At 37.3% G+C, this 219,148-nt stretch overlaps 2 protein-coding genes across 20 annotated transcripts in view; one reads left to right on the forward strand and one right to left on the reverse strand.

Moving 5' to 3' along the window:
* Positions 1–11,935, reverse strand: part of LOC134542727 (ras-related protein Rab-9A) — a 24,636-nt gene extending 12,701 nt beyond the window's left edge. The window contains exons 1-3 of one of the 2 annotated variants that reach the window (XM_063387208.1): positions 11,856–11,935; positions 10,105–10,379; positions 1–3,805 (exon numbers count right to left, since the gene is read on the reverse strand). The exon at positions 1–3,805 is cut by the window's left edge and continues 12,701 nt beyond it. In XM_063387208.1, coding sequence (XP_063243278.1) covers positions 3,344–3,805; positions 10,105–10,317 — 675 coding nt within the window. In that variant the 5' untranslated portion in view covers positions 10,318–10,379; positions 11,856–11,935 and the 3' untranslated portion in view covers positions 1–3,343. Of the gene's footprint in view, positions 3,806–10,104; positions 10,380–11,714 lie in introns of both variants that reach the window. The other variant, XM_063387220.1, reaches the window with a different exon arrangement.
* A 57,668-nt stretch (positions 11,936–69,603) lies between these two features.
* On the forward strand, positions 69,604–170,871 carry LOC134542484 (PDZ domain-containing protein 8). 18 transcript variants are annotated; one of them, XM_063386892.1, is made up of 16 exons: positions 69,614–69,690; positions 70,355–70,621; positions 76,331–76,528; positions 77,308–77,500; positions 79,951–80,108; positions 100,899–101,106; positions 112,492–112,844; positions 116,437–116,602; positions 116,955–117,130; positions 117,612–117,874; positions 126,716–126,968; positions 131,358–131,588; positions 141,598–141,780; positions 143,699–143,884; positions 150,856–151,065; positions 155,044–156,370. In XM_063386892.1, exons 2-16 carry the CDS (start codon positions 70,460–70,462, stop codon positions 155,050–155,052), a joined length of 2,949 nt encoding a protein of 982 aa, XP_063242962.1. In that variant the 5' UTR covers positions 69,614–69,690; positions 70,355–70,459; the 3' UTR covers positions 155,053–156,370. The 18 variants fall into 18 exon arrangements, with proteins under 18 accessions (XP_063242995.1, XP_063242900.1, XP_063242962.1 ...); XM_063386895.1 differs by having other exon boundaries at positions 69,666–69,759; positions 70,391–70,621; XM_063386891.1 differs by having other exon boundaries at positions 69,669–69,867.
* The last annotated feature ends 48,277 nt before the right edge of the window (positions 170,872–219,148 follow it).

The raw sequence follows: 219,148 nt of genomic DNA on the forward strand, positions 1-219,148 counted from the left end.
AACAGGAAACATCTGTTCATTAAGAAACACAATGGCCCTCTAAATATTATAAAAGTTAACAATATAAAAATAAAAATGTAGGTTGGATGTTAGATCAACCAAAGACAGCAGCATTACTATAAACAAGTATGTATCTGCGAATTTCAGCAAGGAATAAAGAACAAGCTACAGAAGATTCTTTTCCTGCCTGTATATTACCTTTAATGCTCATGATGTTACAAAATAACTGTGTTACAAACTAACAATGTCATGTTTCTAGCCTATCTGGTCTTCCCCAATATTTTGTAAATTAATTATTATAGAAACTATGAGGCCAAAATAATCATAAACAAATATTTAATGAGGAATGTTACTCACACACAATCCACACCAACATTGTGAGAATAGTCTTAGTGAGAACAAGCTTAAATTATTCTGGTTCCACTAAATTTTGTAAACCAATAAAAAACAAAACTTAACTAAATATATGACTAAATATAAATAAATTGAGCGAGTAATATACTGCTTCTTTCAGTAAAGTTTATTTTAAAGGTTGGTTGAATATAAATAAAAATTCTGTTATTAATATAAATATAAAACTCAATGAATGCATGCCTAACTTTGCACAACAAAATCAGCTATAATTATATTATTTAATTTTAATTAAAACAATGTTGACTATATATGCACTAAAACATGCAATGTTTATAACAAAAGCAATAATAAAATTGTACAGTAACAATAACATTTTTCAAATTAATATTTAGTTTACACAAAATATTCAATAATGCCTCATAAAAGATTACATGTAACATCTTGCAGTTCGCATATTGAATACTTGAGACAACTTGACATCTGAAGCCAAGCTTTGAAATAAATAACATAATTTAAGACTACCAACAACTTACTCCTTTGTAGCCAAATATTACGTACTACTCACATAAATAGTGTGTGCTACAAAAGCTGATCCAACCAAGCCGTGCTGACTACTTGAGAAGAAAGCTGCTATGAGAAAGGGGACAATACTTGCTAAACAATAGTTTGAAAGTCACCTATCGCTTGTAAAAAAAAATTGTGTTCTCTCGATTGGCCAGCTAGTTTCACTATACATTTAACATACAGTGAAATGATATACCGTATATACTCGTGTATAGCGCGCCCTTTTCTCCCTCAAGTAAAGGAAAAAAATCAAGGATGTGCGCTATACACGGAAAAAAAAAGTTGAGGGTATAAAGGTTGAACTTGTCAACTTTATTTAACAAGATGGAGGAACTAAATTAATGTATCATATTTTATAATTTCACTTCTGAGCACATTTCTTTATTTCTCTATGAACCATAAGTCAGTAATTTTGTATTTATATCTTTTAATGTAAAACTTCTTTGCTAAAGGAATGAGATATTTTGTTTAACCAATAAGGAGGGTATTTTCAAAAGTTCATGTTTAATATTATATGACTAAGAGTTTGTAAAACAATCTGGTATTGGTCGAAAAGGTATAACAAAAACTATTGCTGGAAAATAAAAGTTTGTTTCGAATTTTAAGTGAGAAAACAAAAAGGAGAATTGATATAGGAACCTTCGGATAAGCTAGACGTGACATTATATTACTGCAGAAATTGGAATTATGACTGTTGGAATACTTTGAAGAATGGCAAAAAATAATAGTAGACATTGATAATATTGATAATTTGGAAATATTTATTGAATTGAAGAAGAATTATTATTTGTACGAAGATTGGAAGTAACATCGAGGCGTTCCCAGGACGAAGAATAAAATATTCTGAATAATTGACTGTACGAGACCATCCGGAAACAGCGAGAGGCGTTCCCAGGACGAAGACAAATAACAAGAGGCGTTCCCAGGACGAAGACGAAGAATTGCTACGAGGCGTTCCCAGGACGAAGACATGAAACAGCGGAGTGGCGTTTCAAGGATGAAGACGTGGAATATTCGTTGCTGAGTTCCCGTACAACGAAGACAGACATCGTAATGCATAGTTCGTTACTACTGAACTATACTAACAGGTTGGTCAGATATTTGTAAAGGAATTTTACAAAACTTACTAGCTTTGCAAAAACTAACATACCGGAATAGTCAACATCACGTGAAATCAGTTTTAAATACTCTTTACACCAATACCATACTGTTTAAGTCTAGTGACAACTTGAGTTAAAGTTAAAAAGTTTGTATGTCAACTAATCTAATGAACTTACGAATTTTTCCACAAAATACCCAGCTCTACCTACTGAATAGTCAGGACAATAAATAAATTTGAATAAATTTTGTATAGTAAACTTTCGCTGAGTGAAGACTTGCAATAAAATAGGTTCAATGAGTTTGATACTATTTTACTGGTATTAAAGAAATATGAATATCTGTTGATAATTATGGAATGTCACTGAAAACTGATAACGGTTATTTCCCGATCACGTTGCGAATATTGTGTCATTCATAATCAAGTCGACATATCTAAATACTTTTAAAAGTTGTTGGCGCCCACAAATTAATATAAAATGATTAGTTCTTTTGCCTTTATTCTATAAACACATTAGAACGAGTCTAATTACTTTCGAGTCATTCAAAGTAAAATCGATTTATAATAATAAATAAACGTTTTGATAGAGAAGGCCCATTTAAGGGGGGTAGGCGGGGAGGAGGAGTGGTAGTCGTTAACTGCCGCGTGATGGGTGACCCCCCCCCCCCCCCCCACACACACACACACACGTGTGCGCGCGAGGTGAGTCATCTAGTCCTCCGCGCCAGCTTAGCAACAGTGACGGGAGTGGTGGTGTTTAGTCCTGTCAACTGTCAAGGTTACTTGATGGTCATAGTCCCGTTCCTGCCTGCCTCCCTCCCTCCCGTCCTTGTACCAGTTGTGACGATACAGCGCTTCATTATCTTCCGTCTACACAGCAGAGTTTAGCTTGCGCTGTCGTTTCAGATGGTACAGTATGCCACAAAAGTTTCACTTTCAGGTAGAAGAGTACTGAATTTAACTATTTTCCTGACACATCACCACACATCAATGTAAATAATCATTTGTTTCATAAGTAATTACTTAACAGGTACCACAAAATGTTAGTAAAATTTATTTATGAAAAAAAAATTATAATTTTTTTTTTTGAATTTGTTGAAAAATCGTGGTGCGCACTATACACGAGGGCGCGCTATACACGAGTAAATACGGTATTATGCTGTAAAGTGCTTATGTGTTTATTTTTGTAATAATTAATATATTATTGTACATTTTGCTGACGAATGGTGTATGGTTTGAGTGACGATAAACTCATCTAGAACAGCGCAGGTATTGCCCCCAGCTATGAGCTACTTCCCTGCACACAACTCCGCGGGGCAGGCCGGATCACTCGGCCGCGCTCCCCGCGGCCAAGCAGCAGGACGACCGCTGCTCCGGCGGCTGCCTGCGCAGGTCCACGGTCTCGCCCACGTACGGCCGGTCCAGCCGCGCCTCTAGCCGCGCCCACCCCTCCACGGCCAGCGAGAAGGCCTCCTCCACGTTGGTGGCGTCCTTGGCGCTGGTCTCCACGTACAGCAGGCCCCCGTGCTCCGCGCACCAGGCGCGCGCCTCGTCCCCCGCCACCTCCCGCCGGCCCGCACCCACGTCCACCTTGTTGCCCACCACGATGAACGGGAACGCCGCGCCCTCCCGCACGTCCGCGTAGAACAGGAACTCGCTGCGCCACATCTGCAGGTTGCGGAAGCTCGCGCGGTCGTCCACGGCGTACGTGAGCAGGCAGATGTCGGAGCCGCGGTAAAAGGGTGTGCGCAGACTCTTGAACCGCTCCTGTCCTGCCGTGTCCCAGATCTACGCAGCAACGTCGACACCGTCATCAACATCGTGTCCATCGGAGACAATGAAAGGTGATGAGATGCTAAGGGAACGTTGGCAGAAATGAAATTGGAGGGGGGGGGGGGGGGAATTGGGAAAACCAGCTTAAACCCACAGACCATGGCAAAATATTTCCCATTTGCCAAAAAACCCAGGGTTAGACCATCTGGGTACTGAACCAGGATCACACTGATGGTAAGATTTTTTTTTTTTACCTGAAGTAAATGTGTGAATTCCTAAACCATTCAGTTTTGTTAATAAGGAATATTTGAGCCTACAAGAGTAAATAGCATACAGAAGTGTGAATTTACACACTATCATAAACTGAAATAACTACATTATGAATTTAAGAACATAAGCAAATATTAATATGTGAACACATTAAACTTTTTCTAAATGCCTTACATTGTTTGTCAAAAACATTAATGCTTAAGCAATAAAAACAGTATTAATATTTTCCAAGAAAACATGCATGTTAGCAAAAATTTTACATCCCAAATATGGTACTTCTTAACTGGACAATCTAGTAAAGTGTACTAAAAAAATAAGTATTCAATACAGGGGATAAAAATCCCTTGCCAAAGCCTTCATCCAGATGTGTAATTAGTCTGCGGTCTTTTAGACAATTTTTCCTTAGACATACATGCATTCTGTTACACTTCACTCTCTCTTGATGACTTTGTGTAACTGGTGGATCTTTTAGTTTCAAAATGCAAAATAATGACTCAGATCAGATGATTTAGTCTAGATATAAGTACCTCTATGTTTATTATTATTACTTTCACATAGAATTATAACACTTGATAATTTGATTGACAAATATATTAAAATTATTAATTTATATTAACATGGATTTAAAATTACACTATCCAAACAATGGGCCGGCCCTAATTAGAAAATTACCATTTAGTTTCATTGGACATAATTAAAATATAATCAGAAACAATAAACAGATTAAACTGACCAATCCCAAAGTTGGCACTTAGAGCGGTTAAAGTCCCGAAAGAAAAATTTCTGGTGTTCCAATCTTTTCAAATCGTGATTGAATGTTTATACATAAGACATAAAAAGAGTTGGAGGAGTGGAGGTTTGACGTTTGCTGGCCGAAGTTGAGCTGCTAACGAGGCGTCAGGGCGCCGTAGTCATCCTGATTACTGGAGGAAGGACTCAAGGGTGGTGTTGTTAGGACCGCATCCAGCCCTTGGACCCTGTCTGCAAACAGGTCCGAAACAAACATGTTCAGAACTGGTTCTCAGACAGTTAGCAAAATAGGCAGAAAATGCCCACTAAAAACGGTGATGGTCAGGGAATAACGTTTGTCAAAAACTCACCATACAGGGATATGGTTTCTAGCGTCAGCCAGGGTGCAGAGCTAGCGAACACGCAGTTTTCGCGGACGTTTCCATGAATTAAAAAGATAGAAAATATTATGAAGTATTATTAACGAAGCTTGACTACTTCTGCGAGGTACGCAGACTGACTAATTACTAATTACTAAAAGTTGTAGGGACCACATCCCTTGCCTAGCTGATTATATTTTTGAACAACGACCGGAGTGAAATCTTGATGTGCGGCTCGCCGACGATGCGGTGTGGTTCGTCTGCTCTCACGGCGTGAAGTAATTTTGGGGCGACAGCAACTCGTAATTAAAAGACGAAGTCAATCAAAAGAAAGGGGGGAAACTTCTGCTTCCAGACCAAAAGATTCCAAAGATTTCCGAGGGGATGGTCGAGAAATACTAACTTCAATGTCTCGAAGTTGGTGGTACTGTACGATGTCAGCGCGACCTACTGAGGGGTGTCCAAAACAAGGAGAGATCGACTCACGAGTCGACTGCTAAAGCATTGGGCTTATGGAAGGGACTAGTACAGCGCTCTGTTGGCTTGGAAATGAACTACCAGGCACTGTTTGTTGCATGATGCGCCAGGGGGCAGGCGTTAAGCGGGCGTTCAAACACCCAGGGGAAATAACTCGCAACTCTGCCACGTGAGGGCAGATGCGATACATTAGGAGACAGATATGTGTCCTTGAGATTGGGCCGGGGTTGACGGCCAGCCATTGAACTGGGTATGGTTCCCTGGAAAGGTTGTGAGGGGGGGGAATGGGAAATGTGCTGCTGCCAGTGGGAAACACACTCGGCTGGGGCCCGAAGCGTGCCAAAACGTAAGTTAAGGCGACCCGCAGGTGTGCCTGAAATCGCTTGCGTAAGGCTGGCTCTCAGAACCTAGCTGCTCTAATAGCTTGCAGGACATAGCACTTCTTCTCACGGCTCCGAGGAGAATTACAGGCGACGGACGAGCACCAAGGCGGGGATAAGACGATAGCACTTGCTGGGTCATTAGATGGTTGGCAAAATTATATTTAATGCTGGGAAAGATTAAACGGGAGTGTACAGGAGGCGGAAAAAGTTTAAGTTCTAGTAGCAAAAAATTACTGGCGACATTATTTTTCAAAAATTCAAATTTAGAATTGTGCCAAAAATACTAATTGGTGGCACAATACATACATACATACATACATACATACATACATACATACATGCATGCATGCATGCATACATACAAAGAGACAAGATTTTATGGTATTATTTTTAGGCCAATTTCATTTTTGAAACAAGATTATTTTGGTGTATTGTTTTTATTTTTTATTAACTGTGTTTATTAATAAAGAGAGCAGAATTTTAAACAAATATGACACTCGCTTGTTCAATGATACTTACTTTACCAAAACAGTATCATTTGACTGATACATGATGCACTTTTACAATTTATTAATTTATAATAAGAATGTGTAACTATTGGGAATAATAAAAATACATCAGGAAGTATTTGTGTCTTTGAAAAATGTACAAATGTTATAATGAAAAAATTAGTTATGTACTAATAACAGTTGCAATATAAAAAAAAAGCAAAAATATTTTTCTATTTAGTACATAAAGTTTGGAACTAAATCCATGCTAAATAATTTACATTCATTGAATTAAATACAGTAAAATATTATGGTTTAGTAATCTAAACAGTTCTTTGATTAAATATGCTGATTTATTTTATAATGTTTTTGGTGATTTATGGTGTGTTAGTGCATTTTAGTGCTATACAGTGTAGTATTGACATGCTTTTCAATGTTATTTCGGCTTTATCGCAATTCACCTTATGATCTTGTTCCCACTCAGACATACATACACACACATACAAATACGGAACAACACACACACAAAAGTGGAAAAACACGGACATGTTCAGAAAGATACATGTGTAAGTACTGTCACAGTTTAAACTTCTTGGAATTTATTTTTAATCCTCACTGATCTCAGATGTCTGCTTGTAGGGCCACTGAGAACATGGGTGTGCCCATGCTATTGTACCTAGTCCGTATCCAGCAAAGTTTTAACTTCGGGATTTTATCACCAGTGATCAAGTTATCCCAATTCATTTCTTCTGTTTTTGAAAGTCTGACAGCAAAATTTTGTTTCAAGCGACAAACTATATTTGTAATATTTCTCTGAAGACTGTCTGGAATAGAGTCTTAGTAATATACAGTATTGTCCAAAAAGAATAAAAATTTAAAAAGTTCTGAGACCTCTATCATTGATTTGACAAATCAGCAAGAATTCAGGTACAAAACCTTTCAAAAGTTCATAATTATCTCTCCTACTGAAATCTTCACATTTAAGGGATTTATGAACTGCACCTGGGCCAGTGTCTTAGCCAGGCAGATGTATCCTGTTACACGCTTATATTTACGTTCCACACAGTTAATCTTTCCGACTTTTTGAGTGGCTGAACTTTAACTAGATGAAAAATATATTGCATACTTTTTGCATAATTAGCAGGCAAAGTTGCATTTTTAACATTTTTATCCAGTATGGAAAAGGAGAATGAAATGAAATATAAAACTTGAACTTTTTTAATTTAAAGTCAATTTTACTGGCTATTATGTGACACGGTTTAATTTATTTCACAAATAATAATTTAATTTTACCTAGCCTTTAAAATCCTCAGAATTTTTATGATTTTAAAAGGCTAAATAAAATTAAATAAATGTTTCTGAAAGAAATTTCAACCTTATATATATATATATATATATATATATATATATATATATATATATATATATATATATATATATATATATATATATATATATAAAAATTTCATGAAAATTGTTGGAACCGTTTCTGAGATTCAGATTATATATATACAAGAATTGCTCGTTTAAAGATATATATATATATATATCTTTAAACGAGCAATTCTTGTATATATATAATCTGAATCTCAGAAACGGTTCCAACAATTTTCATGAAATTTAGTATGCAGGGGGTTTCGGGGGCGATGAATCGATCTAGCTAGGATTCATTTTTAGAAAATGTTGTTTTATCCGTGTTTTCAATAATCAACTTTATCTGTAATCAACTTGAACATAAATGACTCTTCCTGACATCTATTGGCAAGTAATAATACCATTTTTTTTAATTGGGAGCAACTAACTGCTTTAATGACACAACAACACTAAAGCTACTCCAGTAGATGGCGTTGTTAAGCAACACTAAGCGATTGAGTGTTTGGTCTGAGGTTAGACCATTAGACCAAGAAAATCAATAGTTTACGTACTTATGTTATTTGTGTCTTTTTAACTCATGTGTTCACTTAAAAATGCCTAAACAATCTTTAAAAAAAAACACATTATATGTCAGTAAGATCAAAAAATATTACTCATATTTCATCAGTATGTAATTCATATTTAAATATAATTTCTAAAAAACACAATTTAGTATGTATATAGTGTATGTATATATATGTGTATGTGTATGTGTGTGTGTGTGTGTGTGTATGTGTATATATATATATATATATATATAAAATTTTGCTAAAGTTCAGGCACTCAAAAGCCTACAAGTTCAAACCCGTTAAAAAAAAAAAAAAAAAAACCTGTAGAGGACATACCCTTTAAGGCTCACAAGCCATGTTGGTTATTTCATTTTATTGTCATTACTACTGTTTGAGGGCTTTTTCTGTAAATTTATCCAAATAGCTTAATTTTTATGTTCGGTCTTAAATTCCCCCAAAAGAGGTTTTCTAAACTATTTTCTACTAGCAATAAAAAAAAGTCATGTGCATTCCTAATATGATCACTTAAATGACCTTTAACAGCTTGAAAATAACATTTAGTAAATATTTTGTTTGGAAAGAGAGCTATTGGAATAAATTAACTGGAAAACTGCCTTTATCAATAAAATGACAAGATAATAAACAAAAAACAACTTAACACGTCAAACTGAGCCTTAAGGGAAATCATACCTCTCCAGCTTGGGATGTTAAATTTCTTGCTATAGTTTCCATATGAAATTACTTATCCAAAATATTGGCATGATCACCAATAACTAAAATATTTCCTATTTTATTTACACTGTTATCATCTGGTATTAAATAACAAGGTCCAACATGCAATTGCCAGGAGGAATTCACTGAGTATTTTACTCAGGCGACTGCAGGTGAAGTTACCATCACATAAGGCCACTGATGTTGACTACAAGGGCCTGCAGCAACGAGCCATGTTGTGTCATGTCAAAAAATATTTTTAAAGAACCAAGATCGCTGGGAATGATCCCCCTTGAATGTAAAAATCAGTGATGGATTCTAGCAAAAGCTGTTCCACAGATCAGGCTGCTGTCAGGGCAACCAAATAGTGTGTGCAGAAAACAAAAATCAATCCACATTGAAATTGCATACATTTTGTCTTTAAATTTTTTTTTCTTGGTAGTCAAAAGAGCTAACTTTGTTTAAAGTATTTAAACTTTTTTGCATACAAAAAATTTGGTACAGAATGTTAACACTATAGTGTGTCTCATGCTTAGTTAGCTTGCTGTTTTAATTTAGTACAATTAAAGATCCAATACATAAAAAAAACCTTGTGACATAACAATGAATTATGGTTGTAAGTTGATAATGAAAGAAAATATTTCCTGTTATACACCTCACAAGGCTTGTTTGTATTGTGATATTTGAGTTTTTGTTTGGCCAGGATATTTCAAAGTACTAAATTAAAACATCAAGCGTCATGTACCTTAGGATCAACATGATCATGCTATCAGGATTAAGGGATGAATATTGGATACATGATATGGGTCAGTTACCAAAAAAATAATTATAAACAAGTTTAACACCTATCCTGCTTCAGAGTAGATCTGTTATTTAGTCCTCCCCCCACAGACTTACAACAAACAAAATTAGCATGAGTGCAGTAAAATATTATATTATTTTCAGATTGCATACCTGTAGTGTGTATATCTCCCCATTAATTTCTATGTCTTTGTTGAGGAATTCAACACCGATCGTATGGAAGGAGTGCTCATCAAAGTGATTGCTCACAAATCTGTTCATCAAACACGACTTCCCCACGCCACCGTCACCCAGTATGACCACTTTCAGGAGAGTGTTCTTGCTCGACTGACGGACGTGTCGTCCTTGGACATTGTTCACTGCCATGATCGTCACCAAGTAGCCGTTTCAAGCACGGCTCCTATGAATGTGGCTATAACTTGTACCATCTGCAACAGATATACACCTTCCTCACTCAACAATCATATTTAGTCACAAACCTAGGTAAAATTAAGAATGTAAAAAGAATAAGGGCTTAATGTTCCTTACTGTGACTTTGGAGTGGTCAGAGATGAACAAACCCTTATGAAGCACACCAGCTCATGGCAACATCAGCCACATTTCCCAAATGCAAAAAAAAAAAAAAAAAAAGTCACTTCAGAGTGAGGCAGAAGGGTTAGTTTGACTTTAAATCAGGTGAGGACAAATTGAAATCCAAGAAAAACTCAATGATAAATGATTGATTGAAACATTAAATTTATGTAGTACTAAGGCAAGCTTATTTGAATACTTTAAAAAACTGTGAATTTGATAGATTTGGGACAGAAAAATTTGTATTCAGTAAATTAAAAAGTTAAATACCAGCTATTTGTGCCTCTTTGTTTTCAATTTTACTGAAAAGAAATTAGAAACTAGTAATTGTTAGGAAGCATTTAAGTTTTTTTTTTTTTTTAAATGACTGAAATATAGATAAGCAGTTCTGTATTTAATTTAAAGTTACCAAAAGAAAGTGTCCCCTCCAGATCATCAATGAGAGGAGGTGGGAGTTAGGCCGGGTTTATAGAAAACGCAAGAACGCAGAAACGCAACTACGGTAAAAGTCCAACCTTAACTCTTCTACCAGCACGTTTATAAAAAACGCAAGACACGCAAGAACGCAACGCAGAAGTTGTTGAACTTTCTACTTCTTGCGTTATCTCCTTGCGTTTCAGCCTTCTATACTGGTTGCTTTAGTATGTGGAAACTGAAACTGTCATATAATGCATATAGAAGGCTCTGCGGTTGTAATTGTTACGCTTGTGTTTCTTTATTTATGTTTTGGTCTGGCATTCTTCTAGTGAATACAGCGCAATGGAGGAAGCTGATTAATTAATTATTCAGCTTATCCAAAATTTTCCCTGCCTGTACGATAAGTACAACAAAGATTTAAAAAATAATCATGACTTATTCCTGAAATTTTATTTTTTTGACGTTGGCGATGGTCGGCGTCCTTGCGTTTTTTTATAAACGACTGTGAATTTATTGCGGTTGTCGCGTCCTGCGTTCTTGCGTTTTCTATAAACCCGGCCTTAGTGACCACAATCCCTTTTCTCCTCTGCCCTCTTAATGTCGACGCCAATTGTAGGGGCCGCGTGATCTAACCACTAAAAGTGTCTCTAAATAGTTAGAAAATTCGATAAAATCCATTTGTACTATAAAAAAACATGTATAACTACAGAACTGTAAATAAAATTTAATAAAAACACATATAAATAAACACTGTAAAAACTAACAAAACTACAAACCTAAACCACAATCTTCTACTTAGAAATGATCGAAGCAGCGATTATTTTAAAGTCAAAAATATTAATGTATACAGTAATTGTAATTCAGACATTGGATTAATCGAAAATACAATCACTCTACGAAATTTATGAATATTTTACCTCTACGACTATTTCACAGCAGACGAAAAATATCACTGACCATTGATTATGTCATAGACAAAATCCTATACCAATAAAAGTAAATCCATTAATATACAGAATTAGCTGCCAATAGTGTAAATTTTTATAAATTACTTTCTCTATTATTGCTTGATATTATAATTATACTTAAATGACAATAAATTAAATTTTTAAAAATATTTCGGTACATATTTCATAATAAATGAAAACACCACTAGCTCTGCAGAGTTTTTTTTTTTATTGTTTGAATGGTTAACGGCTTTCGCCCACAACCAGAACTAAATCATTCCAATCTGTATCATTTCGTAGCAATCATATCTCTTACTGTAAATAAACATCCATGCCTTACCCGGGACTCGAACCCAGAACCCCTCGCACCGTAAGCCGGTGTGCATCCGACTACGCTACGGAGGTCGGCGCTCTGCAGAGTTTGTAAGCAAAACTTGACGCCGACCGCCAATGCTCCTCTGTCGCATAGACCGCTATGCCTCATCAACGTCTCGCAAAAGCGTGTGCACCGAACGCGCCCGTGCGCGCAGCAAAGTGCAGTTCGTGCGACGAGGCGAACGCCATACAACGAGTGCTACACTGACGCAAGGATCCGGCCGGGTGTGGCATATCCTTCTGCCGCACTACAACAAATTGTTATAATTATGTTTTTCCACAGGATTTTATTAAACATTATTTTTTATTAATTAATAATTAAGTCTTTGCAAAATCATGTTTCAATGTGCGATTTGTCCCGAACCTGGCCGGTTCAGTTTCCCGCGAAATTCACACGTTTCCGCGGGAGGGCTGGCGGGGGAGGGGGGTCGCGCGCGGCGACACCGCTAGTGTCCTTCGAGAGCTCAACGAGGCCGGCAGCCTGCGCGCAACGCGGAACCTTCAAACTTTGCATTCACCGACATGTAGTTTTCCATAGTGTAATTTCTTTTCAACCTTTTGTACAGTTCCGCGGTCGGCCTAAATTTACCATGAGGTACTTAACTTAATTCAATCAGTGCTCAAGATGAGTGTTCCACGTCATACGTAAGTACTGTGGGGAGATTATGTGGTTTCACGTCGGCGCTTCACGCCCAACCTAGCCTACCGGCTATTTAGTTTTGGCCCGCACGGGGAAGCCAGCAGGCGACACGTGCTATCAGACTTAATAACGATTCAGTCCCTGGGACACACCTAGACACCACGTAGAGTCGCCGGAGACACGGGCCTACGTGCTGCTAGCCCAGTTTATCAAGTGTAATGTATTAGTGGAATAGTTGTTCGCCTAAGTGTAATTCGTCATGTCAGGGCTTATGTATCATCGTCGTACGGCAGTGCGCCACCAAACTTAATCCAGAGCTAGGTATTAGTGTAGTGTATTGTGCTTCAAAATATCGTGTGCCATGTCAGAGTGTCTTTTGTAACTTTCGCATCACGTAAACGAGTCTGCCCCTCACGCGCATAAGAATCGTGAGCCGCCACTGAGGAAGTGAGCTGCGCGTGTGACTAGTCGCGTCGGGCAAACCGTTACGGCCAGAACGGGCAGCACCATGTAATGGGCTGTGCTGTATTAAATTCACGAACTATCTGAAGAAGTTTTGTGTTATTATTCAGGCGTCCCGAGTGGCCTCAACAGCTCGGGGGGCCCTACTGCGTTGACCCCTACCTCTAGCCACAAGGCCGAACCTTCCCTGAGATCACGAACTGAACAAAATCACGTCTAAATACTCAGAGGTAGCGGGGACGGCGTCAAACTGTGGCTGTTCAAAAATCTCAGAACGTTTATAAAATTTAGACATGAGAAAAGATGCACTAAAGGCCCTGTATCACTGTAAAATTTTCACTTTCACCACCTTACAATATGTAGTGTCAAATAAAGTTAAAGGGTTGTGACATTACCGAAAACTTCAATTGGTGCAGCCACGTTTGTTTGATAATTTGGATTATAATTCCATCAAATATTTTACAAATAGGACAGGTTCTAAAATATGTTCTATGTTGGATGCAATCGACCAATTTCAATCTTGTCTAGCGAAAACTAAAATGATTTCCATTTCCGTCAGGAATCTGTAAAATAGCGAAGAATTCATGGGTGATTAAAGAGGTTATAAAATTGAAATAATAAAAATTATGTTTTTATGAATGTCGTAAGCGAAAACAAGTTATGTTTAAAAATGAAATATTTTATTACTTTAAAATTTTAAAATCACTGAACATTTATTTCATAGTGTAACGAAAATTGCTGTCATTTAAATTCCCACAAGTTCAAAAATTTATAAATGCGCAAATAGGCTACCATAACAAATTCAAACATTCCATCTTGCATGCGGATGCGATATTTAAATTTAAAATGAGATTAAAATTTACAAGTGACGCCGTCCCCGCTACCTGATTCTTGAATTAATGAAATAATAATTTTAACTCGAGGGCGGGGTTTTTTGCCTCGTGGCTGCAGGCAGGGACGTGTCGACAGAGGACCCCCCGGGCTGTTTTGGCCACCCAGGATGCAGTGATGATTAAGAGAAAACACTTGAGTACAACTGAATTTATTAATACATCACATTGTACATGGCGCCATCACGCAACTGGCCGTATCATCGTTTACCTTTTAATCTCCGCACACGCAGCCTTCGAATGGCGACACGTGACACCGGTCCGGCTGCCTCCCCATCAAAGCTATCAAGTTTTTGCGGAATGGTTCTCGGGGTTTGGGTTCGGCCAAGTGGCGGGAGGCAGGGACGTGTCCGTAGGGGTGATCCTTGGGCTGTTTAGGCCACCCAAGAAGCCTTACACTACAAATGATACACTCCGCTACGTGAAGTGTGGTTTTTATTACACATCAATCTTTACATGGTGCTATCCATCCCCTGGCCGCGACTGTTCGGGGCTAGAGAGCTCTACGCGTGTACGGCTCTGTTTGGCGATGACCCCGCTTATAATGGAGAGAGAGGGAGTTTGAAGAGAACAGTACGTGGCGGACGTTGCTGCTATGATGGCACTAGTCTCGCGACGGCTGCTAAGACCTGCGCGGTGATGCACGGCCAGTGGTGTTGTAACTCATGCTCTAGATGAGGTTGTGGAATTGGCGCGAAGGTGGCCTCTCAACGTTGCACGAAGACGACCAGCCTCTCCGAGCTCCCGGTGGATACTGACTCGCTCGTGTAGCACAGCGCTACAGCAGGCTTGCTAATTGTGCGCAAGAAGCGCAGCGCGCGGGAAACAGACGCGGCCATGTTTAGGACATATTCGCACGTTAAACAATTGCATTAATAAGATAAAAAGGTTTGATGAATTATACATTATATAGTTTATGTCTGTGAGAGAAAACATGTGCCCTTGAATGCTATAGTCCGGCGGAAGCACATTGCCACACCCAGCGGAGTGCTTCCGCCGAGGTGGCCGGTAGTGGTGCTAGCTGCGGGTCGTTCGGTGCACTCACACTCGTTGCACCATGTTGCACGCGCGGGCGTGTTCGTGGCACACGGCTTTGAGAGGCGTCGGAGAGGCATCGCGGCCTGTGCGACTAAGAGACGCACTATCGGCTGGCGTCAACTGATTAGAGCCTTCCGGAAAGTAGCGAAATACCCAACAAGGGGTGCAGGCTGTCCTGAGACTAGTGATACGAAGGATGGCGGCACGTGATGTGTTGGGAGGCTAATGTTAAGAACTCGCCGGATGGCGGAGCAAATGAATAACAAGACCAAATAATTAAAAATGCCTAAAAGTTAACCTAAAGAATTATGAAGATGCAAAGTACACGTGGCGGATACTTCCACACTGAACACGCCCTTGGCACAGGCAGATAACATATGCGGCTGATGGCCGAAACTAACACTAGGATTACCACCGAATAACTAAAACCTGACATGGAAGCGCTCTGAGGAGCGAAGTGGGTCTGTTACAGAAGTACAGTTCCGGTTGGATTGGAAATAGTTACCAGAGTTCCGTCCTCGCTGTGGCGTAGCGGACACGAATGCTGGGCGCGGACGAAGCGGTACCGGAGGCACGGATTTCTCGCACGCGACCACTGCACATCCCAGAGTTTGAGTCGTTAATAAATGTCGCTGAACGCGTTTAGCTACTAAGCGGCCCCATCTGGGTAAAGTTCAGACTCCTAGCGGATTTACTAAGGCAGAATGCGCGGGCCCATCGGCATGGTACCCTTAACAAAGAGAAATTACGTAACACAAGAAAATTTTCATGTCTGAGCCACAGTCAATTATTTAAGAATCGCGCGAAATATCACATGGTCGGTTTGGGCCGGCCGTGGAACGGATGAAAACTGATTAAGAAAATTTACCTATTGAACATTACATGTTGGTTTTGGCGCGAAAATGAATGCTCCACGTGCGCAGGGCTGCCGGCCCTGATGAGTGCTTGACTGCGACTTCCGCTCCCTGGCGACCCGGCCAAGGAGGGCTCGATCTCCCACGGAAGGATACGGAGCGCAAGAAGATGGTGACGGCCAGCGTTATAACGAAAACGCGCCCGAATCAATATTATTTTAATAATTAAAGTTTTTAAGAATATAAGAAGTTTTAGTTTTTTGTTTGACATGAAATTACGTGGGCACTATGTTTGGACAGCGCAACGCCACACCCAGCCAGGCGCGTTACGCAACACTGCAAGCCGGGATTACTCCCAGGCATTTTGCGCACTGCCCCAACTCACTCCACATGACACGCGCGGGCGTGTTCGTTGCACTCGTCCTAATCAGTTGTTGAGGACACACAATGGCCTGTGCGATCAGAGGGAGCACCGACGGGTGGCGTCACAAGTATATAATCACATGTTTAGTCCATACGCTATAAATATAATTTGTTAGACATACAAAAATTTATAAGACTTGTTTTATGGAAAAGTCAATATATTTGTTAATCTTACAAACTAATTTAAAAAAACCTGAAAAAAGTTTTCTTTCTAAGTTATGTATATATTATTTTCTTGGAAATGTATATTTCAGTGTATCAAAAACCCAGAGATTAGATAAATTTCCTTTCCTAATCTCTGAATGTATCATTTTATATTGTAGCATGTTTTTAATATTTAAATTTTAAATATGTAAATGATGTGTTCCATAGCCTTACAGTATCCACCAAAAACAAGGCTCGACAGAATAAAAATAAAATTAAAAAAAACTCTTGACATAAATAAACTATGATAGTGTGACATGATTTAAAACATTTTTTAGGTTAGATGTATAAATTTATTTGATGGATAAAGTTGGAAGCTATTTTCCATTGAATACTACCGCTCAATTTCTATTGTCAAATATATTGGAAACAAATATTTTACAGAGTGACATTTTGGTTTAGTGAGTATCGTTACGTATTTCTGGCTGTATAATGGATGATATGAATACAAAAATAATGAGCTCGGTAAAGTTCTATATTGTATATACCAAACCAACACCGGAAACAAGATGGCGCAGGGTGATGGGCAGAGAAAAATACTACCGCAACCAAAAACATCATAGCAAAATGATAAAAAAAATAAAAAAAACAATGGCAAATCATTTAATAAGCACGTAGTATAATTACTAAAACCCACAACCATTTTTTTATTAAAATAATTAAGAAATAATGGTCAAACTAAAAAAAAAAATCTTGAAAATGAAATCATATAAATATATTAATTCATGGGAATAAAATTACCTAAGGATTGTCCGAACATAACACATGATTCCAATGTTAGCTAAAGGTATCCTTTACAATTTGTACCATCCACAATTTTAAGCTGGGCCGTGAGATCTTCTGTATATACTTTTACCAACAAAAAATTGCGCCGAATGACTGAAGTAGCCTGCGCGAAATGTGCTCGAATTAAATATTTTTTTCCTTCATTCGCTATCTAAAAAAAAAAAAAAAAATGTTTCAAATAAGCATACGAAAGTGAAGGTTCTACTCAGCAATAAATCAGAAAATATTTAAGCTTCTAAATAAGTACTTAAAAAAAACTCTAGCTAAACATCGACCATTCCCTTCCAAATATTTATGATAAATTTTAATTCATAGGGATCAAACTAAGGATTGTCCGAACATGACACATTATTCCAATGTAAGCTAAAGGTATCCTTTACAATTTGTAGCATCCACAATTTTAAGCTGGGCCGTGAGATCTTCTGTATATACTTTTACCAACAAAAAAGTGTGCCGAATGACTGATGTAGCCTGCGCGAAATGTGCTCGAATTGAATACTTTTTTTCTTCATTCTCAATCTAAAAAAAAAATTTTTCAAATAAGCATACGAAAGTGAAGGTTCTACTCAGCAATAAACAAGAAAATATTTAAGTTTGAAAAATAAGTACTTAAAAAAAACTCTAGCTAAACATCGACCATTCCCTTCCAAATTTTTATGATAAATTTTAATTCATAGGGATCAAACTAAGGATTGTCCGAACATGACACATTATTCCAATGTAAGCTAAAGGTATCCTTTACAATTTGTACCATCCACAATTTTAAGCTGGGCCGTGAGATCTTCTGTATATACTTTTACCAACAAAAAAGTGTGCCGAATAACTGTGGTAGCCTGCGCGAAATGTGTTTAAAAAATAATTTTTTTCTTCATTCTCAACCGAGAAAGAAATGTTTTACAATACGTATACAAATTTGAAAGTTCTGCTCAACAATAAACAAGATAATATTTTAGTTTTAAAAATAAGTACTTAAAAAAAAACCCTTATTGGACATGGACCACTGCAGCGAGATTTTTATTATACATTTTAATTCATAGGGATCAAACTACGGATTGTCCGAACATAACACATAATTGCAATGTTAGCTAAAGGTATCCTTTACAATTTGTACCATCCACAATTTTAAGCTGGGCCGTGAGATCTTCTGTATATACTTTTACCAACAAAAAAGTGCGCCGAATGACTGAAGTAGCCTGCGCGAAATGGGCTTGAATAAAATAATTTTTTTCTTCATTCTCAATCGAGAAAAAAATGTTTTACAATAAGTATACAAAATTGAAAGTTCTACTCAGCAATAAATCAGAAAATATTTATGTTTGAAAAATAAGTTCTTAAAAAAAAAACTAGTTAAACATGGACCACGACAGCCAAATATTTATGATTAATTTTAATTCATAGGTAACAAACTAAGGATTGTCCGAACATAACACATGATTCCAATGTTAGCTAAAGGTATACTTTACAATATGTACCATCCACAATTTTAAGCTGGGCCGTGAGATCTTCTGTATATACTTTTACCAACAAAAAAGTGCGCCGAATGACTGAAGTAGCCTGCGCGAAATGTGTTCCAATAAAATAATTTTTTTCTTCATTCTCAACCGAGAAAGAAATGTTTTACAATACGTTTACAAATATGAAAGTTCTACTCATCAATAAACAAGATAATATTTTAGTTTTAAAAATAAGTACTTAAAAAAACACTTATTGAACATGGACCACTGCAGTGAGATTTTTATTATAAATTTTAATTCATAGGGATCAAACTAAGGATTGTCCGAACATAACACATGATTCCAATGTTAGCCAAAGGCTTTCTTTACAATTTGTACCAGCCACAATTTGTAGCTAGGCCGTGAGATCTTCTGTATATACTTTTACCAACAAAAAAGTGTGCCGAATGACTGAAGTAGCCTGCGCGAAATGTGTTCGAATAAAATAATTTTTTTCTTCATTCTCAACCGAGAAAGAAATGTTTTACAATGCGTTTACAAATTTGAAAGTTCTACTCAACAATAAACTAGATAATATTTTTGTTTTAAAAATATGTACTTAAAAAAAACACTTATTGAACATGGACCACTGCAGCGAGATTTTTATTATACATTTTAATTCATAGGGATCAAACTAAGGATTGTCCGAACATCACACATGATTCCAATGTTAGCTAGAGGTATCCTTTACAATTTGTACCATCCACAATTTTAAGCTGGGCCGTGAGATCTTCTGTATATACTTTTACCAACAAAAAAGTGCGCCGAATGACTGATGTATCCTGCGCGAACAGTGCTCGAATTAAATATTTTTTTCCTTCATTCTCAATCTAAAAAAAAAATATTTCAAATAAGCATACGAAAGTGAAGGTTCTACTCAGCAATAAACCAGAAAATATTTATGTTTGAAAAATAAGTTCTTAAAAAAACACTAGCTAAACATGGACCACGACAGTCAAATATTTATGATAAATTTTAAATCATAGGGATCAAACTAAGGATTGTCCGAACATAACACATGATTCCAATGTTAGCTAAAGGTATCCTTTACAATTTGTACCATCCACAATTTTAAGCTGGGCCGTGAGATCTTCTGTATATACTTTTACCAACAAAAAAGTGCGCGGAATGACTGAAGTAGCCTGCGCGAAATGTGTTCGAATAAAATAATATTTTTCTTCATTCTCAACCGAGAAAGAAATGTTTTACAATGCGTTTACAAATTTGAAAGTTCTACTCAACAATAAACTAGATAATATTTTTGTTTTAAAAATATGTACTTAAAAAAAACACTTATTGAACATGGACCACTGCAGCGAGATTTTTATTATACATTTTAATTCATAGGGATCAAACTAAGGATTGTCCACACATTACTTATTATTCCAGCGTTATCCCAAGTCTTTCTTTACAATTTTTACCATCCACAATTTTAAGCTGGGCCGTGAGATCTTCTGTATATACTTTTACCAACAAAAAAGTGCGCCGAATGACTGAAGTAGCCTGCGCGAAATGTGTTCCAATAAAATAATATTTTTCTTCATTCTCAACCGAGAAAGAAATGTTTTACAATGCGTTTACAAATTTGAAAGTTCTACTCAACAATAAACTAGATAATATTTTAGTTTTAAAAATAAGTACTTAAAAATACACTTATTGAACATGGACCACTGCCGCGAGATATTTATTATAAATTTTAATTCATAGGGATCAAACTAAGGATTGTCCGAACATAACACATGATTCCAATATTAGCTAAAGGTATCCTTTACAATTTTTACCAGCCACAATTTGTAGCTAGGCCGTGAGATCTTCTGTATATACTTTTACCAACAAAAAAGTGTGCCGAATGACTGAAGTAGCCTGCGCGAAATGTGTTCGAATAAAATAATTTTTTTCTTCATTCTCAACCGAGAAAGAAATGTTTTACAATGCGTTTACAAATTTGAAAGTTCTACTCAACAATAAACTAGATAATATTTTTGTTTTAAAAATATGTACTTAAAAAAAACACTTATTGAACATGGACCACTGCAGCGAGATTTTTATTATACATTTTAATTCATAGGGATCAAACTAAGGATTGTCCGAACATAACACATGATTCCAATGTTAGCTAGAGGTATCCTTTACAATTTGTACCATCCACAATTTTAAGCTGGGCCGTGAGATCTTCTGTATATACTTTTACCAACAAAAAAGTGCGCCGAATGACTGATGTAGCCTGCGCGAACAGTGCTCGAATTAAATATTTTTTTCCTTCATTCTCAATCTAAAAAAAAAAAAAAAAAATATTTCAAATAAGCATACGAAAGTGAAGGTTTTACTCAGCAATAAACCAGAAAATATTTATGTTTGAAAAATAAGTTCTTAAAAAAACACTAGCTAAACATGGACCACGACAGTCAAATATTTATGATAAATTTTAAATCATAGGGATCAAACTAAGGATTGTCCGAACATAACACATGATTCCAATGTTAGCTAAAGGTATCCTTTACAATTTGTACCATCCACAATTTTAAGCTGGGCCGTGAGATTTTCTGTATATACTTTTACCAACAAAAAAGTGCGCGGAATGACTGAAGACAGCTGCGCAAATTTGAGCTTGAATTGAATATTTTTTTTCTTCAATGTCAGTCAAGAAAAAAATTGTTTTACAATAAGCATACAAAAGTGAAGGGTCTACTCAGCAATAACCAGAAAATATTTATGTTTGAAAAATAAGTACATGAAAAAAACACTCACTAATCATGAACCACTGCAGCCATATTTTTATTATAAATTTTAATTCATAGGGATCAAACTAAGGATTGTCCACACATTACTTATTATTCCAGCGTTATCCCAAGTCTTTCTTTACAATTTGTACCATCCACAATTTTAAGCTGGGCCGTGAGATCTTCTGTATATACTTTTACCAACAAAAAAGTGCGCCGAAAGACTGAAGTAGCCTGCGCGAAATGTGTTCCAATAAAATAATTTTTTTCTTCATTCTCAACCGAGAAAGAAATGTTTTACAATACGTTTACAAATATGTAAAAGTTCTACTCATCAATAAGCAAGATAATATTTTAGTTTTAAAAATAAGTACTTAAAAATACACTTATTGAACATGGACCACTGCCGCGAGATATTTATTATAAATTTTAATTCATAGGGATCAAACTAAGGATTGTCCGAACATAACACATGATTCCAATATTAGCTAAAGGTATCCTTTACAATTTTTACCAGCCACAATTTGTAGCTAGGCCGTGAGATCTTCTGTATATACTTTTACCAACAAAAAAGTGTGCCGAATGACTGAAGTAGCCTGCGCGAAATGTGTTCGAATAAAATAATTTTTTTCTTCATTCTCAACCGAGAAAGAAATGTTTTACAATGCGTTTACAAATTTGAAAGTTCTACTCAACAATAAACTAGATAATATTTTTGTTTTAAAAATATGTACTTAAAAAAAACACTTATTGAACATGGACCACTGCAGCGAGATTTTTATTATACATTTTAATTCATAGGGATCAAACTAAGGATTGTCCGAACATAACACATGATTCCAATGTTAGCTAGAGGTATCCTTTACAATTTGTACCATCCACAATTTTAAGCTGGGCCGTGAGATCTTCTGTATATACTTTTACCAACAAAAAAGTGCGCCGAATGACTGATGTAGCCTGCGCGAACAGTGCTCGAATTAAATATTTTTTTCCTTCATTCTCAATCTAAAAAAAAAAAAATATTTCAAATAAGCATACGAAAGTGAAGGTTTTACTCAGCAATAAACCAGAAAATATTTATGTTTGAAAAATAAGTTCTTAAAAAAACACTAGCTAAACATGGACCACGACAGTCAAATATTTATGATAAATTTTAAATCATAGGGATCAAACTAAGGATTGTCCGAACATAACACATGATTCCAATGTTAGCTAAAGGTATCTTTTACAATTTGTACCATCCACAATTTTAAGCTGGGCCGTGAGATCTTCTGTATATACTTTTACCAACAAAAAAGTGCGCGGAATGACTGAAGACAGCTGCGCAAATTTGAGCTTGAATTGAATATTTTTTTTCTTCAATGTCAGTCAAGAAAAAAATTGTTTTACAATAAGCATACAAAAGTGAAGGGTCTACTCAGCAATAACCAGAAAATATTTATGTTTGAAAAATAAGTACTTGAAAAAAACACTCACTAATCATGAACCACTGCAGCCATATTTTTATTATAAATTTTAATTCATAGGGATCAAACTAAGGATTGTCCACACATTACTTATTATTCCAGCGTTATCCCAAGTCTTTCTTTACAATTTGTACCATCCACAATTTTAAGCTGGGCCGTGAGATCTTCTGTATATACTTTTACCAACAAAAAAGTGCGCCGAATGACTGATGTAGCGTGCGCGAAAAGTGCTTGAATTGAATAATTTTTTTCTTCAATGTCAGTCAAGAAAAAAATTGTTTTACAATAAGCATACAAAAGTGTAGGGTCTACTCAGTAATAAACCAGAAAATATTTAAGTTAGAAAAATAAGTACTTAATAAAAACACTAACTAATCATGGACCACTGCAGCCATATATATTATAAATTTTAATTCATAGGGATCAAAATAAGGATTGTTTACACATTACTTATTATTCCAGCGTTATCCCAAGTCTTTCTTTACAATTTGTGCCATCCACAATTTTAAGCTGGGCCGTGAGATATTCTGTATATACTTTTACCAACAAAAAAGTGCGCGGAATGACTGTAGTGGTGTCATTTTATATTGATATACGTGGGGTCGCAGTCTTACGCTCCCAGACGACGATATTTTAATGCAGATTTAAGGCATTATAATATTCTTTTAATCACTAGCATCTTTCTTTTCAACAAGCATAAAGTTTTTAATTATTATTTTATCATATATATTAATGAGTGTAAAAGTTTTTATGAATGGCTGAAAATTGTAATTTGTTAATAGTTGTAGACACTTAGAAGATTCTTATAAATTCATGGGTTTACAATTGAGTGTACAATTTTACTATCTTCAAACATATATGTGCTAACGTTAAAAATTAAGTTTTGGAAATATAGAGATTTAATTACTTTGTAGCTGGCTAGTTGTGTAGAGGCTTAAAATTAATCCCTTCCGTATTATTCAAGTACTCCATATGGGCAAATTTAGTTTAGCGAGGACACATTTACATTACTGCCTACTTGAATTTGGATACGGCCTTAAATGGAATGGATGAAAATGAATCTACAAAAAATCTACAATAAAAGCAAATTTACATGTATCAAATAATAAATCATAGTTGTGCATACACCTACTGAAATGTAACAAAGGATATGAAATCACTCGTAGCCTAAATAAGCTAATAAGAGTTAGTTATCACTCGCACATTCATACACATATTCACGTTGTAAGGAGCCCACAAAATAATAATACATATTTTGTATACTTCATTTCCAGTTCGGACGGCACTTGTGATATGACTTCCGGGGGAAAATACATACAAGCATAAATTTAAGGCGAATAGCTAAGTTTTCCGAATGCATTGACGTCTGGTCCAGAGCCTGATTCTCGTGGCTGCATTATGCTGATAAACATTTGGAAGAATACACGGGGATTGCTAGCATAGAGTTACGCGTGGCTCGTGTGAAATTACTATGATAACTGTGTAGGTAATTTATATTGTCGACACACAATAAGGTTATCCGGGCTGCAGTTCCATAAAGGGAGAACTGTAATTATGCTAATTTGCAATATCTGCTCCTTCCAGGTGAAGACTGTTTTTATCAGAACTTAATGTTTTTCTCAATGCTGTAGATAAATTAATTTTAACTCATTCAAGCGATAGCCTTTATTTATCATATAAGCGGAACCAATTCATATAGCCTGGGGTTTCTCTGTTTACAGCATAAGTTTATTTTCATTTGTTCGTTTAGAAATGGAAGCAAGACTTTAACATTACTAATTGAGTAATCAATATGAATTGATTAAGTATTAAAATATACATGTACATCACCTTGATTGTAGTATTGGAATTAATATAAATCATTAATTAATAAAGAAAATAACAGTTTGACAAGATTCGAAACCTATTGGATACGAGCTATTATTGGTAGCCATCAATGTGGTTAAGTGTTGTTTAATGTGGTTAAGTGTAAGAAAAGGCATATCGCCGTAACTTCGCCACCAACAAAGTCGACAAACAAAATAAAATAAATCGCCATCAAAGACCTCATTTTGATAAGGACCTCTCTGATAGAATTTACACCAAATACTAACTAATGATGGCCCGTTATCGGTTATCGTAATGATCGGCAATTTTTCAGATATTGCCTATTGGTAAAATATACCTTATCGTTTAAACATTTCTTTACAAACTGGCTTGCTTTTGAGGCTGCTACAAGGACAAAAGCAGCAGAAAAGCTGTTCTTTCGTAAATGGGAGAAATATTTGGGAAGTAAGTTTATGGTGCTCAATATGGTTAACTGGCCGTTTTTAATTTACAGCGATTTTACGGCAAGAGCCTCTCTCATACACCCGGCTTGCTCCTAGAGCAATAAATCTAACCCGCCGTCAGTTCCAGTTGCCGTTACCCTAGGGAGATCCCAGCGGGTGCGGCACACATTTCTTTTTCACGCCTTGACAGCTGCCAGGAAGTAGCGGGTTTGCTTGTCCCTTCCCCGCCCCCTGCTGACAAACCTTCCGCCAACACTGTTGCGACCTTCCACGCATGTTTTATAACCCGAATGGTAGAGTGACAAAAACACAAGCGACCGAAATCGTTCCTCGCCCACCGGCCGCCTAGTCGCGCGTGATTGGCCGCGCAGTCTGTCGGCCAATGAAAACTGGTTCTCCGCCTAGCGCGTCCACGCGGAGCGCAAAAACACAGTCCTTGCAATTCTAAGCTGGCAGTTCGTACTATTAATTTTAATTAAGTATAATCATAGTTTTAAGTGACTCATGCAACGCCCAACACCGACGCAGCCCTCTAAAATTATTGTCGTGTTTTGGCCCAGCGGGGCTCTAATTATAGTCTGATTTTTTTTTCTTTCCTTTTTTGGTCTCCCGAGACCCTAATTGGTGAAGCGCCCAAGAATAATCCTCTGCACATTTACACATTCTTACTGATATTTCTAGTTTAAGTATGTGTGCTGGCTGGCAGCATGGCGGGAAACGGCGCAAGCCACCCCCTAAAAATCAGTGCCATCCAAAATAAATGTGGACCATATATATATATATATATATATATATATATATATATATATATATATATATATATATATACACATACATACACGCACACACTTGATCACGCAACATTTCCAAATTCGCCACTATTTCTCGCTCGTCCATCTGCTCGATGTGGTTGTTTTGGCAGCGTGTGTTTATTTGTTCCTCCTCGTCGCCAATGAAATAGATCTGCAAAACCTGTGGATGGCCATCAGGCATTGAGAACAAAAAAACAATTTTATGATACACTTAGTCCTTAATCTTAAATGTCGATTCAATATTACGACCATCCTCATTCTGAACGATTTATGTTGCTCTAAATGATGTCATTTGGAAGCAAGAATTGAATTAACGAATTTTCATTGAGATTTGGCTCCAGCCAATAGCGTTATCGATGGTTCTGGTGGCGAATGGTGGTGCGCAGCAACGACTGGCCGATTCACCTTTGTATTTAAATGCATGGCAGTGTTGGCATTATTTGTCTGTATTGTCGATGACAATTAGTGCATGTGACGATTAGCCTATTTCCAGCACATATTCGAACGCAAGGTGGTGAAGTGGCTCAGATCAGTTGCTTAATAAACACACAACATATAAATATAAGGTTCTTATATTTAAATTTTTTGGATGTTATAATTTGTTGGTCTAACTCACATGTTGTTTATTTTCGATGCGTTGTTTAACACTCAGTAAATTTTATAGAATCATCGACACTAATAATAACTGAAAATAAAAAGTTGCACGTTTGATTGATTGTCATTAAATGCACAAATTTATAAAATTTAAATTCTTGGAATATAATGTAATATATTCACTTAAAAACATACATTGTGAAAATGTGTAAGGTTCTGCGTTAAAGGTCACTTCATTTATGATTTAAAATGTAATTTTAATGTGTTTTGTCGATGAATAATACACTCCATATGCACCCAATGTTGATACATGGAACATGGAAACAAAGAGAACAGAAATCGAAATGTCTAAACAACGCCAAGCTACGACGCAAGTAACACAAACAAAACTATGTATAATACTTTACAGAAGGTTTTACGATCAATTATTCTTTATATTATCATAATTTTTAGTCAATAAATATTGTGTGGTGGTGGAGATGTGAAATTTTAGTTCTCATATGCAAAAAATAAAAAATTAATATAAAAAATCCGAAAATAAAGAGTTTTCTTCCTAGAACTCGATCACAGCGCTACATATCGGGTCCAATTGTGAATCCAAACCATCCAGAGACCCACTTAAACACACGCAAAAATTTCATCGAAATCTGTCCAGCCATTTAGGAGGAGTTTAGCCACATACACACGGCCGGAAATATATATATATATATATATATATATATAAAGATTAGTAAACTAAACTATGTCAACTGAATTTAATTAAATAAGCACAATAATTAAAAAAAACACTATACAAAAAAAGTAACGTTTACTGTTTTAAAAAATACTGGGTCAGAGTTGTTGTTTCAATACATTTTCTGATTGATACATAAGCTTTCTCTCACACTATCTGGAACACAAATACAAGCAGATTATTGGTCAAAAATACACTTGTAACAACGTGTGGCGTGCGGCAAAGGTTTCAGAGGTTTACGCAGTTCTAATTGCACTAGAACTCCGATTAGCAAACCCCGCATTTTACGTAACATCGATTTTACGAATGTATTCTCAGGAACAGTCGAAAAATTGGATATTTTCACACCAAAATATAAGTAATTAGAAACAAATTGAAAAAATCACAAAGAAGGGCTATAAAAACATATTTAATGCACAGCAAATATGTTCTGTGGGCTTTAATACTCGTAATTATATTCCTATAAGAAGACCAAAATAATCGGACATTCCGTTTCCGCAGTTCATATGGATGTGTTAATATCATGGTAACACATTAAACAAACAAGTCCTCGCTTACAGTCAGAAAATGCAAGGTCATAGGATTGCAGGGTTAATACTAAAGTGTTTTAGAAGCTGAAGGTATGCAGAAATATTTACGTCCTCAGTTACAGCGGCTATAGGCAAAGTGTGTGTTCAGAGAAGTGTGTAACCAAGTCCTCGAATTGTGTCTACTAGCTTATAAACGGACACTCGGTGTATTAATAATTTCGACTACAGTACTTCCTACCGGTAAAACGCTGAAATATGAATTTGTCGCTCTACAGTGTAACCGAGGACTCGGCCAGATTTCGTTGAAAACTTGCAAGAAGGCATAAAAGGACAGGATATAACTTACGAGAAAATAAGGTTTTTACAATCCGAGGACCTGGGTCAGGTCCTTGGATCCACATCTGGTCCTCGGAAGCCCGGTGAGAAATCACGCGCAAGTCCTCACATCATGCCTTATGCCAAATCAGACTTGCTTCAAACTTCTAACACTCCTATATTTGTTTCGGAGGTTAAAATCTTATTTACAAACCTTTTAAACAATCTATTTATTCTCTGCGCATTTAAGAATGATTTTACTAATTTTCTTCTAACCTAATATGTAATTAACTCGTATGTAGCTTGGTGTTACTCACAAAAATTGGAATAACAAATGCATTGATTTTTTTATGCATTTAAACACGCGGAATGCCAAATATTAAAATCATGTTCTAAGAAATGAAAAAAAAAATTGAAGAGTTACACTATCCACCTACCGGCTACATTATCAGACCTTCGTCTCCAATTTTTATGGAAGTCGTCAAACAAAACCAAATGAGCCCAAACTCGTGGGTTCAAATACTACACACTTAAGATACAATGAATATTTTCAGTTATTTTATAAATTATATCAAGCCTATCCTACATTTAACCAGTCTGTTAACGTGTCTTGCCCGGATGAGGTTACACCACACTGTAAAGTTAAACATAACAATATTTTTGAAATACCTTTATCACGCTAAGATTGACGTGTTACACAGGGCAAATACAGTTTTAACTAAATATATTTTTCTCGGTGTGCCAAGCGGAAGGGCGGCAGTTGCACATACACAATCTATACTAATATTATATAACTGAAGAGTTTGTTTGTTTGTTTGTTTGTTTGTTTGAACGCGCTAATCTCAGGAACCACTGGTCCGATTTGAAAAATTCTTTCAGTGTTGGATAGTACATTTATCGAGGAAGGCTATAGGCTATATTATATTATCAATAACACTAGAGATCCTTACTAAAAGTCCAATTTAGAATCAAATGCGTTCGAGGGGGTTAGATACAACATGCAGTACACGTACGAAGTGTGTGTTGACAATGCCGTAGGCGCTAGAAGTTTATTTCCTATTGCCTATTAACATTGTTGCCACGCACTAGATGCCCTATCATTCTTAATTTTCCCATACAAGTAAAAAACACCCGTGTGATATTAACAACGAAGCAATCAGTACCCTCATAAGAGTTCAATTAGTATTTAAATACTCTTTATCACTTTTAATCGCAAACCTAAACTATTGTTTTTTTCCTCTCTCTGTGTTTAATTTGTTTTTTACTGCCCTTTTTTTCAAGTATAATATACTTATATATTTTACAGACTTGAAACTTCACAGTAATGTTCCTTATGTTACGCAGGATGACATTTTCCGAAAATTAGATCCCATGGGTGCTTAAAACCAGGCAGCAGTGGGTACTTTGTCTGCATGAGAACAGGATTTTGCATTGTTCATGCCTTCTGCGTCTCCATGGCAACGGGCATCGCGCGGCAGTGGCGTACCCACAATGAGGGGCATGTATAATGAGCGGCGCAAGAGTGATCTGCCTGTAGACTGCCGTAGCGAAGTACGGGTACATCAGTTGTACGAGTCGGGAAACCATCGGTGCTATTCATTTTCTCTCCGGTGCATTATACAGCATTGTAATAAATTTTCACTGAATTTTTATTTATTTACTATTATTGTCAATGGGAGATGTGGCGTAATTTTTTTCCATTAGTATAGCCGTGCGAAGCCGGGTCGGGCAGCTAGTGTCTATATATAAGACAAACACCAATAAGATTTGTCTTCATGTTATTTTGAATTTTAATAACGTCTAATATTACACACGTCTCAGATTAATGCAAATTTAACTGAACATAAACGTGTAGGTATTTATTAATAGTTATAATACCACCAGTAATGTACTTGCGATGTCTGCATGGACTGTGTAGAGCCGGGTGAACTGCTTACTACATGGTTTGCAAGTCCCGTCCATGAAATACTGCTCGTGAGTCTGTTTTATACATAGCCTACACGCAGACACCAATTTATTGTATTGTCATTCGGATTACGGATACTTGCAAATTTTACGATACGACAATTAGAAGAAGGTTAAAATTGCCTTGCAAGATATGATTACATAGCTAGTTACTAATTTAATTACAAGCGAAGCTAATAAAAGCGTATTGATAAAGAAAGCACGGAAACTGTATTGCGCGATGGCGAGGCCTAGTTCCCGCATTCCTGAGCCCACGTGACGCGGGTGCGCTGCTCCTGTCGCCCCTTTGTCACTTGTCAGCCACCTCCCTCCACATCTAGAACGGCAACCTTTTTCAAAGTTCTCAAATAAGTTTACAGTCAGTGGTCAGTTCCCCCCCCCCCCCCCCCCCCCCATGTACACACACACACAAGGGCCCACATGAATTCCTTGCAGTACTTTGTTAAGAGGACAGATGTTTCTGCTTTATCTTTTAATTTTTTTTTGGGATCTTTTCGGACTGCGAGGATGAGTTGTAAACCACGGGAGGGCTACAAAGAAAGAAGGTTGGACAGGGTGTAGACAGTCTGACAATGGCTAAGGGTGAAGAAGGGTAAATTGTTATGGAGAAGGGGAAGAAGTGGACAGATTTTTTTCCCTGGAAAATGAAGTGAAGTTTTTTTTTTAATTTGTTATTAATTCAGTTTTGCTAAGCACGTATATGTCAGTGTGGTTCAAATTATAAATTTAATTGCACTAATAAATGAATAGAGATAATTGCTGTGTACACTATGTAGCAAAAAAGTTTTTAAATATTTTTTTAAAATATTTTATGACAATTTATATATTTTATTAACAACATACTATCTATACATAACGTTTTTGTTTTTAATTTTTTGCACGTTTGACCACATTTTAAAAGTCAGCAAAGTAAAGGGGAAACTATCATAACAATATTTGGCCGATAATTATACATAGAGTGGATTAGAGTGTACCAAACCAAAATAAATGATTTTACCTTCCCATAAAATAAATGTAACACAAATGAAATGGTACAATTTTCTCTGTTTGCAGTCACTTACTCAAAAATTTAAAAAATAGATAAATAATTATGGTATATTTAATTTCCTGGTGTTTTGTAATAGTTCTTCCCAGTAAATTCTACTGAGCCGGCCTGGAAATTATATAGTCACGTGCCTGCTCGTAACGTGTGCAATTCGCTGTCGCACCAAAAATGGAACATGATCCAATAAAAGTGCAAAATTTGGGATAATTCTTTTAATAGTTATGTGTTGTGTGATTTTTTTTTTGTTTTTTTTTTTTTTTCATTGTAAGCAATGCTATTGGTTGGGAAAACACAAAATCTCCAATTTTAAACTTTGATTCCACGGTAACAGCAGCTTATGTGTGCGTAGTGTTTGTAACCATATATTTAAGTTTTAATTTTTTCTTTAATTTTAATGATATTAACTTAAGTTTATGTTTATACTTTAGTTGTGCGAAATGTTTAGGAATATAAGTTTATGAATTTATATTTTTGTATGGTGTTGTAGTACTGTGGTTAAGTGTAAGAGAAGGCTAAGAAACTTAACTTCGCCACTCAGACAATAAATTAAATATATATATGTATATAAAATATGAACTGATATGAATCACACTGTCAATTGACATTTGCATTTGTAGTCTTTTTTTTCGCGTGTGCATGGTGACAAAAAACGTCAACGATATAAACAATTAGATTGAATATATTTGTACTGTTTGAATTACTACAGAAAAGCATACCTATTATATTTCTCTTGGTATTGGCTGCTAGATTACTAAATGTATTGCCATCATTTTTAAGGGTTTTTCATATATTTATGAACATTTGTGCTGAAAAAGGTTATCGATGGAATCAGCAATAACATACAAATTATGTCAATGTGAATAAAACAGTGAAACTTCCATTTTGTCGCAACACAGTTTCATAACAATGTATTTCTATTTCTGCAGTATTCAGGGGTGGATCCAGAACTCTCGCGAAGTAAGGACTATTATAGTTCAGAAATAATGTTTTTCTCCCTCTCTCCTTAGAAAACGTAATTTAGATCCTGTGTAATTTACCATTGCGAGGGAGGGGCTTTATCTTGCTCCTCCTCTGCTTTAATTTGTCACTGCTTACTGGTTGTATTACCAAACACAACACACGTCCTGTCATCAAAATAACAAAGCATCCTGAATACATGTTTATGAGTAATCTTTAACTTGAAGTCCCGTGATAAGATGCTTAGCTGGTTACGAATACACGATACACAGATTTTAAATCGCTAAACCCTTGTTTACAAAATCTTGACAAATTCTATCCCAGACTATTTGTACAACTGAAGGTAGAAAGTAAGTGCTATCCATATATTTAATACACGCTCTAAATCGGACTTACAACTATGCATTTCCAATCACAAAAATAATGTATGTATTCCAACTATCCTCTCACTGTGTATGCTGCGCACGGCTGAGACAGGCTCCTTGCTGTGTTGTGAGACTCGGAAACATTTTCAAAGTTTAACGTGAGGTTGCTAAATGCATCGTTTCATGTCGCAAATGATTCCAGAAAAACCTTTTGCACACGTTCGTGCGTATATGTATAGCCTAATGCGTCTAACTACATTTCTTTACATTGCATACTTATTACTACATTCAAGGTTTTTATTTTAACTACGTTTATTACTTACATTACTCAATTTTCTTTTATTCTTAATATTTTTGGAATTTTAGTAATTTATTACTTTAGATAAGTGAAGTCTAGAAAATTCGTAATAAGTCACGTTATTTTTTTTTGTAGTAGGCCAAATGTTAAGAGAAGGCTAGAAGCCATAACACCACTATAAAGTTAAAAAAAAAAAGATAATGAGATAAAAAAAATAATTTACTTAACTTTTCTCCAAATTTATTTAGTCGCGAAAAAAATGAAAATAGTAAACACTTGAGCAACTTCATGCTGCTATTAGGTAATCGTTCTAAATATATGCTTTAAGACTACTTGCAAAGTAATATTGATTGGTGTTTTTGTATTATTTTTAAGAATCGTATTTTTTTCAGATAAGATACTTATTTCGATCAACTTGAAAAGTAAAGTGTTAACTAAAGCTAAATTTTCACCCCAATCGTTTGAAAGGTTTCCGAGATACGAGATATATAGTGAGACTTAAGATGCCCACTGCTGAACACAGGACTCCCTCAAAAACAACAACCAAGGGCGACTCTGAGCAGTTAGTATAGAAATATTTATTTATGAGAGCAATGTGAAGTTTCATGGTTTTCTCAAAGGTTTCCTAGTCATTTGGGAGTGCCCAGGTTGACTACAAATACAGATTTGAAATAAACAGTATGAGTTCCTTGGTCTAACCCAATATATATATATACAGTACACTCCCTATTTAACGCGGTTGTCGGGGGACATAACTTTTACCCGCGTTGTTGCATAACCGCGATGTTTCGATGTGACCAAGGTCAAAAGGCATAAAACACCGCCTGTGTTCTAATAGGTCGGCAAGCACGCACAGTATAGACGGCCCGCCTTTGTGCGGACTTTGCATCCGCAGTTTTCACTAAACGCGGGTGAAAAAATAAAAATAATAAATTTTCAAGATAAATATTAAATGTTGATTTTTTTTCCCCCGCATGCCGCGCACAGTTTGTCGCACGGCCTACGAGCGCGCCACACGCCGCCATACACACGTGCGGCACACAAGCTGCTGCCAGTCTCGTGGTGTCAGCCACAGTATCTGCTTCGTCTGAGTGTCCGTAACAAAGTAAGTGCAGTGTGTGCGGTTACACACGATTCTGTGGTCAAAGTCTTCTAAATAGAAAGGCCATAGTAATACTTCAAACCGAATATGAATCGCAAAGTACCGAGTTTGATTGACAAAATAAAAATTCTAGATTTACGTACTTACAGATAGCGTGTCTTTTGCAGAAGTATGCAGCAGATACGTGAAAAACGATTCTAGCATTCGTACAATATAAAATAAAGAATAGTCTATCGTGTAAAGTGGTTAAACTTTGTTATCCATGCTTACAGTAAATTATAAATGGTCACATGTGGGATACAAAAATTTCGCCAAAATAATTTTAGCGCAATCAGTGGCGCCGTATTAAAAAGTCTGTTAAACTATGTCTTTACTTATTTCACCAAACGCTGTGTCGAGTTGCTGAGTGTGTGTGGCTCGGATCGACAAGTGTTATATTCCCCAGGCTTAAAGGTCGGGAGGCCGCTACACATAAACATTTCCGGGGCTTGTTTACTACCTCACGGCAAAAGTGGTACAGGATGGTTCACGTAAGTTTTGGACCACTCGGAATTCCTCGGCAAAGATTAAAAATACGCTAGCTGATTTACTTTACTATTTAATGTTAAAACATTATACCAAAGTAAAAAGATGAACGTGTATAATACAATGAATAATATTACGTCTGTAGGTTCAATTGTAACAAAACATTTATATGTCTCCGCTTGTCAACACACGTGAACACGAGAAGTGTGCAGACGGAAATGAGTGAACTACTCAAGGTCACCAGACTTCCCCCCTTTCGGCTTAATCGCCCCTCTCATCACTGGCGCTTATATTCCACTCCTCCCGTCTACCCGGGTGTCTTGGTCGCATATACTCGGCTCGCCTCTCCCCTCCCAGCGCTTGCCGTCAACCAAGACTATCCAACATCAATCCCCAGCCGAGTCACGCTGGATAATGTCGCTGGACGGTGGGCTTTATCGGGTCCCCTGTCCGATGCTTTATTTGTGGGTTAAAAAAATGTTAAGAACTAGTGTTTCAGAAAATAACACTGGGCTGGATTGGACCATAATTTGAAAACACTACAAGATAGAGGAATAATGTACGGATATATCTTGTTTAGAATTTCACTGCGGACATTTTCTACGCCTAGGCTTTTTTCTGCCCGATGCTTAGTTTGTGAGTTACAACGCAAAATTATCCTAATCGGCTGTCAACCATTTATTGCATTATTATTACAGTAGAACCTCGTTAATCCGTGACGCGCTAATTCGGGAATCGGATAATCCGGGACGATTTAAAAGTGCAGAAAAAAAAAAGAGAAGTAAAAATTGTCAGCGCTTAAAATTAACGTCACGCGGGCCGGCGGCCGGCAAACACTACAAGCCATCACGTGGGCCGCCAAACTCTGCAACGCTGTTTGTACCGACCCTTTGTGTCGCCCCCCTTTCAGCTGTCACATTTGTCACTCTTTAAACTTGAGGGGGATGTCCTGACTTCTGCTTCCCGTCTCCCTTTGTTTGTTTCCACCCGCCAACGCACGGCAGGCGCCTGGCGAGTGACGTGTCTGGCTGGCATTCGGCTGGACGAAGTGGGATGAGTTTTTTTTTTTTGGGGGGGGGGGGGGGGCTACCCAAAATTTATGTGTGCAAGTTCAGCACGATCTTATCTTTCTCTCTTCGGCTGTTGTAAATGACCGTGAACTAATGGCTAGGCAGTGCCGTATTTTTTTAAGCCGAGACTAATTCGAAGAATTACCGTGAATGGATTATCCGGGTTTATTACTTTTTTTTTACAGGATTTTAATCATCCGGGCATCGGCGGGTCCCAATTAACACGAATAATGGAGAGTTTACCATTTTTTATCCATCTGCTGCCAAGGCGCAGTAAGCCTCGGGAGATGTTACGTCACATGACCTTGGCCTTAACCCAGCTGCACGCCGGTGTCTGAGAAGCTTGACAAGACCTTCCGGGCTTTTAATCGCTAGTCCGTGAAATTCTGTAATCCGTGATTATCTCGGTCCCGACCATCACGAATTAACGAGGTTCTACTGTTATTGTTATTATTATTATTATTCATTTCTGATTGGGGGACATGGTTTGACCCGCGATATACCCGATTCCGCGATCTATCGGGGCGCGGTATACCGGGAGTTTACTGTATATATATATATATATATATATATATATATATATATATATATATATATATATATATATATATAACATTGCCAGAAGAATTAACCTGCAAATTTATACCAGGACATTCAGACTGCATGAATGTGCGAAGTTCGGAAATTTGAATTATTTTGTCTTAGTGGACGTACTCTAAGCATGTTCATTTAAACGATTTGTTTAAACATTCACACCTCGTTAAAGAAAAACAAAACTAATTGGTGATATTGTTATTGCCTTCAGTCCGTTCTTAAAAGAAAAACTTGGAAACAGTAAACAAATATGATGGCAAAGATCAACTTACATACATAAACAGTGGCGGCAGATAAAGGTATGCTCAGTTTGTATAGCTGTATTTAAGTTGCCACTCTATGGTTAAGGTGACACAAAAACCATCTAATTAAATCCGAACATCTCATACCTATTTGGAATTACATTTGTTTCTCTAAGATACACACATCTCTTTGAATTTTTGTTTACTGGTGTGTTTGTACAATTTAAATTTAAAATGTTACCTGAAAATGAATTTTCATGCATTTTGGGCCAATTCTCGCCTCTGAGCACATCAATTCTGTAAATTTAAACGAAATCGTTGGAGCAGTTTCCGAGATACACGAAATAAATTTACATATATATATATATATATACATATATATATACATATATATGTATATGAATTGCTGGTGTAAGTTACTACATTCAACTGATATTTCCTTTACTAATGGCAAAGGACTAGGTAGAAGCATAAAATACTCTATGAAAGAATCATTACTAAGAGAATGTAAAATGCATACATTTATATACTACTGTGCGGGAAAGGGTAGATTATCGAATAAACTCTCCGTCTCATGGCAACGTCCGCCACACTTATCACTTACCAAAAATCTGGACGAAACTCTACTGGCAATAAAATCAGGATCGCTTCAGGGGAAGTTATTTGTCCTTTGATTTTCGTCACCCCACCAAACTTAAATAAAATCCCAAATAAATTAATTTCGTAAAGTAATTTCATATTAGATATTATTTAAATTTCAGGGAAATGAACAGCTGTTTTGTACCAAAATATTTTATGGGACATTATAAAGTTTGTAGTAATAAACTGCAATATTTTAAAAATAGCACTTACTTAAAAGTGTTAATGGATAAATTAGTCTCCATCAAACGGATTAGACGACTGTATTAATATTAACAAACGAAAGAGCTATAGAAAACTAGAAAATTTAATTTTTATTTTAAAGTGCGGAGAGAGATCATTTCAAATATACATAAAAATCATTATTTTTATAATAGTACCTCAGACTTTCTGTATGTATACAGCACAGTAAATAGATAATTAAATATGTTCCAACCATAGTGATGTAGTCTTGGAATATTAAAAGTTAAATTGGAAACACAATGAATTTACTGTCGTAGTAGTTTTATGAGAGACAGTGATGCCAATTTATTTTGGACTTTTGACTTATTTTTACTTATCAAAATTGGTTCAAACCATATAGGCTACACCTAAATTTGAGATGTACGAGAAGTGAATCTGTCTTTCGACCTTGTAGAACCAATATTAATTGATTGTAATGGCACATTGATTGTTCCGGTTTGAGGTTGTTAGATTTTTCACGCATAGCCTACCAAAATAACCCCAAGAAAAATTAAAACAAATGAAAACTACTTATGCGAGAAGTAACTGCCCACTTAATTGTAACGAGCCTTAAACAAGTTTTTGAATTAATGGTAAGTATATAACGTAGATGAAACATGAGATATCGAAAATGTAGGCCAAACGAAATGACCTGCTATATATATGTGTATATATATACACATATGTATATATCTATATATATATATATATAACTAAGGGTACAAATTTGACATTCATGTCAAACCACATAGACTTAGTCAATTTTGGAACTATGTTTTCAATTGACGTTAACGTATATTCAAAGTGGATCTGTTAACATAGCAATTTTGAAAAGGTTCATTTGTAAAAATGTGCCTATTTTTCATAATTTTATTACTGATAAAATCTGATGTAAAGATGATGAAACCAATGACGATATAAATAAATGATTTCAACTTCAATAATGGATATTCTGAAATGGGGGTGCTAACTTTACACTATTTTTATAACTTTTTCAGTTTTATATTTGATCCAACTTATTTTACTGCCTATAATATCTAGTCCAACGATGACCTAACGAATGACGAACAAAAAGTTTTTGAAGGAAAAAAAAAGGGAAGGGGGAAGTGGTACTAACTTCGCACCGATAAAAAAAGGAGAGAACTTTTTTTTTCCAAGTGAAAGGGTCGAAAGAGTGGGCACGCAACAACAATTTCACCCATTAAAAAAAAAACCCAAGGGCCTTCGGCGCATCTCGGATCTCGGGTGGTCATCTTCGGAAACACTCGGCGCTTGGAGAATAGTTGGTCTTTACGAGTCACTGTGAGTGAGTACTTCGTGATGGTAAGTGGTCCTGTTTGCATGGTTTGTGCACTTGTAGCTGCATGATATAGTTTTTTTCTTACTGTGTCGATTAAAGTGCGTGATTTTTCAGCCAAGTTAATTAAGTTCATACAAGCGTAAAAATTTTTAATTTTTTTTTAAATTTTGCATTTTGCCAAACTTAGTTGATTTTGTGTAAAACCTTTTTTTCCGGTCTCGCCAAAATGAAACCTAAAAGTACTGGAGGGAAAAATAATTTTGTTAATTTACCAATTCGCGAATTATCTTCCGAAAAGAACCGCAGTATTTTGCTTGATGATCAGCTGTTGTCAGATCATATAAATGATTTCTCTGAAGTTTTTAACAAGACTGCTGGCAAGCCAATGTTACCTGTCGAGAGGATCTTCGCCTTGGGCTCGGCCATAGCGCTTCCACAGACTGAAAAACACATTCAAATCCTATTTAATTCCGACAGTATTAGTTCCGGTCATTATATTACTGTCTGTTTCCAGGCTAATGTTCTTCATGTTTATGACAGCGTAAATGAAAAGAAATTAAGTAAAGCAGCAACGGAATGTATTTCTCTTTTGTACCCTAGCTACACGACATTAGAATTCCATACCGTTCAGGAGCAACAGAATACAATTGACTGCGGTGTCTATGCTGCCGCTTTCGCCACTTCTTTGGCATTCGGTATCAATCCTGAAAAGGAGAGGTACATTATTTCAAATAAAGTCATGAGACATCATCTGCTCAAAATCTTGGAAACAAAGCAGCTTTTCCCATTTCCTTCGGTGTTGATTTCCCAATCACCATGTGGAGATTTATTTTCTAACGTAGTAAAGACCCCGCCGCGCAATGCAGAGATCATTTCTGATAATGCTTTCAGATATGAATCGCGTGGTCACAAAAAACAACAAATCGTCCCTGCTAGTAATTCTGATCATACATATTACCGCAAAAAGCAGGCCCATAGCAAGGTGTCAGTTCCCACAGGCGCCAAAACTCGCCACCAAATGCCGAAAAAGGAAGACATTCGTAAACGTGTCAGCTATTCTACGAGCGGAAGTGAAGATATGGTTGTAATACCGGAACACGAGTCACTGTATAATGTAAAGGTAGAAAATAAATTTAACCCACTTTCAACTACTGACGATGTAACTCGCAATGTATCAAAAGACAGTACAGAATTTGTTGAATTCAAAACAGCAGGCAAGAAATCCCGTTTATCCGTGCGTAGTGAAGATGTTAGAATTTGGCTTGTAAATCATGAGGAAAGTTTTGAATCATTTTCAAACAATAAACGTGATATCGTTGGAAATATTTTACGGGACATGAAAATTAAAGCGACAGCTAACAACTACAGGTACGTTGTGAACATATGTTCAAAGCTTTTCGAACTTAACGGGTCCTTTGATGTTAAAACGTTTACCTCGCCGTGTCAGCTACGTGCCGACATTGGTTATTCCTCTACTAGCACAGATAACCTACCTCCATTATCGCATGGAAAAGTAGCGACGAGTGTCATCAACGATAGCAATAACCGAACAAATGGTTTAGTACGTAAGCCTAAACTATCATCGAAAAACGATGTGTCCTTAGACGTGAAAGGCAGAGAGCCCTGTATTTGCAGTAATGTTTCCACAGACCTAGATGATACGTGTGTAGTGGTAACTTCATCTTCACTGCATGAATTTTCTCTTCATTTAGAATCCGCTATAACTATTTCTCAAAAGGTTTTGCGCGCGAAAATCCGTGCATATTTCAAAGACACTTTGCATATACAGTGCTCCATTGATCTAGCAGTAGTCCGCCGGCTAAACAATAATGAATTTAATATTTACGGATACTGTGTGCGTTCCCGACATTCAGCAAATCGCAAGACTTTTAAGGTTTACGTAACCATCAATGACTGTATTGTTACATTGAAAAGTAGTATCGAAGGTAAATGCATCTGTTATGATAGTGCGTCTGTATGTTCGCAAAGAAAACACAATTTTACTACTTACGAGGGCCAGTTGGTGTTACTTAAAGACAAAGTAAAAGACGAAAAAAAAGAGGTGGGGTTAAACAAAGAATTGCTTCGAGACGAGATCAGAACTGAAATGTGTAATACACTTAATAAAAATTGTGTTCTCCAGTTTAAGAGCTTCCAAGACCGTAATAGCTCCCATTGCGTAGGGTATGCTGTGTGTAAGTATTCTACCGAACAGAGTATATGCAAGACATTCAGATTCGATGTACATACATCCGACCTAAATGTTAACGTAGAAATACATAGCTCGGGCAGTGACACAGAGCATCATGCCGAGAACTATGTCGCGTTTACCCAACTACGCGGAAGGAAAAGGAAACTAGTTAAGGAAACATTGCAGCATGCAACACCAAAACAATTAATGTCACAACAAGTACTTTCCGCAAGGAGCACCGGGCTTGAAGGTCGGAATATGCAGGATATCAAAACACTTAATGTTTTGAAACAAGCGCGGTGGGAAAAACTGAAGGAAGGCGATTGCGACCGTGACGACGAAGTGGACGTAATTTTACATTACCGCCTTCAAGCTAAAGACGATACGTATTATATTCAACATGTCGGGATTCCTTTTCGGGTTTACTTAATGAGCAATGCTCAGTTAAATATCTTAAAAAATGTATTTAGAAAATCAGTGCTAGTTAATTTACATTTCGATTCCACAGGTTCTGTTGTACGAGATACGCCTTCAGGTCAAAAAATATATTATTATGCAGGTGCCATAAACGTAAAAGGTTATATTCTACCGGTTTTTGAAATGCTCACATGTCAACATGATACCAACAATATTTCCAATTTTTTGCTATTCGTCAAGTTTGAATTGAACAAACATGCACGCAGATGGCCTGTTTTCGGACGAGTAGTTGTCGATTGGAGTTGGGCCTTGATAAAAAGTTTCTTGAGAGCGTGGAACAAAATGGAACTAATAAAATATTTAGAATTTACTTACGCTTACTTGCATGATAATATCAGTAAGGATGAAATAAAAGACATTACGTTTGTTTATTTGTGTTGCAGTCATTTTATGAAAATGATTTCTCGAGCATACCATCGCATATCAAAAAAAAAAAGGAGCTTAAGTTATTCGTAATGAAAGGTATGGCTACTTTAGTTACGAGTCCAGATATCAACTGCATGCTCGCTCGCTACCATGACTTTGTTTTGGTTTTGAAATCCGAATTCGTGACCGTGAATGTGCATGTTGCTACACAAAAAATTTCAGGCAATGTTTCTTATAGCACTGACGAGAGCGAAACAACAGACACGGAGCTCTACGAAGATACAGACACCGAAGCGAATACAGGAACTGTTTATTTGGACAGTCCGTATTACAAATATTTCAAAAGCGAATCAGAAAAAATTGAAGCAGCGCTGAATTGTAACAGTAATTTTTCATGCGTACCAAATAAACTATTTTGTCCAGATTTTGCAGATTACATTTTAAAAAGGTACATGCCTTTTGCTCCTCTGTGGTCAGGTGTTATTGCGAGCACCCAAGATACGAGTACCCTTCGGTTTAGCAATGCGATCGTAGAAAACTGGATGGGCGAAGTTAAAGGAGACATACTCGATCACAAGATGCAGAACAAGCCAGCCCGATTTATTAACAAAGTGAAAAGGCGCATAATGGCAAAATGTAAGGCTCTGAAATACGAAATACCAAAGAATTCTGTAAAACGTAAACGAGATGTAAAGTGTGTTTTAGAGTTAGAGGAAGACGCAGATGACCCTAATGTTGAAGAACAATGGTCACGAAGAGTTCAACGCACCAAAACGTATTTTGATAGAACATTCACGAACATACAGATATGCCCCAATTTATTAAATGAAAAGAACGACACTTACATGGTTCAATTTGAACACTCGAAAATTACGGCACCTGTAGTACACGAGGAACTAGTTGATAGTATTTCGCACATCCATGCTGAAATGCCAGGTCATGTAGGTAACCATACCGAAACATGCGTCGATAAACGAGCGGATATTGTCTGTCCCTTACAGATTTCGTCACCCAAAGTAACCCAGGAATTAGTTTATAGTGTACCAAGCATTCACTTAGACAAACAATCTTGCGAAAATATCCGGACCAACAACAGCGTGGCCAAGCAGGTAATATTACAAACACCAGCAAATATCTTCGAAAATCTCGATATTCAATATTCTTGTGAAGTTGCAACCGAACCAATGCTAACTTCGAACGTAAGTGAACTTAACATTGTAGAAGAAAAAACCCAAATTGTAATCGGAACTGCGTTATCACCAACTGAAACTACAACAGATATTAAACAAGGTTCACCAATGCGTAACGAAACATTAAACGCTACTCCAGAGACATCAGAAAGTAAAATTATTTTACAATCGCAAGTGGCCCCTCCGCCACGCGATATTCCGCTGGAATTTTCCATTATATTACCCAATGGCCTACTTCTTGATCCTGAACATTATGTTAAAAACATAGGTAGAGAATACCTGGTTGCCCATTTAAAAACACGCTGCACAGGTTACAGTGTTCATCATAAATTATGGAGTAATGCATACAAGACGCTTTTTGGCGAATTGTGGTTATCAAATTACGTTATAGAAATAATACTGTATGCAATGTTGCATCTATCAAACAGAATGGATGTGCTAATATTGGATTGTGACGTAACAAGTGATATATTTGGTAGAAAACCCAGGGATCCGAAACATAAATCAATTCAGACAACTATTGTCAGTGCACTGGATTTAATTATTATGCCTTTTAACCTAGAAGGAAATCACTGGATACTTATAGTTGCAAACGTAGGAAAAAAAATATTGCAGATTTTTGATTCGCTTCAGTCGCGCGTTGATACAAGGGCTATGCTAAATTCGTTTTTGTCTTTTATGCGACATATAGATAAAAAAAACATGACATTTGACACCACTAAATGGAGGGTGATCTTAGAGACGGAACACCCTAAACAACAAGATGGCTACAACTGTGGCGTGTTTATTATCTATTACGCCGAGTGTTTAATAACCGAACAACCTTTTACAGATAATCTGAACGTACAAAAGTATAGAGAATACTTACAACAATACATCCTCAAAGAATCACAAAGTGTTGTTGATCTTTGCATGTTTTGTGGCCGTGAATCTGGTTTGGATTGGGTAATGTGCGACAAATGTTTGAGATGGATTCACATGCCGGAATGCTTGAACGGTGCAATGGTTAATAAAAATTGTGATTTCATATGTCAGTTATGTGAAACTAATTAAATAAAAATGTTGCGTGTGGAAGTGCATTTCTTCACGGTATATATTTAACGCAGAATTATAACAGAACTTATTGTCGTCCTTAGAATGATACTTGCAGTAGGGAAGATAGATCTAAAAGATTTTCATGGAGTACGCCATTCCTGGTTTTAAATGCATGTCATAGAAATTCCACTGAATTAACAAGAAAGATGACTTCAAAGGCACACAAAAACCACCTGAAATCAACCGATGTCAAATGTTAAACACACATACAACACAGAGAATTCAGTGGAAGGAAATAGTAGGCAAAAATATCACAGCAAAAGCAAATAATGGTCTGACAACAATAAGGCATAACCCGAACGGAATAGAGAAACAACGACCTTTAATAAACAGCAACAAACTGACCACATCTGTTTCCCTCATCAGATTATCTGTTTTTATCATCGTTTTGTTCGTTTGTATGTCGCTCAGTTATCCAACATAAAAAACTTCAATCTAAAACTCAGCCAGTCGTGTTCTGGCCCAGCAGGGCTCTAATACTGTAGCATAATTAACAAAATGAATTTACAACATTGAAATTGGTCATCAAAGTCTTTCATAGGTAACATTGAAAACTTCAATCGAAAACATAGCCAGTCGTGTTTTGGCCCAGCGGGGCTCTAATACTGTAGCATAATTAACAAAATGAATTTACAACATTGAAATTGGTCATCAAAGTCTTTCATAGGTAACATTGAAAACTTCAATCGAAAACATAGCCAGTCGTGTTTTGGCCCAGCGGGGCTCTAATACTGTAGCATAATTCACAAAATGAATTTATAACATTGAAATTGGTCATCAAAGTCTTTAATAGGTAACATTGAAAACTTCAATCGAAAACATAGCCAGTCGTGTTTTGGCCCAGCGGGGCTCTAATACTGTAGCATTATTATCAAAATGAATTTATAACATTGAAATTGGTCATCAAAGTCTTTCATAGGTAACATTGAAAACTTCAATCGAAAACGTATCCAGCGGGGCTCTAATACTGTAGCATAATAACAATATGAATTTACAACATTGAAATTGGTCATCAAAGTCTTTCATAGGTAACATTGAAAACTTCAATCGAAAACATAGCCAGTCGTGTTTTGGCCCAGCGGGGCTCTAATACTGTAGCATAATTAACAATATGAATTTACAACATTGAAATTGGTCATCAAAGTCTTTCATAGGTAACATTGAAAACTTCAGTCGAAAACATAGCCAGTCGTGTTTTGGCCCAGCGGGGCTCTAATACTGTAGCATTATTATCAAAATGAATTTATAACATTGAAATTGGTCATCAAAGTCTTTCATAGGTAACATTGAAAACTTCAATCGAAAACGTATCCAGCGGGGCTCTAATACTGTAGCATAATAACAATATGAATTTACAACATTGAAATTGGTCATCAAAGTCTTTCATAGGTAACATTGAAAACTTCAATCGAAAACATAGCCAGTCGTGTTTTGGCCCAGCGGGGCTCTAATACTGTAGCATAATAAACAATATGAATTTACAACATTGAAATTGGTCATCAAAGTCTTTCATAGGTAACATTGAAAACTTCAGTCGAAAACATAGCCAGTCGTGTTTTGGCCCAGCGGGGCTCTAATACTGTAGCATTATTATCAAAATGAATTTATAACATTGAAATTGGTCATCAAAGTCTTTCATAGGTAACATTGAAAACTTCAATCGAAAACGTATCCAGCGGGGCTCTAATACTGTAGCATAATAACAATATGAATTTACAACATTGAAATTGGTCATCAAAGTCTTTCATAGGTAACATTGAAAACTTCAATCGAAAACATAGCCAGTCGTGTTTTGGCCCAGCGGGGTTCTAATACTGTAGCATAATTAACAAATTCAAATTATAATTTGAAATTGGTCGTCAAAGTATTTCATAGGTAACATTGAAAACTTCAATCGAAAACATAGCCAGTCGTGTTCTGGCCCAGCGGGGCTCTAATACTGTAGCATAATTAACAAATTCAAATTATAATATTGAAAATGGTCATCAAAGTCTTTCATAGGTAACATTGAAAACTTCAATCTAAAACACAGCCAGTCGTGTTCTGGCCCACCGGAACTCTCAATAAAGTATGATTTTCAATAAATTCATATGACTCTGATATAGAAATTCGTAGCCCAGTATTTTTCTTCCTTAAGGTAACTTTTAAAATTATAAGAAATAAGAAACATTGCTTGTTGCCTTGGAGCCCAGCAAATGCAAATGATTGCTGATTTGTGATAATTATAAGGGATATTTTTTTGTGTTAGTGATTAGTGTGTAATATTTGATGATCTGTGTGAATGTTGGCGTTTCAGCAAATAAAATGTAGTGTTAATAACTCTCATTTTAGATATTATTTATAGGTATATATTTTATGTAATTTATTTGCATGTTGAATCTGTAAATGAAATTGTTAATATTGTAATATTTTAAATATATTTACTAATAATAATAAGCAGAATAACTTCTCTTACCGAAAACAACGGGTGCGGATGTGGTTTTGAGTAACCAAAATTTCGGATAGTAATTAATACATTATTTTTTAAACATTCAGTTTATAAATGAACGTGTTTCCGGTTTTAAAAATTGTAGTATCATTTTATGCACTTTATTATATAAAATACCTGTTTAACCTATGTATTCGAATTAATTTTAAATACAATAGTGTGATTTGTTTTACTGTTCAAACTGGCTGCCTACGAATTATTTATTCCGACACAATCAGTAACGGTATAAATACCAACACAAATATACTGCTTCTTTTTCAACTTCTTCATCGCATAATGTTAAAATAATATGTATACAACCAAGGAAATATCTAGGACATTTTATGTATACTGAATGTTTCAAGCTTCAGCAAACAACTTTTAAATGTATAACTTTGTGCATAGATGAAACACGTTTACATTGAAAGCGAATTATTTTTTGTCTCCATATGGGAACGCGTGCGGCCCCAGAGTTTTGCGCGTGGTTTAAGGGGGTGCCTCCCATTTCAGGTCATGATTTTATATTTATATTAATCACTGATAAACTTTAAGACTTTTTCAGTTGTTTAGCTTTCATGAAATTAAAAATATATACAGCGCGTACTTTTTGCATAATTAGCTGCCAAAGTTACAGTTTTAACATTTTTGGGTTGTACAAATAAGGAGAATTTAATTTATTGCACAACTGAAACTTTTTAGGTTTAACTGCAATGCCACTGGCTACTTCATGATATGGTTTACATTTCTATCACAATAACTCATTTCATGTTTTTTGTCTGTCAAAATCGTAACAAATTTGAGAATTTAGTAATGCCAGGTAAAATTAATTTATATTATTTGAAAGAAATTCAAACCATTTCTTGAAGTAGCCAGTGGCATTGCAGTTAAACCTAAAAAGTTTCAGTTGTGCAATAAATTAAATTCTCCTTATTTGTACAACCCAAAAATGTTAAAAATGTAACTTTGGCATCTAATTATGCAAAAAGTATGCGCTGTATATATTTTTCATTTCGTGAAAGTTAAACAATTAAAAAAGTCTACAAGTTTATCTATAATTTCTATAAATATAAAATCTTGACCTCAAATGGGAGGCACCCCCTTAACCGGCACAATTATCTCTGGATAGACTGCTTGCATATTGTATACAGCCCATAGCTTGGCATATATGCATGCAATAAGCAGAAAACTTTATAATACACACAAAGTTTTCCATGACACACAGTTTTCACGTTTACGTTTATCAACTCCGTTTCACAGTCACGATTTTGCAAGTGCAAGTGGACTTCCTCAGTCAGGGGCTTCTTAATTCCCCCTATCACCCCCCCCCCCCGGGTTCTACATACAATGCATATAGACCTGCTGTTTTTTTTTCTCACAGGAAATCCTAAGAAAGCCAACGTAAACTATTCAATGTAAGCTCGTTTCATAGCATGCTACTTTGGTTGCTGGTTCTCAACACTGGGGCTATATAAGACGGTATTATTTAAGTAACTACATCTAAACTAAGTTATGCTGAGCATATTATATTGTAAAAATTTTTTTAATATATTGCTTAAATTAGGATAATTATTACTAAAATTAAGGTCTATTTAAGTATAATATAAAAATGTCATTGGGGAAAAAGTGACTCGAGTCATTTGCGGCTTAAGGCCCTTTTCGTGATTTCATTCACGTAGATTCTGCCAGTTCTTTGATTAAATGTTGATGTGCTATACAGTTTTGTCAGTGAAAATGGCATTATTGATTATTTAAAAGTTTTCGGATACGCAATTTTCTACTTCAATATGAATGCAGAAGATCGTAACTTACTTTTTTTTTCTTAAGACATGTAAGCGGTGGTTTGAATGCTAGCAATACTAGCAGCCGGTATGACGTACTTCATTGGTGTGGTTTCTCCGGCACGTTACACGATTTGCCCAGCTATTGTAACGTGTCCCTCTTTTTCACACCAATTTGGTTTTTCATTCATTATTTTATTAATCTTTATCAAAATTAAAGAGGACTCCGTCTATGGTTGAGACTTTGGCGACAGTGATGGAGCTTTTAAACAAACGTCAACCGCTAGGCTTATGCTATTCGTATATTGTTGAATTCATGAATTGTTGTGTGATCTGAGCTGTGATAAGTATAAAATGAATATCGATTTCAGCATTATCATGTACATTGTGTCAAACTTTGCGCCAGTTGGATTTTTTGGCTAATATTTTTAATTTTGTAAATACAGTTGTTAAAGTCTGGGACGTAAGAAAAATTCAATTTGGGGCAAGGTCGAGTGCGGCGTCTCACTCCAACTCATTCTTCACCAAGACCCTCCTGCATTAATTACTTTTTAAAATCTCATTGGTTGTAAATGAATAGGCCTACATGTTGTTTGGTATACTAAGAGTTTAATGGATTTAATTTAATGAAACATTTTTTTTTTTCCACGGAAGGGAACCAGATTTTATACTAAAGCTAATCTGAATGTAATTGTTTGAAATATCAATTCGTAAAATATCATTGTGTGTCATTGCGAATTACATTACCTACAGTGTTAGATCGAAAAAAAACCACGTCAAAAAAAAAAACGAAGGCCTCAAGGTATCTCCCCTAGATAAAAGTTGAAAACTATTTTGCTGTAAATGTGACAAATAAAGCACATTTTCCACATAATAAGTAAGGTTATTTCGGCTTGAAATTGTTTCAAAGTTAATCCCTTACACAGCAACAGTCGCATTCCGAGCAAGATAAGTGCATCCATCTGTGCGATTCTCATTGTTACTGTTCGTTTTATATTAAGATACATACACAACTATGAAAGGTTTTTGTAAAATCCAGTATATTTTTTTCTTCAGAACGAGACACCTTCATCTGTCTGCCTCGTCCTGACTTCTAGCATTGAAGCCTTATGTTCGCGTTACACTTTGACATGCATGTTTTAAGAATTTACCGTGCTGTTAATGAAACACTTTGTAGCACACTTTGTATGCACTATGTTTAGCTTCATGCATTGTGTCTTACAGTAAGATACTCCAAAATTTAATGCAGGTAGTTAATAAATGCACTCAATCATTGACTAAGCTGATGTTTCTGTTCTCCTTGACTAACTTCTCGCTCGCATGGTGATACAAAACCCAAAGCCAGGGACAATTTGGATGACAGTGTTTCAACTAGTGATGGGTTGGTATCAAAAGACGAAAACCAGAGTACTTCATCTTCGTGCAATAAGTTACGAAAAACCATTTCAGCGTTTTATAGTTTTCGCCGTTTATACTACGTACATATTTTGTTGGGCAAATTTTTGAGTAGTTTTTATACCTACCTATTCAAACATTTTAATAAATCCTTGCAATCACTCGCGAATATCCTTCACTGAAGCACACTAAAAATAAAATGAAGTTTCTTTATAATGCTGGAGTATCGAATGCGGTAATGTATAATATTATATTTTAATGACATTTCAGTTTTCGCCACTTTGTAATCTGATTAAACTTTGATGAAATCAAAATACCATTAAATCCGTATGGGAAATAATTTTAAAAAAAGTGTTACATTCCCAAGTAGGTCGCAGGTCGATGGTACTTCACACATATTTCATTTATGGACTGACATATTTGTTATATTTATTGATCTCGTGTATGCTCTGAATGTAAATAACACGATATGTAGGTTAATAGTTATGCAGGCTAAAATATGTATAATCAAAGTTAGTTTGGCAACCAGGCCTGTTTGCATGACAGTGCCACTAAAGTGAATGTAATGCAATAGTAAATTTTTTTTTTTTTGCAAAACAAAGCTTGAAATGTTTTTTTTTTTTTTTTTTCAATTCATAAATTGTCTTAGAAGTTTATATATAATGCTGTACCATACATAATTGTGTATTTAAACGAAACAAGTAAACTAAGTGAAGAAGTATTATGTGTTATCATTTAATATTGCATTTGTATGATGAAATTTTCAGGAATCGAGAAGTTCCTTAAAATACAATTTTTTTGGAGGGTCAATGTTGGCACGCCTTGGCAAGCATATCGAGTCTCGCCAAGGCATAGTCGTCAAAAACGAAAGAAACAGTAAGTAACAGGCTTATAGTTATGGAGTTAGGAATTGTTAGGAGACGGCATGCAGTGGCAATTAAAGTAATTTTTTTTTACCTCGTCATTGTCATATTGTTCCGCCCAAAACATTGCGGAAATGTTGCTTGATAACATATTGTGATGATTACAAAGTATAAATTTTAATCTCCTTAGTTGGACAGTCACTTTTATAAAAAATATATATATGTCATTTGAAATAGTTTCCACAATGCAAGCACTTCACTTCAGCCGTTTTAGGCGTTTAAGCCTAACCAATAAGGCGCAACAATTAGCGGAAGAAAAAAAATGCCTTCACTCAGTTGCCATCAAATAGACTTGGCTACCCTCTGTTTAAACGAGGGACATTCCGAAAGTAAGTTTTGTCATTTTTTTTTGAATGAGCATATGCTACGCTAGGTGAAACAAGCAATCGCCATAAGAATCCACACCCGTTGCTGGTTCAACGACGTAAGTAGCGTCAACGGAGGAGGACTGTTGCATGCGCAGAGCGCCGAAGAAAAGAGTATAGCAGCAGCAGACCGGCGGGCCCTTACAAATCACGATGGAAGACAGACACTGACAACATAGTCGCCAATGGAAAAGCGTGCTCTTATACAATATGAATGGGCACGCGGGACTGGCGTGTCACTTCAAAAACAATGCTTAGGTGGAGCAGGCTATGCGACAATTCCTTGCATCGCAGGGCACCGTGTTTTACCAGAGTGGTTTCTTCAAACTGATTGCACGCTACGACAAATGTCTTAATGCCGGTGGCGACTATGTCGGAAAAAAGTGCAAGGTGTATTGTTCATGATGCCATGGTGCATTTTGTTTGGCAATAAAGTTTCTGTGTGAAAAAGTTACGAAACTTACTTTTGGAACGTCCCTCCTAGTATAATCATCACAATAACGCAAAATGTTTTACGTTACGGCTTTGTTTGCGTTCTCTGTACATACCGCAACTCCTGCACCCAAGGTATAGCATGTGTACAGCGAAAGAAGTAGCAAGTATGCAAGGCGTATCTATTCTCACCCGAGCGCACATGTGCCAGTGAAATAAATTGTTAAAAATAAATAAATAATTTTTAAGTCATCATTTATTTTAGGAAAATATTTTAATTTTATATGACAAAACATGTATAATTTTTATTTTAAAATTTATGAAGGTAAACAATTTTTTAGTAAAACATTTGCGTTATTTAACAATTTTTATATTTTAATTTATTAAAATTATACACCTTTATTTCTAAGCATAATTTAAAGTATATGAATATTTTTGAGGGGTTGAGCGTTATAAGAAATTAAAAGTTTCACTTTGTTTGCTTCTTACATGTAAGCCATCTCAAACCCACAAAATTGTGTGCTATGTGGGGTAACAGTCAATAAATTCAAACTTAAAATTGTACATTGTATTACTTTAAATTTCACGAGCTTACACCGAGCTGAATCATATGGGTGTATCTTATTTTCACTGTAAATTTCAGAAAAATTGCTATGTCTAAAAATGATATTTATTTGTTATTTCATTGTAGTATAATAGTACACGATTTATAGTAGCCTGCTCCACAACTACATTTGCCTAAACAAACGTTCATAAGACATTTCTATGTGCAATGACTGCTTGAAGCAATGGACAGCACTAACTCAAGTGTAATGTATCTATTGTATGTATTGTGAATCACCTACATCATGTTTATAACTGTTACAGGGAAAGGAAAACATATATACGGATTCTGCACCGGTGGAGCCACAGTGAAGGACTCTTTAAAGAGAATTAAAAAAAATCACTCAATGTTCCGAGCAGTGCCAGTGATGCTCATGCTCGGCACAAATGATATATTGGTAAATAAATTTATCAATACGTGGAATGTAATTTATTTACATATGGAAGTATGTCAAAATGCAAATTAATGTTGTAATACGTACTTTTTAATAGTTATCAAATTTATCATGAACTGCATTATGGGATGCAGAGTGGTCAAATCATCGGCCACACTGACCTGTAAAAGTCCTTACTCAGTTCCTCTTGTCAGTGCTGTGCTGATAGTGGATATAGTCATGTCACAGTGTGACTATGCACTTGATCAACAGAGGATGATTACAACATTTAATATTATTAAACAGCCCCTTGAAATGATGGCTGTACATACTTACACGTGTTAATATTACGAAAAAAAAAAAGTTTTACAGGCCACACTAACTTTAACCATACAGAAATTTATGCTTAATTTATTTCGTCATATTTCTGGACAATTCTTGAGAAATGTATTTGGATACATTTTCCACTGCTTCGTATAACATAACTTCTCAAAAGTAGAATTAAACATGCATACTTTTAAAAGGAAAATATAATTTCATGTTTTTTTTAATACTATTGAAATATTGATATTGGTAGTTTCAATTGTATAGCTAAATATTCGGAAAGAAATATTTTGAGAAACTTGTTAAAACTTTTGTCAGGTAATTTATAAAAAAAAATATGTAGATTCTTCTTACTGGTCTGGCAAATTATGGACGTTTAGGATGATAAGAACTGCATTCTTATTATTAGTTCAGTGAAGCGTAATAAAACAAATTGTGTAAAGTATTAAAATAGTTTGTCAAAGGTGTAACACGCGTTCATTTGTTTTATATTGTTAAAGGTATATCTTTAAATGCTACTTTAAACCAATGGTGGTACACTGAATACAGTAGATCCCTGTTATAATTTTTTTAAAGGGACAAGATAAGGTAAATTTTAAAAGTCGGCAAATATAGTAACTTGGCATTCAATTGCAGAACATAATCTTCAAAAATTTAATATGATTGAATAAATTTAATTCATCTTTGGTTTAAAGTTTTTTTTTGTTTTCATTAAAAATATATAATTTCCATATTTATTGGTGTGGAACATTTAAGATACATTTATTCACTTTCACAGAGCCATCACTGACATAAGTGAAACTATTTCATGGGTTGTCTGTAAGAACGTGATTTTCAACCATAACTTACTGAATTATTGTTAAATTAGCCTACTGAAACTACCGAGGTTCATGAAAATCATTTGGAAAAATTATTTGGTAAAAGTTACAAAATCCAAATTAAAAAATTGCAAATCTGCAATTGCAAACTACTTTATACAAACTGTTAACATATCTAAGACATTGAGTTTAAGTAATAGATGACTGTAAGAAATACGCCAAACATGGCATTGATGAAAACATTAAAATAAAATATACCAAACTTGCTTATGCGCATTAACTTGTATGAAATGCAGTTCAGCCATGTGTCCTGTGAATGTGTAAATATATACTGTATTATCATATTTTATATCAAAACGCATGAACGTAATTTGTGGTACGGTATGTTGCTCTAGAAGGGCACGAGACTGCAGTACATGAAGCGAGATATCAGTAATATCATAACAGAACTGAGGCGAAGGAAGTGTAGGGTGGTTTTGGTTTTGTTGCCCCCTATACCCCGCCTACACCCGGGAAGCTCGCAGGACCACGTTCGGAAATTGTTTAACAATTATCTTCGCTGCAAAGCAGGTAACCTTTATTAGATACCATAATTCTCATGTTGGGACAATTGAATTGTTGTATTTCATTTTTGAAAAACTTTCAGGATATGAGGGAAATATTGATTACTTGGTTTAGGGCCATGTAGAACGTAGGAGAGGTTGTGTTCAATTAAAAAATACTCAGTGAAGATAAAACTGCACAGACATGTGTAAAAAAAAATGTATTCAATCTAAAGTTTACATCCGTTTTTAATGGATATTTTCATTACAGTTAGTAAAGTATGAAACATTTAACATCAGAGAAAGTATAATTTCTTGTTACGTAAGTATTTCATTGTTCTTGCAAATGTGATGTAACACAATGCACGTAGATACATTGCAATGGTTTGGAGAAATTATATTGAGTTCGGGGGAAAAAATATAGATAGTTTTTGTAAAATTTTTCACAGTGCGTGCATTGTTGTGTTATATCACATTCCCAAGAACAATGAAATGCTAACGTCACAAGAAATTATACTTTCTCTGATGTGAAATATTTTATACTTTACTAACTATAATGGAAATAAACATTAAGAACGGTTGTAAACTTTAGACCAGGACAGCTTGTTGCCTTTCAACAGAACGTCCGGCAGACCAGAACACTGGACACCGGAGAGTATAGAGATGTGGAAAGTGGTTGAGTCTGTAAATCAGTCCCTCGTGACAGACTTTATTAACTGCCAAAGGTTAAGGTTATCTTAAGAAGTCGGCTTTTGAGGCTTCCAATACTGTTGGTGATTTTTTTTTGTCCCTGGGCTGTAACATGCTTCATCATATTGATTAATAATAATAAGTTCTCACTTAACTTTTTTTTGTTGTAGAAGGCAGAAACATCCAAGTCATTGATATGGAAGGAGTTTTCACCTGGGAAAATGGTGAAATAAAGCACCATTTGTATGAGAAGTAAGTAGTATTCAGATAAGAGGTATTATAAATTAATAATGAACAGTACGTTTTGTTTAACTGAGCACGATTCTGCAAGATGAGATGAAGTTTAGTTCTTCCTGTACTTGCTACTTTACACTGTTATCTCAGTCAATATTTTGATGTTACTCAATCAAACCTACAACACTCTAGCCTTTAAAAGTAACGTTGTTAAAATGCGAATGTAATGATTAATACCTTTCTAAACAAAATACTTTATTTATAATCGGAAAAATTACGTTCTTGCAATTTAAAAATATGAATACATGATTATCATATGCATGTATTTTCGACAATCTGTCTTGTAATATAGTTCGGCATTTGCTTATGTTTGTTATGTGTAGTTTCTTTTTCCAAAAATAACTAACATTCTTGACATACTTGTGTTGATGTAAATGACAAAACTTTGACATGAGTTTATCTCTTTTAATGCATACAAAGCTTTCTTCTCCACAGCACATTCCAGCTTTCGTTATGAAAATCGCATTATCATTGCCATGATATATTCTTGACAAGAGATAGATAATGAATATTCTTGCCAATTTAATTTATCGTTATGCATGAAGACATATTTGGCAAGCTTACATTCATTGAAAAGGTTTTACATATTAAACTAAAAAATATAGTCAATTTCAGATGAAATTTTAAGTGTTAGACAATATTTGTAACGCTGACAATATATCCTTCAAATAAATTAAAAATTGTAATTAATATTATTATTAAAATTTACCATGTGACAAATGATTTTGGACACAGTATGTCTTGTAATTTCAGGGTGATGGGGACACGACCAGATGGCATCCACTGGAATGCGCAGGGAATGGATGCCGCAATTAGAGAGCTATGGTTTAAACTTAATTAATGACGGCTACTTATTAAATTAATCAGCCCACACAAGTGTCCACAAACTATATTATTGCACTGTTTCACATCAATTTCTCACAACAATAAAAAATTACAATATAATAATCCAGGTATGATAATAACCATATCGGTTTACACTATACAAATTGTGCAGTGCTAAGGATGTTGATATCGACAGGAACAGTCAATTATACGAGAAAAACCCACAAAACATTTTCTAGCAGTCACCGTGTATCATAGCCTACATATGACCCATATTCAGCAGTATTCTCCCCATCTCTCGGTTGTATGTTCTAGTAACTCGATGAAATTGTAGAACGAATAAGTTGAAATTATACCTTTTTAAAAGCAAAATAATATTTGCTTATGTAATGTATCTCTATTTTAAAGGGAATTGTGGTTTGTTGTGCTTGTGCGAGTTTTTTGCGGCAACGTATATGTATTGTAATAATGGAAATGTTTCTTCCTTTTGATTTAATTTTATTTCTAACACAATAAAATAACATTCCGCAAATTAATGCTTCTGTAGCGGTATATTACCCGACACTTGTTATAATGGACAACAATTTTGTTATTTAATAAAATATTTGTTTTCATCATAATTCACCTGATTTTCGATATTATAAGGCATTACTAGCTGCCCGACCCGGCTTCGCACGGCTATAATAATGGTAAAAAATTAAGCCACATCTGCCATTTACAGTAATGGGAAATAAAAAAATTCAGTGAAAATTTATTACAATGCTGTATAATGTACCGGAGAGAATATGAATAGCACCAATGGTTTCCCGACTCGTGCACGCAACGTACAACTGATGTACCCGTACTTCGCTACGGCAGTCTACAGGCAGATCACTCTTGCGCCGCTCATTATACATACCCCTCCTTGTGGGTACGCCACTGCCGCGCGATGTCCGTTGCCATGGAGACGCAGAAGGCATGAAAAATGCAAAATCCGGTTCTCATGCAAAGTACCCACTGTTGCCTGGTTTTAACCACCCATGGAATCTAATTTTCGGAAAATGTCATCCTGCATAACATAAGGAACATTACTGTGAAGTTTCAAGTCTGTAAAATATATATACTTGAAAAAAAGGGCAATAAAAAAACAAATTAAACACAGAGAGAGGAAAAAAAACAATAGTTTAGGTTTGCGATTAAAAGTGATTTAAAGTATTTAAATACTGATTGAACTCTTATGAGGGTACTGATTGCTTCGTTGTTAATATCACCTGGGGTTTTTTTTCTTGTATGGGAAAATTAAGAATGATAAGGCATCTAGTGCGTGGTAACAATGTTAATAGGCAATAGTAAATAAACTTCTAGCGCCTACGGCATTGTCAACACACACTTCGTACGTGTACTGCATGTTGTATCTAACCCCCTCCAACGCATTTGATTCTAAATTGGACTTTTAGTAAGGATCTCTAGTGTTATTGATAATATAATATAGCATATAGCCTTCCTCGATAAATGTACTATCCAACACTGAAAGAATTTTTCAAATCGGACCAGTGGTTCCTTAGATTAGCGCGTTCAAACAAACAAACAAACAAACAAACAAACAAACTCTTCAGCTTTATAATATTAGTATAGATTAAGTGGAAGGATCCATGATGTAGTCTTTTCGTGGTTTTTTAATCAACTAATTCATACATTATACATATTGGCTGATACTAATTTTTTGCAGCATGTTATAAAAATTTTAATTGTTGATCAATAAACATTCCCAAGAATTTTGGTATAGAGAACTGTGAGAAATAATTTCCAGAATTTTCAATGTTAACATCAACATGTCCAAATACATCGGTTTTTCTTAGTTTAATATCTTAAGTTTTTGAGGCGTTGAAGAGAATTTGGTTTTTTGAAGAAAAAAAAAATTCCTTTCTGATCAAGTTGTATCCTGAATATATTCTGTGTTCTGTGACTTTTTCATTAAAAATAATTGGTGTGTCGCATGCAAACAGAATAGTTTACCTTGATCAATTTGTAGAGGAAAGTTTGTGATATTAAGACTCCAAGGACGGTGGTAGCCCTGAATTGCTCCCCTATGGTACTTTATTTCTGACAGCTGACCAGAGTAATAATTATCATAAGCAATGTTAAATTGTACCCTACGCTTAATTTCCTTAAAATGGGACTGAATTAAGGCATATACTGTACCACGTTTACCATAGTGGTAAAGTTTATATAAGAAGATTGTAATATTAACAGGATTGTATTATGTTAATGTATTTTATCAACCGCATTATGAACTGAACTTATGAAGTACGAAATAACAGTAATTTTTTTATTTATTTTTTTTAGAACTACATTGATGGCCGCTATATATTTATATATATTTTTTGAATATTATTTTAAAGTATTCAAAATAGTTTTGCCACCATATGTAATACAATTTAAGGTATTTTTTTGGGTTATCCGTTTAAAGAATTTTTTTTATATTTACCATTTTTAGACAAACTGACACCAATCCTTTCTATAAATGACAGTGTTTAACCCGGAAACGGAAAAGGGGGGGGGGGGGGGGCGGGCTGATATCGCCACAGTGCGATAAATAATACAAAAAGAACTTGGTAAATATATTTATTTAACTTAGTGATAAAACATTTAATATTAAAATTTTTCTTGTGTTCAAATTATCTTCGCCTTAGCGTACGTCTTAAAGAAATGTTTTTTAGTCATTAATAATAAATAAATAAAATTTATTTTTAATAACTATACCACGTTTGTCTTTGTTTCACCCCCGTATCTCCGTGATACAGTTTATAATTCTAACTGAACTAGCATGATTTGTGCACTTAAATTATTTGGACCCAATAACGCATTAAGCTACTCAGTGAAATATTCAGGATGCCCTTAAAGGGCTGAAGCAATGACACTACCACGCACTTTCATTGTATTACGAAACACTTTCTCAAGTGAAATCTGACACGGCTAGTTTGATTATTGCTAAGCTCGCGGCCGGATGGAACTTCCACAGTAAAACCACAGAGGGAACAACTGCAAGATGAACACGGGGCCACACTTTGGTTTGGGCTGTTGAGGGCGGCTACTGATGAGGTGCTTAGAACCACCAGGAGACACGTCAATCTCAGCTGATACGTATAGACATTTGGATAAACACATATTTTATGTAATTGAAGTTAATATAAAGTGAGATATGTATGTTATGCTTGCCAAATCTATGATTGTCATATGTAAATCATAATTTATGGAAGTTTAAGAATGTATCTGTAAGTAGCATCATTTTGCATACTCAAAATATCTCCATAATACTATCATCTTATTTTTGTCTGAATTATTTGAACCTAATTAATATACAATTGCATGCTCATTATGAAACCAAGCGAACCATATTTAAAATTGTTTTAATGTGAAGGAAAAAATATTATTTATATTAAAATTAACAACACTAATATAAATTAGCATCTTGCATAGGTACCATACAAAATTGTTCTAGCACAAGTTTGAAATATTGCCGTGCTTAATGTGTTCTACGGTCTTCTGTGATTCACTGTACCTAACATACACAGATATAAGCACTGAAATTTGTGTGAGCGGCTATTGTTTTCAAATGACCATACAATTATAATGAATTACATTACATTACATCACATAACGTACATTGCATGCTTCCACTGTTGCACTAGACATACAGTCGGTGAAAAAAATTAAAGATGTTCTAAACCTGTAATATTTACAATGACAATATTAAATTGGAAGCCTTTTTTTTTTTTACCCAAACATCATAAAGAGCAAGCATTTAAATATGATAGAGAATGAAGATGATGATATAAGATATTATGAGGTGATTAAACGGAATTGAATGCTAACAAAATTACGATTGTTGACCGTTGGCTGGGATGTTGTAAACAATGTGAATAATTAAAGAGTTTAAATTCAAAAGGAATTGAGTGAAAACCCCAGATCTTCACGATATTTATATCAAAATATCATATGCGCCATGACTAGTGCCTAGCCATATTTTAAAGAACTATTGCCAAACCATAATTGCTATTGTATTTCATTTCGAACATCAGGCATGGCACATATGTTATATTGATGGATTAATAATGAACAATTGAGCTTTAGCACTTAGTCCCTCTTAAATTTAAAAGAATACGAAAAATTTATGTTATGTTGTTTATATTAAACAAATTTAAAGTGTAGCAAAAACACTCAACCTGATTTAATACATCCTTAAATCCTATAGCGCCCCCTCCCCTTTTTTTACTTATATCAAACATTGAAGTTTTATATGTATATATATGTGCGTGTATTCATCTTTCTGCACTACTAAAAGTAATACATTTTGAAGCAATCAAGTTTCGCAAGTACTTTTCAGCTGCAGTGACATGGGTGAATAACATGATGAGTTTAACATACTTAATGAACATATACTGTGAAATAAGTTTTGAATGTATTTTTAAAATTCATCTAAATATTAATTTATAAACTTGTAAGCTTAATATTGCGAATGTTATGTGTTATGAATTAATTATTAAGTTTATATAAAACGTAATTATGCTGTAAACATTGGAATATTTTTGAGAAAAATGTGGTGTTTTGATTAAGGAACACGTTAAGTTAGTCGTTTTATCGTAGAAAAAGTGTTACTAGTTTTGCTCAATATTTCTTCTAAATGATTTCAAACAAACGTTACTTAAAAAGTTTTAAGTTGTATGAATAGTTTGGTTTGTGGTCTAAGCTAACTAATCTGTTCATTGTAATACTAAAGACAGCGTAATTGTAATAGTTCGCATTTAAATTCACATGTCTCAGATATTTGATCAAACGTATTCATCTTCCAAGTCTGCGAATGCTAAAACACTAATATGTTCCGAGGCATTGAATTCAATCTTGAAATACTTCACGACCAGTGTAGACTGTGTGTCACTGAAGGCATGGCTCTTTGGTTGTTTCATTTTCAAGAATTTAGTTATAATATTTCAAGGTAAAAATGAATCTTATTTTAAAAAGTATGGCTATTATTTGTATATTAATTATCTGTAATCATGCTGCTGAAATACATTAACTACCTAAAAGATATACAATATAAATATAATAGTATGTGTTATGTATGTAACTTGTTTACTTTATCTAACAGTTTGTTTCCGTGCAAATGTAAAACAAATAAGCAAAAAATATAATCATAATAATGTTCCAGTGTGTTTTCAAGTATTAAAATTAACGTTATAATAACAAATATTTAACTGTTTATTTTATTTATACCTTCCCGTTATCACTACAAGTTGAGAATTCTGCTATTATACGATGGAAGTGAACTAAAATACAAAATATGAAAAGAAATAACAAACAATGACACATACCTGACACAAAAAAAGGTTAGAATTATTTAATATAACAAACACCAATTCCAAGTTATACTTTCAACATATTTACAAAACATAGGGTCAAACAGGCCAACAAGGAACATCATATTTAATTAAAATAATTTCCAAACAAAAATTTTCTGGGATTTTAAAAGAAATAAAATAATTAATGAAGGTAGTTTGAACTTATACTTGCATACAAAAAATTTATTTTTCTTTCAGGTATTCAAACACCTCGCCTTTACTTATAATAAAGGTATAATCAGAAACTGTCTCAACAAACTGATTCATTCAAAACAAACCCAGTAATAGAACACAACACACTACATCACATTAAAAGCCAGAACTAAGAATGAAGAAGGTCGGTAAAATGAAATTAAAAATAAATCAACTAAAACATTTAGATAGTAAAGCAAATGTAGTAATAAACATAAATGACACAACATAATTAGCATGGACCTTAACAGAAATTAGATTATTATCGGTGTTGCTTAAAGAATATACAGAAATATTGACGAACCAGAAAGAAAATATGGAAAGCATCGTTCGATAAGGAAGCTTAAGATATTGCTGAGTTTAGGTGTGATGTTCGTTTGATACGTAGTTTCATCCCTATTTACCTTTATCTATGTTTCGTTGTGTATTGCATCAAGGTTATTGTTTCTTATTTATTAGGGGCTGAAAAAACAATTTTATAATAATTTATCCCTAACCGAACTCCGGAGTCGCAGGCACAGCTAGTATAAATATTGTTACGAGTTCGTGGGGAAACAGGGTTCGTGAAGGATAGCCCAAATAATTATTTTATGGTTTTCTCTATTTACAGAACTGATTAAATATCCACACTTGATATCTGTCCACAAGTCACTAATTGCTCTTCAAGTCCGCAGTTCGCCTCTTCACAGGAGCAAGGCTCAACAGCGATTCGCCCCTAACCTCGCACCTGTCCACTCGCAGACTCGTCCGCCACTCAGCCGCGCACTAGGGTCCCGTCACTGTCTTCGCACAGTCTTCGTTACTGGAACGCCTCTTCACAATATTTAACTTTAAAGCTTAATAAATATACAACAACAACTTTGGTATAAAGATAAATCTGAACATCATCTGTGTACATGTGATATTGGCAAGTTTTGAGGCATTTAAGTAAGTCATTAATAAAAATTGCAAATAAAAGTGGACCAAGAATCGAACCCTGAGGAACTCCCGCTTTTACAAGGAGCCAACAGGAAAATTCACTATCAAGGGCGACACATCGGCAACGACCGCTAAGATAGAATTCGAACCAAGCCAAACTCTATGAGAGAAGTTGTAGAGAACTGAAATTTTACTTAGTAAAAGGGCATGGTCTACCGAATCAAAAGCTTTACTGAGGTCAAGCAGCATTAAAATCGTTAGTACCCGCTTATCAATAAAACAACGTATATTATCCATAGCATTAATTAGGGCAGTAGTGGTACTGTGACCAGGTCTGAAACCTGACTGGAAAGTATCTAAAAGATTTCCTTTTCATAGGTATGTACAGTTTGCTGATGCACCAGGTGTTCAAGAGCTTTGGAAACAGCAGGTAGGATGCTTATAGGGTGGAAGTCTTTGGATTATTCTGGAGACTTAATTTTTGGAATTGGTTTAATAAACGAGTACTTCCATATAGTTAGATATTGACCTGTAGTAAGTGTTGCATTAAAAATGTACTCCAACACAGGTACAACAAAAGGTTTGTCATTACCAACCGCATTACTTTTAATGCGACACAGGGCCTTCGCAACATCTAAGCACGACATAACCGCACGTTTTATGTGTGTTGCACAAGGTTTGCAGGAGAAAACTTTTGATATGTTACTAAAAAAATGTTGATTCTACCACTGTTGAAAAATACAGCGTTTATATATTTTTTCTTACATTAAAAACCTTAGTTCCCTAAGACCAAAATTTGCCCCAACCCGAGCAACTTTAGGCTCCCGCAGTACAATACACACTACGCCGCTCGGAACCTTTCACCGGTCATATCAATTGAGTCAGAGCAATATACCATTTTAATGCTTAAGAATCATGCAACAATCTTTTCTAACGTCTTTTAAGTCGGTCCATTCAGGTTTATGTTATCTGTATTTTCATTAATTTTATAATTAAATTTATATATATATTTCATAATATGAAACATTTTTCAATTATATCAAGTTGAATAATATATTTAGAATAATTTTGTTTGGTTTACTACAGTAATAACGTTTACGGAATGCAATATTGTGGAGCACTCAAGAAGCTATTATTCAAAGTTCACTTTACTTTTTTGGTGTAAAGCACAAGGTTTGCGGAGGTTAATTTCACATGTAACTAGAAAAAGATGATATTACAACTGTACCAAATCTCAGTTAGGGGTGAATATTTAATAGGTTACAAAACCTGGATTGCATGGGAGCGAAAGTCACCCCAGCCTTTGCAGCTGTAGCACTGTCGCAATGCGTACACAACACTGCTACACTCGGATCGCTCTAGCGATTTAATAAATTACACAAGCCTCTTCAAATATATCACATTTCAGCTTACAAAATATGCAAAAACTTTTTTTCAGGCTAATTATTACATCGGACCATTAATTTTAATGTGATTAATATTTTTATGTCATTGGCTGAGATAAAAAAAAAACACTTTTTTATTACTTCATCAATTTCTATCACACCTTTTATACTAATATTTGGCACATGTTTTAATATAAATGTGTGAAATAGTGTTTCTAGATTATTTTGATGCATTTATGGAGAGGCTATGTTAAAAACTGCGTAAATGAGAAGCAATTTAATGGACTGTTGTGAGTCGCTGTCATCTGGGACCTAACTGCACGTTTTCGGTGATACGCACAATGGCTACAGCGGTAAACATTCGGTATATTATTTAGCATAGTTGACTCTACCACTGTGAAAAAATTCATCTTTGGGCAAAATTTTCACAAAATATTGTTTCCTGGGATATAGCTTTCCTGTAGCCTAGTCTGAACCCAGTTAACTAGCCCCGGGGGGGGGGGGGAGGTCAGTGGGGGGCCCTGAGTGAATAGGCGACCGTCGCACGAACAATGAGTGACGCGACTACAATGACGGACTGCCAGGCCCCTTCAGGGCTGAGCACGAGCGAACAGCCGGTTGCCACGGTCGGGAGATCTCTACGACCGACAGCCCCCCTCCCTCCCTAGTGACGAGGGGCACCAGTACCCACGGGGATTATATGCGCTCAAAGGAGCACACGTGCCAAAACCGCGGCCGTCACGGCTCCATCGCCGAGTGTCACCGCGCGGTCAAGGCGCCCAACACTCGGGCCCCCTTCAGAGGGACGAGATCCCGCGCAGATTCGTGCTACGCGGCGTGAATAGACACACCCCGACCGACTTCCTCCAGGACTGTCTGTCTATAACTTGTGGTTTCTGGAAAACCGCGGGACCAGGCAGAAGAGCGATGGTGCCTCAGGCCTGCGATCATGAGCGCATCCACGCCTTACGCGAGCTCGCAGGCGGCTCATAAGACTGAACGCTACAGGCGTCCGGCGCCCCACGCAGTGCAGCAGGTGGCAGCGCTTTGGCCACTCACAACAGAATGGACTCGAGCTAGTTATTATTTCAATAATGACAATACAAATAATTTAAACATAATATCCAACATGGCCTGCGTTCCCTTTCTCTCGTTTTGCTGGCGACTCGTTGGCCACTACTCTGGTAACAAAATAAACTCAGTTCAGGCACGAGTAGGCAAAAACCATACACTGCTCCCAGTCCACGACAAATCTCTCTCATACCTCGGCCATAAGATAAACACAACAGGTCTTAAGGAACAATCATCCTCGGTGAGCTATTAATTAAACCTAACGTGTAGCTGGTATTAAAAAACCACATGAAAATTACATTTATAACTAATATATTATTACGACAGGCTGCCCTCTGAACACTAACAGTCCTAATAATACAGGCAGCCTCAGTCCTTTTTAACTTCGCTAGTTCACGAAGAGACCAGTCAGTCGACGCCAATATAGGTACTCGGGCAGGCAATGGGTACTACTGCCTCTCGGTCCGCGGCTCAGCGATATGGCCGCATCTCCAGGTGATTGTTCATCTCGTCCAGGAATGCCTGAGCTCCTCATCTGGGTCCTGGGCGCAACCCCAGGATCAGCCACGACCAGCGGCCTGGACTGCGACTCGCTCGCGGCTCTGCTACTCGCTGGTGACCCGGTACCAATCCCAAACTTCTCCCTGGACTCCGGGTGTAGGGTATCCACTTCTGATCAGCAAACGACGCTTTAAGTTGTGGTACTCGCCTTGGTCCTCAGGCGAGTAGGAACTCACTAGGCAGGTGGGTAGTTGGCAGACCTGGTTCCAATCTCCAACACTCGCTCAGTCTTCTTGGTCGCTTTATCACGGCCGTTAGGTGTCACATGAAATCAAGCCTCACGTAGCCAGACCCACCGACGCTCGTGCAATGTAACTTAGCCTCACACTAGAAACTGAGTGAATCACTCCGACGGCAAGTAACTGTCCAGGGTAATGATGTGACCGTAGTTCACATATTACAAGACTGTAGGAAGATGTAAGTTATAAAAAAAATATTTAATAGCACAATAATTGGTTAAATTCACTGTTTATTTTACAGTTTATTTTCAGTGGTTGTGCACAATAGTTTTCTCTCAAAACCGCTCACTTGAAAAGAGAGTTATTATTAAAGTAATTATTTATTTAGAATCGTTAACTTGCATTAATGACTTCGGTTGTTTCCTAAAAATAGTTACATATTAGTCCAACACTATAATGATTTTCAATATTACACTTTGTGTCATACAACTGTCGTTGCTTATATTGTGACGAAATATACTAAATAACAGCTGTAGGTATTTATTCAGGTAGTGTTTTTGAAACAGAATAAAAATAAATAAATAATTGAAAATATATTATTTGACAAAAGCTTTAACTTAAGTTATTTTATAAAAGTTATAATGCTAAATTATCTTCAAAAACTGAAAAATAATTGAAATTAGAACAAAATTCGTGCTGCCTACTTCAGTCATCGTCGCTGTCAGTTGTATGTACAAACATATAAAGTAAATGTAAAGACGAAGTTAAAAAAGGAGGATTAAGAGTTTTGTTAGAAAAGCATATGGGTATAAATGTGTGTATGTGTTATGTTCGGAAAATCATTTATTTGATCGTTTTCAGTGAATACATGTACAGAAATTTATTTAGCAATGTTGAATTAATTTTTTTTACAAACAAAATACATTTATGACAAGTTCTATGATAAAGTCAATGTTAAAGTCAATTATTTTTATAATATATATTTTTTTTAATATATCAGTGATTTTAAAATATTAAGAGAATACATAATATTTTTCACGAATGCTACTGCAGCCATTCAACGTACTCAGTTTATAGTAAAATTACAATAAAAACTCTAAAATAAACCATTTAAATAATACAGATATGCAATTTATAATGTAAGCCTTTGTGTTATCTACAAACAATCCTTGGTTTGATCTCTATGAATTAATAAATGCATTATACTTACTGGTTAAAGAGATTTATATTAAGTTAGTTATTTTAGTAGTACGTTTCTTTAAAACAAAAATATTTTCCGGTTTAGTATGTATATATTTAAAAGTTTTTAATTCATTAGATAATGATTAAAAATTCAATTTAAGCATATTATGCGCAGATTACTTCAGTCATTTGCCACACTTTAGTGTTGGTAAAAGCATATACAGAAAAACTAACGACGCTGTTGAAAAATTTGGATAGTGAAATTTGTTAAGGAAGCATTCAGCTAAAATCTGATCTGTGTGTAATATTCAGACCATCCTATGAATTAATAAATGCATAATAATTTCCGAATGCAGAGGATTATAATTACTAAATATTTTTTTTAAGTACGTTTCTTAAACAAATATATTTTCTGGTTTATAGATGAATAAAAATTTCCCAATAAAATATAATTATAAGTTAAATATTCAAATTAAAAGAGAATGATTTAAAACAAATATATAATATTCAAGCAGAAATTTGCGCAGTCTACATGAGTCGTTCGGCGCATTTTTTTGTTGGTAAAAGTATAAAAAGAAGATCTCACGGCCTAGCATAAAATTGTGGATGGTACAAATTATAATAAAAGCCTTAAACTAACGCAAGAATAAAAAGTTATTTGTCGCTAATCCTAAAATTCATCCCTATGAATTAACATTAATAATAATTTCTGACTGCAGTGGTTCATGTTTGGTAATTGTTTATTTTTAAGTACTTATCTTTCAAACCCAAATATTTTCTCGTTTATTGCTGAGTAGAACTTTCACTTTTGTATGCTTATTGTAAAACAATTTTTAATTTTTTATTGAGAATGAAGAAAAAAATTATTCAATTCAAGCACATTTCGCGCAAGCTACTTGTCATTCCGCGCACTTTTGTGGTGGTAAAAGTATATACAGAATTTCTCACGGCCCAGCTTAAAATTGTGAATGGTACAAATTGTTAAGAAAGCCTTGGTCTAACGCTGGAATAAAAAGTTATGTGTGGACAATCCTTAGTTTGATCCCTATGAATTAAAATTTATAATAACAATCTGGCTTCAGTGTTCCATGTTTAAATAGTGTTTTTTTTAAGTACTTATTTTTCAAACTTAAATATTTTCTGGTTTATTGCTCAGTAGAACCTTCACTTTTGTATATTTATTATAAATTTTTTTTTTTTTCGATTGAGCATGAAAGAAAAATTTTATTCAATTCAAGCACATTTTTTGCAGGCTACTTCAGTCATTCCGCGCACTTTTTTGTTGGTAAAAGTATATACAGAATTTCTCACGGCCCAGCTTAAAATTGTGAATGGTACAAATTGTTAAGAAAGTCTTGGTCTAACGCTGGAATAAAAAGTTATGTGTGGACAATCCTTAGTTTGATCCCTATGAATTAAAATTTATAATAACAATCTGGCTTCAGTGTTCCATGTTTAAATAGTGTTTTTTTTAAGTACTTATTTTTCAAACTTAAATATTTTCTGGTTTATTGCTCAGTAGAACCTTCACTTTTGTATATTTATTATAATTTTTTTTTTTTTCGATTGAGCATGAAAGAAAAATTTTATTCAATTCAAGCACATTTTTTGCAGGCTACTTCAGTCATTCCGCGCACTTTTTTGTTGGTAAAAGTATATACAGAATTTCTCACGGCCCAGCTTAAAATTGTGGATGGTACAAATTGTAAAGAAAGCCTTGGTCTAACGCTGGAATAAAAAGTTATGTGTGGACAATCCTTAGTTTGATCCCTATGAATTAAAATTTATAATAACAATCTGGCTTCAGTGTTCCATGTTTAAATAGTGTTTTTTTTTTAAGTACTTATTTTTCAAACTTAAATATTTTCTGGTTTATTGCTCGTTAGAACCTTCACTTTTGTATATTTATTATAAAAAAATTTTTTTTCGATTGAGCATGAAGGAAAAAAATTATTCAATTCAAGCACATTTCGCGCAGGCAACTTGAGTCATTCGGCGCACTTTTTTGTTGGTAAAAGTATATACAGAATTTCTCACGGCCCAGATTTAAAATGTGAATGGTACAAATTGTAAAGAAAGCCTTGGTCTAACGCTGGAATAAAACGTTATGTGTGGACAATCCTTAGTTTGATCCCTATGAATTAAAATTTATAATAAAAATCTGGCAGCTGTGGTCCTAGTTTAGTTAGTGTTTTTTAAAATACTTACCTTTTAACCTTAAATATTTTCTGGTTTATTGCTGAGTAGAACCTTCACATTTGTATGTTTATTGTAAAACAATATTTTTTCTATTGAGCATGACGGAAAAAATTATTCAATTCAAGCACATTTCGCGCAGACTACTTCAGTCATTCCGCGCACTTTTTTGTTGGTAAAAGTATATACAGAATATCTCACGGCCCAGCTTAAAATTTTGGATGGTACAAATTGCTAAGAAAGCCTTGGGCTAACGCTGGAATTATGTTTTAATTTCGGACAATCCTTGGTTTGAGCCCTCTGAATTAATACATACTTATTGGTTGGTGAGGTTAATTTTTAGTTAGAAATTTTTTAAATTACGTTTATTTAAACAAAAAATATTTTCTGGTTAAATAATATTTTGGATATTGTTTTTTCCCCTCAAATTTAAGTTATTTTTATAGATTTCTGTCTTTTTAAATTTAAAAATGTGTCTCAATAATCTTGGGTTGATGTTTTTAAACAGAGGATTTTAGTGTAAAACCATCATGGATTCCTACAGTATGTATTTTGTTGGTGTTGGTCATATACATATGGAATATGACCAAGGTAAATAATGGAGTAAGCAAAAAGACTGGAAAAGAAAACATTTTGCAGACAGCTTGAATGACATATACCGATAGGTGCACGATATTACTTGATCTGTATAGTAGTGTCGAATTATTTGATGTTGGTTGTTTTAGTACTGAATTGTGAGATTTTATTTAAGTGTAATTTAAACTAAGCATTTTTTATTTCTCTTTATTTTATGGTTTGTGGTTCTATATATATTCGTGTTTTTCACTTACACGAATGCATGGGTAGGCCTTCCTTAATACATCATACGTATATTCGAAGATATTTTGCGATATACTTAATAGAGTGGCAAGATTGCGTACTCTTGCGAAATAATTACCTAAGGAATATTTGAAATGCTGGAAATATTGTACATTCTTACATGTCATAAATATGATCTTTTCTCTGTAGCTGAACAGTACCTACTCCTACAAGTGAACAAATTTTTTTATTATTTTAGTTTGATTGTTAACTTTGGTAGTTTGACAGTTTATAGTCTTTATAAATAAAAAAAAATTGTAAGTCCAGAAAATACTTTGTTTGGTTATCCAGTTAAAGTAATTTTTTTATTAATCCTCCACAATTTGTAGTTATATGAATAATGTGTATGAGATGTAATTCCTTGAAAATTCTCATTTTCATTCTGTCCATAATGTTCAGGGATTTTGAAGCTTTATATGGCACTTTCATCGAATGAAGACCAGGAAGTGAGTGGAGTTTATTTATTTGCAGCGGAGCGATGGAGCAGTGCTGACGAAGGCATGACAGTTGGCAGGTAAGACGAGGCCGATGCGGCTCACCAGGCAGCTGGGTAGAAGGTGATGAAGCAGCGAAGAAATGGATGTGTTGCTGGTACTGTTCCTCATGCTGTTGTCCCTGGTGGCCGGCATTCTGCTCACCGTCGCGGCCCAGTGGTTCCTCTTCAGCAGCTACGTAATGCGGCTGCCCTATGTCGGCCCGCCAGCCAAGCCCTTCGTCGGCCAAGTGCGCCTTCCTCAGGTGCACCCCTTTTTCTCCCCTCCCTTATAATAATTCTAAAGGAGAGCCACTTTTTGGTAAAAATTATGGTAATTATCAGACGTCACGGCTTTTTAGAACGAAAAAAAATTTTGAGAATCATGGTTTTCACACACTACACACTTCCCAAAATTTACCCTGGAGGGATGGTTTCTTAATTCCTAATATTTTGCGAAAAATAATAGTTTATAGCTTACATTACTATAGCAGCATCGGACGTTATGGTTTCGCGGAATGAAAATTAAATTAAAACGAAAAATATATTTTTCAAGTACTAGAGACATCCCTAAATTTACCCTGAATACATAGTTTCTTAATACCTACTGGTTCGTGATAAATAACATTTTAAAGCTCACACGGCCAACTCCAGTCGTTGTTTACCTGCGATCGTGTATCTCTTGGTTTAGTACAACTGTGGTACATAATGCTTGCTCTTTTAATTCAGTACATCAGACCTGTACATAAAAAAAAATGGGTCCGTGTAATTAGGTACGTGCGTGAGAAGTTATACTTCTTTGGCATCATTAAAAAATAATTTTTAATTGCATGCAAAAAATAGTGCGTGGAGTCCCTCCGCGCGGAAGAAGTGAAACTTCGTAATGTGGAAATGAAAATAGGAAGGGGTAGGAATTGATTTTTAGTGAAATCATATTGTATCAAATCAAACTAAAAAAATAAAGGAAATAAATTTGTAATGATTCATAGATTGATTTTCAGAGAGAGAGAGAGAGAGAAACCTATTGAATGTCAATAAAACTAACTTTTTTTATGAGAGCAGATTTTCATGAAATAATTCATGAAATCATTCAGCAATAAAAGCTGTTTATTTAATTAAGCGGACGGGTTCGCCCCAAGGAGAAAATTGACACGGTGAGACCTCGTTGACATAGAGAAATCACACACACTCATTATTTGTGTGTCTATGAAACATGATTTTTTTCTGCAATTTAAATTGTAATATACAAAAAGGGTATTGAAAATAGAAACCAATATGGCGACACTAAAAACTGTCAGGTTCTTTATTTTTTTCTTACTCTCTACTTAGTTCCTTACAATAGCATTCACTGTCGCTCTCTCTCTTTCTATTCCCCCTCCCCAGGAGCGTTAAACGTTTAACGCAACCTTGTTGGAAGTCGCATTAGAAGTATATCTTCTAAAAAATATTGTCATATAATAATTCATTATGATGGTAAGTCCATTAAAGATTTTTTTTAACCTACAATCATAATTCTTTATTTCACAATTTTTTTTATGTGTAGGATCTTTCGATGTACTGAAATAAAACAGCAAGCATCGTGTACCACAGGATCAAGCCAACAGGATCATGCCATCAGGATCTTTTGACGTATGTACTGAACTAAAGCAAGCATCATGTACCACAGGATCAAGCCTTCAGGATCCAGGGATAAACTTGGATACTTGAAACACCTGTCATGTTAAACACAGAACATATGACGGCTGTAATCAAAGAATTCCCTAGAAAGACTGTAAAATTCAATGTGTCAGCTACTTCAGTTCACAGCAAGTATTCCTCACAGAAAATGGACGTTAATAATTCAATTCAAATTTTCGGCTCCCAATAGACTCGTTTGTTCCAATGTGACTCAAAATAGTACGTACTTTAAATGCAATGTAACAAAACAAACATTTCGTAATACAATTACTTATTCTAATAAAACAACAAACATGAAATATAAGAATTCAAAATTCCTTAAAATTACAGTGTAGGCAAATTAATTTCATTACAACACCAACATTAATTAAAGTTCTTAAAAAATTTTTTAAAAATCCCATACCAGTAAACAATGTTGTCAGCAAGTGCATGAATACATTTTTAATGTAAGCTGTAAACTGTTAATTTTTTTACAAACCAGTAGGAGTTAAGAAACCTTCCTTTCAGGGTTAATTCTGGAATTTCTCTAGCATATGGAAAACATATAGTCCTATTTATCACAGGTAAACTATGATTGTTGGTGGCAGCATAAAAGCACAGGTATTGTAATGTAAGATGTATAATTTTAATTTTTTCACAAACTAGTAGCAATAAATTACGAAACAATTCCTTCGAGTAAATTTGGAGAAATTTGTAGTGTGTGAAAAACATGTTTTCCAAATTTTTTTCTTTGCGTTCTTAAAAGCCACGACGTCCGATAATTACCAAACTTATAATAACATTTCCAAAATGCTTTTTGTTTTTTCCTGACATGTTTTCCAATAATTATTCCAAGTTGATATTGTGGCACTTCATTAATTTACCAATAATGGGCCTTTTTAAAGAGTAATTATTTTAGGTTAGGTTAATTAAAAATACTAAAATTTTGTGAATGGTTGATTTAGGTAGGGTTACCTACATTATATATACTTTTAATTGTGAGAACATTTGTTTAGCTACATTATAATTATAAAATGGTAAAAAAAGTTGGTTAGTTTGTTATGTACATTTTATGTTGGTAATTCCTAACTAACTGTTCAAAAAATTTTACTATAATGTTAAAAAAAAAAAACTTGAATATCATAATACAAAACATAAGTAAGTCAGTTCTTATGAGAGATTTTTGTTATTTATTCAACTTAAGATTATAATTCATTGTATATCACAAGTTTTTGTTATGTCCAGGATCTTTTGATGTACTAAATAAAAAAAAAGCAAGCATCATCTACAGGATCAATGTGTACAAGATCATGGTATCAGGATCAAGGGGTAAATTTGGATACATGATATGGAACTTTAATCCTTTATTTTATTCATTTATTTAATACGGAGTTCAAACAAGTGACAATTGTTTTTAACCACTCGTTATTTTGAAATATGTAGGTTGAAATAAGACTGGTTATACTGTACAGTTATACTGAATATTGGGTGGAAAAGTTTAATTCTGTCAATTAATTAGTAGATATAAACATTTTATTTTATCTTGTCTTACAACCACTCTGTGGTTCCATTAATTTTTCTTTGAAATGCACAGAATTGTAGGCCCTTACCCCCCAATTTATAACACATTTATGTATAGATTTATATTTCTAAATGTACAAAATTTGGTTTGTTCTTTTAGGTGTGTTTAAAACAACCACTGATTATCTGGTTGAGGGTATTTATGTTTTACAAATGTATACTGGTACATGTTTTGCTTTAGGCCTACTTAATATTTTGAATTATTCCTGATAAAGTATTTATGTAATTGAGAAAAGCTACTGAATGTTAATTTTACCTTTTTTTGCTTGTTCGTTAAGTAATTATCTATCTCTGTGTATTTTTAAGTTATCATTTGTTATTATTTTTGGAAGTAGAATGATGTAAAGTTTCTCTATTTTATGTCAGTTTAGTAACAGCAGGGACCGGAAAGTTACTTTTAAAAAGTAACTCAGTTACAGTTACAAATACTCCATTGAAAATGTAACCCTGTTACAACTACAAGTTACGCTACTGAAAATGATCCAGTTACAGTTACAGTTCTGAGAAAAGTAACTGTAAGTTACTTTAACAGTTACTTTGTGAAAAACTAAAAATGTGATACGTAATATTGTTATAATTAAAAGCTAATAAAACATATTGTGTTTAGAAAATATTTTTGTTTATTTAAACTGAAAAAAATTAAATAGGTCTTAAATTACATTGAGTAATTAGTTCACACTACAAAATTGTTCGCAGAACCACACAACAAACACTTCACAATAAGGTTATTTTTATCACTCGACCGAACTTCGAAAAAATTAGAATATGAAGGCCACGGCAACGAAAATTCTGGACTGCTTTCTCGGCTTCTCGCTTCATTAGATTCTGTCATTGCTTTCGCGCATGTGCACAGGTAGGTTAATTAATTAAACAGCACAGCAGTAAACCCGCATGTTGCAAATATTAAATAAATGACAATCAAAACAAAATATGAGCGCCGGCAAGCCAACAGCAGTTTTACAAGTACAAGCAATACCATCGCAAATAATATGCTTGTCGGGATTTTCGTTCTGGGATTGAAAAAATCAACAAATCGTATTTCGTTCAAAGAGAAATACATTTAAAAAATGTAACGCAAGAAGTAACGACAATTATCGTTACTTTAAGGCAAAAAAATGTAATTCAGTTACAGTTACAGTTACTGAAAACTTAATAAATGGCGTTACCACGATCGTTACCATAAAAAGTAACTGTTACAAATAACGTCGTTACTAGTAGCGCGTTACTTCCAGTCCCTGAGTAACAGTAATAATAGTGTTGCGATTTAATGTTGGGGGAAACTACTGGGTTCGTAAGGGATAGCCCAATTAAGTTTTTATGTCACAGTTTTATTGATTACTGATATTTACATCACTAATAAATAATCTTTCTTAAAAATGCCTAGTCACCAATTACTCGCACTTAAAAATGTTTATTCTCAAGTCACTCAGCATCTGTCAAGTTCCACCGTCAGCACTCCTCACTAAGCCCCACTCTCGCGGAACTCTTTCGCCGAACTGACCACAGAACTTCGTCGCGTGACTCTGTCTCCAAAACTCTCGCTGCACCTGCGGCATTCACGGCACTCACTGTCGTGGGTCTCGTGGACGGGTGGGCTATTGCAGCACCCGTCGCTGAACTCTCGACGCACTCGTGGCACACACTGGTCCTCACCGTCACGAGAGACTGTCGCCCCCAAAAACTCTTGCAGCCGTCGGTGTCCCTGCTTAAGTAGTCTGTTGCATCCTTCTAGAACTGACAAGAGCAGCTGGGGCAAGTCGTGTCATCCCGCACCAACCAGACGCCCAAACGGTCGAGAATAGCGTCACTCGCTCACGCGGCATCCCGTGGAATTCCCAAGGCTGCTCAGCAATAGATAACGACGCCGAGGCAGGATAATGCGCGGGGAGGGGGGTAGCGATGACTCTTCTAATCCAGCCAGGTGCGCGTGGCATGCCTTGTATATCAGCAGGCCACACGTGACCGTGCAGGGGTACCAGCCAGCTCCCACCTGGCATTGTGGTCAGGTTTCTCGCGTTCGTATTTCATGGAAAAAGTGAAGAACTAAAATGAAAGTGTTACGTTGGATGGAAAAAAATTAAGAATTAGTATTTTAAGTGCTTTGTTATTTTTCGGATTCTGAATGGTCCTCTGTGATTGAAATGAGTTAAGTTCTTTCCATTAGAAAGGAAGTGAAGTCGTTAGTTGCTATTGTGCAGTTGTTCAGTAGTGTTTCATTCATCTGGCAATGACTCAATAAATTATAATTTAATGTAGTTTCAACAGAAAATTTTATGGTTATGGCTGGTCTAGTCTACACCTTTTGGGAATAATAATCCAGACATCGTGAGTGACCTCTGAAGGTTATTCCGTACATTGTAACAATTTTTTTTTCCTTACTGTGCCATAGGAACCTGATTGTATGCTCAAAGCAGCAAAAATTTATTTTGTGATTTTTTTGTTAATAATTTTGAAAAGTCTTTTGATTGGAAAATGACACAGAGAAATAAGGAGAAATAAAACACAATTATTATTTCTGAACTACATATTTTATTTCAGTCAAAAGTCATCGTTAACTAGCAGAGTAAAATTTTATGGAACTCAAACAATATTTCGCTACCCAACTAAAAATTTCAAGTGTTCTAAGTATGTAAAAGTTGTGAGTCGTTGCCTTAGCAAAGCATGTATCTTTGCTGTACTTCTACGTTGCAGTAGAAGTTAAAAACAACATTTCTGAAAGGTCTGTTTGTACTTTGCAGATGTTGATAGAGGCGCTTCAGAGCATTGATGTCCCCAAGAAAGAGAGTTGTGTGGCGATCAACTTGCTCTTCCAGTTCCTCTTCAAAGAACTTGCCACCACGCAGAAAGTGCGCCGCTGGTTCAGGCACAAACTGAGCTCGGAGTTTGAGGAGCTGCTTACGAGGACGACAACTGGGAAACTGTTTGACAAAGTTACAGTAAGCGCAGAATCTTTAGTTCTAACGTCAGTGCGGCAGGATCTAACTTTCTTTCGTGTTTCACTATCTAGTTCCTTACGTTAACAAGTGATAGCTTCCGAAAAGCCTGCCTATTTTAGTGGTTTTTTAATGTTGGTATTGCTTGAAATAAGTATTGTGAAAGAAACAGACTCATTCAGAACTTAAACAAAACTCTCACAGACCTGTAGAGATGCACATACACAGCTACTAAAGCTAGCTGAACCAGTGATAAATATAGACCACCTAGAATTTCAGATCTTACTGTAACCATTGAAGTTATAGTCACCACAGTTTTTTTTCTCACCTATGATATTTCATTTTGAATTTCAAAATTAGCTTAATTTTTTTTATTTAATAATAGTTAGTATCCTGAGCCATACTTCATATAAGTGGTGCAAAAACTCTGTCATCACTTGTATGCAAAACACAAATGCTGTTCTGTTCTATTCTAATTTTTTTTCTTCAAAATGCATCACTAGTATTTTTCTGGTGAACTACTTTTAAAATAAGTTATGTACATACTTGCAGTGTAAATTTGTTATGCCTTTCTAAACAAAAATCGTCCAAGAATTATTTTGTAGTACCTGTTTCCTTATCACAGCTAGTTTTCGTAGCAATGCCGGGTGCTGTGACTACAGGTTTGTTGTATGTATTTGATGAATTAGTTTTACATACCTGTTCTGTTGAATTGATCTGCAGCCTGCAGGACCAAGCAGATGAAATAAACTTTTAACTGATGTCTATGTTCGGGTGCGTAGATTCGTGACATCCACTTGGGTACTCATTTCCCGGCAGTGAAGAGCATCACAGTGAAGGACACAGTGATTCACGAAGGCACTCACCACTTGGACTTGCTGGAACTGTGTGTGGACTTGGAGTATTCGGGAGGATTCCAACTGTCCATTGATGCCAACATGCTGTTGGGGAAAGCAGCATTTTTGTCTGTGAAAGGTACAAAAATATAAAAATACAGTGTGCATACCTCACAAAATAAATATTTTTAAAATTTTAGTTTTTTATTATAATACTACTTGATTCAGAGTGATGGTTTGAGGACTTGTTATTGTCGTTATTATTATTAATTAAATAGCTGTGGTGGAAGAGAAATAATGAATTCAAACTATCAGCACATTGATAGAGCTTAGTAGTTGTCCCTTAAATAGGTACCACAGTTTTCAGACTTCTTCAGTGAAGATTGTAGAGATTTTTTATTTTGCTTTCATTTTTATTTACAATACTGAAGTTTTTTCTTGTTACATATATTTGACATATGAGAGAGAGTGGTAATGTGACATGCAACATTTTTGTAATCACCCAACAAATACAGTTAAAACAGTGAAAAATTATTATAAAATTGTAGAAATGGGATGACAGTTGAAGGAACCTTATGTCAATTTGGAAGGCATTCCAAAACAACCTGGAAGAAAAACATTTGAGTTTGTAGTGGCACAGCATTTGACACTGCCACATGTTTTTCTGGTATTTAATACACAGTGACTGGATTCACATGCACCCATCCTTCCTCTCTCTTTCTCTCTCTCTTTCTCTCTCTCTTTCTCTCTCTCTCTCTTTCTTTCCCTCTCTTTCCCTCTCTTTCCCTCTCTTTCCCTCTCTTTCTCTCTCTTTCTCTTTCTCTTTATCTTTCTCTCTCTTTCTCTCTCTTTCTTTCCCTCTTTATTCTCTTTCTCTCTTTCTTTCTCTTTCTCTCTTTCTCTCTCTCTTTCTCTGAGGTGTGACCAGTAACTGCAAATCTTTAAGCCTTTAAACAGACATGACCTACATATTCCTCTGTCTCCCACCCTGCAAGAGACATGTGGAGCTAACTTTGATTTCCTTCTCTGACCTATAGTCCATTTCAAAGGAGAGAGATGTCCATCATTGCTAAAAAAATGACCACTTGAAGTTGTTTTGGTTTTTCTGTCAGGAAACACATTCGTAATTGTATGTATACATATGTGTATGTAGTATGTTGAACTATGTTGTTTTGGGCTTCTACTGTAGTGTTTAGGAAATAATTGTTTTTTAATAAAAATTTAATTTATTTTATTTTATTTTGAATAGAGTGCATGTATAGTTTTGTAGGATTTTTATTTGTAGCTGCTCACGTAGAGTTTTACACAACTTTCTAGCCTTCTTGATTTTGCATAAGTGTTCTATTTGACAATATATTTTGAAATTCAATTGTTGGCTAAATTTTTTAAACAAACAAGTATATTTTTTGATGTAAGAATCAGAATGTAGGCTAGTATCTAAGAATTGGCTCGGTTGAGTGACACAATCTTTATCTAAGAAACTTTTTAAAACCTAAAACTTAATATGGATCATTAATAAGTTGATTATTAATTAATTTTAAATATACACTTGTAATATTTTAATGATAAAAATAAAGGTTCCTTGTTGACCGTGATTGCTAATGCATCAGGCTCATGCAGCGGAGTCATGGGTTCCATCCCAGCGCCCCGGCATGGCTCATATTTATGAGAACTGAGTCAGTACCCAAGTGCTGGAGTCCACTATAAATATGGAGGTCCTGTCACCTTAAAGCCTCACCTACCTATATAGGCAATGTGCAGAGCTCCTGAAAAAACGCTCAAAATATCACGAGGATGGATAAGTAGTTCTGTTTCCATATTTTGTTTTTAAACTTACACTACACCTTTATCTTCGTTTCTCTGCCATTTACTGTTATGGTTGTCACTCAGATCTCATAGTTGGCTTTTGCATAGAGAGAAGACTGCATGCCAATCCGCAGCCGTGCAGTTAGATGCGATACCATGCTAGAAGCACCAGCAAACGTCACATGTTTATTCTGCCTTCTAACACAAATACACCTTTGACTAGGTGGGCCCCTTCAGCCTCTGATCTTAACTGTGCAATGTAAAATCCTACTAAATAAAAAAAAATGCAAAATAAATATTATTTGATAAAATAAATGTTAGTTTTAACCTGTCATCATGCATACATCTTAGTAAGGATCGCAGGCTCTGACTGGCCAGATAGCCCATCCAACCAAAAGAGATTAGGTCACTGAAAAGCCAGCAGCTCCTGCCAATCACAGAAGGGCATCTCTGATTGGAAATGCCACTCAGCCAACCAGAAGGAAAGAATCCTCTGACATTCCCACAGTCGCAGCCAATCAGGAAATTCTCACCTCTCAGACGAGAGTTGTGAAAGTCAATAGAAATTCCAAGACCCTTGGTAGGAGACTGTTACCCTAAGGAGGGTGCCTGCAATTTCGACTGAAATATCTGTGAACTCTTCGTTTTTGATGTGGCTAGAACCCGCAAGCCAAGCAACCTTTGCTTATATCTGTAGCTTGAATCTGTAATGTGGACACACGTACATGCTCACCCACAACCAAAGTGTAGTTGATGCCCGCATGCCTTACTTGGTGTCGGCAGTGAACCATCTGTCGGGCCTGGCGAGGCTGCAGTTCTCGAGGCACCCCTACACCCACTGGTCCTTCAGCTTCTACAGCGACCCGGTGTTGGAGCTGCAGGTGGAGTCTCAGTTCCAGGGCCGCCCCTTGCCGCAGATCAACTCCATCATCGTCAGCCAGGTGACTTCCGAGCTTCGTAGGAGCTCATTCTGTGTTCTTTAATAATTCAACATTTAGCTCATTCTGTAATCTAACTGATCGAGCTAAAGCTATAACTAGAGACAAGATTTTATGGTTTTATTTTCAGGCCAATTTCATTTTAAAAACAGGAGATTTTGGTATTATTGTTTTTATTTTTTTATGAAATCTGTTTATTAAAAAAAAAGAAGTATTACTGAACATATATGATAGTTAAATGTTCCATGTTACTAAGTTCTTCAAAACAGTTTCAATCTGACTAATAAATGATGCACGTTTTCAATATATTGATGTGTAGTTACTAATTAGTATGTCTAACTTTCCAGAACAGATAAAACAAATCTGTTAGATATGTATTTGTGTGTTGGAAAAATGTTCTGAGATCGTATTGTAAAAGTGAGTAACTAATAGTAATTGCAAGATTTAAAAAAGGAAACTATTTCAATCTTTTGTTATTAGGTAATTTGTAGGGGTGTGCGGGATCCCGACACTTCGGGAAAAAAGTCAGGAAAATAGACTTCCCAAAATGCCGGGCAAGAATTTTCTTACTCGCGAATATTTCGGGAAATTGTTTAAAAATTTGCAAATGTCTACTAATCACGTAAAACATGTTTTATATCAATTCAAACTGTTTTTATAACAATATTTGTTATGGATTCATACATTTTCGAAGAGTTTCCGTTCTGTTTCAGCGCAAAACATTTTTTAAACGTATGCCGATCGTAGCGACAGCTGTGGTGTGCAGTGAATTATGATAATCGTTTACACATATCTAATTGGAATAACATAAACGTACATGGAGTACATTTACTTATTGTATGCATTCATAAATATATTTCTTCAAGGGTACACGTTTGTAAGATACGTGAATAGTTTTATATCGTTTTTGCCGTCATCATTGAACACTTAACCTAAAACTACTATGTGTACATAGACGAAAACAGAAAACAAAACACATGCACTATCTAACCTTTTCGCCAAAGATATAAGAAATACTAGACTTGCGTTTCGTAACAAAGCGTAACCTTTCTCATTTATTAATAGCAGTGGCGATGTACAGAACTGTATTGGCACTGTGAAAAATATGAAATCACGTAGTTTTACACCACTGCTCAAGAGTATTTAAACATCTATGATTTTGCTTTGGGAAAAATAAAATAGTTGTTCAGTTTGGCGGGCTTTGTCGGCTGACGTTACGTTTTTAAGTCTTGTGCAAAGTATCTGTTCCTCATTTTCGATACTGTTGTATATTAAAACAAATAAACTAGCAGCCTACAAATAATGGAGGTCGCAACCGATCAGCCTGTTACTTGTAAATCTAAAGGTGTTTGGAAGTATTTTGAACGTCTTACAGACAGTAAATCCCTGGCAAAGTGTGTCTCGTGTGGAAAATTTTTGAAATGCGAGCATGGTAGCACGTTTGGATTACTAAGACATCTCAATCAACATCACTCTATAAAAGAAGAATTTGAGTATGCTAAAAAAAATGAAGTCGCTGCTGGGAAAAGGGCAAGTGAAGCAGACACAAAAAATAGCAGCAAAAAACAGCTAACTTTGCAAGAAACGTTTAAATGGCCATCTTTTTTAAGATATAAGATATAACTTTTTTAAGATATAATAATAATTATAGCATTTAGATTGACAAAGAAGGATTTAAAGTATTTAAGTTTAATTTGAAATGATTCCTTTGATACTAGGGTTCAATATCAGAGTCAAAAATTTGCTCTTTTTTTAAATTATTATTTTGATAAAATTTTTCCAGATCCCGTCCCGTTTCCCTTATTTTTCCCGAAAATTTCCCGCAGTACAAAAACCTATTCCCGCACACCCCCACTAAATGTGGTACAAACATCATGCTAAATACATTACTTTAACATGTAACTCTGCTTAACCATTGTGATTTTGCTACACTTGAAATATTGTGGAAATGGTGCTTGGGCACACATTAATGACGGTTTATTACAGGGTGTCTACAGGTCCCGAAAGTCCCGAAAGTCACGAAAAAGTCACGAAATTGAGGGATTGGTCATGAAAGTCACGAAAAAGTCCGGAAATTAATGTAAAAAGTGTAAAAAGTCACGAAATTTTAATAAAATGGACTTTTTTTAAAAATTGTTTTTGTTTATGTCCCGTACGGACAGACAAATTTAATGTACAGGTCTACCAACTATACATTGTATTTGTAGTAGCATTTATGTGGGGTAATACCGTTGGGTAATACTCAGAAAGTGACTTTTTGCTGTTGGTTAACATGAACAATTTCAATTGGCTCTTCGACTTTCTTGGCTGTTCCACTTTGTGCGCTGGCCTTTGCTGTTACAAGATGGCATAGTACATGGCTGTTCATCCGTGTGGGAAATATTAAACACATAATTGATTGTCTCCGTGTACCTGAAAGCTGTATTTTAAACTGTGATACTAAAATACTTTTAATGAGCGAAGTTAGGTTTTTCGTTTGTAAAGTTAGCCAGAACTAAGCGTGTACAACTATTCGAAACAGCATATGCAGAAACAAAGCAGTTTTCCGTTCGTGTTAAGCCCGGGCTACATTCGCAATAGCACGCAAACAGCACAGACGCACAGAAGTTCAACATACACTATTAGATATGAGCTGCTACATTGGCAAATAGCACGCGCACAGAAAAATAGCACAGGATCGGCGCACAGAAAGTTCGTTAACTTTTAACTTTTAGGTTATTTTCTGTGCGCGACCCTGGTGGTAGCCAATCAGCAAACAGTTTAAGTACTACTCTAGTGGGCTTATAAAAGAACAATTGTCACGAAAGTATTGGTGCTGTTGACTTGAGTAGTTTGTTATTGTTTTCAAACGCACGATTACATAAAAATGGAAGGCTCATTTGATAGCTGTAATAGAAAGTAGAAATATTTTGTATGACAGGGGATACGCAGGATACAAAAAATGAAGACGCTAAATTAAATGCTTGGAAGTCCGTGTATGAATGTGTTATAGAAGCCGGATTTGAAATAAACAGTGATATGTATTTTTGAATGCTCATGGTTTTTTGTATGTAAACTTTGAAGTACTTAAAATATTTCTTGGTTTAACGAAAACCGTACCACAATAACAACACACGAATCTAAACAAACGTCACTTATTCCAACTTCAGTGATCAAAATTGTTAACGGAAGTTATACATTTAAAAAACTTTTTTGAATGCTTCCGGTATTCTTTTGTGTTGTGTTGTGCGCGAATGTAGCATCAAGCTCTGTGCTATCTCTGTGCGTGTGTGCTATCTGTGTGCTGTTTGCGTGCTATTGCGAATGTAGCCCGGCCTTTAATAAACTTCAGTGATGTGCCAGTGCGGTATTTGGCTTTAGGACTAAACTTGAGACATATTCCAAAAACAATCTGTGTATTTTAGTGCTGTAGGTGTTACAAATCAAATCACGACGAATAATTTATTATGAAAGGATGTACATACAACGTTATGATTAACACATTTGGCCTCTGCTTTATTATTATTGTTGGTGGCAGAAATTACAATCTGGCTAGGTAAGTTACGTTTGTTGACATTGTTAACGTTTATTTACTCTTTATTATGGTAATTATTTATGCGAAAGTGGAAGCAAGCGTTTAAACTCCGTGAGTTTTAAACTTGTAAACAAACATTTTTTTTTTTATTTCACGAAACGTGACGTGACCATACATCAACCAATGGCATAATTTTCCGAGTTATACCCCTTTTATTTCAGTTTTACACATTAAATTTACCTTGTATTTCACAAACGAATATGTAGTGATATTTCAGTATTTATAATTATATATAGGCCTATATGCATGTGTGTGTGCTACGAAAATATATTTTCCCTCTTTCATCATACACGTTTAGGATAATTAAATCTATTTTATTAAGACATTTTCTATAATATAAACACAAGTAAATTCCCGCCAAATTAGCATTAATCAAGCATTTGTATTGAAAATGTCTTGCATATTGTGTGTATTATGAAATGTCTCGTGGGTGTTTCTGTGTGTAGTGGTTAAATTGTGATTATAAAAATGCCAGGTAAATGTAGTTTTCGAGACAGCTGGTATGAACTGCCATATGCAGGCACCTGGAAGTTGTGGCTGAGACGCGATGAAACTGATACAAATAGAGCATTTTGCTGCATCTGCAGAACAAACTTTGATATTGGTCATGGAGGTGTCAACTCAGTTAAGACACATGAAAAGGGTAAACGTCATCTTCAGTTAGTGAATGACTTGAGTTCAGGCAAACAATCCCTAATAACTAGTAGGGATAAGCTTAAGTCAAATATTTGTAGTGATGTGACAGATACTAGGCCTAAACCTTCATGTTGTGGGCTTGATGCATCTGATTCAAGTAATTCAAAAGTGCACAAACACGAAATCCAGCCTAGTGATTCTGTTTCAGCAAATAGGCCTACACATGAAGCGAACCCAGTTGAAATTATAATTGCAGGCTCCTCTAGTAGTGATACAACAGGCCCCAAATTTGCTAGTAACATTCAAAGGTACATGCTAAGAGATGAAGTGACCACAGCAGAAATTATTTGGGCACTAAACAAAGTTGTGTGCCACAATTCTGCTAGAAGTGCTGGCACTGCAAGTGATTTATTTAGTGTGATGTTTCCCGACAGTGCAATTGCACAGAAATTTAAGATGCACAAAGACAAGTTGTCTTATGTTATCACATATGGTCTAGGTCCATTTTTTCAAGAAAGTTTAGCTGAGGATGTCAAATCTTGCCCATTTTTTGCTGTCTCCTTTGACGAGAGTCTGAACACTGTAGCACAGAAAGGCCAGATGGATATTGTTGTACGCTTCTGGGAGGCCAATAGTAGCGACATATCCACACGTTATTTAACATCAGTGTTTTTAGGCAAATCAACAGCAGAAGACCTTATTTCAGCTTTTGTTACGGGAATTACAAATTTGAAATTGTCCCTGCAGAACATAATTCAGATTTCTCTGGATGGACCAAATGTCAACTTAAAGTTTCTCAGAGATTTGCAGGAGAGGTTTTTTCAAAGTGAAGATGGTGGAAGTCAGATTTTTGATGTTGGAACCTGCTCCTTACACATTGTACAGGGAGTGTACAAGACAGCTCACAAAGAGGTGGGCTGGAAAATTCACGAGTTCCTCAGAGAGATCTACTACTTGTTCAAAAACTTTCCATCTCGACGGGCAGAGTACACTCGTATTACTACTTCTTCCGTCTTTCCGCTGAAATTTTGTCAAATTCGGTGGGTTGAAAATTCAGTTGTTTTAAAGAGGGCAATTGAAATATTACCATTCCTCAGGAAATATGTCTCTACTGTTGAGAAACATCCTCCAAACACACAAAATTTCACAAAAGTGAAATCTGCTTTGACTGATTCGTGTTTGTTGGCCAAAATGGAATTTTTGTTGTCTGTTGCTTTGCAGTTGGAACATTTTCTGACCACATTTCAGTCCAACAATCCACTGCTACCATTTTTATATGAAGACTTGTACTCATTGCTAAATGAAATAGCAAACCGATTTCTGAAGAAATCAGTTCTTTCTGACAACCGTAGTGGAACCAAACTGATTGCCATTGACCCAAGGGACCAGGCCAATGTAAAGCCTATAGAGCATATTGATGTAGGATTTGGTGCAAAATCTGCTTTAAAACAGTTGAAGGAAATTGAGTCAGTTAAGTTCAAAAATGAATGTAAGAAATTTTTGCAACATTTGTTTGGGAAATTATGTACGAAGTGTCCATTGAAGTTCAAAATTGTTAAAGGAGCATCTTGCTTATCTCCAACTGTACTGACTAGTGAGCATTTGAGAAGTGTAAGGATAAATGTTGCTTTGGAAGCATTTGTAGATAAACAACAAATTGTTCCTTCAGATGCAGATTGTGTCAAAAGAGACTACTTAGCATTTTGTGAGAATCCACAAGTTCAGGCTGCAGTAAGAAAATATGACAGGAAAACTGACCGACTGGATGCTTTTCTATTGAATCTGCTTTCTGAGTGCAAAATAGAAAACAAAAAGTTTGTAACATTCATCCAAAAAATTCTTGTGATGTATCATGGAAATGCTGCTGTAGAGAGAGGGTTCTCTGTGAACAAAGAATGCTTGGTTGAGAACTTAGAAGAGCACTCTCTCATTGCAATGCGGAGCATTTATGGAGCTGTTACTGCTGCTGGAAATGTTGCAAGCGTTCCAATTTCTAAGAAGATGATTTTGGCTGTGAGAAACTCTTCTGCAAAGCGACAAGAAGCACTTGAAGAAAAACGGAAGGAAAAAAACAGCGAAGAAGAAGAAAGGAAAAGAAAACGAAGTGAGGTGAAGGAGTTAGAAATGTGTAAGAAGAGATTACTGGAGCACACAACAGAAGAAGTAAAGAATCTTGAGAAAAAGATATTCCATCTGAAGAAAACAATGTAATCCATAATATCTGAAAAAGGAAACATCACAAATTTATGATGAGACTGTATACCTTATAGAAAAGCCACTTTGTATAATATTCAAACTCCTCATTCAAAAGTGTAAATAAATGTGCAAGACTAATGTAAACATGCAAGATTAATGTAAACATGCAAGATTAATGTAAAAAATGCTAGGTAATGAAGATTTGGGACTAGTGAACTAAGAAAATTGAAATCTTATGTTATGAGTAAGTAGGTAATGTTTTACTTTACTTTATTTCTGCTAGTAGTATTATGTAAGTTATTTTAAACCATTAGCCATTTTGTTTTCTTGTGTTGTGTAACAGATATTTGCCGACATCCTCATATGATTTAATTTAAACAAAAATTGCCGCGTACAGTTTTACGCAAAAAATTACGTTTAGTGGTCACTAAGGTCCTGAAAAAGTCCTGAAATTGGTTTGCCAGATATCTGTAGACACCCTGTATTAGTATGATATGAATCAATATTTCAGTTGTTAAACAGTCTTTTCCATAAAGTAAATTCTTTTGAAACTATTTCAGCAATTTTTTATTTTTAAAAGATTAGGTATTTTTCATTTAATTTAAGTTTTTATTGAACATTATAATTATTTTCATGATTTTAATTGCATTTCTGTGCCTTGTGGTGTATTAACTTGAATTTTGGTGTTACATGGTGTATTAACATGTTTTTCAGTGTAATTTCGGTTTTATCGTATTTCACCATATAATCTTGTCCCTAGCTATGACTCTGCAGATCTTGTAAATTGTGTTTAATCTTTGAAGAAGGGATCCGAATCACGTATGCAACATGATATGAGACTGTTTTGCACAGTAACAATCTTGTGTATTTCTATTGCGGTAGAACAGCTTATTGCAGTTTGTTATGAATAAATACCATTGTACTGTATACTGATTTTTCTTTGGCATTCCTGCTAAAAAATTTTTTGACTTTTGATAATCCAGCTGAATCGCTATTCTGGGACAGTCAACGTCATGTATGTGCCAGATTAAAGAACTTTACTGTATCATTTTCTCATCTTGTTACTTTTAGTATTTTTATTTACCTAAAGGAATACATGTTTAGTTTCATCATTATATTTTGCATTTTAAATGATCTACTGTAGATTGCTGTCCCATTCAAAAACATACCGTTTACATTTCTTAATTAATTGATTAGTATTTTATAGTGTACAAACAAAACAGAGCTTTATCAATCTTTTTTCCATTGGTGCTTAACTTGAATGCTTAAAGATATCTAAAAAGAATTAATAATATTTATTTTTTACTATCCTCACAGAAAGTAATTGCTGCTTCAGCATTATTTAAGTTTTAACTGTTTATTGCAATATATATTTTATTTAAGCAATATATATTTTATTTATTATATGTATGATATTTTTATGAATGCATATAACTTTTATTATTAGTTTATATTTAGCTCTTGTCAGATCTAAACTCAAATATGCCTCTGTTATTTGGACTAATTTCATAAAATCTGATAGTGATAAATTAGACAAATTACAATATAAAATGATCAAAATTATAGCTCAAAATACTAATTTATCAATAAAATTTATGATCATTCTATTCTAGGATCTCTATCTTTGAGAAGAGAGCTATTAGATGCCTTATTTATGTATAATTGTTACTTCAATAAGATTAAATGTATTTATCTTCTTGAGAATACTGGGATTAAAGTATGTATGTACCTTTAATTGTCGACAGACACCTTTACTTTGCACTTTAAGCAAAACAAATTACATTTTATATTGAATTGTCACAAATTTTTTACAAACATGGCAATTATTTTTTTATGTCTATTTACAAACTACATATGAAAAAATTATTTTATTTTAAATTTAATATAAATTTGTGTTAGTCTAATGATTGGGTACACGTCGTTTGTCCTAAAGCGTTTATCCTAATTTTGTTTGTCCTAAAAATTAGGACAAACGACTTTAGGACAAACGACGTTAGGACAAACGACTTTAGGACAAACGACTTTAGGACAAACGAATTTTAGGACAAACGACGGAACAGCTTCAAAATATTTTTACTCTGAGTTTTAGGACAAACGACATTAGGACAAACGACTTTAGGACAAACGACTTTAGGACAAACGACTTTTAGGACAAACGACGGTTCCAGTATCGATAAATCCTTACTCTGAGTTTTAGGACAAACGACTTTAGGACAAACGACATTAGGACAAACGACTTTAGGACAAACGACATTAGGACAAACGACTTTAGGACAAACAACATTAGGACAAACGACTTTAGGACAAACGACATTAGGACAAACGACTTTAGGACAAACGACTTTAGGACAAACGACTTTTAGGACAAATGATTTTAGGACAAACGACATTATGAAAAACCAAGTTAGGACAAATGACTTTAGGACAAAAATCTTTGAGTCAAACTATTTTATTTGAAAACCACTGAGCATGTGAGAACTTACAGTAAAAGAAAACGTTTGAAAAAATAATGTTATATACTGGGGAAATACTTTACATTCTATGTAAAAAAAATTCAGCGTTTACGATCGTTACAATTTTTAGACATCTAGGAATGGACGACTACGGTTTCAACGACCTAAATCTGTTTTTTATTTCGCCATCTTGGTTCCGCCATTTTTAAATCGAGCGCCCCACTCATTATGATGAAATTTTCGTCATGACCGCAATATCGAATTTTTCTGTTCCACTGGAGGCCACCATATTGGATGCCGTCGACTTTGTTTCTGCTGTTTGTTCCTAGAGAGCGCCAGCGTCGCTCTTTATCTTTTTTTGTACTTCTGGAGGCCACCATTTGAATACCATTGACTTTGTTTCTGATGTTTGTCCATAGAGATCGCCAGCGTCGCTCTGATATATCACATAAGGTCGATGTTCCTTTACCTACCATAGCTATTATGAACCTTATCGACATATAAAATTAATTTTTTTTTTAAAAATACATTGGAAGCACTGTGATTCGAACCATTGCAGCTCTGATCTCTAGGTTGGAAAACATGCGTCTTTAACCGCACGGCCATCGAGAAATTTACCAGACTGAGGATTAAATAAGGTATATATAAAAATAACATGCATAATCGAACTTGTAATTTTTTTATTTGAAGTAATAATAGCACCACCTGTTCGAGACAGAACCACCATCATGTATTAAGACATAACTGTTGCAATTATCGTTCTGGTCACCATCTTGAATATCCGTAATTTTTATGTTAGAAAATCGGGAAAACATTTAAAAATCATTAAAAAATTAATCAATCGAAATAATAATAAAAATATTAAAAAAGTTACACTTTACGTTACGGTCGCCATCTTGAAAATACATAATTTTAATGCTAGAGATTCGAGAAAAATTCCAAAATTCATTTTAAAAAAAATTCCTTATTAGAATACTGATTAATTAGTTCGATTCCTGTACTTGGTTCGAAACTGGTAAGAGCAAAAGAAACAACAGATCCTTCCTCCACAGAAGCCACCCACAGACTGATCTACCGCCACCAATAGCACATATATATCGTCAGCTGGAATGATGACATGTCCGCCATCTTGTCTTCATCCGCTGGAAACCACCATCTTGTTTTCGTCTGCTAGAGTGTGCTGATACCATGTTAGTATAATATTCTGTTCACCATAACTTTGTCCTCAACTGTTGGCATTGAACTTTTACATTGACCTTGAAATTTGACCTTGTCGTTGATTATTGACTTTTACCTTGATGACAATCATGGATCCGCCATTTTGCGTTCAGTATATGCTACCAGGAGCTACCACCTGCTAGAGGTCATTGCCACCATCTTGTTTTCGTCTGCTGGAGGACACCATCTTGTGTGTGTACTCGTCTTATAGAGTACATTACCATCATACTTTTCTAAGTTTTACCCGCTAGAGTGCAGTAATCATTTATTATTACTGAAGTGCCTGCCATCTTGAAATTTGGGCGCCATCTTGGAATCGTGTAATTATATAGCTAGAAATTCGGGAAAAAGTTTCAAAATTCATCAAAAAATTCACTCATTAAAGTAATGATTTATTATATCAATTGCTGTTCTTGGTTCGATCCTTGGATGATGCAAAATAATAATTATATGTAAAAATAATAAATATAATAAATTTTATTGTCAAAGTCCTAAAAGAGACTTAAAATCATATATTACTATCATCCTTTAAACCATTACGACCGCCATTTTAGATATTTGTATTTATTGACTTATTAGTACGGGAAATATTCCAAAATTCACCGAAAAAATTACACATTATTTAACATATTGAATCGAAACTTGCTTCGATATATTGACGAAGCTGAAAAAAAAAAATTAATTTAAATACCAGAAAAGTGTCAGGTTCGAGAAATAAAACACCGCAAGTTCTTTTACAAACATAATATGTATTACATAATTTCTATCCTACTACAGGACACTTGCGAAAGACAGCAATCTTATAAAAATTTAGCCCTGCATAGACGTGAAACGACTAATTCTTAGCTCCAACAGCTCTAACTGCTCAAAATGCTCAAAATGCTCCAAATGCTCCAACAACTCCAAATGCTACAAAGGCTCCAAATGCTCCAAATGCTCTAATAGCTCCAACAGCTCTAAATGCTCCAAATGCTCCAATAGCTCCAAATGCTCCAAACGCTCCAAATGGTCCAAAGCCTTCAACATCTCCACAGATCCAAATGCTCCAAAGGCTCCAAATGCTCCAACAGCTCCAAATGCTCCTAGGCTCCAAATGCTCCAAAAGCTCCATCTGTTCCAAATGCTCCAAAGGTTCTAAATGCTCCATATGCTACAAATACTCCATATGTTCTAAATGCTCCAACTGATTTCAATTACTTTTTTTTTATCGAACTTGACATGAATACATGCATGACTTTATTAGTATACATTTTGGATGTCAGTGGTGACTTTTGTACACCTTTAAGTTATAAATTTATTTAGAAATGAGCTTTCGAGAAATGATAAAATACATTTTGAAAAAAAAAAAAAAAATAATTTTCCTTCAAGTTTATACACATGCATTTAATTGAAACCATTATTTTATGTAGCCAGCTTCCCTCAGTTCTTTAAGTATGAAGGATATTTCTTTGATGCTCGAATAGTTTCCTGCACAAATCGAACCATGTAGAAGTTTTAGCATGTCAAACATAATGTTAGGATCTTCCCATGAGGTATAATCAATCTCTTCTGCTGCGTTCATCTTCCTTGTATGTTTATAATAAAAATTATTATCCCTGGTGTCTTCTGTTTCAACACCAACAACAAGGTCAGTTTCGTCTTCGAACCAGTATTTATCACAAACTTGATTAGGATAATTTATTTTATTACATCGTTTCCATCGTTTTGATCTCAAGCCACCATCACTGTCTTCGCTCTTGACCGCTTTAGGTGCTTCAGCACAGTACTCAATCATGTCAGCATCACAAGCTTGATCAGGATAATTCATTTTATTACGTCGTTTCCATCGTTTTGGTCTCAAGCCACCATCACAGTCTTCGCTCTTGCATGATTTAGGTGCTTCAGCACAGTAGTCATTCATGTCAGTATCACAAGCTTGATCAGGATGATTTATTTTATTACGACGTTTCCACCGTTTTGGTCTCAGGCCGCCATTTCAGTCTTCCATCTTGACCACTTTAGGTGCTTCAGCACAGTACTCAATCATGTCAGCCTTAGATTTGTCAGCATAGTCATCGTTCATGTCAGCCTCAGATGTGTCACCACAATCTTCAATCATGTCAGCTTCAGATGTTTCATCACAGTCTTCGGTCTTGTCAGCTTCAGGTGGTTCTCCATCTTTCACATTTTCATGGAGACGACTAAATATTGATGTAAATATATTTTCATTTCTAATGAGGTTGCTACTTTCTTTGTTTGTTTTTAATTTTAAATTATTGTCTTGATCTATATCAGTATTTTTGGCATTAGCTTTTTACATTCTTCATAATAATTACTGTCGTCTAATATTCTGCCTTCGTTCCTCTTCCACGATGTTGGAGCACAGTCTTCGTTATCTTTATTTATCTTAGTTGTACAGTTCTTGCAATGTCTATCCAAGTAATATCTTCTACCAAAGGATTTATGACACTGGCTGCAATTAAATGGTTTTTGACAAGGACCCATATTACTCTCTCTTCTCTCATGTCGTTTAGCATTCTTTCTCAAGGTAAACATCTTGCTGCAGTATCTACAGTGATGTTTTGATACAGCTACAGGCAACGAACCAGGGTACATGTTATATTCTGCGACTAATGGCAGATGCAAACTAAGAGTTTTAAATTAAAACCATTACTTAAATAGAATTTTTTAAATATTTCGTCAGCGAGAGTTAAATTACCTCATGCAAAAGTACTGGTTGTAAGTAGTTATGCTTTTCAACAACAGATGACGCCACGTGTTGCTTGCAGGTAAATAATATTTATTTATTTTATGCGGGATGCAGGATGCTCACTAACGATCGCAAAAGAAGGATGGTTTTGCTAGACTCCAAGGAGAAGGAAGTATGTTCATACAGTTAGTGTTTCTCAGATTTTTCAGGGCATATTAATATTTTACTGAATATTTTTTTTTAAATTCCACCTGATATAAATATTGCAAGTGGTGATTTAGTAGCAGAAATTCACTTATTAAATTTAACCTTGAATATAATGACATGTCTCATTAAAAGTAAAACTCCTTCATGGAGAGATTGGTTTCTCATAAATAACCAGAATACCTTTGAGAAACCATAGGAATGATCGCAAGCACACGGAAAAAACCATCACAATATTGACAAGAATAATTAGGAGCACACGGAGAACACCATCAAAATATTGACAACGATAATCGGCAGCACACAGAGAAAACCACCACACATTTTCTTTCATAAATTACAAAAAAAAATTAATAAAATTAAACAAAAATTACAAAATATACAAAAACTGATTCTGGCTTGGACTAGAACTCTATCTTTTCTCAATAATGAGAATTTCATAAGCTAGCAGAATCAGTTTTTTTTATATTTTGTAATTTTTGTTTAATTTTTTTTTGTAATTTATCAAAGAAAATGTGTGGTGGTTTTCTCCGTGTGCTCCCGATTATCCATGTCAATATTATGATGGTTTTCTCCATGTGCTCCTAATTATTCTTGTCAATATTTTGATGGTTTTTTTCCGTGTGCTTGCGATCATTCCTATGGTTTCTCCAAGTGCTTCTGGTTATTTCTGAGAAACCGATCTCTCCATGAAGGAGTTTTACTTTTAATGAGACAAGTCATTATATTCAAGGTTAAATTTAATTAGTGAATTTCTGCTACTAAATCACCACTTGAAAAATTATATCAGTAGGAATTTAAAAAAATCATTATTCAGTCAAATAATAATATGCCCTGAGAAATCTGAGAAACACTAACTGGATGAACAAACTTCCTTCTCCTTGGAGTCTAGCAAAGCCATCCTTCTTTTGCGATCGTTAGTGAACATCCGCAACCCGCATAAAAGAAATAAATATTATTTACCTGCAGCAACACGTGGCATCATCTGTTGTTGAAAAGCATAACTATTTACAACCAGTACTTTTGCATGAGATAATTTAACTCTCGATGACGAAATATTTAAAAAATTCTATTTAAGTAATGGTTTTAATTTAAAACTCTTAGTTTGCATCTGCCATTAGTCGCAGAATCTAACATGTACCCTGATTCGTTGCCTGTAGCTGTATCAAAACGACATCACTGTAGAAACTGCAGCAAGATGTTTACCTTGAGAAAGAATGCTAAACGACATGAGAGAAGGAGTTTAATTTGGGTCCTTGTCAAAAACCATATAATAGCAGTCAGTGTCATAAATCCTTTGGTTGAAGATATTACTTGGATAGACATTGCAAGAACTGTATAACTAAGATGAATAAAGATAACGAAGACTGTGCTCCAACATCGTGGAAGAGGAACGAAGGCAGAATATTAGACGACAATAATGATTATGAAGAATGTAAAAAAGCTAATGCTAAAAACACTGATATATATCAAGACAATAATTTAAAAAAAAAAAAAACGAAGAAAGTAGAAACCTCATTAGAAATGAAAATATATTTACATCAATATTTAGTCGTCTCCATGAAAATGTGAAATATGGAGAACCACAGCTGACAAGACCGTAGACTGTGATGAAACATCTGAAGCTGACATTATTGAAGATTGTGGTGACACATCTGAGGCTGACATGATCGATGACTGTGCTGACAAATCTAAGGCTGACATGAATGAGTACTGTGCTGAAGCACCTAAATCATGCAAGAGCGAAGACTATGATGGTGGCTTGAGACCAAAACGATGGAAACGACGTAATAAAATTAATTTCCTGATCAAGATTGTGATGCTGACATAATTGAGTACTGTGCTGAAGCACCTAAAGCGGTCAAGAGCGAAGACAGTGAGGGTGGCTTGAGATCAAAACGATGGAAATGACTTAATAAAATTGAAACGCCCCTCGTGCCCGAAAAATATATTATTTTAAATTAATTAAAAACACCTTGGAAACTGCTGGGCAAAATATTAAGAAAATTAAAGTTAATTACCAGAGGGGACACGAGGCGGTGAACAAGACCAAATTTACACTCCCTGCACTCTAGTTACTTGGGAGTTCGTGGATCGTTATGTAGAAGTAGGTATATGATAAATAAATACACTATATAAATAATTTGGTCTATAGGTTTTCCTGGTTTATCATTAAGAGGTTTTGTTTTAGAATTATTTCGACATGATAATAAAGATCTTGGTAATTAACAAAGTTAAGGGGGAGCCCCTACATTATTTAAAACAATACATATTACACCTTAACAAACAAATTATTACATTAACAAAATTTCAAGTATAGCACCAAAATTTGATTCTCCCAACGATTACATATATATTAGTTTTCTTGATTTTACATGTTCTTGAGGATTTAAAGCACTGCTCGCTGGTATCTTTTTAATGAATTTAGTTCCTTCCATGCAAGCGGAAAATATATACAGCTCATATCACCCGGGTCTTCCCAGGATGACGTCGGACCGAGAGGAAAACTCTTGTAAAAGGGGAAATCAGCTGGAAGTCCCGAAGATCATGCGGGGAGCAATTTCTCTCCCCAGAAACTTGGACCCTGTCTGAAACACAAGTCAAATTCAAAACGAATTAGACCTGCTTCCAGACAGTCATACACATTCGGTGCGAAAGGCCAACAAATGGGAATATGGGGAGGGGGAAAAAACGGATTACTCACCAAACAGGGTGTAGAAACAGGGCCTCCGTGGTGTCTCGCGCCGAAATCAGGATGACGCGCACCGAGAAATCGCGGATGTGCGTTAGGAAAACTAATTTTTAAAGAATAAAAAAAATAAAAATTTTAACTACACATGACTTTTTCTAAAAACTACATCTGCCTGGCTACTGTACAAATGGGATCACATCCCTTAAGCAACTGACTACATCTTTTATACAACCGAAAATCGCCGTTCCCGCGAAAAGCCTCTTAGCGCAGAGGACGCCGAGAAGACGTGGTCAGAAGCCGAGGTCAGAGTACTGAGTCCTGGCGATGACGGTCAAAGCTACTAATTAAATCGGGTGGTCGGCCCTAGGAAAAAAGAAGGGAAGGTTCGGCTCATGGCCGAAAACATCCGAAGGAGTCCGAGGCGGACGTGACAGGAACACAGACATGCGCACTCTATACTGGCAAGTACAGAAGGCAACAAACAATCGACTTCTATTGGCCGCGAGAAGAAACATAGTGCCTTATGGCGCTGCGGTGCCGCTTCCTAGCGGCGTAAAGTGGAACTAATTGAGGCGGTGTGCTGACTAGCCACCAGGTGTCAAGAGGGTGTGCTATACACGCTGGCTACCAGGCACGCGATTCCTTTTTCTGCCGCTAGATGTCGTGGACGTCTCTGTAAGACCAGGGAGAAATCCTTGAATTAACCCATCGTCTTGGCTAAGTTCACGTCAGGTCACTGCTCCCGACTTGATTTCTCAGAACAAATGTGAGGTGGAGTGAGAGGAAGGGAGGACAGAAATAGCCACTAAGGTGGGAACACAGGTCCACTGGAGACTCATTCGTGACGAGACTTGCTATTCTCAGCAGGCCTCTAAGAAGTAGCAGCTTGCAGCCCAGAAGCCACTCTATGCAATTTTTGTCATGAAGAGAAATAAAATTACAAACTCGGGACGTGACTGCAGGCGAGAGAAATTTCAACTGGGCTGCCCACGTCCACATTTGACAGCAAAATATCAGATAGGCCCCCTGGGAAAGGGGTCTTCGGTCCACTGGCACAAAGTTTAAACACGTGGCGTACACCGGCCTAACAAAGAGTAAATCACCCCCTTAACAACCAGATAAATTTAAAAAAAATAAGATTTCCAAAAAAAATATTAAAATTATAGAAAAAAAAGGTGACGAAATGCCTAATTTCCGGCACCAAATAAATTATCCTAATCAAGCTTGTGATAATCACTGGTCGATGACGAAAATGACCTTGTGGTTGGTGTTGAAACAGAAGACACCAGGGATAATCATTTTTATTATAAACATACAAGGAAGATGAACGTAGCAGAGGGATTGATTATACCTCATGGGAAGATCCTAACATATTGGTTGACAGGCTAAGACTTCTACATGGTTCGCTTTGTGCAGGAAACTATTCGAGCATCAAAGAAATATCCTTCATACTTAAAGAACTGAGGGAAGCTGGCTACATAAAATAATGGTTTCCATTAATTGCATGTGTACATGAAGAAAAATTAAGATTTTTTAAAAATGTACTTTATCATTTCTCGAAAGCTCATATCTAAATAAATTTATAACTAAAAGGTGTAAAAAAGTCACCACTGACATCCAAAATCTATATTAATAAAGTCATGCATGTAATCATGTCAAGTTCGATAAAAAAATGTACTTGAAATCAGTTGGAGCATTTGGAACTGTTGGAGCAGTTGGAGCATTTGTAGCATTTGGAGCATTTGGAGAATATGGAGCATTTGGAGCTGTTGGAGCATGTGGAGCATTTGGAGCTGTTGGAGCATTTGGAGCATTTGGTGCATTTGGAGCCTTTGTAGCATTTGAAGCTGTTGGAGCATTTGGAGCATTTGGAGCCTCTGGAGCTGTTGGAGCTGTTAGAGCATTTGGAGCAGTTGGAGCTGTTGGAGCTAAGAATTTGTCGTTTCACGTCTATGCTGGGCTTAATGTTTATAAGATTGCTGGTTTCGCAAGTGATCCTTTAGTAGGATAGAAATAATGTAATAAAAATTATGTTTGTAAAAGAACTTGCGGTGTTTTATTTCTCGAAGCTGGCATTTTTCTGGTATTTTAATCAAATTTATTTTCAGCTTCGTTCATAGATCGAAGAAAGTTTCGATTCAATATGTAAAATAATGTGTGATTTTTTCGGTGAATTTTGGAATTTTTCCCAAACTAATAAGTCAATAAATACAAATATCTAAAATGGCGGTCGTAATGGTTTAAAGGATGATGGTAATAGATAATTTTAAGTCTCTTTTAGTACTTTGATAATAATTTATTATAATTATAATTTTTCCATAAAATTATTTTTTTGCATCATCCAAGGATCGAACCAAGAACAGGAATTGATATAATCAATAATTACTTTAATGAGTGAATTTTTTGATGAATTTTGTTATTTTAACCAGAATTTCTAGCTAAATAATTACACGATTCCAAGATGGCGCCCAAATTTCAAGATGGCAGGCAATTCAGTAATAATAAATGATTACTGCACTCTAGCGGGTAAAACTTAGACAAGTATGGTGGTAATGTACTCTATAAGACGAGTACACGCACAAGATGGTGTCCTCCAGCAGACGAAAACAAGATGGTGGCAATGACCTCTAGCAGGTGGTAGCTCCTGGTAGCATGTACTGAACGAGAAATGGCGGATCCATGATGGTCGTCAAGGTAAAATCATATTTCAAGGTCAAAGTAAAATGTCACTGTCAAGGTCAAATTTCAAGGTCAAAGTCAAAGTTCAATGCCAACAGTTGAGGACAAAGTTATGGTGAACAGAATATTATACTAACATAGTATCAGCACACTCTAGCAGACGAAAACAAGATGGTGGTCTCCAGCGGATGAAGACAAGATGGCGGACATGTCGTCATACCAGATGACGATATATATACCTTGCTATTGGTGGCGGAGATCAGTCTGTAGGTGGCTTCGTGGAGGAAGGATCTGTTTTTTTTCTTGCTCTAATAGTTTCGAAGCAAGGACAGGAATCGAACTAAATAATCAGTATTCTAATAAGTAATTTTTTTTTTCGAATCTCTAGCATTAAAATTATGAATTTTCAAGATGGCGACCGTAACGAAAATTGCAATGGTGTTTTTTAAGATTTTTATTATTTAATTCGATTGATTAATTTTTTAATGATTTTTAAATTTTTTCCCGTCTTTCTAACAAAACAATTACGGATATTCAAGATTGTGACCGTAACGATAATTGTTACAGTTACGTCTTAATACAGGTGGTGTTATTATTACTTTAAATCAAAAAAATTACAAGTCCGAATATGCATGTTATTTTTATATATACTTTATTTTATTCTCAGTTTGGTAAATGTCTTGATGGCCGTGCGGTTAAAGGCGTATGTTTTTCAACCTAGAGATCAGAGCTGCAATGATTCGAATCACAGCGCTTCCAATGTATTTTGTTAAAAAATTTAAATTTAATATGTCGATAAGGACCATAATAGCTATGGTAAGTAATGGAACATCGACCTTATGTGATGAATCAGAGAGACGCTGGCGCTCTCTATGAACAAACAGCAGAAATAAAGTCCTTGGTATCCAAGATGGTGACCTCCAGAAGAACAAAAAAAAAAAATAAAAATAAAGAGCTAGGCTGGCGCTCTCTAGGAACAAACAGCAGAAACAAAGTCAACGGTATCCAAGATGGCGGCCTCCAGAAGAACAAAAAAAATCAAGAGCGTTGCTGGCGCTATCTAGGAACAAAGAACAGAAACAAAGTCGACGGCATCCAAGATGGCGGCCTCCAGTGGAACAGAAAAATTCAATATGGCGGTCATGAAGAAAATTTCATCATAATGAGTGGGGCGCTCTATTTAAATATGGCGGATCCAAGATGGCAAAAAAAAAAGATTTAGGTCGTTGAAACCGTAGTCTTTATTCCTAGATGTCTAAAAATTGTAACGATCGTAAACGCTGAATTTTTTTTTACATAGAATGTAAAGTATTTCCCCAGTATATAACATTATTTTTTCAAACGTTTTCTTTTAATGTAAGTTCTCACATGCTCTGTGGTTTTTAAATAAAATAGTTTGACTCAAAGTTTTTTGTCCTAAAGTCATTTGTCCTAACTTGGTTTTTCATAATGTCGTTTGTCCTAAAATCATTTGTCCTAAAAGTCGTTTGTCCTAAAATCGTTTGTCCTAAAGTCGTTTGTCCTAAAGTCGTTTGTCCTAAAGTCGTTTGTCCTAAAGTCGTTTGTCCTAATGTCGTTTGTCCTAAAGTCGTTTGTCCTAAAGTCGTTTGTCCTAATGTCGTTTGTCCTAAAGTCGTTTGTCCTAAAACTCAGAGTAAAAATATTTTGAAGCTGTTCCGTCGTTTGTCCTAAAATTCGTTTGTCCTAAAGTCGTTTGTCCTAAAGTCGTTTGTCCTAACGTCGTTTGTCCTAAAGTCGTTTGTCCTAATTTTTAGGACAAACGAAATTAGGATAAACGCTTTAGGACAAACGATTTTAGGACAAATGCCGCACCCCCTAATGATTATATATAATTATGATTTTTTTTTCAAAGTAATTATTCCTGTTTACTTCACTTTTTATGTATAACTCTTTCTAGTGATTATTTCCTTTTATTATTTTATATTTTTTACTTTTTATACTTTCATATTTTGCACTTTTGTATTTAGTTTTTGGGATGTTTTGTTTGTTTGTCTTAGTTTTGTCCTTATTGTTAATGTATTTGTCCAATATGTTTGTCTTGTCTTATAAATGTTATTTGGTGTTTGTAATTTTTTTGTATTATGCCTACCACCCAAAGCCTTATGCCGTAGGTTGGCATGGAACAAATTGTTATAAATAAATAAATCAATCAATCAATCTTGACTGTAATAGTTGAATAACAATTTGAGTAGTTAACAGTTAAGTTTTAAGTTGCAAATGTTCAGAATTTTTAACTATGTGACTGTGTCTTAGCTAGTTGTGTGACTTTATTTTTGGTTTCCACTATAACACCCATTCAAAAAGCACCATATTGCCAAATTTTCCAACAGGAAAAGGGAGGGAGAGTTTGACCCATATTGATTTTTACACAATTTTTGTACACAGTCTCGTACTAGGCAAGTACAACAGAAAGAGTATTTCCTGTCGGTAGATACGCAAGTCCTTGAAGAAGAAGCACACTCTCCCATACTACAAGCTACGCTACAAGCCATTCTTTGCGAAGTGTGAGCCCGGGGAAGGCGAAGACGAGTGGGCGAGCCACACAGTGTGCCCAGGAACCCTTCAGGTCACAGTGGCAGAGGTCACTAGGCTGATGGCATGCCTGGTTCAAGGGCCTATTTACTGCTCCCTTGCAGTGGGTGAGTACGCCTGGCTGGCTTAGTTGATTAGAAGCACAAACTTGGAGTACATAGTGTGTTTTGTTATTTTATCAGTAGAGTCAAGACTTTATGGTTTTATATTTAAGCCAATTTTGTTTTTAAAGTAGGAGATTTTGTGTTATTTTAAAATTTTAGGAATTATGTTTGTCAAAAAAAAAAATGTATTCAAGAAATATAGCACTTCAAATGTTTTTTGATCTTATTCTTACTTCACAAAGCAGTGTCATTTTGACTGATTTAATGTTGCACTTTTACAATGTGTATAATGATTTGTAATAAGCATGTCCCTCTACTCTGAACAATAAAAAAATCTTTGAGGTTTTCTTTGTTAGGAAAATAATGTAAAAGTAAGTTACGTACTAGTAACAATTGCAAGATTTAAAAAAAATAATTATTTCCATTTTATTTAGTATATAATCTTTGGTAACTTCATTCTAAACAAATCACATTCATTGAATTTAATATATTAAAATATTTTGAATGTGTTTTGAGTTACGTTTTTCTTTAAAAAATGATGGTAGTGATTAATTTCACGATTTTCATTAATATACACCTATTTCTTATTGAGGAAGAACATTTGTATGAATTTTTAAATTTTAATTTGCATTTCTTAACCATGTTTGTTTTGACTTGTCGTGGGGGGGGGGGGGGAGGGGGGGGATTTTACTCAGCGTAGAGTTCTTGGGCACCACCACGTGGATGGGCACGTGGACCCGGCTTTTGACTCAGTCCCTGGGCTGTGAAGTGGCCCATGGAGAGCTGGACTCGATTTCTCCCTGCACAGATACAGATACACTGAAACTTACCGGCCTCCTCTCAGCAGCGGGCATGCTATGTTATCGGCAAAGACGACTGCCAGTGGGGTCTTTAGGTGCCCCACACACCTCAGTCTCTGTACTGGGAAGCTCGTTGTCGAGAGATGAATGTGAACAAGTCAGCGTGACTATTCGGTTTTATTGGTACCGTAACGTACATTGACAAGACCCTTGAGTAATCACATAATGAGGAGTTGTTACGTATAAAATAGTTAATATTGCCAATGGCAAGTAGTCCAGCTTAAATGCTGATCAGGACACCACGTGGTCTGGCCCCAAAAGTACAAAGATCATCGTGCTATTTAAAACACTTTGGGCAGCTTTAAACAATTAGGTAATTCAGTCTACTGCCAGGGTAAGCCTTGAAGATGAATAGAAAAATTTAAAGATACTTAACGATGGCAGATTTTAACAGATCAATAACGAGCAACAGGTTGAAGTGGACGAGGTGCGGAGATGCTTGCTACCCTGGACGGCAAACGAAAGAGACTGCGCATTGGCCAGGGTGTAATGGCCGCAGGAAGTGGTGAATTTACAGTTAGTCAATTAATATAGCAAAGCAAATATGCAAAACATATTTAAACCCTTCAAAAATTACACGTTAAATTAGGATTAATTACTACGTATTACAATTATTTATTAAGTATGTTATTTTTAAAGGGGAAGTCTTCACCGCTCAACTGAGGGTGTACGCTGAAAGGGGTCGCGCATGGCGCTGCTCCATCCTCATAATTAACTGAAAATAATTACCGTGGGAAAAAATAGAAAAATTACAAGAAAACCATACTTATTAATTTGACTAAATTATAAATGGTTTGAGGGCGTAACATAGGCCTCTTGACGGGTCGGGTGGCCGAACACACGCACACACGTACTCGTTGACGGGAGGTTTGAAACAGAGGGGTTCGGTAGCGGCGGGAGGCACATCGGGCTTAGGGAGGATGTAGCCCTGATCAACGTCAATTGCCCCCCCCCCCCTTCCCCCCTGAAGGAGCCCGATGTGACACTGCCTTCGTTCTCACTGCTCATGGTTGCTTCATGCTGCTGTCGGCGCATCCCCTGTATTCTGCTATACCGGGGCGGGGCTGCCGCCTGGCGTGGCCGTAAGTTGTAGTGTGGCGCGAGGGTGGGTGTTCCGTCTTCCACCGTCCCCCGCGTGGCTTCCATGTTGTCTGTGGCGGGCTTTGGCAGCTCTTCAAAGGTCCTTACCATTGGAGAATTAATCAAATGACATACATGTAAAAAAAAGGATTTTTATATTAAATACAGTTTGTTGCCTACCCGTGCCACCATCTAACAGCCACTGCAGCTCGCCCGACACTCACTTCTGGCCAAGACGGTATAAAAGGCCATGTTGCATATTGCAATAATCACCTGCCACTGACTTTATGCCTTCTCTGTTCTGTAGGACTCTACCTCTTTCACTATCCATCTAAAATGTTCTCTCGCCTGCCTAGGCCCCCTACAACCACAGCCCACTGCACCACCGCAAGTCTGGTTGCCTAGGCATTGGCAGCCACCGGTTACCTCTTAAACAACCTCATCCTAGGTCCTACCCTGCCTGGCCTTATGCCCTACCGCAATAGGGTGGGAGTAAAGTGACGGGAAGCTCTCCTAGCCTGGTTCGCCGAGGAGGGGAGCCCTGCCACTTAGATCGTGGATGTCTTCGCTATGCTATGCCGGCGGCACGGCCCGCCACTTGACAGAAAACTAGCTATGCCCACACCAGTGCCGATAAGGGGCCGAACCATGTCAGAGAAGCCTCTCCCACAGTAGCCAGCCTAGCCACATGCCACCCAGCTGCCCCGTGGAAGGGCAGTACAGAAGAAAGGCAGCCCACCCGTCATTCGCACCCAGGCCACGATACGAGGGGAGAGCCTCCTTCCCTGAGACCCACAGAATGAGTACGGAGGACCACACATTATTATACTACAGAATTTATAAGAAACGGGACAAAAAAAAACACTTGTTTCCTGAATGTACTGATGCATCATACTTAAATTAATACCACACTATAGTAAACCCTCAATACAGTGGATCTAAATATAAACCCAAATGTTTGGTACTTAAAAATGAAAGTTCTCAGTACTGAACTGTTAATAAATGTTAAACACCTTGTAGGTATCTGAAAGCACATACAGTCAAACCTCTCTAAAACGACCCCTGATGGTTCCCAGGAATAGGCTCTTAATAGAGGGGGGGGGTCGTAATAGATGTTTTGCGAAATTTTCAGTTGATTTCAACCCCCCCCTTTTCAAACCGCTACTCGCTAAGAAACCAGCCGTACAATGACAGGATGCTGTCACTCGCAATGCTAGACGGCTTTGCTTTAAACCCACTTCAACCTTCATGACAAGTCCGTCGAGACGGCTTTGCTTTAAACCCACTTCAACCTTCATGACAAGTCCGTCGAGACGGCTTTGCTTTAAACCCACTTCAACCTTCATGACAAGTCCGTCGAGACGGCTTTGCTTTAAACCCACTTCAACCTTCATGACAAGTCCGTCGAGACGGCTTTGCTTTAAACCCACTTCAACCTTCATGACAAGTCCGTCGAGACGGCTTTGCTTTAAACCCACTTCAAACTTCATGACAAGTCCGTCGCCCTACAGGTCACCTCTAAAGAAAATATGTCAAAAGACAGTTTATTTTTACTGGTTAGTTTACATGTACGTTTTATGCTTGCCGTAGTTAAATACACTAGAACCCCGGATTTAACGAAGAAGTGATTTTACGAATACATTCTCGGGAACCGTCAAAAAATCGGACATTTTGACCAATATGTGAAAATCAGAAAAAAATTAAAAACAAAACGAAATGAAAGATCATTAAAATCTGTTAATTTTAACACACAGCGTATTTTTTGTCGGCTTGAATACTTCCAATAATTTTCATGTAAGAATAACAAAAAATAATGGGACAGTTCCTTTAAAAATATGGCAGCGGTAGGTTCTGCAATGCGAGTGGGCGCACACTAAGTTCGCCCGGCTGGCTGGCGGTAGCGGCTTCATGACGCATAAGCTCACCCCTCCCTCCCCTCGTTCACATTCTTCAAGGTTAGCTCATCCCTCCCAGACACACAAACCATCTAGTGTCCTCCCTTATAACACCCCAACTTCGCTCCCCTTTGAAAAACCTTCAGTGAGAAAATGCACTTTTCACCCTCCCTTCTCCCGTAAAATTGGGCTATTATGAATGGGGTACTAAAGCGGTGAGGGAGGGGTAAGATCATTGTAAATATTTTCGGACCCCTCCCTCCCCAACCAAACACGCCCAAAAAAAAAAAAATTTGTCAAAATATGTCACTTTTCACACCAAGTTCAAGTTCAGTCATCTCTGGCAACGAATTTACAAGCTTTCAAACTTAAATATAAATGTATTTTAATAGCAAGTGTCCTATGAAAAGGAATATACCAAATAAAATCAAGCTGCTGTCACCAAACAAAGCATAAAACGGCCCAATGCATGGTCGCTTCGTTATTGCTCGCGCGAGAGGCGAGACATGGAATATTAGAAGATAGAAGAAAGATAAATGCGGGGGAGACAGGCGGCAGCCAGTGTGTTTCCTGCGTGGGGAATAAGTGGCGTAGCCTTTTTTTTTTATGCTGGGTGAAGCGACCTTTTTCTGTCAACCCACGGGAAAAGATAATTGCTTGAGCTGTCAAAATAAACATCGCTGCGGCAGTTGAAACAAGTCGAGGCGGGCGTGCATCCAGTCGGTCGCTGTGTATATCTACTCGAAAAACATAACATCTGAATTCATAGCAAGATTCCTTATAACCTACACGTATTGCCGGATGTTTTCAGCCTGATCCATGCAAGTTTTTTAGCCACATTTTGAATGAAAACAACTGGCGGGCCAGTGTTGTGCCCTGTTTTGCGGACACATAAAAAAAGCTTTTATCAATTTGCTGACAGTTTTAGTATATTTTTACTCTCCTCGTTAAAATGAAGCAGATAACGTGATTGTTAACAAGTTCAAGCAGCATCCGAGATCGGCCGCAGCGTACGGTACGGGGAGAGGGTGAGCAAGGGCGAGCGAGCGGCCGACTACAATCATGTTCACACGCTGCGGCCCTGCGGCCGGAGGGTTTTTCCTGCATTTAAGAGCGCGTGGGAGATAATATTTTCTCGCGCGCGGTCAGTTGAAGTGGTTCATTTTTTCCTCGTAGGATAGCATTCGCGTTGGCCTTAGTTTCAATCCTTTTCCAGTGAGTCTTGTTATATTTTAAGTAGTGTATCTATATTGAGGCAAATTTTAGACTAAATTATATGTGTCGTTAAGAGCGTCTATGGTGGAAGGCCGCGGCCTAAGATATGGGAGGGCTTGCTGCCTGTCGCTTAGTGGCTATTCTGTAATTGAAGCTACGGTATATCTAAATATGATACTAGCACACCACAGCCTTCCAATAAAGGTGCCCACGAAAGAGCCCATCGAAAATTAATATAGGTCTTGCAGTAAAGCACACAAAAACACATTTACTATGTACTTCTTGCATCAGAAAATAGCTTTGGCGAAACCTTGTATTCATTCAAACCTTCTTTTGAAAGTTAGCCTATCTTGTGTACATGCATCGTAGTTAAAACAAAATTTTGTTTCAATTCATACAGTTAAAAATAGTAAGGAACATTTTCACATATCATTATAATATAGGTAACTATTCTATATGTAAATTAATCATGAATATACCTTACAAAATGGCGGGTTTTAAAGCATGCTTACTTATAATAGGCCTTTTAATACATTTTTATATTGAACCCTAGAATACCGCACATAACATATATTTTGGGTTAAAGTTACAAGAACAGTGAGATACTTAATTACTAACAATATGTAGGCTACACTGATACAATTATGATTGCTACAATGAATATTTCAAACAACATAAAAGAAAACATCTGTTGTTTGAGTTAATATGCACACAACTGGCACTTGTCAAAGCTCAACTAACCAAAAAAATGTTTTCATAAATCGTACGCATCTAGGTACATAATTACATAACGAAGTAGTCGTTTTATTACATTATTCTACTATAGCTGGGAAGTTACTCCACCTGGCTCCACTTGCATTCAAACATGCTAAATGTTACTAAGATTACTTTCTTGTGTAACTAGAGAATTTGACTTGGAATAAATTAATGTTTTAGATAAATTCAAACCTATAATGTCGGTTTTTAAAAAAATTAAATGAAATTATACAGATGCTTTGAATAATAATAGACCATTAGCTTCATTTTGAATACAAATAGTGAACGAACGGTGCGCGATTGTTAAAGTCGCTAGTAGCTAAAGTATTGGCGCCTACGGAACTGTATTTGATGTTCTGAAACATTGTTAGATAGTGTTATAAAGATAAGTATTAGTAATGGTTGTTCTTAAATTTCATTAAGATCTTCGGGGTATCGAATTGCTTCGAATCTGTAGGTTCCAACAAGTCTTTGAGCGATATAATACATAAACTTTCAAGTTATTTTCCACCAATAAGTATTTTAAATTTACTATATAAAGTATGTCAAAATTTATTTTGAAATGAAGCATAATCTTAGTAGAAAACCACATGATACCACAAATTAACGATTAATTGTTAAAGAAGCTGGAATAGTACTTTAGTAGTCATTGCAATTTGTTTTCTATTCATCTGTTCATGCGTATTTATGAAATTTTTAGACACGTGAGATTTTTTACAATGTTCTCCAGTATCAGTCGCGGTGAAAATTACGATTATTGTAATGTACTCGCACAAAACAGAACAAGGGTACAAAAGGCTTTACCACCAAAAGTAGTACACATTAAATAATTGAAGCTACTATTGGCACGACAGAATAGAAGTAAATCAATACTCACCAGAATGGCAGGCTTCCCTGCTATTAAAACGCTGGATAATTTTGATTATGATTTTGCTAGCATCTCGTAAGATTCGTTTACAGTGCCCAAAAGTTTGAAATACTCCTCACTTACAAATAAGTGTAACTATGTTACACTGCGTACTGATACAAACATTTCGGGACCAATAACATTTTACTATGTAATTATAATATTCTATTAAACTGTACTCCTCCCCCGTGCATCCATGTTCCCCTCTGTCAAACCCATAACACCCATTCACTTGCCTTTTATGGTAGACGCGGTATTTGCTTACAGCGCTACACCTTATCTTTCAGGTCGCACGTCGACCTCGGCCGGCAGCTAGTGCTATAGCCCGTCCCACTCAGATTGGAGTACATGGCTTATGGCGCGCGCTGTTGCCAAATCTCTAACACATTACGAATTTCAGGAGATGCGTGTCTTTGTAATTTGGATCGAACAAGAAGCATTTTAAGAAATCATATCGTAATTTATAATATTTTATACTATTACACATATAAATTTGTAATAATGCCACTTTTATGTAAATTTAAAATAAAAACTACCTATTGTAGACGAAAATTTCTTATAGTTTTCTTTTATGTTCTAAAAATCCCATATATATATATATATATATCACATTTTCATGGGCCCGATAAATGCCGTATTTTTGGACAAGTCATGTCCAAAATGATAAAATACAGTAATGGAAATTCTCGGTTGAGTAAGTTATGGGAAAAATCCGAACAATTGGTTCGAAATGGGGAAGATTTTTTGAAAAAACAGAAAAATCGCAACAACTCCCATAATATGAATAATATCGAATCCGTTTTAACGTATGATAACTCGGAGTACCTAATGCCGAAAAATGTTTTCTAAATAAATTTTTGATACGACCAGCCCTAACTGCATGGGTTCGAAAAAAAATTTCACCGGACAAAAAAAACGGAACTGCCTTAGTAGACACCTTATAAAATCTGTTTAAATTTTTTGTAAATATCATAATTATTTTCCAAAACTTTGTCTAAAACAATGTTTGTTAAGATGCTTGGTGTTGAGAAGGATAGAAAAATAATTCAAAATTTTGTACCATGATCGCTATTAAATTCCTTCGTATTTATTTCATACATTTTACATATTATGTTCAAGAATCGATTAAAATATTTTTGTTGACTAAGGAAGCCATGTATTTGAAATTGCTTGTAGGACAGAACACCACTTATCTAAACACACGACCCTGTTTCCTCTTACGACGGCAGCGCGCGCTCTTGTACTGATAAGACACATCTTTAACAGCTATTTCCACGGAAACTGTATTTGCAATTGAGATGGAGCTGCTTTTAAAAACTTATTCAATTCATTGTGAACATTTTTCACGCTTTCGTCCCCCATCTATCTTAAATAGAAAAAAAAAAATTCTGCGGGTCAACTTTTTGATGTGTCAGTTTGTGAGAAAATGCATTTCAATATATTAAAAAAACTTATTTAAGTGAAACCTGTACAGTTTTTGTCTTAACATTTTTTCGGTGGCGTCCTAAGGCATTAATTTATTAATAAAAAAAATCTGAATGAAATACACATGTAGGTTTTTTTTTTTTATGTGAAACATATCGGAATACTTCAAAACAGTTCGCAGCGAATAAGTTATGTTATTTAATTTTTTCGGACACTAAAAATATTGTTAAGTATTCAAAATACGCATTGCCTAATGCGTATTTCGATGCTATACAATATGAAAAAAAGCTTGGTCCAAAAATTAAAATTTTAATTTCGTTTGATATTTGGCAACAACGCACGAAGAAACAAGGACAGTGCTAACGGCAATCGGCGTTTGTTAGAGAGAGAGAGAGAGAGAGAGAATGCGCCCATTTACTTCCACACTGCAATCTAAGAGTGGGATGCTGTATAGATAGTGAACTGGCAATGCAGTTGTGGCGTATACCTATATTTTGGACGTTTAGTATTTGTTTATACTGTGTTATGTGATGTCAGCAACAATTAACATTAATGTGTGTCCAGATGTAGCAATCCCAAATATGTAATGACCAAAAAGAGTCCTGGATAAATGTTTTAAATTCTTTAAACTAATGTTTTTAATAGACGCGATATATAATTGCTATGCTACGCTTATTTGATAAGTTTCCATTCACGTGTGACATTTGAAGAGTAGTATTGCATAAGGCTGTACGAACGTTCGAAATTTCAAACTCGAACCGAACTTTAAAATAGTTCGGTTCAAGTTCGTGTCAACAAATTTGGGTTCAAGTTCGTTTTTTGTGACAACACTAGAACTTGTTAGTTTCCACATTTTAATAATACTAGAACTACAATTTTATGTATGCTCACGGCAAGGGCGCCCATATGGCAGTTTGTAAGGGGGGGCCAGACTATAAAATAGTTTGTAAGGGGAGGGGGCAGATCTTCAAAAATTGACAAAAAGTGTCAAAAATTACAATTTGCCAAAAATCCTCAAAAACCCATACATTTTTTCCTCTTCCTGAAAGCTGGGGGAGGCGGCCACAGCCCTACCCTGCTCATGGGTATGGGCGCCCTTGGGTCACGGTTCCAAGGATGGTATTCGTAAAATCGCTGCCTTTGTAAAATCGGGGCTGGCCCATTTGCCCCCCCCCCCCCCCCCCCTCCTTTTCACACCATTTTATTTCTTTAACATTTCCAACTAAATATATTTGGTATTACTTGTGTGTATTTTGTCGTTATAAACAACATATAATTAAATATTAACGACTATTACTGCAACGAGGAGGGGGGGGGGGGGGGAACCTCCGGCCGTAGCGTGTGAACTAGAGCTGTAGCAAACCGTATGTATTCGTTACTGAGTAACGGGTGCGCCGTCTATATACGAGTAACGAAACGTTACACACGGCTGCATTTCGTTACTCGCATTTTTCGTATGTTTCACGCATGCGCGCGCATATTCAATGAATTTACGTTACAAAGAACGATGTTTGTTTATTAAGTAAAGTGTAATTTGGAAATTCGTCGTCCAAGTTTTTTACTGTTTTATTAAAGGTATTGTGTGTGTAGATGAAGTTTGAGATTGGAACAGAAACAACGTAAGAAAGTATTTTTTACAAATTAGAAATATGTATGTTTTTGTTTTTTACTATCGCGAATTTTCACGTTTTTTTATTATCTTAAAAGCGATAATATAATAAAGCCGCTCTAATGAGATTTAATTGTTTCTTGGTTAACAAAAACGGTTAATTATCAAATATTGTTAATTGTATATATTCTATTTATTATTATTTACGCGACGTCATACTGTACGCGTACGCAATACGACTTGATTCGTTGCATGTTATGCGGTATCAGAAGTAACGAGTAACGATACGATAGTAACGAGTACTGATTGTTATAGTAACGAATACATATGGGTACGCTTTTTTTCGTTACTTTTACACCTCTAGTGTGAACGTGGAATGCGCACTGGCCCGCCCCGCCAGCCCGGCGCCGCGCCGCCCGCCCTTTCCCGCGCTATCTTCCCACGCTGCGGCCAGTCTCGGATGCTACTGTCTCTGCGCTGCTGTTATTTGAAATATTCAGATACATGGAAAGTGTTATACACTCGTTTTAAAGATTTTGGAATCAAAAACAAACTAATATCATCAATTTAAAAATAAGTTACCTAACTTTTATTTTTCCGCTTTGCAGAAAGAAGCAGGTTTCCTTTGTCACTATTATTTTTAAAACGCGTCTTATTGCCACCAATTGCAGCGTTTCCCACCTATTTCAATTTAAAAATGTGGCTTCGTGGTAGCACGATACAACAAAACAAGTAGTGACGACCTCCGACATGTGCGACATCTGTTTGTGTTACTGCAATGAACCTCTGCGTGCGGAGTGCCCGACATCTGTGTGTGGACGCGTGAACTACGATGTGTAAAATTCGTTCTTCGTCTACCGATTACAAAGGTTACGGCGGAACAGATTTTTCAGCTGGTATTGCTTCTAAATGCATCCTGCTGTTTCTAACTCATGCACACATATGTGTTGTATAATATTATTATTTTGTTTCCCATTTCCAATCAAATTATACTATCATTCGTCTACTAAACTTCGCAGTTTTTAGGAATAATTAGTTAATAAAATAAGACGCATACCGAAATTTCGAGTAATAACATTTTAAGATCCATCTTTACTCTGTAAATAATATTTTACCAAAATCCAATTTATGTCATGGCATTTACAGAATCTGCTCCACCGCAAACATCGATTTTGCTGCTCGGAACCACATGTATCGCGCACTCTTAAGGGACGTGGAATGGGGGTTGTCAAGCTCTGACAGCGGTCGACAGGAAGTGGTATCTATTTTTAGATATGCGCTGCCTACGTCAGTACAGCACTCAGCAAGAGAAACGCAGTAACACGCTACTCACCACAAGAAACTTATTTTCTGTTCGATTTTCTTCTGATTTTCGGCAATTTTTCCACGGTTCCTCGAAATCGGGTTGTAATAGAGAGGTGATTGCAATAAATGGGGTCGCAACAAAAAGGTTTTACTGTACGTTAAAGTGAGATACTTGGAAATGAGATTCAATTCTTACTAACATTTAACATTCTTGGTTCCAAATTTTTTTTATGTTGCTGTTAATAATAGAACTGAGGTTTGTCCTGTATTGGACTATAAAACAAGTGACCTCTAGGGTGATACCACGAGACAGTGTTACGTGGTTTGTCCCGGCAGACTCGCTGGCCTGGGTGGAGATGTTCCACTCGGAGACTTCCAGCTACGTGACGCTGGACCTGACGGTGCGCCGGCGCAGCCCGCAGCCGCTCGGCCTGGTGTTCAAGCAGCAGTTCGTGTCGGACCGCTACCAGGCGTGCGTGCTGGTGGAGTCGGTGGCGCCCGGCAGCCCCGCCGCGGCCGCCGACGTGCGTCGCTGCGACGTGCTGGTGGCCGTGGACGGCCGCAAGGTGGGCTCCATGGCGCAGGCTGCCCGCCTCGTCAAGGGCGCCGGCGAGAGGTTCACGCTCCGCGTCGAGCGCAAGCTCGCCTGCCGCCTGCAGCTCACCGACAAGGACATCATCATGGAGCAGGTCAGCTTGCCAGCACTGCACTGTAGAACGTGGGATATTTACTTATTGAAATTGGGCGCCTAATTTTATATATATGTTTCTTCAGAAATAAACAATTGATTATGATTCCTCTTATTAATATTGCTTTATCCAAGTTATTACACTCATTTGTTCCTGGCTAATTTGTTTCCTCTTACAAGACATGTAAGTATCTAAAATGTGTAATAAGGAAGTGTAGCGTGAATCATAAACTAAATTTTCAATTATGAATTTGATTTGTCAAATGTATATTTTAAAAATAATGCCAAATGTTAGGAATTTGACTTAACTAGTTATACCTTCCAAAATATTAGTTTTATTATCTTGACTTAAAAGAACAAGCAAACATAAATTACATCTATTTAGGTGATCAAATAGTCTCAATAACATATATACTAGATCAGTGATAGTTATCTGTATGCAGAAATATATTCCTAGAGAGCCAAAAATCTAAGTAAAGGTATTTCATACTAGTCATGTCTCGATTCACGTAACCTTACGTCTAGTTCAGTTGTTCGGAGACACTTCAAACTCTGCAGCACTGGACATCAGGATTGTGGTAACCAGAGACAAGGACGTTTTCGACCAGCTGAAAACTACGAATACTACTGTTCTAGTATTAGATGACGGCAGTCCAGCATCCTCCTCTGATCCTGAAAAGTCTTTATAATTAATGTGAAACGATCTCACCGATGTAGACCACATGGAACCTTAGATGTATGGTCGTCATGGTTGTGTCGAGAACTCAGGCCTCAGAATTATTGTGACAGCGACTGACGGCACCGACCATCGTCCTTCAGGGATGGAAAGTACGAAGATTCGAACCCAGGATGGTCAGGAATGTAGATATCGACCGAAGAGTAAGTTCATTCTTGAAGTTCGGAAAATCCATAATTCTGTCAAATTAATGCAGAATTTCATGAACCCAACTTGACGTCTATCAAAATAACGGAACTCTGCTGTAGTCTCTTCTTGTGAGCTGAACGGAAATGTAAAGAGAAGTACTACCCTCACTCAGTACGTATTTTCCTCTCCAGATAATTTTTCCTTATTTTATTTGCTTTTTTCACATCCATATTTGAAAAACCACTATCGAACGAATACCTGTTTATAGCAACCATAGATAAATTAACCGAAGCTGGAATTGAAAATCCACAGACTTATGCAAGTAGGAATAACGAGAATTTAAACCGCGCTAAAATATAGTAATGGTTTTATAAATGCATAGATAAAATAGTTTTCAATAGCATCATTAATTAGATTTGAGGCTCTCTATTCACATCTTCCTCTTACTTATTTTAACATAAAACATTTTAAATACATTATATCAATTTTGCACTCATCTCATAAAAAAAAGAAAAAAAAGATAAAGAAAAACTGTAAACATAGTGACGGTTTACAGCATGCTGTCCTCAACAGTAACACTGACTTTTTTTCATTTGAACTCTATTTGGAATAAAAAATAAAATGTTTTACAAATGTCTAATATAGAATATAATTTTAACATTGCAGTGAATTTTTTTTAATTTTACAGGATTCCAAGATAAACAATGCGAAATACAGTAAAATTAAAAAGAGAGAATGTATTTGTGTGTGTGTGTGTGTGTGTGTGTGTGTGTATGTATAAAAATCATAATAGTGCAAGGAAAAAAGTGACATTGTATTTTTTTAAACCTGTAAATTTTACGTTTGAAAATTATTTTGTTGATCCAACTGATTATATACATAACATTTTTAAAATTTTTTAATCAAAATCACAGATTATTTGTTTGCACAATAATGTATGGTTTTGCTATTTGCAGAAAACAAGTCCAAATTTATAAATGAATCTTCTTTCCTTCATTAATGTTACTCTTTTCAATTAAATTGCAAAAAAAAAAAATTTTTTTTTTTAAATGTTGAATCGAATATCAAATATTTCTCAAATATAAAATATTTTTTGAATACTTGCAGACTCCTGGCCTGTAGCAAAGAACTACAGGTGTTTTCCTGGAGTTATTTCGGTAAACCACGTAAAACTGAACGAATGATGGCCAGACCAGGATTTGAATCAATTTCCTCTCAATTACATGTCCAGTGTCTTACCAGTGCGCTATGGATGTATTATTATAAAGGAGCTTGGCTTCTGGATTGTAGCCGCGTCCTGGGCGAATAATTCACCGACATTGCAGTCGCCATCATCAGGGAGCAGTTACCTTCTGTAGGTTGAATTATTCGCCAAGGACGCGACTACAACCCAGAAGCCAAACTGCTTCAGGCAATGGCCGTGAAAGCCTGCGAACTGTATTATTATACTCTGCTTAAGACTCCCAAAGTTGTGTTGTGATTAGTCTGTGTTTACAAGCATTACCCCAACAGACATAAGCTGTCAGAATTATTGTGTTTTTAGGATGCAGTACATATTTTAATGCATGTGTTAAAAAATATAAATTACTTGTTGCGTTGAACCTGTAAAAAGTGAAGGTTTTTTTTTTATTTTTTTTAAATACAATTAATTTGTTTTGAGGCCTCATATGTTTTACTGTGCATATTGTTTTTGCAGTCTACATCAACATTTAGGTTATCACTAACACAGGAAAGACTCTCTTACAAATTTTTTTCGAGCGACTAAAAATTTTAGAAATATTAATCCCCAAAAATAGTCCGGTACTGTTGAGTTGTTTATATAATCTGATGCAATTTATTTTATTGACCCTTTTATACTGGTCAATATCCTCTGAGAATTTCGAGTTAATAATAAAAAAAGTTAAACCTTGGGTAAATGCACTTACGCTTTTTTAAGTGTATGGTAATGCAATTTGGGACCTTGCAATATTATTTTCATGAAATAGCATATCTAGCTTTACAGTGGAAAAGGTAAAATCCAAACAGCAGTGACTTATGGCTTTACACTCTTTAAGTAGGTAGTACTGGCTCAGGAAGAATGATAAAATTGGAAAGTGGCCTCTGTGACTACTCACAATTGACAATTGTCATTACGTTATATATTTATAAAAATTAAACCTAATTAAAAATCAGTAAAGTTTGCCATGACTGGGACTAATTTTTGGCTAAATACTGTATTATTCTATGGCAAGTGGAAACTAGCCATTTATCAACCAGAACACCAGTGCTATAAGAACTATGACAAGAGAGCCTTTTTTTTTATCGCCTCCTGTTTTTTAACATAAAAAAATTTCTCACAACAGAGTGAGGTTACGTGACAAATTTTCCGTAGAACTCTGGTTTGAATCTGGGTCTAGCCATTTTAATGTCATGATGTCGGTTCCCCATGGTTTTCTAGAATTAAACACTGGTCCAGGCAGATGCTGGGATGGTGCCTTAATATAGGCCACTGGCAATTCCTTCTCGTCATCCCTGAATATTGCTGGAAAATCTCTAATGACCTTGTTTGGCACGAGATGCAAGTCCAGTCAATGATAGTATGTACTATTTTATTTTGTGGTTACTTCCCAAGGTAATTATAGCAGATACATTTCAAATACTTTCTTATTACTAGTGCAGGCATAAATGCTTAATCTGGTGAAGTAAACCTGAAAATTTTAAGCATGTGTTATCTTGGTGTTTGGTGAAGGACGGCGACCCTCCTGCGTTGAAGGTCAACGAGACGATGAAGTCATCTTGCCAAAGCTCCGTTCCTGGATCGCCCGTCCTGGGCCGGGCGGGGTTGCGCCAGCGACGTGGCTCCGGGGACAAAACTGAGAGTGACAGCAGCAGCTCTAGCCCCGCCTCTGTCCCAAGTAAGGCTTGGTGGACTCCTCTGCCAATGCAGTTTTCATTGTAAATAACAGGACATTGCAACTCTGCTAAGAAAGGACCACGCTGGTTGAGTGGCATGTATTGAAGTAAGCTGGTGAGATTTCTCAGGTTGCTCCCGTTTTCTACCATCCATGCATTCCATTAGTGCTCATATCCACCTCGTTGTCTCATATATTCTGATGTCAAAGACTTTTAGTCTTAGGTCATTCATTCCTTCTGCTAAGAAGTTTCTCAACTGACTTGGAAAAATTATTTTTTTAAAATTATTTTTTTTAACCTGGAAAACGTGTTAATTTTTAAATGTCATAGTTTTGGTTGAATGTTTATGTGCAGGTTCCCCGGCAAGAAAACCAAGTGTACTGAACCATTCGAACCAGTCGAGTCCCGAGCACCAAGCCAAAGCTAGCGATAAGCGGTATTCTCTAGAGAACAGGGACGAGAGGGTTGACGTGGAAGGCACCAGCAGTTTTCTGCAGATTCACAGGACTAAGGAAATTCCATTCTGCCAGGTGAGTGTGCAAATTTGGTTTGCTGCCTTCTCAAGTGCGGTGTGTTACTTTGTTGTAGTGGATTTATTTGTTTGCTTTAAATAAACTTTCTTCTAGAGCTTACATAAAACTACTTTTTACAGTCACTTCTTCTTGATTTGTTTTTTGAATAAGTAGTTTTCTTATGGTGTGCCTTCTACTTTCTGTTATGAAAAGGTTTTTCCTTTTTCTTGAGCAAAAATTCCGACTTTGACAACTGAATATTCTAATGTAGTGAACCAAACACAGATTCATTTGGCACCAGACTAGCTAATCATGTTTCTTCAAGAATGATTATTTTAAAAGTCTGAGTATTTGCTGAACCAACTATCAAAAAGAGCCACCTTATCTAGAATAATGTGAGTATTTTTATTTTTTAATTCAGAATATTAGTCTGCTTGTTAGTACCCTAATCATTTGTTTTCTTGAGTGTAATTGAAAGCTACAGTGAATGGTCCCACAGGTGATGCAGTTTGAGGAAACGGTGTCGTTCCACGTGGCGGAGGACCACCGCTACCTGAACGTGAGCGTGTGGAGCAAGGCGGGGGCGGAGGGTGCTGCTGGGAAGCAGCCGCCGAGTCCCTCGCCGAGGGGGGAGAGGGACGTGCTCCTAGGGCACGTTAGCATCCCGCTGGCTGCCATCGCGGCCGAGTGCGGCTGCACTAGCCTGGGCCACCACATTAAGAGCTTCTCCCTGCTCCCGCCGGACCCCCACACCGCTATGAGGTCAGGCAACCCGAGCTACTGCCCCTCCAAGTAACACCCTCATTCATCTCAGGAAAACTGACCACTTATCAAAACAGCAAGAATCAAATATTTTTTTTTTTTTTCCATTAGAGAGTATGTTAAAATGATTCATTTTACAACTATTAAATTCATTTTACAGTATTTATTACATGTCTATAAACACATTCAAAGTACTTTTAAATAAATGTTTCAATTAAATGTTGAGATTAAACATTTTAATATTAAATACAGTGTAAAAATATAATGTGTCAAATTGTTCACATAACAAGACATGGGCATAAAATTTATGAGTTACAAAATAATGTTATTAATATGGAAAATATGTTTCAATTGTAATAAGATTAAAAAAGCATAAACTTAACATCTATTTATAATAAAGATTATTTATCCTGTTAACAGTATTCCTGGCTCTTGTTTACTAAATGCAGTTAATGCATCTGCCATGAATCGCTAACCACATGTAGTGCACTAGTGCATTCTAGCCTAGCCTTGAAACTAGGCCCGTGCAAATATTTGAATTTTTGTTTGAATATGAATATAATAAAATACTCATATTAGATTCAACCTCGAATATTAACACTTTGAAATGATGAATATTTGTGTGCTTATGAATACTTGATATAGCATACCTTGTGAGTTTGCCATATAACAATGTTCACTGCTGAGATTGTCATTTGTAAAATAAAAATATCCCTTTTTAATGTTTAATAGGGCATCGTAAAAAAAACAAACAATAAGCAATGTTTTAATAATGCAAAAAGTATTCAAAGATTTTATCGTTACTGTCTCGCTAAATAGCAATGGAAAAAACCAGGTAAACAATTCAAAACACATCATATTTTTCCTTTCAAACTTTAAAACAAAATATTATTTGTATTCTTTTCGTCACTAGCACCAGAAGTGGGGGGAAAAATAAACGTCAACAACCTTGGACTACAACACCACAAAACACTGCCATTCCATTGTGATGGGCATTAAAAGTGTTAATCGTCATAGTTTCAATGGCGTATAAATTGGTAGTCACAATCGATCTAACGCCATATGATACAGTAGCAGCTTACTTGCTGTGTTTTATCTATGACGAAATTGAGGCGACTCGAAAATTTATAAAAAAGTAAATAATTTTAAAAAAAATTCAGAACGGATCAACAAAAATTGTGTTTATGTTTATAATATTGCTGAACCAAATACAATTTACCTTGCTGCCATTAACGATGAAAACTCATGAATAATGAGGGTTTAAATTTCTAAATCTGAGCTCATTCAATCAATGATTTGGTAATACAGAATTTTAACAAAAGATTCCCCTTTTTGTGAAATAGATGGCATTAAATTTCACGGTAATTTGCAGTTGCAAAAATTTTCTTTTATTAATTTGTAGAGTAGTAGGTTGTAAAATAAGGTGAAAAGGAACTGAAATGAAAGGTTAAGTTAAGTTAGCTGCATAATTAAAAACAAAATTTTTTATTTCATAATTTAAATATTTTGTAACAAACATTTTCCATATAATTATTGTAGCTGACTTAACCAACCTTTTCACTTTAGTATTTTTTTCCAGAAGTTGTTAAATGGCATGGAAATTTTTTTTTATGGGTTTTATTTTTCATTCTTTCTATTTGAATTTGATATTCGTATTTGCGAATAATTTTATATTCATATTTGTATTCAATTCTAACTAAAAAACTGATATTCGCACAGGTCTACTTGAAACATTCTGGCTTTTCTCACCAGAACTGTTGCTGATTTGCGAAATGTCTTAATATAAACGTTGGCTGAACGCTCAGGCGGTTGTCAGTGTACTATGTTAATTGAGCATAAGTAAATAGGTATTGAAGGAAGTGACTACAGACTAGCTAATAAAGAAAGGGTGAACTATCGTTTGTTAATTCATATTAATATTAATTAGTAGAGGCAAGATTTTGTGGTTTTATTTTTAGACAATTACCTTTTTAAAACAGGAAAGTTCTGTATTATTATTATTATTATTTATGATCTCTGGTTATTCATAAAGATATAGCACCATTTTCAACATATATACATATATACAATACTTGCTCAATTATATTTACTTTACCAAAACAGTGTCATTTTTATTGATTCATAATGCACGTTTTTACAATGTAATTGCAGTAGAATCTCGTTATAGCGAGCACGGTAATAGCGAGAACACGGCTATAACGAGGTATTTTTGAGGAATTTACGGCGTGAGAGCTTGAAGCGCGCTTTTGTTATTTGTCTGCTTTATCTCCACCCCTCTCGCTCGCCATTAGACATCTTGCCGTTGACGCCTGTCACATTCTTCAGCCGTGCAGTCGCCACCTAAGTGCGTGGCTTTAAAAATAGAATCCCGTCCTTTCTTTATTTTATCAAACTTCCGTTAGTTATCTGTACCGTGTGTAGACAAAGTTTGATATTGGAACAGAAACAACGTAAGAAAGTATTTTTTACAAATTAGAAATATGTATGTTTTTGTTTTTATAATCGCGTATATTTTCACGTTTTTTTTGTTATCTTAAAAGAGATAATATTAAAAAGCCGCTCTAATGAGATTTAATTGTTTAATTGGTTAACAAAAACTATTAATTGTTTATATTCTATTTATTATTATTTACGCGACGTCATACTGTACGCGTACGCAATACGACTGGATTCGTTGCTGCAACATAACATAGCAAATTATGCGGTATCAGAAGTAACGAGTAACGTAACGATAGTAACGAGTACTAATTGTTATAGTAACGAATACATACGGGTACACATTTTTTCGTTACTTTTACACCTCTAGTAGGCACTACCGTATTTATTTCCGAATCGCTAGGACAGTTTTCTTGTAACTTTTGTTTCGGTCAGTTGTTGGGGTATTTGTCCGGGAAAGGGGTGGTGATGGTTTGAGTTTAATCCCAAATTTATTTTCTAAAAAAGTTGACAGGTTTCTTTAAATGAAAAAGTATAGTTTTCCAGCGACTATTTCGTTTGAGGCGTACGTGCGTTGCCGCATAGAGTAAGTAAAGGGAGAGGCGCCACTCCCATAGTAATGATCGTTTGCTTAAATTTGTAAACAAAACCCTTGCGATCATACCATTTCTTTGCAACTTGACAACGAAAAAATTACAGCCAGATACAACCTGAGAAAGGTTTAGCGCGTGATAGTTGGCACCTTTGTAGTCACCATATTTTATATTTTTTCGATAAAGGATACAGATATTGTGAAATTGCTTTATGTTAGTCCTTATAATTGAACGTTAAACTATTTCCGTAAAAGAAAAAAAATTCCTAGGTTCAAGGTGGATTTGAACCCACGAACACCAGGCCGGAGAATACTCTTTTTTTTACGCTTTTATCCGCACGACCACCATTTCAGTTTAGATATTCAGTTACAAGAGTGTGTACTTATAGAATATTTTTCTGCACTAGTAAAGTCCAAATTAAATAGCCAGATTGAAACTGATGATCGTTTAGTAGAGGTGGGTCGAAAAGTATCAGCCTGATACTTTGGCACTGATACGCGCCTGTATCAGGAACGGCAAACGAGTACACTTGAAAAGTATCAAGTACTTTAGTATCAGTTCAGAATTCGCCTGGAACAACACCACGGCCAATGAGCGCAGAACCCGATCGCAGATGACGGTCACTTGGGCGGAGCTTGTGAAAGGGGAGGGAGCAGGAACGACGAATAAGGGATAAAGAAGGGAAATAATGTAGGGGAGGAAGCGCAGGGGAAGGCGTTGAAGGAGAGGCGCAAATAGGGATGCAACATCGCTCTTAAAAACATCGATATCACGAACATCGATGTTCAAAAGAAAAAGCATCGTTGTAAAAAAACATCGTTCTGACAACCAATACATCAATGTTTTAACCGATGTTTTTAAATATCAGGAAAAACATGCCAAAATGATTTAAATTATAGTATGTAGCGAAAAACCATACCTACTACAGGTTCCTGACCACAATATCCACAAGATAGCTGTGAAAGTTGAGCGGTGACCGTAACATTATATAGCGGAGAAATAAAGATAAAGGTGTACTGCACTGCCCTTAAGTGGTTTCAAGATTCTGTATTGGTTGTTTTATGCCTAAAAATACTCCAAAAACACGCCTTTTAGCCATTTTCACTCTACTAAAAACACGGTTTAAAAACTTAATCCGCATTCAAAAGTACCTTTCGGCATTCAGCGAACACTTAAATGCTTTTCGTAAACATACCCCACTCGGATATCTTACGTAGTTTTCAAATCACGTTTTTCCTGAAGCTCTGTGCACCGTATGCAGGAGATTATCCAGGGAGGGGGGGGGGGGGGGGGGGGGTTAGGGGTTCAATTTCCCCCCCCCCCCCCCCCCCCCCCCCCTTAGTGCCAAATCTTTAATTAAATTTCTTATTCATCACTCAAACAAATTTCATATTAAAATTTAATAAAATTTTTACCATTTCAATATTTAAATTTAAGTACCGAAAACTGCTGAAATAGCACTATTTTACACCTTAAAATCAAAATTTTCCCGGGGGAGGACCCCCGTACACCCACCACTTTAATACAGGGGGGGGGGGGGGGGGGGGGGGCATGCTTCTTAACACCCCAAATACACAAATCCTGGCTATGCCACTGACCGTATGTGTGCCCGGGCAGCCTGCAGCCTTAAGACACAGGCTTATTTAAAATTAAATTACCCTTGTCTTTTATGTTTTTAGTTATCATTTCGTGAATATATTGTAAATAGTACAGATCATGAGAGATCTATCTATCCAAAAACCATTGTGATACGACATTTAGTTTTCAACAAAACTTTTTTTTTAATTTTTGATACTTATAAAACTTACATTTTTAAGTATAAATAAATGTTGTAAACGCTAAACCATTTTGGTCGGTATCCTTATTTTTTTACAGTATTTGAATAAGTCTATATTCATTTAAAAAATAACTATTTTTTTACACAATTTATTTTTAATTGGAAAAAAAATTAGGGAAAAAGCATGAAGTGTATGTGCAGGTTTCAAATATAACATTAATTTTCTCGATAGAGCTAGCGAGACCGTATCGGTACCAATTAATAGCTTGTATGTACAACAAGCTATGAAATTGTCCATAAAGTCTCTCTGCTTTTTTCCTTATATTTTTCAAAATTTAAAAGAAAATTCTTGTGTAAACAAATTTTTTTAACGGTACCTATTTATTTTTTCCAAATGATTTTACACATCTTAAAGTACTGGAAAAAAATTTATGCTGAAATCAACCAAATAGTTCAGTAGGTATTTACAACATTTTTGATACCTACTAAAAAATGTAGGTTTTTATAGTAAGTATAGATAGTTAAAAAATTGTATCTTAAAAACTAAATGTATCGTAATGTTTTTTATATATATATTCAATAAATATTCATGAAATGATAGCCAAAATATTATAAAAAACTAGGGTTATTTTAATGATGAACGATGTCGATGCTTTGGACTTTTTCGTCGATGCATCGGCGATGTATCGCTCTTCAAAACATCGATGTTTTCAAAACATCGATGTATCGTTTGCATCCCTAGGCGCAAAGCGAAATTGTTACGAGTCGTTTGGTTATTGTCCCACATCAAATTATGCTCAGTGCGCAGTGCGTGCACAGTCTCGTTCAATAATAAAACTAATGAAATTTTAATATTAAAAAGTACATTAATACAAGATATAATATTTATATTTGTGCACCTAACAGCTATGAAAATGCAAATAAATTCTCAGTTGACACTAATAACAGATGTAATCAACATATGGACTTTCTTTTTTCGAAAACAATTAGTAACTAGTGTTTTTATACATTAAAAATTCACGATTTTATCAAAAATAAAAAATAAAAAAACAGATAGGTACATTAGTGAGCATACTATATCAATGTTTACGTTTCAAATGTTTCTTCAGATTAGTCGATTTATAACTCGGTTTTTGTTTACACAAATTACAATTAGCAAACTCATTATTTTCCGTAAAAAAATTCCACACAAATGAAGTCTTTTTCCTGCACTTATCCATTCCTTATTTCACTATAAAGATACTAACTACAAAGCATGACAACCCGCAACAATGTACATGGTGGGAATTAATACACGGCCAGGACGAACTGCAGTGAATGTTGAACTGATTGATACTGGCTGTATCAGGCGGGCATGAGAGTAACAGAGGTAGAGAATTAGCGGGCGTGATAAATAATGTATCGGAGACACAGATACCTTTATACGCTGGTGATGACGGCACGGAGGATGTGTACCCTGTAACGAGAATGCTGATACCTTGTCGCTTCCTGGGACCGCTACTGCTCTGATACAAAAGTATCAGATACTTGTACCTAGGTACATTACTGTATCAGTATCAGGTTAGAACAGAGACGGAAAATTGCTGTAACAACCCTCCTCTATCGTTTAGTAATGAATTTTAATTCTGTTTATTATATTTATTTTCCACTATAATATATTTTTTTTAATTTTCAACTTCAAAAACTACAGAAGTAGCTAGCAGGTAAAATGGAGAACGACAGGCCAACGTCCTCTAATTTTCGTTTTCGGCAATATGCCACGCAGCATCTAGTTTTAAGTGACATTTTAAAAATATAATCTTTCACTTTCAATCCCATTATTACCACGAGACAATACAAAGATGGCCGTATGTAGTTACAACAACTGGATATGTAATAAACTACAGAGATCAAAATTTGTAATATATTTTTTTTTTCCGATGTTGGTGAAACATGGTATGATCCAATTTTTAAAGATTCAGTTTGTCCTATCTACTGTCACCCCCCTGCGTTGCCGCTGCCGCACTCCTGCTATTTTGTAAGGAATTAAATCGTCGCGCTACACTAGCACCACCTGTTGGCAACATTCCGAACCAACATGGCCGCTAGCAGACAGCCCGCGTCGACGATAGATAGCAGGACAATGCTACGTCGGCCGCGGGCTGAGATGCTATACTTACGTGGCGTGGTAGGGTATTCTGGTTATTTTGACGCAATCGGTGATCGCATCCGTACTTATGGGGTATCGTTTTGAAGAGAATTCACACATTTGCTCACAGAAATTAAGATTTCGTTAATATAACCTGTTATTTTCCAATTATACAGGTTTAAACACAATTTTTATGCTATTTTCGGTTAATTTTTATTTTTTGGGGGCCAAAATTTGTCCAATTCGGTTATAGCGAGGACACGGTAATAGCGAGGATCAAACCCGGAACCGTGACACCTCGCTATAACGGGACTCTAGTGTATTTGTAAATTGTAATAAATATGTCAAACTACTGTGAACAATACAAATAATTCAGCAAGTATATATGTGAGTTTTAAAAATGAACCAATTTCGAAATGTAAAAATTGGTTACTAATAACCAAGTTGCAATATAAAAAAATAAAAAATAAAAATAAAATTTTCCAGTCTATTTAGTAAATACATTTTGGTACTAACTCCATTCTAAATAATTTACATTAATTTAATTGAATATATCAAAATTTTACAGTTTTGTAATCTTAGTTGATTTTTTGTTTAGATATGCTGATTAATTTCATAATTTTTTTGTTCAATTTGGGTGCTTTATGGTGTGTTAACTTGTATTAGGTGTTATAAAGTGAATTGACATGTTTTTTGGTGTTATTTCATCTTTATCACAATTCACCATATAATCTTGTCCCTATTAATTACTTTTATTGTGTATACTGCTACACAAATGACATCATTGTGCATTCATGAAAATAAAAATTCACATATCTGAAAGAGAGTGCTACTTTGAGTTTATGAAAGTGCTGCTTCAAATCATGCCATAATTTCTTGGTGTCTTTACTTAAAAATCGTGCAGATAGAACAACGTTACTTCGAGAGATGGGTGCATGATCATTGGCAGAGTTTGCAGGCCTCTTTAAAAATATACAAAATTAAAAAAGTAGGATAATGAATGATGATTGCAACTGACAATGCTGTCAGCTTTGATCATCCTACTTACTTGTCTGACTCATGCTGGTTTCAAGCCCAATATTGGGTAATTATTACTTTTTGATGTCAATGTTTTTGCTTAAGAAAAGTTCCTACAGATGTTTTACTGTAGTGTAAACATTACATATTAGGTTTTGTTACATTACAATGTTTGTCTCCAGAAATGTACTACATGCTTTATGCTGTTTGTAAAATGTCTAGCAAGTATTCATGATTAACTGTTTTTGACTAAATATGCAATAGAAGTTCATTTTCTGTTGTTCCACCGCTGGATACTGCATAAAATTCAACTACTGAAGCCAAATTTTACAATATTTCTATGTAAAAATCTAAATAAAAAACTAAACTTTCAACATTGTGTGTTGAAGCCGAGTCATTATGCTTGTTGTTTAATTACTTGTGTCATCGATGCTAGATGATTGTCCAGTGAGAGACAAGCAATGTGTGGAATGTTTACTAATGTTTGTATTCTAAGCTTATAAATAGCTACCTGATTTGGCCAGGAGAATGGGTGAATAGTTTAGAGGTAGGACCCTATTCCTCAAATTATGCCTTGCAGACGAAGCTACGACATAGTACACACGCACATAGTCCCTAGAACGGATGGCAAAGGTTGTGTCCAGGCATCAGCCTAGCAAGAAGCATGCTTGCTGGCTATTTGAACATCTGCCACTTAACACTTAATGTCTCGTTAAATTAATTTGTGGATTGGGAGTTCATATGTACTGAGCATTCGAACCTGACATCAGTCTGAAATGTTTATCTCTAGAGTAATAATTATAGTCTTTAGTGTCACTGTATTTTAACTGATTTATGCTTAAAAAGTTCAGTTGCAACCAGAGCTAAACTTTTTGTGTGTGTGTACCCAGCCAGTCCCACAAACTGTCAAGCCACTCGGGTTTCGAGCCATGCCTGTGCTACGGCGACATCCTGCTGTCCTTCCAATACGCGTCCCGAGCAGGATCCGGGCCGGCGCGGCTGCCGGTGACTCCCTCCGAGGCAGTTCTGCCACTGCCACTCCCTCAGCCCGGCCCGGCTGTGGACCCGGACCGAGCCAGCGAGCACGTTTTCATCAGGACTCACTTCCATCGCACCACCCAGTGCGAGTTTTGCGGCAAGAAGGTGCAAGCCCACCCTGATAGCTGCGAAGAGGAGCTTTCAATTTTTGTCTCTGTCCATATTTGTGAATTTTAAAAAAGAGAAGAAATTTTGTTTTGTATTCTGTACTTGGACTGTTTTGTTTATAAAAGGGGTAGACCTCACTGCAAAATATATTCAAATTTCTCCCTGGCGACAGAATCCCGTTAAAGGATATTTTTTTCTGCAGTGAAGTTCAAGATGGCTCCCTAGTCTAATAAATGTCTCATGTGAAGCGTTCCTCATATTTCCGTTTTGCGAGTTTCGTTCCTTGATCCTCCAGACAGCCAGTGAAATTTTGTAAAACTATTTAACAAAATTACTTGCCAGAAAACAAAATATGTTTATAGCTGGGCTAAAAGTTCAAACCAAAATAGACCAAGGTGGTTCAGTAACTAAACACTTTACTTTATTCTAGAGGACCTGGTTTAAATTCTGGTCTGATAATTCTGATTTGGTTTTTCCATAGTTTCCTGAAATCACTGCTTGAAAATTCTGGGATGATTCCTTGAGTGTTACCATTTCTGATGATCTTATAGAATAAAGAATAAAAATTCTTTAAACTAACATGTATGTTTTCAACTTTACAAGATTGTAATATTGGAAGGAATAAACTATGACCTAGTTTTTAGTGATTTGATGAACATTCACATTGACATTTGTGAATATTCACATATTTCTTGATATATTAGCAAAATTCATGCGGATATGAATATCAGAAGAAAAATCATACCGTATTTAGTTTACCCATAGAAGGATCGCCCCTCCATATAGTTCTTACCCTTAATTTTGAGCCAAAAAAATCTAACATTATCAATGTAAGGGTCGCCCTTAAATATTGGTCGTGCCATGTAACTGTCACCAGTAGAATATAAGTGAAGTCTTTATGGTCCGTGTCTCAGCTTATTACCGCATAAGAAATGGCACCAATGTCCTTCCTCTTTCCCCTTTTCATATTTTATGACCATTCCTCCCCCCTCACCCAATGCCTTAGTACTATCTAACAAAAAATACAAAGGAAAAGAATACTTTTTTTTTATACCTATGTTTCCCGTCCCTGACTATTTTTTCTTCTGTGCCGTCCCCCAAGAGAGAAAAGACTGCAGGCTATTTCCTTTTTAATTTTTTTTTGTCAGTTTCTTCAATAAAAACTAGCACGAAAAATGAAATGTTGCAGTAGAAAGCGTAGGAAATCTCGCGCATAAAACAATGTTTGGACATAGTTGCGTCACAAAAACCTGTGGAGTCAGAAACATGATGATTGAGTACGCTGCCAGTTCACGGCAAGGGAGGGAAAACCATTAACACTGCTTTTTGGCCACACGCTAGTGATGGGCACCATAGATTAAAAACTATCGACTAAATCAGTAGTACATAACTATCGTTAGTCGCAAATAATTTGAGAATCATTCAATTCAATTAGTCGTAATAGTCGTATTCACTCATTCCCAGCCAATCGTGTGTTGTGTATGTTGGTGTTTAGTAGTAACTAAATTTAATCATTCTTTCTGAGCTACATTTTCATGATTATACTTTTTGATGATGCTATCTCACAAAGCATGCATGTATCATTTGTAGTTAAATTTTGGAAACAAAATTGTTGGTTTTATAATGTTTTTAAAAAACCCCTTACTCCAGTAACAAGTTTGCGTTTTCGGTTAGAAGTTCACAGTTTTTTCAGCCAACTTTGGTGGTTTTACTAGTTATGTGTTAGTTATAGTTATACCAGCACAAAGAATTCTTTAAAAAAAAATTTTAAAAAAATTCAAACATATATATATTTTTTTTAACTTCTTGGCATATTTTGAAATTATTATTTAAAAAGGCAATTTTTATACTTAAAGTAGTTTACCAGTATTTGATCATTTTAACAAGTAGTTAGGTTCAGTACAAAAAAATTGCACAATATCTTAAATAGGTAGGTTAGCTACATTAAAAATACTGTTCAAATTTGTGAACAGTAGGTTAGGTTAGCTACATAAAAATACTGTAAAATTGTGTAAATGGCTAGTTAGCTACATATTAAGTCAGTAATTCCTACCTTGATTTCAAAAGATTTTGCAGTATTTTTAGCTAACCTAATATACTATCCACACTGTTTTAAAGTATTTCAAATGTCACTAACCTAATTTAACTAACAATCCACACTATTTTAAAGTATTTTTAATGTATCTACCCTAACCGACCATTCTCACAATATCACAGTATTTGTAAAGTGTAACCTAACCTTACCATTCATTAATGTGTAAACTATTGGTAAAAAAATAATTGAAGTATTTACCGCTACATCTTCTTAGACAATGATTCCAAAACATGCCATGAAGTAAAAAAATGCATTTTGTAATTTTTGTTTTAATTTTTCCAGAAACGTGGCTCTTATTCAGAATTGCAGCTTATCTAACTGTGATTATTATTTGAAAATGAATACTTATTTCACTAAATAATAACTTTAAACAAACTGATTCACTTAAATAATTTGTGAAGTCAACTGAAAGTGTCCAATAAATTTAGTATCACATTTCCTATTCTCTTGTTTTGGATTCACATGCAGGGCAATTTTTATATTTTAAGTTTAATTTGCTATGCAATTCATGTCTTAAGATGTAATATAATTATTACATTTTTCAATATTATGTTCGCAAGATGTTATAAGCACAGCAATTATGGTGGTTATAGTTTATTTGTTTATTAGAAACAATATTTTTTGTATTACTTTCAGCTCTGAATATTTTACATGTAGAATTTATTGAAAAGATCTTTGATCATTCAACTAATTTTAAACAATAATTACTATTATTTTAGTCTACACCCTTATCATATTATATATAGTACTCTGTAATTTTCCGCATGTAAACACTGAATCTGTAATTATGGGTTCAAAATTGGTATTTAAAAAAAAATCATATCTTTGCAGGTTGAGAAGTAATTGAAATAGTTTTCAGTCCAAATATATTCAGTCGTCACTAATAACACTGTTGCAGCTTGCAGCAAATGAAAAGTTATTTGACTAACACTATTGAATAATTATTAAATAGTACGGTACAAATAATGATTGATTTTTCGATAGTATAAATTAGTCGATGGTGCCCAACACTACCACACACATGTATGCATCCCCCTACCATCTTTCGCACTCAGGCCGTTTTTTTTTTCCCCTCCTCCCTCTTGCTGAGGCCAGCATGGCAGCAAACAGCTATGCCACTTACCAGCACCGGCTGGATAACCACCTGAGAGGCGGCAGACCTGACTTAACGGCTCATTAAACAATTAATATTTACTTGTGACATATTTATTAAAAACCAACTCAGGCTGTTTATATTTAATCACATAGTCAATCACAACAGTGTAATGTTAATTTTTTTTTTACCCATAGTGAAAAATTCACATGTGGATCACAGTACATTTTACTAAACAGAAAATCAGCATAAAATCTATGACCTGTATGCAGATGTATACTATATTTTTAAATGTAAAAATAATATTTAATAAGACAAAAATATGAATTTCTTAGCATTGTTGTCAGAAAAGTTTTTATTTTTTTTATTTTTCCTGTTTAAAAAATACTTAATTAAAAAAACTGCAATCATAGTACTTACTTTTTCCGAAAATTCATTGTACACAGCTTGCATCTAGCTCATTCAGCAAAAGAAAGTTTTAAATAACTCAATATTTCACTAAAATTTTATTTACTCATCTTAGAAAATCACCAATTTCACTCTAACCTCAAAATTGACTTGTTCTGGTTTTCGCTCTGTCGTTCAAAAAATCAAAAAATCTGCTTATTTCAGATCAGTACTGCAATTCCCAGAATAAGGTGCAAATGTGGTGGATTCACCTTTAGTGCTGACAGGTGACGCTAGGGCAAGCGTCAATCACGCCATCAATTTGTACTGACCCAGGATTTGAAAACTGAGTATTCGCATTTGCATTCGCAAGTATCGGCAAAAGATATTCGCATTCGTGAATACCTAAAAATGTACATTCGTTACATCACTAATATTTACAATGTATGATGCTGGTTTTGAAAATACATTTGCATAAATACCTAGCTTAGAGATCAAAGTTTTCAAGTGTTTTTTTCTAAATTGAGAGTGATATCATTTGTTGTATTTTTTGAAACTTACTTACACATTGATCTGAAATGGGGTTTAGCGGGAAAGGTGTCTTGGGATGGAGACGTTAAGTGCATTTGGCATGTACGTGTGGTTCGTGTCTTTACTGGAATAACATCGGAAACCTTGGCAGTGCAAGTAGTTATTATGTTCTAAAGAAAGCCAAGTTGTATCCGAGTGTTTGTCGCAAATAAAACTATATTGTTACGGTCCACGTTTGAGTCGAAGAGTTTCAGAGTGGTGGATGTTTTGTTTGTGCCAGATATGGCTGAAGGATGCGGTGCAGTGCCAGAACTGTTCCATGACGTGCCACAAGAAGTGCGTGGTGAAGTGTCAGAGTGGCACGGTGTGCGGGGTCCAGAGGCGGGCTTCCACCGCCCCTACGGACACGACGGCACCGGACCACTTGGGTGTCCCGCCACAGTCCCGGAGAGGGTCGGCCCAGCCAGAAATCATCACCACTGCGGCCGATGATGACGAATACGTGCAGCAGGTAGCTCTACTTCTGTACTCTTTACCAGTAATGTGGCATGCACTTCAGTTTCCAGCTGAGAAGCTGTTAAGAAGGTGGTGAGGTTTGTGTGAATACTGCTGTTCTCTAACAGTACTAAAACAAAGCAATGGTTAGAGAACTTTTGTAAAAATTAAATGAAATAAAATTATTTGTTAAAGTTAACCTCTTACAGAAAATTGGTACTGGAACTATGAAAATGCCAATGTTCTTTATAAATATGTAAAATAAATAGTATTAAAGTAGAATCTCTATTTTAATTTTTTTTTTTTTATGGGACAAGAAAAGGTGTAAATGTAGAGATACTGAACTAAAAATTTTATGTCATTTACTTTAATACAATCTTACAAACATTAATCACACCTTTCTGACCATCCTCAGCAATCATATTGAAATCAATTATCTTTGAAAACATGAATTTATTTGTAACAGCACTATTGAATCCTAAACAATAAATTAAAAGAAATTGGGAGTGAATTTTATGTTTCACAACATCTCAGTATGTCACATTGCATACTAAAATTTGCTCTTTCAGTACAGGAAATAAAGGCTTAAGCTAGCATATAAATTATGCCTTTGTATATACATATGTACCCTGTAACAAATTTTGACTTCAGCAAATACATAACTGAAATCGCAAAACATTATAAAAGTTTGGTCTTAAAGCAAAACTTTTGTTTCAGCAGATAGGAGCATTAAAAAAAATTATAATACCTAGTGTTATGTATAAACACTATAAACTACAGTAGAACCCTTTTTTTACACTATTCAAGGGGTTGTCTGAAAATATTATAAAATGAGGGATATGTATGAAAAACTATTTTTTTGCTCTGAGAACTGTGATCTTATTCGACCTTAACATATCGACTTAGAGGCACGATTTTATGGTGAATCGCGATAAAACGAAATAACACCGAAATTTGGTTATATACACGAAATAAAACGAAATATGTCGAAGTTCGCGAAATAATGCGAAATATGCCGAAGTCCGCAACATCGAGATGCATACTGCCACAAGTTCAGAAGTTCCACCAAAGACTACATGGTTGACACGTGATGGTGAAGTGAACACACGAAACAATTTTCGTATATTTGGACGTTGCAATACCAATTTGACGCATTAGACTGCAACGAAGAGCTAGTTATTTGTGTTGAAATTATTTTTTTTAATTACGTGAATATCTAAGACTATCCAAAATTAATGTTTTGTTTGTTGTTTAGTTCACAAAACCAGCAAACGGTACTATTTTCAGTTTATATTGTATGATTTCAAGCGGTTTGAAACGTAGGCTTGGTGAATTTTGCTACGGCAAATCAATGTAAATTATTCTGAAACACACATATTTCATAATGCCAAAGAATAAAGTCTCAGCAAACGAGAGGGTTAAGGAATTTGTTGGTGAAGGTTTTTACATGTGTGAAAGTAATTTGATGTGTAAATTTTGCAACTGCCGGCTCGAACATGAAAGACGCGATACTTTGGTTAAACATTTGTCGAGTGAAAAACATAAAAGGTGTAAAAAGAGTGGCATACCCACAAAAAGGCAAGTTTCTATTTCCGAGTCGGTAGTTACAATGAAAAAGGCCATAAATGATAAAGAAGACTTTATCATAAAAACAACTGAAGCCTTTGTTTCAGCAAATATCCCGGTGGAGAAATTGGACAATCCTGCACTTAGAGCATGGTTTCAAGAGTGTGTGAAGGGTGGCGGTGACCTACCAACTGCAGATTGGCTACGAAAGAAGTACATCCCGATAGTAGCAGAAAATAAATAAAAAAGAGACTATAAAATCATTAGTCAGTCACATTCCAATATGGGTTTTGGCTGACGAAACTACAGATAGGAATGGGCGCTGTGTGTTAAATATTATTTTCAGGACCCTTCAGCCTGGTGCAACACAATCATCACATCTTGCTGCATCAGTTGTTTTGGATTCTGCAGATTCTGTATCATGTACTTGTGCTGTTTTAGACACACTAACTAAATATGAAGTGGATCATTCACAAGTGTGTGCATTTGTATCAGACTCTGCTAGGTACATGATTTAATGTGCCAGTACACTTCAAGGTGTGTTGGGTGATCATGTGATACATGTGCAGTGCTGGGCGCACAAAATTCATTTAGTTGGAGTTGTTTGGCTTGAGCAACTCAACGATTTTATAGTGAAGATAAAAAAATCGTTTCAGAACACATGAAAGCGCAAACATCAGTACTTGGAATTTCTGAACACCAAATACTCTCATGATCCTGCAATGTGCAAGCTCTTTCCACAACCTGCTCTTACCAGATGGAACACATGGTTTGAGTCTGTTGTCTATCTCAGCATACATTGGCAGGATATCTTGGAACTCTTTGAAGAGTTGAGAGAACACAACAGTGGCATTAAATTCCTGAAAGAAATGTCTGCAGAGGAAGTGAATGTTGTGAAAGCTGAAGCTCTGTTTTTGGCACAAAACTGCTCTCCTCTAACAGAGTTGATAACTTCCCTAGAGGGAAATACATACCCAACTGCACATTTGTTGACAACAGAATTGAAAGCTCTGCAGAACAAACTCAGTGTTTTGAGCAATGGTGTTGTTTCAGCTTCAGTAAATGACTTGATCTGTGAACTACGCACCGTGAAGCAGGCAGAATTGAATCAATGTTTGCTATTAATTGGCAAGAAATGTGAAACTAAACTTGAACTGATGCAGAATGATCCTTGCAGGGAAACATTTCAGGAAATTGATCACTTCTTTAACCCACAAAATGTAAGAAGGGTGTGCATGAAACCTGAAAACGTACAAAAAGTAATCCTAAACCTACCTGCGATTTCTCATATTCCCAGCGAAGTTTTTATTGAAGAATATGCCACCTTCAAGCATATTATTACAGAAGAACTTGCAAAACCAGAAACAAAGACTGTCGATGTTGTGCAAGTTCTATGTTCAATGAAAACCAACTACAGTGAATTTTCAACTGCTGGATTAAGAGCAATATGGTTCCCAACTGCAAATATTGATTGTGAACGTTCATTTTCGAAGTACTCTCTAGTAGTTTCTGACAGGCGATCTACACTTTCTCCAGAAAATGCAGAGCGTTTAACCATGCTAACATTTTAGTGTTATTAGCCAATATTAGTGTAAATAAAAATGAATGTAATTTAACATACCTTTCCAAAGGAGATGTTTTTTTTGACAAAATTAACTGTACCATGTTACAGTTTATTAAGTTATTTTCAAAGTTTGGAGTTCATTAGTTTGAGATTCAAATTTCACCATTCTGTAAGTGTAACACATGCCATTTATTATTTTATTAATATTTTACAATGTGTTTTTATGCATTAAAAATAATTAATCTCTCTCTTGCATGAATATATTTTTTAAATACATTAGGTAAGTAATCGGATCGCTTATAAAAGTCTTCCATAATAAAACCGATATCACTGAAATATGTTTTTTTTTTTAAAATGAAATTTGCATTATAATAACACCATAAAATCTTGCCTCTACATATTGTACTCTGATATACACACACAATTATTCATTAAGAGTGTCTCAAGCATATCTAAATAGAATTATTAACATTAAGATCACATATGTACTTTGTCACCCTTAGCCTTGGCTACTGGGCCTACTAAAGGCGACAACTCCCGCCCCCAGCCTCGGGTTACTTTCAAAATGCACACCATAATGGGAACTTTGCGTCAAAAGCCCTAAATTCATGTAAAACACAACCCATGCTAAAGGGGACAGGTAAATGCATAATATTAAATTAAACAGGATAGTGTACTGAAGTAGCAGCATGAGTGAATTAATATACCAAAATAAAAATCAAATATATGTCTTAACATCTATTTATTTATGCATGGCCATGAATTTAAACTAAAAATAAATTGAAATAAAAAAATATATTAAAACTATATACAAATAATTTATCCCAAAAGGCTGCATGAATGATTTTACGCACGGGATAATACCGCACGTACTTCTCAATTCTGTCCTTTACCAAATAGTAGCCCAAAAATACACTCGCTTAATACTATTTTATTAATTTATATATATATATATATATATAATATATAATATATAATATATATATGTATATGTATGTATGTATATATGTATATGTGTGTGTGTGTGTATATATATGCATATATATATATATATAGTGCTTGCTTTATACTAAAAGAGGCTAATACATTTATCTTTAAAAATAATGACTAAAATGTGATATACAATCTTAAATTCTGCAATTTAAAAATAAATTTTACAATAAAATATTAACATTAAATTGGCCATTAAGTAACGTTCATAGCCCGGACAGTCTTCGCCGCATACTCAAGTTGATAGTCAAACGCGGGGATGACGTCAGAAACTGTAGACTGGGTCTTTAAACGGTGTAATTATATGTCGCTAGTTTTGTTATGTATTTTCTACAGTAACCTTGCGTGAAAATAAAGTTATACTCTCAACAGTATTTTAAATATTAATCAAAGTAAAATCCTTCGTGACTAACATAGTCATTTCACACATCTTCGTTCGCACCATGCGAAAACTCTGTCACCCAAATATAGTTGTAAGTGGCCACTTATTTGTTTTCTGCAGGGCATCCAAACCTGATTATGACTAGCTTAGTCATAGAATGCCAAGGTGTGTCTTCTTATAACATCACACCTTAATGCACACAAGTGCAACGGCATGCCGACGAACCACATGACAGGTAGTTACGAGGGTGGCAGCTTCCCCGTTTTCCGTTGCACACACACACACGCGTAGATCATATACACCCAGTGTTACTTTCAACACTTGTAAAACAATATTTGCTTAAACATAAAACTCCACGTGATTGTAAATTTGGGGCAGGAGCCCGCTGACGTGCACCGTCTCGTTGCCCGCACGGAACTGCTTCCCCCCACAGCTAAAATTTCTCACGTCACACCTCCTCTCTCGCTGAAATCACGACCACACGCCCATACTTTAGTGGCACAAAAATGTTCTGGCCATATATTCAGCCTTATGTAGTTTATACATTATATGTATATCTAAATACATTAAAAATAATTGTCTAACATCGAACACTGAAATAATGACACCATAAATCAGAAATATTTACTTTCATGCAAATTATGGCCCTTGGCCTGTGATAATGGCCAGTAAGTACCACTTCTTCTGAATGAAATAAACACAATTGTTATCAAATTATACTAAGTAAGTTAAAAAGGAAAAAATTAAATAGAAAATTCAATATAATTCAGACTATGTAGCTCTAAAATGGCGGAGGTATAACACAAATGTTACAACTTTTGATTAGCAATTCATAGTAACATTAGACGTTTACAGGTTAAGAATATTAATAAAAATGCAGTGTGTACTTTAAAAGCACACTGAGCTGCATTTCCTTCAATGATTTTGTGATTTTTCACATTTGTGTTCAGAGTTGAAACAGACATGCCTAACTTCTCAGCAAGTGAAACACAAGTACACTTGTGCTCATCTACGTACTTTAAAGTGTTTAGTTTTTAATAAATTGAAAATGTCTTTTACATAATGTCATCTCGAGAAAATACGTACAGATAAAAGTTCAGTTAGTTACAGTAAAAGACAAAATTTTACGCATATTGTTTTGACTATGTTAATTTTAACAGACTTTTCCAAAGATGAATACCATTAATATAAACTACATAATACTGTATGTATAAGTTACTGATGGGACAGTCGGGAATTTTATAAACTGTAGTGCTAGCCATGCGTATTAACATTTTCTCAAAGCGTGCCATTATTAGTCAATACCAATTTTTACGTTGAAAAATCTAGAAGCTACACCCTAGTGTTCCCAACAGCATTTTGGATTTAATATTTCAAAAGTTTTATCTTCACGTGATAAGCATGGGAATAACAAATTTATGTAAATCAGAGAAACTATATTATTTGTGGTATAAATAATAAGAATGGAATGCATTGTGAATGTAGGGATTGAATCAAGAACAATGATATTGCATTAATGTAATTAAGGGGAAAGGGAAAATAACAGGAGTCTAAAAGTGAGGTTCTATGTAATGTAATTTAACAATAAACTGTGCACTTGTAGAAAAATAATTAATAAAATTGCAAACTCACCCAGCAATTCCTAGAAAAAAGTTTTATAAAATGGCAAGATAGATAGTTTTGTTTGTATATAATGCTATGTAGTTTATTTTTCAAATCCCAATATAGAAAACTAGAAAATTACATGACAATGATTAAAAGTAAAATTTATTCCACTTGTTAGATTGGTGACAGTAAAATTTGAACATACTTTGAAGTCATTTTATATGGTCAGCTGCCTTGTATTTGATAATTCTTTCGTTATAAGGATCATCTTATGTTGAGATCTTGGAATTGAGGTCATTTTGAAATCTAGGGCATCTTGTATTCATGGTCATCTTGAATTTGTAGTCATCTTGTATTCATGGTCATCTTGCATTTGTGGTCATCTTGCATTTGAGGTAATCTTGCAAATAGGTCGTTTTGCTATTGAGGTGTTAAAATTTTTTTCAAGGTTGTTTTTTTTAATGTTTTACACCATGTTTCTCGTACGTTTTGAAATTTTTGTACATTTTTAGCTTTCATTGTCACCCTACTTTAACATAATCTTTTATTTTAGAACATCTTATATTCAAGGACATACTTTATTATATTATTAGATTTATATGGTATTTAATTTAACAAATAAAGTATTTTAATTTTTTAATTATTATTTTAAATACTAAAGTTATTTTTACACAATAATAGTATTTTTACCTTACTAGTACACTAATTTCATATAAATAAATTGATGATCATTATGAATTTGAATATTTATTTAATTGAAAATTTATTTTCAATGACTTTCATTTTGAGAAAAATTATCAAAATTTGAAAATGAATGGTTTATTTTTGATATTAATTAACACTTCAGATTACGCGCACATCCTTAAAAGTGATTGTTTGACTATTGTTGCTGTGTGTTAAAAAGCGGGCATTGCTGATCATCAGATTGCTTTGGTACTTAAGCTAAAATTACCAAACTTTATGTAAATGCAAGTGAGCACTTTCTGGGAAGTAGGCAGTTAGGTATTTGAAGTGAAATTTCCAAACAACATTTCTGAAAAAAAGACGTGCCTACAGAGTAAGTCCTTTATATTTATTGCAAGCTTTATAGCTCCAGTTTTTCATGAAGTTCAACATATTAACTAAGATATAATATCTTTCAGAAAGATGTGTACAAACTCAGATTGTTATTCTTGACATGGAAATAGGAATATAGAGATAAAGTACTTTCTGTTCATCAAGGAGTGTAGAAGCTAGTAAATGTAAGGTAAAAAAGTATATTATGGAAGATATTATGAAATGTACATGAGGTGGAGCCACCAAAGGTTGTACCATAGTAATAGAAACAAAATAGTAGATAGCATAAAGAAGATAACTGAAAAACATAGGGACTGGTATCTCTTTTTCTAATAAAATGATTAAGGATGAGTCAATCAATCCTCAAATACCATCAAATCCCTAGATATTCAAAGGATTCAATATTCTAGTAAAAACATTTGAAAAAAATATTGGAAATATAGTATAAAAAAATTCAATACACCACTTCTGAAGTTTACTATATCAGTTATTTTTTTCATACCTATCCTGTTAGCATTCCCCAAGATATTTTACTTTTAACATGTAATTGTGTAAAAAAAATTACAATATGTATTTGCTATGGAAAATTAGTTCATGAATGAAACTTTTAAAAAGTTAAATGTTTCAACACCATGGTTAATATTTTCCATTTCTTGTACATCATTTTATTTTTGACCCTTGAGACCTAGATAGAGATATATTTGATTTACTCTTTGGTATTTGAATGGTATATTTGAAATACTCTTTGGGAATCAGATTTGAAAATATTGGGATTTGACCCATTACTAAAAATAATTTAATGTGTTTGATAGTAAAATATATACGTACTTAAAAAAATATATCACTTGAAGCGTACAGTTAGGGTACACACGTCAGTGCAGGTTCCAAGCCTGCTCACAGGTATACAGAGAGTTGATGTACTATTATGCCCTTTCTATTAGGGACAAGGAAGCTGATATGAAATTCAACAAAAATTTGAAAGATCTCAGGGGACACAGGTATATTTATTTTACAAAAATGAGGATAGTCAGGATGCTAACAAACGTGAAATTGCACAGGAGCAGAGCTTCAATTGATTTAGGCCACTGACATTTCAGTGCAGCGAGGTAGGTAGAAGTCAATACAACAACAGTCTTGCAAAGCTTGGTGGATCACAATACAAAACAAGAATAACTAGTCACAAAAGTTACTTCAGTTGGGTCTCGTTAAACATGTACTACCCTAGTGCTGGTGCACTATGGAACATAAGCTATTAAGTAGCGGATGATACAGATCATCACAAATGCAGTGACATATAAATATTGAACAAAGACTTTAATGCAGAGCAAATTATAATAAAGACATAAGGCTCAGATCAAGCAAAAAGATAACATAAGTAGTCTTAATTTAACATTATAAACTTAAGACTAGATTATACAATCACAGTGATCCAGGGATACAATTAATTACACCCAAACAAACTGTGAAAAACTCAGCAAGGGAACAATTATTAGGTGGGAATGCAGAATGGGAACAAAGTCAAGCGAATCATGAGTGCCAATCATGGGTACTGAACTACACGAATGCTACAAAGTTAAGAGACTACAAAACAAAGAATAAAAAACCATCACAGCCAAAAATAATTTGAAAGGTCGCAACCACCGGATACCACAAAGACACAAACATTCAAATAAGTACTTACATTGCGCCCACGATCAGCCCTTGTGCCTCTGTCGTCCCTAACAAGTTAACATGATCAAGAAACAAGCGATAATGAATCAGAGGCAAACATTGAGAGGGCTCAAATCACCTCATCAGGAATGCAACCAGAGGCATGTGCAGAGCCACCCGGGGCTCAAAGGGAAGGGGCAGTTCAAAGAGAACTCAGTTGTTGGAGGGGTTGGGGTAGGAAGGCTGCACCGCTGTGTCTCTTCAATTTTATAAGCTGCCGTCAAACTCCAGCAATAATTGATTACACACATTTTAGGTACTACACCCAGTATTTATTTTACATGTTGGGGGTGTTTACTGTGTTCAATACCATTATTTTACAAAATAGCTTCATTAGTTAATAAGTAAATATGAAACGTTGACAATTATCTTATGTACATTTCATAATACATATATATGCATCATAATAATTATACTTTTTACTCCCAACTAAAAGAACTACCACAGCCCTTTTTATTTTAGATGGACCCTGTGTGTCTCTGGTTTGAAATAAATGATCCAAGTTTTTACACACCTTTCTGAAAACATATAATTACATTTGGAAAATGGCTGGTGTATTTAAATTTGCATTCCTTCTTCAGCTTGGGTGTATCGCAACATCACTCGTGTGTTTAATTTAAAAATTGGGTCTAATTAAGGCTTGGCATAACACACTATATTGATTATATTTTCCTGGCATCATTTTGATTTTAAGAACTATTCAAGTGAATTTATCACTATAACTCTTTAACATTTTGTGGTTTGGTTGCAAATTTTGTCTATAGATATTTATTAAAAATTATTAGCAAGCTGTAAAATGACACTTTTACCTGTGACATTTTAAAACTAACACATAAAATGAACATTTCGTAATGTGACTTATTTGAATTTAATTTTTCTACACATATACCTAATGGTTTAGTTTACCCTGCTGGAGCTTTAGATGTGCGGCCTAGATCAGTGCTTATGTAGCAACTGCTAAACATTTTGTTTGCAATTTCTCAACTGTGCAACTGCCTAGTTAAAATTTATTTTTTCAGGTGTAGTGTTAAAAATAATAATTTATTTTGAAAGGTGTGAATTTTCTTTAGACTTGTTTCCTAGTTAGTGTGGAGCATGATTGTGGTGGTTGGCAGCAGTGTAGGAAGGTGACGGTGCAGTGGGTGTTGGCAGGCTCCAGGTCACCGCCGGAGAATCGGTAGCCTGCTGGCGACGGTTGCAAGCGCCGCCCAGTCACGCGGGCTGAAGCGGGCCGGCTCCGCCCACAGCCTGGCCCTGCCCACCTCGGCTAGTTGTAGTCACCTCTCTCGTAGCCTTCCCCCTTCCCCCCAGCGCTCGCCCGGCGTGAGTCGCAAGGTAACCCCACCTGTGGCCTGACTCTGGAAGCTCCTCCCCCCTTCTGCTTCTCTGCTTCATAGTCCGGCTTCGTAGTGCTGCCTCTCTCCTTGCTGCATCTTGCGTCTAGCTCCATCATCTGCTCTTCGTAGTTCTTCGCGGGAAACGGATTCCCAGGAGTGGATTGGTGGCTTGCAGCGGGTTTGAACCCACTTGTTTGCAGCTTGGTTTCTCTGCCACCGAGTGGTTTACATTCCACTCGTTACATCATCGTCGTTGCTATCGTGTGATCATAAGTGAAGCATAATACTGCTGAGTTTAATGATTATGATGTTTCTGCGCTATAGTTTATTAAATTAAAATTTGGTTTGTATTTTAATGATTCTTTTGAAAATGGCATGTTTGACTCATTCAAGGTGTAATTAGTATTAAGTGTAAATCTTTCATTTGATAGATATGTATCTTCGTAGTACTCAGAAATGCTGATATGTTGATGACCTCTCTTATGCATGCAGCTGTAAAAAACATTAGAAAAAATTAGTTTCAATAATTTGTTTGTGACTTTTATCTTAATTTATGTATATTATAAAAGAACATTCATATGTTAGAAGACATCTTAATGTTTTTCGGACCTAACTAACTTAAATACCATAAATTGCAAGAATGTATTTCTTATTTTTTTTTTAATGTGGGATTCACTAGAAATGTAATTTTTGTTAAATTTGGCGTTGTTTAGTGTGGTGTGAATTTTAATGCACCTTTCAGATTGCGCTGAACACCTAACAAAATGGTTACTTGGGTAGGTTGTGTGTCTGTGGTATTCTCCTCCCATTGGTGAGCAAGTTTTTCTTGGACCACACACACCTCAGCAACTTTAACCTTCTACTTTCCACTAGCCCCTACTAGCTTGTCTGCGGAAAGTGCCTGCCTGCGCCTGCTGCACTCTCAACACTCGTTTGTCGCCCACGTCATCTGTTTGCTATCTCACAGCCTTCTACTACCTACAACCTACAAACCTTTCCGCTACCGACGGACTGTTTCACTACTCTGCACCTATCATTTACAGTCTCTAGAACTTCTTTTACAGCAAAGTCATAAAAACTGGATGCTTGAAAACTTTTTTTTTTATTGTTTAATTAACACACACACACACACATATATATATATAATTTTTTTTTCAAGTATGAACTGCATTCATTTACACTCATAAAAAAAGGAATTTTAAAAGTATGATATAAAAATAGATAATAGGTGCTTTAAATTTTATGATTTCAATATCGGTAATAAATAGGTTTCTCCTAGGCCTGGTGTGCGTTGTCACTGTTTATGAGATAGGTGTATGCCACATACTGTACATGTATTATTTATAGAGGAAATGAATTTGTGAAATGGTTATCAAGCCATTTGCATTCTTGTTTCAGTTGAGTGACTCGCAGGCTCTGACCTCAGCTATTCATGTCGCAGCTTGATAAAGAAAACTTTTTCAGATGAAGAAAATAATGTCAATCATGTTCATGGTTGTACTATTTGATGTTTGCAATTTTTTGTGCTCGTGAGGTCTGAAGCCAAAAGCAGAAAGTTACATAGCAGTAACATAAATTTTTTCCCTTTTGTTGTCATCAAATTTTTTTTGTTCTTGTTATTATTTGACTTCTTTGTGTTTACTTAAAGTACATTAAAAATAAATGTGCTTAGGCTTGTCCTTAAATTCTTAAAAGAAATATTATTTTGGAATAAAAAAAAGTTAGTGATTTTCAACGAAAATTTACATACATCAGCTTTATTGTCAGTTTTTAAGCATCCTGACCCAGTTTTTTTAGAATGGTTCGCATAGAGGTGATTGCGAGCCCGGGTATTGGGGCCTGCACTCGAGCCACACTAAACCGGTTTGAGCACACTGCTGGCGAATGTTGTGTGCAAGTGTTTTTTTTCCCGGCAGGCATCCCTGGCGGGCAGCCCGTTCCAGTTCCCCCACTCCCCTCTGGACGACGACGTCTCGGCGGCACTGGAGCACTTGCTGCAGCACCCCAACGACGAGGACCTCATGAACATAGCCAAGTCCACGGGGAAGGACCTGTACGCCAGCCTCTCCCTCACCGAGCGCAAGGAGAAGATAAACAGCATGGTGTGCCTTGCTTTGTGTTGAGAGATTTCAAGTAACTGTGGCCTTCTGCCAAGGCGATCCTGTTTTCATTATCAACGGGATAAAACCGTGATTTATTTGCAACATCAGTAGCATTGCCAAGAGCCGTGGGTTTTTTTTTGGGGTTCTCTCCCCTGTCCCCTACCATAGATTCCTTCAATGCTCTATTCACATCTCATCATCTCTCACCTCCAGTTGTTAACAAAATGTTAAGCTCTAATACTTACATTTTATTATTTCATTGATTTATTGATTGATTAATTAATTCATTCATTTTAATTTCGTTTCTTTTTCCTTACTATCTTTAATTTCTAATCTATTAAAATGTAAAAATATTATTGTCAAAAATTTTGTATGTACTTGTATTAAATGGTTTTTAAAGATAACAAGCTAAATGAGAAGAAATTATCTTAATTAGGTCTGTGCGAAGCATCGACTACGCAAATCAATTGAAGCTTGTTTTAATATTCAATTTGACTTCAACAGAAGTTTTTTTTATTTTAAGCTTTAGTTGCAGTGTAAAACTTCGCATCTGATTAAAGCTTCACATTTGTTGTAAAGCTTTAAAACATTGGAAGCCTTAGATTTGCTTATAAAATATTTTTTTTTGTAATTATTTTGCTTGAATAAATTTGTTTACTTGTAAATATCATAAGGTGGTACTGAGTTGTTTGCTATTATAAATGCTCAGTATTAATATTGTGCCTGGTAATTTTTATTTTTTTTAATCATGTTATATATAGGGCCTAATTAGTTAAACACTTAATCAGTACAAATATTACATATATTAAAATTATTTTTTTACTTCTCCAATGACATTATTCACAATTCGATTAGACTTCGCAAATATTTAAAACATTCAATCAAAAAACTAGTATGCCTATTGATAATTTTTTCTTAAAAAAATTTTGGAGTAATTTTCAGATATCTCCTTTGAAGGTTTTGTTAAAGGTTTTCTGACCATAGCAGGAACATGTATGATTTCTGTCTGCACCAAACTCAATTTTTTTTTTTTTTTTTTTTTTTTTCCTTTTTGTCTATAGAACTGTCAGAAGTTTGTACCTTGTTGGATACAGTTGGCATGTTTGCTTAGGTTGCGAATATGTATGGGTATCTCCTTTTAAGGTTTTGTTAAAGGTTTTCTGACCATAGCAGGAACATGTATGATTTCTGTCTGCACCAAACTCAATTTTTTATTTATTTTTTTCCTTTTTGTCTATAGAACTGTCAGAAGTTTGTACCTTGTTGGATGCAGTTGGCATGTTTGCTTAGGTTGCGAATATGTATCAGTGGGGTGACGTGGTGCAGTGTCAAGGTACTAGTTTCATGTTCCAGAGGGACTTGGGTTATAATCCCGGTCAGACCATCCTGAATTCAGTTCCCCATGGCTTCCTGAACGCACTTGGGGAAATTGCTAGAGTGCTTCCTTACTATAAGCAATGGCCTGTTCCTTTCACAGTAACCCTGGTCTTTGTCGTCGTGCAGTCTTCAGTAACCTCACTGTTGGCTGGACATTAAGCCCTTATTATATATTTAAGTAAAAAATATACTGTTATGTATCAGTGTTTTCTTACAAAATATGCTTGAGATTTTAAACAGTTCACTAAACATTAATATATGAAAAGGTGTTCAAAAAAGTGGAATGAAAACAGGGGGGGGGGGAATACATTTTTTTATAGTGCAGAAAAGTTGCCTTTCATAGTGCTTATATGACCCTGTGAAAATTTGGAGCCAATCAAAGAATGCTTTGAGTTGCCGCAAACCGTAGTAAAATTTGAATTTTTATAAATTCAAGCAGTGTTTTTACTTTTTATGTGTTATTCTAAATAAGGAGTTTTATCTGTGATTTTGCATTTACTATAATAAAATATCTTGGATTATAATTAAACTGAAGCATGTCATCAATAAAATTTTATTTGTGAATTTTAAATCAATGTTACACAATACAAAAAAGCCTTGCCTTTAGACTACAAGATAGCAATATATGTGTGTGTGTGTGTTTTGTGTTCTTTTTTTCTTCCAAGAACTTGGAATGTTGAATAGCATTAAGAAAAAGTAGTGATTTACTTAAACTTAGTGTTTTTTTTGGTATCAAATATGGCACAATTTTGACATGATGAAGATATCACACATTAATTCCCCACCAACCGTGGATGAAGCCTCTGTAACTAGCTTCACCAGTCTTTCTACAGCTTGAGAATGGCATGGTAATCTCAGTAGTGTCATGTGTGGTAGATCCCCCCCCCCCCCTCCAGACTTGCTTGTTATCATAGTAACAATGTGTTTAAATCCACTGTCTTGTATGTGTTTGGTCAAGGGAGACTCAGTTACTAAACACTCCTGCCAATTTATCATATAAATGTAATCCCCAGCGAATACTGGATATCTGGGATCTTGAATTTTTGGATTTGTCCAGAAGAATGGGTTTGGGCTTTAACAATTCATCTTAACCCCAACATTGTCAGAAGAAGATTTTCAGGTGTTGCTTAGTACATGTTTCGTTGTGTGACTGTGTCAATAACTTCAACAAAATTCGGGAAGGTACTGTGATGCCTTGATCAACAGCCATAGGTATCATGAATCATCGGTGCAATAGGGCTTGAGCCTGGTGTTGAACCAGATGGGGCCATACAATTTAACCACATATTCTGATAGTATGTGTTGGTTTCCCAATGGTCTTTTACTTAACATGTAAAGTCTAAGAATCCTTTTTGCCATCGTGAAACATCAGGAAAGCCAAGTTTGCCTTTGTTTCTATTATCTAGATCAGATGAACACACACCCTTTGAAATTGAATGAACCATTTCAAGAAGCTATTATTGGTCACTAAATGCAGTCAAACCACCGGGTACAGATCATTGGATTGTTTGGAATTCCACCACTGACAACTGTTTGCAAGTTTCTAGCTGTTTGCCGATACCACGCAAAAACGAGTTAGGCCCCAAAGTTTTGCCTTCCAGAAACTGGAACAAATGTAACAAAGGAAGCTCATTTGAGTGCATACCAAAAATGAGCCATTGAAGAGGTCTTCCAATCTCTTTCTCGTGAAGAGTAATTATTCCTCCTTTTGTTCTTGTGTTACTGTTAGTTTCATCACACCCTACCGCTATTATTGTAGATGTATCATTTCTTTTGAGAATTCAATAATTCTTTATTTTATTTCAAGCAAGGTGCCAGATTGTAGGGCTGTGTCCAAAAAATCTTGACCTAGGTTCTTCCGCTGCATTTATGTGTTCTTCAACTATAGATCCTCTAAAGTTTTTAGCACATATTTTGTTGGACAATCGTTTTTATCTTTTCTCCCATAAAAATATAAACCCCTGAAAATCTTCTCCCCATGCTCAACCAAATATTTGTTACTTTTGTTTGTGACTCTCTCGTGATTGTTTTGCCTTTCTCATCTTACTTTCATTTGGTCCACTGCTCTGCTCGCGTCAGTTGTTTTTATAATACCCACATCATGAAACACTGCACTGGCAATAATAGCTGCGTTACAATCTAAAATGCAGATTCTATCACAAATTGATGCTAATGTAGGTAACTTTACTCACATTTATGACTGAGAGGTTGATGGCTCGGAAAAACACAATGGGTCTGTTGATGACGATGGTTTACCCTTTTCATTTGATTGACTTCCATCTTCCTCTTCACTAACGGAACTCAAATCTACAGCATCTACAGCTATGCTCGTAGTTTTGGAATGTCCCAAAAGTTCTTCTACTCTGTTTTTATAAATTTCTGAACTCTGGTACTGATCATTTTCAGTCTTTCCTTTATATTCTGGTTTCTACTTCCATGTTTGAGCAATTCTTTAGTAGTTTTTTTTATCAACCTCACCCATTTTCATTTGTTTCAATGTTCTTTAGTCTTGCAAAAAAATCTTCTATTTTCAGGACTTTCTTTTCATTTCACATTTGCATGATGCAAATTCTGTGCATTTGCAAGCAGCTACCTCAAATAGTTTTTTTCTGGATCCTTTTTGAAAGCATATAAATTTAATTCAAATTTTTTACTTCCTTTTCGGACTTCACTTTTGAGAAAGTTCCTATATTTTCTGTGATAGTTTCTATCATTTTCAAGATGGGAATAGAAGCTGTAACCCATATTTCTTTAATTTTTGTGGCCAAGGTAGGGGAAATTTGATTTACGGTTAGCTCCCTCTGGTTTTCTGCGTGTAGTGCTTTCCATAAAGGTAGCATCTCATCACATCACCATAACTTGGCAGAATTTGTTTATTCAACGATGATTGGAAACCAAAAACAATACACTCATCCACACCATGAGTTACTACACTACTTGGTTTAGTTGTCATTTTTACAAACACAAAATGATACGTCTTGTTCTTTCTTTACTAGCAGACTGAAAAATAATGGGAGGAGTGGGACCTTGGGTGTTGAAGGGGGAAGTGGAGAAATAAAAATGTGATTCCTGTGTTTGTTTATACATACTTGTCAATTACACAAAACATGAACAGCTCGATCGAGTATCACCAATAATTTCTCTCCCTCATTGCCTGAACAGTCTGCAATGATTCATGTCATCTTTTTATTAATACTCTTAAGAGATATTAGTATTTTTCTTTACTCTCCTGTACAAATATGATACATACCTACTCTCAATTCAAGCATGTATAATCTTTTCTTAAGGTTTTAACAACACATAAAAAGTAAAAAGTGTCAAAAATGACCAACAGCATGAGAATTTTAAATGTTTGAGGCATTTGCGACACCTCAAGATGATTTTCGATCGAGCCCCAGTTTTGGCAAATTGATATTGATAGTAACAGGCAAGCTTTGCATGTTATTATTAAATTATTTTATGAAATTCATTTTTTCATTCTACTGTAGCGTTCAATCTGTCACCTTTGGGACCACAGCTACACCGAAGTAGTGATTTTACTGGACAATCGGACAACGTTATAATTTTATTGGGATACCAAATGTTAAAATGTGATGTAATCCACTATAAAACAGGAAATTCAACTGAAACTGACAGTAAGGATAAACTCTGAGTGAACTAAAAATGCCAGCAGCAGTGTGACCTGGCAGCAAAGATCAGTATATGAATGCAAGTGACTCAGGGCCGATATTATGACCTCCGGCTAAATCCTCAGGTTAGCTAGCCTTCAGGTTAGGCTAGCCTCTGGTTAACGAACGAGGGGTGTATTATGACCCATACTTAGCCTGCGGTTGGCTAACCGGAACCTGATGATGCGTGTGGTGTAATAATGGGTGTGTTGGTAATGAAATAAACCAGAATTTGGTAACATTTGTTGCAAGACAGTTTTTTTTCTGGTAGAATGTTAGTCAGCTGTTTGTTTGTATTGTGATTCGTAATGTTTACAGCTGCAGTAAAGAAATATGCCGCGAACTTTATCTTGCAACAGATATAATTAAATTAACCAAAAACTACTTCGACGTCAAACCTGCTTTGTATTAAACCATAAAATTACAATTTACGATTCAAAACCGTGTGTTTTCAACTTTACTCTTGTATTGAAACTCATGATTTTGTTAGGTTATACATTAAGCCAAAACTAACGAAGTAATTCTATACAAACAAATAAATAGGGATGACATTTTTGCTAGAGAACACTTATTTCTTTCATAAATTTATTTCATAATCAAATAATATAGACCCTGTTTTGGGAAAATACTTGTCGATTTTCATTTCACTGGTATAGGTTTCATTTTTGTACTAATAGTTTCGTATCACGTATCCAAATTAATCCGATCCTGATGGAATTAGTTTGTGGTATAGGATGCTTGCTGTTTTAATTTAGTAGGTCGAGAGATCCTAGACATATTCACTGGGGAAATAATTATGATTGTAAAATGTATACGAAATAAATACATTTTTACAAGACCTTTCATATTTTGTTTGTATCGTGATATGTTAGGTATTTTGAGTTATGTACAGGATTTTTCAACATTCTAAATTAAAACAGCAAGTCTAATGTAAAACAAGACCAACATATAAAGGGTCATGCCGATAGGATCAAGGGATAAACTTGGATACAGGAAACAGAATAATTCCAGTGCTGTTTTCTTTTTGCACTTGCGTGCCAGGTAGATAATAAGTACCTAAAGGTTTGTAAGATAGGGAAGGGATAATTGGGTAACATTTATTTTCACCTTCAATTGTATTCATTGAATTATAACCACGTCTGAAGTCGTATGAAGTGCATTTCATTCCCGGCATATGTCCACTGTATTACGAATAAAAATTCACAGATACAACTTCCACGAAAACACGCATTTTATACGTTATTATAATAACCCTCGTTTTGCAATTCACTTATTTACACATATTCTTAAGCAGGAACATTTAAGTTTATATACATTGCATACGTTTATGTACTTCGTGATCAATTAAAGTCAAATAATAATACACGACTCGACGAAAATAGAAAAGCGTGACTACACTTTCATGTCATGTAATTTTTAATAAAACTTTGACGATTACGGCGAAGCATTTTATATTTAGTAATAAATTATTCCATCACATCCTGCAAATATTGAATAGAATTCCTCAAATAGTCATCATCACTATCAACAACTAACCTGGCCTGATACATCGCCATTTTATTTTCTGTTGCTTAGCCTCCAGTTAAGCAGCTAGCGGCCGGTTCATCCACCCGCTAGGTTAGCCGGAACTTTAACTGGAAGGTAGACGTTAACAGGGAGTCATAAAACCGAAATAAGAGCTAGCCTGAGGTTAAATTTTAGCCGGAACTTTAGCCGGGGGTCATAAAACCGGCCCTCAGTTGGTGTTAAATTACAGAATTTACCAAACCATAGAATTCTAGATGAAAGACCTTTCTTTGCGTTAGCACGGGTCCGTTTGAATGCCACATGTGATGAACGCACGTATCGTTGTTCCACGGTTGTGTGGGTAGTGATGGGCCAGTGCAGGTTGTGCGTGCCGACACGAGGGCGCCCGTGCGTGCACAGATAGTGAAGCTGAAGGCAGCGATGGATGCGGAGACGCAGTCGCGCATGCAGCTGGCCAGGGAGGAGCAGGAGAACAAGGACCCGGAGACCAGCACGCGGGTGGCGTTCCTCATCGGCAAGTCGGACCAGCGCGTGCAGGCCTTGGCAGTGCTCATGCTGCACTTCTGCGCAGGCCTGCAGCACACCCAGGACCAGGACGAGTCCAACAAGGTGACCCACCCTCTTCCCTTTCTCCAAGTGTGGACGCCAACATCGAGTGGCTGGTTTGCCTATGGAACTAACTTTCAAAACGAACGTGTCTCATGGCAGGTGCAACCATTATGGTGTCGAGTTTAGAAAATCAAACACAGTAGTGTCTCGATTGACCGAGTTTACTGTGGATCATGGCAACCTGGGTAAGCAAAATCTTGGATAACACAGCTGGCCCGATAGTATCATTTTTCAGGGTTATGTTTTCCAATCTTTTCTTTGGTGTGGATTCTTTCACGTCACTCCATGATTTGCCCAACCAGTAAATGGCATCTTTGAGGTTAATATTTTTTTAGGCTTTCGTCAACAGTCAGATCGTTTCCTAGCTCAGCGGTTCCCAATTTTTTTTCGGCTAGGGAACCCTATGATCAACTTTTATTTTGGTGGAACCCCAACTCCATCAAAGAAAGTTATTTGACAATAATTGTGCCTGTTTTATATGACATTCATCCTGACTCACAGAACCCCTGTGACCCTGCCACGGAACCCCAGGGTTCTTCGGACCACCTTTTGGGAACCGCTGAGGTATTCAAGCAAATTTTTCGACAGTCTTTGCTGGGAATGGCACTTTGTCGGCTCGGATAATACGAAACCTTGGTTAATCGAGACTACTATACGAGGGTTTTCTGAAATGTTTCCAACCTCAATATGAGTATGGCGGCACTCGTCAACAAAAATTGGGGAATGTGTTTGCTCATGCTTTGGAATGTACTCTCTGAAATTTCAACTAGTTTGGACATGCATTTCTTTTTTAACAAATGCATGAGTTTGTGTGAGTCGATGTGCATGTTTTTGTTAATATGGAAAATTGAGTATCGAGCTTTCATTGAATATTTGTTTTTGAAAGGCCAATACACCTGCACAAATTAAAAATGATTTGGATGCTGTGTACTGGAACTCTGCACCATCATTTACCACAGTGATATTTGGACAGCTGAATTTAAATATGACCATACCAGCTTGGGTGACAATGAATGTTTGCAACACCAAAAACTGTGATGGGGGAATCAGCTTCAAAAAAGGTAAAGACTATTCCTTTGGCCAGGAAAGTGGTGGTGATTGTTTTCTAGGATAGATGTGGAGTTGTATTAATCGTCTTGGGGAGAAAAAAAAACATGATAGGAGAATACTACACATAATTACTTATAAGCTGAAGGCAGAAATTGTAGAAAAAGGTTACATTTGCAGAAACAAAAAAAAATTTGTTTCACCAAGACAATTCATCACCTCACACCTCACCGGTTACCATAGTGAAAATCTATGAATTGTGGTTTGAACAGCTTGACCACCCTCCTTAGGCAAAAAAATTTGCTTGTAGGACAGAGAGTTTTGTTGAATGAGGAGGCCATCACATTCTTAAACAACTATTTTACAGAGACTCGGGCAAACAACTGTCAAAAAAGAACTGCGCTTCCAAAATTGCTGAAATTTTAGAGTGTATATTCCAAAGAATGCACAAACACATTTCCCAATTTTTGTTGACAAGTGCTGCCATCTTCATAATGAGGTCAGAAACTTTTTCAGACAACTCTCGTACATATCTCTTTGTATGAGGGAAAGTCATCAAGTTAGTCACAACAAATAATTTTATAAACTTACTGTGATAATCATTTTAAAATATTTTGATTTCTCAATATAATCACTAATATTTATGTGCTTATCCCATTGTTTTATCAGTGCCCCAATACCATCTGCATAAAATTATTTGAGTGACTGTCTGAGCCACATTAGGACATGCTGCTATCCTATCGCACAATCATCGAGCACCGTCCACCATTTTTAAACTCAATGGCACATGTGTGTGAATGCTACCTAGTCATTATGAAATGAGTATCACAAATCTGTATGATCATGTCATCTATTAAAATTCTTGGAAAGTACATGCTTCTACCTACAAGATACGTAGTTCAAATCAATTTGTGACTCTTAATGACCTTTCATCATATGTCTTTATTTTCAATTGTGTGTGTTTTCGTAATATTTCTTCACTATTAAGTTAAAAATTGTAGTGCAAAAAATAAAACTTTACATTGAATACTTTTTATTACGTAATATCAATATGTGTTTGTCAAGTGCAACTTGTAAACTAATACACATGCTGTAGATCTATATCCGTCATTAGTCTATGGTTTGAATCCTAAACATCAACCCACCGGATCACGAAGCTAGCTGCAGATCATTGAGACTTATCCAAATGCTTTTGAAATCAGCATTCAAGAAACGTCACTGCCTGTAACTGTGTGTTATTCAGTGCAAACATAGCCAGGTTTACACCCAATAAATTAAGCTGTAATGTATAGAAATTACAGTAGACTCCCGATTATCTGGGTGCAGGTTTGCGGATTAACCATGACATATTTTACTTCCATAAACCATAAACTCAAAAATTTTTTTTTTTTTTTTTTTGTGATCTATTGATGTGACAGAGCATATTATGATATGACTCAAGACGAAAAATGTAGCCAAACATAATGCATACATAGTTAGTATGCATCACACAAACTTCAAAACTGCTAGAGCAAATTATAAACACACCCCTGTAAGCCGTGCCTGCTTGTGTTCTACGTGCCCTTGTGAACCGCGCTCAGGTTGGCGCTGACACGGCACAGCTGTTGCCTGACTCGCGTGGGCGATAACTGGCCTGTGTAGTTTCGAGGCAGCAGTTGCAACGCAGCTGTATTTTTTTTTCTGTTTTTATCTTTAGACAGTAATGTCTAAAGATAAATGCAAATTAAAAATTATCGACCAGCTAGACGTCAAATACGGCTATGTTTTAGTGATGTGCACTGCAACTTTTTCCTATAAATTACGTCTAACACTTAAGTACCCATTATGTACAACCTTATACACTGTATCTCTAGATAGTTGGGTTAAATTTTTTTAAACCAAACAGGTTTTTTCGACATTATTTTAACCATGTTTTTTGTTTATCCTTGAATCCCTTGCCTGTCATTACCTTGGATAGTCTGGAGTCTACACTACAGTGAAAGGTCTTCTATACAGTGCATTCTGGCTATACAGTGCATTCTGGCCCACTGCCATGCTGGATTATGGAACGTCAATGTAGTGTTTACAATAATTCCAAATGTGAAATGTAACTAGTTTAAAAAAAAACTGTACTGAAATGAAAACTGACTGTAACAATAAACTCCACGTGAATTAAAAACGTAGACAGTGCAGTCATGTGACCGGGCGGTCCAGGTCAACAGCTGGAATGCACCCAAAAATATCTGAATGTGACAGCTCAATTGGTGCTGGATTAAAGAATCTGCAGAACAATAGAATACCTAATTGAAGACCTTTCGCTGTAGCTCCACATAACTGTATGTCTTATTTAACACGCTACATTAAAATTACTGAGGTATGCCCGTTCTCATTCATGAACTTACAACTAAGGTTTGGTGTAAATATAATATACATTTACATTTGTGATGATTGGATAATTTAATGTTTGATGCATGAGGAAAATTTTAATTTGCCATCTGGTGGAGGTATAATGAAATGTATATTTAAAGCATGAACCACGAGCTTCCAAGTTATAAATAAGTCTCAGTAACTGGTTTGTAGGAAAATGGTTTCATGGTTTGTCATTAAAAGTTTGTTTTAAAAAATCTTGTATTTTCCCCGTCCTGCTCCTTCCCCCCCCCCCCCCCCCAAAAAAAAAAAAAAAACAACTCATACACACTTGTGGATATGTTTTACAGCAGTTTGGTGGACGAAGAAATAAAAAAATGCATTTAAATACTATTTTATTTATAAGGATTTTTCATCACATATCCAGGAGTAAAAGTCTCTGAAACTTTCTTTAAAGTTATTGCTAGAAAGCTTTTTAGTTGTTTTAGTTGTTGTGGCACCAATTGGCGTATTATAAGATGTGAACTTTTTTGAGATGGACTGTAAATTATTTAATGTAACATCATGAAATGCTTTTCCCTGCAGATAATCTAAGAAGAGGAGGGTTGGCTCAGCTAATCAGCACTTGATTTAGTAAATGTTTGCTGAACTGCAGCTAAAAACAATGTTTCTCTTCTTTCGGTGGAAGTAAATGGTGTTGCGTTACCATGTAAGGATGATATTAATGAGAGTGCGGCCTGTTATACCAAGATGAGCAATGAGAAAACTTCATAGAATGATGTAGATGTCTCTTGGTCAAGATTTTGATAGTGAACTTTTAAGTTCCCTTCTTTAGAAGAATGTATTAATTATATTTTTGTCACAGTGCAGTTGGATTGTTATGTATGCACTAAAGAGGCCTATACTAGGATATTTCCATACAATTTTACATGATGGTATTTGTTTTCAGCTTCTTTTATTGCCAGGTGAAACTTGATCAGTTCACAAAGTGAGACCTGTGGTCTGAGGACGTTGCGCCTACATTCCAATACACCAAAAGTTTCTTAGCTCATAAATTTGCACCTGTTTGTGTTAGTGATGCAAAGTGTCTAGATATAGGTGATTTTTAGTTCCTGTTTTTGCATTTGCAAGTTTAGTAAACCAAGATTTTGATAATATTTACATATGAAAAATGCAATGCAAGAAAATGCAATTTCAAGTTTTTTTTGCTGGAAATGTTAGTGACTAAATAAGTACTAGTAGCTTGAGTATTGTCTGCTGCAGTGAATTAGCTGTTGTAGTTATTGATTTTTGTAATGTGTACTTGTAATATTTACATAATGAATTTTAAGCTGCTTTGTGAGAGACGTTAGATTTCAGACTTGTAAAAAGATTTTCTTCAAATGACTTCTTTTTTGATAGCATATTAGGCAATATATATGAAAGGTTAACTGACTCCAAAAAAAATGACTGTCCAGTTAAATAGGGGAGGGGAGGGGAAACAGTATTAAATTTGAGCGGTGCTGTATTTATTAATTATTTATCACATTTTAACTTCTTCGTAAATTTGACCACCAACATGTTGGGACTTTAAAGTTACCTATTTTTTGTACAATTATTAACTTTTAAAAAGTTTTTGAGTTGTTTATATGTGTCTGTATTCATGTGTGCTGTGTATATTTATTTTTGATTTTTTTGTTTTTGGTAATGTTTTTAGTGCATCCGTGGTTTGGTTCTTGGGTTGTAAGTTCCGTAGAGCTCTGTTACAGGCTTATAGAATACCAGGTGATCTTTTTTTCTGTAAGAACATTTGTATTTTTAATTTTTGACATTTTGTAGTTGAAGCACAGCTTTTGTAATATTTTATAGTTGAAAAAAATTAAGTGCATTTTGTATGTTTTGTGGTTAATAAAATACCTCATTTGTCAACGAATAATGTAAAGTTTTCCTAGAAAGACTGATGTGCCTGTATATTTTCATGCTGCAATTTTTATTGTGACAAATCTTTTGGCTTATTAGTTTAGACAAAGAAACTTCTGTAAATAGATAAGTTTTGCACTTCACTTGAACTACCTACATTCTCCATTTGTTAATGGGTTAGTATCATTGACGTAACTACGTAAGGTTGTGGAAATAGCTTCGTTATATTGGTGTCTGCCTTATTCTTGATCAGATTTTCTGCTTCACAGGGGGTGGTCTATTTGTTTTTGCTGGAGCACCATGAAAGAGTTTTTACTGTGAACATATGTCAGATGGTCCTGGTGTTAGTGATTTTTTCATATGTACTCTTGTTTTGTACCAGTCCAGTGTAAATATTTATCTTTAAAGACATTTCAAGATATTTTTAACACAGTACTATAATAATAGCTGGTGTACCAAAATCTGCTACTAACCACATACCTGGTAATTGTCCTTTTAAATCAGTTTAGAAGTCACTTTTACAAGTGACAGCAAATTACACGAATCACGTGCAGCTTAAGTAAGACTGCAGTACTGAGCAACTTTGTCACAAACCTTTCAACAACTGGGATGACCATCAGTGTTTACTGAGACCCTGTTGTAGCAGCATGTAGATTTTGACATGTGCGTACCAAGATCTAGTGGCCATTTCATGTTGTGCCTTGAGTATTGCAAAATGAATATTTTGTGATTGACCCAGCCTCTGCATCTGGATTCTGTTCATAAGTAAGGCTGTTTTCTCAAACATCACAGTGCACTATACACTGAAGCTTTTCCTGTTGGCATGCATGGATGCATAATATGTGACCGTATTTTCAAAACCGGTTTTTTAGTGTGTACTGTTATTATATTTTACTTTGTTTATACTTTTATAGAGTGCATATCTAAGCATAGTCTTTTTGTGAGTGGTTTCCAAAATACTTAAGTTTCAATTCAAAAAATGATCTAAATAAAATTATATGAAAAATTATAAAATAGTATACTATGTAACTTTCCTTTTTATTCAAAATGCAGTAAAATGTTGCTTTTTTAAAAATATATGGTATGATTCAGAATGCAGTACAGTGTTGTACAGTTCCTATTTTATTTATATGCTAGTGACAAAATACAGATTTATTATTTTTTAAGAATTCAATAAATGTTTATTTTTCTTTTAAATTTATTGTAGCACTAACCGATGGCATTAAAACACACAAAATAACATTATCATCTAGTCTCTGTTTTTTACTTTGTTAATGCCAGGGCATGATAATTGAGTGCGTGAATGTACTTATTTGGATTTAATGTGAAAGAAATTGAAACTGGAGTGGGTGAATTTTTTGTATACACATTGCATGTTTTAGTTCATTGTTTATGAATTTATTGCATATAGCATCACAAATCAAGAGCGATTTATAGAATATTTTTGAATAGTTAAAAATTCCCATTTCAAGGTGTTATAGAGAAATTGAGTAAGATGTTAACTATATTTTTTTTTAATTTTAGTTTTTTGATTCCAATTACACCTGAAACATATGCAGGCTTAAAAAATTTGAGCAATGTGAAGTTGACCAGTATTTGTCAGTTTAAATAGTGTTAATGATATTGTAGGAAATGGTCTCAACTTAATATTATGATGATTTTTTTTTTTTGCTCCTTCTTGTTAATTTGTGTGTGTACCTTTTGAAATTGAAGTGATTTGTAATTTAAACATATCATTGTGTGTGTTGATAGTGTTTTAAATACTGTAAGAGTAGATATGAATGCTTGATATGTTTTTCTTGAAATTAAATTTGTAAATGATTTGATTTTTTCTAAAGTTAAATTGGTTTGAGATTGTATAATCATTCTATACATTTAGTAAACAATTAAGAGACTTGTAACCTAAATAAACTAGAACAATACAGTTTCTAAATTAGCAACACCAAGGCATATAAGTGTGGTATAATTATTTAAGTATTTTAGTTGTTTTACAACCGTAGTAAATGAAATGTGTTGACTGGTATACACCATGTGTGCAACCACACTATTTAAGGCATCAAATTTATGTCAAGAAGCATAGTTATTTAATACTCATCCAATATTGAAGCACATCCAATCTTAAAGCATTTGTTATAAGATGTTTAGAAAAAATTAAGTATTGTAGTAATAATTATTATGCTTGCCATAAAGTCAGGTCTTACATAATCGTCCTCTAAGGGTGGTGGTATATTTATCATGCATTTACTGAGACGTGCGTAGTTGGTAGAAGTGTGTTGCTGATTAAAAAGTTATGTTCGTAATACATGTATGTGCAATAAAGTGTGTGGTATTGATGTTAAACAGATTATCTTCGGACAAATAAAAAAAAAAGATTGTTTTAAGATTCAATAAACTAAAAATTTTACTTGGAAGCTACAGTTTCCGTAAGAATTTATAAGCACAAACTATTATGATTAAAAAAAAATACACAGTGATGTGTTGTTGTAAACCATTAAGTCTACAGTTTGTTAGACTACAACAAAGTACTGTCTATTTGTGTTGAGTGAGACTGCCCAATTGTCATAAGATTCAAATATGGCAAAAAAAAATGAACAGTGACTTTGAATTTTCTTAAAACTTAACACATCTGTGAAAAATACTATATATTTAATTAACAAAGGAACCTTGCTGTACAACAGCTGAAAAAATATAAAATAATTTTTTCTATATATAATTATGGTCATATCCATAATTATACTAAAGCAGGTATATCAAAAATTTATTAATAAAATCAGTGAGTGAATCAGGATGTTATAAGATGAGGAATGCTACAGAATTCCACAAACACCAATCCTCGAGAAACCAAACATTTATGCTAGGCAGTGAAGATTTTTGATCTTGGCAAGTTTGACCTTATAACTACACTGCTAGTGAGTTTTATATCCATTCTAATGAATGAAAACTCTCCTTAAGTTACAAGGTGGTTCTCTAAAAAAAACCTAACTTATCGCATCTACAGCTAAAAAAATTACATCTGCCTTTTCTACTCCCTCCTTTTACCACTGTCTTCCATCCCTCTGGGTCATCAAGACTGTGAAGCCATATATTTTAAAAATTGTGGTATTGGGCGCTATTTTTCAGAAGTTGGCCAGCTTGCGTGAGCCGGCAGTCAAAAAGATCAAGAATTTTTTTTTATGACTTTATTATATAAATTTATATTCCATTATTTTTATCAAAGAACAGTCGGCTTATAGGAGGTGTGATTGGATAGTTTTAAGTCAATTTTAAGACTCAATAGGAGAGGCTAGGTTTGCCTGCAGTTGTGGGAGGAGAAGCTTGCATTGTCCTTGACACGTTCTGATAAAATCACTGCAATATCTTTGTCAAGTACATTATGACATCTTGATGAGTGAAGAAGTGTATTTATTTCTCGGATTATTGACTGCAAAATGGATGAAAAAACTAAACTAGTTTGTATCAAAGTACAGTTACCAACCATCAAGTTGTCGCGTGGCACCTGGCTCTTCCAGAATGGCCTTAAGCATCAATCCTCAGTTCCTGCCTGGGTAAGAAGGTGTGGCCTGACTGGCGCGAGTACCCTCAGAATGGAGGTTCCTAAGAGGGGTAGGTAAGGTCTTCCCCTACCGTGGGATGCCCAAAAAATGGCTCCCAGTGTCCCTCGTCTGATGCCTGCTTACTTGCTGCGGCTGGTTTGGCTCTGCGGTCTCCCTCTCCCTGCAGTAGTAGGGCTGACTTGCTTGCTGGCTGGCTGGCTGGCTGGCTGGCTGGGTAGGTCCCCGAGGAGCTTCCTCACCCCGAAAGGACACTCTCAGAGATGTGATACGAGCTTTATTCTAACACTCGACTTTTATGCCGACAGTCTCACTATACACTCTAAACTACTCCGCGGACTTGATCGTCGTACTCCGGATCGCGGCTGCTGACAAGGCGCGGCGGGCAGGCTCGGCTGCCTGTGAAAGCGCGGTGAGCAGGTTGTGGCGCGGTGAGCAAGGCTCGGCTGCCAGTGGTGCCTCTAGGACACCAACTGCCCTCCTGCCGATTCATCATATTGCCATCCAGGGAGGTAAGCGTGGGCGAGGCCAGAAACTGAAGTTTCTATAACTCGCTAATTGCATAGTAATTCAGGTGCACCCCACACTGGTGAAGAATCATTTGAATCGACGGCGGGGGTGCGTGTCTTGTGGGATAGGTTTGGCACACGGGCCTGTGTGTGCGCTGGTAGGTTGTGTAATGCTATAAAAGTTACGTGTACCTAATTCGGCGGGGGAGTGAAGCTCCCCACCAGTTAGATCACTGCCCTCCTGGCCCAAGGGCCGGACTTTTATACCCCTCCTGAGGGCCGGGGCGTGCCGTAGGGAGGGCTGGGGGTTCCAGGAATCGCGGGCGCTTCCAGGCGGCCGTAGGGCCGTGCGCAAAGCGTTGGCCTGGTGGAAGAGGAGTAGGCGGGGTGGCTGGGATCGGAGGAGGAGCGAGGGGGGTAGGGGGGAGAGTGCTAGCGTACTCGGCTGGCCTGGCGAGAGAGGAGTAAGCTAGGGGTGGAGTGTGCGCACGCACCCAACTGGTTGCCAAGGGCAACCTAGGGTGCGGCGTGGTCGCCCTGGCGACGGGTGACTGATTGTGGCTAGGCGGGCCAGCTGGCCCGCACACGTGTTTTAGAAAGGGAGGGGCTGTCGGCTTAGAGATTATAGGCGTGCGGGGCACGTTGCACGTCAACCCCCTCCCCCCCTCTCCTTGATAAGGCGGCAGCCACTTCCCACGTGTGCGTGGCCGCGGGGTCCTCCCTGTGATCCATCCTTCCTCTGTTGACGTGGGGGGTGATGCCTGCCATCCGTCTCTGTCCTCTGGGAGTTGGGAATGGGGGTGGGGCAGGGAGACCCCTTCAGGTTGGGCGTGAGGGCGGTGAAATGAACCCTATTCCTCCTTACCTACCGGTAATTGGGGGGAGAAGTTCTTACTTGAGTGTGCTTAGTTAAAAACTAGGGGACTTTAACTTGAGCCGCTTTTTCATATATGGTGGCTGTACCGCACTCCCGCGTGCAGGTACTGACACTAGACTTACGTGGTATTGAACCAGAGCCCTGGCTACACCATTTCTAGGGTGGGAGGTTGGAGACCTCTCAAGAGTTAAAGTCTTTCAGGTTGGGGAACTTGGTGTGCCCTATCAAGTTTACAATACCTTTGGGTTGGTTCCTCCTATTTACATCTATACATTATGGTCTGTTATGGAAGCGTCAACACTTGCTATCCTGCATACCTCCACAATACCCTCTAATCCTGGGGAAAGCTGTCGCACATTCATTTTTACAATTTTTACACTTGTCTAGTACCCTTTGTTACATTCAGGGCCGCTGAGAGGGGGGGGGGGGGGGGGGCAAAAGGGGCAAATGCCCAGGGGCCCGGTAGCCTTAGGGGCCCGGGCGCCCGGCTGGGAAATAAATGGCTGGAAAACCATTTCCCCCCTGCTATTAAAACATCTTGTACAATATATATATATATATATAAAATTGTTTTGTGTGTTCCTAAAACTACTGTCGATAACCAATAACCTAACCGAGCAGTAGGTACTTTTAACATTCAGTTCACACCAAAATACTTTAGTAGTAGCAGAAATGGGATCGTTACAGGGACGTCGGAACAGGGGGGGGGGGGGGGGGGGGGGCAGGGGCGAGTCGCCCGTGCTGTTATGCAAGGGGGGGGGGGGGGCGAGAAAAGCATTTGGCCCCCCTCCTTTTCCCAGAATAAATGTTTGGTCGTAGTAGTATTTTTCTCAACCAGTAGTTACAAACGTTGCATTGGTGATGATCACATTGATTAGAAAATCAAATTTATGATTGTCAATATACTGTAAAATGATTGAAAATTCCTAGATGGTATTTTATTTAAATTGTACTACATCTACTGTCAGAGTAGTATTTAATACATACTACGTCATCAAATTCTTGGAATGGTATATTTAATATTTTGGTTCGGAAACTCATTAAATAGCACAATTTTGCATCTAAAATTCCAAATTTTTCCGGGGGAGGGCCTCCCGACCCCCCACTCTATGACTGAGCTAAGTGTGATACATCTGTTCGGCCCCCCCACTAATGAAAACGTTTCGACGTCCCTGGAACGTTATAAATAATTAATATGTATTACAAATTTTTCAATGTAATCAACGTGATTCAGTGTGTTTGATGTTTTCGAAGTAATAAAATTGATTATTACTTTACATTATTTTAATAATATTTACATTCAGAATAAATTATTGTACTTATGTATTTTAAACACTCATATAATAATGCAATTTCTGATTACCATTTAAGATTTTTTTGTTTTTTTAGCAATATATACATCAAAATTAATTATTTGTATTTTGATGGGATTGACAATGTAAAAGTGCACTGAGATAATACATGCAAATGCTCTCTTTTTTTTTTGCGTAACTAGGAAATCGTTATGTATGTTCAAATGAAGGATGCAATTTTACGATACCATATATATTTATGGTATAGGCCTACGTAGTAGTGGTATGCAAAAAAAAAAAGGAAGGGGGGCCTACTACCCCAGCTGCCCAGGGGCCCACAAATTCTCTCAGCGGCCCTGGTTACATTATCATCATTTCACTTAGCCTTTGCTTTGCTCTTATCATTGCACAATGCAAAGGATGTAAACAGTCTCTGGGTTGTCCTTATTTGCTTCGTTTTCCTGATCCTGCCCCCACATGCAGGATTTGACAGGTGGCTTAACGAAGCCCCTGGGGAGGGGGGGAGGGTGATGAGAAACACGGCCTCATACCCCCTATTGAAAATGGCCATCCGCGCACTTTTCACTGATCTCACTGGTTGTTTCTGGGGTGACCCTCCAAGTATCGACCGGACTGGTTTTTCAGGGCTGCCATGCAGGATCGCCATGGCTGCTCTCGTCTGTGGGGTTGCAGCTGTGCGATGGTAGGCTGGCGCCATGCTGGGGTGGTGGTGGCAGTTCCTGCTGGAACTGGGTCTGCCTCCTTGGTTGGCAGATCCCTCAAGTGGCTCCCTTGGGGTGGCTGGCCCAGTATCTCTGCTGGTCTGGCCGAGGGGGGCGTGCTGTTGCATGTGTCTCCTGCAGTCCTGGCTGGGGGAGGCGACTGCTTCTCCGCCTTCCCCTTGGTGGCTGGGCTGATCAGGGCTGGGAGATCCTCAGCCACCTGGGTGGTCTGAGAGGGGGTCCCCACGGATTTTGACGATCCCGCCTGCCCCTGCTGTATCCCTGGGGATGGATAGGCCGAGGTCACCGGGCTAAACGGCACCAGGATGGCCGTCGGAGGCCGAGCTTTTGTGACCTCATGATGGGGGCCAGTGGTCGGTTCTTCCAGAAATTCGACCTGGAGCTCTGGGTGGGGTACTGTGTACTCCTGCTGAGTTCTGCTCCTCTGCTCTATGGGGAATTGGGTCTCGAAACCCCACGTGGGTTACCGGACCTTGCCTTCTATCCACGTCCGTCGCCTTCTTCATCTGTTTCAACGGTACCTTCCTCAACTTTCCTCTGTCGTCTATCACCCATCCTGTGCTGTTTTGTACCCTGTGGAGGGTTGTAGGGCCTTCCCATTTGGGTGCGAAGGATGCGCAAACCTGCCTGCCCTTGTTACTTAGAGGGTGACTCCGTACCCAGACCTGGTCTCCCCTTTTCCAGCGAGTTTTTTCTTCTTCCGGCTGTCGCTACTTTCTCCTGATGTACCTCTCCTGGTTGTCTTGAGCTTGTCTCTGTCTTTCCTGTGGGGTGCATCCTGGAGGCTCTCTGCGGGTGATCGTTCGGTCCACCGCCATTCTCCAGGACGTCTGAGTGTCCTACCGAGCAGCAGCTGGCTTGGGGACATCCCAATAGCTTCGTTTTGCCTTCTCAGGGTAAATAGGATGGTCGGCACATGCTTGTCCCATGAGTCATGATTGTTTTGGATCCGGAGCCTATTTTCCTTCTTGATCTCCTGGTTCCTTCGCTCTGTGGGGTAAGCCTGTGGATGGTAGGTAGGGGTGGTCCATTGCTCCATGTCCCATGTCTTGCAGGCCCTTGCCCACATTTTCCCAGTGAATTGGGTCCTGTTATCCGTGAGTACCCTCTTTGGGTAGCCCCATTTTGCGAGGACCTCATCCTCCATCACCGTGATGATGTGTTTTATCTCGGCTTTAGCCAGAGGGAAACCCTCGACCCAGCGGGGAAAACAGGTATGTTATTACGAGGATGTACTGTTTACCCCGCTTGGTCCGCGGGTAGGGTCCCATCAGGTCTAGGGCTATGGTGTCCCAGGCTGCTATAGGCCGCCTAGGGTACAGTGGCACCTTTGGAGGTGGCCCTGTCTTGGCCAGGGTGCAAACAGTACACCGATTGACATGTTCCTGACCTGCTTTGTGATCCCATGCCACCAGTATCTCTCTCCTATAGGTTCCAGTGTTCCCTGGATTCCTGGGTGCCCTGCCTGGTGGTGGTCATGCATGTGATGTAAGAGCGACTCTCGGTAGGACGGGGGAACTCATAGCTTCCAATTCTGTTGTTGTGGAGAGGTGCGGTCCAGATCGCCCCGTCCTTCTCCTGGTAGTGCTCGGGATACTGGTTTAGCAAGTGTCTTATAGTTGGATTGCTTTGTTGATTTTTCAGGAACCTGTCCTTTTCGCTTTCGGCCGTCATTGCCTGGAGGTGGATCTCGGTCCTTGTTTGCTTGCGTGCTGGTTTTTGCCTCGGGGGGAAGATTCTTTCAGACTCTCCTTTGGCTTGGTCTTCCCTTGGGGAAGGGATGGGGAATCTTGACAGCGCGTCTGGGAGCTCGTTGTCCTTGCCTGGGCAGTGTTCGAGCTCAAAGTCGAATTCCCCTAGCAGGATGGCCCACCTAACAAGTTTGGCCTTGCTATCTTTCAGGCGGTGGAGCCATGTGGGAGCCTGATTGTCTGTTCGTAAGGTGAAAGGTGCATCTTCCAGATAGTACCTATGTCGTTTGACGGCCCAAACAATGGCCAGGCATTCCAGCTCATTGCTACGATACCTCGTTTCACCGTCGTTCAGGGTTGTTGAGGCATAACCTATGATTAGCTTCTGTCCCGCCTCTCCCTGTTGGAAAAACATGGCCTCGAGTCCTTTTAGGCTGGCATCAGTTTGTAGTATCATCCGTCAACCTGCCGTGGGGTGGTGTAGGGTTGGCAAGGCTGTGAACAACTGCTTGGTGGATTCGAAGGCTTGTTCCCTTTTGTGGGTCCACTCCCAACTTTGTCCCTTCCGGAGGAGTGAGAGCAGGGGACCGATGACCTCTGCCATCCTGGGCATGTAGTCCCTTAACCACCCACAGGTGCCTAGGAATTTTTTTAGTTGCCTGGGTGTTCTTGGTGTTGCCGCTTCCTGGATGGCTCGGATTTTCTCCGGTTGGGGTTGGTTACCCTCTGCAGTGACATGTTCTAGGTAGTTGACCTGCGGCATTCCGAACTCACATTTCTCCATGCGGCATGTAAGGTTATGCATCTCTAATCGCTCCAGTGTTTGTTTGAGATGCCCCAAGTGGTCCTCCCAGCTTTTGGAGAACACGATTATGTCGTCCATGTAAGCGACGCAGAATGCTCCTATATCTCCTGCCAGTACTTCAGTTCCCATTAAGTGTTGGAAGGTGCTAGGTGCATTTTTTAATCCGAACGGCATTACTCGAAACTGTAAGTGTTCTCCATTTGGAGTGGTGAATGCTGTATACTTGCGATGTTCCTGTGCTAAGGGTATTTTCCAATTCCAAGCCCTGAGGTCGAGCCTGGAAAAAATATGGGCGTCTGCCAGTTCCCTCAGGGTGTGACCGACATCCACAACTGGTGGTGCCACGCTGTAGGTTACTTGGTTTAAGGGGCGGTAGTCTATGCAAAACCACAGTTCCCCATTGTGCTTAGGGGCTAGCACGACCCGGGAATTGTATTGTAAGTTAGATGGTTCCACTATCCGTTGTTGCTTCATTTCGTTCACTTGTTGGTTTATGATTCTTTGTTTTCCTACGGAGGGCTTCCCTGGTCGTTCGTAGATTGGTAGCTGGGAGCTTAAGTGAACTTCGTGGGATGTTGTTTTGGTTTGCCGTACGGGCCCTGATTCGGAGAACACCTCCTTGTGCAGGTTAAGCACTTGCAACAGCTGTTCGGCTTGCGGGGATTTTAGTGGATGTTTTATGTCCTCTATTTGCATTGCTGGAGGGCATCTGGCCGGATCCTGCCCTAGCCAATGTTCTGTAGATCTGCTTGTGCTGCCAAAATGCACTCTTTGTGTGGTGTAGTCGAGGATGCACCCTTGTTCCTGTAGCCAGGGTTGCCCCAGGATGATCCCTTTCCTGATTTGTTTGGTTACTATAAAGGGTGTGGGATGAGTCCCTGCTCTTGTCTTTAGGGGCAGTTGGATGCTGCCATCTACGTGAATCTCTATGTTTGGGTCTGCCAGCAGTACCTTGGCTGTTATTGGTTGGATCTCTTGCTCCTTATCTAACAGTATCTGGCTGTGGTGTATGAAATTTGCGGTTGCTGCTGAGTCAAGCAAGGCTACTGCATCCTGCCCCCCTATGTCTACTATGATTCGGGGTATTAGGTGGTCGGTGCCGACCCCGTTCGTGCATTGAAGCGAGGAGACCGTTATTGTCTGATCGGGTTGGCTGGTCCCCTGGTCCTTCCCGTCTGCTCGTTTCCCTGGTTCGGAGGGGTTTTCTGAGGCTCCTGGGTGGCTATTTTTTCTGGAGGCCTCTGTTCAGTGTTGTTCCCTCGTGTCAGGCAATCTCTGTTCAGGTGAAAACCTGGGCAAAACCAGCATCATGGTGGCCGGTTTTGAGCAGGGTGTTCGGTGGGCCTTTGTGCGTGAGACCCGTGATTGTGGGTGCCAGCCGGGGTGGGGGGTTTCCAGCCACGGGCCTACTGGGTCGGTCCCGTTCCAGCGCCTGTGCTCTTTCGACTAGTTCTTCCACCATCCTGGCCGGAGGTGCTCGCAAGAAAGAATGTGTGCTCGGTTGCAGAAACTCTATGACGAATGGGATGCCCGTCTCTTGGGGCTGTTCCGGGTATAAGCGCCGGTAAATTTGCATCTTTCGACAAATGAACATATCTGCCTCTCCTCATGTGGGGCTTGCTCCCTGCTATAGAACTGTCGGCTCAGGTCTGCCACTAGTTTGGTTCCCACATACTTGGATATCAGCCTCTCCCTAAGTTCCTCCCAGGTTGATATGAAGCCCCCGTATTTGTCCCACCATGTTGCAGCATTTCCCTTGAGCTGTCGTCGGCCATATTGCAGCCATTGACCACGGGGGAGTCCTGATTCTCGAAGCTGGGCTTCGCACTGGGTTATAAAATCTTCGGGGTCCTCGTGTGACCATCCTGCAAACTCTTGACAGGATCAAGCCATTAATTCCGATATTTGGTGGTGGGAGAGGGGTCCTGTGGCCGGGGCAGGTTGTGTCCTGCATGAGGGGCACCTGTACTCCAAACCTTCGATTCCTATGACATCCTCCTTCCAGCTGAGGCAGATCATGTGATAGGAGCAGACGCAGTTTTTGCAGTTTACTCGTTCTTGGCCGGTGCCCTTGCATAGGGGAGAGGCACATTTCTTGGCCTGTAGCCGGCAGTGGGCACACTTATATTCCATGCCCTCCCATTCGCGGGCCTCATCGGTCAACCCGAGGCACCTCCCATGAAACTGCTTTGAGCAGGTATTACACTCAATGTAATAGAGCCCCTCGCCGGTACAGGTGGGTATTGGATATTTTTGGGAGGCTTCCGTGGCTGATCGTAGAGGGGCCTAACTCCCTGGTGCGTTATCGACAGCCATTGTGAATACTGTAGGGTTCTTTGGGCGCCACTGAGTTTTTACTAGTCTCAGAACTGTTGGTATTCTTCGTGAGTTTACTCTATTCCTCTCAGGGGGCAGCAGTGGGTGGCCGTCTCCAGACGTGTCCTCAACACGCCCCATGTTGGGCGCCACGTGTTTTATGAAGGGAGGGGCTGACGGCTTCGAGATTATAGGCGTGCGCGGCACGTCGCACATTAACGTATCTAGTTTCAACCTGTCCCATTACACTTGCACCTTTTCGCCATAAATATCGAAAACCTTTCCCCCCCTTTTTTTTTTATTATACATCCAGATGGCGAACAGTCCATTACTTTCCTAGCTCATCTCTCTTGTAACTTCTATTGAATCTGTAAAGATTGATTTGGCTTTTATTCCACACTCTTTCAGTTCGATAGATTGGTAAACTGCTTTACATATTTCATCCAACTTTTGTATTTATTATTTAATGTTTTGCACCATATGCATAGAAAATAAACTTAACAAAATTGACTTTATTATCGGTTGCAAAATATGTTGTATCCAGAATTTTCCATTCACTAGTTTTAAGACTGAGCAGGCTTGAATTATTTATTGTTTACCTGTCCTGGCAATGTTAAATAATTAAATCTATGTTTTAGTTAAATTAGTTCAGATATGATTAATTTTGTTGAAAAAGCAGCAATATGTGACCAAGGTTGTGGCCCAAAGGATACTTATAGGACAATACTCCCCCTGGACCCATCGAGCAGGCAGCATGAAGCTGTGGCAGCTGGTAGCAAAGCAGCATGATGTTTGAGGTGTCAGGGTGGCAAGCCTGAGCACCTCTGCGACCTCCTGGCAAATTACGAAAGGGTGCGAAAGACATCTTCATTACCTCGCACCTTCTCTCGCTGACGTCTCCACCTGGCTGAGGGAATCCTCAAGTACCAACTTCTCCCAGTAGTCGGAGCCCGTGCTGGGTCAGTTCAGAAAGTTATTGCAGGCTGAAGAGATCATTAAGACACCCTACATTTTGTCGCACCTTATAATGGTTTTGTGGAAGAGGATATATAAACTTTTTTTTTTAACTTGTAAGCCTTACAACTTTGAAAACAGAAGTGTTTTTAATAATTCATAGTTAGTTAAGTTGCTTTTGGTTAATATTATAATTGGTGAATATATGCTTTGAATTCTTTAATAGTGTTATACTTAAAATAATGTGAACTGTGAAAAGATTGGGTTTTGTATATATTGGTTTTTGTTGTATGTACATATGTTTTCACCATTGGTTGGTGTCGCAACATGGACATTTTATTTAGATAAAGGAATTTTTGTATATTTTATGATTTTATTGTCGGTTTTTGCCAATTAAACTATTATGTATATGCTATGAGTGGTAACAGGATGACCAAATATACATTTTGATGATGTGATTGTATAACTTCACTAGTAAGTAAGCAATATACTAGTACTGATGTCTTTCATTCATTATGTTTTTGATACTATGAATAATTGTCTTGTGCCTGGAGCTGACTTTTTTGTTTGCCTTTCAGGAAGGAGTCGTGAGATGCAACTAAATGCTGTAATGGTGATACACTTTTTATATTGTCTTGTCCTGATAATCAGAAGCACATAGTGATTCAAAATGAATGATTTCATAGATTTTGTGCACCTTGTTTGTTTTCCCAACATTTGCTGAACATTTCCTTGCATGTGATTGCAGCAGTACAGTATAATACTGTCAGTATTATTATCATCAGGATAACTTACTCCAAGTGTGCAAATGTGTGTTTAGCAGTGTAAGAATAAGAATGTACTAAGAGTGAGAGATAATCCATTGACTGTATTAAAACGTTCTCACATTTGGTCAAGTGCGGCTCCAGAAGGGGGATGCTGGGGCCGATAGCCCCTCCCGAGACCAATTTTATTAAATTTATTTTATTTTAGGAGGGTATATTTATGTTTATTAAATACTTAATTTCATGTGTTAAAAGTTTCATCTCATCAAAAATTGTATGGAACTATTAAGGTTCTGTATTTGAGATGATAAACTTGTAAATAATATTCCAAGGCCACTCTCTGATTTATTTAATGTCATTTTTTGCAACTGCATTCTTGCTTTGTATGATAGCCCCTCCCGAAAAGTCTTCCTGGAGTCGCCCTTGCATTTGGTCCATCATGACAGCTGGCACTCATTGAAACAAAAACAGTGGTTTTTCATTGTCACAGACATACAATTTTTTTGTTACATAGAGGTTAGAGAGTTAGTAGCCAACTTAGCTTTGTGCTTTTTGCAGATGTTTTATAAGCAATAGATTTGTTCATTTTTGTAGTGCTGTGTCTGATATTTATTCTGTGGTATGCTACTGCGACCCAGCATTTTGAGAGATACCTACTTGTTTATTTTATTTTAGTTTTAGTGCATTTAGCGGTGTTTTCATTTTTTTAGTACGTTCTGCAAGCTCTCTGGGCAATTATTTCCACATATCATTAATAATTTTAAGGTTGGGTAGCAGAATTTGCAGTAGGGTGAAAAGAATCCACAAGGTATAGAACATTGATGTCTGCACCAGCTGTCTGTATTTCTGTGCTGCAGACAGTTATTGCTTCAGTGTTGTGTACAGTGCAATTGTAAGATTTTATGGAATTGTCAAATATTATTTTTTTTATTTACTGCGATACAGTTTTTTTTCTTCAGTGAAGTTGAAGCTGTGAAACTACTGGTGGTAATAAAAAGTTCAGTCAGCAAAATTGGTGAAATTTCTTAATTTATATTGTCATTATGTTATTAAAGTATTATTACAGAAAAAAAAAACATCAGCTGAAATATTTTTTGAGAAAAGTTAATATTACAAATGCAAGAACTAAAACTCAGCATGGGGATGAGGCAATAAAAAGTTGCATATTTTCCAATTTATGACTATAAACAATCTTCCTAAACCTGTATTATTATGTACCAGTGTTGAATATGTACAGTATCTGTGTAATGTGCCTGGCCATTGTTTGAAGAATGATATTAAGTAATCCAGATAAGCTAGCTTCTACAATTAGCTTGAAAGTTTGCTAGTTCATTGGGACTGATTGGTGTTCCTTGGTCATCAAAAGTGTGGGATGCCCTGAATAAGGAGCTAGTTTCAGTCTTCAAGTAATTTTTAATTGTGAATGGGACTTGACTAATTCATCACACAGGCATAGTCTTCAAGGAAACTACACAGTAAAGTGCATATGGGATGGTCAGTTTGAATTATTTGCTCAAACACAACTTTTTTTTTGTGTATGAGGTTAATGTTCTAAAGAATTTTAGAAACACCTTAAGAAATAAAGTGGTGGTAATAACACTAATAACCCAGTAAACCATTGCTGTAGTTTGGCATGCATTTTCAGATATAATTATGTATGTCTTAATTTCAATATATTGTCAGCATATATTTTGTATATCTGTTACTTAAAGTAAAATTTAGAAGTATTTTATACCTAAAATATTTTACACAATCATTTTGTATATCTTCACTTAAGGACTTAAGGATAGTAACTCCATATCCACAAATTTCATTAGTATTAAGAGCATTATCTGCTTTAAAATTTTTGTAATTATTTAAAAATTCTGTAGAGAAGCTATGGAAGAGTTTGTTATTTAGAAAGACCCTTACCATTGAGAAAGTCTGGTCCATTCCTATTACCTGTTAGTGATAGTCTCGTGAGCTGAAACTAGTGTTAAATGCTGAAGAACAGGCCAAGACCATCAGTTTTTTTAAGTGTGTAACAATAACCCTGTTAATGCTTAAGACCACTCAGTCCTTCCAATAATGTGTGTGTCGTATACCTCAATTGTGTTTCAGATTTTAAACAGAGCTATGCCAGTGTGGCTCTTCCTGCAATAAACAGCATTTACTTTTATATATATTTACATCACATCCTTGTCATTGCAGCACAGATAAAAATTAGACCTCTTTATGTAAATTCAAATTGTTAACACACCTTGAATGGAACATGCCATCAAAGAGGTTTGTTCGTTTGTGAAGGAACAGTTAGGGGGGAGGGGACACCCTGCCCCAAGTATCGTGTAAGAGGAAGTGCAGGATGGACTGAAAAATATTTTGTAGACTACAAAAAGTGTGGCACAAAAGGCAAATAGAAAAATAATTATAAAATACTTATAACACTATATTATTGCTATAAATACAGTACTGAAATAAAATGTAAACGTTAACAATTGTTAGTACTCATGATTTGTAACATTTAAGTAAATATTTTTCATATATTTTTCATGAATGCAAAACAAAAAAAAAAAATTGCAGGTGAGGGTAAGGGAGGGGGTTAGGTGCTAATCATCCACCTTGGGCGTAGGGAAGCCTAGAACCGTCCCTGCTTTTGTGGATGCTTTCTTTGCCAAGAACTGGTACAGCATGGCCACACCAATCATTTTCCTTTGAAATTTATGGGCGATAAGCTATTAACACGACTGTTTACCGTGTAACTTGGATCCCATAGACATTCAATGAATGGGTTTGATTGCTCTCTTTACTCCATTAAATTATGCTGTACAATCTGCATTCGTGAATTACTTGGCATATTTTTTAACAATCCTTTTTCTTGGCAATTTTACTAATTTGAAGTTACTGTTGCAGTAATTATTCAGTCTTCTGCAGAACTCATGGTAGTGTACACACTAGGTTATTAATAGCAATTTGGGACAATTAGAATCGCAACACTGTCAAATTGCAAGGGCGTATGTTTTTGCTAGCAGAGTTCCCAGGTTTTCAAGATCCCTACAATTTGTTTTGTGTGTATACAACCCAGAAGAATCGTCCCTATACATCAGCAAGCCCGTTACCTCAATAGCGGATTTCGAGGGGGGGGGGGCACGGGGGAAAGTGCCCCCCCCCCCCCCAAGCCCTAGAACGGTAAAATATGCACAGGATAATACGACTTCTAAAGTAATAAACAGGTATTATACTGGGTCCAGACTACTGGTGCCCCCCAAAAGTAAATCCTGGGTTCGCCCCTGCTTGACCTCGACGAATTAAAGCATTCCCAAAATTCTAGGCATCTTTTTAACACCTTGTCCTATGGAAGCAAAAAAAAAAAAAAAGCAAAGCATCGGCGTGGTCGAAGCCAACGACATACGGGGGTTCGTGTTGCGTGTGTCACGGATTAAAAATCCACCTGAAAGCGAAACCACAAGACACGCACGGTGCGTTACGAACGTTGTCAGCAGCGACGCGTGCTTGTACGAGGGGGGGGGGGGGGGGGTGAAACTTCACTTCTATGTCCGCCTTCAAGTAACGGAGCATTTCTTTTGTTTGCGTTCGACTCTAGAACAGACCAGGACTTTCTGCGTGCGTGTATTACACTTCCGCCGGTGTTTCTAAGAAAATCGCAAAATGTCGTTGGGATTATTTTCGTGTATTCGGAAAGTGACGAAAATTCGATCTGTTAGAAAAGGTGCCCTTCCTTAATTTTTTTTCCGGGGTGGTCATGATATCTCACACAAGCCATGTTCTAACTGAAAATAATAATTGTGATCTTGCGTTGTAGATACATAGCCTACCAATGATTTTTACGTAAAGTAACGTTTAATTACGTTTTGTGTTATTCTTGGGCCAGGGTTATTTGACCACCTGATGACAACCGTCTACTCGTTGACACCAAAGTTAACTTAGTTGATTTTATTTTTTCCTAATTTAACTAAAAATTAAATATGTTTTGTGGGATGGGTCCGGGTTAGGGATTTACCTAGGTGCGTCTCAGGCCGGTGCCTATATGCGTAGTCATGCTGGGATTAGCCATGCAGGGAAGGGTCGCATGCATCGTATGCTTTGTGCGGGAATTGGCCAGCTATGGCGGTGACTGAAGCCATGGATAACTCCCATATCTTAAAAACTTGTTAGGTTGGGCCCAGGTAAATCCTGCATACACAGGGTAAAGTCTGGGCACAGATATGCGGGGTACAGTGGACATAAATTAAGTGTAGGAGAACACCGGAGACAAGAGAGTGGTCCGGATGAATAATCAGCCGTTCGGAAGCTGGGCACTTGGACACTAGGTCCGCTTTCATATTTTTAATCCCAGTCTTGGATTGTTGTAACCAGGCACGCACGATCCCCTGGTGGTGGGTGGCTGAACCCACCATCCACCTGGACGCAAGAAGCATATCTGAACCAAGTGAAGGGAAAAAAAAGTATTACACAGAGCTCTAGATCATAGATATCAAACTGAAGACCCGTAAGAAATACACAGGTCTCCCGGGATCATGGGGTGGTCCGGATATCCAAGTCTGACAGGTGACGCTGATTCCCTCTCCTGTGGTTTACAAATTCCGCAGTTAATATATATATAGTGTGACGAAAAAAAACACTTGACAGTCGAGTAATCAGTATCAAACAGAGGCGAAATTAATTTCCCCCTCCAAAAAAAAAAAATAAAGTAATCCGAAATCCTTTTAAAAAAATCTATATCTCATACCCACCAATTTTTAGGAAATAAACTGAAACCAAAACAGTTGGTAAAGTGGTTATATCCACCTCTCCCGACATCCACCCCCGGAAATGAAATACTACGTTCGCTCTTGGTATCAAGACTCGTGCTGAAGAGGAAAACGGCGGGGAACTGAAATTATTATTTCTTCTTTATTTAATGACAGGGTTCGCATCTGCGTCCTGGGAATAGGACCACCCATTACGGTAACTATTAGCCACGCATTTGGAGTCAGTGCTTGAAACACTGGATCTAACCGCTTCTTGAGAAACTGAATATCCCATTGCCAAGAAACGGCGACGTGTTACAGGTGTCGTTAATAATGGCGTGTGTGGTTGGTTCCCTGCGAGCCGTGGCCGAAGCGTGTTGGTGGAACAAACAAGAGTTTGGAGTCGAGGTGTTTATCCGGACGAGGTCTGCACCAAATACCACCCCTTTTTCCCCACAGAGACTGCAAGCAGGCTATTTATGCCGCGTGTACCAGGTGCGTCACACAGAAGCTTCCGCGGGGCTCCGCTCGGGAAACATCCCAACGACCGCTACCGCGCGTGTCTGGTGAATCTCCGGTTCCCTCGCCCAAACACACGCCTGAAGACACCTTGCCAGAATTGTAACGCACCTAGATCAGTGCAACCACCTGTGAAACATGCTTCGTACATCTCTAGCAGATGTCTCTCAAGGAATAACAAAAATGTGTGCCAAATACAAAAATAAAGGTATTTCGATAAAAAATTATTTATCATTTTATAATATTTAATTTATTGTGACAAAATATTATTCATGCATTATTTTACCATCAGGACGTTCCCGCACTTCATTTTTTTTTTCTCCCCGTTAACTAAAAAAACCTTGAAAGATAACTTAAATATATTGTGTGACATCCGCTTCTTGTGGGAAGTCCCCTTGAATAGTATTTATTATTTTCTTTCATTCGGGAAGTTGGTAATTGCTTTATTCAGTTTTTAATAATTACAGACCTACAAAATTGTCTGTATCCGCAAACGCGTGCGTAATCAAATCGATGTTACGTAAGGACATAACTTGATTTTTTTAGGTGGTGGGGGGGGGGGTGGGGGTTCAGACGGGGCTTGTGCCCCGGGCGTCGTATTTGGGGGAGGGGCAAACGCTAAACTGACAGAGAAATTATACTATAGAATTATAGATATATACTTGAATATCGTTTTGTTAGAACACAAAAAAAGTTGGAGGGCAGAATAATTGAACTGTTGATTGAACTATGAACTGAATTATTTGTATTGAAAGATTGGCTACATACATGTATATTATCAAATATTTAAAAACTGGCATTTTTCGCGTACCATCTAGGTTGAATCAGAAATATTTGGAATAGTATAACAAACATGTGGTGGCGATATGAGGTGTTGTCGGGAAAGGTTTTGGTTTGGTTAGTTTGGAAAAAAAAAGGGGGGGGGGGGGAGTTGCGCCAAGATGAGTTCTTGCCCCGGGTGGAAACACTGGGTCAAGTGTATTAGTGTTTTCATCGTGGAAACAGTTTTGAACAACTGTGTTTTATCGAGGTGGTCGCGTCTAATAGTGGAAGTCCTAATATATATATATATATATATATATATATATATATATATATACATATATACATATATACACACACACACACATACATACATACATACATACATGGACTCCAAAACGACTGGACCTATTTTGATGAAATTTTCAGGCAATCTTCTTCATATTAGCCCAGCGGGTGATCCTGTGTAGTTTGATAGCGATCGATCAACATTTTTTTTTTTTTTGCAATTTTGTGTCATATTTTCAATACAAATTAACACAAAATTTGATTTGATATATTTATTTATTTAGATGTTTAAACATTAACAATTAAAAGCGATATTTGGGTCGCTAGTTCAAAATAAGTACTTATACAACCATCACAAGGCGCCGTCAAGTACGTACCATTTCCGCAGTGTTTTGGGCTTTGCAAATAGGCGACGGCGAGGCGAGACCATGTCCTGACGATTCCTAAACTCTACCTACGTGTGAAACCCCAATGGCACAAAGGTTTCGGGGAGATCTACACTCGTTTCAAAGACGACCCGTTTGAGTTCATCGAGCGTGGGCGACGGAGTTCGTGCTCCAGACTCAGTGGCGATCCTTTGGGAGGGGCGATAGGTCGTTCCCCTCCCCTTTCCCCATCCCATACAAGTAAAAATTAAAAACTGGAGAGATAAAAAATCTACTTCAGTCCACACTTGGTCTATGAAACATTTTTTTGTGTTACTCTACTCTGTGTAATTTTTTTACCCCCACTTTAGTTCATATTCTTAAAAATCATAATCGATAACGACTTTTTTAAGACGTTAAAATTGATTTTTAGAGGCTATTATTTAAAATTTCCGACTCGCCATTTAACCAGCCAAAACTCTCAGGTCATCCTGTTGTCAGTAATTTTGTGCTTGGGGTTTCCATTATATAACACGTTCAGCTTTTACGTTTTCTTTTTAACAAAATCTAACTTTGTCTTGGTTTCTATGTTTCGTACTTGTTTTACATTTGTTTTACCAGTTTTCTGCGACGGGAAAGGGGGGGGGGGGGAACCTGCAATGACGTATGTTCATAATTTTTAACTTTTGTTTTCTTTCCAACAACAGTATTTTGTCGAAAGTTTTCCCTTCACGCAGTGAGCTACATACCACAGGCATTGAGCGAGAGTGAGAGAAAGAAAAGGCTGTCCCCACATCACGCGCACACGTCTGCCCCGGGTCCGAGGCTGTGTCCGCCTCTGCCCGGTCTCCAGAGGGCGCGGGTGAGCTGGCGGCGCGTGGAGCACGGAAATAGCGCGTCCTCGCGAGGGGACGCCTGACCTTCGAGCCCGTCACGCCCTGCCAGCTCGCGTGCTGCTGCACGGGGCAGGCCCCTCCCGAGGGTTTACTGATGTGCAACCTACTAGCTCTCGGGATACGGCGTTGGGCAGGAGTCATTTCGTGAATCGAACAAAAATGTGTAACAACCACGGTGCTGCCATCTGTGGCGAATTGCGTGAACCAAAGTTCACAAAGACAAAGGGAAACTTTAAAGTATTAACTGGGGAGTATTCTAATAAAATTCCCTGTCGAAAATCTAGTCCAAAACCGGGGTTTAGTATTTTCCTTGTCTTTTCCGTTTTTATAGCAGCCGTTTCATTATATAGTTTAAAATTTCGGTCTGCTAATCTAATCATTCAATAGTTAACGTTGTTGCTCCAGCAACGAATTCTAGCGGTGGGTAAGGAAACTACGTGTGATTCGCATCCAGAAATGTAGTTGTAAACACAGTTTGCGTATATTTATCACGCTCGGCATTATTTTAAGGAATTATACGTTAAATTCCATGTTTGAGTTTCATATTATAAGCGTATTTGCAATATGAGAAAACATTAATTTTCTCGCTATCGAGGTTAGACGTTTCACATTTCTGGATAGTACTGAAATGCGTGCTCTTTTTTTATGTTTACTTATATACTTTACTTCATGGATTAAATTTTTCTTTCGTCAAAAGTTATTTGGTTTTATTTTAGTTGCATATTTGAGACCATGAATTTGTAAATATTCCGAGACCAGTCTCTGACTTATTTAATGTCATGTTTTGCAACTCCATCATTTATTTGTACGACGGCCCCTCCAGACAAGTCTTCTGCAGCCGCAACTGGAATGAGGGTCGCTGGGCATTACGAACAGATTTTCTCTTTTCCAGCCTTCTTTGCTGGAACTCCACACTCAGACCATACTTAGAAAAGAACCAATTAATTTTGCTTAGCTACGTGGTCACCACAATTTTTTTAGCGTATATTTGTAAATATAAGCTGTATCACAGTTATATAGCAGCGAAGACGTTTGTGTGTCAATGAGGGTACCGCTTTTTATTTATTTCTTTCACTCTCGCTTAATGCCTGTGGTATGTAGCCTATAGCGTAATGGGAACACTTTCCGAAAAATATTGTTGTTGGAAAGAAAATTAAAGTAGGTGGAAAATTATGGACATACGTCATTGCAGGACTTTTTTTTTTCGTCGTAGTAAACTGATGAAAAATATAAACATGTACGAAAACAGAAACCAAGACAAGGTTGGCTATTTTTAAAAAGAAAACGGAAAATAATTTAACTTGTGATAAAATTGAAGAAACACCAAGCACAAAGTTACTGAAAACAGGTTTTACAGGTCTGGAAAACAAAATGTAAACAGTACAGGCGAATACAGTAGACTTCATTTGGTTGCGACGTTTCGGGAACTGTGCGATATGTTCCTGTTATCAGGCACACAGCAGACATTAAGAATGTTTCATGTAACTTTTCTCAACTTTGACACTTACAAAAAGTAAAACCTTTTGTCCCAACTCCCAACTGCCATTTGCAAAGCAACACGTTCTTTGTTTACGAACTCTGACAGTAACATGGAGGTGTTTACATCACTGTTGACAGAACAATACTACCAGAAGGATTCATAGACCGCTGTCACTACTTTTGAGAACTGTCAAATTTGAGACAAGTTACATAACACATACTATACGTATATAAGCTAGGGTGCACTCTAAGAAGAGTTATTCATGTTAATAATTCATATTTAAATTGACTGAAGTAATTTATTAAAGAAACTTTGTGATACTGTTATTTAGTACTCTGTTGATTTGAGAATACAAGATTAATAATTGCTATTAACATTTAACATTAAACGAAAAGTTTTCTTATAAATATAGTGAACAAAAAAGTGTGAAATTTTTTCAACAATTTTGCATTGGCACTTAACTTGATTTGTTATCCAAGGAAGAGAGTACCTATCTGCCTCGAATAGAAGCAAAAATTCATGACGTTAGTGTAAAACGTTGGTTGATTAAGTTATAAATCTTTTATGAACCAAAGTAATTATTCGTTTACTCGGAAAAATACACTAACGTAAATAATATGCTTTAATAAAATCTCACAATATGAAAGAGGATTTCCCTTTGTTGGATGGTTAGGGCTATATCGTTTTTTGTGTATTTTGAAATTAGTGAGTTTTTCTTATGGGACTTAGTCTAAAACTGTGGTAGCAAGATAAACATTTACGTGAAGTTTTCAAATTTCGACATTTCTCTTCGACTCGAGCCACCAGCTGCCCGTCATCGTCAGTCCAAAAGTCAACGCAAATCTGTGACGCGGACTCCTCTCAACATAAATCTTTCCATTGGGGGACCATCATTTTCATTTGTGGGTACTTCCGGGATAGAAGTCAAAATGGATACTATTCCAACTATAATGTCTTAGAAGTCCGGGATAAATTAAATGTTTAGAATTATGTTTTAAAGTGCCCGCGGAAATTTGGAAGGCTGCCATCCACCCTCCCCCACGATGGTTACCATTGAGTTTTTGATCATTGTCAGGCTTTCGTGGGACGATGACTGAAGAGTAATGTGTTTGGAAACCTGAAAAGTATCCACAATTTGAATTGTTATCATTCAGTTTTGGATACTTTTCAGGTTTTTTTTAATAATGTCCAAAAAGTATGTAACTGGAATGGTAACCATTCTGGCTTAATCTGCGCGATAAGGACACACAACCCCTTACCTTCCTCATGTCACTGTATCTCTGGGCTCTTACGGAGGGGGGGGGGGGGGTGTTGGGGGGCATAGTGTAATGGCCCTCCTCTTGAACCCTGAATAATTGTGAAATTTTTTCTTAATTCCTTATCATTGTTCACCAAGCTTAGTTAATTATTATTTCACTGCACTTCTATATATAACAGGACGTTTTCGAACCATATATCAAATTTACTAAATATCTCGATTATAAATGTACTAAAATTATATTATATTATTTAATTTTCGTTCGAAGCCACTTCTCATAAAACCTATACAGGTTAACAAAACAGTTCAGAACGACATCTCGTCTACATAAGTCTCTGATAGGATGTTGAGTGTTGGGAGTATAAACAGTCCTTTTCGAAAAACTTACGATGGAGAATGTTCTTGGTACACTTTCGTGTAATATTTTACTCACTGCAAAAAAAAAAAAAAAAAAAAAAAACAACAGCTGAATATTTTATTGTTTTAAAATTGATACCGACGGTAATTCTCTAACAGAGGTACAGTCGCTGAAATAAATAGAATCCACAAATCCACAACACATTTATTCCATGACAGTAAACAACTGTTTTGGAGTTGAACACACTCTATACCAACTGCCGTGTAACCGTACACTTTCGCGTCTGTAAACATGTTTACGGCGTTCAGTGTAACCGCACCTCAAGTCTCCCGGAGGTAAAGCTGGATGCACAATTAAAAAAAAAAAAAACAGTAACAGTAAGTCGTGCGCACAAGATTACACTGCCATATTTTCCAACCTACAGATTCTCAATAGCGCTTAGGGAGGTCGTTTGCATGAGATAGAGTTCGTGCGCATTGGAGGGAAATGAATATATTTTATTTCTGTTACGGACGCATGGCGCAACAGCCAATGAGAGTATAGAGTAGGATGAAATTTTGATGGGACTAGAGAACTGTTTATAACTCTTAATAATATTGTGGTAATAAATTGTAGAGATACTACAATGCTCAGGTGTTATGTGATTCCCTTCTTTAAAAATTAATTATTGCTATTGCTAATAAAAAATAATTAGCATTAATGTAAATAAATAATAACAATGTTTCATGGGTAGAACAGAAAACTAAATTTTTACATTACCCAAATTACATTCGCAAATTGCTGATCAGATAACGTGGGATAATCATTTGGTAGTTAATATAGTTACTAACACTGCCAACAGATTTCAGATACATCGCGAAATTTCATTGTCTGAAATTAACAGTAAGATCTCAATTGTGAACCGACTTCGCACAGGTCGTGTGCACGGTCGTGCGCATGGCCTGCTGTGCGCTCGCTCATGGTTTTTCAAATTGGGATCCTGCGGCCACACACGATGCTATGCTCACATGTTCGCGATGTTCAAAATAAGTGGAATTTATCCTGAAATAATCCATGATTTTGGTTTCGTCTTCGCAAGCAACTGTTTATTAAATAATTAAATTCATCGAATTATTTGATTTTTATATTAAATTCTTGAACCCATTTCTTTTTAAATGTAAGAGCCAGCAGAATATTGTCCTCGATGGATTCATCAGTAGAATCCCACGGCGTGCATCTCTCCGACATCGCGAACATAGCGTAGCTTCTGTGTGGCCTCGGCTTTGGGCGAAGCTGCGGCGTGGTGCGACGCACGGGGCGGTTCCATCCCTTAAGGCGCAGTTTGGCCGCGGGTGGGGGTGCAGGGGGAAGGGCCGAGGTCTAGGAACTACGCAGTAACGGAATATTCCCACCGGGACGGCCCGCCAGATCTATTCCTGGCCGCTCCGCCAGCCCGGTGGTATCAACAACCTTCGTCGTCGCTTCGGGGCGCACGTGATGCGAGGACATCAGCGCTTTGTGCGGCGACCTGCGGAACTGTTCGTGGCCAGGCTGGACTGCACGAGACTGTGCACGATGCAGTCGGAGCCACGTCTTTTCCGGGCCGCCGCCGCCGCATTTCGTCTTGTGCCCCGATTGCACAGAATTGCGTCACATCAATTTTGTGATTTAGGATGTATGAAGAAGATAGGCCTGTAAATCTATGGCCAACCCCCCCCCCCCCCTCCCCCAACCAAAGAATTTTAATTTAATTATTTCCAGATACGGATCTAGGTTTTCCTTTACCCACGGCAGAAATAATTGTCATTAAGGTCCATCTCTCGTTCTCTCTCTCTCTCTCCTTCACTCTCCCTCTCCCTCTCTCACTCTCTTTGCATTCTTGTACTTTAAATATTTTAAGTTAAAAAAACTCATTAGAAACTGAGTAATAAAAAGCTCCGTTGAAAACGTGGTTATTGATAATGAAGAAAATAAATATATATTGAACATTTATTATTATTATTATTATTATTATTATTTCAGACTTTCATTTTACACTTTGTGTAGTTGTCGACTCATCTGCGCCCCCTCTAACTCAGTGATCGGGTCAGGCTGCCCCCTCCCCTCTCTTCCCCCCTTCTTGATCCGACCCTGAATATTTAAATATTTTATAATTATTGTGGCACCAAAATAATTTTGTTACATCAACACCAGAAAGAAGGACCTTTGATTTTCTATCACTATGTGTATTGGTATATCTTAGTGGTGAAATATTTTTAAACATTCTGGAGAGAGGGGAGGGGGGGTGTTAAGAGCCCATTGAACTACAGAACGCCTAGATTCTGTTATTATTGCTTTATTGTCCATCAGAGCGTGTCATATTACGAATAATCCAATGATTACGTGATTTCAATGTATACTGGTAAACATTCTAGCCAGTCTCCAAACGGTAACTCACTTTGTTAGGTCCCTACCCACCATTAATAAACAAAGGATTATATCGTCGATAAACGATGAAGAAAAATGCAATAGCGTTGACAAATGATGAATACATCAATGGCAATTACCACGCAATTTGCGCGCGCTATCTGTAAACATTGCTGGTCTATGGTATGTCGGGGAGCAACTGGCGTACACTTACTGAACATTGATGTAGGTTATTCCATGTAGACTTATTTGCGATGTACGCGAAACATCTTTGCATATACACACTTCTTGACTTTACAGATTTTTGTTTACAAATTTTGATTAAAACTAAAAATTGCAATTTTCTTTACCCTGGGCCTGAATAAAGTTCCGAATTGGCGCCAACAGGCTTGCAATAACCATTAGTTCTGAACTCACAGAACTACCTGCACGGGAGGTGTGAGAATTCGATCGGCAAATTTCGGCAGCAGATCAATCACAAGCCGGGGCGGGGGAAATGGAAAACATATATACGTTTTAAAGTCTGAGGTTGTGACCTTTAACGTTTTATAAATACGCTAGTGTCAGCATTTGAAAATTTGGAACTACAAAAGTGTAACGCCTAGCAGGTACGCAACAATATCAACATCAAATGTACGAGAGCTGCTACTGATCAGGGACACTTACTGCTGGTTGTTAGGAAAGTATTTTGAAGATAGCATAATTAAAAATAAACGAAGTTTTTGTTATACAAATTAATAATACGCCTTAAAATATAAGTATTTCCGTGACACAAAAATAAAGTTGTAGAAAATAAGGACGTTTATCCCCAATTATTTCAATGAAATATTTTTACGGCAGTGACGAGTTATGCGGTGGTTGTAGAACTTCCTTAAACTAAACATTATTCAGAGGCTTGGTGTTTCATCTTATACACTTGCTCTATAAGTTGCAATAAACCAATTGCTCATATTCAACTTTCAAGGCGTAAATCGGCCTTAGAAACAAAACACTTTAATTATAAGTCGTATTTTGTTTTCAACTTATTGTTTTCGTGATAAACCTGCAGCCGAAATTTGTCGGTCCAACTCAGGCTCACCATTACTGACCTCATTGTTTTTAAAATTGCATCTGATAGTCACTTTTGATTAATACTCTGGGGATAAACTAACCCCAGGGACGTCGATGCAGAGGAACAAACGGACAGGTGGGACAACTGTCTCCGCCAGACCCTTCCAGAGGTTTCTCGGGATCTGAGCCTAACAATACCTCTTTATTTCAAATAATCGTTAAGTATTGTTTAGACCAATCGCAGGCTTTCGCAGCCATTTTTGGGAGTTGCTAGGCTTCTCGTCGGTTGTGACCGCATCGAAAGCGAAGATTTCACCGACGTTTCGGTCAACCCTGCAGTCGCCATCATCATGTTTGATTGGCCCACAGCTGCAGCCAATCAGGAAACACTCCCCTCTCAGGCGAGAGTATTTAAAGGCAGGAGAATTTCAAAGTGCTACTCTGATGATGACGAATGCAATGTCGACCAAAACGTCGATGAAATCTTCGCCTTCGACGCAGCTAGAATCCAGAAGCCAAGCAACTCTATCGTTTTGACGCCTTGAAAACACGAGATAAAAATAAAAACATACTTATAAACTGTCCATATCTTAAAAATATGGTTTACGAATCCGGATTATCGCTTGAAATAAAGAGGTATTGTTAGGCTCAGATCCCGAGAAACCTCTGGAAGGGTCTGGCGGAGACAGTTGTCCCACCTGTCCCTTTGTTCCTCTGCATCGACGTCCCTGGGGTTAGTTTATCCCCAGAGTATCAATCAAAAGTGACTATCAGATGCAATTTTAAAAACAATGAGGTCAGTAATGGTGAGCCTGAATTGGACCGACAAATTTCGGCTGCAGGTTTATCACGAAAACAATAAGTTGAAAACAAAATACGACTTATGATTAAAGTGTTTTGTTTCTAAGGCCGATTTACGCCTTGAAAGTTGAATATGATAAATTGGTTTATTGCAAATTATAGAGCAAGTGTATAAGATGAAACACCAAGCCTCTGAATAATGTTTAGTTTAAGGAAGTTCTACAACCACCGCATACTCGTCACTGCCGTAAAAATATTTCATTGAAATAATTGGGGATAAACGTCCTTATTTTCTACAACTTTATTTTTATGACACGGAAATACTTATATTTTAAGGCGTATTGTTAATCTGTATAACAAAAACTTCGTTTATTATTAATTATGTTATTTTCAAAATATCTTCCTAACAATAAGCAATAAGTGTCCCTGATTAGTAGCAGCTCTCGTACATTTGATGTTGATATTGTTGCATACCTGCTAGGCGTTACACTTTTGTAGTTCCAAATTTTCAAATTCTGATACTAGCGTATTTATAAAACGTTATAGGTCACAACCTCAGACTTTTAAACGTATATATATTTTCAATTCACCCCCCCCCCCCCCCCCGCCACGACTTTTGATTGATCTGCTGCCGAAATTTGCCGGTCGAATTCTCACACCTCCCGTGTAGGTAGTTCTGTGAGTTCAGAACTAATGGTTATTGCAAGCCTGTTGGTGCCAATTCGGAACTTTATTCAGGCCCAGGGTAAAGAAAATTGCAATTTTTAGTTTTAATCAAAATCTGTAAACCAAAATCTGTAAAGTCAAGAAGTGTGTATATGCAATGATGTTTCTCGTACATCGCAAATAAGTCTACATGGAATAAATAACCTACATCAATGTTCAGTAAGTGTACGCCAGTTGCTCCCCGACAAACCATAGACCAGCAATGTGTACAGACAGTGCGCGCAAATTGCGCGGTAATTGTCTGTATAACTAACAAAACTTGTGTTCAAGGAAGACACAGCTGATCCAGTGTTGATGTTACGAAATACCACAGCACTTCGTACGTCCGAATCCCAAAGCAGTTACTAGCACATCTTAATATGCACTGGGTCAAAAAGTTAATCAATAATTTTAGAAAAAGTGAATTTCTGTGAGAGTACCAATTGATAAAAAAAAAGTGAGCGATTCTTTCAGTATTTGTCATAGATCTGAAACATCTAGCCTCGATAGCGAGCAAATTAATGTTTTCTCATATTGCAAATACACTTATAATATGAAACTCAAACATGGAATTTAACGTATAATTCCTTAAAATAATGCCGAGCGTGATAAATATAAGCAAATTGTGTTTTCAACTACATTTCTGGATGCGAATCCCGCGTAGTGTTCGTACCCACCGCTAGAATTCGTTGAACGTTAACTATTGAATGATTTGATTAGCAGACCAAAATTTTAAACTAAATAATGAAATTAACAAACAACGTAACTCCAAAAAAATCAATTTTGGGGTTTTCATGCTTTTACATTGGTTTATAGTCCCTGTACACCTATGTCAAATATCATAACTCCAAAAAATTTCTTTCATATTAATAAAAGGGGAAAACAAACCACGTATATTTCAGGAGGGAATTTTGTTAATGCAAACCAAGTAACTCCTAGTGTTGGCAACCTGTTCTGATGAAAAGGTGTGGTGTCTTTGCAGTGCTTGGGTTTTTCTTTGATTTGCACAATTCGTTTAGTGTTTGGAGGCCTAATGACGAATGTTTTTGAAGGTAAGTAGCATAATTGAGATTATTTTAGCATAAATTCACCATGAATGTTATATTTAAGTTGAAAAATAACCTTTAAATAGAATATGTGAGTTACGTGTTTTGTTGACATTACAAAGTTGTAGGTTAATTTGGAGTTTAAATGGAGTTACATGTTTTTATTCACAATAAATTAATTCTTGAAATAAAATGCTTAAAATTGTTATTTAGTGTGTTCAGATTTTATCCATGTAATGAATAGTTTCAAATGGATTATACAAAGGAAAAACATTATTTTTTGTTTAGTTGTATTAAACTGAGTGGAGTTGCAGTGTTTGTTAATTTGTTGTTAATGGAGTTACGAGGTTTGACTTAAAAATGAAACTGGAGATACAGGGTTCATTTAAAATTAATATTTCTAATGAAAGACATTCCAGGTGTTAAGTGTTCAGTATTAGGTTTACTAAACTGACTACTAAATACGTTTCTGTTTCTTTTCAGTTCGAACATGTCTTCAAGAACCAAAAAAATACTGCAACTAGCAGCTGCACAATTAAACAAGGGAGATGGCGAAAATTTGTCTTCACCGCAAGTCGAAAACAAAGATTGTAAAGACTGTACGAATTGTACTTCAAATATCATCAAGGGAGATGTCATTGTTGATAATATTTTTAATGCAGACACATTCATTGTTGATGAAAATGAGACTCTCGTTCAAATATTTCCAGAAACTGAAGTGAACTTGAATGATTCCAATACAAATTCTGATAGTTTTGGAAGTCTTCCTAAAAACCTACACTTTTCAGAAGCTGAAGCACTTGGGGCTGTTGAAGAATTAGAACATAATGACTATAGCATAATGACACATACAGAACATGATTATAGTTTAAGTGAAAATACTTTCAGCCAAATTGAAAACTCTGATGAGTTCAGCTCAATACTTTGTAACAAGGTACCAATGGATGCACCGGAGTTAAGTCAAAAGGTGAACAATGAACAAGAAATTATTGTGGTAGCTAAAGTTTACAATGAGAAAATTCAGTTACCAGAACCAAGAGTTTTGCTGGATAGTAAAGTGACAGAAACTAATCAACAAATCACTACATCTGTTGAAGTAGAAACAGATGTAAATGACTTAAATATAATTGCTGTAGAGACTGAAGAAAATACCAGCGTTAATAACACAGAATATATTGATATTGAAGCTCTAAATGTGTATAAAGATGTAAGTCAAGATATTCTGAAACCAAAAAGAAGGAAACGACATCAAGTGACAGAAGATGATTGGGAATGTAAAAAAGCTATGATCTTACGTGAGCGAGGTAAAGAATACAAAGGGAGAAGAGTTTTGAATGGCAAAGTCACTGGATTTGTCAGTAGGCCTAAGAGAACGATGAAAGAAGTTACTTGCAAGTGCAAAAGTAAAACATTTTATTGCAAGAAGCTGACAGAATCAGAAAGACAAAAGATGTTCAACGATTTTTGGAAGTTAAGTTGGAAGGAAGGGAAGATTTTTATAAAAATGTTGACTGATGTATTACTTACCCAGAGATTTCGGGATAGAAAAATTGAAAATGCTTCACGCCGAAAATTTTCTTTTAAATTCCATTTGTATGTAAATAACACAACAAAGATAAGAGTATGCAAAAAGACATTACTTGCAACTTTAGGAATAGGGGAATGGATGATCAACAAATGGTTAGAAGACGGAGAAGAATGTGTGGAGTTGACAGAAGAAAACGAAACTGATGAGAGAACTGAAAATAAAAGACGGTCAAAAAATATTACAAGACAAGAGGATTTAAATACAAGATTAGATTTGTTGAAAGAGTTTTTCTTGGCATTGCCGAAAGTGGAATCACATTATTGTCGGGAAAGTTCTCAAAAACTCTATTTGGAGTCTTGTTGGCTGTCAAAGGCACAATTGTTTCAGGTATATACAGACAACTGGTGCAAGGAAAAAGAATGCAAGCCATTGTCTTCCTGTACATTCCACAAAACATTTGAAGATCTGAATTTGTGTTTATACAGACCGAAGAAGGACCAGTGTGATATATGTAGAGCACACAAGCTGAAACATATTAGTGATGAAGAATACGATGATCATTTAAAAAAGAAAACAGCTGCTAGGCAAGAAAAAGAAAAAGACAAAGAAAATGAAGAACATGTTTACACAGTGGATCTTCAGTCCCTTTTACTGTCTCCTAAATCAAATTCTTCAGCCCTTTATTACAGGAGGAAACTTTCTGTCCACAACCTTTGTATATATGATCTAAAGACACACGATGGATTTTGCTACCTGTGGAATGAAACAGAAGGTGAACTTACAGCAAATGAGTTTTCAAGTATCGTAAGCCACTTCATTCAATCCCAGTTACCTCTTTGCAACAAAGCAAAGAAAATTGTCATTTTCAGTGATGGATGTAACTATCAAAACAGAAGTTCTGTTTTGAGCAATGCCCTGTTATATTTGTCCATTAAGTTCAAGATCTGTATCGAAAGCAAATATTTGGAAAAGGGACACACTCAAATGGAGTGTGATTCTATGCACGCCACCATAGAGCGGTATCTAAGACAGAGAGATATTCATGTGCCAGCTGACTATGTGGAGGTATGCAAAAATGCCAGAAAACATCCAAGACCTTATAATGTGACTTATTTAGAACACTCATTCTTCAAAAACTACACAAAACCAATAATGTACAAGTAAATCCGTCCTGGATTGAAGAAGGGTGACGCCAAAGTTACTGACATCCACTGTTTGCAGTATTCTGATGATGGGAAAATTTACTACAAATTAAATTTTGAAGATGAATTCAAACCATTACCTGCTTGTGAGGATAACACGAATAACATGGAAGAAGCTTCAATAAAATCAAGACGAAAAAGGCAGGATCCACAACCATTGTTACGCCAACCCATCAGCAAAATACAAACATTTCTTGAATCAGATTTTCCAAATTTGTACAACAGTAGACTGAAGATCACTGAAGCAAAATACAACCATCTACAAGAATTAAAAATGACAATACCACGGGACTATCACTCCTTTTATGATAAATTGTATTTTTAACAAACTGCTTTAATCCATGAAAAGTTACAATAATTATCACCACAACTAACATTTAGTGGTTTTTGTTTGACATTTTTGTATGTTTTAATAAGTAAAATATCATTCTAATTTCTCGTATTTCAATTTTTTTTCCTTTATTCTAATTACTACAGTAACCTAATCAGACCACATAACTCCAAATGTAAATTTTGCAAACCACTAATATTTTTTACACAAACCACATAACTCCTTAACTTACCTTGTCCTAACCTCGTAACTCCACTTTTATTAATAAGATTAATAATTACATAACAATGTGGCCTATTCATATCTCTCAAAATATTTAAATACTATTTTTTAATCATGTAAATTACTTACTTACTTTTCATTATTGAATAAAACAGTTTTTTGTTCCTCCTGTAAAAAGTAGGTAATGTGAGTTACGTGGTTTGTTAATTAGGCCAACGATAAGTCGTATTTTGTTTTCAACTTATTGTTTTCGTGATAAACCTGCAGCCGAAATTTGTCGGTCCAACTCAGGCTCACCATTACTGACCTCATTGTTTTTAAAATTGCATCTGATAGTCACTTTTGATTAATACTCTGGGGATAAACTAACCCCAGGGACGTCGATGCAGAGGAACAAACGGACAGGTGGGACAACTGTCTCCGCCAGACCCTTCCAGAGGTTTCTCGGGATCTGAGCCTAACAATACCTCTTTATTTCAAATAATCGTTAAGTATTGTTTAGACCAATCGCAGGCTTTCGCAGCCATTTTTGGGAGTTGCTAGGCTTCTCGTCGGTTGTGACCGCATCGAAAGCGAAGATTTCACCGACGTTTCGGTCAACCCTGCAGTCGCCATCATCATGTTTGATTGGCCCACAGCTGCAGCCAATCAGGAAACACTCCCCTCTCAGGCGAGAGTATTTAAAGGCAGGAGAATTTCAAAGTGCTACTCTGATGATGACGAATGCAATGTCGACCAAAACGTCGATGAAATCTTCGCCTTCGACGCAGCTATAATCCAGAAGCCAAGCAACTCTATCGTTTTGACGCCTTGAAAACACGAGATAAAAATAAAAACATACTTATAAACTGTCCATATCTTAAAAATATGGTTTACGAATCCGGATTTTCGCTTGAAATAAAGAGGTATTGTTAGGCTCAGATCCCGAGAAACCTCTGGAAGGGTCTGGCGGAGACAGTTGTCCCACCTGTCCCTTTGTTCCTCTGCATCGACGTCCCTGGGGTTAGTTTATCCCCAGAGTATCAATCAAAAGTGACTATCAGATGCAATTTTAAAAACAATGAGGTCAGTAATGGTGAGCCTGAATTGGACCGACAAATTTCGGCTGCAGGTTTATCACGAAAACAATAAGTTGAAAACAAAATACGACTTATGATTAAAGTGTTTTGTTTCTAAGGCCGATTTACGCCTTGAAAGTTGAATATGATAAATTGGTTTATTGCAAATTATAGAGCAAGTGTATAAGATGAAACACCAAGCCTCTGAATAATGTTTAGTTTAAGGAAGTTCTACAACCACCGCATACTCGTCACTGCCGTAAAAATATTTCATTGAAATAATTGGGGATAAACGTCCTTATTTTCTACAACTTTATTTTTATGACACGGAAATACTTATATTTTAAGGCGTATTGTTAATCTGTATAACAAAAACTTCGTTTATTATTAATTATGTTATTTTCAAAATATCTTCCTAACAATAAGCAATAAGTGTCCCTGATTAGTAGCAGCTCTCGTACATTTGATGTTGATATTGTTGCATACCTGCTAGGCGTTACACTTTTGTAGTTCCAAATTTTCAAATTCTGATACTAGCTTATTTATAAAACGTTATAGGTCACAACCTCAGACTTTTAAACGTATATATATTTTCAATTCACCCCCCCCCCCCCCCCCCCCGCCACGGCTTTTGATTGATCTGCTGCCGAAATTTGCCGGTCGAATTCTCACACCTCCCGTGTAGGTAGTTCTGTGAGTTCAGAACTAATGGTTATTGCAAGCCTGTTGGTGCCAATTCGGAACTTTATTCAGGCCCAGGGTAAAGAAAATTGCAATTTTTAGTTTTAATCAAAATCTGTAAACCAAAATCTGTAAAGTCAAGAAGTGTGTATATGCAATGATGTTTCTCGTACATCGCAAATAAGTCTACATGGAATAAATAACCTACATCAATGTTCAGTAAGTGTACGCCAGTTGCTCCCCGACAAATCATAGACCAGCAATGTGTACAGACAGTGCGCGCAAATTGCGCGGTAATTGTCTGTATAACTAACAAAACTTGTGTTCAAGGAAGACACAGCTGATCCAGTGTTGATGTTACGAAATACCACAGCACTTCGTACGTCCGAATCCCAAAGCAGTTACTAGCACATCTTAATATGCACTGGGTCAAAAAGTTAATCAATAATTTTAGAAAAAGTGAATTTCTGTGAGAGTACCAATTGATAAAAAAAAAGTGAGCGATTCTTTCAGTATTTGTCATAGATCTGAAACATCTAGCCTCGATAGCGAGCAAATTAATGTTTTCTCATATTGCAAATACACTTATAATATGAAACTCAAACATGGAATTTAACGTATAATTCCTTAAAATAATGCCGAGCGTGATAAATATAAGCAAATTGTGTTTTCAACTACATTTCTGGATGCGAATCCCGCGTAGTGTTCGTACCCACCGCTAGAATTCGTTGAACGTTAACTATTGAATGATTTGATTAGCAGACCAAAATTTTAAACTAAATAATGAAATGGCTGCTATAAAAGCGGAAAAGAATAGGAAAATACTAAACACCGTATTTGGACTAGATTTTCGACAGGGAATTTTATTAGAATACTCCTCAGTTAATACTTTAAAAATTCCCTTTGTGTGTGAACTTTGGTTCGCGCTCCGCCACAGATGGCAGCACCGTGGTTGTTACACATTCCCTCTGTAAATGCTGAAGCTGTGGCGTTAGCCGGATTTTGCTACACATAACTAATGCTATGAGCTCAAAGCGTTTACGTGAGCACAATGGAAACTAACATGCTATAAGCCAAAATTGAGCGCCGGAAGGGAAGACTGAAGATATCGAGAGGTTATCGTGGCTCGCGAACAATTAAAATCGATTTAATGTACAATAATATAAAAATAGGTGTTAGTCTATTGTTCTTTTTTGATGGACTTGCTGCGGTACGCGTGCCAACTACAGTCTTGCAGTAGGTATAGAGTATGTTAGCCTATTCTGTACATATTACTTTAGACACGTGACAAGATGCATTCTGTTTTTGTTCGTCTGTTACAGTAATTAACAATCTCATAAATCACTGGAATATGTAGTTATTATCGTAGTGGCGTAGAAATCAATGCTATATTTTTTAGCATGTTATGTGGTGATCTCGATGTTTTCAGCTCATAACGACCACGTGGCTTTTCCTTTAGACAAACAATTTCACAACCCCAAGGTTTTACATGTTTTGCTTGTTAGACATAGAGGAAGATCATCTGTTTGCAAATACTGCAAATAATCACATTTTTATCGCGCAGGTAAGAACTTAGGGTGTTTATGTGTGCAATCTTTGTGGTGTTAATAATTGAAGTCAACTGCAAATGAGAATAAACAACCTTCCTCCTCCCGTTTGTATAAAAAAAACTTTCTTTTTGTTATAATGAAGTTTAACGTATTATTTCTTTATGATCTGTTGTTGACATCTTTGTTCGACAAAATAGTCACTTGGTGATAGCTTTTTATTAAGATTCTTCCTGGTGAGTTCCTTTCGATCTATTAAACAAACTTGTAGCATTAGCCTTCACCAAATACTATAGAACTCTATAGCTCTATAGTATTTGTCTTTACACAAATACTGTTTGTTTGGCTAAGCAGTTGCTAACCGCACAACTACTACAACTTTAAAATCGAAACCCACTCCACAGACTAATACATCCATGTTTTTTATATACAGATACGAGTGAAGTCATTCCTTGGTCCAGTTCAAGGTCTGCGCCATGTTAATTAGACGCTCAAAAAATTGTCTGACGTTTGGTGTCTGCATTGTGCAACAGTTTTAATGCCATTATATCATAGAAGTGACTGTGCTTAAATACACAAACTCTAATTCATACTTACTAACTATGGTCAGACGTGGTCAAGCACCATTTCCAGCAAAGATTTAGAAATGATGGCGAGGTAACAAAAAAGGCGACATCAATTACGTCATTGCATGCCGCCTGCCTGAAAAATCCTAAATCCATGTATATAATATGCAAAACTCGAATGTTTCTGTAGCAACTGTGGCCCGAGGCAGAACGCAGACGGGTCTGGGCACATTCAAAAGGGAAAACTGCCGCCGTGGTAGTAACCTTCACGGGTGAGTGTGGCGGAAAGCTGAGCTACGGCGGAAGGATATTGGTGGGTTAGGAGGGGAGTAGAAGGAGAGTTTAATTTATTTATTTTCCTCGACAGCCCGCGGTGGCCATGTACTCGGAAGACGTCGCTTGGCAGCGCTGCGGCGGCTGCTGCTTTAAGGCGCGCGAACTCCGCAGTTGCCGGGGCTATTTCTGTTTCTGTGGACGGCAGAGTTCTGGCCTCGATGCGGTACACTCCCGGCAGGAGCACCCGGGCTCTTCCTGGTACAGTCTAGGAGGGACATTCACGTGTTCCAACAATACTAAAAAAAAACCGCACCTCCTAAACCACCTCCCATCTAATTTCTTTATTTTTATTTAAAAAAAACATCACAACCTCCCTCCCCCAAATGCGTCTTACCCAATGTACTTATTCCCACAAAGAACCTCATCTTAAGCACCACCTCCCATCCAATGCACACATTCCCATGAGAATCCTCGCTCCCGCATCACCTCGTAGGCTTCATCACTGTTTATTGTTAGTTTTTTTGTAGTTGGCAGGCTGCTTAACATGCCTGAGAAATAAATTTATTTTGTGGAATTTATTTATATGGAAAAATTGAAGAAGGAAATCAAAAACCAACCATTAGTAAATGACACAGGGCTTACACATATCTAAATTTACTGGTTGTATTTCTACTCAATATTATCTATTAATTTTATTTGCAAAATCCTTTTGGGTACCTATCTAAAACGCTAATGAAATCACAATATTACCAATAGTCGTTGAGTTTTAATACTTGTTAGGTTTAAAAAATAATAATTAGAACATAAACTGCACAATTTCACAAAGAAAAATGAGAACATGGCAGACGAGTAATTTTCAAAATAACAAATTATACATAATCATACATGCACTGAACCTTTTTGCTTTTGCTTTTGCTCAGTCGGTTTAGACGCATGCTTACCATGAATATAGAAAATTAAGCTATTTTCGTTTGAATAAATTTCGCATGCTCAGCACGTAAAAGAAAAATTGAAGTAGGATTATGTATTATTTTTACCGTATGAAAAGTTGCATCCAGGGATCTCAGTGCGCTTTGAGATGGGTTGTCTACCAAGCACAGGTCGTGCGGTGGTCGGACGAACTGATAACGGCGATAACGTAGGATAGATTTCCGATACACCCCATATAAGTTGAATTGGAAGATTGAGAGTGCGTTTCACACGTCAAGAAGACCTGGGCGTCGTAAAGTGAGTGTAGCTGAATCTGCGTAACTATGAACTTATAGGTATCAACGCCATTTGTTTTACCGTGTGTGTATGGTTGGGGGGGGGGGGGGGGGGGGGAGTTGATTAGTTGTAATGGACCTAAAGTCAAGTTATACGAATGACATGTATGACCTACTTTTAAAGTGTGATTATTTAACATTGTAGCTTACATTAAACGTAACACAACTGTACATGTTACAAATATAACATGATGTATCTGTAAACAAATTTCATACGCAAGGAAACGCAAGTGTTTTGGTAAAGAAGTGATGACTAATACTAATAAACGAAATTTGAGTGACAGATCGGCTCTAAACAGTTTTTTTTGACGCGATAACGTCTTATAAATCGATGAACGCCGGCTGCACGCACGAAAAAGCACGACTCATTGTCACGTTCCGCCTGAGCCGAGCGTGCAAGCGAGAGCGCGGAACAAGCGATAGAGGCACGATCGACTTGTGACGCATCTATCTCTCTTCCACTCCATCGGCCGATGCGTCCGAGAAGAAGAGAGACAGCGGCAGCACACAACCTACACGTGAACTGTTTTGTCAATTGTTTATAAAGTGAAGTGAAAAGTTAATGTGGTTTCCATTGTTTATTTTCTTATGACGTTATTACGTAAAACTATCGTCCGTAAACCGACTTTACAGACAACCCCCTTTTTTAATTGTCTTATAGCTTTAACAGCAAAGTTATAGTTGACAAAGAAGATAGTTGGTCGAACGTCCTCAGTCGTACGGTTCGCTGGGAAAGAACTCGCAGAATGCATGTTTTTACATGCTTTATATTAGCTTCACCTGTATGTTTGTCTGTCCGTCTGTAACTCTTTCGACTATGAGTGAGTGAAACATCACATTAAATGTCCCTCAAATATCATTAAGTTCGTTAGCCGAGCGGTCTGAGGCGCGCGACTTCTGTGCTGCGATTTTCGCAATTTTTATGTGTTTTTAGTGCCGGGAGTGCGATATTTCGGTAAAAATCGTGTGCAGAATCAGTTTCTACATGGACACGAATAAAGGTGAGCATCGGCATAGCCGAAATCGTGTGTAAATTAAGTAAATAAGACTCGTGAATGTACAATAACAATAACACTACTCCAACTAGGTCAACCATAGAGTATGATGGCAGTAGAAACAACCCCTCGCGCGGGTGTGTTCCAAAATTCACACAGAGTACTGAATTATTAAATGTAGCAGAGCATACCATAATGACCGATAATGATTTAATAAATCCCGGCACTAGTTCAAGGTCCATAAATCATAACAAAATGGTGCCCGACGAGCAAAACTTGTATGAACTGTTCTGCCCTGCCTTAAACAAGGTAATAAGTGAAAAATCTGTATTCACATATTTTAACAGCCTGTTTTATGCTGAACATGGGCCAGAGTCATCTGTTATGATGCGTGTACATCTCAGGAAAATTGAAGGGGAACCTAACCAACACCACCCACACATAATTTGTGATCCAGATGCATTAAACACCAAAACATTCACCCATGGCGATCAAATACCGAATATTTATGGCGAACAAGTGTACTTCGAATATTACCAAAATTACATGTCATTCCAGACATCACACCAAGACAGTGCCATGTGCTCTTATGAAGAAGGTAGATTCTCCACGCCTTCCCCAACACCCCGATCCCCCACCAATGACTGGAAAACAATCCAAGGGGGGGGAAAGTCCAAAAGAAATGCTGCCCACCTGGACACCAGCCCCCACTCAAATCGGTATGCAAAGGCAAATCGGTTTGAAGTCCTCAGCGATGAAGAAGACCCCACAGAAGAGCCGCAACCAAGTTCCAGCGCACCCACCACCCACAGTGCTGCCCCCAGGCCACCACCAATCCCACAACCACCCACATCGGCAAATATAAGCACCAGGAGACCAGCCACAACCAACCAAACAGACAACACCAACAGGACCACAAAGAAGCTTCCAATGCCACCCATTATTGTAAAAACAGGACTGGACTCGTCATTCTTACAGTAAAAACCAGCCATCGCGAAACTGCTACAGAACGACTTTGCTATCCGCACCTCACGTCACAATGCGACAATCAAAACCGAAACAAAACGAGACCACGAGACCCTCCTGGCATACCTCCGAGAAAAACACTTCGAGAGCTACACATACCCCCGACAAGACCAGAAGAATTCCAGATTTGTGATCAGAGGTCTGGACACTGACCATGACATTTCAGACCTCACAGCGCAGATCTGCTCCTTCGGCTTAGAGGTCGACAGCATAAAGCGTATGGACAGACGTTCCCAGGCTGGTGACATCATTCCGGTGCCACTGTTCCTGGTGTCCCTGAAGGGCACAACCCAACTGTCCAGCATCCTGGGCACGCAGTACCTGGACCACATGGAGGTCCGCTTCGAAGCCTACAGGGGGCAGCGCGAGATCCAGCGCTGTGTGCAATGTCAGCGCTGGAACCACTCCATCTTCACCTGCGACATGAAGCCCAGGTGCGTGAGGTGCCCAGGAGACCATCCTTCCACGGCGTGCACCAGGACACCAGACGACCAGCCCACATGCGTCAACTGCATCGACCACAAGCTCCAGGACACAGCCCACCATGCTGCATCCAGAAACTGCCCGGTTCGGCTGGCCATGCTCAACAGCAAGGTAAAACCATCACAGCCCGCACAACCCGCACCAAAAAACACATCCAACTTCCCCGCACTCAAGCCACCCAGAAACACTTTCGCAAATCAACTGAAATCTTTCCGCTCACAAGCACCCACTGCACCACTACCCCAAACCACGCCAACACAAGCACCACAAGGCCCCTCTCGCGACACCCGCGCACCACCCAACTCCATGCCTCTTCACCTCAATCAAAGCCAGCCCCCACCTAAAAATCAAACCCTAGACACGGAACCCAATGTTTTTAGCGAATTCACTGAATTGATAAAACTAATTAAAGAACTTAACTTAATCAAATGGGTTCCTTTCTTCCTAGATGCCATCAGGAAATTCAAATCATCGCAGACACAGGACGAGAAGTGCACAGTGATTTTCTCCATACTGAGTGCACTTGCCAATGCCTTCCCTTAAAATTGTAGTCTGGAATAGCAACAGCATAGCCAACAAGGCTGCCGAGTTCAATCATTTCATTTCATCCAACAAACCAGATCTGGTGTTCTTGGCTGAAACCTGGCTTAGGACGGGCGTTCCTTTCACAGTGCCAGGATATGTGATGCATCGAGCTGACCGTTTGGATGGGCACAGGGGGGGCGTGGCACTTCTTGTGCGCCAAACCCTGTCGCACCATAGGCGGCAAACACCTCAACTGCAGCACGTGGAAGCGGTGGCAGTTCGGCTGCACACGAACCCCACGCCCTTCACTGCCGTGGCCCTCTACATTCCACCACCCACCCCATTCCCAGCAGAGGACCTCACCAGCATTCAACGGCTCGACTCACGTGTCATCCTGGCGGGTGACTTCAATGCCAGGCACACCTCCTGGGGCTGTCTCCGTAATAACTATAGAGGTATTGCCCTCCGAAAGTACCTAAATGAAACCCCCTTAACACTCCATGCCCCCGACACATTTACATACTACCCCCACTCCCACACTGGCAGCCCCAGTGTACTGGACCTGGTGATAGGCACAAACCTACCCAGAGTCAACCCCCTCACTGTCTGCACCGACCTGACATCTGACCACTACCCTGTCTTGGGTACCATAGACACAACAGTCACCCCCACTGCCACCAGCCTCATCTTTAATTACAAACTAGCTGACTGGAAACAGTACCGAACAGCTATGGACCAGCAGCTCGACCTGCAGCGCAAAGCCCGCACAAAGGAAGAACTGGACCAACATGTCCTTCACTTTGCTGACACCATCATCACCTCAGCCTCACAGCATATCCCCACAATCAAACCACACCCACTTGGGCTCCCACTTCCTGGTCACATTAGGACACTCATTACATCCCGCAACAAGGCTAGGAGCCGTTGGCAACGTACCCGCCTGCAACCGGACCGGGATGTCTACAATGCGCTGTTCCGACAGTGCAGAGTGGCCGTCGCGGAATGGACGACGGCGAACGAGGTCAAGAAGTTCCAAGCACTGTCACTAGCGAATGGCTCGGTTTGGCGTTTTGCACGCAGTCTCCGCTCTGCCAGGTCAACGATTCCGCCTCTAGAGGCGGACGGTGGCATGGCAGAGTCGGCGACTGACAGGGCTGAATGCCTGGCCGACCACTTTGCGAACTCATTCACCCCAGCAGAAGTACCACTACAACTCTCCAAACTCCCCACCCACTACCACCCTCCACCTCCCCCTGCACCTGGTGCTCTCAAACTGGCCACGCCCAGGCAGGTGAGGAAGGAAATCAACCGTGTGCGCAGCAATGCTGCCCCTGGCCCAGATGAAGTCACCCCACGCCTTCTCAAATCCATCTCATGCAAAGCACTCATTTACCTCACCAACATCATCAACAGCATCCTCATCACAGGACACTACCCATTCTCATGGCGCGAAGCCACGGTAGTGCCAATTTTCAAGGGGAAAGGCTCGGCCAAACGGCCAGCCTCGTACCGTCCCATATCGCTGCTCTCTGTGATATCCAAAGTAGCGGAGCGCATTGTCCTGGCCAGGTTGGAAGCGGAAGTAGCACGTCTGCAACCGCTGCCGGAATTCCAGTTCGGTTTCAGGCGTCAACTTTCTACGCAGCACGCATTGGCTCACGTCACCGACCAAATCACCCTCAGTTTCACCCAAAGGACCCATACCGGCATGGTGTTGCTAGACCTGAGTCGTGCATTTGATACAGTCCATCATCACGCCCTAATCCTAAAGCTAGCCTTTCTGGGATTCAACCCTGCACTTCGCTGCATCCTCCATTCTTTCCTGGAAGCCCGTACGTTCCACGTGCGGGTGGACAGGTCCACATCATCGTCTAGGCAGATCACCGCAGGAGTCCCTCAAGGGTCTACGCTTTCCCCTCTGTTATTTTCCCTATATACACATGATATTCCTAAGCCCCCCGAATGCACGATTGTCATGTACGCGGACGATACCGCGCTGATGGTTCGCCATCATGATCCCGTATTAATTAAAGCCAGGCTGACCGCGGCCATTAACACAGTCAATAACTATTTTATTTCCTGGGGCATACTCCCTAACCCTACCAAAACTGATGCCATCTTTTTCACTAGACGACGCCCCCGTCTGCCCCCAGCACTGTTCGTGGGAGGCGCAGTGATCAAGTGGAGCGATACAGTGAAATACCTAGGTGTGACACTGGATCGCACACTGCGCTTCTCACCACACTTCTCGTCTGCCACTGCCCGGGCCTACCGCGCATATAACTCGCTGTCCGCCATTCTCCGCCCCCACAGCCCCTTACCAGACATGGACAGAGTGCGCCTCTTCAAGGCGTACATTGTACCTATTTTGCTTTACTCCTCAGTAATATTTGCACATGTACCCGACACCCGTTTCCACCAAATAAAAACATGCTTCAATAAATTACTCAGAGCAACACTCGGGAAATACAAACATGTAACCAACATACAGCTCCATGCCCTCGCAGACACACAACCACCACGCTCACTTGTAATACAATACGCAGACAGATTCTTTAAGAAAGCAGCACAACACCCGTCTACACTTGTACGAAACATCGGCAAACACAACATCACCAGACCTCACCCTCATAAACTCATCACAGAATACCACCCAGGCAGGCCACCCTGACTGGGCAGTTCTCAAGAATCTTAACATCGGTCAAGAAGATCAGTGCAGTGCAACGGACGCCCACCACAGTGCCGGTGCGAAGCACTACCAATGAACGCCGCCCATAGCGACATTGCCAGAAATTAAGTGTATATATATTAAGTTATCTATCTACCTGTATGCTTTTATCTTTTCCTCCCTTTTCTCAAATTTAATTAATGTGTATAGTGTATATGAGTGAAGAATAACTTCCATACCCCAAACATAGAGCCCCGGGGCTCCAGACAAAACCAAAGGTTTTAAACTTTTCCTTTGTATATACCGCTTATATTTTTCTGTTAACCTCTGTGAATTTTGTATATACCAGCAAAGTTTAACTTGTATTTAATAATAATGTATTTTTAGGCAAAAGAGCACTGTGTGCTGGCGTGTCTTGTAAACCATTGTCAAATAACTGTGAAGTGTAAAAATGTATAATAAAAATCTTTTGAATTGAATTGAAATTGACTTCTGTGACATTAGCATTCGGATTTAGCGATCGTGGGTTCTACTCCCGGCCACGTCGAAAAAAAAAAAAAAATATTTTTTTTTCCGGTAAATTCTAAGATTATATCCATACATCTAACTGTAAATGATTCGGAGAGACTTTACCATTTCTTTGTGACGTTGCAACTCCAAATAGTTATCTCAGATGGTAATAGGTAGTGTCGGTAACTCATTTACCTATGATAATTATACATAAATATAGTTTAAAAAACTAAAAAAACATGCTTTTAAAGAATATCAAACTAAAAAGTTAAAAATAAATATAGTTTAAAAAACTAAAAAAAAACATGCTTTTAAAGAATATCAAACTAAAAAGTTAAAAATAAATATAGTTTAAAAAACTAAAGAAACATGCTTTTAAAGATTATCAAACTAAAAAGTAAAAAAATAATTTTAAAATTTAATTTATGACAACAGTATATAAGCAATACTAGTATAAATGAGAAAAAAGCTTGAGGCGCTTTGTGCCATATTTTTTGTATATTAAGCGCCCCATGCTTTTTTCTCATTTATACTAGTATTGCTTATATACTATTGTCATAAATTAAATTTTAAAATTATTTTTTACTTTTTAGTTTGATAATCTTTAAAAGCATGTTTCTTTAGTTTTTTAAACTATATTTTTGAAGCCTGGAAGTGAGGCAATAAGCAACGCGGCTTGCATTTTACGGTTACGACAGTGTTTTTTGTTTACTGCAATAGCGAGATTAATATCGTCAAACAATAACAAACTTTTGTGCTTTTTTTAAAAATGAAAAACACATTTCCCATGCAATTTAGAGTGGCAACCATTTTTTTTTTTATCGATGGATAGGCTACAGGTAGTGGCTGCTTGTTCAGAAATTGTAATGGATAAATTTTTAAAGCTAAGCAAATTGATTAAAATAAAAAGAAGCCAATTGCAGTGCATTCAAGCTTATTCAAACAGTTTTTTTTTAACCAACCTTTGAACACAATGTCACTACTATAACTGCATATTATTAATTCAACAGAAACATGGCACTTTTCACACCCTGGAAAGTTGCCAGTAAATCATGAAAAATAGTTCCGTGACTAAATGTATTTTGAAAGCGCTCGTTAAAAATAGATAGCCGCTGAAATTTGTTTATTTTAGTTTGCAAAAATATCAGTAATATTGTGTTTTTAAGTAACGTATTTGTATGTTTGTGAGTGTCTGACATTTTCCCTTGATCAACGCGTGCGTACAAGTCGCTAATGTAGAATTTTCTAATTGGCGGAGGAATACTGAAAGTACAAATTAAGCAGAGCTTCAAAAAATGCACAATTGAAGGTTAAACCAACGGTGCACGTGTCCTCCGCTACTGTATTGTATCTTGAATTTCCGGGGTCAGGGGTATTTAACGGGGAGGGATAGGAACCAAAAGCTGTAATAATTTTTGATAGTTGAATATTAAAAAAAAAATTGCCTTCGGTAATGCAGACATAACACATCAAGAGACTTTCTGAGACTGAATTCACAGGGGAAACTATTCGTAGCAGTTAACCATTATAAACTTCAGCCACTCTATTAAACTATATACCTACTATGCTTTAACATTTCTATATTAAAGGATATATGGTTATTAAGAGTAGGGAGAGCGTGCCGACTCTGGAACATAGGCGAGGGGGGAGCGGGGTAATCCGGGGATTATCCCATTTTTTATGGTTTTTTACGCATTTTTTATGGTTTTTTATGTGCAAATCCAGTTTTTTATGCGCTAATCCAGTGGCTAATCCGCTAATCCAGTGGCTAATCCGCAAATCCGCAAATCCGCAAATTCACAAATCCGCAAATTCACAAATCCGCAAATCCGCAAATCCGCGCTAATCCAGTGGCTAATCCGCTAATCCAGTGGCTAATCCGCTAATCCGCAAATCCGCAAATTCGCAAATCCGCAAATCCGCAAATTCACAAATCCGCAAATCCGCAAATCCGCCATTTTGTATTTCTAGAAATTTCCACCAACTTCGAATCGTGACGTCATTATTCTGTGTCGTCTGCTGGAGGCCGCCATCTTGATTTCTTCTGGCCGCCATCTTGTTTCGTCTGCTGGAGGCCGCCATCTTGATTTTTCCTGGTCGCCATCTTGTTTCGTCTGCTGGAGGCCACCATCTTGATTTTTCCTGGTCGCCATCTTGTTTCGGCTGCTGGAGGCCGCCATCTTGTGTGACGTCATATAGTTCTGTTGGTCGCCACCAGGTAGCAGCAGGTATTATTTTATTTTAACTAAAATATTTTCAGTGCCGAGGCTGGGATTCGATCCATGGGACGTGAAAACGTCCAGGATGTCGTGGTTACGAGGCGGACGCCTTGACCACTAGACCACGAGACCAATTGGAATATGGTGGAATAAATAATCTATATATGCTATGTACTGACGGCAAGTTTATGATAAAAGGGGGGAGGGTATTTTTGCCTTCCTTAATGCATACCTAAGGCGCCACATTTGAAATTAAAATCATTATACAGCCGCCATCTTTAATTCCAGCACAGACTACCAGATGGCGCCAAATTCAAAAATTAGTTGTCAGAGGCGCCGCCATCTTGATTCTCAAGTTGGCTGGTAGATGTCGCTAGTATCGCGCGGCAAATTCAAAAATTAGTTGTCAGAGGCGCCGCCATCTTGGTTCTCAAGTTGGCTGGTAGATGTCGCTAGTATCGCGCGGCAAATTCAAAAATTAGTTGCCAGAGGCGCCGCCATCTTGATTCTCAAGTTGGCTACCAGAGTGTGCCACCATCGCCATCTTTATTTCATATTTCAGCTGCCAGGGCGCAGCACCATTCGATAGGTCGAATGCTAATCGATATATTTACTTTTATTTTATATTTCAGCTGCCAGGGCACAGCACCATTCGATAGGTCGAATGCTAATCGATATATTTACTTTTATTTCATATTTCAGCTGCCAGGGCGCAGCACCATTCGATAGGTCGAATGCTAATCGATATATTTACTTTTATTTCATATTTCAGCTGCCAGGGCGCAGCACCATTCGATAGGTCGAATGCTAATCGATATATTTAGTTACAAGTGTTGCTACCAGAGGGCGCGATATTTAAATTTAAAAAATATTACAACCTTTAAACAATTCTCCGCCATCTTGGATTCAACAGCCCCACCATCATGGAAGCACATGATACACCCAAGGACTCGTTCCAATACATGCACAGAGTGCACCGAAAAGATTGTTCCCTTACATGCACAGAGTGCACCATATTGAATGATCATGATATGTGTTCCTTTATATGCATCAGAAGCAGGCATAAGAAATATTTTCTTATAGGCATACTTTAGTGTTAGCTTTCCTGTAATGCATTTAATAATAGTGTAAGCTCATTATTATTATTTAGTGATAGTGAATTTATAACTATGATGTGTAGTCTCATTCTCTTCGTCTCGACGTGGCGGAAGATTCTCTGGAGTGTAAGCTGAAAAAAAAAAAAAACTTGTGTTTGAATTTATAGTGGTATGCTGCTTTCCACATCACCTTAGAGACTATGTCTCAGGAGGTACAGCATTAGATGCGTTAACTCCTTTTTTTTATACATGGCGAGTTTCCCCGAGAGGCCTATTTTCCATGTTTAACAAGGGCGCAAGCATTATGCTTCACCGTCACTCTCTCCGAAGCCGCTGTCCACTCCATCATCTGGCTCCACTTGCTCTTGAGCCTCCATTACAGCTTCAAAGCATGCTATAATACCGTTGTAAAGGTATGTTAGAAACTCGTATTCCTCTGGAAATGCAGCGAACAAATTGATCGCGGAGACCTCTAGATGGTGTACTATCGCATCTATATTCATGCCGATGCAAGCATGAAGCGCATATTCAATGCAATCGCGCATTTCCTCAAAAGCAGCCATGTTCATTATGGAATTGTCAGAGACAGAATGAAGACTATAGTTGACCTGGTCTTGACGGAAAGATGACATGCAACAAAGTTTAACCACATTAGCATTTAAAATCAGGATAGACTCAAATTTACTTTAAATTATTAAACAGACTAGCATTTAAAGAAAACTATCAGATTCACTATCTGAACCATGTTAATAAGATGAGTGCAATCTCTACATGTTAAACATACCGATGGTTTTATCTCCACATGCGCAGTACAGTAGTGCATGAGTTCTGTCCAACATTCTTAATGTTTTATGGCTGAAGGGGGAGGCAATGAATCGAAGTTGGTTGCCATCTACCCAGTTGGCCACTCCGAGCGGAGGAGGAGTTAAAGTGCTGTTGTTTTCCTACAACTCGACTCGGAGCAGCAATGCTTATTGAGCGTACCAAGGTATGAGGATAGTACAAAAAAAAATAAACTGGAAAATTATAAAATAAAAAAAAAGTTAGAATCTCTTATTATGTGGGGAACTCAGGTTCAGGGATCTAGACGGTAATGTCCCCATGGAAGCGTGCTAATTCCATCATCGGAAATGCTCTGCTTGTCGTCACCTGATGACAACGCCACCTTAGTATCGCGTTCAGTACAAACAATGTGATTTCGTGAACGAAAATGATATTGAGTCCCCCAAACCCGTGAATTTGTTTGCAAGCAATCCAGATATTGCTCAAAAAGTAGCGAGCTGAGTACACTGGCCTTCACACCCTTGGCTTTAAGCGTAAAAGCACCATCGTCCATCTTGTATGCATAAAGTTTGGGGCGAAGACCAACATACTCAGTAATGATGCGTCCAGCGGCTTCATCCTTCATGACACCAGTCATGCCATGGTTGACTGATGGAAACCTTTGAGCATTATCTGGAGCATAATTCGAAGTGTCGAATCGAGAAGCCAAATCGGGGAGAATCGAAGAATACACATCGCGACACTCGATGTGGTACAGAAGAGAATCGGTATCTGAGTAAAGCAGGTGCAGAGATGGAAAGGGAAACTTAACCTGCATATAGTTATAGTGGAAATCATAGAGATGCAATTTGGATAAATCTAAGATGGCCACACCAGTGTAAAGGGGTTTGTTGAAGGTTACCGAACCTTTGGCTAACTCAATGAGGACCAGATTCTCATCGACGATCCGCCTTGCCTTAAATGACGGACGACCTATCAACTCTGCCGCACCATATATGGTATCGTACCGCGAAACCACACGTATGTCACGCTCCCTACGCGGCGACTGCAAAGATTTGCCAAAAACGGAATTATTCATTAATTTATAGAAGGATTTCTCAAAGGGGTTCGCTGCCTGAGCACGGCAATTCAGATTATACCGTACGTACGACGCCATCCAGGATTTTTGTTCAAAGCGCAAAACACGATGAACATTGTCAAGAACGGCCCCGTACGTAAGGTAGTGCTGCAGTGTTTTTGCATGTAAAACATAGTTCTTTCGCGGTTCAAGTGTCAATAAGAGCTTTGACATATTGCCGTTCACCGGTACGCCATTCACGGGTGCAAGCGGCAGGTCTGATAGCCGGTCATGACATTCACGCGGAAAGGATAGATCCACCTCTATAAAACATGAGCAGTCACCATCGGTGTCCATGGTTCTAAAGTTCCAGTTTGCATATTCGACTTCCTGCACCCACTGGAAGTTGCCCACCGGAAGCTTACCAAGCATCGTATGACCATAGAGAGAATTTACATCGAAATAACAGATGTAGGAAGACAGCAGGCTGGAGTCATAATCGCTCATGTAAACATTGTTAGCCTTCGCATAGCGCCGACTAACGTTGGTGATCCCACCCCGAACAGCATTCTCCAAGAAAAGATAGATATCTGGATCGGTGACTAATTCCAGACACACCTCAGACTTGCTCAACAAACCGTCCCACGCAAGTGATGGGGCCGTAATGTAGTGCGCCGGATCTAAGCCATAGGACTGGCAACAAACTGAACGGAAATTCTCGAACACGTCAGCCAACAAACACGTATCCACCTTCAAATACTGCAACGCGTAATCGTTCAAAGTCTTACAGCGGAAAACATTCCACGCAGATCTAGCGTGAGCATAGTCCCCGTCACTCACGTCAGTCCCACTAAGAGCATTATGAAATGCTTCCCTAGGGGGTAGTGAGGTCGTCTGCAGTTCTGCCATACTAGTGACGAAATCGTATGGGAACACCCCTTTCCTATGAGCTAGATCAAACTGTGCGTCTTCTGGAAACTGGACACGAGTGAGGCTCAGCTGAGCAGGCGAGAGATTACCTGCCAGAGTATCCAGAGATGAAGTTAGGAAGTTAAGGGAGTCAATGAATCTTAAACGCACTGTTCGAGTACCTCCTCTCGCATCATTACCCGTAATCGGTATGTACTTTGTTATGCTCTTGTAACTTTCAAGAGACGTGCCTATAACCCTGACCTCCCCGGGGTTCTCCAAAATGGAGGAACCGTCAGGTTGTGCAATATGACGTGAGACTAATGGTCTCATCAAAAAGTGGGCGTCATAATTCTGAAGATTGTGGAAAATAGCCACCAGTTGGTTCTTCTGCAGTCTAAATGCAATATTACACTTAGAATGCGCATAGCCACGAATCTCACCGGTCAGGTGGTCATGGTCCAACACTGACTTGTCACCTAGTGTCTTATTACATATATGGCAATGTGTCTGACTCGCCAACCGCGCAGCAACAGCAGGAGTCTGGGCTTTCATGGGAACGGTCTTAGCATAAATCGCGCACACCCACTTAGTCATATCAATCAAGGTAGAGACCATGTCGGCAACACAATTCTCCCCTTCAAAGTGCGCATATCTGGTAAGCGAAGCATCGTACGAACAAACTAATAAAATGCTACATGCATAAGGCACGTGCTCGTTCACCGTCGTGGTGCTGGAGGCATCGGTCTCCGGTAAACAGGTGGACATCGGTTTCAAGTAGGTCTCTGTATCGCAATAAGCGACAAAGCCCATACGTTCCTTCTTGGATACATTTGTGAACTCGAGCCATTTAGTCTCCTCAGTCGGGAATACTGACCGAACGGCCGTGTGTTGGCTGCACAAATCAGTGTGGGAGTTCAACTTGTCCACAGTATGGAAATACTGAAGACAGCGCTCGCAAACCCACTTTGTATGTTGATCACGCGAGAGTTGAGAAGAAAGCAAGCGGGACAAATTCTTAATAGTCACGAAATGGAGATGAGCGGGAGCACCAGACGCACGAATAGCCAAAATATTCACATGGCGATCACATCGCATAGAGGTAATGCAAATCGGCTGGATACTTGCATCAGTAGGTTTGTTAAAATCCTCGTCAATAATCGTTCCCTGATCACTCACGCAAGAATAAATGTTCACGGAAATATTATTGAGACTCTCAAAGATCTTAACCTGATGCAGTGTCATGGGGAACGTCATACCGGTCGTATCAAAAACCTCGAGAGGATTAGGATACGATCCAGTACGAGTAACCATCCCAGCCGCCGGCATCACACCTGCCATAACGGCATACAGAAAGCACATCTCACGGTCAGTCTCGATGTTTACACAAGCTTTGCGGTTAGACAAAAATGCAGGCAACTTTGTATGCGCGGCCCCCACCGTGAATGGTCGGTATGCAGAGACATGCATGTCGAGATGTTTTACATGACTCAACATCCATCCAGACCCGCGCAAAGCAAACTCACTTACATGCTCCATAAGCACAGAAACTAATGTGAAACTGAAAATTTCTGCTAGGTCCTCACTTAACAAAACAGGGATACTTTTGGAGGCGAAGTGGAAGCTATCACTGATGGGCCCCTGCACAGGATCCTCCTTAATAAATACCGCGGCCAATGTAAGATAAATTTTGAATGGGCGGAGAACGCCACCCACTACGTCCAGAAAGGGTTCCCTGCACCTGGAGAGAAATCTATTAATGTTGGGGTCGGGCTGGGGAATATCATTCGCGATTCTGGAATCAACAAGTCGACCCTGGAATGCGGAATCTAAAGTGACGGGCTTCAGGCTAGGCAAAGAGGGAGGTGGCGTGTCTTCGATCTCTAGGTTGGATGAATCATCAGCCGACGATAAAATCACTGACCCAAATGATGATGAAGATGAAATCAATGAATCAATAGATGATTCATCGAGCTCAGACATCGAAGGCTCGCTTTCCTCAAATCTAGCACGCTTATTAGAGTATGGAGAAGACATTATTATAAAAGGAATTTAAAAAAAATAAAGAAGGATACGCTCAACAAGTTAGAACCTGAAAAATAAATAAAAGATGCTTGCTCTAATATACTGAAACCAACAGCTGTATCATCACTTATTATTTTCCATAATATGTGTAAAAATTTGTATTGAAAAATAAGTGTAAATATGAAATAATTGTATGTCATGAGAAAACTTCTTGTAATATTTATTTGTGAAGTATTTCAAGTTGTAAATAATGTAGAAATATAAAATGTTTAAGACATGTAAACAATGTGCAAGAAATTAATTATATGTCGGTATATTCTGAGAATGTAGAGAATTATTATTTACATGGAACATACTGTATTGAAAACAAATGTATATCAACTTCATATCACGCTTAATATTGTTTAAAGTTTGACAAAATTTATTTAACTGTTTGCAAGCAAAGAACGAGCTCTGAATGGTTGTTGTTTTTATAAACCGCGCATAGCGTTCAGTAACAGAATGAAAGATGTATTAAAGAAATATTAAATACACGCATCCCGTTGTAAAAATAATTATGAAAACAAGTTGATTCTCAATCATTAATAAATAAGCGAAAACAGGAATAATATTCAAAGTAATATAATCGCAACAAAAAAAATAGAGTTTAGTAATTTTTCCGTGATAATACACAATTTAAGTAATATAAATACATGGATTTAGTTATTGCTTAATTCGACCGTTTTAACGTGTTTATTTATTTAAAATAGTGGACATATTGTTAAATAAGAACTGTAAACACAGTGCGCGAACGTGTTTTAACGAAACGAATGTACTCCATCTCGTGTTGTCAGTCAGAACTGACAGGACACATACCTTATCTGGAGAAGAACGTCTCTCTGCGGAGGAGGTATCGAGGGCTGACGAGGGCTGGCTGCGATCAAATGAGGTTTCCGACCTCTGTGGCAGGTGTATATATATATAAATCTGCGTCGGGCGATGACCTGAATTCTCGCGGAATCGCCTACTCTGTGTGTCGGCTTTAGATGACAGTTATAAACTGAAAATTATTAATTTAAGAAAGTTGAGTAGATTATATTTGGTAAAATCATTTAATAATATGGTGATCATGGAAAACTAGTTAAACTATATGTTTTTTGTTTTAGAAAGTAGATTTTCTACCATTCACTTTTTTCAGAACTAAAATTTAATTAATGTTTTTTTTTATTATAGCTTACTGAAAACATTTTTCTGCAATCGTTGTAATGCATTACAACGATTGCAGAAACTGTCAACCAAGTCTGTGACAGCATATAGACACCTCTTAGGTGCGACGACAGTTGTCTGGAAAAACAAATTCCTTTCTCTGAAAATAGAGAGCTTCATCCACGGGCTCTCGCACGTCAACCCGCTGGTCGGCCCAGGAAGGCAGGACGTTTCAATGCTAGCTTTTATTTTATATCAGAGGAATACTTAAATCATAACAATAAATCAGAGGTTACACATTAGTTTTATTGTAGTCAACATACATTTCGTGAACGTGCGGGCGCAGAGACTGATGGATAATTTGAATACATTTTTTTTTAATTATACTAAACCAGAAAATTATATAATTGAAAAGAGCATTAATAAAAAATACAGTAACCTACACGTTCTTTACTTAAGTTACAAACAGTTTCGGTAGTAAGATATGCATTATGCTTTTAACAATTTATTTTAAAACTTTATGCAAAACTGAAATATTACAAGAAAATCACACATAATGTTTGCATACAAACCTGAACATTTACATACAAAGAATATTAAAGTGACGATAAAAAAAAGATTTGAATGCTAACTTGAACATTCCCTTACACACAAAGAATATTATATTTACGTATTCAGCTGAAACATTTACATACACAAAGTGACAAAAATTCAATTATACTTTGCTTAATAATTCTAGAAGTAATGAGCGCACTGCTACCCGGGCCATCTCGTCAGTTCTTTGTATGGAAGCACTAGACTCTGTTTGAACTCCGACATCTTGACTCACCGGTCCTAAATGACTGAGATCTCTGGTTCGACTCTTGCGAGAGGCAGCAGGCTTTCGCTGTCGTCTGGTGGACTTCGGTGTCGCCTCGGTGATTGGCTCAGCTACAGGTATGATGGATGTTGGCGAATCAGGGCTGATTTGAATGCATTCAGGGATAACCTGAACCGATTGGGTAGCTGTCTGGTTGAATGCGTGTGCGTAGACGTCTTCACTCGTGGCAGGCAGCACTGTATCGTGTCGAAGCATGTTAACAATACATTGTCCATAACCCGAGCAGTTAATTAATTCAAATGGTATGTCTTGAGGTCCTGGGTCGAGTATTTGTTTCGAGTGAAACATGCCATCACAGCTTTCCGATGTGTGTTTTAAATTGTCTTGACTCCACTCGCTGTAATCAACACTGCCTAGACCAGGATTTACACTCACGTATTTCTTGCTTGAATGAAAGTTAGACATCTTGCTTGGCACAGATCCTCACACCGACACAGTTTCAGCTCGACTGTCGACCCAGGAAGCGGCGATCCTATTTAAAAATATATTGCCCATCCGAATGAATAAATTGATTACGAAATTCCATAGAGTAGAGCATCTCGTAGAACAGTCCATTATCTATATCCCCATAGTTGCTTGCTTAGATGCGTCGACACCGAGAATTTGTTTTCTCGTAATAAACGACCTCTCGACAAGGAACACAAATGATTACTGCAAGGCGTGTCGTGAGGTGTGTTCCACATGCATGTAGCGGGATTATGGCGATAGTGTTTAATTCCGGTACACCATTCGGAGAAAGTACTTTCATAGTCTCTGTCACGGGATGTCTTGAGCTCATCAATAGTACAGGGAAACTTTGCCATTGGATGACTAAGATTTATTACACAGTCTTTATGCTGACAGTCGAAAACAGTCAAGAGAGTCACGGACTTGTATGGTCTATCAGCGTGCCACCTCAGTCGGAAATGAGTATTTTCGCGACAAAGTTCGAAATAAACGTATCGAAGACTACTCAATCCAATATCAAATTCATAGAACTCTACATGAAATTCAACACAGTTCAGACTTGCACGTTTGTAAAGATATCTATTTTCGGTATTGTCAAACAAAGTCGAAGGCTTCATTTCTTTAGATCGTGGATCAGGAGGATAATTAAAATATCTTGTCGCTTCATCCCATGTTAAGATGCTCGGTGCCCACAATTCATCTATTACGGCATCTTCTTGGCTTTGAGTTATATCATGGAATCGCGGTGATAACATGACTGACATAGGTATTGTCTTAGCTCTCAAACTTAAGCGAATGGGGTGAATCGATAAAGTTTACACTGAAGGAAACTACATGTCTCGTAGCAAACACTGTTTTCATAAGTTGTGTTGTGAACATAACCATCACACTGCTCCTCCCAATGCACAACTGTCTCTGGGTTCGTGCTGCGTCTCAAATCACACCTTACTGCAGAATAATCTGGTTCTGAGGTTATAGTTTCAGTAGCGGCTGCTGCCTTAAGTTCTTCTAAGGTAGTAGGAAATTTACTGTCGGGTCTCAAGTAGTGCACAACACAATCTACCTGATTGCAGGGCGTCTCAATAAAGTCCGGAGCCTCCAGATCGCAATCGGTGCTCCAGTGATGATTGAAGTTGCAGACTATGAGGTGGAACTCTCCATCTCCGGTAAGGTATGCCACACGACGAAAGCCGGGTGACACGTCTGCGTAGCGTGCCGATGGATCGAACGTCATTTTTCTTGAATATATAGTGAGTCTACGCCCGCACGACCGCGAACTGTACGCTGACTGTCGTACCCCGGGACGATGACCTCAATTTATAGCGCCTCCAGTCCAGACATGTTTACCGTTGCTTCGCTTGTTGTTGATTCCATTTCGAGCGCGTCATCCAACATTCCAGGATCGCTGTGTTCTAGCATCCAAGCCCTAAGCAATGCGACGTTACGGCGAGACGATACAGGTCTTATGCTGTCACGATTTTGAGCATACATTATGTCTAATTTTTTGAAAGCCGGGCAGCCATATTCCTCTTGTGCATCCACTATGTGCATGTGTTTGAGACAGTGTTTACCCAACCATCTTTTCTGTTCGCTTCCAGCAACTATTACAGTTCCACTCAAGTGAGTTGTCAAGATGGTGGAAAGACTGTTGTAGGGAAACAATCCGTGTTCCCATTTTAAACTATGGAAATTTTTAGTGAGCCACGCATTACTTCTCCGGTATTTACGACTAATGTCTCTCCACTCAAACGGCGGTTTGAATGTTCGCGTAATTATGTTCCCCTCAGAGTCAGCAATGCTAAGTTCCTTGGTAATAAAGCCATACTGAGAGAAAAATCCTTGCAGATTAACATACTTCATGGTGGCTGAGACACGACTGAGCCTCTACTATGCTTAACTCAGTATTTTAACAGCTTTGTCTCGTGGATTATAGGAGACAAGTCTGTCGTGCAATATTATTGCAAATGCTTGTGTTAAGATCGGTAGGTTGTCTGAGCTTGTGATCTCCAACTTGCAATCTATGATATTCGAAGGTATTTTCTCAGCTTGACGGCCTACATCAAACATGAATAACGTAGCCAGTTCCTTAAACTGATGAGGGTCAAGCAAAGGTGCATTCTGCTTTCCATAGTAAGACTCTTGAAAATTTGAATACATATCATATGCGATTAAGTAAAATCCATTGTCGAAGTTTATGTCCAAATCCGTGTACGGATAACTTTCTGAATTCAAGAATAGTTTTATATTCTTTATGTTGCAGTGGTCAAACCTCGATTTATCGGCAGCCATTACATTATGTTTAGCCGATTGAAAGCCGACTATTATGTATCGTGGTTTTTCCATCGAGAAGCTTGTCTTTACTGACCAGCTGACATTTTGTGCTTGTGGCATGCTGGGATATGTTTCAACAGACCAAGATCTAAATGCTATATCTATATTTTTGCCTTTCTCCACAAGCTTCAGCAGTCGCGTGCGTTCTGCTGGAGACACTTGGATGTGTGGTACGGCCCAATCGATAGAGTTTATGGTTAAATTAACTGCTTGAGGCTGCGCACTCGCATCTACGATCGAGTTAATGTATGTATTTTCTAAAACTATAATTAACTCTTGTTTGGAGTTTAGAAGTATACGGTGATAATCCTCAGCAAAGCCGAGGAGATGGCTTAGCGGAACACAGATTTCGAAAACACCATCGGCTGTTAGAGGCAAGCTATAGTTTTCCTCGAGACACCATCCCTCCATTTTGCTGATGGCGTATTCATCACGAGTTCGTGAAAGATAATTCTTCACTGTAGATACCACTCCTAGTGATCTGGTCTGATCTATAAGAACGCCGTTCAGTTCAAATCCTATCCGATTGATCATATGTAATACACCATTGTTTATAATCTTTGCATGGTCCGGTTTCCGTCCGTCTGCCTTTACGAGTTTTCCACGTATACGCAAAAAGGATTTTGAGATGTTTGTGTATGCATCATGATTTTGAATCACTATACGGATTTCAGAGTTGGGGGCATAGGGTCCATTTAAGTATGGTTTGTAAATATGCAGTTCAGTTTTTGAAATAGAATCCTCAAATTGTGGTGCTTGCTCGACTTCAAGAACGGTGTTCTCCATGAGGATAAACTCTAAATCCAAGTTTTTTAAGGAATCTCACGTTAACAGATGTTAGCCGCTTGATGTCTCGTCGTCTACTGGATAAGGACACACCTGAACCGCTCCATTTATGCTTAGAAAAATATTTCACTCCCATTGTTTTTTCAAATGCAGTCTTAGAGTTATTTCTTCCTTTCTTAGGTTAACTAAGCGTCCTTCCTGATCGACTATTTGAATGTCGAGCTCCGATATCGATTGAACGGTAACTGGGACATAAATGAGCGTGGTAGGTCGTTCATTTATCTTATATCCCGGAGGTACTATGGGGGAAAATTCATGAATAGTATTGTTTAATTTACCATTCAAGTATGTGTGTCCCACAGCATTGCTTGTAATTCGTATAACATTCACGGGGAATATATTTACAGGATTTGTCGATTCATGCAGCTCACCTGCTTTGTATACTTGAGAAGAAAATCCAAGCATTTCACCTAATGTATTTTTTCCACTAAAATCCACATGTATATTGTTGCTGAACATTATGCACTGTAAGGTGTTGGGGTTGCCTCGTAATAGAAATGTTGAATCTGCAGGTAGGTTCTGTTTTATGTAAGCTTCCATGTCACTTATTTCATATGCACCTGTTGGTAATTTCATTTCATGATGTTCATTGTTTGCGATGTATCGAAAAACTTGATTATTTTCATCAATGTTCGGTATCGAGTTATATGTTGTCAGATCGATCAATGCCATTGTCCACTCTCCATCCAATTGCAAGGGAGGGAAGTAGTAGGTTCTCATAATCGAGCTCTTCCCAGTTAAAATTAATGTTATTGACATTTTGTCTAGTTTACACTGCGTCTCGCGTTGTGTGTGGTCTCTCTATAAACACTCTGTCGCATATGTGGCTTATGATAACACTAATGCTTCTTATATATTGATACTAAAAATCTTAAGCATAAGTGACCGCAATTCCATGAATGCAACTTTTGTTGCCTGTCATAATTATAGGTTATGTTGCACTTGTTTAAATATCGTATCAGTTCCACTGGTGGAGGCAAGTCTCCGAAGCTATCGTAATATTCAACGTTAGGACCGGTCTTGACATAAGCAGTCCAATGCGTTCCCGGTCCTTTGGATGAGTCTAGATTCAAAATAGCACTTTCATTACGCAATGGTTTCTTAGGTAGCGAATCGCGCATGTATATTTGTCTAAAGTATGGTATTTTCAATTCTTTTATCGCCTTCATTAACTCGAGGTTTGTAAGAGCTCGCTTTGGTAAGTTTTTGATTATCGCTTCCTGCTCCCGCGATTTTTCTTTCTTCTTCTTCCTCTTCGCTTTCCCCCACCACCCGACTGTGGATAGGGGCGTAGATAAAGTCCTGAACCGTTTTTTGCTGCACGTGCTATCGCTTGCATACGTGCCTGACTCCGGACATCGGAAACAGTTTTAGCAACACCCGCAGCTCCACCAATTAAGCTGCCTAATGCAGCGAGTGCTGGAAATATAAATGGTAATAGACCACCCTTCTTCCCCAGGGCTTTCCTGACAGATTTACGGTTTCTCTTCTTTGATGATGAAAATCTTAAACCTGCACCAAGCTTACGTTTCACTCTCATAATCTTGTTAACGGTCCACGCGGATACTCTCTGTCCAAATTTAGTTTCGGGAGACTTTCTAATCTTCTCGGCCGTGTCAGCTAATATTTTATCCGCTTTATGTCTTTCAGCCAAGTTATTACTATTCGCATACACAATATCGTGAAGACGACACGCCTCGTCTAGTGCATTCACACCACGATCACCTCTTGCTAGTCTCTCGGCTAGTCTCGTGCCAGGTCCACAGAAATTGTAGCCCGGAAGATGTGCCTCGAATGGTAGCTTATTTATAACAGAATTAACTAAGCCTGAACCTCTCTTCCGTCTCATACAAGACATATCAAGACACTGAGTGGTTTCACTATAAGGATGACTGTTTTATAGTGTTTAGGTTTAGTATTAAGAATGGAGGTTGTTCAACAACAGCTCGCTTTACCAATTTCACTAATTGATGATGATGTGTTTAGTAAAACTGAAGAACGTCATGGATCTCTGTTACCAAATACCATACGGTGTATAGTGTCAGGTCCTTCGAATTCTGGCAAAACTTGTCTTATTCTTTCACTTCTAGAACACCCCAATGGGATACGTTTTGAGAATGTGTATTTATATAGCAAGTCCCTAGAACAACCAAAATATCAACGTTTAGCCCATGTGCTGGAAAATGTCGGGGGAGTGAAATTTTTTAAATTTCGAGAAAATGCTGATGTTTTAGACCCCAGTCAAGCCCTCCCCAACTCTGTGCTAATCTTCGATGATGTTGCTTGTGATAAACAAAGCATTGTTCAAAAGTATTATTCTATGGGGCGACACCACAAGATCGACTGTTTCTACTTGGTACAAACGTATACCCAAACCCGAAAGCAATTAGTGCGAGATAATTGTAATCTAATAATTTTGTTTAAAATGGACGATCTTAATCTAAAACATGTGTTTTCCGACCATGTCGGTACAGATATGAGCTTTGAGAGATTTAAAACTCTTTGCGGTCACTGTTGGAACAGTCCTAATGAGCATGGTTTCATTGTGATAGCTAAAGATTTTCCTCTACATAAAGGGCGTTACAGATGTGGTTTTGATCAGTTTATTGTGATAGGTTCATGAATCATGATGTCAAAGTTCGGTGGTGGTGGTCTTAAACGATCGCACGACTCATGCATGACGTTTACTCGTGAAGGGGACTGCGACTTAAGCTGGAAACATTTGAAGAGAGTTGGTGATCCTAAACAAGATGGTGATGCTGCTAATAAGAAGTATGTTGACGCAGTAAGCGGGGCTTTTACACATGCTTTGCATTCGATGACTGATGGTATGACACAACAAGTTACAGATATCAACAGATCACTTACTGTAACAAGAGATGTGCAAGTGGGGATTATGGAGTTCTTGCGCAATATGGAGGCTAAAGAACAGCATTTAATTGCTCAATTAAATGAAAGTCTTTCAGGTGTGTCGACAAAGTTGGGTGATATGTGCACCTCGTTGGAGAGCAGGTTAGATTTATTCGCACAAACATTTATAGAGGAACTAAATGAAGCACTAAATGCTAACATGGTTGAGATGGTATTGAAAATTAATGCTGGAATTGTACAACAGCTTTCACAAATGAATCGCACTGTTGGTGTTTTGACGATTACTCCTGATGAATATTCTCGCGGTGTGTTGTCTAAGAAACCTTCACCTCCAAAACCAGCACCTGCAAAAACAGCATCTTCAAAACCAGCACCTCCAAAACCAACACCTCCAAAACCAGCACCTCCAAAACCAGCACCTCCAAAACCATCAAGCTCTAGACATGCCTAGATCACTCACGTATTGATGTTAGTTGTATATAAAAGGGTGATATGCTATCGCTAACTCTGCAGTCATGGCTCTTGAGGCTAGTAAGTTGGAGCGCGTCATAGAAAATGTTCGTGCAAAGTATCTACTTGCCAAACGAGCTCGTTTGGAGAGGGATGCAATTAATGAAGAAATATTCAAGTCTGTTAATTCACGTTTGGATAAACTTGGACCTACTACATCGCTCGCACAGTCTATCGATACTGTGAAGCAGGATTCTGCGGAAGAAGCTACTGTGAAACAATATTTAGAATCAAGCGACAGTGATGACTCGAACGCTATTCCTTTAAAACATCACGGTGTTCCATATGATGATTCTTTAGGTGGAGTGCAGTCTTATTTGCAGAGCTACAACCTTCGCTCTGGTGATGGAACCTATGGTGTATCTAAACGACATAACCGCTGGTTTTTAGGGGACACGGAAGTATTTTTTCACGATAACAATATGATTCGCGTTAAAGATGAACTAATACAACCTGCTCCTGGTTTATTTGAACTTTTATTTCGCAGAGAGCCGCATACGTACTCGGAATCGGCCCTTAAACAATATGGTAATCTACTAGAGCTTACAAATGCTTATTTTAAAAAGAATGATCCTGCAACAAATCTCTATAAAAGCACGTCACATG

The sequence above is a fragment of the Bacillus rossius genome, chromosome 1 (assembly GCF_032445375.1).
Source record: "Bacillus rossius redtenbacheri isolate Brsri chromosome 1, Brsri_v3, whole genome shotgun sequence".
NCBI classification, from domain to species: Eukaryota; Metazoa; Arthropoda; class Insecta; order Phasmatodea; family Bacillidae; genus Bacillus; species Bacillus rossius.

Coding starts and splice junctions, on each gene's coding strand:
- LOC134542484 (XM_063386830.1), top strand. CDS start 70,460: ATGGATGTGTTGCTGGTACTGTTCCTCATGCTGTTGTCCCTGGTGGCC. Junction 70,622..76,330: donor GCCAAGTGCGCCTTCCTCAG/GTGCACCCCTTT, acceptor TGTACTTTGCAG/ATGTTGATAGAGGCGCTTCA. Junction 126,969..131,357: donor GCGAGTTTTGCGGCAAGAAG/GTGCAAGCCCAC, acceptor TGTTTGTGCCAG/ATATGGCTGAAGGATGCGGT.